Source organism: Apus apus, chromosome 16 (genome assembly GCF_020740795.1).
Source record: "Apus apus isolate bApuApu2 chromosome 16, bApuApu2.pri.cur, whole genome shotgun sequence".
NCBI lineage: Eukaryota > Metazoa > Chordata > Aves > Apodiformes > Apodidae > Apus > Apus apus.
Genome location: NC_067297.1, coordinates 11,327,816 through 11,606,709, shown reverse-complemented (window position 1 = coordinate 11,606,709; position 278,894 = coordinate 11,327,816). Strand labels below are relative to the sequence as shown.

General features: G+C 43.9%; 14 protein-coding genes across 46 annotated transcripts in view; 8 read left to right on the top strand and 6 right to left on the bottom strand.

Moving 5' to 3' along the window:
* The window catches only part of SBNO1 (strawberry notch homolog 1), a 33,684-nt gene extending 815 nt beyond the window's left edge, over positions 1-32,869 (bottom strand). The window contains exons 1-33 of one of the 5 annotated variants that reach the window (XM_051634134.1): positions 32,745-32,869; positions 26,149-26,282; positions 25,617-25,721; positions 24,185-24,494; positions 22,496-22,540; positions 22,032-22,132; positions 20,764-20,860; positions 19,541-19,701; positions 18,405-18,538; positions 18,172-18,262; positions 17,081-17,242; positions 16,389-16,524; positions 16,206-16,311; positions 14,846-14,999; positions 14,128-14,310; positions 13,827-13,924; positions 13,061-13,212; positions 12,301-12,498; positions 11,832-12,002; positions 11,573-11,742; positions 10,563-10,694; positions 9,537-9,672; positions 9,000-9,112; positions 8,828-8,899; positions 8,263-8,362; positions 7,671-7,745; positions 7,275-7,421; positions 7,101-7,195; positions 6,804-6,896; positions 6,219-6,356; positions 5,474-5,550; positions 4,530-4,723; positions 1-3,579 (exon numbers count right to left, since the gene is read on the bottom strand). The exon at positions 1-3,579 is cut by the window's left edge and continues 815 nt beyond it. In XM_051634134.1, coding sequence (XP_051490094.1) covers positions 3,437-3,579; positions 4,530-4,723; positions 5,474-5,550; positions 6,219-6,356; positions 6,804-6,896; positions 7,101-7,195; positions 7,275-7,421; positions 7,671-7,745; positions 8,263-8,362; positions 8,828-8,899; positions 9,000-9,112; positions 9,537-9,672; positions 10,563-10,694; positions 11,573-11,742; positions 11,832-12,002; positions 12,301-12,498; positions 13,061-13,212; positions 13,827-13,924; positions 14,128-14,310; positions 14,846-14,999; positions 16,206-16,311; positions 16,389-16,524; positions 17,081-17,242; positions 18,172-18,262; positions 18,405-18,538; positions 19,541-19,701; positions 20,764-20,860; positions 22,032-22,132; positions 22,496-22,540; positions 24,185-24,494; positions 25,617-25,721; positions 26,149-26,280 — 4,221 coding nt within the window. In that variant the 5' untranslated portion in view covers positions 26,281-26,282; positions 32,745-32,869 and the 3' untranslated portion in view covers positions 1-3,436. Of the gene's footprint in view, positions 3,580-4,529; positions 4,724-5,473; positions 5,551-6,218; positions 6,357-6,803; positions 6,897-7,100; positions 7,196-7,274; positions 7,422-7,670; positions 7,746-8,262; positions 8,363-8,827; positions 8,900-8,999; positions 9,113-9,536; positions 9,673-10,562; positions 10,695-11,572; positions 11,743-11,831; positions 12,003-12,300; positions 12,499-13,060; positions 13,213-13,826; positions 13,925-14,127; positions 14,311-14,845; positions 15,000-16,205; positions 16,312-16,388; positions 16,525-17,080; positions 17,243-18,171; positions 18,263-18,404; positions 18,539-19,540; positions 19,702-20,763; positions 20,861-22,031; positions 22,133-22,495; positions 22,541-24,184; positions 24,495-25,616; positions 25,722-26,148; positions 26,283-31,741; positions 32,117-32,744 lie in introns of those variants that run through there. The other 4 variants (XM_051634133.1, XM_051634135.1, XM_051634136.1 and 1 more) reach the window with 4 other exon arrangements.
* LOC127391488 (translation initiation factor IF-2-like) lies at positions 31,768-37,501 on the bottom strand. The gene is made up of 3 exons (XM_051634288.1): positions 37,366-37,501; positions 33,089-33,825; positions 31,768-31,956 (listed from the first exon to the last, which is right to left on the bottom strand). The coding sequence occupies exons 1-3, from the start codon at positions 37,499-37,501 to the stop codon at positions 31,768-31,770; spliced, it is 1,062 nt and encodes a 353-aa protein (XP_051490248.1).
* On the top strand, positions 37,449-47,430 carry KMT5A (lysine methyltransferase 5A). 3 transcript variants are annotated; one of them, XM_051634168.1, is made up of 8 exons: positions 37,449-37,509; positions 37,835-37,929; positions 40,010-40,166; positions 41,705-41,921; positions 42,732-42,816; positions 43,179-43,238; positions 44,291-44,481; positions 45,168-47,430. In XM_051634168.1, the coding sequence occupies exons 1-8, from the start codon at positions 37,500-37,502 to the stop codon at positions 45,376-45,378; spliced, it is 1,026 nt and encodes a 341-aa protein (XP_051490128.1). In that variant the 5' UTR covers positions 37,449-37,499; the 3' UTR covers positions 45,379-47,430. The 3 variants fall into 3 exon arrangements, with proteins under 3 accessions (XP_051490128.1, XP_051490127.1, XP_051490129.1); XM_051634167.1 differs by lacking the exon at positions 37,449-37,509 and having other exon boundaries at positions 37,739-37,929; XM_051634169.1 differs by lacking the exons at positions 37,449-37,509; positions 43,179-43,238 and having other exon boundaries at positions 37,739-37,929.
* Positions 46,840-53,535, bottom strand: RILPL2 (Rab interacting lysosomal protein like 2). Its single transcript, XM_051634206.1, has 4 exons — positions 53,091-53,535; positions 52,220-52,371; positions 49,844-49,954; positions 46,840-49,359 (listed from the first exon to the last, which is right to left on the bottom strand). The coding sequence occupies exons 1-4, from the start codon at positions 53,421-53,423 to the stop codon at positions 49,335-49,337; spliced, it is 621 nt and encodes a 206-aa protein (XP_051490166.1). The 5' UTR covers positions 53,424-53,535; the 3' UTR covers positions 46,840-49,334.
* Positions 53,536-53,567: 32 nt separating this feature from the next.
* On the top strand, positions 53,568-55,437 carry SNRNP35 (small nuclear ribonucleoprotein U11/U12 subunit 35). Of its 6 annotated transcripts, none has more exons than XM_051634202.1 (2): positions 53,568-53,857; positions 54,420-55,437. In XM_051634202.1, exon 2 carries the CDS (start codon positions 54,423-54,425, stop codon positions 55,218-55,220), a length of 798 nt encoding a protein of 265 aa, XP_051490162.1. In that variant the 5' UTR covers positions 53,568-53,857; positions 54,420-54,422; the 3' UTR covers positions 55,221-55,437. The 6 variants fall into 6 exon arrangements, with proteins under 6 accessions (XP_051490162.1, XP_051490157.1, XP_051490158.1 ...); XM_051634197.1 differs by having other exon boundaries at positions 53,572-53,862; XM_051634198.1 differs by lacking the exon at positions 53,568-53,857 and adding an exon at positions 53,972-54,032.
* Positions 55,438-56,179: 742 nt separating this feature from the next.
* Positions 56,180-79,915, bottom strand: RILPL1 (Rab interacting lysosomal protein like 1). 7 transcript variants are annotated; one of them, XM_051634162.1, is made up of 8 exons: positions 79,425-79,914; positions 75,296-75,446; positions 70,801-70,919; positions 69,666-69,884; positions 66,528-66,700; positions 65,908-66,000; positions 61,537-61,624; positions 56,180-59,105 (listed from the first exon to the last, which is right to left on the bottom strand). In XM_051634162.1, exons 1-8 carry the CDS (start codon positions 79,716-79,718, stop codon positions 59,100-59,102), a joined length of 1,143 nt encoding a protein of 380 aa, XP_051490122.1. In that variant the 5' UTR covers positions 79,719-79,914; the 3' UTR covers positions 56,180-59,099. The 7 variants fall into 7 exon arrangements, with proteins under 7 accessions (XP_051490122.1, XP_051490119.1, XP_051490123.1 ...); XM_051634163.1 differs by lacking the exon at positions 61,537-61,624 and adding an exon at positions 62,916-62,991 and having other exon boundaries at positions 59,006-59,105; XM_051634165.1 differs by lacking the exon at positions 61,537-61,624 and adding an exon at positions 62,904-62,991 and having other exon boundaries at positions 59,020-59,105.
* A 2,161-nt stretch (positions 79,916-82,076) lies between these two features.
* TMED2 (transmembrane p24 trafficking protein 2) lies at positions 82,077-88,928 on the top strand. Of its 2 annotated transcripts, XM_051634204.1 has the most exons (5): positions 82,077-82,319; positions 83,582-83,774; positions 84,171-84,191; positions 86,049-86,156; positions 87,425-88,928. In XM_051634204.1, the coding sequence occupies exons 1-5, from the start codon at positions 82,140-82,142 to the stop codon at positions 87,547-87,549; spliced, it is 627 nt and encodes a 208-aa protein (XP_051490164.1). In that variant the 5' UTR covers positions 82,077-82,139; the 3' UTR covers positions 87,550-88,928. The 2 variants fall into 2 exon arrangements, with proteins under 2 accessions (XP_051490164.1, XP_051490165.1); XM_051634205.1 differs by lacking the exon at positions 84,171-84,191.
* A 770-nt stretch (positions 88,929-89,698) lies between these two features.
* On the top strand, positions 89,699-97,660 carry DDX55 (DEAD-box helicase 55). Its single transcript, XM_051634158.1, has 14 exons — positions 89,699-89,817; positions 90,488-90,538; positions 90,626-90,712; positions 91,317-91,408; positions 91,522-91,584; positions 91,877-92,026; positions 92,597-92,786; positions 93,300-93,382; positions 93,756-93,887; positions 94,603-94,695; positions 95,335-95,449; positions 96,137-96,305; positions 96,675-96,967; positions 97,423-97,660. The coding sequence occupies exons 1-14, from the start codon at positions 89,710-89,712 to the stop codon at positions 97,588-97,590; spliced, it is 1,794 nt and encodes a 597-aa protein (XP_051490118.1). The 5' UTR covers positions 89,699-89,709; the 3' UTR covers positions 97,591-97,660.
* On the bottom strand, positions 96,532-101,821 carry EIF2B1 (eukaryotic translation initiation factor 2B subunit alpha). The gene is made up of 9 exons (XM_051634194.1): positions 101,771-101,821; positions 101,589-101,690; positions 101,366-101,502; positions 101,161-101,277; positions 100,600-100,712; positions 100,102-100,170; positions 99,070-99,145; positions 98,749-98,874; positions 96,532-98,316 (listed from the first exon to the last, which is right to left on the bottom strand). The coding sequence occupies exons 1-9, from the start codon at positions 101,781-101,783 to the stop codon at positions 98,161-98,163; spliced, it is 909 nt and encodes a 302-aa protein (XP_051490154.1). The 5' UTR covers positions 101,784-101,821; the 3' UTR covers positions 96,532-98,160.
* On the top strand, positions 101,817-107,235 carry GTF2H3 (general transcription factor IIH subunit 3). Of its 4 annotated transcripts, XM_051634184.1 has the most exons (13): positions 101,860-101,904; positions 102,226-102,305; positions 102,645-102,751; positions 103,326-103,489; positions 103,741-103,803; positions 104,029-104,058; positions 104,895-104,923; positions 105,006-105,080; positions 105,298-105,351; positions 105,586-105,654; positions 105,772-105,907; positions 105,991-106,027; positions 106,110-107,235. In XM_051634184.1, exons 1-13 carry the CDS (start codon positions 101,895-101,897, stop codon positions 106,177-106,179), a joined length of 924 nt encoding a protein of 307 aa, XP_051490144.1. In that variant the 5' UTR covers positions 101,860-101,894; the 3' UTR covers positions 106,180-107,235. The 4 variants fall into 4 exon arrangements, with proteins under 4 accessions (XP_051490148.1, XP_051490144.1, XP_051490146.1 ...); XM_051634188.1 differs by lacking the exons at positions 101,860-101,904; positions 102,226-102,305 and adding an exon at positions 101,817-101,834; XM_051634186.1 differs by lacking the exon at positions 102,226-102,305 and having other exon boundaries at positions 101,876-101,904.
* Positions 106,127-117,948, top strand: TCTN2 (tectonic family member 2). Of its 3 annotated transcripts, none has more exons than XM_051634157.1 (18): positions 106,127-106,188; positions 108,470-108,583; positions 108,892-108,965; positions 109,611-109,806; positions 110,040-110,140; positions 110,480-110,676; positions 110,896-111,019; positions 111,660-111,795; positions 112,491-112,556; positions 113,399-113,527; positions 113,777-113,854; positions 114,178-114,258; positions 114,600-114,711; positions 115,079-115,182; positions 115,345-115,501; positions 116,122-116,247; positions 116,778-116,866; positions 117,700-117,948. In XM_051634157.1, the coding sequence occupies exons 2-18, from the start codon at positions 108,493-108,495 to the stop codon at positions 117,813-117,815; spliced, it is 1,977 nt and encodes a 658-aa protein (XP_051490117.1). In that variant the 5' UTR covers positions 106,127-106,188; positions 108,470-108,492; the 3' UTR covers positions 117,816-117,948. The 3 variants fall into 3 exon arrangements, with proteins under 3 accessions (XP_051490117.1, XP_051490116.1, XP_051490115.1); XM_051634156.1 differs by lacking the exon at positions 106,127-106,188 and adding an exon at positions 107,689-107,774 and having other exon boundaries at positions 114,654-114,711; XM_051634155.1 differs by lacking the exon at positions 106,127-106,188 and adding an exon at positions 107,689-107,774.
* A 616-nt stretch (positions 117,949-118,564) lies between these two features.
* On the top strand, positions 118,565-136,083 carry ATP6V0A2 (ATPase H+ transporting V0 subunit a2). Its single transcript, XM_051634152.1, has 20 exons — positions 118,565-118,781; positions 120,075-120,153; positions 121,605-121,702; positions 122,532-122,669; positions 123,346-123,446; positions 124,161-124,287; positions 124,994-125,076; positions 125,424-125,517; positions 126,252-126,464; positions 127,099-127,249; positions 127,971-128,110; positions 129,059-129,216; positions 130,834-130,924; positions 131,219-131,337; positions 131,792-132,002; positions 132,536-132,655; positions 132,889-133,008; positions 134,192-134,309; positions 134,824-134,995; positions 135,654-136,083. The coding sequence occupies exons 1-20, from the start codon at positions 118,665-118,667 to the stop codon at positions 135,754-135,756; spliced, it is 2,553 nt and encodes an 850-aa protein (XP_051490112.1). The 5' UTR covers positions 118,565-118,664; the 3' UTR covers positions 135,757-136,083.
* A 4,133-nt stretch (positions 136,084-140,216) lies between these two features.
* Positions 140,217-192,633, top strand: DNAH10 (dynein axonemal heavy chain 10). The gene is made up of 75 exons (XM_051634132.1): positions 140,217-140,234; positions 141,265-141,380; positions 141,862-142,087; positions 142,793-142,953; positions 143,635-143,865; positions 144,148-144,338; positions 144,806-145,004; positions 145,711-145,905; positions 147,764-147,940; positions 148,268-148,390; positions 148,992-149,161; positions 149,802-149,978; positions 150,391-150,530; positions 151,156-151,363; positions 152,252-152,408; positions 153,365-153,841; positions 154,286-154,444; positions 154,754-154,870; positions 154,948-155,050; positions 155,285-155,467; positions 156,135-156,342; positions 156,627-156,783; positions 157,194-157,427; positions 157,545-157,667; positions 157,817-158,050; positions 158,544-158,767; positions 159,298-159,567; positions 159,654-159,837; positions 160,150-160,284; positions 160,697-160,849; positions 161,353-161,541; positions 161,647-161,793; positions 162,197-162,388; positions 162,559-162,677; positions 162,846-163,004; positions 163,301-163,436; positions 163,565-163,687; positions 164,182-164,316; positions 164,631-164,847; positions 165,319-165,438; positions 166,366-166,511; positions 166,937-167,089; positions 167,584-167,844; positions 168,481-168,653; positions 169,035-169,128; positions 170,166-170,333; positions 170,625-170,813; positions 171,462-171,633; positions 172,594-172,797; positions 173,578-173,658; positions 174,074-174,271; positions 174,902-175,063; positions 175,623-175,797; positions 176,638-176,819; positions 177,573-177,709; positions 178,542-178,759; positions 179,162-179,383; positions 179,986-180,133; positions 180,612-180,891; positions 181,233-181,462; positions 182,165-182,438; positions 182,750-182,854; positions 183,341-183,495; positions 184,252-184,406; positions 184,634-184,817; positions 185,603-185,803; positions 186,939-187,148; positions 187,529-187,624; positions 188,328-188,499; positions 188,946-189,077; positions 189,502-189,713; positions 189,800-189,967; positions 190,232-190,412; positions 191,473-191,618; positions 192,068-192,633. Exons 1-75 carry the CDS (start codon positions 140,219-140,221, stop codon positions 192,212-192,214), a joined length of 13,116 nt encoding a protein of 4,371 aa, XP_051490092.1. The 5' UTR covers positions 140,217-140,218; the 3' UTR covers positions 192,215-192,633.
* A 1,497-nt stretch (positions 192,634-194,130) lies between these two features.
* On the bottom strand, positions 194,131-267,930 carry CCDC92 (coiled-coil domain containing 92). Of its 10 annotated transcripts, none has more exons than XM_051634174.1 (15): positions 267,847-267,930; positions 257,166-257,380; positions 256,068-256,186; positions 254,953-255,025; positions 254,798-254,862; positions 253,156-253,226; positions 252,455-252,511; positions 251,050-251,124; positions 216,303-216,484; positions 214,089-214,291; positions 213,538-213,684; positions 207,516-207,617; positions 196,093-196,239; positions 195,704-195,745; positions 194,131-195,255 (listed from the first exon to the last, which is right to left on the bottom strand). In XM_051634174.1, exons 13-15 carry the CDS (start codon positions 196,220-196,222, stop codon positions 194,480-194,482), a joined length of 948 nt encoding a protein of 315 aa, XP_051490134.1. In that variant the 5' UTR covers positions 196,223-196,239; positions 207,516-207,617; positions 213,538-213,684; positions 214,089-214,291; positions 216,303-216,484; positions 251,050-251,124; positions 252,455-252,511; positions 253,156-253,226; positions 254,798-254,862; positions 254,953-255,025; positions 256,068-256,186; positions 257,166-257,380; positions 267,847-267,930; the 3' UTR covers positions 194,131-194,479. The 10 variants fall into 10 exon arrangements, with proteins under 10 accessions (XP_051490134.1, XP_051490136.1, XP_051490135.1 ...); XM_051634176.1 differs by having other exon boundaries at positions 214,110-214,291; XM_051634175.1 differs by having other exon boundaries at positions 254,809-254,862.
* Positions 267,931-278,894: the final 10,964 nt, after the last annotated feature.

Below are 278,894 nucleotides of genomic sequence, written 5' to 3'. Positions count from 1 at the left end.
TTCTATATATGTACAGACTGTGATGGAATCTGAACGAAGCTTATTCCAAATGCAAAAGAAAAATACAAAAACCTCTTGATAATTCACTTGACAAATGCTTACAGGTTGCAGAGCTTGCTTCATTTACAAAGAAAATACTACACACTGACTAGACAACTAGCATCTTTGGGGAACTTCCAAGAGGTGTGTGTTCCCAACAGAGCACAGAGCGATTGGGAAAAAATGGAACAGTTGCTGTGCAGAGGGGGGGTCTTCAGTGGGTTAGAACTGCAGTTGCTGGGTCAGACAGCTCTTAAATATCAAACTAGTTAACAAGTCAAAATTTAGTTGCTGTCAAGGGACAGTTTAAAAAAGAAAACCCCAAGTTTTATTCCTTCAATTCCCAAGTCAACTTAAATATGTATCTTCCCCTTTTACAGCGTGCTTCCAAAAAGTCAGGCAGCACAGAAATTACTGTCACTCTACACTGAGCTTTGCCCTGTTATCAGCCATCTACCCTTTATCCATTTTATATCCATTTCAGATGGTGATTTGTACAAAGCAGATCAATGCCCTACAAGTAGGAAAAATACAGAGATCGTTCTTGCTTAGCCTGGTAATTTATATGACATGACAATTAGTCTCTCCTTGTTCCTCCCTGTGAGGATGTTTGTCTTACAGGCAGTGCTCCAGAGGATACCACAGAGCTGTTCCCTATCCCATCCACACTGCTATTTATATTCCTTCCCCCCTCCACCCCAAGCTTTATCAGCAGCTCATGCGAGGAACAAACTACTACCAAAAAACCACACCCCAACCACCAAGCAGGAATTTTCAAGAGAAAACATTTCTGCAGCTTGAAGGCTTTAAAATGCTCCAGAGCTGTGGAGGCAGATGTGTTAGTGGCTGAAGGACAAAGCCAAGGCATTGATGGTGGCAAGAAGCAGAGAGCAGGCCAAGGAGAGCAAGTGGAGGAACAGATTTCTGGAATCTGTTCTTAGAGACCTCTAAGTATAAGGACTGTTGTTTTTTCCCCCCCTACAGGGGGTACAAGTCCATGGGTGTGAGTGAACAGCAGCGTATGCTATAAACTCCTGAAATGAAGCAGTAGTGCTTGGTTATCAATACAGAGAATATCCAATTCAATGCTTGCTCATCCCAACAACCAACATTAGCACAACAAGCTGAGAAGAGCACTTAGGAACTGAAGTATATTTAGGTAATGAGTTGTTTAAAAATATAAACCAATGTTTGTGAACCTACCACTACTAGAACCATCTCACTGACAATTAAGAGCTAAAATATTATAATCTCAGATGGTAGAAGTTTCTACCCCAAATAATAGTAATAAAAAACTAGTGTCCACACAGAGCTTGCTGTTGCTAGTGCTTTAGTTTGCAGTGATCATCTGCCAACATTCTTCTCAAAATCCCATTACTTTTCCTGGAATGGATGCCAAATACATCCAGTGGTGGGTATGAAACACAGCAACATCCTCCCCACACCTTGTCTCTGGTCTAGTTTTGCAGGGTATAATCAGCTGCTACTGGTATTGCAGCACTCAGGGACCTGCCCAGGCTACCAGGGGACTGAGAACTCCTCGAGCTCCCCCAGGGGCAGCACAAGAGCTTTAGAGATGCAGCAGGCACCCCGGGAGCAGGGGCACACCTTTTATGCTGGATCTGTATTTGCAGTTGGTCACAGACCTATGCAGGGGGTTCAGCCCCTCAGCCATCTCAGATTTTCCTCCCTGCCCCACAGGGGCTCTGTCCCCACAGCAGGGGGGCAGCACTGGCAGCCTTAGCACAACCTCAAGGGAAATAATTCCCGTCAGGGAACTCGCTTCAGCCTGACCTGGTGGAGCTTCTGGCCCTGTTACTTATGGAAACACTCTCCATGACACTTGAATGTGGCTCTGAGTGCTCTCAGCAGTGAGCCAGCCTACAGGGGAGGGCTGCTCTGAGCCTGCCAGCTCAGCCTGACTGAAAATATGCACCAAGGTTTCAACCCAGTTGACAAGTTCTTGCCTCATTACAGAGTTCAGCTGAGATATCTGGACTGCAAGACAGAAGCCTGGTTAAAGCAGACTGAACATGCCGAGTCCTGTCCAATTCCAATTGTACAGACTTGTTAGTTTTTTTGGAATACAGTGATTGCCTAAACAAGACTCCACTTCTTGTTAGTACAATAACTTTTATTTGACATCTACAAGATCATTATCTTGTAGTTTTTTTGGACAGGTTTATACAATCTCAATTTTTCAATAGTGCAACCTGTGCAAGCAAGAAATGACAAACATTGTCCTTCACTTTCTTATAAACATCTACTATTATAGGCAAAACAAAACTTACCCATATTATAGATAAGTGACTATTCACATTTGTACATTACAATTTCTTTTAAACAGCTCCAGATAAACTCTACAATGTCTTACAACATATTAAACAGTATTCAAGTTACTGGGTAACAGAAACAGCACATACAGCGGAACCCTCAAGTGTTTCCCATTCTCTAATTTACAGCTCAAGTAAGGTTTCATCTTACAAGTGACAAATTAAATTACATTAATGAAGTAAAAAATAGAAGATTGTATGCGAGATGGAAGTGAATTTGCACTTAAGTTTCCGTAACCACCTGGGATTAAGGAAATGCTTCAATTTAAGGAAAACAGGCATCCAGCCATCTTTGCAGTACACATTAGGAATACCATTAATACATTAAAAAGGAACTAATTTTAATTTAAGATGTTTATCACAAAAAAAGAACATGTTGTAGACTCAAATATATAACCCCCAGGACAGAACCAGAAAAAAATGCAACACCTGGGTATAAACACTATAAAAATGCAATAACCAATGCTGTACAACTAAGATTGTGTTTCTCTCCAAATTCCTGTCTGGTGTGTTTATCCTGTCCACGCCTGTTTCCAGAGACATGCACTGTCAAACAGAAACTGGGAAGGAACCTGAATGCATGATGTGCAACCTCTAGGGTTCATGCTTTTATAAACTCATAAATCGAAGAGGAAAAAAAACCCCAATATATATTTTCTATATATATACTCAATACATGCATTCAAGGAGATCTCCCACAGCAATGGCATTGATGCACTGCGTTAAACCCTGAGCACTGTATGACAAGATAAAAATAAAGCCTGCTTGGGGATTTTCAAGCATTTTCAAACAAATTGTGGTTTGTAGCTTAAAAGGCCAAAAGTAAAAGCAAACAGGAAGCACTACAGAGAGCATAAGGAAAGACAGATGCACCACCATAAACAACTGCTGGCTTTCAGTTCTACCAACCTTTTTAGATCTCTTTATTCCCAAAGTATTTGAGAGCACACAACTGAACTGAAAAAGTTATATTTCTTTGGAATCTGTCCCTGATTTTGATGCAAGTGATATGCTTTTACAGCCTTTTCCTCAAACACCCAAGTCAACACCTGTGGTTTGTCCTGTTAGGCGTTGTTGAAGTTGGTGATGCTCTGGGGGTGATGCTGCTGCCAGATCTGCTGCTGCTGCACTGCAAGCTGCTGAGACTGGTCTGATGTTGACAGGAGGTTCACAAGGGGTGAGACACAATTTGCAGGAATGATCAAACCTGAAAACAGCAACAAATTGATTCTTTCATAAGCAAGCCAACAATTTGTTCAGTAAAACCTCAGGCTGATGATCCCCACCATTTAATTTATGCAACTCTCTGTGACTGTTTCAAGTGTCAAGTCTAATCAAGCACAGCTACAAGTTCTGCTGCTCAAGAAGAGGTTTATCCTCAGAGGTCACTAGATCCTTTAAGTCATGAAGCTGCAGAGAGAAGCTGCCATTTTGCTTCCCAAGACATTTTATTCCTGTTTCCCACTGCCTCATAAAACCAGCAGTCAGCTATTTTTCCTGGTCTAGTCTCACAGAAGTTGCACCACTGTGAAAGTTTAATATGAAAAACCTGGTTTTGTCTTCAAAACCCATTACCCACTACTGGAGTAAGAGCTGCCATGATACCCCACATCCACAAAGTCCACATTTAAAAAAAATAAAAAGGAGATTTCAGCCCCTGAGGAACCTGCTATGAGGGCTCCACTAAGAGGTTTAGCAACAGGCAACGGTGCAATCCCCCTGAAGTCATTCTGAACTATCAAGACATGGGACTTTTAGCAGCTCAAACCCCACAAAAACAGCCATTCCAAGGTCTTACTGTTCTTTGCCAGCAGTGGGGAAAAAAGTGGAGCCCTTATGGCTTTGAAAGGTAGCTTGGCTGGAATGGGGTGAATCACTTTTTTAGTTCCTAGTAAATGAAAAGAACTGAGAGTGTAAGTGTTCAAAAGCCTGGCTGGAAAAGAATAAATTCCTCCTCTTTTAACCTGACTCAAACCAGCATTTATACAATAAATCCAGACTTCATCAGTTGTCCTTCTGCCCCTCCCTAACACACACATTGATGAGCCCTTTCTATTGGAAGCATCTTGATGACGATGACTACGTGACTCTCAACAGGGAGCGACCTGAGTTCCTTCTACACCACGATGGAAAGCAAGGAGCAGAGAAGCCACTTACCTACAATCCTCTGCCCATCCTCTGTTCTTAGCCGAACTATCTGCATTTTCACATTGGTGCCACTCACAGAGGCCAGAACACCTTCCACTTTTGTCCAGACGCTCAACACGGAACCACACAAGACATAGTATGTTCGGCAGCGGAGTCCAACTTCACACACCAATCCCAGACCTGCCTTCTTACAATTGCCTCTCCTGCAACAGAGAGGAAAACAGCTTTAAAAAGAATTCTGCAAACCAAGGATCCCATTCAATGCGACCTGAAGTTATTTAGCATGTGGCCAGAGCTGAGGGAGGGCTGCAAGCACACAGGAAGGGGACTTCACCCACAGCATGGGTCTAAAGGGAAAGCTTTGAGAAGTGTTGGCTTATTTAGGATCACATCTTCAAAGTGTGCAGAGGGAGCCTGCAGTCAAATATCACTCATTTAGATCACCTGAGAACCTGGATCTGCTACGTATCAGAAGTACAGTGTACTTCTGAAGCTCCAATACTAACCTGAACCTCCAACCAGTTATGCTGTTCCTCAGGAGTTAAAATATCAGCTGCTGAGTTCAGACACACAAGAGGTAGCACAGGAACAGCTGTTTCTGACATCTGTCTCATCTCTACATGAAGTATAAATATTCCCCCTCCCAACAACCTTTGAACTATCCTACTACAACAATAGATCAGATCAGGACACTTCAAGCACAAGCTACTCCTGGATCGTTATACTTCTATGGGAGTGCAATTTCTACATTAGCATTCATCAAATGTATTAGGACTTTAAGGGCAAGTGTGAAGCTTCATGTTTCCACTCAAAGGTTGGGTCCTTTGACTGGACATGGGGCAATTTTCTTCAAGCAAGACACACAAGATTGCACAGAGCAAAAGACCAGAAATTCTAAACCAGTTTAGGTGAAGAGTTTAAGTAAAAGCATTTATGTGCATAGAAATACTGACCAGTAAGCATGGGTGCAGGTATCTGCAGAGGAATTGTACTGCTCTAACCAGTGTGGCAGAGCATCTTCAGAAGGTACCTGGAAAAGTGGGAATAATCATGAAGTAAAATACATCAAGACTTGCACAAAACAAAAGCAACTTGGTCATTATTTTGAGAAGAGAGGGAGCACCAACATTCTGATAGCAGAGAGGTACATAATCCTACAGCTTCAGGCCATTCAATGGAAATGCCACCTCTAAGAATGAACAAAACTCTTGAACAGAGCAGAATCTCAGAGCTTTTCCAATAATCAACCTGATCTGAAGAGTTTCCTCAAGTTTTTACAAATTCAACACCGTAAAATTGTTGAATAAAAAAAGTGTTAGCTATCTTACAAGCCTCTAAACAAAGTAATCCATTACAGTATTTAAAACATCAGCAAAGAGCTGAAACATCAGAATCATTGCTTAGAACACCCTGTAACTGCTCACTCAAGAGCAGGTCTGTACACTCTGCACAGAAGCAAACCTTTCCCTTGCTAGGCCCTAAAACTCGTGTTACCACCACTAATGATTTATATTCAGAAAGCTCTGGGTATAGCAGTGCAGAAACCATGCAGACCTGCTTAAGATGACCCAAATACAAGCTCTGCTCTGGAAAAATAAGCCTAGTTTTTGACTTGCTAAAATCATATACAAATACCAGAAAGAAGTCTTTATATTTCTTTTCATCTAAGTTTAAAACTAGCATGATTTGAATAGTTACCTTCTTATATTTCTTTCTCAGGTCTGCACATGTTTCTAGTTTGAGTTGTTTCCCAGTATTTGGTCTGTACACTAAAAAAAGCTTCTTCTTAGGATTCACTTCTTTGACTAGAATAGCAGTTTTCTTGTTATTTCTTATCTGAAAAAACAAAACAGAAAACCCAAAACCTTTGTAAGTTTAAACATGGTGACAGTATCTACCTTGAGTCCTTCCATACTGTGTTCTTTACAGAGTAAGAGTGTCTGTGTGTGCAGTAAGACCACCAGTAACAATCAGGACACATTTAGAAGACAGAACCACTGATCTACATTAGCCTCCCAACTTGTCCTTACAGTGAAAGCATCTGGTTTCTGGATGTAGGTTTAAATAAGAGCTGTTAATTTGGATTCACATTCCTAGCAGAAAATACCCTGAACAGCTCAAAAGGAGTGCTTCATACTTAGTGTGAATTAAACTTGACATTAATTTTAATGTAAGATTGAAAGCATTTTGCAAAAACTGGACAGTAATGAATGTGAACAGTACATTTTTCAGTATATTTGGTCAGCTTGTCTGAATATAATTCAAGAGACAAAGACTACTTACCTGTAGTGATAAATAAAATCCATCATCTGGACCTGTTTGTTCTGCCCAGAGCTTAGTTGCTTCGTCCCAAGACATTCCTCTCTCTACACTGATCTAGAAGAGAGCCATGCAGGGGGATTTGATTTGGAACAGACTTCAAAACCAGTTAAATGACACAGGAACTCAAGAATCATAGAACCAAACAGTGCCCAGTGAAAGGCCTGAAACCTCCCTCACCCAGTACACAGTTCATTGCCATGTTATAAAAACTTATCAGTAAGTTTTGTTAGTTCATGCAAAGATACAGAATTAACTTACTGTGTATAGTTCTACGTGTCCGGAGGTAGAATATCCAGGAGTTAAAAACTTCTTAACGTCTGCCTTCCTTACCTTCTCATCCCCAGAGCCCAAATCTTAAAAGGAAAGGACAGAGTTATTCTGCTTCTCTGCTCTCACTGGAGTACAAGAGCACTGAGCAGTTGCTTTACTCACCCAAGATGCCCATGTCGTATCTTCCGTTCTTCTTTGCATTTTGAATAACTGCATTTAACGTGTCAGAAAAGTACTGGAATAAAGCATTCTGCTGATGTACTTCCATACCAAGAATTCTGTTCAAAAATTTCCCTATATTGTTATAATCTGAAAAAAAAAAAAAAAGAAATACACATATTAAGTCCACAAAGATGAAGCTCCACGACAACCACCTCTTGGGCAGAATTCAAAGCGTCTCAATTAAATCCATTCTTTCAGAAATGAGGAAAAGATTTTTAAGTTCCCCCCAAAAAACGACTTTTTAAGTACTTACAACTTCAGTTCTGTTTCTGGGAATCCACTATCATGATATATGATACTCCTAGGAATATTATAAAGATACAAACACAGAAATACCTTTGTCAAGTGTTAGTATTCCAGATCTGTCTTCTACATTTATCAAGCCTACGCCAATCAATCCCTGACGAACATCTAAGAAAAAGAAAGAAGTTAGATGACAGCTGCTTAGCCCTCTAAAAATAAACCAAGGAAGTTAACAGCTTGTTTAGCATTCTTGTTTCAGATCCAATTCCAAAACTTCTGACACCCCTCAAATACATTATTTGCAATTCAGCTCAATATCTCATAAGCAAGACAGAACTTTGCCTTCTGTCCTTCCAGGAAGCACAGGCAGAGAAAACTACTAATGGCACCATCCATGAGCCCACAGGAGAGCAAGATATTGGAACAGGTAACAGGAAAATGAAGAGCTGTCTGTAATACTTGGGCCAGACACAGAATATGCCTGATATCAGTTCACACATCTTGTTTCTTACATGATCTTCAACATTCAAGCAACACGCAAAGGCCTGACATGCACAGAGAGCCTATGTGGGCCAGCTGCTTGGTTTAAGCGTAACAATGTCTTCTAGCTCTGAAGTTATCTGCATTTTCTGCATGCTGGAGAACAATCAAGAGGCAGTGATTGCCCCCAGTGAATTATACTTACCTTTGAAGAAGTCTCCAGGAAAATCAGGAGGAGGAGAGACCATTGGGGAGTCCAAGTTCACGATGGATTTCATAACAATCTCTAGAGCATTTCTGCCATACTGTGTAAGGAAAATAAAGCTGCTCTAACAGTGTGATCCAGCCTTTGTGCCTCAGCCCCAAGCACATAGGGTAACAAGCATCTGTAACTCACACTAAGAAAAGTGTCTCTACAATAATAAGAACTGCTTATGATCTCTTCAGTTATAAATCACACTATATGAACAGCCCAGTCTTAGTTTCTAGTTAGAATTGCCAAATTAATCTTTCAGTTGTGACTGAAAGGACACATACCATTTACTTAAGCCTTGGATCATTAGCAGAAAAGTAATTTACACACATTTGTGTTCCATGTGGCTTTGCAAACATAACTAAAAATGATCCCTATCTCAGGAAAAAGACCTATCATAAAGTAGTACAGCTAAAAGTAAAACACTTCACAGGAGGTGGAAGAAAGCCTTCCTTAACAGGTCATTTGTGCAATAAGCACCAGAGCATGAGCTTTCAGACAGAAATAAAACCATCACCTTGTTGTCAAAATTGAATCTGCTGAGGTCTCGAGTTTCTGTAGCTCGTCTGTCCCCATGAGTGAGGGCTCCCTGTTAAGACACACCTTTGTAATTCAATCAAGTTTTAAGAAAAATAAATTTAAGTTGTATTTTTTGAAATGAAAGATAAGACTTCTTGAAACATTCTTACCAAGCTCTCCAGTCTTTTTGCAACTATAGATGCAAATCTTTGCTCTCCTGCCAACTCAGAAATTAGGAACACATACTCTGGAGCAGTCACTTGGTTGGATCTATGAGTTCTTCCTGGATAATTAAGTAGAAGAACACATGTTAAATACATTCCACTTCACTGAAGATTTCTAATAAACCAGGAATTGTAAGAGTAAAGAAAAAAGCTAGAACTTAATCCTGCTGAAAGTCAGTTTCTGCTCTGATACAACCAAGAAAAAGCAGTACACAAACACTCTAGAGTTTTGACAATTTTCATACAGACACTTGATACATAAAATCCCCCTAAGCTGCAGTGTGAGCTTGTTTGCTGGGGTTCTTTCAAAACTTTCAAGCTTTGAAAGTCATGTCTACAGATAAAGCTGATTCTGTTAATGGGGATAAAGGAGACTGGAAGGGTCCTCAAGCAGTCACTTAAGTCAATCTGACTTTCCAGAAACTGGCAGTAAATCCAGTCAGTATTACTGAGCTTGCTAGGGAAAGGGCACAAGTTATTTACCAAACTGCTGTATTGCCCTGTCAGCACTCCATGGCAGCTCCAGAGTCATGTGAACTCTCCGCCTCTGGTTCTTGGCTCTCCGGTCTGCTTGCAATGAAATGCCAGAGCTGGCAGCCTCTGAGATGATGGCAATGTTCTTTGAATGAGAAAGGACTTGTTAGTCAGCAAGAAACCCAAGATCAAGCTTCAATTTTCAGCTTCTAAATACATTTCATTTTACAATCATTACTAAGGTGGATCTGGAATAGTTTCACTGTTACTTGGTTGTCTTATGGCAGGAAGTGGGGGAAGAGGAGGAACTTTCTCTTATCAGAGGCAGAAATGCTAACATTTTTTTTGAGTGAAAGGAGTGGTTTTCACTTTGCTTTTCAGCAACACCTTTCTGTGCAAATGCAGGAAGGCTGTACATTGTGGTTTGGCTGTGCCAAAGGTCAAGTTTCTCTGATGTTGTCCTGCACTTCAGAAAGAACGGGAAGGACATGTGGAGACTTGCTCCAAAACGAAGCAACACACAAGACAGAAAGTTACTGCGACTGTTGGGTAAGGAAGAGGATGTGGCCATTCCAGTGTCTGAATAAATTGGCCTGGGAAGAATGTAAGTGTTGGGACTGCACCCAAGTCACTTACAGGAACATGATTATTTACCCTCAGGTGTAACAACAGGCCACAGAAGCTCCACACAACAGCTACATTCACTAGATGTGCCCTCTTGTGGCAGCACGTCCCAAATGAACCCAGAAAGCTGGTTTGCCAGACCAGCTCAGAGTTGCTGCTGTCAGTCACACCTCTGGCCTCTGTGGCCACCCAGGCTAAAGCAACTGCAGCCTCACATCAGACAGGACTGAACATACTGGTTTGAAAAACAAAACAAGGAGCAGTGAACTGGAAGTGATTTCTAGCTAGTACTTATAGTACTTTAAAAGTCACTGTGGGATAATGGCAGAGCCACAACTTGAATACGTTATTCAGTCCATGTTACTATGGCATCTGACAAGTTTTTCTAAATTGTCTCTCTTTAAGGACTACCTTATCTCCATCCATGAACCTCTGCTTCTCTGTGATGTTCAGAATTTCAACAGGCACATCAAGTTCAGATCTTGACTCGTAAGAGATGCTGCCATCATCATTGCTCACGACTCTCCCCTTGCGGCCTGTCATCTTTAAAAAGAAAAGGAAACATGAGCTCATTAGAGCAATATCCAAATTAATTGTCCAAAAACTTCAAACATTATGCTGTTTATTCATATGCAGACCTTAAAATAGATTCCATAATTTACTCCCAAGTGCAAAACTAAATCAGGGAATCAGGGTTATTTTTTGGTTGATGCCATTACCTGCTATGTGGAACACTTATTTAGAGGTAACTCAGGGAATCAAAAGCAAAACAAGGCCCATGTAGAAATGACACAGTCTTATACTACTGTCCAAAAGGGATTTACCAAGAGTATTAAAAAAATAAACTGGCAGCCAAGATTCTCACTGATTTTAACAGGGTCTATTAAATCACAAGGATGTTTCTACTTCACAGACACAACCAGCTTACTAAAGACATTATTCTGAAGTTACTGAGATTTCAAAAGAGATAATATTCATAAGGCTTTTCACTGATGCAGTTTTAATTATGCAGGTTCTTGACCTTCATTGGATGATGAACTGAAGCTGTTTTGGGTACACCAGCTTCAAACTGACTACAACTAGCTAGAGAAATATACCACTATAGAGCAACAGAGAAACTAGCACGAGTTACCCAAGAAGTTATCACTCTCAGAATTAACCTGTTTACCCATTTAGAGCTCTCCTCTGTATTCTAATAAAATCTTCAAGTTCCTTTTTAATTCAGAGGCACTCAGTGAAAGTAACCCATACTCTTATCCCTGAGAGATTGTCTAAAACTCTTAAACAAGTTCTCTATTTAATAGATACTTAAGTCACATGGAACCTTGAAGAATGACAACACTGATTCACTGCAGTCAGATAATGGATGGCTGCAGAAGAAAAAAACCATCCATTTCCTCTTCATGTGAGCAGCAACCTACCTCTGCAACATTTTCAGGACCACCCAGTTCATCAATAAGCTCATCCAGTGTATTAGGTGGAAGATCTTCAGCCAGCTTTTCCAGTTTATCAAGCAGTTCTTTTTTCATTTGTTGGGCCCTTTCAACAGCATCCTGACTTGTTACAAAGCTGTTGTTCGTGTTACTGTTGGCTGAAATTTAAGGGAGACTCTTCAGATTTTAGAATTTCACTGCCTAATGGCTAAGAAAGCCAATCAAAAGCAAAGAAACAACTTCTTACCTGACGTGTTGGTACTGGAGGTGGTGGTACCAACAGTGGAAGCAAAACAACTGGGTCGCTTTGATCCGAGACCAGAAGCTAGTAAGGCACTTTGGATAGAATCTGGGTCTATACTTTTCTTCTTTTTCTTGTCTTTATTTTTTTTATGCTCTTTTCTGATGAGCCAGGGATCTACAGGTAAATAAAGGTGGGGGGTTGTTTAATGTTTTTATTATTTACTAAAAAGCCATCCTTTCTGCTGAAAAACTACATTCTCATCACAAAAGGCAACTTACAAAGGTCTGAACTCTGGTGTGTAAAATCTACTTATAGGAGATGCAAACCAAGATTCTAGTACTAATTCCCATCTCAGTAGAATTACACGACCAGCTTATCAAACACTCTTATTTTGGCACCTTGAAATGGTTCAGAAACAATGCTTACTACCTGCAAGTACAATTACTTGCTTGTGAAACACAAACTCTCTTACCATCCTCATCATCTTCACTGGATTCATCTCTGAAGGGGTTGAAGTCATCATCATCTCCAGAACTCAAGAATCTGGAGCTCTCATTGTCACTTTCTTCATTGTCTGAAGCATCAGACTCACTTTCACTCTCATCAGAGCTGCTACCTGCAAGGCCACCGGTTTTGCGAGCTTTTTTGGCTTCTCTGCTTATTTCTTCACCTAATTCCATCACCCCAGAAGGAAAAAGCAAGTTAGTTTAGACATTGTAGTCTACTGTTGAGGTCTGTTTTACCACCACAGCATGAATACTAGAAAAATATTCAACTTCTAAAAATAGATCTGCTTAAACTAATTTAAGTTTTAAGCAAGACCTCTCAAGCTTTTTTTATGATCAACTTTTTGGTAGGAATACCATCAGTCTGGGAGGGTGGGTTAGTATGAATCTTCTCTTTACTGAGCCTCTACAAAAAGAAAGCAGCTGCTCGTGTGCCTGCATCAGGACATGCCACATGCAGGGCATTTTGGGATACAGTCCCATGGTCTAGCAACCCAATTTTGAGCAAAGTAGTACACAGAATTCACAGGTTCTATTGCTTCAGCAGCAGGTTTAGAATCTATTAATGGAAATTTCTAACAGAAGCCTTAGAGACTTGTAATACATTCTCTTTCATGAATGACTGTACTGAGACTTACATTCCCAAATTTTTTCCCAAGTTCACCCTTAGACAGCTCTAAAATTGCCACTTTCACTATAGCATGAGGGTAAGAACTTCAGCATTACCTTTCCTTTTCTTTATTTTGTTCTCCTTGCAAGGGCTGTCTCTGGGTGAATTGTTATTACTTTGAGCAGTCAAGTCAATTCCCAACAAGCTAAACAGCTTCTTCCTGTCAGGAGCTGGAAAGTGCTTTTCAATAAGAGACTGGAATACTCCTCTGTTTAAGAAAAAAAAAAAAAAAAAAAGGTTCTTCAGTCAAATCTGCATTTATTTGCAAGTAGAAACCTGTAACATTTCAACAACTTGCTTGACTTCTCTGAAGAATGATTCCTTGTGTATAATTATCACCCATATTATGTGTCATCTTCTTATAAGTTTACTTTACAGCACTGCTACTTATAACTTTTTTTAATTTGGTTTTGGTATCAAGTGGTATAGCTACTGCCATTTGCTCATTGCTCAGAGTTTAAATGACAGATTGATTTAAATTAAGATCTTCAGCAAGGCAGTCTCAGGACTGGATCTGATTCAGCTGGTAAGAGAGGGAAGTCATGATTGTAACTTGCTTTGGTTGCAAGTGTGCTCCTGGCAAGTCTTCCCCTCCTCCCTGTTTAAGGACAGTCCCAGCCCTTCACACCTGAACACATTTCCCAGGGTGTCAGCAAGACCAAGGATTCACTTGGGCAGCACTGACAGATTAAGATCAGCACTAACTACAAACTTCCTCTGCACTCACGCACATTTTACTCATGAAAGGACAAATTACTACACACACTAAACTGGACTAAGGTTAGTTTTGTAAAGGACAGTTTTAACAGACTTCAATCTTACTTTGCTGTAGAGACAAAGTCATTCAGTTCACCACCACCTTCCTCCAAAGCTTCTAATGTTCTTGCTTCTCCTGTTGACTGCAGGCCAATAACAACACACTGAAGGACAAATGAATACAAGGCATTGTTACTAAGATGACTGACTTGTAAGCTCATTTTTGCCTGAATTTCTGCTCACTAAATAGCTTCAATACCAGAAAGTACAAAAGCATACTATGTCTGAAAATGTTACATACAAAAAAACCCATCTAAAAGCTTTACATTTAACAAAGACACTGAAAAATAGGTTTTGATCAACTTACTTTCCCATTCTTGATTTCTTCCCGAGCCAGCTGCACCACCCTCTTCACTTTAGATGCTATGCAAAGGTACTTGAAAAACCTCTGGTGAGCTGACCAAAACTGGCCCCACATGGACTTCTTCATTCGTTGTTCTGCATCAATCAGGTCAGCTGCTTGTTGAAACCTCTCTCTGGCACTGACCCACTGCAGAAGACAGTGTTAATTGCTTTACATGTCACATCTCAAGGCTACACAGCTACCCTGGTTAATATCCAAATAAAACCAGAGAAGTTTAAAGTTACACTACCTTAGGAATGCAAGTAAAGGAAACTTTTATCAAACAAAGCTCACAACAAAGAAAATAGCTATGGCTTGGTAAATCCAGAAGATAATTGCACTCAATGAAAAGCAGATACTTTTACATTACTACCAATGCAAACATAATTAGAAAATACTGCATATCTGGTTTCTCCATTAATACAGGCAGGTAAAGAAAGCAAAGAGCACTGCCCATAATTAAACATAAAGCAAGATCCCTAGAAGAGAAAAACCTCACATCATTTTTTGCCAAGTTTTGGATAAAGAAATCTTGACATTAAGACTAGGCAAGATGATGCTACTCCTGGCTCTCAACAGCCAACAGTATTACATGCTGCTTCAGGAGCACTCAAGTCTAAACCAAGTTAGTTCAGCCTCTCAAAACATAGTAGAGAAAGCAAATTTAAAAAGGTGTTCTTACCAGTTTCACAGATTTATTGTACATTTTAACATATTCTTGTGAAAGCAGAACTTCATCAATTTTGAAAGTTACACCTGAAAAACTCAACTGTCTTGCTATGTACATTCCTCTCAGCTTCATATCCATAGCAACTATTTCCATGGCACCAACACCTCTAAAATAAAGGGAACAAATTAAGTCAGTACTAGAATTTTCAAGAGCAAGGATTTGTTAAAAACTCCCTTAAGTGCTTTAGAAAACATGTTTACAAATGTGAAGGACTGTCTGGTTAAACAGAGTCAGGTGAGGAGAGGGGGTCTCTTGAAATTTAGGCATCATCTAAAACTACATCTCTGCCCTGTGAGTATTGAGTGTATCCCAAGAGGTATAAATACTCAAATAGTTAATTTTGCCCAAATTACCTAGCATACATCAGGAGACAGCACCTTGCAAACTGTAACTTGATAATTAAGTTGGTCCAAATATACAACAAAATCTTGCACTGCAATTTATAAGCTCCACTGCAGATTTAAGGTAATGAATACAAACTGTATTAAGCTCTTTAGATTTATGCTGCTATGAAAGTAATTAAACTAGCAGGCAACTTAAGTTCTCTTCAGCAGCAAGGCACCTTCAGCAATACCTTGAGAACACAAAGTCAACTGCAAAGCCAACCTACTCACAAGCTTGGGCCTGTAATTTCATTCCTGAGTATGCATCAAAAGAGCAATAATGAAGCAGAGACAACACCTGTACAGCCTAGAAAACTCCTGCATCATGTAGCATTCTGAAGTGTTCAAAATTCTTTTAAAGTAAGCAAAACACAATATATTAAGATGCTCACCTACCAAAGAATGTAGCAGGTGCATTTTCTATTTACCTCTCGTATTTAGTTTTCATAGTAAGTTCTGAAATACAAACTACCTTGCAACAGCATACAGAATTTTTCTGAACTGGGTTCTTATGCCAGAAAGCACCAAGACAAGACTCCTTCCTGTTAAACTGCCTAGGCTGATGCATAAATATCAGAGGGCTTCTGCATATAGTGAGACAGCAGCAATTCTGAGCACCCTCAGGACATCCAGTGTGTTTTACCAATGAGCAGCAAAACATTTTCATTCCAAAACATCTACATTTTAAAGAGGGCTGTTTTTCCAGCAAGCTGCTAAAGCTCTCCAAGTTTTCTGTGAGCAAGGGAAACATCCCATTTTTTACCACAGAAGACAGGTTCTGTTTCTGCTGAATACAGAAGCCAGGGTCAGAAAGTTCTTAGTGCCGGGACAAATTTGCAAAGCAAGATGAGTGAGTGAAGAGAAAGGAATTGGAAAGCAGAGTCAACCACAACCACAGGTGTTCTGACTGTAGCTCTTCCAAGTATTACCTTCTTTCAACAGCCTGAATGAAATCACTGAATTCCCTAAATGGAGTTCCTTCCCCCCAGATTCCCAGGCGGTTCATATAGGCCATGTTTCTTGGTTCAGATGCACCTAGGAGAAAAACACACTCTGTACCAGTGCCAGTAAAAGCCCAGAGAGACAATTCCTACAATCCAAGCAGTACATACCTGTGGCACTAGCATAAACAACCCTGGCTTTTGGAAGTTTATTTTGAAGTTCCAGTACAGCCAGACCTGTTTTGGTCGGTTTTGATGAACCAACAGGACACAGATTCTTAGCTTTATGACACTCATCAAATACAATCTGAATCATAATTAAGGAAAAAACCAAAACAAAACACACACAAAAACTTTGTCCCTCTTATTTTTAGAATAAGGAGTTAAAACAGAAGAAAAATCTGCTAATTGCAAGAAGTGGCAGCAGGAAATTGTAAACTTAAAAAGACACTAGCCATTTTTCACTAAAAACTTTTGGGAAAAATATTGAACTGAAATATTTAAGAGCACAATTACTAACATGAGATCTTTAAAATGCTGTTGAAACTAAAAAAAAAATTAAGAATTCACTGGAGAAAGTTCCAGGGTAAACTTCAGGTCCTTAGACATATTTTATCAGTTCTCTCCAGAAAACACAGAAGCTTCATTCTTGTACCTGAGCTGTGCAGCAAAAATGACACTAATAGATTTGGCACAGTTTGTAAAACTTCAAGTCTGCTGTCAGAGATGCACACAACTGTCACTGGAATGGATTAAGAACAATACCTAAAAATACCAGTAAATAAAAATACAAGATTTTCTTTAAAGATGCAAGCTTAAATAGCCATTTGGTTACACTCAACTGATCTCCAGATAAAGGATACAACTCCATCAAAGTCTTCACCACACCAGTGAAGGAGCTGCTTTAATCTGGTTTTGTATTTACCACCAGACTGGCTTTCACCAATAAGAGAAGAGTAAGTAGCAAAGATAACACCTTTCTTTACACTTCCATTATGCTTGGAAGAAATTTTCCCATACTTGAACTGCAATAAAAAGAGAAGAAATTAGAGAAATTATTCAAGATACGCCTCCTCAAACCCACCTACCATATGATCACAGGATGATGCTGGTCTTAAACCTCAAGGTCTGAACAAGCTGTATCCCTGCACTGTGACTAGGGCACAGCTGGCACATGGCACTGTTGTTAAGAGGTAATCCAGGGCCTTACTTAAATATATACTTAAAGAAGACTAGATCTGAGGCCTCGAAAGAGTAACAGCCACACTCTGACCACATGGTTTCCTTAGCTGAACTGTAATTAATATTTGGCTTTCAAGGCATTCCTTAAAGCCAATGGATCAAGTGCATTTACAGCTGCCACCAAAAATGACAATTCCTAAAGCTTTACTGTGTTTTAGAAATTAAGGATTTACAAGCAAAAAATACTAGCCTGAATTTTGAAGGTCAGTGAACTCATCCAGCAATCACACTTCACAATTTATGTGACTGGCTAATCCTGATCAGAGGCAGAGGCTACAAAAATAACTCCACATGCTACTGCTGCCTTCCTAAATTATTGAGGAAGTTTATTATTCAAGTATTACATAAAAATGTATTACAGATAAAATGTGTGGTGGGAGATAGAAAAGAAAAAATTCAAATGCAACGAAGTCTGGAAGATTTAAAGAATATTTTGACTCCTAGGAAATACTCTACTAGTAGTATCAGTAGCAGCTTGAGGAGTAGTTTAAAAGAAAAATCACATGCCAAGACTTAATCCTACAGGGGGCCCATTTGTATGAATAACTTAAAGCACTGTGTGGTTCTTAAGATTAAGGCCTGTCAAACAAGCCCTAGACAGCAAATTTATTGAAATTAGTACATTCTTGCTCTTAAAACAGTCAACATGCACAACTTGTCACACACCTGTACCTGTACTGCCTCTACTGTACATTGTAAAAAGTTTCCACACCTTGTTTAATGAATGAACCAATATGTTTTTTGCTCCAATATCTCTCAAATCTCTTTCAGCATCATATTTCAGATCATTTGACACGCTGAACCTGGAGAAAACAAAGATATATTCTGTAAGTTGCAGCAGAAGTCCAAAGAGCAGTTGCTAGAACATCGGTCAGAAGACAGATTACACTGAATTTCAGTACCACAGTTACCAGCATCTGCTCTAACAAATCCTGACATACTTACCAGACTGCTCTTTTTCTGCCTAACAAGTAATTTTCATAGATTATTCCAGCTATGGTCCTTCCTTTTCCTACACCAGCACCATCACCTATCAAGAATCCAGCTCTGTCTCCATTGGGCAGGAATGTTTCATGTTGCTGTAGGAGAAAGAACAAAAAACTTGTACCCATTCTCCAGAAGACATCACCGTGGATTGTCAGAAATGTGCACACATAGGAAACATCCTAATGGATGAGGCCAGAGGACCATCCAACCAAGCAGCCTCCTAACAGTGGGAAGAGTGTATTTTATTTAAGGAGAGCAGGAGTCTAACTACTCTGTGATCCATTCTCCCCTTCTTCCTTCAGCACCTAAAATTACAGTTAAATTGCTGTACATATCTAATTCTTTAAGTGCCAAACTGGCTGCTTTTGCACCCACTGATGCACTCTTCCACAGCCTTTTCAGGTCACAAGACCCAGACATCCACTGCCTGTGTAAAGGAGCATTCTATCCATTTTAAACCCATCTCCTACCAGTTTCAACAAGTTCTGCTTTGTTCTTGTTTTGGGGGAACAGCCTTTTTGATAATGTAAACCTTGGTTTAACTCCCCTTCGTTTTTCTCCTCTCCAGTCTGAGGCATCCCAGTCTTGTTACTCCCTTTTCATGAGGAAACTTGTTCTCTCCTGTGACCATTTTAATAGTCCCCTAACCTCACTACCTCCCTGACATGTAGAGAGCTGCAGGTGCAACATCTGATGTGGGCCCACTGAAGTTTAACAAAGAAGCAAAATAACACCCAATTTATTCTCTGCACCCTTCCCCATGAGGCCAAACAGTGTTGGCCTTCCTAGCCTGCTGCTACTGCAGCTACTAAGTTATTTCAGTCAATTAAAAATAATTACTAAGATGCCCTTCCTGAGCTTTAAGAAAGTTCAGGATCAACATCACAGAAGCAGTATAGACAAAGCTTTCCTAGATGTATTACCTCATATTTATCTGAGCTGCAACTCACCTGCCACCTTCTAATGCAACTCAAACCTTTAAGGGTTTATTATTTTATCACTTTGTAAAACTGACAAAGCTGCACTTGTCAGACAGCAATTTTCCTCCTTAAATGCTGTGATGGTTTTTAAGCTGTGCCACTGTCTAGCATTACCTGGGCTGCATAAGTGATTGCTTCAAGCTGCAAAGCTGACAACCAGCCACTATCAATTGTTTCTTCTGATATTGATGTCTGGTACCACACATCAGGGGGAGTTACACTGGATAATGAGCTGGTTTCCACTACTGGGTCAGGATGGCGTAAACCAATTTTCACTGGTGAAAAAAGGAAAGGGAGGAAGGGAGAAGATGAAGACATAATACTCAGTTCTGTTGCTGCAGCACAGGTTGTCATATTTACCAAAAAAAATCTACAATTGCCCATTGCAAAGGCTGAACTCAAGAACTATTTCACTGCAACAGTACCTCAAGTGTTAAACTGCATTGTAAAGAAATGCAATAACCCGATTTTGTATCAGTACAATCCTAACTTATTTTTCTCTTCTCACCACCATCCCTTAATCATGAAATTAGGTAAAACTCAGTTAATAGAAAGTTAAAATACTTGTGTACTTGATATGTTTGAAACAAAACTGGTCTGAACCTTGCCATCCCAAAAGGCCAGAGGCAGCCTCAAGATGCCAGAATCACAAAAACAACATTCTTCTCACTATTTATATAGTGCTGGTTTTAAGCAGTATGAGAGAAGAAAAGATTTAGAACAGACATGGTTTAATTGCTGACAGATCTCATGAGTGACAATACAATTTAACCATTTAGCTACAAATCCCATGCAACATTTTCTGCTTTGCTTTTACAGCAGATCAGCAACGTAGCTAGAAAACTAGGAAGGAAACAGCTTTTTCTCACTGGTTATGATAAAGGAGAAAAAAGAGGAGATGGCAATTAATAACTGTAAAAGAGTCACTTAGAAAAAAATCACACAAGAAACCAGCTGTAAGCCAGTTAAGAACAATGCAGGAAGAATATGCACAGGGTAATTTCAGACTCAAAATGGATACTTAAGTGTAACAGTGACCAGCTAATCTCCTTAAAAATTTCCTCTGCTGAGGCACAAAGCATCTTAACACAGGTAAAAAAAGTCTGATCTTGGCTCATCAAATTCCTGAAAAAAGTACTGCCTGAAGATACACTGAAAAATTCGTTTTCTGTTAAAAAATTACCTGCATATCTTCCAAATAGGAAAACCCACCACAAATCCAGGTTCTTTTTGCTTTATTCAGATGGTAACCTGTTCTTTGGTGTTCACAACTATAGAAAACAACATTAGCTCTCAAAACATTTCAGCCTTTTGATGTAAAAAACCTTAGGGCTTACGTTTTATTGGCATGTACTCAGCATAAGTTTCTGCATGACCCATTTCTTCTTCATCTTCCTCCTCAGGTTCCTCCTCCTCTTTTACTGCTGGCACTTTCTGGAATAGAGAAATACCTGCATTAGTTAAACAACACATTGTTAATACTCTGTGTCCTGGAAATTGATGTGAGAAGTGAAATGAGCACAAAATTGCAATGAATGTTTTAACACTTGTACTAAATGAACCAGGGAGCAGCTGGGAAAACTACACATGAGATGTACATTTCTTACACTCTGAACAACCCTTCAAACACAAAGTCAGGGAACTTCCTCTCCTTTGCAAGAGGATTCAAGACATCCAAACTCACAGAAGCAGAGCTAGAAAAGGAGCACTTCTTACAGCACACTAAATCGAAACTATGACTTAAAGAAAAGTGCCTTGAAAACACAAGAGCTAGTCAACAGCCAAAATCCAACTCTCAAGTTAGACTGCATGAAGTCTCAGCAGCTTCAGCTTCATTACGTATTTTCACAAGTTCAGAGAAGTTCAGTTACTACTGTAACTGTTCTATCCCAGTTCTATCCAGCATTCTCTGAAACCTGACAGTAATTTTCACTGATCTGGATCAATGTAAATATATGAACACTTTTGAAGTACCCGCTAGGTGACAAATCCAAAATCTTCCACAATTACTAATTCAATGTTTAATATTAAAGTAATCTGAAAAGCCTTTTGCATGCCAGTCATCAAGGAGCACTGCTCATCACAGACTTCAGCCTGATTCTAGCTACCAGTAAAGATGCTGAAACTCAAGTGTTTACAGCATGATGTGTATTTTTATCAGATTGAGAATACTGAATGACACTCAATTTACATTTTAAATCAAACCACCCAGGACTTCACAGTCATGCTAGAGAAAGTCTGCTGGTTTCCTCACTGCTAGTTATATGAATGAGGTTATTTTAAGAGAAAATGCCATAAAGCACAGAACAAGTGACACATCACTCAGTTTTAACTGGAGCACACCCTTCTTCGTTCACACAATGAGGTTAAGGACAATAATTTCTTGAAACTCTCATTTACTACACAGGGAGTTTGCTCTACACAGCTCTTAGTTTTAGTCATCTAATCAAGTATTCATCTGTCAGAGAAACTAACCTTTTGAGCAGATGCACCTGATAATTCTACCCCACAAAAGCCATATATATGTGACTACTGAAACCAGCCACAGGTGGCTGTGGCCAATAAAACACACTCATTTAGCAAATTAACCATTTGTACTACTTACCATAGTAGGCGAAAAACTTCTCATTTTAATATCATTTATCCATATTCTTGCTACCTCTTTTGTGGAAGCCTCCTTCTTCAGTGCACCATTGCTCAGATCAGCTACAAAAGAAAAGCTGTGTTTGATAGGAAGTCCCTCCAAACACCAACTCAAATTAACAGCCTTCTAATAATGAGCTGAAAGGGAAGCTTAAACTGTTAGTAGCACCCTGGTGTTTCAAGAACACAATCAAGGTTTTGTCCAAATTAAAAATTATCTAAGCAAGGAGTTAAATCCTGCTACTACTTTGACTGAAGAAACTTCCCATGTAACACCACCACATCTGTACTCGTTTCAGTATTAAAAAAAGGTACTTTGGACCATCACCAAATGCATAAGTAGTATTTAGAAATACTCTATCTTGTGAGCCTTTGAAGTGTAACAGCAAACCAGAAAGCCCAGTGTTGCAGCAGAGATGAACTTACCTGGTCTGGTGGCATTTACCACCTTAGGAGAAACTAAAATCATTTCTGTAAAAGAAAAATTCAACACTTTGGACTCAATTGTTTAAAATTTATAACAGGATCCTTCAAGATAAAGATTTATTAACTCCTGTCCTGAGCCACATTTGGAAGCAACTGGATAAAGGGCTCACTACAGAACTAAAGCAATCTACACAAGGTTGGATGTAGAACATTAAAAGCAACTGTCAAGCTTCCATCATGTTGACAGTCAGTGCATGTAATTTAACATAATTAGCCTTAAAAACAATTAAGGCAATTGCAAATAAAGTTCTCCTCAAAGGGGTTGCATAACTTTTTAATGTTTTCCAATCTAGAACTCCTGCTGCCTAAATTACATGAAAAATCAACGTTTCCTTCCAAGAGCTTCTCTGCCCTTGAGTTTTCTACAAATGTCTTCTTTTGTAAGTACAAAGAAAGATCCCAAAACACAAGCACAAAATAACCTTAGAAAAGCAGTTCCAGAAGCTGCATGTCTCCTTTCCACTTACGACAGAAGCTACAGATTCAAGCAGTTTCTGCAGTAGTGCCACTATCACCCTTTGATGTTACCAATGACTTATGTGCTTCTGGGAGTTTTAATTTAGCACAAAGGGATAAAACCTCCAGTCAGTCCTATAAAACCTTCTCCCATTCCTCTTCCTCACTCCTTTATACCCCACACCAACTTCAGTTGGTGTCTCAACTACACCAGGCTGTTTTGGCCAACAACTCCCTAACAGAAAGCAATGAAACAAGGTGGCACATTCTTCTTTTTTGTTTCAGTCCTAACCAACAGCTTCCTTCATTGCACACCCCATCCAACCCCACCTGCAAAATCAGGACATCTTATTTCAGAGACAATTAAAATATAGTAACCAGAAAAAGCCTGCATACTTTCACAAAAAGCAGCAATAGAGGTATTTTCAAACTCAACTATTCTGATCTTAATTAACCTTATGCTAAAATCAGAGTAACTTGAAAGCAGCAAATAATACAAATACACATGCAGCTTTTTCTTCATATTAAGCTGACTGTATAAGGTGTCCACATATTAGAAAAAAATATGTAAGATTATGAAAGAAATCTCAAAAAAGACCAAATTTAAGAAGTAAGATGGAAGCAAACAGCAAGTTTTTAGGACTTAAGTTTTTAGACACAGTTAACCTGATGCCTCCCAAGAAACATACAGGGACAGAGATGTTCTCTTTCAGATGCTTTACAGAAACATCCTGTCAGAGGAGTATCAGCATGTACTGCAAACCTAATTTTGGAGATGCCAAAAAACCAATAGTCATTTGTCACAGGTTCCACAGCAAGTGTACAGCAGAACAGAAACTGATGTAAACTCAAGAAAGATAGTTAAATCACCCTCAGTAATGTTCATGAATTAATTTTACCCATTTACCAGCTGCAATCTGAAGTGTCATTTTCCTCAGTTCTTGCAGTAAATCAAGAGGTTAAATGTTTTTTTTAAAGCCTGTTATTTTGCATTCCTTTACCCTGAATTCTAACACTATTAAAGTTAGAATAGAATTTATCAGCTCTTCTGGACCATTTAATTTTGCTGTGATATTCTACTAATCAATAAAAATACAAGACATGCAAAGACCTTTGTATTCTATTCTTTCACCATTTGTCTAAAATATTCCATGAAAAAAGAAGAAAACTCACTTGCTGCTGTTGCTACTGGCTGGGCAATATTAGGTGGTGGCTTCAATTTCATGAGTTCATTAAGACTATTATTCTTGAGCAGATCTTTCAGCTGAATCTGGTCCTTGGGAGGTGCAGTGGTCAGGGCATTGCGTACGGCTGGTGCTGCAACCGAGGGGCGAGTGGTTGTGCTGGTCTGAATGATTTTTGCTACGGTGATGGTCTGCCTCGTGGTTGTAACAGGTGTTGTTTTTGTCATCACTATTGTAGTCCCCAAAGTTGGAAGCTGATTGATTTGATTCAGCACAAAGGTTGTGGTGGATGGTGGTTGCTAGCAACAAAGGAACAGGGAGATAAAAAAGCAGGCTCTGTTAGCCTTCCCTCTAGGCCACACGAGTCTCCATTTTTTAAAAGATTCTTATAATAAGAAATGTCTTCACATAACATGCTAAGATGCTTCAGTTAACATCCTGTGGTGCTACAGTCTAAGCAAGAAATGTCTATTAAGATACTGCTGCATGTATTTTTGAATGGTATTTTTAGATTTTAAGGTAAAAGAAAGGAAAAAAAATTAGGATGAAGGCTTCATCACCCAGGCACAAACTATTGCTACTACAGGTACAGGAACCCTGAAACGTATTTAAGAAGGGGTAAAAAAAATGCTGTGAAGCAGCAACTGGAAGAGTGAGAACACGTGAGAGCAACAAGTAGGCAGACACCAAGGTCAGTGAAGGAGGGGGGGGAGGAGATGCTCCAGGTGCCAGAGCAAAGACTTCTCTACAGCCCATGGCAAAGCAGGGTGTTTCCCTGCAGCCTATGGAGGTCTATGACAGAGCAGCCTGCAGCCTGTGAAGGACCTCACACTAAAGCAGATGGATATGCCCTGAAGGACACTGTGACCCAAGAGAAGAGCCCACATGGGAGCAAGTTTTCTGGCAGGACCTGTGGCCATGTGGGAGACCCTTGCTGGATCAGTCTGTTCCTGAAGGATGGCACCCTGTGGAAAGGGCCCACATGGGAGCGGTTCATGAAGAACTGCAGCCAACGGGAAGGAGCCAGATTGGGAAATTCTGTGAAGGAGCTGCTGAAGATGGGGAAGAAAGTATGGAGGAAGGAGTGGCAAAGACAGCATGTGATGATGCTGGGAGTGAAGTTGAGGCCAGGAAGAAGGGAGGGGTGGGAGGAAGGTGTTAGATTTGTTCTTTTATCTCATTTTCCTACTCCATTGTTAACAGGCAATAAATTAATTTCCCCAAGCTGAGCCTCTTTTGCTCATGACAGTAACTGCTGTTCTCCCTGTCCTTATCTCCACCCACAACCCTTTAATCCTGGATTTTTTTCACCTCAGCAAGTTGAAGAGAGGAAGCAACAGAGCAGCTCAGTGGGCACCTGGTATCCAGCCAAGATGAACCCACCACAAGTACATACAGAACTCTTAAGTACCAGTTCTTACCCGAACATTTAATAAGGCTGGAGTTGATACAGTCTCTGGTTCTTGTTTCACAGCAGCTGTGGCCTCAGTCTCCAGGCCTAGTTCTAACGCACTAAGTGGCACTGACTGCAGAGGAAAGAAAACAAGCATCAGGACATGCTCACATTAGCCAGGGGAAAAAACCTTAAGACTAAATATCCACCCACAAAATGGAAGTGGAAGTCCATAGCTGTGCTCATTACAAAGATTTCACTGAAAATAAAGATAATCAAGTGGCTGATTTCACATTCACAGAAGCTAAACATGCACCACCTTGTTAGTGAACTGTGGTGAAAATGCAATTAGTTTTCTGATGTCACTGCTCAACATACCACTGTTCCCACTCCACGTCCGAAACCATTACATCATTTTCTCAACTCAATACTATGAAGCAGGAAATTAAAGGAAACTCCACATTTTTTAACCATTTGCTATGGACACCACACCCTCCTCCACAATACACCAAGCACAAGCTCTTATGTCCTCTAGCCAATGACCATGTTCTTGTTTTAACCTGCTGAACAGCTGGAGTTGGTGCTGGATTTGCAAGAACCACGTCCGGCGAATCAATATCAAAGAGATCATTTGGACTGATTCCACTCTCACTCAAAGCAGCAAGCAACAGATCTTGTCCTGGCTCCACCATCTCTAAAAAATTAGAACCATAAACACAAGTTATGTTTCATTCTGACTTATTTTGTGCACACATATACTCATATTGAAAGGTCCTGTTCCTGGATTGAAGGACATACACAATGCAGCCTCTTGCACACACAGTTTCACTTTCTAGATTTGCTGTGGCTCTTTTGTTCATTTGTAGATTTTTCCTCTTTGTTTTTTCAAGTCTTTTCAATATACCCACCACATTTGAAAGCAAGAAGAATGAAGTAGCTTACTACACAAACACTATCATACCCATAAACTTAAAAAGAAATGTCTTTCTAGCCTTCACCACCCTACATTTTTAAGCACTACAAGAAATACCAAGAGGCAGAAATGGTGAGACTGTCTTATGCTAATGATGTCTTTGTCAGTGAAGCACACTGCACAAGGGAAGCACAACTCTTAACTCATTTCTTTATCTTTTAACAAGTTAGTGATAAAAAGCTTATAAGGAAAGCTTTTTTTTTCATGCCTGCCATCAGGTAGTAATTCATTCATTGAAGAATTTTTGTTTTGAATAGTGGAAAGAACAAATGTTCCCCTATTACAGTATGTTAACTACGTATTAAATAGAACACTAACACCAGGTCACAGACTCCTTTCTGTGTAGGACAAGCAAAATTAATTTCTAAAAGCTATTCTGAACAGCATAAAAAATTATTTTAATAAGCCAAATACTCTGTTTTGAGATGAAGAGGGAAGATTGTGTTCTGCTTCCTTAAGAAAGAAGCCCATTTGCCGTAGTATTACCACAAAAATTAGATAAGCCCACAAATGAGCTGTTGCTCTCATGTTCTACGATGCACCTCAAGTAGGAATTCATTTTACTTATTGTCCACACCTTCTGTAACACCCACTGGCACAAAACATCAAAAACTAACATAGCTGAATGCCTACTCTAGAGCAGGTAAGAGGACAAAAATATTTATTGGTATTTTACATCCACTCATTCAGACTCTGAAACAGCACTCACTCGCTGATCCTTCTCCACATGCAGAGCTAAGCCACATCCAGCTGGCTGGTCACACATGTTACTTAGCACATTTGGCAGAACAGGTAATTCCTGTAACAAATAAAGCCTCAGGCATTTAATTCTTACTCTTTTTAGCGTTAGTCTGCCCAATAGTAGGTGCACTAATAATGAGATGGTGACACCACAGCTGAAGTAGTGGATGTAAGGTACTAGGATAAGGGGAAGATACACTTTCCAGAATCAAGGACTGTACTACCCAGAAGAAAGCAACAAGCAGGAACTGGTGGGACTGCTACCGACCATATGCAGTCCCAATAAACACCACTTGTTGTGTCAGAACTAGATTCCATTTTATTTTTTTAAAGGCAGTTGAGGTGATCAGATACATTGTCAGAATGGCCAAGGCACAAAAATTATTAATAAATATTGACATCTAGCAGATTTCTTTAAAATGGCAGCTCCTTCAAAGGATGTCACCTCCTACTAGTCTGTCTCTTAGATCCCTGAATGGGTCAAGAAAAATTATTAAGGACAGTGAGTTTTATCTTTCAGGAGGATTAAGCCTCCTGTTTAAAAAGAGAACTACATATATATATATACACATATAAATTGGGTAGGATTGATCCTTAATTTCCATCAGACTAAAATACTAACAGCAATCATCATATCTAAGTTTAGAAGCTTACAGCACTTTACTAATTAGAACCAGGCGAGAGGAGAAAGATTAAGTCTACAAATGAAGTTTTAGCTTCAGTACTTTTGGTGTTAGGAACCTAACACCAGAGCAGCCATTGAGGGTGCTTGTCTCTAGAGAAGAGGCCTAAACATGGGATATCTCATCAACCCAGCAGCTCTGAAACACTTGACAATCATGACACTGCAGTATCAATTCGGGCAAGAGGCATAAGCACTTCCACACAGTGCAGCACCTTCACTCAACCTGGTCAAACAAAGATACCTAAATACAGAGAAGAAAAGATGTCAGTTATGTCACCATTTTTTCTGCATGTAGTTTTGATCACACCATCTCTAAAAGAAGGTCTGAGTAAAAACCGGTTGAGAGACAAGTGGCTATATCTAATAGTGTCATGGAAAGTCCAAAGTGTGTAGCTGTTTACTTAAAAGAGAACTAGGACCAAAAAAATTACTTAAGATAGCTCCTAGCCTGCTCTTACAATAGATGAAGGAAAGGCCTTTCTATGAAGCTGAGACTCAAAACCAAGTCTAGAAAAAAAAGTGCCAACACCACACAAAACCACATCTTCCCCAACCACCGTAAACTGCTGCCACAACCTTTCAAGTCTGTTGTAGGCTTAACAGATCCACCATGACACTGAACTCCACATTTTTAACCTTTAAAAACACAATGGATTGGGTATCTTGAGACAGTCTTGTTGAGTTCGGAAAAAAACCATTCACAGCAGTAACACTTTAATTGCTAACTTCAAAGTTTTCACTAGATGACTAGTGGTAGAAACTAGTACAGCAATTCCTGCAATTCCAGAACAAGCACCTTAACGTAGAAGCACCCATAAGAAACCCCCCAGCTGCATCTCTGGTGCTAACCCCGACTTCAACAGTCTTAAAAATTAGCAGCTGCTAACAACCCAGCAAAGAGCTAAGTAAAACAACAGCAGTTGTTTATTTGTCTGCCAGACAGTTTGGACAATGGAAGTTTGACTAGTTTCACTTATTTTGTTTCTGTACGCTAGGAACAAAGCTGCATTGTTTGAAACTGGAACAAAAAGAATTCTGAACTTCTAGAATTTTTACATTAAAAATCACTGAATACTTAGAACCAATTTTAGACTTCGTAAATCTTCCCAGCACCACAGCTGCCCTTCCCCCACCTTCTAATTTCTCTTTCTCCCCATATAGTTTTAATTTAGTAAGGAAATCAAATGAGCAAAAAATACATGAAGAGCTGCATCATGATAGCTTAGTTTATTTTTTGTGACATACACTAGTCAAGCTTCAAATGTTATCAAGAGGAAACAGCTCCATAATCTTACAAGGTAGGAGGCTCCTCAGTAAACATAAAAGAGACTTTATCAAGCTCTGCAGCTCAGCTTTGCAAATACTAAATAAGGACCCATTTGCCACATCTTGAAAATCTCCAGAAGAAAATACTTATTAAAAAGTTGTACCCTGAACTTTCACCAGTTGAAGAACTGATCTGAACACACAGAATCTTACAGGTAAGGTTGTCTGTGTTTAGTCAGGATGCCCAGTGTCACTTATAAAGAATCAACCTGTTAGATAAAACTAAACCTAAAATTTAAAATTTCAACATTAGTAGTATCTGGATTTTCTTCTTTGTATTAAGAAAATACATAAACTCCTGCTGTTTCAAAAAGGGCTATCAAAACACACCAAACATTTCTGTAAGATGCTCTTCTGCTGAAGAGACCGGCCTCAAACTTTGATTAAAAGGCAGTTTTGCCACCACTGCACATTATGTGAATGATTTCTGATTTAAAGATACAAAACTAGAATGCTATGTTTGATATGATGTCATGTATCCATGCCAACCTGGCTCCCTCCCTCCATTTTAGCTTTGGTACAAACAAGCAAAACAACAACAACAACAAGATTCCAAAACACATGTGAAACAACATGCTCTTGATTTCCCCCCAGAAAAATAACAGCAGCATCCTAAAGGATGAAAATACTTTGATTTTTAGCTCTGCAAGTTACACATTGTAACACTGCATAGCTGAAGGACTTATTTAAAATCATAATGAACTCCAGTATCACAACTCAGCCCAAATCAAACATCGTATCAACCATGTGCAGCAGTTTCCAAACCCTTGTGACCACGGGCATCTGGTGTACCCAGCCTGCAAGCTTCAGCTTTAGTGCTTCACTGGGACACTGATGTAGTTCAGCAACTTGTTCTGCTTTTATTGAAAGGGTTCTTCCCACTGGCTTTCTGAGGAATACATGTCACTTGAGATGCACCACAAGCCATTTAAAATATCATACAAATTATGAAGTTGGACAGAAAAGGCAGATATGTCCCCCCCAAATCCTCTGGCTGTCTAAACTGTCACCCGTTATCAACCTAAAAATGTCACATCTGGATCTGCAGCCTCTCACAAGAGGTGTAGGAGCTGCTAACCCCCAGCACCACACAAGATTCTCTGGATATCCAGATGGCTTTTGCTCATCTTTCAGCCCTTGGCTCCAGAAGACAACCTGGGTAACAATAAAAAAAGAAAAAACCCAACAAACCAAATCCCTTCTGGTCCTTCCCAAGTCACCATCCAATCAGAGAGTAAGATACTAATTAGTGAACTCGCCCATCCTCACATGCTTTCACCTCAAGGCTGGTAGTTAACATTGCATTCAAATGTACAAAGTTAACTTGGAATTTTGGTGAAAACTATTCCAATCCTGCAAAAACCACACCAGTTTTTCAAATGCTGGTTACCTCTCTGAAGTCAAGGCTTGTAAAGACATGACTTACAGTTCAGGATACTCCAGGATTCTGGATACTCCAGAACTCTGTCTCAAAGCTCTCTTACTATGACTGTTGCACAAAAGCTACAGTTGTCAGGATAGACGGTTTGAGAACAAAAAATTGAGAAAATTTTGAAACATTCAGAGAGTAAACAAAGCAACGATTTGGCATGAAATAAGCTTGCGGACTACATGGTTAGAGTTGATAACTTAGCCAGCAGGGAAAGTTTTTAAAAAGCAAAAAAACCCAGAAGAGATAAGAGCAGTATCTGCGCACTGGTTCCTCTCCTTAGTTTAGGCCTGGGAGTCAGTTCTAGGAGTATCTCAAGGCACAAGAAATGCATTAACCATATCTGCTACCTACTCCATGGCTGGCAGCATGGCTGTGTGCCAGCTTTCACACCAAAGAACTTGTTTGGACAACAAGACACACTGCCCACATTTCACTTCTAATCACTAAGATTGCATTCAGATATATCATTCTAGTAAGGAAAATACTGAAAAACAACCCAGATGTCATGCTGTTGCACAACTTTTGCCATAGTCAATGATTTGCTTTACATCACCAACTAGAGGTTTTCAGTTTAGTAGGGGAAAAAGCTTGCAAGACGTTAATGTATTTAAATAATTTTAAGGCAGACACAACCTACATACTCTAAAGCCAAATAGTCTTATCAAGCTCTTAACTGTAGAATAAGTAAATAAATGAATTATGAGCGTGAACAAGCAAAACAATCTGTAGTTACCTAACACATCAATTCAAGGAGTTTTTTTAAGCGTTTAAGCAATTAGCCTAATCTTTAACAGGTACTGAACATCTAAAACCAGCCTACAAGTACCTGGAAGAAAGCACAAGAATTCCAATTTCTACCCTCAAACACAGCGTGGAACCTGGTCAGCTAAAAATAACGATGAAACGACAGAAAAAAAAGAACCCAGAAGACAAACCCACCAGGCCTCTTCCCCTCCAGACGGTAAGGGCATTTTTTTATGTTAAGTAATTACTCACCCTAGCAACCTCTGTCTGAGGTGCGCTCAGTTAAGAGTGGCTGGACTTTGAGGCTGGCTCTGTCGCCGCGGCGTTCGGCCCCGCCACCGGCCCCCCGGGAGCTGCGGGGACCCCCGGAGAGCCTCGCCGGGCGGGCGGGCCCCTCGGGAGGCGGCGGGAGGGTCTCGGTTCCGGGCCTCGCCACCTTCCCCACCAACACGTGTTCCCGACATAAACTTCCGGGTTGGGCCAGAATTGGCTGCGTAATTGTGTCCCGTGCACGACTTTTTGTTTTCAGACCTTCATCGCGCTCCAGACCCCCCGCACCAGCCCGCGGAGCCGGGGCAGGGCGCGGGGCTGCGCCTCACGGCAGCGCTCACAGCCGCTCAACCACCATAAATCAACTCCCCCCCCCCCCTCCCGCCTCCGCTTCACCAGAGCGGCTCCATTTCAAACCCGAACAATTAACCCGGCCGCGGAAAGAGAGCACAAAGGCGAGCGGCGCGGGCCCGGCCGGAGCCGCCGCCGTCCCGGGGCCATCTTACCCGCCGGGGCCGGGGGGAGGGAGGCCAGGCCCCCGCGGCCCCCGCCCCCGCGCCGCCAAACGCTCCCGAAACGCTTCCCCGGAGCCGGGGGGCACCGCCGCCCGCCCAGGCGGCCCCTCCGCACCCCACCCGCCCTCCGGCACCAAGTTCGCCTCACTCCCGGGGAAGCGGCGGCTCCGCCGAGACAGCGCTGCCCTCCCCCGCCCGCCGCGCCGGCCCTGGCCCACCGGGACCCCCGGCGGGGGCGGCCGCGCGGCCCGCCCCGGGCTCAGAGGCCGAGAGAGACGCGGAGCTCACCGGCGGGCACGGCCGCCTGCCGCCCGGACGCTACCCCCGCGGGCCTCGCCGCCCGGTGCGCGGCGTTGGGGACCGCAGGGAGGGGACCCCCGGGGGCGTCGCGGCGGCCCCGCCGCGCAGGGAAGTGCCCCGAGGCTGCCGAGCAGCCCGGCCTCCCGGCGGAAGGGCGGAGGGGGACTCACTCACTCTCTCGCTCCCGGTGCTCCCGCGGCCGCTGCCGAGGTCCCCGCCGTTGGCCGCGCCGCCCGCCGCTCTCTAACTCACCGCCGCCATCTTTGCCCTCCCTCCCCTCTCGCAGGGGGGGGAGGGGCCGGGGCCGCCCGCCGCGCCGCGCCACGTGACCGCCGCCGCGCCCTCCCCACGTGACACCGGCCGCCGCCCGCCGCTGGCGCGCGCTCGGCACCACGTGACCAGCCCCCCGCCGCCCCCCCCCCCCTCCCTCCCCGTCACGTGGCCGGCGGCCGCCGCCGTCTCGCGCCCATCCCCCCCGCCCCGCCGCCGCGCGCTCCCCGCGCGCCCCCGTCACCTGACGTGCCGCTCCCCGTTCCTCCCCGCTGCAGCCGCGGGGGCTGCCCGCGAGTCCCCCCCCCCCCCCAAAGCACCCGCCGCATCCACCGTCCTCAAAACGCGAAGTCCCGCGGGCGGGCCCAGCCCCAGGGCGGCGGCGCGGGCCGGGACCGGCGGTTCGGGCCCGGTTCCCGGCGGGGGGGGGTGGGGGGGGGGAGGGGAAGGCGGAGGCGAACGGCTGCGAGCGGTCACGTGATCCCCGCTCTCCCAAGATGGCGGCTGCCGCGAGGACGCGCTCGGCGGCGCTCTCGCGAGACCCGGCTGTCTCGAGGCGCCCCGGGGTGGGGCCGGGAGGCGCGCGCACGGCGCAGGCGCGCTCTGCGGCCGCGCGGGGGGGCGGGGGGGGGGGGCGGTGCTCGCGCGCGGTGCGTTGCGCTCCCGCCTGAGGCGGCGGTTGGGCCGGGGGGGCTGCGGGGCCGCGGCCCGGGGAGCGGGGAGCCCGGCTGGGCCTCCCCCGCCCGCCCCGCCACCGCTGGGCGCCTCTCCCTTCCGGCCGGGCCGTCGGTTCCGTCACGCCGCGCTCAGCAGCGGTGGAGCCGGGCCTGGCGCCTCCTGGGAGCAGACGCGGAGGCGGCTCTGTAGGGCTGCGAGGACTCCGGTGGGGTCGGTGCCACCCGGCCTTGGGAATACCTGCCCCGTTCCCTCGTAGCCCCGCGACTCCGCGGTGTTTCCCGCAGCGGAGCATCCCGGACGGCCCTAGGAGAATGCGGGGTGGCAGAGCCATGCGGTGCTCAGGCCTGTCCCTGCCGCCCGGCCCGGGAACGCCGCACCTGTGGGGGTGTGCTGGGACATGAATTTTCCCTTGCAAATATGTGACAAGCTGCTAACGTGAAATTTTTCCTGCGAAGAGCTAATAACAGTTGAAAACCAGATGACTGCTTCATGCTAGGGAGCTCTTTTCAGCTCTTCAGCCTCTCAGATTTTTGCAAGAAGAGACAGTCTTGAAATGTTTTCCCAGTAGTGTAAGAACACTAATTTTTTTTTAAGATTTAAGATAAAATTGAAGCAGGCATAAATGAACTGTGGGAAGTAATGAAATCAGCTCGAAGTTATATAAATTTACTTACTGTTAGACAAGCTTCACAAGGATTAAAATAACGAAGGATTAGACAGATTTAGGCTAAGCTATTTAAAGACAAAGCAATGTTAATTAAACTGACTGAAGTAATTCAGATTAATCAGTGATGCTTCAGACACTACATGGAGAAAAAGATGACGGGAGTCTGGCCAGAGATGAGAAGAACAGTTTAAACAGAAGCCAATGCCTTGATTATGGCCCTCTACGTGCTTCAGATAAAGGCACAATGAAGTACACTTCACGTGTGGTGTGCCTAGTCTAAGCAGCTCCCTACAATCATGGCAAGAAAGTGATGTTTTTGATGTCCTGGGTTGAAAAGATAGTTACCCAGCAGGCCTGCGAGTAGCATTTATGATCATCCTCAACTGGGAGAGGTGAGTAATGGTGGCAAAGATGCTTCCTGAAATTAGCACGTGCAGAATTACCTGCAGAATGCTGTTTCCTGGGGATTTTTGCATGTATCTTAAGGATGTCACTGTGGTTTTTGTCAGGGATGCTCTTTTTTTATCACTGGTAGATACTATTCTGAATGTACTTGTATTTTATAATCTATGAAGTGTAGTCAGCACCTAGTGGCATCTTATTTTTATGCCTTTATAAAATAATATTTCTTAATATAATGCTCTACATTATCCTTAGGGCATCATTTTTACTTGCTTTCTAGTGGGGAGGTGCAGTAGCTGAAACTCAGATTATCAGGATTTAATCTTCTGAATAATTTGTGTTAACGTTGTGATATTTATTTCATTGCAAATATGACAGAACTACAGCAAGAACTTGTGCTCGCAGTTAGAAATAACAAGTGTTATCTTGTTGATCTGTGTTAAAGAAACTGATTTTTGGAATTCAAAAGTCCTAAAAAATAACTTTAAAAAAACCCCAAACAAACAAAACCAAACAACTAGGTGAAGTGCTAGTTTAGACTGAAGGTTTTACTCTGAAGATTCCCTTTCCTTTCGGAGCGTACCCAGCGCCTTGCTCATCAGTCGTTCTTCCTTTCCCCCACCAAACAATGTCACATTTCCGCGTTAAAGCAGCGCTCTCGGGAGCTGCCCTGGCAGTGCTACGGGAGAGAATATTTAGGTCACTGGGTTTTAACGCTGGTGCTGGGGGCAGCCGTGCTGCTCCCTCTGGAGCAGGGCAGCCCGCCAGCACTTCCCGGTGTGCCCTGTGGTCCGAGTCACCGTGACGAGCGGTTGCGGACGGACGCGTCTTGTTTTGGTCTATAGTCATATCCGTGACAGCATTTTAACTTCCCCTCGATACCGGCTTTTTGGTCATAACTCCCTGAGTAAAACTAAGAGGGTAGATCCAGCGTGTTTTGTGAATTCATAGCGTGATCCCACCGTGCTTGCTTGCAGCGGGGACCGGTTGGAGATGACGTTGTTTTCTTTGTTGCTTGGGAAGGTCATTACTGAGCGTTCTTTGCCCTCTCGTGGCTGCCCGCACAGCTGCAGTGCAAACTCGGTTGCTTTGTTTAATATATAAAATTAATATTAAACATATCCAACCCCCACCAGCTGAAGAAAACCACAGTAAACATGTTTCCAGAGCTTTCCTGTTAGGAACGGCGTTCCTCAATTACTGCAAGAAGGACATAATTGTTAGTAATGCATGAAGCATTTTTTCCAGTCACATCCTAGTTGTGTGAAGAGAACAGTGTGAATTGGGGTGGAAAATTCAAACCAGTGTCTGCCAAGGGCTGCGGTGCACTTGTGGAGAGCTCGGTGTGCCTGCTGGGATCGAGGAGTTCCCCCACACAGTGCCTCCTGATGGCAGCTGCCTGCAGCCTGGGATCCGATGGAGCTTACAGGAAAACCCCTGGTGTGTTTGGATTGCCCTTCTGTGGAATATGTGTGCCTTGTGAAGACATGGACATGGGAACCGATGGTGATGATGCAGAGCTGGGTTTCTTTGGCCTGTTCTCAAAGTGCCTCTTATATTTCCAGAGCTCTATGGCAAAATGAGGGAAGGGTGGCCTGGAGTGCTGTGCTGCCTTCCAGCCTCTCCTCTGCAGTCGTGCTGTATTTGTGTCTTGTTTGCTCCCCAGGTGCTGAGAGACAGCCCAGGAAGAACAAGGCCATCCCTTCTGAGCCCTTCTTGCTGTAGTTGACTGGGCTTTTGGAGTGTTTTTTTCTGCTGTTCTTAAGGAAAAAGGTTGTTCCCAGTTGTAGGGCCTTCCTGAACGGGCTGGTCACATCACTGTTGGGCTGCCCCTGGAGATCAGCCCAGCTGGGAAGCTGTTGCTGGTGGCAGTAGTGCTGTGGGAGCTGCTCACCACACACCTGTGTCCCCAGCACACACAGGTGGTGGCTGTTAGGTCTGAAAAGGGCCTGCACAGATAAGAAGCCAGACTAGTCATGCACTGTTGGTCAATAGAATTATCCTTCTCAGGGGGGAGCACCAAAGAGCTCCTGTGTGGCGATTCCCTAGCTCCCATTATGACATCCACTTGCCAAGGAGGAACACACCCTGATGCATGTGCCCTCTGCCCCCCTTGCTGCTCTGCTCTTCGCAGTGTCCTTTCCTGGTTGAGAAGCCCAGGTACCAGGACTGTCCTTGTCCCCAGGTCGTGGGTGCTGAAGGCTGCTCCAGCTCTCCCGGGGCCAGCTCCGTGGTGGTGCCCTGTTTGCTGATGTTACTGAACAGGGGGTTACACAAGGAGCCCTTTGGCGCTCTGGTGCAACACTTGAGTGGTACTGTTTTCCGGGCAGGCTTGGAGGATGGAATAGACTTAAATTTCAGCCAGGGTGATTTAAGCTGGATATTGCATAAAACTGTCTGATAACATTGCAAAGCAGGGAAGCAGGGGTTCCCTGGCTCCCCACCGCGAGCTGGTGGGGGAAGCGGGAGCACAGATGCGTGTGCTCAGGGGAGCGGTGCGGAAGGGAGGCGCGATCGGTGCCGATGCGGGGCACGGACGGGCCTGCAGGGCGTCCTACCCACGTGGCGGGGCCCTGCCGCGGAAGGGCGTTTCCTCCCAGGCCGCCAATCAGCGCGCCGGTTGCCCTTCGCGCAGGCCAATCAGCGCCCAGCGAACTCGCATTTAAACCCAGTTCCCGGGAGCTGTGGCCGTCTCGGTGTGACAGGGAGAGGGCGGGCTGCTCCTCTGCGCGCCAATCAGAAGCGCGGGCGCGGTGATCGACAGGCGGTTAGACCAATGGGGATGCGGAGGGGAGCGCGGCATCTCCCCGCGGAGCAGTTGGTGTCGGCGGGGGAGCTCCTCGGGGACCGCGGGGGCAGCCCGGCCGCGGGGGGCTCCTGGGCGCGGGGCCGCGCCGCCGCCACCGCCATGGCGAAAGGTGGGCGGGCGGGGAGCGGGGAGGAGCAGAGCCGGGACGCGGCGGGGCTCAGCGGCGCGGCGGGCTGCAGCGCAGGGCGGGGGTCTGGGGGCGCGGGGCATCTCCGCGGCGTGGATGCTCCTCCCGGGAGGCGCGGGGTGCCGGGGCCGGCGGGACTCCTCCCCCGCGTGGTGTGCGCAGCTCGCCGGGAAGGGGCTGGGCCGTCGCGGCTCGCCCTGCCGCATCCAGCCCTTTAAACATGGCGCAGGCCGTGGCGGCCGGGCGATGACCGCGGGTGGCCGCGCCGGACATGGCTCAGGCGCCGATCTTCCCCCCTTGCTCCTAGGGAAGAACATGCCCAAGGCCAGGGCGAGCGGCGCGGAGGAGGCCAGTCCCGAGAGCGCCGAGAGGAAGGGCCCCGGCCGACCCCGGGCCGGCGGGGTAAGCACTGCCCGGGCCTGGGCGGGCGGAGCGGGGCGGGCGGCTCCCGGGGTCTGCTGCGCCCTCCGCTTCCCTCCGCGGTGCGAGCGAGGCGGCGGGCGGGCTGCCCCGGCGAGCCGCGTGGCTCCGGGCGCCCGGCTTCTAGGGCTCCTCGGGTCATTCAAAAAGCGGTGAACTTTAAGTGGAATCGGACTCTTTCCGTGTGTCCCCGAGCCCTGCCGCAGCTGCCCTGCAAGCGCGGGGTGGTGGTGGGGCTGTCAGGCAGCAGCCAGGCCCCAGGCTCGGCCATCCTTCCCGGCCACCTTCCCCGTCCTGCAGTTGTGCGGCAGACAGCTGGACGGAGGTTAATCGACACTTTGCATTTAACCCCCCCAGTGGAATTAACTGGTTTATTGCATCTAGTCCCAGAGCTCCTCAGCAGCTCTTCATGTGCTCTGCAGAGAAAAATCTCTGCTCTGCAGGGTCTGAAGCCTGGCACAGACAAAGACGTGGCAGCCGCGTCTCGGTAGCAGGCAGGGAATGAGGGGAGGAAGCTGTGCTGAAAAAATAATTGTTCGTTTCCTGTTAATGGTGTATTGAAAGCCAGGGGCTGTGTTGGCAGGTGGGCTGCTGCAGTTCACTGCTTCTGGCTTTCTCCGGAAATGCTCGTATTTAAATTCTTCACTAAATCTTGAGAACTTTGCAGTGCAGGAGTCTCTGCTTGCAGTTGTTAAAATGGAGTGCTTTCCTAGCATTTCTTCCTTAAAAAAACCCAGTCTTTTAAATAAGCAAGATTTGTCTTTTATAGGCCTTTCAGAAATATTGGGAGTCAGGGAGTGTCTGCCTGACTTGCTTTTTCTCAGGCTGTTCTACTGTAATACTGATCTTTAGTAGTTTATTTGTGGATTAAGACTCGAGGCATCAGTTGGTGTGATTTTTATGTATGAATTATGTACACATTAAGTGTGTTGCTCATTGTTATGTTAATGGTTAAAATTATATATTGTGTGCTTTGTTTACTTTCTTAATATTTGTATGACTGCATATATTGGAATATTTTAGTCAGCTATATTTGAGCTATTTTTTAAACTAATGGGAACATTTGTGTGCTTTTCTAAATAAATGAATGCATGTTTTTGTTGTTTTAACTGCCTTGCAATGTCTGAAAATTGCTTTCAGTTGAGTCAAACTATAGCCAAGACAAACTCATTCTGGCCAAGTTGCATCTGAGATTTCACAGTTGAAATCTGTGTGCCCTACAAGTGCTGCAGTCAAACTGGGTGAGGTGGCAGGAGGCTGTAAAAGCAAAGGTGGCACGACTCCACTCAACTTAGCTAAATTTGATACTGCTCACTGTTGATGTTCTTTGAGCCCAAGCCAGCGTGCAGCCCCCAGCCTCTGTGGTGTCTGACCATGCCAGAGGGTTTTACCAGTTTTCTGGCTGGGCATAAGTGTAGATGCTTCTTTTTCCATGAACAGCTCAGATGCTTTATTTTATGACCTACAATGGATAAAAAGACAGCATTGTTTATCTCCCAGACTTCACTGAGAGGTGTCACTCAAGATAGACTGTGCAAAACTGATTCCTGTGTTCTGTGTTGCTCAGTAGAGCGTGTAATTACTGCAGTAACATTTGACATCTCATGAGAGTGTTTGGGTAAGCTCGTACCTCTCTGGCTGTGAGTGGTATGTTCTAGGCTTGAGCATTTTTGCTGTTACTTGTATTTTTTGGCTTGCACTCTTTGAGGCTGCTTTCCTCCTGAGGAGGGGTTGTTTGGCCAGGTTTTTTAGCATCCAAGTTCATACTGTGAAGCACAGGGTGGAAGCTGGAATTAGTAAAGGCTACCCCATCCTGCCACGTTTCATATGAAAGTTCTCTTGGGCTGGGAGTTTGCATTAGTGAAGTTCTCTGGGTGGTTACTACCATTATGTTTTCACTTAATAGAAACAGCAACAGCAGCAAGGGTGATGCATTAAAGCTGTGTAGTTTGCATTAGCACAATCAGCTCTCAGCCCTGGTCTTCACAGCGTGTTGTGGATACCAGTCTGATGTACCTGGCATCTCTGTGATGTACTGATTTTTGTGTGGGTCTATTTTTAGGAGAATGTGTTTATTGGTCAATCCAAAATCTACAGCTACCTGAATTCTAACAAAACTCCTGGTGCTCGCCCCCCGCTTCAAGAAGAAAACTCTGTCATGTATCACGAGGTGAAATGTCAGGGCAAAACACTACACAAAACCTACAGGAAAGGAAATGGTAAGATTGATCTTTGGATTGTTTGCCTCATTAAACATGCTTCCCCCACCCCCAATTTGAAAACTTGTTACAGAGTCAGGAAGGCCAGGCAGTTCCCTGGGCCCGGTTGCTTTCCCAGACCTACAGGTCTTCATCAGCAATCTGGGACTCTGCACTGATGAGGGTGTCCTTATCCTTTTCAAAACTTGGGTCACAGGTTTACCAGGCAACTTTTTCTGGCTTTTTTGTCTGGCTATGTTTGTATTGTCTTTCTGGACATAAAAAGCTAATGGTTGTGTTGTCAATATGCCCTAATCTCCCTGCAATTCTACTACTACTGTATTTCTTCAGCTCAGCATTTGGCAGTTTATCTAATTTTTGGGCTCTGTTTTATCACCTAAATCTGGTTCATTCTATAATTTGACTACTTTATACTAATGTGTATAAAGGCAATTCAAAGTCAAATCAGGTATGATGTGGAGGTACGGGTAGAAGAAGAAACAGTTCTTAGATTTTGAGGATGAAATAAAGGCAGTGAGAAGGAGGAGCACAGATGGTGGGTGATGAGTGGCAGGCTTTGTAGATGCTTCATTTTAGTGACTAGAAATTTGAACGCTCCGTCACTTCATGGAGGGAGGGAAAGCTGACTTGTGTTTAAAGATGCATTTAATAACCTTGGTAATTTGTCAAAACATTTTGATGAAAACACTTTCAGCAAGCAGGTGTTTTAAGTGCCACTCAACACAGGGAGCATCAGGTTTTCTGGAGACTTAGAGCCTTTAGCTCCTAATTTAGTGCTCCAATTTTGACTAGAAAGTGAAGATGGCTTTAGCTTGTCCCACTGCTGTGGCCTTGCAGCTGCGCTTCATTTCTCCAGTGAGACTGAAGCATCTGTCTCAGCAGATGGGACTGTTAAACCTAGTGATTTGCTTTCAATAAAAACTTTATTCAGCTTTAAGCCATGCTCACCTACCTCAGAACCAGTTTGCTGAGAAGGGGGATTTAAATGTTCATTACGAGGCAGGATGCACACAACCAAGAAAATGCTGGTTCTTGTAGGGTTCTTGTGAGCACCAGCCCTTTAGCTCCTGTGGATTTTGTCCAAGTGGGGTTGTCCACTTGGTGCCAGTGGCTGCAGCTGCTGATCCTGCAGTGCAGGATCCAGAGAGGCTCCTCTCCCTCATTGGCTCAGGATATTGATTAGCTTATGGTAACCTGATGCTTTAGTACGTAACGGTGCAGTTGTCTCAAACGCTGCACTGAGGGTACTACACGTTCGGTTTTGGAAAACTGAGTTGCAAACGTAACATGAAAAAGTACTTGTTTACCCTTCCCTTCTCTGCTCACCCCTCCCTCTGTACCATGTGTACTGGAGCAAAGACCAGTCAAAAGTTGAGTAACAGCCTGTATTTTAGCAGAAAGACATTGTATCATTCCCTTCCTCTTTCTCCAGTTTGACAGAACTAGAAACTTGGACTTAGAACCATTGAAATTCACTAAAAGCAGTCTGGTATAGATGATCCTAAGTTCAGAGCCTTACTTTATTTTCCTGTCACCAGAAAAAAAGAATGGTGGCAATATAATTGAAGGTGCTATGAAACCAGAAGATCAGAAAGACAAAGAAGGTGGGTGCAATACTTCGGTGCCTGCCTCTGATCAAAACCAAGAAACTGTAGAAACTCAGAAGACTCCCCTGCCTTCAGACTGTGCTGATGAGGCCAATGCAAAACCAGCTCAGAAAAAGATGGTTAAAACAAAACGTGGACCAAGGAGGAAGTAAGTGACTTCTGGAATTGTAAAAGCTTTTCTTCAGTGTGTTCTTCTACACCAGGAGGCTTTGATCTGTATTTTTCCTTCAGGAATTGCAGCCAGACCTGCAATTAATATTACTCTTGTTTGAGTGCTTTTGGTTACGTTGGGAGGAACAAATCTTAAAGGAGACTTACTTGTTTTTTCAAGAGTAACACATTTTAAAATACAAAATAGCACTCAATAGATCTGCCTTGCTGAGGACTTCTGTTTTTCTTGAAAGCAAGCCTAGTGTATTTTGTCTCTAGTGAAGTACTTGCTGATCACCTATGGAAAAAGAAATTAATGAGCTATTAAGACCTACTTTTCTGTGGACAAATGGGAATGTATCTTGTCAGAAAGAGAATATTAGCTTAATTACAGTTGGAGGCTTCCTGGTGGAGCTGATGCTCTTTTTCTCATTATACTGGATTAATGTGACCCAACATTAATCAAGTCCTTGCCAAGCAGTTTTCATAACCTAAATCTTAGCATGCCTTCTGGCAAGGCACACAGGGGGCTTCAGACCTGTACTGTGACCTTCACTTGGTTTCCAGTGGCATCTCATTCTTGTTGTTCAAGAATTAGAACTACAGTCTTGGAAATAGTTGGAAATAGTGTGGGGAAGAAAAGGGAATCTAGCTTTTGGCTTGAAGAGTACTGATAAGAAACAGTGATTAATGCTGATCACCTTTCAATATACCAATTTGAAAATAAAAATGTCTTCGATACCTCTGTCCTAGAGGTGTAACTTGACAGTCTGAAATATGTGTGTGGTCTGTTTTTCTTATTCCCTAGAACACAAGGAAGAACACTCAATCAAAAAGTGACCGATTATTACCCAGTTAGAAGAAGTTCCAGGAAGAGCAAATCTGAATTGGAGGTAGGGCTTCCTGTTAAAATGGGATCACTTATAACATTGCCAGTTAATCGAACATTTCAGGAAGTGTGCAGCTGTCTAAATGGTTTCCATTGGCCAAATGCAAATAGCACTGAGCTCTGGAAGTATTGTTGGAGACATTCTTAACATTTGGAAATACTGATCCATTTTTTCTAGGACAGAATCTACCTGCTTACCTATTTTGGGGCACAGAAATCTGCCTCTCTACCATTTAGTTTTGCTAGAAATATGGGATGGTTTGGAAAAATGAGTGTCACTGGCTAATCATGTCCTTTTGGCTAAAGAATAAGCTACAAAAACTATCAACAATACCATGGTTTTATTTGTTCTTCTTTCCTCTGCAGACTGAGGAGAGGAGGAAAATAGATGAGCTAATTACAAGTGGGAAAGAAGAAGGAATGAAGGTAACTGCAATGCCAACCTGAGTAGCTATGTGCTGTTTGTACAGTATCTTGCTGCTCATCTGTTCAAGCAGGAAGTAGGAGAACGCAGTCTCAGAACTGCTGCAGTTCCTCAAGAGCAAGATTAAAGTGTAGAGAAACTGGAGCACACTGTGTTTGCTTTTGGATGGGCAGTATTTGGCTCTGAAGAATAAATGTGCTGTACAGTCCTTAGTGAAAATGCACTTGCTCCCTTTAGTATCTCATTGGATTAGCTTCCAGAAAATGGGGTCAGGCAGAACATCTTAATTGTTGTGTGTTCTAAAGGTAACACCCGCATATACTGGCTGTATGGTAACAAATTCTTTTAGCCTGTTTACATCCTGTCATTTTGGGTCTTCATTATGGCACTTGGAATAATGGGTTGTACTGGTTTTCCTCCCAGTACTAGTAGTTGCTGGTTATTTAGACCCAGTGCTTGCCATTTGGGTTACTCTGATCACCCTTTTTAGAATTTAAAGCAGAAATGGCTCCTGGCAGGGCAGAAGAGCTGTGATTCTTGAAAAGCAGCAGCCTGCAGTAAACACTGTCACATCTATGACAGTGACAGTAGAACTTTCTTGGAGTTGTCTTATTTATAGGGGGAGGCAGGAATAATAAATTGTACTTGTGGGTGATAAATGTAATTTCTATGATGAATCCTCTAACTTTTTAACCTGTCTGTGCTAACGGTGATAGTGCACTTGAAATAGAAAAGCTTACTGCCTCAACTAATAGGTAATTTAACAGAAAAAACTAGGTAACTTTTGTGTGTAAGGTTTATTTAAAGTAATTCTTAGTTCTTTGATTAGAAGACCTTGTATCAAAATACCTACTATCTCGGGGTGTGTCCCAAACTCATCCTGCATTTCTTCCACAGCGCCATGTGCTGTGCTTCTGCTGCTTTGTCTGCAGTACACTCAGATACCCTGCTGCCACATTTTTCATGACATATCATTAATTTCCTAGGAAACAGCATATCTGCAGTTGGTAAATACTTTCTAATTTCCCAGCTGCTTTTCTTTCCAACTCCACAGATCGATTACATCGATGGCAAAGGGAGAGGTGTAATCGCTACCAAACAGTTTAATCGAGGAGAATTTGTAGTTGAATATCATGGGGATCTCATAGAGATCACTGATGCTAAAAAGCGAGAAGCTGTGTATGCTCAAGATCCATCCACAGGCTGCTATATGTACTATTTTCAGTACCTCAGCAAAACCTACTGGTAAGCTTTTCTTCTCCATTTATCCCTCTGTTGGCTGTTTCGTTTGCCTCAGACTCCAGTTCTCCCAAAGCAACTCCTCAGACTACATTCTTTCTTCCTTGGCTGATATATCTAGAGTGAAGCACCTTATATTCTAAGTGTCTGACATACAGTCTAGACACCATAATGCCAGCTTCCAGAACAGTTGTTTGTGGAGTGAGGGGCACAAGAAGTGCTTTAGTATCCAGGTCTCTGGAAGCTGAGCATATGTAGTATTTAGGCATTCTCAGCCTTCCATGTGAGCAGGGACTCTTGCTGGCTCACTCAGTGGATACTATTTAACTTGGACACAACTTTCTTGAAGGGTATTTAAGGAATCAACCCTTTCTGCTGGTGGTCTACATCTGGATTCTGCTATTCCTGATGAACTGTTGAGAGCTGCTTGGAAACTGGCAGCTTGAAAATACAGTCCAAATTTTTCCAATTTCTGGGTTTTAAACCTCCCAGAATTGCTTCAGTTTACCTACATTGCCATATTATGTGCTGGCTGTTTAATAATATTAATATTATGTAATATTCTGTTTTTCCTTTGTTTTTCAAGCCTTGTGTGGATTCCTCATTCTTTATCTGATTTGCACTTTGATTTTGGGCAACAAATGGGACTGCATGATCTGCAGCAACCCTGCATTCTGTTTTTGTTCTTTCAGTGTTGATGCTACAAAAGAAACTAATCGTCTGGGAAGACTGATTAATCACAGTAAATGTGGCAATTGTCAAACAAAGCTTCATGACATCGATGGAGTGCCTCATCTCATCCTGATAGCTTCCAGAGACATTAAAGCAGGTGAAGAACTGTTGTATGACTATGGAGACAGAAGCAAAGCTTCCATTGAAGCTCATCCCTGGCTGAAACACTAATTCATCTTCTTTGGGGTTGTTTTGGTTTTGTTTTTTGGGATTTTCTTTGGACTGTGTGCTCTACAAGGAGCCAGTGGATTATTTTTTCTTGTCCTCACTTCCCTCAGCTTTCTTAGTGGACTGCTTATGGTGTTCTGAGCTCCTTAAAAACAACCTTTTTGCTTTGCAGTATTTAAATACCTATTACAGTTTTTCAGGCAGGCTTGAATAATTGATCTTGGATTGCCAAAACTTACATCATGAAAGGAAACCTTCCCTAAAATTTGAATGCTTCTACACAGTGACCAGTGCCACTTGAGCATCCAGTCAAAGACTTACACAGAAACTTAATCACTGGTGCTGTGCTTCTGCTTTTGCAATGAAATCTCTTGCTCCACTTTGTGGGGTGGTGAACTTGGCATTAGCTTTATGACAGCAGATGTTCTCTACTCTGACGTGTACATCTGATGGCTTGATTGCTTGTCAGACTGCTTACAGTGCTGATGGGCTTCTCTGAGATGGATGTTACTATTGTTCTCAAATCATCTGTGGTAGGGATCCAGCTCTTCCAGTGTCATATCTCATGTTGGCAATGAACTTTTACGTGCACTGGTGCTGAGGGAAACAGATGGTCAAATTGGCTGCTTTCTTCAGAGAAATGACTCCAAGCCAAATGAGGATGGATTTCAATAGACTGGGTTGATACTGATTAGAAATGTGAAGACAGAACTTCACAATGAGAATCAATGTTTGACATTACTTATTTTCTAAAATTTAAGATGGTACCTTTTTATAGTTGATGACTGGTCCTTGGAGGTATCTCCCACAGGATTTTAAGGAAGATAAAGCTCTCTCCAAAAAACCTTTTTATTACCTTCCTATGCTAAATAGCCACATCAGAAGCTATTTATTTACTGTGAATGCTTGAAGTAGAGCATAGTGGTTCCAAAAATAGGAGTCCTCTTCATATGCAGCTTCAAACTGTAGTGATGGAGTTCCTGCAGTGAAGAAAGTAGATTCCTTATTGCCTGGTCCTGTAGGTCTGTCCAGCATGGTCTGGTCCCACTGTCTTAAATGGGAGTTGAGTGCTTAGCATCTTGTGGATGTTTGTAATGTTACTGTTGAAGAACCACACCAGTGATATAGGCAGGCAATACAATGCAGGTCCTTTATGTTAAAGATGAATTCTTACCAGTTGGAATTTTTGCCAAGGCAGGCTTGGCATGTGTGTAGATGAAAATGGCTGTGAGCCATCAGCCACACTTGCTGCTGGAAGATGCCAGCAAGGGATCCGTGGCTCTGTTAATGTCTCCTGTTCCTTGTGTCTTGAAGGCTGTTGCTGTTCCAGCTAATGCCCTCTAGGACAATCTTATGTGCTTGCCTATGTGATAGGTCAGGTAGCAACAACATCCTGGTTGTATGCTCCAGCAGCAAGAGGTGGCTTAGTGATGTATTTTTTAAATTAAAAACTTGAAGACAATGTCTCTGTAAAATAAAGAATATATTTATTATTGATGAAGTGGCTGCTATAGTACCTGTGCCCATTGCAGATTGTTAGCATTTTGAAGGAAAGCTGTGAAAATCCTTAGCTGTAAATGCTTTACATTTACCAATTAACACAAGGCAAGCTCATCAGAGACAGCCTGTGTATTTTCACCATTTCTGAAGAATTAACTGGAGTCCTGTTACCTTACAGGTACTGAGTTACAGGTAAGCTTTCTTGGCTGACTTATTTGAGTTGGCACTGAATTATTTTTGGTCTCAGTAGCAGAGACAGTGTACAGTATCTGCTTTTACTAGAGCACTTCCCTTAAGTCACAATTGGAATAAAATGCTTCTTTTTGTGTTGGGTTTCTTTTTGTTTTGGTTGTTGTTTTTTTTTTAATTTAAACATTTGCTTGGTCTCTGTCAGGTTAAATAGCTTAAAACCTCTGTTCTTAGCATCATTTTTGTAAATAAGGAAGGGGGAATATCTCTTCCTACTTAATAAGAAAATTGTCTTCTCTGAAATGCTTTACTGGTAATCAAGTAGCACTGCATTGGAAGATGGTAATAAAGCTGATGTTGCACTGAGTATGTATCCTTTACTTTTCTAGGAACCATTACATAAAATATATCTATATCTCAAAATACTTGTCACAGCAACATGCCATTTGGATTTTTGTCCCTGTGCCTTACAGGAAGATTTCATTTTCTAATAACGTGTAAAGCGCTTGGCAGGGAAAGATGCCCTTGGTTTGGGAGCTGAACTGCTTTAGTCAGGCTCGTGGGGCTTTGCCAGAGGTGATGGTTGCTCCAACAGGACTGTCACCTGTTGTGGCCATAGCCAAGGAATTTGTGCCTCTTTTGAGAGAGAAGCTGTGCAGCTCACTTGGCACCAGAGTCTCATTAAGACTTAGAGTGATTAGTGTGTTTTGGGGCATAATTCCCCTTCTCCCTCCTTTTTAAAGGAGATTGAAAAATAAATCCCTGGATAGACCACAGAAGAGGACGGAGTTCACAGCACATCTGAACACCTCACTTCAGCTGGGTAGTCTATCCTGGCTGTTGCTGATGCACGATTGTTACTTTTTCCTTTCTTTTTTTTCCCTCTCAACACAAAGCCTCTGCTAAGGAAATGCAGTGACTTCTTTCCCTGCTACCATGCTCTACAACATACATTGTGGGGATGTGCCCAAGGCTTAATATTTTGAAAGTGACAAAATGCCCTTAGCAGTTCTGTGCCCTGGCTAAACCAGCCTGCCTAGGCCAGATGCCTTTGATGTTGCCTTGCTAACAAATTCTCTCTGAAAGGAGGCTGCAGTTCTGCCTGCTGCTAAGCCACGTTCACTCTGCATCTCAGCAGATGTGTGAAGTGTCCTATTTTTCACGTTGCTAGGGTATGAGAGGGAGTCAAAAGATTTCAGAGCCTGCTTTCACTTCTGAAGAGAGTAAGATCATAGTTTGACAGCTGTCACTGCTCCTTTTATTACTGTTGAGCCTCTTCCTCTCTGGAAATTCTGTTTCTTTAAATAGGGAACCTAATTGGTATCTTTCAGGCTTCTTTTTGTACTCCTCTGTTTGCCCTATGTGCTTCCACTAGTCATAAATCTCATTACTTGGGCTAATACTCAGCTAGTGACAGCTGACTGAAAGAACAGAGCTTACAAAAAATACAACTGTCTACCACAGGAGACCTTTAGCTGTCAGAAATGAAACATTTGGTGCATCTGTTCCAGTTTAAGCATGTCTGCACACCTCTGAAAAGACATCAGTCCTTCACGTGGGCCAAGCAAGATGCAGCAGCTCTTCTCCCCATTGTGCTTTTCTCCAATCTTTGATCTCAGCCCCAAGCTGAGCCACTCCTGTGTGTGCAGGGCTTCTGTTGTCACAGCCCAACTGCATCTTCCTTTGGTGGGGTGTGACAGGCTGCTGCTGTCTGTGTATCACCCATCTAGTGCAAAGAAAGACACAGTTTAAACAGCAACGCTGGGGTTTTCTTCAAGCAGTTCTGTGTTGGTGAAAGAGAATTACTTTCTGCATAAGGGCAGTGGGGACTGCAGTCTGAATGGGTTCTTCCTTCCCAGGTCTCCTCTCTATGAATGCACTCGTGAATGGCATGTAGCTCTTACAAATGTCTTAATCCTACAAAATCATCTGGGCTGAGAATTTTGATAAGTGTACAGGATAAACAAGTGGTGGTACAGATCATCACAGGCTCTTTCAGTAAGAATAAACCCCATCTTTGTATAAACATTCTCTATGTGCAGGTAATGTCTGGTCAGACTCTGAGAAATACAAAAAGTATGTCTTCAACAGTTTCTAAAAAAGCAAAGTAAAATCTATTCTGAAAGAATATTATACAACACAATTCTCATGAGATTGCTTTTTCTCCACAGTTAAGAGTGGTGCTTTTTCTTCCAATTGACTCCTCTTGTGCCTTAAGAGTTCTCATCAGTGCCTTTTCTGAACAAAAGTGGTTAAGTTCTCCAGGATGCTCATTTTCCATGTTTAAAAGAGAACCTAAAAAAAATAAAGAGACAACAAAAAGGAAACAATCATGTACAGCTGGAAAAGAAGGAACGTGCAGTGGGATGTCCCTGTCAATGTGTTCTGCTATTTTGGGGAACATTAGGGACACAGCCTGGGCTTGTGGGTACTGCATACAGCTGCTTCATACAATGTAAACAAAAGCTCCAGGGACAGCCAGCATGTTCCCACAGCAGAGACTTCATGTGCTACCAGGGGAGGCAAGTTCTGCTCCAAAATGCTTATTTTTGCTAGAAAAAAAGTGATGCCCGGCTTGCCTGGGTGGAGGCTGCCTGCCCATGGAGTGCTTTTTTTGCAGGGAAGAATTTCTCTATCATGCTTTAATTTACAGAGAGGAGGAGAAAACAATATCCAGCCAACTAGGCCAAAGTTCAGAATTCATCCCTGGATTCACTACATCTGAAGAATGCTGTATTCTACCACATTCTGCCAAAAAACCTGCTGCAGACAAACTTACAGCCGTTTGATGATTGTCTTCTCTTCGCTGTCCTTGCTGCTGCCACGGCTGCTGCCACTGGCTGCTTTTTCCAGTTCTTCAATTGGGTCCTTTCTCTGTGAGGTGATCCCACTGGGAAAAGAAGTGGTTTAATTTATTTTTGGTGTGTAGTGTGGCACTGCTGTCCATGGTAAAACCTTCCCTGGGCAGCCTAGGATGTGGGTGAAGGGGTGTTCACAGGGCAGGGATGGCAGCCTGGCCTATTTCTTGTCATGAGTTGCTCTTACTTTCTTTAAATACTGCAATGTAATTTTGCTTAAGCTGTGCTTTAATGAGAACACTAAAAAAGAAATAAGCTGACTTATCCAGAGAGGAAGAATGGCAAATCTTAACAGGAGTGAAAGGGAAGTGTAATGGCATTTGGGATTTGTACTTGAGTCCAGAGGTAACAGCAAGGAGCAGACACAAATGCTGAATTTCTGCATGGGTGGCACCTTCAGTGCAGCCACTAAGGCTCACACCATGCAGCTGGGAACAGATGGGAGATTCCCAGCTTCCCTGCAAGGCAGGTGGCTGTTCCTCCTCCCATCCTGTAGAGGAGTAAAGAGAGGCTTTGCCTGAGCTGTAGATTTTGTCATCCTACATGGATGCTGCTGCACTCTACAAGGTTGTAACCACCTACTTTAGGCAAAAGCTTCAGTTTTCCCCTGCTTGGAATCAGGTTAGATTTTACCAGCTTGCACACTGTGTTATGTTTTCACAGCATGCCAGTTTACTGTCCTGAGGTGACCTCATTTATCTTGAGAGCTGAATGGATCAAAGCTTGTGACTGCAGTAGCAGAAGGCTGAAAGTAGCTAAGCAAGACTCATCTGGAGCTTGGAAATAAAAATACAGGAGAGTGTCTAGAAACTGGTGTGACATCAGGTATGGGATAGTTCTTGAGGCATTCTCCTCTCAGAGCTCATGACTATAAGCTGTTTGTGGCACTGCAGCTCTCCAGTATCTGCATAACTTCTATTTGGAAATCATCATCAGTCATTTTAAGCCATTCTCTGCAAGGATGTCAGTTACCTTTTGCTTCACAGACCTTATTTCCAATATACACATACATTTTAGAACATATATTTCTCCTCTTCCCCTGCACAACTATTATAATTAGGATTTTATGTGAATGTTTAAAGGGAAGATTTTTTTTGTTTAAGCTGTAATGCTGTACAAGAATATAACCCCACAGAATTACTTGAACTGAAAAGCAGCCTTGGCACATTCTAGGTGTGCAGCACTGTGACTTAAATCACTCAAAAACTGAAAACATTTGCATTGGTAATTTTTAACCTGGCCTCTAATAAGCTGTTGTAACACAGCTGGGAAATCAAAGCCAGAAGCCACTCCAGTGGCTGTACAGCAAAGGTGGGCAGCTGAGCTGGGGCAGTGGTGCCTCACAGGGCTGTGAGCAGTGCTGTGGAGCAGTTTGTACACAGATTTCTGGGATTTAACTTCTTGACTTAACCTCCCTGCTACAGACACAACAAAGGGTGGGCTCACTGGAGCAAAGAGCTTGTTGCTGAGATATACCAACCAAAATCTAACGTGCTCAGACATTTTGTGTCTGGATTAAGAAGTAGGTTCTTGCCCCAAAGAGTTTATAATACAACCTGATGGTGAAGGGCAGAGCGGCCTTGGAGATGAAGGAATTTGTAACACCAACAGCAAGGCCCTTCCTGTATCCTTTGTGAGCCTTTGGGTCACACTGATTCTCCCAGGGTGGGCTCTTCTAGAAAGACCAAAATCCTTTTCTGAAAGCACTGGTTTTGCACAGCTCAACTGCCTTACACAGCACTGTTGGCAGTCTTAACAAAACCCACAGCTTATCTTCAATGATGATGAAAGGGCTTAATATTCTGCTTTCTAGATCAATGCCATATCCCCTGTGGGAGCAAAGGAACAGCTGATAAGCTAGCATCCCCCATGGGAAGCTGGAGGAGGAAGGAAATTTTGACTGAAGCTGTGGTGGAAACCCCTGTGCTCTTTGGTATGTAGCGTGGTGCTGAACACAACAGTAGGTGTGCAACTGCTGTGGCTGCACGGGTGAATTCACCTGCATGAACCCAGCTTGTATGGCAGTGGGAGTAACTGCATGTAGGCTTCAAGTGGTACAATTATGGGAACAGACTTTGAACTTCACAGAGTAGGAGGGAGTTTAGTTTTAAAATTATGTTGCATCGAGACTTCATCTTGCCCCATTTTTCTTTGCTCATTTGTAGGCTCTTGGGAGCACAGATGTCTCTTACATGTCTGGACAGTGCATAGGTGATCAAACCTGCAATACTCTGACCTGGTAAGCTCCCCAGACAGGAAGTAATTGTTATTAGTTCTTTGCTGACTGAATTATATACCTCTTATAGCACTGTAGCTCCTCTTGCACCACAAGGAGCTGAGCTTTCAGCTGGTTCCGCTCTTGCAAGACATCCCGCAGCTCCTGTAAGGTGAACCGGGGCCGGTTGGGATCCCTGAGGTCTATCACCATCTGATCTGGTCCAAGGCTGAGCTGTAAGATAAATGGTGGTGGTCATCACCTTGTCACCTCTCAAACACAGGGCACACAGAGTAAAAACTCTGATTTTTATTAATACGTCGTAATTCTTAGTACTAGTATGAGTTCATCACAATCCTGATTTTTTTTTTCCCCAAGCAGTTGTTGTTTTTAATATTATTTTAACATTCCCTTGGTGCCTGTATTTCCCAGCCAAGTATAGGGCCCAACTGTGACAGGCTCTGACCCCAGCTAAAAGCACAGTCTCTGTCCCAAGGAGTTAGCAATCTAGTTTGCCAAGAAGCTGCTTCTATCTGCTGTTCTGATGATGAGAGAAGCTGAACTGTCTGCTTTCTTATTTTAAGACCTTTGTGGTAACAGCTTTTTCAGTCAGTTTCCCTTGCGTAGAGTAACAAAGTTTTTGCATAAACGGAAAATTATGGGGCCAGTGCTGTGCAAGAGCTGTACACGGTGGATTTGTACTCTGTGAAACTCTCCACTCTGGAAATGGGTTCAAAGCTGCCTACAAAGAGGAGATGCAAACTTTCTGAGACTGCTGCAATAGAAGAGAGAGGCGATGGCGGCAGAAGTGCCCTCGGACCCAGCTGGTGTTAGGGCGGGTTTCACAACGCACATGTGACCAAGGAGACAGGCCACCCTCGCTGGGTGATGAAGCCTCTGGTGCCGGTGCCACCTCGCAGCCGCCGCGCCCGCCGAGCCGCCCCGGCACCCACCTGCGGGGAGCTCTCCTGGGCCCCTTGTCCCCGCAGCGTCTCCACCTCCCGCCGCAGGCTGTCCCGCTCCATCCGCAGCTGCTCCTCGGCCAGGCTCTGCTCGCTCACCAGCGCTTCCAGCATTTCCAGCACCCTCACGATCCTGAACTGCAGCCGGGACAGGGCGGCGGGCACATGTGGCCCGGCGCTGAGCTGCAGCAGGTCCCGGCCCACCACGGAGGAGATATCATAGACATCCCCGGCCGTCAGCTGGAAGGGGCTCTTCTCCAGAGCCCTCTCCGGGCCGTCATCCGCCTCCTCCAGCTCCTCCTCCTCCCCCCGGCTCTGCTGCATGCCCCGCGCGGCCCGCCGTTAACTTCCCTCCCCGGGGCAAGAAGGCCGGGCCTGGCCGGGCGGCGCTGCCGGTGGGGCCCGCGGGCGGGGCGAGCCCTCCCGCCCCCGGCGGTTTCCATAGAGGGGGGCACGGCCCGGCCGCGCTTCCCGCCCGGCCCCTTCCCTCGGGCACACCCGCCGCCCGCTCCTGCCGCCGGGGAAGGCAGCGGGGCCGGGTAAACGCATCGGCCGCTCCTCCGCGCCACATTCGCCAAACGCCGGGGCACACGCCTCAGGCTGCTCCTCGGCCGGGCCGGGCCGGGGGAAAAGGGGTTGGCGACGCTTCTGCCTGAGGAGCGGGAAGAGGGGCTGAAATAGAGAGAGGCGGGAACCGGCTGCCCCCCGCCCGGGGCTAGCGAATCGGCCTCTGCCGACGGGAGCAGCCGCCATCCCGGGTGAGGTGAGTGGCGGGCGGAGCGGTGGGAGTCCCGGCGGGGAACGGGCAGGGCCGGGGCCCTGAGGTGCGGGGAACAGGACGAGGCCGCGGGGCCCCCTGAGGTGCGGGGAACAGGACGAGGCCGCGGGGCCCCTGAGGTGCGGGGAACAGGACGAGGCCGCGGGGCCCCTGAGGTGCGGGGAACAGGACGAGGCCGGGGGCCCCCCTGAGGTGCGGGAACAGGACGAGGCCGGGGGCCCCCCTGAGGTGGGGGAACAGGACGAGGCCGCGGGGCCCCTGAGGTGCGGGGAACAGGACAAGGCCGCGGGGCCCATCCAGGGGGAGAGGGAAGGGGCCCCCGGCTCCCTCAGCCGGGGCGGATCCAGCGCCGCCACACAGCTCTGCCCGCGGGGTGAACGCACACAACAGCGATATCGGCGGTTTATTTAAGTTTGTCAAACTTAAGGGGATTTTTGCATGAGGGATACTGAACAGCAGTGCTGACAGTGCATCTTGCCCTGCCTGCTCTTCTTCCTGCAGTCCCGGTGAGTCTGTGCGATCCATGTTTTTTTCCCCACTAGACAATGAACGACTGGGCCCCCATAGCGAAGGAGTATGACCCCCTCAAAGCCGGGAGCATTGATGGCACCGATGAAGAGCCCCACGACCGAGCCATATGGAGGGCTATGTTGGCACGGTATGTACCCAACAAGGGAGTTACAGGAGATCCTCACCTCACCCTGTTTGTCGCGAGGCTCAACCTTCAGACAACAGAAGAGAAGCTGAAGGAGGTCTTTTCCCGGTATGGAGACATCAGGAAGATCCGTCTGGTTCGAGACCTGGTCACGGGGTTTTCTAAAGGTTATGCATTTATTGAGTACAAAGAGGAGCGTGCTCTCTTGAAGGCCCACAGAGATGCCAACAGGCTGGTTATTGATCAACATGAGATCTTTGTAGACTTTGAACTGGAAAGAACTCTTAAAGGATGGATTCCTCGGAGGCTTGGAGGTGGGTTTGGAGGCAAAAAAGAATCCGGGCAGCTCCGGTTTGGAGGACGGGACAGACCTTTCCGAAAGCCCATCAATTTGCCAAACGTGAAAAACGAGTTTTATGGAGAAGGATCAGCAGAGAAAAGAAACTGGTCTCGTGAAGGAACAAGGGACTGGAGAGCCAGGGACCGAGACCATGAAAGGAGCAGAGACAAGCGATGGCCAGAAAGGGAGCGCTCGTGGGCTTGGGGTGACAGTGAGAGAGAGAGGGACTCTAAAGAAGAGAGAAGCAGAGGAAGGGAGAAGAAGGACAGAGACAGGAAGGACAGGGACAGAGACCAGAGCAGGGAAAGAGATACCAAGAAACAAAGAGACGAGGATAAGCACCGGTAGGTGATGTTTGTTGGGGTAGGGTGTCTGCTCTTATATCCACAGCTGAGGTGTTGCCTCCAGCCTGGGGCTGTGAGCAGCATTCCCAGAACAGGGAGCTGTGCTGTTACTGTCCTGTGCCTGTGACTCTCTCCAGCTAGAATGTCTGTCTAGTTTCGTTGCTAATGCAGTTGGGATACGTGTTGAATTCTCAGACAAAATAAATTTTTGTGTTCATGTTTTTGGACTGGTGAGTGCTGTAAGAAATGAACAGCCATCCCACTGAAGTGGAGTACACACCTTGTTTGATACCCATCTGGCTGCCTTGGTTAGGGTTGATGAGAGCTCCATATTTAATTATTTATGTGCCAGATGCCCACACTCATTTGGTGAGACAGATAGCCTTTATGAAATTGTCACTTGTTAAAGAAATAGCAATGAAATAGCAACAAACTAAGCCTCTGAAAAATGTGGCCAAACCAGAAGCTGGTGGGAAGTGACTTCATTTTCCTGAAGACACTGGGACAGGTGACATCTTTAGTATCATGGCTAACTGAGCTGCACTCTGTCCTCTCCCCCTCTCTGCCATTGAAGACTTTACTGCACAGGGTTTAAATCTTGTTCTGGACTCTGGGCTTTGCTGCTGGCTGTGGCTGAACTGGGTAAAACAGAAGGGAAAGTGTTTCAGAGCTTGGATGTGTCTTCCATTGAGGAGCTTGCAGTGCTTTATAGAAGAGGTTCTGTCACATTCTTTGTCATCACGTGCCATTCCTATATATTTCCTAATGTATCTTAAACTGTATTTTTTGGTCAGCCTTTGAATGGTCCTATCCTAAACCTTGCCCAGTTTGAGGCTTTATTTCCCTGAAGAGTTGCACAAGCGTTTTTCAGGGAAAGGACACAGACCTGTGTGCTGCAACTCCAAGAAGTGATGGTATTAATTTTCCACAAAATAAAAAGGACACAAGTCTTGCAGAAACACCTGTTTTTCAGAAATATTTATTAAACTGTTAAAATTATTCGCTGCCCAACAAAAACAAAACAAAACAAAAACAACCCAGAAAAACTTCAGTGATCCTGCACGTTGTGGACAGGATTATTATGCCCCTTACCTGGCAACATCCTGACCCCTTTTCTAAAAGCAGATTTTACTTGAATATTGAGAAACAATACATGACAGATCTTCAAATTTTTACATACTCTTTCCTACAGGCCATCCTTCCTGGTGACACTTGGAGTGTATAAACTCGGGCATTTTTAGCATGGGAACGAGGAGTGGAGTGGTTAATGCTAGCAGGTCAGGAGTAACTAATTAGATTTTTGAGGTAATGGGCTACAGGAAGAGAGGGGGAGGCTGCACCACTCACTCCCAGTGTTTGAACAGGCGGCAGATTTGACCTGACAATGGGGGACGAGCTTTATGTGCACTAGGCTGGGGATCCTTTGTAAAGCAGCAGCTTAGGGGCTGGGGAAAACCGGTTTGGTCTTTGTTATCTCAGCTCATTGCTCTCAGCTATTTCAGACGAGATGTGCTTACTCAGGCCGTGCATCTGCTGCATCCTTGCATTGTTTCTGATCACTGCATCGCTCCTACATGTGCCCAATGAGTGACTCCACAGGCTTCACTCACGATTTACTTTAACTGCCTGATATAACTGTAGTGTAATTCTTTTTTTTCTAATATGAAAGTGAAGTCGAGATCTTAGCAACTTGATTATCATTAAATTAAGACACTCCCCCCCCTTTAAGAATTGCTTTTCACACAGAAGGAGGGGGGGAAGTGCCACTGCTCTATGGATACAGCTTCCTTCGAGCCTGAAACTTTAAGACATGTTACCAAAATGTAACCAGGCAAAAGTGTATTTGCCTAATACTGACATCAAATGCTACCATCACTGTTTCCAACGCAGATGTCTTTCATGTAAGGCCACATTTCCTCCCTGACCTGAACTGCAGTGACACCAGGGAGGCACAGTAAACACTTTCTCTAACTAGAAGATGTGGAAGGTCCATATTCAAAATGAAGCACAGTGACAGTCAGGGGCAGAGCAGCATTCAGCCCACCACTGCCAAGAATGGTTTCTGGCACAGTTTCACTAGAGATGGGCTAAGAACCATTCGCTGCTCATACACTGAAGAATCCAGTCTTGGACCACCCTGCATCGATAACTGCCCTGCATTAAACCCTCCAGGTTGCCCTCATCTAGTCCTTTGAGGTTTCCTCCTGTGTTCAGTGTTTGGAGTAGTTGGAGCTTTACTCCAGCCTGAGCACTGTTTCCTGTTCCTGGTGCCACTCCTGAGAAGAGGCTCTAAGCCAAGCAGATGTAGTTGTTGGGGGTAAACAGCCAACAGCAGCTCACAGCCCCCTGCTCTGAGCTACATGAGCAGAAGTTGCCTTCAGCCCTGTAACTAGACGCTCCCTACCAGCAGCTCTTGTGCTCCACAGACTCGCTCAGGTACAGCCAAGTTCACAAATGACCTCAGCACCTCCCTTACCAGAAGCCATGGATGTGTTCACCCTCCCCCTGGCCAGGTGCCCTGCTGGAGCCTGTGGTGCAGAGGCAGAGTGTGTGCCAACCCCAAACTGTACACAGCAGTTACACCTCATGGGGCTTTAGTGTTGTGGTTATTGTAAGTGCAGCTGAGGTCTTGCAAGCTCAACTGCAAAGAAGATTGAAATCCCCCCTCTTGGCAGCTCAGCTATGCTGGGCTTTTGCTGTGAAGGTAAGCCCCTGTGACTGCAGGCCACCCAAACATCAACCAACACCAGTGAAGCAGCCTGCAGATGGAGTGAATTGCTCTGCCCAGGTAGTGTTGAGACTAGTCAGAAAACATAACCTCTAAGTCAGTTCACACAGTTTACGTCAGCGAGTTGAGGATGTCTTTTGCTCTGAAGCCAGGCAGTATGTAGACAGACGTGTCTTATGTAGACAGAAAAGTGGAGTGTGACTTAATTAAAAACCTGTCTGTGGGAAAGAGACCTAATTCCTGTACAGCAGCTGTCTGCTGCTCTAGGGGGAAGTCCCTGGTAAGAAGGAAGAAACTCAAGTGTTAGAATTCCTCCTCATAAGCAATTTGCTTTCCATTAATACTGCAGAACTCATGGCAAAACGCAAGGCACGCACCCCTCATACGTCGGTTTCTTCATGCTTTAGGCACTATAAGCAGCAAGGGAAATGTACACTCACTGTCCCTCTCGAGGCTACTCCAGTTTATCCATTTGCGTCAGGTGATTTCCAAGTGGTTTGACACCAGCCGAACTTGACAGGACACAGCAGTGCTGTGACCTGCCCTGGAGAGGGGCCAGCTGTCATATCCCTCTTGAAAAAACTCTTACAGAAAAAAAAAAGCAAGCAACCAGTAGTGTTAAACAGGGAAGAAGAGTCTCCGCCACTAGATATTGTACACTGCAAACAAACCTCTAATAATGGCACAGGTCCTTTTTTTTGGTTTAAAGAAGCTTGTGTTACTGTAGTTAATGCATGAACAAGACCATAGACTTGTTATTCAGCACAAAACAAGTCATCTAGAAGCTTCCACGTCCCAGGGCATCAGTGACTGTTTTGACAGAGTTTGGATTCTGTTTTCAGCAAACAAGTCACGAAGTGAACAGGGAGGGACCCCTTTTGAGTACATCTGAAACACAGCCACTGAGGTGTGCAGGGCAAATAAAAGTGATGAGCTGCCAGATTTGTTTACAGAAGCTTCTTGTTACTAGACTGTCAAAAATCTACTGCAGTAAAGTGAACACCTCGAGGTTTTAGTCACAGGTGCTGCAGGGCTTCTTGTCCTTGTTCGGTGTAAGTGTCATCTCTATTTGAGTTTGACCATTCTCCAAAAGTATCCTGGAAGTGGACATTTCTCTGGGATGCCTGCATACGTTTCTTATCACGAGAGAAGAAACTAAACCTTCCAGGAAGGGAGGAGAGGGGAAAGAAAAGAAAGAGGACTGTTTACCATCTTGAAAACACTTCAAACACCCGTCATGATACACAGCACAACAAAACACAGAGCAACAAAAATCTCTTTGCATCTGCAAAACTCAAGGCAGTGCAGCCTGATGGGAGTGCATGTCAGAATGTTATTAGAGATGAAGTCATTGCAATCTCAAGCAGTTTGGCCACGGAAGCTTCAAATAAGCTCTAAATGCTGTTGACTCTACAAGGTGCAGGTATCATTTGAGATGAATATTCCCCCTTCCCCAGCCCTGAGGTAAAGAAGCAACACAACACACGTTAGCCTCTTGGCATAAGTAAAGTGGTATCTTTGGCATGTAGGATGTACCATAAGGCAGAAACAGAGAATGTTTTTAAGGGAAATTTGTAAGAAAATCAGCCTCCGCATTTTTATCAAGTGCACAGATTTTGATGCATTGACTTGATTCTTGCAAAAAAAAATAAATGAAGAGATGCACAAATGTGCACAAGAGTTTGCAGGAGGAAGTTGCACACGAGTGTGCACGTCATTTCCTGTCACATGGGTTGGGTGCTCTAAGGGAATGACGTACACAAACCAACAGCTATTGAATATAACAGCAAACTGCCAGCTGGCAACAGAGCTAAAAAATGCAGTTGGAAAAGTCCAGAGTTAGCTTCTTATTTGTACAGGATGAAGTTACTTGATTAGGGAAATTCCATGTTCGTCACAAGTTCAGTACAAGAGGTGTTAGTGCAACGTTCAGGTCTGCTGAGAAATGCAAAAGTTGTGGTTCCAGCTACCAAAGGTTCCAGTTGGCTGCACACCTTTCTGGTTGTGATGGAGCACCCCAGGAGGTAACTATTGTTTGGCTTGCTCAGTACCAAGCAGTCCTGATCCAGGGCAGGAATTGCTGAATGCTTCTACAGCCAGAGATTATGCAAATATAAACTCAACTTTGACAGCTGATGGAATTTTGTCAGGGCCTAAACCTGACCCTGTGTCCATCCCCACCATCCTCAGCATTCCTCCCTCCACTTTGTCTCCTCTCAGTACAATGATCCCAGCTGTCCAGGGTGCCTTGTGCCAAGCAGGGAGGTTCTGCTTCCATACCTCTAGTCACACAGGAGGCTGTGTTTGAGTGTCAGATGAGGTTTAAGGCAGCTTTCCTGAAAAAAGATCCTATCATACATACAGGTAAGCATGATGATAATGACTAAGAATATTAAAACTATTAAGAATAATTCTTTTTTGATTAGAAAGTGATTAGAAAGCTACCCAAGTGCAATGCCAGATGACTAACAGCATGACAGTTGCTAGCAGAACCTGAACTTTTGCATTTCCTTGCTTCAGATGTGCAGCCCTAATAGTAAATAAGTCTTTTGCACTTAATTAGCCTCATACTTTTCTACCACCATCACCACAGGAGCTCATAAATTCCCACACATATGCCATGTCTTTTCAGGGCCAGACCCAATTCCAGCTGATGAAAGAAGTGTTTAGTCACTGGAACTTTCTGCTGAGCATGTTTGGTCCTGCATGGTCAGGATTAGTATCTTGAAGGCCACACAAAGGACTGCTGTATTTATGCAGTAAGTTTCAAATGTCAAATTTCAGTAATTTTTCACTTTATCATGAACTTCAGAGAAAAATATGATCATAAATTCTCCACATGAAGCAGAAGGGTTAGGCTTTTAAAATTCCTTCTGAAACAGTGAAAATTGTTATGAGAAAACTCTCATGGAGAATGTTCGGAAAAAGCATGTCTGTGTGGGGAGGAAGAGAATTTAGTTACTGTGTTGCTGCTGTAAATACAAAGATCTCTAAAGCAGCAGTTCTCATGCAAAGTGAGTTTGCATTAACAATTATCAGTCCATCTTCCAGAGACAGCCAAGAATAGGATGAGAATTGATTCTTGAGAGTGTTTGCTCTACTCCAAAACACATAATTAGAGACAAAACATACAGTGCATAGATAGAAAGGCATGGAAGCAACAACCTATAATTAACACTAAAAATTAATGTAGATATCGGCCATTACATTCTGTAAATGTAACTGGGTTGTAACAAGTCCTGAGACTGACATGGGTTTCTTCTAAAGCATTGGTGTGACTTGTGAACAGGCACACTCAGTAAGCAAAATGAAGAGATGCTGGTTAAAACTTCCTACTGCAACCATTTTCTGAGGAGTAATGACTGGTTTAGCATGGAGACATTAAGGCAAAAGGTGACAAAATGTCAAGACTTGAGGGTGAGCATGGAGGACTAGGATGAGTCATGTACTGACTGGTCATTCTGATTGGCACTTTGTTCTGCTGTGATCCCACAGGCAGCCGATGAGAATGGAACCAGCAGTTCAGGTTAACACGGGGTCATGCAAAAGGAAACCACGGTACCAAACATTTGAAAAAAAACCCAGTTCCTACAAGGGACACAAGTCTTCTTATTGGCTGCAATGTGGGATCGTCTGGAATCAATCCAGCTGCTACCATGGGCATTATGGCTGTAAAGATCCTGGTCAGGAAAGTACAGACACAGAAGAGGTAAGACTGGAGCAAGGGAAAGAAAAAGCATTCCATTAAAAAGAAAAGAGGCAAACATGATACACGGGGTTACTCTGAATTACGACACAGGACACGTTACAGGGAGAGGTGGATCTGCATCACCCAAGACAGCTCTCAGTGAAAAACTGTTATTTAGAAAAAGCAGTCACTGAAACAGTTTAAATTGCTTTTGAATTTTTTAAAGATACCACTTTTCTGTTGTGAGGCAGCCTGCAATCTGGGTTGATTTCATCAAGGTGTTACCACCTCTAGCAATGCAGAGCAGAGGGCACATTTTTCTTCCCAAGAAACAAACAGGCACATACAGAATGAAATGAGGGATGAAGGTGTATGTTAAGAAATACAAAACAGGGCTCTGCTGTGGCTACTGGGTGTTTGCACAGAAAACAGGGTTAGATGGGACCAGCATTACAGTTAAGGATTTTACAAATGTTACAGTTGATAGTTTCAAGTTAAAAACCCACATCACAGGGTTGATCTTGAAATAACCTCCTATGCAAGGTTAAAGGGCCTGGGTGTCTGTTCCAAAAGAGCCTGCTTCACATGCAGAGATGCCAACTGCTGCAGCTAAATACTCATTTGAAACCTTACAATTCCTTTAGCAGGAACACTTTCATAAAACTGGAATGGTTTGGGTTGGAAGGGACCTTAAAGTTCATATAGATCCAACCCCCTGCATGGGCAGGGACACCTCCCGCCAGACCAGGTTGCTCCAAGCCCCATCCAACCTGGCCTTGAAAAATTCCAGGGATGGGGCAGCCACAGCTTCCCTGGGGAACCTGTTCCAGTGTCTTAGCAACCTCACAGTGAAGAATTTCCTCCTAATGTCTAAGGAAAAGGAGGGGCAAGGAAGGGAATCAATGACACCCATTTCACAGGTGCAGAAGCAAAGATGACTGAAGGGACCTGAGCAGTGCCACCAGGCAGCAGGAGTAGGAAAAGGGACACAAGCAGCAACATCTGTCCCTTTGGTCTCTCAACAAGCAACACTAATGTTGGACAGGGGTAACATGCCGAGACAAATTCTTTGGAAAGTCAGCCTTGCAAATACTGACATACAAATCCAGAGGGAGGGTTTGAGGTTCTAGCTGGGCAGCAGCAAGACTGTTTCTTTGTAAGAGTTCAACACTTTCACTACGCATTATACAACTCATGCAAGGTAGAGGTTGAGAGAGCACCCTGGGCAGGTGCTCTGTGCCAGCCAGCCCCACACAAACCTGCCAACACACCTTCATCCATACCTGGAACACCCTCTGTTTTTCTAAGGATTCTCCTCAGAAGTTCTCCCTTGTGCCAAATATTTTTTTGAACTGTGGACTAATGTCAATTAAAGATTAAGTTGAAATAATGAGAGACATTTCAGTTGTGACCAAAGGCAGCTTTCCCCAACACAGTTACACTAACTGCTATTCTTAGATGCCAAATGAAAATAAACAAGCAAACATTGTTGCATCATTAGCAGTAGCTACAACTTCTATTTTCAAGCATTGTGGCAGGGTCTGTTGGCTGCAGAAATGAGACAGACACATCAGCTTTTGTAGACTGCAATTATAGGAAGAAAACTTATGGCTGTTTCAGGCACTACATCAATGTCAAACAAGCCTGTATACTTAAAGAGAAAACAAAAGGGTGTTTCCTGCTCAAAACAGAGGGAGCATTTTTAATCCTACTTTTCCTCCTCAGTAAAGCCTCCTAGTTACATTATTCCATCAAAAGTCTGACATGTGATGTGGCAGAGATAAATGCAGACATCAGTCAGTCTGAGATCAGTTTGCCCCAAACATTCAAACCCTGGGAGTGAAAAAATGTTGATTTCTGTAACTTCTGTTTCCCTTCCTTTGTGGGGATGCAGCACAGAAGCACCTGATGCCACAGGCTACATGTACATCTGTCTCATTCCCTGAGATACTGGGTGGTCAAGGAAAGGAGGGCATGTGATGCAGGCAAGCATAACACTTCTCTTGAGAAGACAGTGACAGAGTCACAGACTGCTGGGGGAGGAAGGGTGTCAGGACAGGACAGAACAGATGCTACCCTTGGTGTGCAACTTGGGTTCTTCCCAGCAATGACATTTCCTGTTTTCTTAAAGCTCACCTGCAAGTAAACTCTTGATAACACACACAGAGAATGGGAGAAAGAAAAGAAACCCACACTAGGCAAATCCCATCCAGACAGACTGCAAGAATGAGACAAACTTGAAAACTATTACTGTCCTTCAGGTTACTGAAGGGGAAAGTTTTATCTTCCCTTATTTAATGTGATGGCTAAATGAAGAGAGAACAGAAGAAAACCTGGGGCCAGAGCATGACAGCTAAAGGAAGTAATTTCATCTTAGCAGCAGGTTTAACATGGGCATCCACTGTCTGGCAGAAAAGGACTCTTGCCTTTTCTGAAAGGGGACAAAACATGATTTTATGTTTTACTGTGTGTGGGTCTAGTTGTATGATTTTAACACAGAACCTGAGAAACAAAAAGATTAGGCAGGTGTCTGAAAATGTGCATTGATTGAATGCTCTGATGCTTAACAAGTTTTCACTGTAAATTAACAGAGGAAGAAAGCACTGAGATAACTGGTTGAAAACACTGATGTACCTCTTGCCACAGCTCCCTGTGTTGCTTACACATGGATCAGAGTGGAGTCAAAGCTGATACCTCACCAGCACATGCTCTGCCTCACAAAACCTATTCACATTTTTGTGCTGCCTTTGCCTCATAAATCAAACATGGAAACTGCAATCATCACTGACTGCAGAAGCTAAAATCAGCCACCCCCTCCTTAACAGGATAAGCTCTAAAAAGTACTAACATATCTTTAAAAGAGAAACTTTAAATGAGGGATCTTGTGAGACAAAGTGCTGTTATCATCACAGTTGCAGAATGAGAACTTCTGTCCAAACTCTAAGTGTATTTTCTGGTCATGTGAGAGGAAGGATCTCTCAGCAAACAAAGCAGTAGAGTCAGAAGCTGGACTCTCCCAAAATTAATCAAAAGTGTTCTCCTGACTTCATGGTGTTTTGGATGAGTCCAGATCTTCCAACAGAACTTCCTCTCACAGGGCTGCTGCTAATATGAAACAAGGCCTGAAAGTTATGGGGTCAGGACAGAAGACCTTTTTATGTGGAAACTAGTGACTCTTCCAAAATAACTTGTACAGTTTAAAAAGTTAAGTTTTCAGTATCACAAAAATCCAAATACTTGCTATAAGGTTACAAGACTTAATTTGGAATAAATAAATGTACAAGGAGGGAGTTTCAACAGACAAACGGATTGGCTAACACTGATTTTATACTGAAGTGGTGCACTAGTAAATGCTTCAGATTCAACACTAAATACTTCACTAGAAGAAGGTGGGGTTCTTTATTGCCAAGAAAGCTGCCATCCAGCTGTGGGTTTGTTCAGGAAACAGAAGGTTTCTGTGCTGTACACAGAATGCAAGTCAGGGTCTAAAGGCTTGGGGCAACAGGGAAATGGGCACAGAAGTCCTGGGGAAAGCTCTGTCTCCATGCCCAGCCTCTGCAGGGCTGCAGCTGGCGTTACTTGGGAACAACACTCTTGGCTTGTCTTCCAGGCATGACCTGGGGGCCAGTGGTTCCTGACACTTCACCACCTTAGGATCTGTGTGTTAAGGAACTGGGTCTTGCAGTTGAACAGAAGCATTGTTCCTCCAACCCTGGCACACTGAAGTCTGGCACTGATTCTGTGCTGGGCACACGGGACAGGCTGAGCAGTGCTCTGGGTGAGACCACACTTAGAAGCACCTCCCTGTGGAGTCAGGCTATGTGGCCCAGACAAGAACATTCTCTGGGAAGATCAGGTGTCTGTATTTGAGAGTTCACCAGTGCATACCAGCTATAATAAAACACTGCAACCCAGGCTCTTTGGGTTAGCCTGAAGACTGTACTTAAGAAGGAAACATTAGAACTGGAGTGGGCTGCCTGAGCACATGGAGTGCTGCTGGAGTCCTTGCTGCTGCCTGCACATAGGGAGCAAAAAGGCATCACAGGGAATAATCCAAGACTGACAGTTGACCCAGAACTAGTCAAAAGTTTTGCCCAAAAGCAACTGCTGATTCATGGTACCTATCAAGTACTCCTTGAGCATCTCTCCCATATGCATTGGGGATGTAGTTATATAGTTATATTAATGTTTAAATTCTTTTAAATCATCCTACCCATAGGAGACATTTAGTGTTTGCAGACTATACCCAGCAGCCTTAGAAAATATGCTACTTACAGTCGTTTGATTCCAGACTCAGGCTGAGTTGAGGGTTTTGGCTGAATTATGGGAGTAGGTTGAGGGGTTCTAGTTTCTTCTTCTGTTTCCTCACTTGAAAGAAAGAAAAGATAATTCATGTTCTCCTCCCAAGCCATGGAAGTGCTTTAAGTTCTAAAACTCAATCTGTATTGAATAGTATTATTGATGAAGAAATGCAAAAAGATCTGTTCCAAGCTCACTGAAAGAGACTGTTCTGTCAGCCAAGGAACAGCACCTAGAACTGGGGCTCCTTTGAATATTATCTACCCCTTGTGACAAGGAGAGGGAGAAGAGGAATACTTTGAATAAAAGTTCTAGAACTTTCATTTTAAACTCACTCTTATCCTAACTTTTGAAATTCAAAAGTATTAATTGTTTGTAATCCAATATTCAGGGGGAACCTGTGAGTTAGGGAAGGACAGAGTGTTATCAGTGTTGAGGAACGAGATTCAAACTGAAGCTGCACCCTTGTCATGTCTACTTTAAGCCTTTGCAGAAATATAATATTGTTGGACACTATTTAGGAGCACATTTATTGTTTCTGGACCTGCTCACTGGCTCCTCTGTGTACAGCATGCAACAGGAGAGATCTAACCTACCTTTTGTAATATAAAAGCTCCTCTTGAAGTAAAAATACTTTAGATTTTAATTCATTCCTCTCGTGCAGGACATCCCGGAGCTCCTGCAGCGTGAATCTTGGACGATTGGGATCTTTTAAGTCCATTGCCATCTTTTCTGACTCTGAGAGGCAGTCATCATTGTTTGGTTCTGTCTAGGAAGTGAAACACGGTCTTTAAACTCACCAGGCAGATGCATGTCTGAGCAGTTTGAAGTATTTATCACTCTAGTTCCCAACCTCCTCCTTTCAGCACTATTAAATCCTCTTTTCAGAGAAACACAGCAACTTTAGGAGGAAATAAATGTAAGAAGAGCTTGTTTTTCATGTTCAAGACTGTCAGAAAGAACAGCTCAGTGATCTGATCATTTTGTTCTGTTCTATGCTCGGGTTGCCTGATGACACACACAGGAGGGGTGAGACCCTGACAAGCCTCTGAAAGATGCTCTGAGCCCTACTGCTCTTCACCTGGGGAAGTTCACACACGAGGAAGACCTCAGCGTTGTGACCTACAATCAGAGCCCTGTGCTCACAGGAATCCTTCAGAGATACATGTTTGGGAAAACAAACACACACACCCCAATTATTTCTAGCAGGCCTGAAGAACAGGGTTCAACCTGAGCCACCTTATAGGTAGGTGATAAGTTTTCTTGTGGAGAAGCTCCTGTGGAGTCTAGACTGCCAAAAAGTCCACTGAAAATGTATGGTCTGATTTGTGATGAACAGTTCAGTTTAAGGAATTAATACTTTTAACAAATGGGGTAACTCAAACATCAGGCATGTATAGAAACACTGAAAAAAATGTGTAGCAAAGATCATGACAGCTCCTTCCAGCTCCTCCCAAAAAGAGAAAGCTCCTTTGAATGTAAATATATTAAGTGGAGATTTATTTTTATATCCCCTTAATGCCTTTATTTAAAAAGCAGGATTGGTGCTAGCAACAAGATCTAGCTACAAAGTGGAAGAAAACTGCAGGTGAATGACAAGCCACGTGTGGCCTTTCGTCTTCCTTTCCTCTGAGGAGTTCACTGGAAGCTTGGAAGAATTTTATCTCCCACCACCCAGTTTCTGTGGCTCCCAACAAGCCAGAAATTCCACTCCATGCACATGGCTGGATTCCCAGGCCTGTGGGGCTGCTTCCTGTCACCCAGCTAGACTCTAGCCCTTGCACAGAACTATTTGTCCTTAACTGCTTGTAGAAATGTGGTCTGTATAGACAGAGCACACAGAACACCATCGTTCAGGTCCTCTACTGTTGTGCCACTCAAAGCTGAAGATTTGCCCCACACATTTGCCCAAATAAACTATTTTTGCCAGATTCTCCTCAAATCAGCAGGCTGAGCAGCCTGTAGCCAAAGCAAATGTACCTGACTGAAGCCAACAAGCAATGTCCATTCCAGAGCCTGCAGCTATTCTGGCTTTCTGCTTGTCACTGCAATTCCTGTCCAACCATCAGCCTGGCACAGTGAGCAGGGAATGGCTCCTAATTAGAAGAGGCACCATTGCCACGGAACTGGGGAGCTGGAGAGGTGAAGAATGCATCCTTTCTCTCCAGAGACTGAGGACACTTTCACTCCTGCTGGCTCCAGGCCTAGGCTCCACAGCCCCGTTTACAAAGCTGGATGTCCTGGCTGAATTAACAGCAATGAAATCATCCTTTTCGTTATGAATGCAGTATTTGCCCAATTCAGCTGTGACATCTTAACACAACACTGGCTGTCACATCCCGGGGGCCCAGGGCACCCCCTCAGCCTTCACCTCTGCTTCTTCATGTATATTCCTGCCTATGACAAATGAATCAGATGCTTCACTCTGCTGCAAACTATCAGGTAGTTACAATCCTGCTTGGTACTGGAGCTCTTACCAAGACATCCAGCCAAACAGCTCTGTGTGATAGTGCTCCTCAAAGTTCTTTCATGAACTTTCCTATTTTGCACTCTTCTAAGAGCAGCATTAGGAAAGGGAAATCCAGCACATTTTCTTTAGTAAGGCAGAAGTGGTGTCATATGCACAAAGAAAACTAATGGGAACCATAAAGAGGACTAAGGGATGCAACAGATCAGAGACGCATCTTTTTCTCAGGAAGCTCCCCTCAAGTCTCCATTCCTACTGCTCTGATCTCAGCACCAGCTGCATCTGCAGACTGTCACTTTGCCTATTCCTGCAAGTACTTGAGTATGCAAACAGTAACATTTGCTTTTCGTGAACATTGGTGCTAGGAACACTTGACTGCACAAACTCTAACAGGAAGCTAAAGCAGAAAGAAGGCCAAAGTTGGTTCCTCTGAAAAGTGCCTTTAAATATTCATATATAGATTTGGTAGCAGAAGGGCAGCTTAGTCCTGACAGATCATAAGTGCCATGAGCACTGCAAGGACCAAGTGTGCTGAGTCCTGCATTGCCTCTGGGACTTCACTGACACCATTTCTTTTCTGCTGTGGTTCACATGCCACCACCATCAGTGCACAGCCCCTTTGGGTCCCGGTGGGGCTTGCATATTTGCATCCTCACAAGGCTGTTTATCTTTGGAAAAGCTCAGACTGTTAAAGGATCAGCTCGTTTTCCTTTGGGGGAAGGGCTTGGTGTGTACAAACAAAACAAACCCCAAAATACTAATACAGCACAACCAAAACACCATGAGCCTCCAGTACAAACTAACAGCTGATACCCTGGAGATTTTGGATTGCCTCACCAAGTTTTTAATAGAAAACTCTCTTTGAAACAGTGATTTGTTCTGGTACCTGGTGAATTCTGCAGCCTGGTGCACGACCCAAAGGTTGCACTCCCTAGGATGTATGATGGGCACCAGGTCTCAAGGCAGAGAAGGTCTCTAGTGCAGACATCCCACTGCCACCTGTGCTGCCACTCTGCCCCAGTGCCACCAGTTCCCTTCTTTAGGAAAGAGTTTGTTCCACCGGGAGATCATCCATCCTAACAGGGCCTTTCCTGTCCCAGTGCAATGAGTGATGTTACTCTCTGTACCTCCTACTGAACAGGAGATGCTCTCCTTGAGTCCCACCATTGCCTCTGATCTGTATCCATCACGTTTACACAAATAAGAGGTACACAGTCCAAAGCTTTTCAAAGGCTGTTTAAAAAAGTGATTTAAAAGTGCCCCTTACCTTTACTTCCTCCCCGTTCTGGTTGTCCTCCCCCTGCAGTTTCTCTCTCAGTTTCCCCAGCTCTGCTCTCAGGTTGCCCATCTCCTGCTCCTTGGTTTGCAGATATGCTTCTAACTCCACCTTCTGCTCGATCAGCGCCTTCCCCTGAGCCTCCACCACAGTGATCCGGTGGCGCAGGTCGTGGTTAATCTTCATTAACCTGTTCTGCTGCTGCTGAAGCTGCAAAACATTGATGCAATAAGTCAGCACCCACTCAGCCCTCAGCTGTGATGGCTCAGCCCCACACACCATGGTAAATAAAAAGTAGTGGGTTCCTGTTTAATTTAATCTGGAAAATTCTCCCTGCTCCTTCTCTCCCCCACATGCTTGTCTTTTTTTTTAGTATCTAATTATCTCCTACAGTTGCAGGCACCACAACTTAATTGGTTTCCAAACTAAAGAGGCATTTTTTTTTTCCCTTAGCAGGGGGAATTCTCCAGCTAAAAACAAATCCATCACTTCTGATACAACGTTTCAGAAAAGCAAAGTTCAAGGACAGGGTGGCTTATGGGATTCTGAATAAAATCTTAACCCAGAGAGAAGGATGAGACAGAGGAATCCTTAGTTTTCAATTTTTAAGTGCTTTGCTTTGAGCTCCTAGGCTCTCTTATAAGGCAGGATGTGACCTGCTGGGCATTGTTTGGACAAAACCAACTGGAAAGGCCACAGCACCTGCCAGTGGCCTGTGGGTAGAGCAGAGATCATCTAGGTCTGGCATCACTAGCACCAGGAAAGTCCCACAGCCTCAGGGGAAGAGGCAGCTGAAGGATGGGAAGCAAAATATGGGTAAGGAGGTCATTGCTCCTGACACAGAAAGAACCAAGATATCATGTGATTCCCAAAGTCACAGCAGAGTCTGATTCACAGGGGTGACTAAACCCAGGTCTTGTGTGCTGTGGTCCCCAGGGCCACCCATCCTCTCCATCACCCTCTGCTCACTGCTGGCTAAAGTAAATGAGCTGGGCTGGGTTCAGGCCCCTTCCTCCTGCCCCCTTCTGTGCAAAGAGGTAAGCACAGTGCATCCCTGGTGTGGGAAACCAGGCTATGGAAGTAGGGGTGAGAAAGAAGAGGAACAGGAAGCCTAAGAGGCACTTACAGCCTCTACGTCCTCATTTTTAAGTCCAAGTTCCCGGTCCTTCGCTCTGATTTCATCCCTCTGTTTATCTACCACTTCCTTCAACTTCTTCATGACTTGCCGCTCTCTCTCTGACATTCCTGGTTAAAAAAAAGAACACAGAAAACAAACTGAGGACAATCAGGAGCTGCTGAGACTGAGAACAATAACAGTGGGAAATATTGAGGTAAAGATTCTGGAAGTTGCCTGCTGGTAGAATTACAGAGAAGCTGTTGGAAGATGCTTTGAAGGTTACTTCCAGGGTAATAGGAAATACAGATGACACAACCCCCTCCATAAAGCCACAGGAACTCCTTAAAAAATGAACTGAGAGACCTCAGAAACATTTATAACAGCAGAGTGACACTGCTACATCTTGCTGCCTAGGTACTTTCACATCAGTGTTCACACTGTGCTCCAGGGAGCTTGGGTATCTGTGTGAGAATCTGTAGAATCAGGTGGCCAGGAGCCTGTGGAAGCTGTAAAACAGATGGTCTGTGTCCTCAGCAAGATCTGAACAGCACCTCACTGGTGTGGACTGGATCTAGAGCCAAACCAGCTGAGGTGCACTGGACTAGAATGATTTTGTGTTGAAACCCAGCTCTGTGTTGGGTGAACAGGAGATGAAGCAGGATCTTCAGAGGCTCTGGTAACTGCCCAGGACATGCAGTTTGATGGTCCTACACTGTCACATCAAATCCCATTGCACAACATCCCACAGGATGGCTTGAAGATGAGTGGCTGTGACCAGGGCAGTGTGTGGCTGCCCTGGCTAAAGTCCAGTCCAAGCAGGAGCTCCAAGCCAGGGCCTGCTGCTGTCTTGTTCTATTACCTTTGGCAAAGGAGTTACTTGAGTCCTCAGCTTCCTCCATCCACAAACTGAGTGGTGATAATTCACTCAGCCCTCAGGAGTGGCTGGAAAGCCACTTCCTTTTTAATATATTAAAGCAGTTCCCACATCAGAAATATGCTGCATACATAGCAAATGTGGTCAGCCAGCCAAGTCTCTGTTTTCTATTATCAGCTCAAGACTTTCTGGTTATGTGCTTCCCTCATCAGAGCATTCCAAAGTTGCTCCCACAAGAGCATGTAGGCTGCATGCCTTTAGGAACTCCAGCTCACAGGTCACCTGCAGTTTGAGCTAATGGATAATACAGTAGAGCAAGACAAACCTGAGAGAGACCTCAGGGAGATCTCAGAGAGAGAGAAACAAGTGACTCTTGGGTGGATGTGCACTCCTGCAGCACCTGTGGGTTCCCATGCAGGCATCAAAAGCACAGCACTGCAAAGAGGGGAAGAGCAGCTCCCATCCCTCATTGCTAGGGGACCAGAGCTGTGGTACAGCAGAGAACTGCCCTGCTGGGAAAGGGGATGGTGATTGTGGCTGGCCAGGAATTTGCTTCAGAGGACCTGTTCCTGTCAGACTCCAGGAAACAGCTGAGAGCCACATGGTGTTCACATTCTAGTATTACATTCTCATCTTAGTTCTGTGGGAAGTCTGCCTGCTTTATTTCTGGGCCCTGGTCCTTATCATCTCTCTGCTCTATGTTCTAGCTCTTTGTAGGACAATTTTAATCCTCCACTGTGCTAACAGCTCATACCCACCAGGGAGGACAAGTAGACACTGACACAAACTCCTACTTAACTTCTGAAAGATCCACACTCTCCTACCACAACACAGGTCTGGTTCACTGCTGTATCCACAAACCCCACTCAGAGGTTCCTGGATCCACCCTGTGCAGCCAGTCTCAGGGCTGGGGCCTAAAACATCAGCTGTACTGAAAAATAATTAAAAAAAAAATCCCAAACTTTGCCTTGGAGTAGAGAGGGACTGCAGTGAAACTTTAGACTGGTGGTTTCACCCCAGTAGGAGTTAGGAATAGTGAGTGCAGCTACATTTATTAATACTTGTGAGATGCTTTGAGATGTCTAGATAGCAGGTGCTATTTAAAGAATTAAGTACCATTTCATTTCTGACTGCTTTTCCTCCCACTGTGCTCATTTTTCTCCCTAACATTTGGTGGACCTAAAAAGCTTCAACTGAGTGCACAGATCACTACATTATCCTTTTTATTTCAGGAGGAGGGGAAAGGAAAGGTGGGAAGTGTTTGTGAAACAGTCACACCTCCTTCCATTTCCTCAGGCACTGGCAAAGAGGAGAGGGAAATCACCAAGTGCTCTAAATGTGAAGTAATTATCTCTAAATGATACAAAGTCTAATATCTGCAAGATCTTAAATGGCACACCCAGCTGGCTTCCCCAGGCACATCCTGTGAATTGCTGGCTGTGACCACAGCGTTGTTGGAGCAAAGGAAAGGAAAGCAGCTAAAAAAGAAACTAAACAAAAAAGTAAAATCAATGGGGAAAAAAAAGAACATCCTTTATGTCAACGTTTAGTGACCTGTTTTCTGCTGTGTTTATACATCTATCCCAACAGGCCAAAGTGCCACTGTGGCACTACACTACTACCTACATATTCAGAGTAAAAGTTTGCCTCCACTTTTGAAAGGGAATTAATGGTGTGTTCCACAGCAGCCTGGCAGAGGTTCCTAGCTGCTGCCATCCTGCATTCCCCTGGGGCAGCAGCTCCTCTGCTGCCCTGGAAAGCAGCCTGCCCAGTCCTGTCTGACACACCTTGGGTCAGGTTTGCCTGTGGCACTTTACCAGGAGATTCCAATCAGGAGCTGCATTAATGGATGCTGCATGAATGGGTGCTGCAGACTCCTCTTTAGCCCCTCCTGTGCAGTTAATATTCTGCAACAAGTCCTTTCTTGTGATCCCTGCCCTGCTCAGACTCCCAGCAGAACACTCCTGTTGAGAGAGGACTGCACTTGCCTCTCTCATAATCAATCACCTCCATTATGCTCAAGTGAGGCTCTGATGTGACTATTAATTGGCAAGGATTGAATCTCAGTGTCTTGCACACCCAAACCACTGGCCTCTGTTGCTGGTGCTAAAAATAACTCCTTTAACTGCCTGGCGAGCTGTGATTCCCAGGGGCTATCTGCTCAGGGGAGACATCAGCACAATACTAAATCATGCTGAGATATGAAGGCTGGAGTCTGGTTAAAGTCAGTCCAGCTAACAAAGTCCTGAGCTTGAAAACCTGCCTCTGTAGACTCTATACACATCAGATCAAATAATGGAGACTGAAAAAAACCAGCAGGTCTGCTTTTTGACACTATACAAACAAGTCATTGGAGACAAATTTATCCCCATTCATTAATGTCAAGATTTCCTAAAAGGAAAGCAGTTGGGTTTCATATCATAGGTCCCAATAATAAGACGGGGTTGCTATAAATGAAGGTGATTTGACTTAAACTGATGATTTTGGCCAAAGAAGATCAGTGATCCCAGTATCTGGTCTCTGGCACTGGTTTATGGGTTTTGTTTGTGTTATCATATTTGGGTAGACACAGTAAAAATAACATGAAAAGCATGCCTGGCATTTGCTTGGCCAGCTGAATGGGGAGAGTATGGCTATATTTAAATACAAGCACATGAGCTGCAGGGAGCTAGATACCCACTGGAAGGGAAAAAAAAGAATAGAAAAGGAAAAAAAAAAAAAAGAAAAAAGAAAACAAAAGAGAAGTTGGTTCTTTGTAATAAGATGTCACAGTCTCCACGGCCCGTGATTCATCACTGCCAGTCTGAAATTCTCCATGGAGGTTTTAAGGCTGATGTTGAGCTACTTCTTTGCCATTAATTGATTCCTAAATTGAAAGCATTGATTTGCTTAAAAAAAGCTGTGATCTTGAGAGGTTTAACAATATGTACTTTTTGAAGATGTCATTATTCTCCTCTCCATGGCAAGTGAGAAGCACTAGGCCTCCGGGAGACAGCAAGTGCAACTTCTGCAGGATTGGGCAGAGTTTTATCCATCTACAGCATCTGTGTTAAATCCCAACCTCCCGTGTCTGGAAAAGAATATCTCTCTCTTCACTTGTTCTAAATTGACTGTAAGTCCCAAACAAGTGAGGGAACCCTAAAGGCAGGTGAACCAAGTAAAATCAGCCTCAATTCTTTACAAAGTTATCCTGAGCAGATCAACAGTTGCACTTATGTTTGTGCACAATGGTGTGAAATAAGCATTGCTGAATGGTGCTGAATGGGTTATTCCCTTTGTATTAGGAAATATAAGGAGAGCTTAAGAATGTTTATAGCAAAATGCAAACTAAAAAGAGAAAAAAAAAATTGATAGACCAAAAAATGAAGCTTCACCCTCAGAGATACTTCTGAGCCAAACAAGAAGTTGTTCAGGCTTTTCTTTCCCTCCTACCCCCTCCTCTTATCATGTCTGCAGTGTCATCATGTATCCAGAGATTTTCTAATCAGGTTAAAAAACCAAAACAAACTCCCGAAGTCCAGACCTGTATTAATCTATAGAAAAAAGTGCCAGAAAATCCAGTCAAAATATTTTGATAAAGTACTAGTTTTTATCAAAAAGCAAATACTGAATTTGAAGCATCGAACTTGCCTTCATGCTTCTGAAATTCCTCTTCTGTGAAATTAATGTCTTTGTGAGACAAGTTTGTCATCAGTTGTTTATTCTCCTCCTGCAGCTGTGCAATCTGGGTAAGAAGGTCCTGTGCTTCCCCTCTCCAGACATCCTCCACCAGTTCTAATTCCTAAGGGGCAGACCAGGACAACACATTTATTTAAACATGTTAAAAGTCTGTGACTGGACTATTTACAGATGAAACTAGTAACAGTCCTACTATGATTCTTATAGAAAACAATTAAATGAGACTGCTTTGAATTTCTGAGAAGACATCTGCTTCTCTAATGCCAGCATCAAGTAACCAACCACCAAAGTCTCCTTGTGCTCTGAATGTAAAGACGTGAGGAGATAATTCCTGATGGAAACATTTTTTGATGTGCAAGTTACCCAAAAGGGTGGCTCCTTCTGCCTCGTTTTGCTGTGAGGATTATATTAAAGAGGCTTCTGTGTTAGATCAGATAAGCAAAGGTGAGCAGGAATTCCCTCCTGCAGCCCAGGAAGCAGCAGCCAGGGCTGTTGTATCTGCCCCAGCAACACGGCCCAGCGTTGTTAGACCTGCTCGTTTGGAAGGAGCAGCATCTCCAGCTCGATTTCTGTTATGAAACACAAGAGCACAATGCTGAGTGTGTGATACCCTGCAGCAAACCCAGAGCTCCTCATCCACCCAGTAAACACAAAACTGTGCTTTGTCTCATGGAAGTTGTTCTATATGGAATGTCTTGAGTGGCATCTACATTTGGCCAGTCAGAACAACAACTCCCATTTGTCAGGACACTGTGTCAAGAGCAGCTGTCACCAATCCCTGCAAAGGTCAAATTAGGACGAAACATATAAACTCCTCAAGGAAAACCAGTTGTATTTGGAGCTTTACTTGTTCCAAAAGCCTTTGCCTTAAATCATACTTCTGCAGTGGGGGGCATCCTCTGCTCCATGTTCATGTATGTGCTTCAAACACAAGAAAGCTGCGTGCCAGTCACCCGAGCCAGGCTGAGTCACTTGCTGACATGGACATTCGTGTCCCTTTCCTACCTAACAACAAAACACAGCCAGACAACAGCCCCGCCAAGCACAGCTCCAGGCTAAAATAAGCTCTGCTGAGAGATTAAAGGGCAGCTTTCTGCTTGGAATGTATGCTCTGATAATGGGAAATCATGTTCCTATTGCCTGTCGGGTCCAAATGCCATTTTATTCCAGCATTTATTCCATTATTGCATTGCTGTCGTTGCATCATGCCTGGGAGTGCTTCAAGTTTTGTAGAAAACACTATATGCAAATAGATTATAAATAACATAGAGATGTTGTAGGCTGTGCAGACTTAACTGCTACAAAGTATATAAATAATTAATTTAATTAATCACCTCTATTTAATTGAAACTCTTTATCTTGAGAGAAAAGCAAATCTGTAATGAAACTTTATATTGCCAAATACCTGGACTATTTACAGTGATGCTGCATATTATAACTCTGTAGCTAAAATAACATGCTGACCTAGTTTAGATAACAAACCAGCACATTCATCAGTTACAAGCATGCTGATGAAAACAAGATAGAACACACACAAAACCCCCAAATGATCTAAACGTATCATTTATATGTGACTGCTCTACAAACTAGACCAATACTTGCCTAGGCAAAACTTATTTATTGCTGTTGAAAAGCCCAATGAATTGGAACAGAAATGAACTTCTGAACCCTCATTAGTAGAAGCACCAGGCAGAGAAGACAGATCTCTGGGCCTGCAGGTGCCCAGCTCAGGAAATCCCAGGCACTGCTAAGCCAGGTTTATAGGCAAGTGCTACAGTCTCATAAACTGATGCTTGCCAAGGACCATTAAAAGCTTGTCTGGGTTGAAGACAGGCTGAGAGAGTTGGGGCTGGTCAGCCTGGAGAAGAGAAGGCTCCAGGGGGACCTTAAAGCACCTTCCAGTGCCTGAAGGGGCTCCAGGAAAGCTGGGAAGGGACTTTTCACCTGAGAGGGCAGTGATAGGACAAGGGGGAATGATTTTAAACTGAAAGAGAGGAGATTTAGGTTAGACATCAGGAATAAATACTTCACTATGAGGGTAGGAAGGTGCTGGAAGAGGTTGCCCAGGGAGGTTGTTGATGCCCCCTCCCTGGAGGTGTTCAAGGGCAGGTTGGATGAGGCTTGTGCAGCCTGGTCTGGTGGGAGGTGTCCCTGCTCATGGCAGGGGGGTTGGAACCTGATGATCTTTAAGGTCCCTTCCAACCTCACCATCCTATGATTCATTCTCTGATGAGTTTTTGGAGGCTTTTGGGTCACAGATAGCTCTCAGTCTCTGGGTTTTTCTGCCTACCAGTACCTGTCCTGTGGAAGACTTAGTCTTCAAACCCTTGCACTTGAAGAGAGATGGATGTGACACTACTGCTCCAATGGGACTTAGTGCACTGGGAATCAACTCGATTAAGAAATACGTATGTATCGTGTGTTTTATTTTCCCTTTAAAAATCTTTCCACCAAAATTTCATCTGGATTGCCTGAACACTCTGTGAGCTACTTTGTGACTATCAGAGAAGCTGGCAGAGTAGAGGTGGTTAGCTGGTAGGGGATAAGCTGCCATCTGAGAAGCAGAGTGTTACACAGCTGATGTGCTTAGGGAACTCGTTAACACGTAGATGAACTTCAGAAGCCCCTACACCGTGAGCAGCCTCTACAATGGCACTGGGTGTTGCCACCAGCCCAGCTCAGCTTCACCACACAGCATTTTGTTAATATCTGAGATAAAGCAGGACTGCTGACTGGCAATCCAGAGCCCACTGTGTAACCAACGGGGAGATGGGACTTAGGACAATTCTTCCCAGAGGTGACATCCCCTCAAAAAATCCTTCTGGCACCCAGGGCTCAGGAAGAGCTAATTGGATTCTAGCAGAGGGCCCAGACACGTACAGGACCACTCACCTGCCTCAAAGCTGGGTCTGTCAGAAGGCAAAGGCACAGGTTTGGTACATGTACTTTTGTCTGCTCTCTAATCTTTCTTATTTCATGCTCTGGAGACTTACTAGGGCTCTATGTATTAAAGATCTTCTAACATCCTTTCCAGAGACAGTGCCCTGAGACATCCTCTGCAAAATGTTGTAGGAATTACCCTGGATTTTTCGTATGCTAAGTGAAAGTCCCTTAGCTCTTTTTAAAACTTGAAGTTATTTAAAGCTAACTCTTGAAGTTTCTTTTTCAGAAATTCCCTGCCTCCTCTTTGTTCTGAATCTGTGTGTCCAGGCAGGAACGGCATGAGGCAGCAGTGGTGATTTAGCACAGTGACTCACTAGAAGAACCATTTCTTTAAATCAGTTATCTGGAGGGTTTAAAGAGCAGATCTGCCACTTCCACTGCAGTAAGTGGAACAGCTCATGCTGTCCTGCCACATGAGGGTAATAGGATATGGGAAATGATCTCTACCTTGGGCTTTCACAGGAGAGGGGTCAGGGAACACTGTGACCATCCCAGATCAAACTGAGGGACATCTTACCAACAGAGGATGGAGCAGGAATCTGGGAGGGTGCTCTTCCTACTCTTCAGCTCTAACACTGCCCTGAAATCACTTGGTCCTCCATCTCTTCTATGACTTTCCTACCCGATGAGTGCACCAGGAAGACTAGACTCCTAAATAATTCACACCTCTGGAGAGAAAAGTATATTATTGCCAATGACCTTTCCTGACCTGCCAGGAAGCAGGAGAGGGGATGGAGCAGGAGAGGGGATGGAGCAGGAGAGGGGATGGAGCAGGAGAGGGGATGGAGCAGGAGTCCTAACCGGGGACACACAGCGGGAAGGAAACGCAGTAACTGGAGAAGGGGTGGAGAAAAGGAAGGAAACTTCCAGGAGGGAAGGAAAAAAATAATAATAGATCACAACAACAACAACACACCCAAACCCTCAGCGACGCTGCGGCAGCATCACCGAGCCCGTGAGCCGGGCCGGGCCGCACCCGCACCCCAGCCTCGCCTTCTGCTTCCCCCAGAGGCTGCGGGAAAGGGCTGCGGGGGGCGGCGGGGCCCGCACCCCGTTCGGGGGGAGCCGGGAGCCGGCCCCTCCGCCTCCCGCGGCGGGCAAGGGCAGCCCTGCCCCGCTCCCCTCTCCCCTCCCGCACCTTCTGGTGCTTCCTCTCCTTCTCGATGCGGTCCATCCTCTCCAGGCGCAGCCGGTCGAGCTCCAGGCGCAGCTCTTCCATCTCGGGGTTGATCTGGTTCCGGCTGACCAGCACCTCCAGGATCTCCAGCACCCGCACCACCTTGGGCATCAGGCGAGCGATGGCCTCGCAGCCGTGCTGGTCGATCACCCGCTCAAACTCCTGCCCCACGGCCGAGGCGATGTCGTAGACATCCATCACCGTCAGCTCCGCCGCGTTCTTCTCCAGGGCGGGCGGGTCCCCGCCGCCGTCCATGGCTCCCCCGGCCCCGCGGCGCCCTCATAGGCGGCGGCCGCTCTCCCGCCGGGCCGGCCCCGCAGCCGCCCCTTCCTCCCCGCCTCACGCGGGCCCGGCGGGCGGGCCGGCCCGGAGCGGGGCTGCCGGGGGGGGGGGAGGTCGGGGAGGAGGCGGGCAGGGTGTTCAAAGTTGGCCGGGCGCGGCGAGGGGCGCGGCGGGGAGGGCGGGCGCGGCCGGGCCGGCTCCCCCCGGGGCCGGGGGCCAATGGCGGGCGGCGGGCGGGCCGGGGGAGGCTCCGCGCAGGCCCCGGGCTGCGGGCCCCGCGGGGAGAGCCGGGGGGACGCTGGGCCGAGCCCCCGGCGCGGGGACGCGCGGCTCTCGGAGCCGGTCACGGAGGCGATGCCAGGGCCGGAGCTCTGGGGACAGGCTGGGAGAGCTGGGGTCGTTCAGCCTGGGGAGGAGAAGGCTCTGGGGAGACCTGAGAGCAGCTCCCAGTGCCTGGAGGGGCTGCGGGAAAGCTGGGGAGGGGGTGTTCACCAGAGCAGGAAGCGACAGGACGGTGGGTTGTGGATTAAAGCTGGCAGAGATACAGGTTAGACAGGAGGAGGAAATTCTTCGCCACGAGGGTGGTGAGACCCTGGTTAAAACTCTCAGCGTTTGTGCCCTCAGGTGTGACTCTGCGCTTTTAAATGTTCTCCTCCTTCGCCGTGTGTAGCGAGAGATGCTCCGGAGTAATCGGTGGAGGTAAATTAAACGTGCCCTGGAATGATTTGAGTCCAAATCCTGCCGCTTGCTGCGTGCAGGGTAGGAATAACACGTTGTGCTTTGGGCAGGATCCTAAGAATAATGTCGAACACGGGAACTGGTCTGGGGAAAGCAACCTGGAATTGCAAAAGCCAGCCTGTCCGGGCTGAGCTGGTGTGTGCTGCCTGTGGTGAGTGAAGCGTTAATGCCCTGCCCGTGCTGGTGAATGGGAGGCTTGAATGACATGAAATGCAACACTGTGACACTCAAATTTTTTTATGGAATCCTGCCAGGACCTCATTCAGCCACAAGTTACAAAATTCCATCTTCCTCATGCCCTGCCAGCGGGGGCCGAGCTTCACTCATCTGGGCAGCCAAGCAGGCAAGAAAACAGACTCAGAACATCTGACTTTGAGATTCAGCTGCCTCCCTTACAATAGCAATCAATGATACACTGTGAAAATACATCTACATGTCCTGAAGGAAATTTATTGCCAAAGTTGAACACAGTAGGATATTGCACAGAGTTCAGGAGGATGGATGATGGTGTGGTCACCCTTCCCTGGCAAAGCTGAGGAAAGCATGAGAAGGGTCTGCAGTATGAACAGAACATTTGGAGAAGACTCTGCAGGGCCTGGGGGGAGCAGATACAGTGTGTGGGAGGGTATTTTAGCATGCTAATCGCTCATTAATACATGAACGATATATTCATCCTGTGACTTCAATCAGTGCTTTTCTACCCCAATTTTCCATCCCTTTCAAGACAGGTCCTGCAGGCTTGTCTCTGGGCCAGGCTGTTGGCTCCTTGGGATGTTTTTTTCTGATTGGAATCCGGTTTTGTCCAATTCTTACCGTTTCACTGTTACACAAGCCCTATTTTTATTCTGCATGCCCCTTATGTTCTCTTTCATGTGGTTTCCCCCCAGATTTTACCTACTTCAATTAACAACTGATGCAAATACAACTGGAGACAAACACAGCACTGGAGCATTATCGAGTACAGTAACTTTACATCTTCTGAAGATTAGTAACACAGCTAGTCATGAAAGCAGACTTCCCTAAGCTGACACACGACCTTTTGTACTTCTGACTGGAAGTTTTAATGGGAAGTTCGCACTGAGCGCGGCCCAGGAAGGCAGGGCCCTGAGGCACGGTTCCGTCCCAGAAGCCTCCTGAGTATTTTGACCGCGTTGTCTCGTGCGCCACGAACAGCCCACGAGCCGGGCTTCCCCGCGGCTTCCCCGCCCGCCTGTGCCCCCAGCCCCTGCCCCGCAGCACCGGGGGTGTTCCCGCAGCACCGGGGGTGTTCCCTGCCCCGCAGCACGGGGGGTGTTCCCGCGCCGCCCGCCCGCCGGGCCACGCCCCCTCCGCCGCTCGCCCAATCCCGCTCCGCGCAGCTCTCCCGCCTCTCTCTGATTGGCTCCTCGCCGCTGCGGATCCGCCCCCGCTCCGCGCTCATTGGTTCCTCCTGCGCGCGGGCCCCGCCTTCCGCGCCGCGCGGTCGCCGCCTCAGGGCTCAGGCGCTCCCTGTGGCAGCGGTCCCTTAACGGCCACCGTAGCACAGGCCGTACGTGGCAGTGGGGCCATGTCAGCCAATGAGCGGCGGCCCCGTGCCCCGGAAGGGGCGTGGCGCCGGGCGGAAGTCCCCCCTCCCTGAGGCTGCCGCCCCGCCGCTCGGTGCCCCTCGGCTCCGCCATGTCGCCGGTGCGGGCGGTGCTGGCGCTGCTGGCCGCCATGGCGGCTCCGGCCGCCACATACTTCGTCAGCATCGACGCGCACGCCGAGGAGTGCTTCCTGGAGCGGGTGCCGTCCGGCACCAAGATGGGGCTCATCTTCGAGGTGGCGGAGGGGGGGTTCCTGGACATCGACGTGGAGGTGAGGGGCGCGGCGCCGCGCCGGCCTGGCCGAGGGCCGCGGGGGGGGCTGCGGGGGCGGCGCCCGCCGGGACTGGGCCCTCCCCGCCTCTTGCGGGGCGAGGAGGCGGTGGCGGCCCCGGGGGGGGAGGCGGTGGGGCCGGAGCGCGGGACCGGCCGCCCGGAGCGCCGGGTGAACCTCCGGGGGCTGGGGCGGTCCCGCCTGGCGGCCGAGCTCGGTGCGGCGGGCACGGGGCTGGGGGCCCCGCTGGGCCGGGCCTGGGGCCTCTCGGGGCCGGGGTGAGGCTCCTGAGGCCGCGGGTCGCGCTGTCGCTGCGGAAGGTTCTGTCCTCCTGCCTCCTGAGCCCTGGAGGTTTTTCCGCCTTACTCTGCCCGGTTCGCTCTTGTCATAACAAACCGTTTGGTGGGAGGAGTGAACAGGGTCTCTCCGTAGAAAAACGTGTTGCTTGTTCAGCGTGTCTCCCTTTGAGTCACAAGGTGTTGGCTCTGATCGGGGTGATTGTCATCTTGAAAGTTGTGGGTAAGTCCTGGTCTTCAACGAGACATCAGATCAGGAAGAGTAAGGCAAAAAACTTCCTCTTGGTGAAGAGCAGCGAGTTTTTTGTTTGGGGTAACCTAAACGTGAGAGAGTCACTGTTGAGGTGGAGTATGATTGTTTAAAATGACCCATCAGGAACAGCCAGAGGGCAGCTGGAGTCAGGAAGGTGGGGAATCCTGTCCAGGTGTCCCTGCTGGCAGCTCCGTTTGGCCTGGCAGGATGGGAGCCACGAGATCCCAGTGATCTGGAGCACTGGATGCTGAGGCCCTTAATCCATTTGGAATGTGTCTGGAGCAGTGTTGACATAAGAGAGAAGGGCTTTTTTTTCCTTTTTGTTTTTCTTCAAATCTCAGAGATAAGGTTTCCCCTGCAGTTGTTCCCTGGGCCAGCAGCCAGGGCTGTCAGTAGCTTGGGTTTTGGTTCTTATCTTCACCACGGGAGGCTGGTAACTTTGGCCAGTAAGAGATGCTTTTGTGTGGGTCTCTCTACCCAGAAGGCTGGTTGCTTGGTTTGTTGGTTTGTTTTTAAGGAAGGTTTCTCTGCAGAAAAACGTGTCACCACTTCTGAGCTGCGGGAGGGAGAGCATGAAGAATGCCAGACCAGTCCCATTGTTGATAATTCTGACTGGATAACTTCAGACTGTGCATGCAGGGCTGTCATGGTGTATTTGAACCCACTGTATTTGAAATAAATAAAATATGTGGTGCTTTGTTCTTCCCACCCAGATTACAGGGCCTGATAATAAAGGAATTTATAAAGGCGACCGAGAGTCCAGTGGAAAATACACGTTTGCTGCCCACATGGATGGAACTTACAAGTTCTGCTTTAGCAACAGAATGTCCACCATGACTCCCAAGATAGTGATGTTCACTATTGATATTGGGGAAGCTCCCAAGGGGCAAGACATGGAGACAGAAGGTGAGAAAAACTCCTGGAAAGCTCCAGCTTGGGAGCTTTGCATGCACGACTGCTGAACTTGGCTGGGACTCCCAGTATTCCTGTTTCTTCAGGCTGTCAAGTAGCTGTTCTCATGCACAGCTGAAAAGGGTGTGGATGGTTTTAGACCTCAGGACGTTATTTAGTGCCAAATCACCAGAGAATCACTTGGAAACTAATGCTTTCATCCTTTAGCTTCTCATCAGTTCCATTCTCTGATTTCTGGTTAGCTCAGCAGGTGTAGCTACTCCAGGCATCATTAGTTGAGCTCTTTGATAAATGTGCTAATATAAAAATTTCCTCTTAGCCATGTAAATGACTGTTTTATCTGCAGCCTTTGGTCCTGTACTTGTGTTCATCTCTTACACTTTCCTCTAGGTGGTGGAGATACCTGGGATGGTATGTGTTCTGCTTTTTGAAAGCTCATTAGCATCTTATCTTTTGCATATGTTGATTCACTAACAGCTAACGTTGGCTTTTCCTCTGTAACATTTGTTTGCAGCATGAGAATGTCTTGTTAATAAACTACAGCAAAGGTCTGATTCTGAGCAATGCTGAGCACCCACAGGCTCCCATCCAGGGGTTCACAAACCTCCCAGCTCCTGGGATCAGGTCCTTCAGCTGTCCCTGGCAGTGTTTGTCTTCTGGTGGTTGTTTGTGGCTCCCAGAAGTGATTTAGTCAAGAGTTTGAGGTGAAATTAAACTGCACCACTTACGTTTTAGGCAGTGTTTGCTTTCCATTGCTCCTGCAGGTGTTGGATAATCAGGGGCTTTTGGAGCTGCTCTTAGGTTCTGAATGATCACTAATGTCACCAGGGGACAAACTTCAAACTTGTCATTTGCTGTAAAAGAAAGAAATGAATGTATTTGGGTAATAACACACGAAGTTTTGGTTAGAAACCACTCACTGTGGCCAGAAGGGCAATCAGTTCCTGTTTTCTATTTTAGCAAGTGAATAACTGTGCATTGAGGGCTTGATACCACTTAAAAAGTTCCTAACTTTTGGTTTTTTTAAAGACTCATTTAAATCTTGTGTTGAGTCTGACTAGACCTGTTGCACAGAACGTCAGTGCAGCTCTGGATTTTTCTCAAGTTCATATTTTTTATTAGTGGGTTAAAACATTCCCTGCAACTTTAATTTCTCTCCTTCCTAATAAACTGAACTTACTGCAATGCCCAGTTGGCCACGAGGGATTTATGATACCAGCAGAGTGAGTGTGGCTGGCACAACTACTTCATTTGAATTGTAGCTGTAAGAGTCTTATTCTCTGCTCCTCTTGTTGGCTGTTTCCCAGGAAGTGTGTGTTTAAAATAGCTTTCTGTGTTCAGATTGGGATCTGAAACACTTGATTTATAAATTAAACTGTAATAAGGGGGCTTCCAAGCCTTCGATGGGAAATATATTGGGTTTTGTGACCTTTTTATTTTTTAAAAGAGAGCTGGTTGCCCAGGGTGTGTCTGTGGGATGTGGCACCTGAGCTGCTCTTGGTGCCGCAAAACTGGAAACAGGGCACGTGATTGATACATTTGGACGTGGGCAGCTCTTTGAGCATGAATGTGTTCAAAAGATCCTGTGACTGACAGTCCAGTCCCTAAATCTTGGATCTCTGACCTACCTCCAGCTAGTTTTCTGCTGTCCCTGATTTGGTGTTTTCCTCCTCTCCTGTTCTCATCCCGCACCAGAGCCGGTTCCTGCCCTCCCTGGCGCCGTGGCTGCTGGACTCTGTGCTTCAGCTCAACCAGGAGATCACAAGATGTGATACTTTGCTCCAGAACCTGATCTCATGTTGCCAGCATCATGATCTTAAGCTAAATCCTCAGTCATTCTAGTTTTGCAAGCTTAACAACTAGGAAAAGCTGCCACCTTAAGATAATTTGCTTGGGACCTATTGGACGGTATCAGCACAATAGCTCCTAGTGTGTGGTGTTGAGCTCCTGTGTCCTGATCTGCTGTTTTTCTGGAAAGCTGGGCCCCTGTTGGAAACAAGTGCTCAGTACTCACTCTAAATTGTGTGTCTTCTGCCTTCTAGTTGGATGTGGAGTTACATGTTTCCCCACTTACTCAATAAATACCAGAAAGACGTGGTAGGAAAAATGGCACCATGAAAACTCAACTTTGCTGTAAAGATACAAAGTTTTCATCTGCACAGACTCTTTTTCAGAACTTCTGTGACAGGAAATTCAGTTGATAAATTTTAACACGTTGTCTTTTGAGTCTATGACTGACTTTCTGATGCCTCTGCAATTATTCCACAGCTCACCAGAACAAGCTAGAAGAGATGATCAATGAGTTAGCAGTGGCCATGACAGCTGTAAAGCATGAACAGGAGTACATGGAAGTTCGTGAAAGAATACATAGAGCAAGTAGGTGTCTTTGATTAAATGCCTTCTCCCCCCTCTTAAATGCACTTATTTCAAGGACAAGTCCATGCAAGCTGTTCCAAGTTACTAAAGAAACAGATTTAGTACAAGTTCTGAAGGACCTGCCCATACAATCATGTAGTTGATGCTTGCAGTCTTCTTCAAATTGGCCTCTCATGGAAGAGGATTGTTGTGCAAAAGAATCTTGGCTTAATTGGGGTAAATTCTCTAGTTCTTTGAATGAATGGGTTCATGAAGATGCCAGTGATTAAATGGTTCTAAGGGACAGGCTTTGGATGGACTGTTACTTCATCCTTGAAGTGAGTGGGGCTTTAATAATGGAGCCAAGTTTTTTTGGTAAGTATTTTGTTGAAATATTTTGTTGTTTCCAAGTGGAGAATATGGTGAACTCTCCAGTCACAGCCCTTGCTTCCTGAAATGCAGCTTTTCAGGACTAAAAGTGCCAAGTGGAGCATCAGGGGAAGCCTAGTGAGAATAAAGGGCAAATATTTGTAATGTGAAAATACAGTGTTATGTTAAAGCCCTGGCACCTCAACTTTGTGAGCTTATGGAAATCTCCAGTTCTGTGACCTTTGTTACTGATGGTCTGATTGGAGAAAATGCTGCATTTTTAGGACCAAAGATGTTGAACCTTTAGAGATCAGAAATTCCCCACTTGACTTTGAGACCATAATACACAACCATTACTTGCAAAAGGTTCTGTTTGGCCCTGAAGGGGCTGCAGGAAAGCTGGGGAGGGGGTTTTGACAAAGGCTTGTAGGGAGAGGACAAGGGAGAGAGGATTAAAACTGGAGATTGAGGTGAGACATTAGGAGGAAAATCTTTGGTGTGAGGCAGGAAGACCCTGGCCCAGGTTGCCCAGAGAAGCTGTGGCTGCCCCATCCCTGGCAGTGCTGAAGGGCAGGTTGGATGGGGCTTGGAGCAGCCTGGGCTGCTGGGAGGTGTCCCTGCCCATGGCAGGGGTTTGGATCTAGATGATCTTGATGGTCCCTTCTAACCCAAATCACTCCATGATTCTGTGAAGGTGGGCAGAGCAGAGGTGCTGCAGTGTCCAACAGGGAGGTCACAACCTCTGCTTCTGTGGCTCAGCTCTCACCTCTGAGACTGCAGGGACCTTCTGGGACATCTCATGCTGTGCTACAAGCACCAGGCCTTTATGTGCAGGACTTCAGTTCCAATGACAAAATGTGTGCCAAGTTTGTTTTAAAGGCTTTGATACTTAATCTTCTCTTTTTGTTTTCTCCCCACAGTTAATGACAACACAAACAGCAGAGTGGTTCTTTGGTCATTCTTTGAAGCTCTTGTATTAGTTGCCATGACACTGGGACAAATCTACTACCTGAAGAGGTTTTTTGAAGTCCGAAGGGTTGTTTAAGAGTACTGTTCTGGTGCTGGATTTCAGTTCACTGTCTACCAAACATCCTGGTCACAAAAAACAGTCATTTAGTTTTCTGAACCCTCTTTACTGAACTGTAAAACTTACTGCATCTGTTCCTTCCTAGTTTAAAAGAAAAAAAAAAAAAAGAAACAAATTGTTTTTATATATCTTCTGTAGCAAAAGCTGTGCTGAGATCTTGTCCCTTGGTTGGCAACACTTCTCTCACTCCCACCTGCCTAGTCTGTTTGCTGAGCCAGGTCTGAGCTGCAAACGCTGTAACCAGCTGTAGTAACAAGCAGTGTCAGTGTCTTCTAACTTTTTCCCCCCTCTTTTCATACTTGGGGTTCTCTCTAGGGAAACGGTACAAGGCCCTGACCTGGCTGGTTGTGTCTTTGACACCTCTAGCCCAGCAGTAGGTGTTACAGAATCCAAACAATCCCTTCTTCACGTCCATAAACTGCCAAGGAGTGACTGGAACTTCATTCTGGTAGTAAGAAGACAGCTGAGGACTTCAGGTCTAGTGTTCATCCCTAGCTGCTATTTAAGAAGAAACTCTTCACTAACTATGCTAATTACATCAAGTTATTCCCAAAGTTCTTTTAAATTAAATAGTTGGGATGAAAATGCCTTTTCTCTTCTGGTGACCTTCATGGTTTTTAGTCTCTCACAGGTTTTCTGTGGCAGCCCCTTGTGTGCAGTGTCTTGGCAAACCATAGTTCACCCTTTGGCTTCTGCAGCTCCAAAGCTCAGGCTGTTGGTGCTGCTTTAGTGGTCAGGAAGCCCAGATTCCTGATGCCAAAGGGTTCATGATCCTGGGGGTTAGTGCTATGCACCCTCGTATTTAAGTTAAGTGCTCTGCCCTCCCTGACCATCATTAGCATCATGCTGAGTTCTGGTGTGGTTTCTTTTTTTCAGGCACGTGTAGATTTGTTTTTTTTGTATAAAGTTCCTTTCCTCGGTTATCTGATGATTGGTTGAATCATTCAAGCAGCATCTGTTGTGGGTGCTGAGCCAGGATTATGTTGTGACTGATGTATATTAGCTGTAATCATTTTTGGGGGCAGGGGTGGGGTCTTTTCCAAGGGGGGAGCCTCTCCAAGGAACACACAAACAGTTTTGTACAATTAATTTAAAATTTGTTACAGGTTTTCATGTTCCAGGTAAAGTTTTTTCAGCCTTGGGCAAACACTTGCAGCAGTTCCTCAGCGAGGTGGCCGCGACACCTTCTTGTGACTGTTGTGTGCCAATATTTTTGTGTAAAAACACTTCAAATTGAATTCTGAGATGTACATTTAAAAATTGCTTGTGAATCTAAAGATGACCCAGGTTCGAGAAATAAACAAATTCTTTAAAAAAAAATAAAATTAAAAAAAGTATACTCTGTATGTGTTTTTGTTTTGGTGCTGTAAGGAAGTGCAGTTGAACGTGCAGATGTTTTTGGGATGATGTTTTGGGATGATGTTTTGGGATGATGTTTTGGGATGATGTTTTTGGGATGATGTTTTGGGATGATGTTTTTGGATGATGTTTTTGGGATGATGTTTTTGGGATGATGTTTTTGGGATGATGTTTTTGGGATGATGTTTTTGGGATGATGTTTTGGGATGATGTTTTTGGGATGATGTTTTTGGGATGATGTTTTTGGGATGATGTTTTTGGGATGATGTTTTTGGGATGATGTTTTTGGGATGATGTTTTTGGGATGATGTTTTTGGGATGATGTTTTTGGGATGATGTTTTTGGGATGATGTTTTTGGGATGATGTTTTTGGGATGATGTTTTTGGGATGATGTTTTTGGGATGATGTTTTTGGGATGATGTTTTTGGGATGATGTTTTTGGGATGATGTTTTTGGGATGATGTTTTTGGGATGATGTTTTTGGGATGCCGGGAGCTTTGTGGGCAGGGAGAGGGAAGGCGGGTCCTTCTCAGCCTCCCCGGGCAGTCGGTGTCAGCGCTTCCCCGTGGCCCGCAGGAGTGCTGGCCACCCCAGCCCGCTTCCCCTCAGAATACCGGTTTCATTATTATTTCTTTGTTGCTGTTTCCCGGCGCGGGAGGAGAAGCCGGGCGGGCCGGGCCGCGCCTGGGCCGGAACCAAAGTGCCGCGGCGCCCGGTCCCGCCCGGGCGGGGGGAGGAGGCGGGACCGGCCCGGCAAGATGGAGGCGGTGACGGAGGGCGGCTGGGAGGGCCTGCCCGTGCCGCTCAGCCCCGGCGTGCTGCGGGCGCTGCGGGAGCTCGGCTTCTCCCGCATGACCCCGGTGCAGGTGAGGAGGCGGCCCCGGGGCCGGGGGAAGGGGGAAGGGGGAGCAGGACCCGGGGATGGGGAGCAGGGGAAGGGGGAGCAGGAGAAGGGGAAGGGGGAGCAGGGCCCGGGGATGAGGGAGCAGGGGAAGGGGGAGCAGGGCCCGGGGATGGGGAGCAGGGGAAGGGGGAGCAGGGCCCGGGGATGAGGGAGCAGGGCCCGGGGAAGGGGGAGCAGGGCCCGGAGATGGGGAGCAGGGGAAGGGGGAGCAGGGCCCGGGGATGAGGGAGCAGGGCCCGGGGAAGGGGGAGCAGGGCCCGGAGATGGGGAGCAGGGGAAGGGGGAGCAGGGCCCGGGGATGAGGGAGCAGGGCCCAGGGATGGGGAGCAGGGGAAGGGGGAGCAGGAGAAGGGGAAGGGGGAGCAGGGGAAGGGGGAGCAGGGCCCGGGGATGAGGGAGCAGGGGAAGGGGGAGCAGGGCCCAGGGATGCGGGCGGTGCCCCCGGGCTCGGTCGCAGCCCTGAGGCCGCAGGTCAGAGCAGCGTGTCTGGTTTCTGTAGCAGCGAGGGAAGAGTCGCTGCCCTTGGCTTCCCCTGGGTCACGTTTGCAGAGCTCCCCTTGTGGGGATTTAGCCCCTGTGAGTTTTGCTCCCACCACAGCCGGTTCAGCTCTTCCCCTGATGTTTCTCTTTAGTCTGCGACCATCCCGCTCTTCATGAGGAACAAGGACGTTGCTGCAGAAGCAGTGAGTGCTTTTCTGGCTCGAGTCCCTGGCTTTTCTTGCCTTGCCCCAGGAGCTGAGGGAGGGCTGACTCTCTTTCCCTTCTCACAGGTAACAGGCAGTGGCAAAACCTTAGCATTTGTCATTCCCATACTGGAAATTCTTCTCAGACGGGAAGAAAAATTAAAGAAAATGCAGGTAAGGGGAAGTTAGTCCTTTCTGAGGGTGGTTTTAAGATGTGCCAGTGAGACTTGGCAGCTTCATGAAAAGTGCCAAGAAGGAGAATTGTGTGCACACAAAGTGCTTGTGTGCTCAGCTCTGTGGTGTAGCACCAACAAACTGTTCACATCTTGAAAATAGATCTTGGGGGGCTTTCTTTGCATGTAGATACAGTTTTTATTTGACATGGTTAGAACAGGGTGCTGAGCTCTTAGAAAAATGATGAAAAGTTATAAAAGTATCAAATATGTTGGAACTGCTGCAAACAAGAGCCTTTGGGTGCCTTTAGCATCCATTGACTTGGAAAAAGTCTTAGCAGACAGGGAACTTGCACTGTTATTTGCTAATAAATATAATTAGATACTGCTCTTAGAGCAGAGGTGTTTTGCACACTGGTATAGTATCTCTTGGTGAGCTTTTTCTCTTATTTTGTGTATTTTGTTCTATTTCTATGGTAATTATTTCTCTGAAACTAGGATCATACACATGGCTCATCTTCACTTAGCTTGTAAGGGAGAGTTTTGCCCAAATCTTTTTTCTAGGCTGCTGCTTCCCCTCAATTCCTGTTGTTTTTCCTGTGCAGGTTGGAGCTATAATTATCACACCAACAAGGGAATTAGCCATTCAAATTGAGGAGGTGCTGTCCCATTTCACAAAACACTTCCCTGGGTTTAGGTGAGTGAACTTCAGGCTTGTCACAACCATAGTTCCTTTTTCTTTGACCTTGTGTCACTCAAAAACTACCAGAACTGAAAGGTGACCCAAACCTTCCTGTTTTATCGGTTTAGTCAGATTCTTTTAATCGGCGGCCGGAATCCCATGGAAGATGTTGAAAAGTTCAAGGAACAGGGGTGAGTTGATGGTCAGTAATTGCTACCAGGGCCTCACAGCTGGGGTTCCCTGCCCATGCTTGGGGCTTTCAGATCAGGGCTCTGGTCCTGCAGGTGCTCAGGTGTGGTGGTTCTGCAGGAGCGGGTGAGAGTGCACACTGAGGGAACTGGTGGTGGTTTCCTGGAGTGGGATGCAGTGAGGCACTAAGGACGGATCGTGTGTGAAATCAGTGCCATCCATGTGCTGTGTGGGTGGAGAACGTTTGGCAGCTCCCCCAGAGTCCTCACCTTGGAGCGTCTTGTTCCCCAACAGTGGGAACATCATCGTGGCCACGCCGGGCCGCCTGGAGGATCTGTTCAGGAGAAAAGCAGATGGGCTGGATCTGGCAGGCTGTGTGAAGTCCCTTGATGTGTTGGTGTTGGATGAAGCAGACAGACTTCTAGACATGGGCTTTGAAGCCAGGTATTTAAATGCTGAATTCTAGTAATTCTTATGAAGTTTTAAATGGGTTCATGTATGATTGAGGAGAATGAGCGTGGCTTGTGATGACCTCTGAAGTTAGATTTGATCTGTGTTGTTCTTTTACCTCTCTTTGCTCTGCAGGTAAAGCAATTGCTAAGAGGGGAAGAGAATCAGGGAAGGTGGATGCGTGGTGAACACAGAGCTTACAATTTATTTTTTAAGATCTGTATGAACACAGAGAATCATGGAATGGTTTGGGCTGGAAGGGACCTTCAAGATCTTTTAGTTCCAACCCCCCTGCATGGGCAGGGACACCTCCCACCAGATGAGGTTGCTCAGAGCTCTGTTAACACTTGATTAAATATCATTTACATACTGGAATGGCTTAAAACACTTCAACAAATAAGCCTTGATGTCCCTTTTCTCTTAAAGTCAGTTACCTCAAGGGAAGGTGCTACACACTTGGCACCTGTAGGAAGAGCTACTTGGTTTATAAACTCTTCCAACACTTGAGCTTCTTCCTGAGGGAAGCCTTGGGACACTTCATGTTTCACCTGTGCTTCCTTGCAGTTTAAACACCATCCTGGACTTTTTGCCCAAGCAGAGGAGGACAGGGCTGTTCTCAGCAACTCAGACCCAGGAGGTGGAGAACCTGGTGAGGGCAGGTCTGAGGAACCCCGTCCGCATCTCGGTGAAGGAGAAGGGAGTGGCTGCCAGCAACACCCAGAAGACTCCAACACGCCTGGAGAACTACTACATGGTGTGAACCTCTGTGCTTCTGAGGGTACATGCCCTCACCTTTTCCCTGGTTCCATCAGGAAGTTTTTAAATCTTTGCCAGTTAGGATCACATTCGTAGAGGAACCAGAAGTCTTCACAGACAGAGCTCTTGCAGATTCTTCAAAGATCAGTAAATTAGAGGTTAAGTCAGCAACTGTGTTGTTTCCTGCTCTGTGAGGGTTTTTTTTTGGCAATTTCAGAGAAGTGGCTGTGAGGGATCCTTGGGATTCTGCTTCAGGAGAGGGATTGTGGCTGGGGAGGGGAAGGCTGGGAGCTAAAGTGTTTGGTTTTACTTAAAACAAGAGTAACATTACATAAAGGAGTAATATTCCACATGATGGAATATTGGAAATTCCACTTCTGTGGAGCAAATAATGAATATTAGGGAATGATGTCCATAGACATTTACCAGCTCTCAGAGAATGGAGGGAACTGGCAGATCACTTGGTACCAGGGCCTAGTTCTTACTTGTTTTTTTCCTTTGCATAGTACAGATCTGCAGAGCAGATGAAAAATTTAATCAGTTGGTGCATTTTCTTCGACAGCACAAACAGGAGAAGCATCTTGTCTTTTTCAGGTAATTGTTTGTGTTTCATGGTGAACAATCTGGTGTTTTGTGACTGCAGGTTCAGAACAGGTGCCTTGTGTCGCCGAGGACACCACTGTGGTAACACTGAATCATTTCAGTAGCTGTCATGGGGCTTAAAAAGAAGCTGATCATTGCTTCATGTCAGGTTTGCCTTGAATTTTATTGAATGAAACATTTTATATGGATTTTTAAAGTATGGCATCATAGGTGATCCTATGTTAGTTATAAAGATAGACGTATGTTAAATAAAAACAGGCAATAGTGCATGTTTCTGAAAGGTCTCAGAGCCCCCCAGCGTGAGTGAATCAGATTAAAAATGCAGCATCATCTTTTGCTTTTATGTCTGTCTTGATCACAACAGCACGTGTGCCTGCGTGGAATACTATGGGAAGGCTTTGGAATCCTTAATTCAACAAGTGAAAATCATGAGCATTCATGGGAAAATGAAACGCAAGCGGAACAAGATTTTTACGGCTTTTCGGAAGCTCCCGGGGTAAGAACAAACCAACAGGCTGATCCAGCCAGAGCCAGAAGCAGTGAGTGGTGTGTCATTTTGTCTTTGCAGGATGTTGAGAGGCTTTCACCCCTTTTAGCTTTCATTTTTTTTATTGCATAGGACCTGCCTCCTGGCATTTTATATTATAGGAGAAATAATGAGCAGCAGACTGGGAGAAGCCTGTCAGGGCTTCTATGAACACACCTGTGGTTCAGCTCTGGTGGGTGTAATGTTGATTTAAGAATAGAACTTGTAATGGGAATTGACTCTTTTCTTACTGATTTCATAGAATCACAGACTGGTTTGTGTTGGAAGGGACCTTAAAGATCATCTAGATCTAATCCCCCCTGCATGGGCAGGGCCACCTCCCACCAGCCCAGGTTGCTCCAAGCCCCATCCAACCTGCCCTTGAACACCTCCAGGGATGGGGCAGCCACAGCTTCCCTGGGCAACCTGTTTCAGTGTCTCACCACCCTCACACTGGAGAATTTTTTGCTGCAGTGTAAAAAATTCCTCTTCATAACATTACGTAGAATTTTAGTTGGTGAAAGCTGCAACTGCCTTAAAATAGTATGTCTCTTTTCAAAAACCAAAATGTTATATTGTTTTTTTCCTACTTTTCCCAATGTAGGTGCAGAATTCACAGCTGGGTGGGGAGGCTGGCTCTTTTCAAATGGCATTTTAATGACATTGTGCCTTTTCTTCCTCATAGTGGCATTTTAGTTTGCACTGACGTGATGGCCCGTGGCATAGACATTCCAGAAGTGCACTGGGTTTTACAGTATGACCCACCCAGCAGTGCCAGGTACAGCTTCAGATCTGAAGAACCTTTACTTGTGGTCATGCTACTGTACTGTTCAGATATAAACTGGAAACACACAGCTGTGGGAAAACACACTTAATTGCTGCCTGGAAACTGGTCTGAGTGACCACACAAAACAGTGGGTGAACAAGGAGTCCAGAACATGGCAATTTTGGTTGTAAATGATGTGAATTGAAATGACTTTGTGTTGCTTGTGCAGAAGCCCAAGGGGTGTTGCCACCCCCCTGTGGAGGGGCTTTCTGGTGTAGGCTTGGTATGAGGGTATCAAGGATGTAAGGAGAAGTGAGACACTAGTGAGCAGGGACAGAGCTGCTCAAGGAATGGTACATTTCAGATCACAGGAAAGGTGCTTTGCCCTGTATTTTAGCTTCCATTGTCATCCTGCTCCCAACAGCTTGAACTTCACCCCCAAACAACGCCCCTTGCTTTAGCACACGGTCCCAACAGCTGAGTGGGGCTGCTGCAGCTCATGTGCTGCATTTGGCTGCTTCCTGTAGGTTTAGTTCAGAAGTGTGCAGCACTTCACATTCTCCATTCCACAAGATTTGCCTTTTTGCTGTGTTCATTCTGCAAAATGAGCCTGAGCAGCTCCAGCTGAGCTGATCTCTCCTGCTGTTGCAGCGCCTTCGTGCACCGGTGCGGGCGCACGGCGCGGATCGGCAGGGTGGGCAGCGCGCTCGTCTTCCTGCTTCCCATGGAGGAATCCTACATTAACTTTCTCTCCATCAACCAAAAGGTGAGTAGACTTTCATTCTTCCCCACAGCAGGAAAGGGCAAGGGGACAGGCTTTTTGTCACAGGAGTCTTGAAATCAGAATTTTCTGGGACCTAAGGTCACGTGCTGATGTGTTTGAGCAGGGATGCACGATTAAAAAAACCACGAGGGCTGCTTCTTAATCACCAGATGTGACACTGTTGAACTCAACTGCTCCCAGTGTTACCTACTGGCTTTGTAATAACAATAAGAGATGCACTGAGTAAGGAAAGGCTTTTTCATTTCTGAAGCTGAGCAATTCCAGAAGGGCAGCAGTGGGTTACACTCCTACCCCCACCATCCACCACCGGTTTCTAGGCTGCGCCCTCCGTGTTCTTCATTTTTAACTCAGATAATTTCCTGTGCCTGGTCCTGCATTTCTGGGATTCATTGTATGAATTCTCTAAAGCCCTGCTGAGGACACAGCTTGATGAGGCATGAGGTGATGTTGCCTCTCGGGAGCTCCAGTGTGTGAGCTCTTCTAGGACAGGACAACCACGTGTGGGGCTGAATGGTGGAGTGTTGAGATGACCAGGTAGAAGAGGGAAAGGGGCTCCAAGCTCCCTCAAGATGCTCTGGGGAAGAAGTGTGTGTTGGAAGTTTCACAGTGCATTTTAAATCATTCAGCTGAACTTTTCCTTTGGTTTTCTCCTTCTTTTCTGCTTTTCAGTGTCCCATGCAGGAAATGAAACCCCAGCCCAACGTGGTGGATCTCCTCCCAAAGCTGCAGTCCATGGCCCTGGCTGACAGGGCAGTGTTTGAGAAAGGGATGAAGGCATTTGTGTCTTATGTCCAGGCTTATGCCAAGCACGAATGTAACCTGATCTTCAGAATAAAAGGTAGTTCCCAGCAGGAGCTGGTATCTTTTACTGTTTTTTTCAGAAAGTATTTGGTTTGACAAAAAACAGTGTTACTGTTCACAAGGTTCAGCTACTGATTCCTGACCTCAAAGTTACTTTCTGTGGCATTAGTTTCTGGCAAAACTATTTTTCCAAGCAATTTTTCTCATCATTTTCAAGTGAAATTGTTTAATTAGCAAGATTGACCAAAACTTGCACAATAAGCATAAATAAAAGTGACTTAGTATTGTTACTAGTATTAAGTATATAATGCAAACAAGACAATAAGATCTTTTTTTCTGTGACTTGCTAAGTGAAATTCTATTTTTATCCAGCAGAAAACTGACATTATCATCTTTATCTCAACAGATCTGGATTTTGCTAGCCTTGCCAAAGGTTTTGCATTGTTAAAAATGCCAAAGATGCCTGAACTAAGAGGAAAATGTTTTCCAGACTTTACTCCGGTCACTGTTAATACAGACTCCATTTCATTTAAGGATAAAAATAGAGAAAAACAGAGACAAAAGCAATTAGAACAGCAAAGAAAAGAGAGACAGGAAAATGGAGGGAAAAAGAATTTCACAAAGAACAAAGCCTGGTCAAAGCAGAAAGCCAAGAGGGAGAAGAAGAAGAAAGTAACAGCTAAAAGGAAGCGTGAAGAGGTAAAAACTGCCTGTTGGGCCAAACCACATGTGGTTACTGCAGGATGGGTACAAACTTCCACATGGCAGAGCTGTGGGATGTCAGGTGGATGGAATTGATGACTGTAAATTAACTTTTTAGGACCTTGAAAGGACAAGGTTATAGAGTTTTTTAAAGCTAAACACTAAAACAACTTCCTCAGCACTGATGGCAGCCAGTAATGCTGCCACTATAGGCTTTTTTCCTCAGAGCTCCAGCATGATGTTGGAAAGTTGCTGATTTTAAAGTGTGTTTTTTTTTTCCCCACCTTGTTTTTATTTTCAATTCTCAAGTTTCTCAAGGTGGTTTCCTAGGTAGAAATTGAGTATTATTTCCTGCTTGAAGTCTCTTGGCAAAATCTGAGCTGTAAACTTCTGTATAGGATGAAAAACCTTTGGTATTGTGTTTAATGTGTTGTTTTTCAAACTGCCAACAGGGCTCTGATATTGAAGATGAAGATATGGAAGAGCTGCTGAATGACACAAGACTCTTGAAAAGATTAAAAAAAGGAAAAATTAGTGAAGAAGAGTTTGAGAAGAGATTAACAGGCAGCCAGAGTAAACTCAAAGCAGAAACTGTTGCTGACTTAGAGTCTGAAGGTTGACAGTTAATTTTGACCACACTTTTACATTAAAACACTGCCTATTTCAATAAAACTGTATTTTTATAACAAAGCAATGGTGCAGAGAAGAGAATTGAACTTATTTCTTCATGAAGAGACCTGGTGTCCATGAAGAGACTCAAGCAAGCCTGCAGTTAGGATCAAAGCCAACCACTCACTCATGTGGTGTGGCTGGAGCTGCAGGTTTCCAGTAGCAGCCTCATGCACTCACTCATCTTTGTTTTTTTCAGGTACACACCACAGATCAGGAAGGAACAGCATCTCAGGATGGGTCTAAATACACTGTATTTTATTTTACAGTATCCAAGTACTCCACCCATCTGTAAAATAATTTATTTTAGGTTTTTAGAAGCTGTGGTGAATTTTGGAATTTTTTTTAATAGTGGTCCATCCACATGGAGTTTTGCTTTAAAAACTCAAGAAGGCTGATCATTAAATGAATCCTTATAATGTCACCTCCTTCCCACATCCATGTAACTTGTATCACCTCCCAAGTTCTTACAGCTGTGACAGTCACTGGAGAATCTGATGCCTCCTGCACAAAGTCCTGTGTTACAGGTAGAGTTTAATCAGTTCATCACTGACAGCTGATGGAGTTAACACACCCAAGTCTGTGAACAGCAATGTAATTAGTGATGGTGATGTGTAGTCAATCCAGGGATGCTCCTTTGTCAGGTTCTGATTTGTTTTCAGAGTGTCTGCTTTGTACTAGAAGGAAATGGAGACTATTAGTTCTTAGGCAGCTGCAAGTTCTCTTCTCTTTTGGGCAGGAGTGGTGCTGTAGCCCTGAGCAGGGGGTTGTGGTAAAACTGAAGGAAGTAAATTGCTTTAAAATGAGGCACAGGCTGGTACCTTCAGCTGATTTGATGTACTATGTAAAGTACAATTTTTAGTTCTGAAGTGTATTGATTTAACTGTTTCTTGCCCTCAGCTGCTCCTGTGCCCCAAAGGAACCACTCTAGGAACTCAATGTTTGTATTTCAACCAATTATGGCTGTTTGACATGTGGCTGTAACAGGGAGCAACTCCTTATCATGTAAAGTAGCTAGAGCAGAGAGATCCAGATTAAAGAAGACTGACACAGAAATGTAAGTGTGCATCTGTCTTAGCTGGCTAAGAAGTAAATGGAATTTCTCTTACCTTAAACTTGTCTGGGACGTCCTGCTGATTTAGAGGAAAAAGTCTTACAAACTTGAAACTTTCTGCTACCACATAAAATGGCTTATTCTGAGCTTTGGCACACACAGCAATTTGATTAGTGCCAATCTGTGGAGACAGGTGGGAAACAACATGCAAACTCAGTGTTAATGTGACATCATAATGCCCAGTTTCCAATAATTAATAGACTTACATTGGATAATGTCCAACTAGAAAAGATTTTTCAGAAAGCTTTGAATTCTTCAAAGAAACCAAACTTTAGAAGTTTAGAGTGAATGATGTGATGAACTCACTACCTCTTACCTTGTTAATAATGCCTCCACTTTCAACTACACCTTCAGCACCAACTAACACCAGGTCCACTTTCTCCATAATGTAGCTGTTCAAATGGGGAAGAAAATCCAAGTCTCAGTGGGTAACATGACAAACGACTTCCTGAACAGGACAGAAATTGGTAATTCAAACAGTTTCACTTTTCTGAGCTAGTTTTATCTACCTCTGCAAATCCATGTGCTGTTGCACATCCTTGGAGTGAGCTCTCATCTGCTTCCCTGGCAGGAATATTAAGTAACTGGGTCTTCTCCAGCCCCACCAGACCTTGGCAACAGTGTAAATGGTGGGAGAAGTTTAAATCTGCCTGGGAATGATACTCAGATACAGGACATGGGTGCCCGTGATGAGGTGCTACCTACACAGGGAAGGGTAACTGGACTGAGATAACCTTGGCCAAATACACAGGATCCAACCCCCTCTTTCTGTACCTCCCTCCAATCCCTGTTGTTAACTGAAAATGCAGATCTAACAAGAAAACCACCCACAAGTAATGAGAATAGACTTAATGTGTCAAACAGAACTTGTAGACTTGTCCAGTCACACCACCAGCTTCCCTAGATGGGAGGTGCCTTGGGAAGCAGGTGTGTATCCTCTTGGAGGCAGCCTTGGACACTGTGCACTTAGGCAAGAATTGAGCTTACTAAGCAGTGGTCATTTAATAAATAGCTTAAGAAAGCCCCAAATGATGACACATATGCCAATCAGGAAGAAAGTAGCCTTTTTGCTTAGCATCTCAGTTCTTTTTTACAGATATCCCCAGGTTCTACACTCCAGGTCTGACTCCTTTGTTCATTCTAACATACAAACACCGAGTATTTGTTTTGTAGCAGGTTTATTCTCCTAACCCTGCACCTAAAGGTGTAACTTGTTTAACTCGTTAGGTGACTATGACAAACTAGGTAATAACCTCTGGGGTTTGAAGAAGCTTCTAGGAAGCTTCCATCTAACCTTGCCAAAATAAAATTGTGATGAAAAATATTAAGATTTAATGATCAGACTTACCCAACTGCAGCATCCAGAATCACAGTCACAGGGATGTTCAGCTTCCTCAAGGCTTTTGCCATTTTTTGCCTATTAAAAAAAATACAAACATGTTTGAAGCTTGAAAGTATCTATTTATTTATTAAGACAAGGCTAGAACAATATTGTCTGAAAGACTGAAACCCATGACTGCCCATGTTCCTTTGCCTGCAGTTCTGGTTTATGATGTGCTCTCCCAGTTGTGTAGAAATGGAAACAAACAGATAACAACAAACCCAACAAAAGTGACTGGAAGTTTGCAAACCTTTGAGGAAAACTTAGGTAACTGTTAGTGGAATATTCAGTAATGAAAATTGCTTGCCAATAATTTACTTGTCCAGAATAATGTGATATAACTGAGGATTAACATTTAGAATCCTGCAAACAAGCCTGGCAGCTTTTCTTCAGGTGTAACCGATTTGATGTGACTTGTAACTTAACCCATTAACCAGGATAAAACACAAGTTAAGGAGTACTTGCCCAGCTTGATCTGGCTGTGACTCAGTCACGTAAACACTGAATCTCTTCTTTGACTCAACAGCTGCTTCCAACACTCTGAGGACCACCCTTGAGTAGGCATGTGTCAGTATTTGCTGGGAACAGAAGAATAACCAGGCATGACTTTGTGCTGAGCTCTGGGAAACCCCCAGTGAAGGGTGTCGTGGCTTCTACTTCATGCGACTGATCATTGGTGTTACAGAATGAGGTGTCTCTTGTATTCTACAAGCACAGGAAAGCTGGACTTGGTGGCCTCCTGTGATGCAGCCAAGGGGGGGATGATCTAGAACTTTAAATGGGCATGTGAAGCTGTGACTCCTCAGCACCTCTGAGAAGCAGACCTGAAGTTATAGTTGGACTGCAGGGACAGTGAAGTAGGGGAAGAGTCTTAACAAAGTGATGAGTGATGCTGTGTCCGTGTACTTGCAGAAGTGACCACGAGGCAACATCACACGTTAATAAACTTTGCTGCCCTCCCCTTTTCCTCATTACTGCAAGCAGCAGAGCTCCAGAAGAAGAGTGCCCCAGCCTCGACCTACTTACAGCACCATCTCTGATGAAAGGATGACACAGCTTGGCGATTTTGTTCCTCGAGAGAGAGACTTTCCTGAGGAAGATCTCCCCGCGCTCAATCATGATTTCTTTGCACTTGGAGTAGTCCTGGAAAACACCCCGATGGCTGCCGTGAGGCGGGCGGGTCCCCCGCGGGCAGCGGGGCCGAGCGGGGGGGGGGGGCTGCCGCCCTTACCGAGTACTCCAGGGAGGTGAGGCTGATGAAGCGCAGGAAGAGCTCCCCGCCGGAGCGCACGGCCACCGAGGAGTCCACCCCGGACAGGGTGTCGATGGCGGCCAGCAGGCTGCTCCGCAGGCCCTGGATGGTCTCCCCTGCGGGGAAGTAGAGGTTCACGCTCAGCGTGGCAGCCTGGGGAGACCGGAGGTGACCGGCGGGACCCCGTTCCCCCCGGGCTCACCTCGGTCCTGCCGCAGGAAGCCCAGCAGCACGCGGATGGCGGCCACGGCCGAGGCCACATCGGGATCGTCCCTCAGCTGCGCCCGGAAGGTCTCGATCAGGTCTGCAAGGCAGCGGGGCGCGTCAGGCCCGGCCCGGGGTCCCCCGTGTCCCCCCCTGTCCCCCCGTCCCCGCCCCTCTCACCGTGCCCGCTCATGGCTCCGCTCCCGCCCTGACGCCTCCGCACCGCGGGGCGCCTCGTGATGACGTAAGTCTCGCTCTGGCGTCATCAGCGGGCGCGGGAGCTGCGGCGGCTCCGGGCGGCGCGATGAGCGCGGGTGAGGGCGGCGGGGCCCCGGGGCAGGGCGGCGGGGCCCCGGGGGGAGGGCGGCGGGGCCCCGGGGGCAGGGCGGCGGGACCCCGGGGGCAGGGCGGCGGGACCCCGGGGCAGGGCGGCGGCCCGGCTCCTGCCGCCGCTCCGGGGCCCTCGGGCGGCGGGTTCCCCGCGTTCCCACCACCTGCTCGGCTGGGCCCGGCTTCTCCGAGTCCCCGGCGGTCCCGGAGAAACCGCCTCCCCCCCCCCCCCGCTCGGGGCCTCCCGTGGCTGCTCGGTGTCCGCAGGCAGCGGGAGTGACGCCGCTGTGTTGTCGCTTTTTCAGAGGATGAGCTGAGCCTGCTGGTGATCATCATTGACACCAACCCCATCTGGTGGGGGAAGAAGGCGCTAGGAGAGGCTGAGGTGTGTCCTCCGGGTGTTGGGTGCTGCTGGGGGTGACTTGTGAGGGACACTGTTTTGAAATAAGCCTTGTGAAGTAACCGACAAATGGGATTAGCCTTTGACTTCTGAGCTGTGCTAATGCTGCCTGGCTGAACGGCTGCGATGGATGTTAGGATAGGCTTTTGAAAACAGCCAGTGTTGTGTGTTTAGCAGAGCTGTTTTTGGTGAGTGCTCCCTGAGAAGGGAGGGTCTTTCAGCATCTTCAGGTTCTTTGCGCTGCCCTTGTCTGAGGGGAGTCTTCTAAACTCCTTCACTGTAAATGTGACTGTGCTGTACCTGCTTTCTTCTTCTCTGGGGCAGTTCACCCTGTCGAAATGCATCGACGCAGCGATGGTGCTGGGAAACTCCCACCTCATCATGAACCGCCCCAACAGGCTGGCTGTGCTGGCCAGTCACACTCAGGAGAGGTACGGCTGCTCCTTCCCGGGGCACAGCTCTTCACTGCGCTTCGTCCTCTGCTTTCCTTGGAGTGTATCATTGAAACCAGGTTGAAAATGTGTCATTGTCTTAAAACCAGAAGCTAACTAGACCTGTGTAGGCACTAAGATTATTTCTTTCCTTACACAAAGCAACAAAGGGGCTTTTAAGACAAAAAGGGAGTTTTAAGTAGAAATTTACTTTAAAATATATATTAAAAGGGAGAGAGAACATGGTAGAGATGTGGTTAGCAGGTCAGTGCAAGTGGCAGAAGTTTCCTGTTTAGTGATTATTTTTCCTCCAGGTATTTGTGAGTCTCAGATCTGCCCTGACCCTGGGCACAGTGTCTGTTTGTCAGTTATTTTAAGGAATGTCTTGAAAGAGAGAAGGTGAACGTGGGTTTTACTCCATTTTGGCTTTGGAGATTTCCTGCCTTAGGTAGTCTCTTTAATATCTGAAGTATTGCAGTTATTTGCTTTCTACACCTGGTTAGTTCATTGCTTTTCTTCTTATAAGGTTAAAGGAAAAGTATTGCTACTTGTTTTTTTTCTTTCCCTGTTTCAGCCGTTTCTTGTACCCTGGGAAGTGTTGGACTTCTGCAGATCTCCTTGGAGATGGTAGTAGCTCCATGGAATCTAATTGCTCTGGCAGCAAGGATGGAAAATATGAATTGTTAACAGCAATAAATGACGCAATTGCAGAAGAAATTAAAGACCTCATGACAAAAAGTAAGGGAAAGAAAACTCTAGGCTTAGAGTTGCAAAACACTTGGACTCTCAAGAACTTGTAGGAATTTCCTTCAGTTTGATCATGTGAATTTTAATATGTTCAAAATAGATTAATTTTATTATGTTTGATGCTTCAGGCCCCTGCATTGATATTATTTGCCAGAGATAAAACTTGTAGTATTTTGTATGGTTGGCCTCAGCTTGAGTTTTTACACATGAAAGTAACTTTTGCAATTTCTCTTGTATTGCAGCTGACATGAGGGGCCAGCAAACAGAAACTCTCTTAGCAGGGTCACTTGCCAAAGCACTTTGTTGTATCCTTTTGATCATGGAATCTTCAAAGTCTTTATCTGTTTTTAAGGCTATTTCATATGATAATAGTGCTTTAATGTAGGTTTTACTAGTCCTGTTCTGTAATAGTATTGAAAATTGAAATGTGTGCCTCATAACTGTGGGTCATGGGTATTGTGGTGAGTATGTGGGGTGGATACTGGAGTTATTTCCAATAACAGAATCTAGGTTCCTTAGTGTCAATGTAGATATCAACAAGGTGAGCAAAGAGGTAAAAGGTAAGGACTCTGCTCCTGTTTTGTGTACTTACATAAGTATTTAATCAGAATAATTGGTATAAATGCATATGTACATACAAACAAATGCATGCTTTGTCACCCCCCAATTTCCTAAATTGGCAGTCATAGGCACAGATTTATTCCTGGCCATTTGAAGTTGCTCAGTTTAAACTAGATCTGAGTGGCAATTAGAAATAAAGGATTTGATCATGAGTCCACATTTTTATTCTGATTTTCTGTTGCCTGCAATTGAAACAAGTAAAACTGAAACTGGAATCTCCTTAGAACAGCTGGAGGAAAGTCACAAAATGCACAAATCCTCTTCCAAAGGAACCACCTGCAGAGCTGTGATGACAGTTAATTCCTTATCATTTTTTGTCTTCCTCTTGTGACTTCTATAATCAGGAAAAGTGCTATTTGTGCAGCTCATTTTGGAAGGGGTGTATTGGACTAGAATCACCTTTGCATTTCAGGTTGCTTTAATCAAGGAGAAATGCCATTTAACCTGAGAGGCTGTTTCAGACATTGGGCTGGTGATGAACAGCTTTGAGCATTTCTGTCCTGATCAACACGTAACTGCTTTTGGACAAGAACTGGGATGGGTCTGCTTTCATAATGAGTCTGAATTAGTCTCCAGATATTTGTCAAATATTTCTGCTGCTCTCTCTGCCACTGGGACTGTAAAACAGTTTCATATGCATATTTTAGCTGAAAAGTTCAATCTAACATCTTGGATGTGAGATATCTGAGATGTTAGATTCTACAGAATTAAAAGGGCAAACAACAGGTGACAGAAACAATGTGCTCATGTATGTCTTTTTCTTTTTAATGCTCAGCTAATCAAGAAATGAAGTCAAGGATTCTGGTAAGAACTTCTCTCAGTTTTCTTTGAGTCTTGAAAACTAGTGATATTATTCAGGCTAACAAGTTTGAATTGCTTTATTTAGGTCATAAAAGCAGCAGAAGACAGTGCATTGCAGTACATGAATTTCATGAATGTCATCTTTGCAGCACAGAAACAGGTGAAGCTGGCACTTTTTTTGTAGATACTATCTTTTATTAGTGTGTGAAGAGAACAAAATTGTTAATTTCTCTTATAATTCTGTTGTGATCAAGTGAAAGAGCTTCCAGATGGCTGTGGTGGTTCTGCAGCTCAACAAGCACGTGCGTTTATAGTGGAGACATGAGAACACCTTGGTCCCAGCTGAGTTTGATTTTCATTCATTTCTTCTCTTGCAGAGTATTTTGATTGATGCCTGTGTCTTGGACTCTGACTCAGGTCTCCTACAACAGGTACAAACTTCCTATTCTTATTTGTTATTTACCTTAATTCATAGATAACTTGGTGCTTTGTAGTTTGACATGTTCTCAAGCTCTCTTCTTTCCTTTGTATCAAGAGTGGGTGTGGAAATAGATTCAGTGGGTCTGACTGTTTCAACATGCAGGCCTTGAGCAGGATGTGGATATTTTAAATACCCTGTTAGTCACACAAAACACAACAGTCTGATCATGTTTTCTGCTTTCCAGGCTTGTGACATTACAGGTGGGATCTATCTGAAAGTGCCCCACATGCCATCCCTTCTGCAGTATTTGTTGGTAAGTCATTTAATAAAACACATCACTGGTTTTGCTGTGTCAGATGTGGAATCTTACTGACTTCACTGCCAGCACTGCCATTCCAGTTTGCAAAGTGCTTCTTCTCTTTTCATGCAGTGGGTATTTCTCCCTGATCAAGAGCAAAGATCACAGCTTGTCCTTCCACCTCCAGTTCATGTTGACTACAGAGCTGCCTGCTTCTGTCATCGAAATCTCATTGAAATTGGTTATGTGTGCTCAGTGTGCCTGTCAAGTGAGTTTATACATATTTACAGAGTCTGCTTTCCTACATTCAAATGAACTGTTTTAGTGAAAGCCAATTCTTTTATTTTCCAGTATTCTGCAACTTCAGTCCTATTTGTAGTACCTGCGAGTAAGTGTTTCTTCTTGTTTCAGGGGTGGGTGTGGAAATATGTTCAGTGTATCTGACAGTTTGTTTTCTTATGTTGTTTCAGGACTGCTTTCAAAATATCATTGCCACCTGTCATGAAAGCCAAGAAGAAGAAGTTGAAGTTAGCTGCCTAACAATATTATGTAAATACATCCTTACCTCCTTCAGTAATTCCATGAGATGGAGTATATGTGAGAAATTGATGGCACTTTTTAGTGGGTATGAAAGAGAACTGTATATGCAGGGTCACTACTTGTTTTTTAGGGGATAAATATTTAAAGTGTATGTTTTCTACACAGCCCTTTAAGTAACAAATCACTGTATTACCATGTAACCTGTGCTGTTTTAAATACTAATCCTTAATTTCAGAAGTTACAGCCTGTTAAGAGACAGGCCTTGTGCAGTAGAAGGTATTCTGGCCACTGCAAAGTTTCACACCTCCAAGTTATTTTCAAAGACAAGAAAGCTCTGGATCTGTATTGTTGGTGTAAAGGTAAGAATGACCATTTCTGATGTGTAGGATCACAACCTGAGCACTAGGTTAATCGGGGACTTCAAATTCTTGCTAGATTTTGCTAGCAATTTTTGGACTGAAACAGCATCAGTTTCAAAATAGAGGAGCCAACATTTTTAAAGGTGGCTTCAAATCCATCTTTTTGGGTATCTCTTCATTTGTGAATAGAAGTGCCCCACTTCAATAAATGCAAACTAACTGGTTATTCTTTAAGGTTTTATTTTGAAACTGGAAAACAATAGAATTCTGTGTAATATGACAGCAGGTTCTCTCTTGTGGTTAGTATGTGGTTTTATATCTGGGATTTGACAGGTGAGAAGGAAGGCCTTTGGACTGATGTTTTCTAGCTTTGAACACGAGGGTAGACATGCTGTGTAGTTCTGAGCATCGTTTTGGTTTGAACAAAAAAAACAACCTCCCACTTTTAAAAGGTGACTGTATAATTTGGTATTTTTACCGATTGCTGGAACTTGATGTTGTCCTGAAAGGAATACAGAGTCATGGGTTCCTATGCAGAAAAAGACTGTATTTTGCTAAGGTGTAGGCAGGAGTTTGTCCTGTGTTGATCAGGTTTCTGTCAATCATTGTTCTAGAGGCTTGAGCCGGTTTTTTTGAAGGCTGTATTTATACTTTACTTTGCATAAAACCTTTGTAATAAAACCTGTTCTTTTCCAAATGCAGTCAGAATTCGCTGTAACAACAGCTACTTTTTAAGGGCGAGCCCCCCGGCCTTCTTGCGGTTTGAGTGTGACAGAGTGACCTGCCACCTGCGGGAGGACGTGGGGAGAGGGGCGAGAAGATGAGGGACGGACACGCCTGGGCTGTTGGGGTCACTCCCGCGCTCGGCTGGGCTGTCCGGGGGCCGTGGGTCGTGAGGAGGGGAGGCCGCTCCGGGCCGTGTGTCGGTGCCCGGGGCCGGGGGGCCCGGGGTGTCGGGGCCCGGGGTGTCCGTGGCCGGGGTGTCCGTGGCCGGGGTGTCCGTGGCCGGGGTGTCCGTGGCCGGGGTGTCCGTGGCCGGGGGGTCCGTGGCCGGGGGGTCCGGGCCGGGGGGTCCGGGCCGCGGCCCCGTTTCCCGCCCCTCCCGGTTGCCACGGCAACCGCCGCAAGATGGCGGCGCGGCCTCCTTAGGCGCCATGGCGGCCGCTCTCGGGGCGCTGCCGCCGCTGCTGCTGGTGCTGGTGGGTCCCTGCCCCGGGCAGCGGGCTGGCCTTCCCGGTGCGTGGTGGGCGAGGGGGAGGCTGCGGCGGGACCCTCCCTGGCTGGCTAATGGCGGGAGGGCATGAGGGGAGGTCGGGGCCCTGTGGTGCCTCAGCCCGAAGGTGCGGGCTCTGTAGTTTTCTGTCAGTGCTTAGCACTGTTGGGAGGGCTCGGGGAGGGGGGAAAGGTGGAGCTGCTTCTGTCGGAGCTTTCAATGCTGGTCAAGTTTGTACAGAAAACTCTTAGGGATGCTCCCAACTTGGAGCCCTAAACGTGAAACTGGCCCGCCGTGCTGGGGGCAGGAGGCTGCAGTTACTGGACCGCGGGTAGTGCTGCCCCTGATGCCCTCTGTGGCCACGAGAGTTTAAAAAGTGTGAGGTGATGTCAGCAAGAAATAGTAAATATATTGTTGCCTGGCCTGTGTAGTAGCTGCTCAGGCAAGTAAGTGCTGAAGTTTCCTGACATAATGTTGTGCTACGGTGTCTTTACTAAGCATCTTGACAAACACCAAGTATAGAAGGCCGTGGTGGTTCTGCTGTACTTTGTCAGATTGTAAATAAAATCCTGTACTTGGCATCATGAGATATTTTTGTGCTGTGACAATTTAAAGTGTAGGAAGATAAAAGTCTAGCCTAAGTGTATGACCTAAGGATGCCTTACTGATGTTGCCTTTTTCAACATATGTTAAGACTTATTTCTTTCTCTCTTTTTAGTCTTTCAGCCTTCATTTATCCATATGTCAGGGCCCAGAGTACATTCATTTTTTCTTGGAAATTCTTCAGGAGTTAAATTTTCTGTCATCTTAAGTCCTGTACCTGAAAAGGCAGGTAAGAATGTTCACTTTTTAATTTTTTCCCCTCAAAAAGCATGTAAATAAATACATTTGAATTCTGAATATTTTGTGCTTTGGCTGTGAAATTACTGGAGAACCAGTAATGCACTTCACATAGTGCTTTAATTGTTACTGAAATAGGAACTCCAAAGGGCTTCTGCTGATTTTAAGCCCTTAGTCCTCTGTTGACTCCTTGTCAGCTGGGCCTGAGTGTGTGCCTACTTAAAGGCAGTTTAAATATACTTCTAATTTTCTAGTCTTTTCTCAATGACAGTAGAATACTTTTTTTTTATTTACATATAGGAAATTTGCAAGTTGCAAATTGCAGTGGAAGTGCAAGAGCTGGTGATTGGGATTTGAATGTAACACCTGGCATGGTATGTAAAACAGTGATTCTTCAAAATGGGAAGGATTGAACTGTCAGGATAGTAAGGGCTAATGAAATACTAGTAAAATGTTAATGTGCTAACAACCCATTTTGAATGTCCAGCTCTTGCCTTTTCTCCTTGATGTGTTCCTTTGTGTGGATGCCCTTGCTGGAGCTTGTTGAGGTGCAGCTTTGACATTGGTTCCTTGCTGTCCTCCTCTCCAGAATTGTCTCTGTGTCCTGGCTGGCTATAGCATTTGAGACTGTTTCAGATCTGCTGGAAGGAGCTAATAGAAATTTTAAAAATAGTGGTTTTATACAGCATGAGCTCTGGAACATCTGCTTTATTAGGCTTGCCTTCAGTGTTGTGTTACACAAAATTCCTTAGGGGCTTTATCAACTCCATAGCCATTTCAGTTTTCAGCTGAAGGTAGCTTTTTGGTATTTGTTCTTTTCTTTAGAACTGTGCATGTGATTTCTGAGGTAATTTAATGTGTGTGCATGCCTTAAAAAGTTCTGTGTATATAGGTATCACTGCATTTGAGGTGCTGACAAAACCTAGTGCTCCTGAAGCACCTCTTTCAGAAGCTAACAAAGGGTATAAATAAGAGTAATTTAATACAAGCTGTCAAACTTTACTCTGATTTTTTTCCAGAGTGCTTCCAAAGTTACCATAAGCTTGACCAGAAGCCTGGAGCTGTGCTTGCCCAATGCCACTGAGTGCTGCTCAGCACCTCTCTGCTTGCTGGAGACACTTCAGGTTTTAGCCTGTCGTGAGTCTGTGGTGTTGGCTCATCTCCTGATTCAAGCTGAAATATATGCCAACTCTTCCTTTGCTGGAAACGTGTCAGGTAAGTGTTTAGATGTGCTAAAGAAGAAATGGCATTTTGGCTGTGCTTTCCCCTCTGTATATGAAAAGATAAAAATTAGGATTTGTCAGAAGTAAGAGATGCTGAGTAATCATTAATAATATATATAACAAAAGGTGTGTACACAGTTGGAGTCAACTGCAACATATGGGGTCTATTTATTTGGATTCCAGTCCATTTAATCTGGTCTCTCTCTCTTTTCAATTCTTTTACAGAAAATGCCACCATCATCCCAAACCAAGTGTTTCAGCCATTGGGCTCATGTCCTTGTGACTTGACAGCTGGAGCTTGTGATGTTCGTTGTTGCTGTGATCTGGTACTTAGTTCATGTTACGCTTGGACCAAATGTTTCAAAATTTCTAGTTTCTTCCTGTTGTCTGGGAAGAGAGGTACTGGATGCCTCACACTAGAAGGCTTTTCTGGATTTTTCCAGTATTTCTGATAGTAAATATGACCTCTGTACAAAATTGGTTTGATTTCCCTGTAAATATAGAATCATAGAATAGTTTGGGTTGGAAGGAACTTTTAAAGGTCATCAATCCAACCCCCTGCAATGAGCAGGGACATCTTCAACTAGATCAGGTGGCTCCCTGTGGCTCTAGTGCCTAGGGTACTACAATGACTGTGCAAAAAAGTGACTTATTCTCCCTTTCAGGAGTGCACACCAGACCTGAAGCAGTTGTTCAATGGATCATGTTTCACTGGGGTCTTTGGTGGGGATGTGAACCCCCCTTTTGATCAGCTGTGCACATCTAATTCGATGGAATATACCCCTGATTGGTTTCCCTTCCTGTGTGTACAGTCCTCTCTTAACAATACACCATTTCTTGGCTACTTTTATCATGGCTCTACGTAAGTCTTAAAATTTATCTTTTCAATTAGGCATGCTGCCAAAAAGAGAACCTGTTTTTATAATGAAGGTTATCTTGAAATTAGAATTCTAGGGTGTGAACTTTAAGTGCAAATGGAAAAATGTGATTGGTACTAGATGAGAACATGGGACGTGAAAGCAAACGTGTCATTATTTGTGTGAGGTAAAGAGCAAAGAATTGTTTTTTAATTTGTTTGCAGTTCTACACCCAGAGTTCCTCCATTTAAGATCCCTTTACAAACTTCTCCTGGGAGACTGTTCACTGGTTATAGACAAGGAGATCCAATTATGACAGAAGAAAATGAGTATTTTACCATTCCCCAGGTAATCACTTCATGTTTAGGAGCTTTTGGATCATCTTGGTTTGTTTGATACTCTCTCTATGACATCCTCATGGCTTTGTAACCAGACTCTGCAACTTGCCATTGTGAAGTGCTGAAATTTTTCACCAAAAGAAGGGAAAAAAGCACAAAATCATTATTAAAAATTAATGTTATCCTCCTGATCCCCCTGTCCATCTCACAGATGGTAATGTTTTAATTATCTCAAGAGGTAAAAGCAAGCTTGGCATCCAAATTAATAGTTTATGACTTGTTTCTGTGTTTTTTGGTTGCCTGCTGCTGAGTGCTATAGTTGGTTTTCCCTTTCTGTCTTAGTAATCTGGTTGTACTTTTTTTTTAATTGCTTTTGCATTTTAGAGGGACTTGTTGGTTATAAATATTATGAGGAGTTAGGATGAAGCCATAATGTACATAGAAAGTATTTTGAAAGCTGTGCTTCTGAAAATTTTAACCTCCCTTTTGCTACAGGTTGAGGTATTTTGATAACATCAGGTTACTTGCTTATCAAAGTGTCATGTGGCTCATCCTGGCAGCATTTCACTAACAAGTAGTCTTAACAAGAAAAGCAAGAGGCTAGAAAAGGCTCCAACATTCTTATCTTGTTTCTCTTGAACCACCTGCAGCGATCCATGGCTGGACAGTGTGTTGGGAATGCCCCCCTAGCCTATCTCCAGAACTTGGATGTCAAATGCCTCACCAATCTAGCATCCTACAAGGAGGGGCTGTCCCATGACGTGAGGATAAACAGTGGTGCTGGAGGTAGGGTGAGGAAACCCTCCCAGGAATGAGTGGTGGGGCTCTCAGAGCTGTGAACAGAACAAACCCCAGGGCTCTGGGCACAGGAGCTGTGTGCGATGTCTTTGCTCTCTGGTGGCAGAGAGCCATTCAGCATTGGGGGATGTCCTGTTCCTGTTTCTGATGAGCTTCCTGCAAGTGCCCTGCTGTTTCCAAAGATCTGGGATATCAGAAATAGTGGGGTTTGCCTTTTGTTTCCCATTATTTGCTTCTGGTGACTTGTACTGGTTATGGCTACACACAACAGAACATCTCTCCCACTTTGTATTTTCAGACTGTTGCAGAGCCTTTTTCTGCTAAGAGGTGCAGTATCATCTCTTTAGAATTAGTGAGAAGTGGTTACTTTCTGCATTACAAAAGCAAATACTCAGGAAATGTGCTTCTGGAATTTGAGATAATGTGATTACCAGCATGAAGATAATTTATTTTACACAACATAATTGTCTAATTTTGTACATCTGTGTTACCCTTGTAAGAGACAGATAACTAGCCATGCTTTCAAAATAGAGAAGCTGTTTGGTCCTTTTCCAAAATTAATTTTCTAAATAATTTTCTACTCTACTTTTGTAAAAACAAGGATTGTACCTTGAATTTTTCACATCGTGTCTGTCTCTCTTATATAAGTCAGAATGACTGCAGTGTTTGCTTTGTGTTCTCAGACTTCATCCAACCAAATGTTGTCTATGGGAACATCACTGGCAGGGGCAAGTTCGTCACTGGAAGTGGTATGTCCTTTCTGTTTAACAAATATATTTCTTACCTGATTATGTAAGAAATAGATTATTTTGATGCCTAAAATGTTGACCTGCTGTAATTCATTGGAGGGATCTTATATGGTATCCAATGCTCAAAAAGTAAACTGTCTGCCTCACTGTAAAGCAGAAAGTATTCAGTTGACCCAACTTCATATAAAATTGGTCAATAAATTGAGTCCCTTAGCTTACATTAGAAGTAATTTTTGAGAAGGAAAAAACCCCCACCCAACCAAACCCAAAGATACATAGAATGCTTGAAATAAATCTCCAGGATGAACATATGAGTGGGATGGGCAGACTGGAAGCAGCTGGATGTCTCTGTTTAGTAAACTCTTGTGCTCTTTGTAAGCTCTAAGGGCCTTTTTCAGCCACTGAAGCAGTTACTTGATGTAGAACAGTGGTTCCCAGTCAGTGGGAGGATGATGCAGCACAAATGAAACTAATGGAATCCAGGCTAATGTGTTTTTCTGGGCAGTGATGGCTCCCTGGCAGGGATGAGATGAAAGCAGGGAGAGTTCTGGGTCCAGAGAAGTGCACCAGCTGGTGATGAAAAGTTGGGCTCTTCAGGGGAGGTTTTTGTCTCCAAAAGGATCTGAAACCACTGATGTTAAAATACTGATAAGCTTAGGGTGTTGTACTGTCACACTGTCCTAATAACATGGCACTTAGACAGAAATAAACTCACAAAAAGGTTAATGTTACAATACCCAGAACTTTACTAGTTTGTTAATGTTTTCTTTTTCAGCTACAGTAACACAGCTTTTTAATTAGCTTTTCATTGTGGCCTTTGTTTTTTTCTTTCCTTCTGCCAGGAAGCCTTCATTCTGCTGAGGTTCTGTGTCAAGATGTAACTTTTGCAGAGCATTATATCTTCACTTGGGAAGAGGAGAACATAGAGCAAATCAATGTCACTGTCTTCCTTGGAAGTCTGTGTGATGGAGGTATCATGACATTTCTTTTAGTTTTTTGTGATTTACTTTTTTCTTCAGCATGGAAATTCTGTGACAGGATCTCTTGTTTACTCAGACTTCCTAAAAACAATTTCCCCTGGACACCAGAAAGAAAATTGAGGGGGCTGATTTCCATTAATTGTATTATTTTGAATCTTCTGTTGCTAATGAAGGATGGAAGTTTGTGTCCTACACAGAGGACACTTTTTGCTTATTTACTTACTTCTTTTTTTTCACCAGAAATACTGACACAGAGATTCACAGTCAAATTCATAAGCTTAAAGAGCACTAATGCAACAGAACTGTTTGGGAACCCAGGTATTCCTATTTTATTTTGCCTCTTGAAAGTGAAAAGAAAAAAATGTGTGCTGTACAGATTATTACTAGGGACAATGTTTTATGTCTCTCTCTTTCATACTTCTGGATGTTTCTGTCCCCCACCTTCCTGTCCTGATGCTCTGCCAATTGTTGTATTGGTTCTTGGGCTTTTGTTTTCTGGGTATTAATTATTTAAAGTGAGGGCATTCCTACTGTAATGGAAATGTCTGTTCATTTGCTTCAAGACTGACATTTATTATTTAAACAATGCTAGTGCTTCTAGATTCTTAGACAATGTTCACAATTTACCCTTATATCTTTAGGTTATCAAGTTGGAAAACCAGTGAGAGCTGCAAATATGAATTCTTCTGATACATTTGGAAGCCTGAACATTTGGCAGCCAGGTACTGGCTTGTGAGGTTGCAGCTTCAACTGTAATTAATGCTAAAATGTTGGAGGGTTTTTTGTTTGTTTGTTTTTGTTGTTATTGTTTTTTAGGTATATTTTAGTTAAGAATCTCTGTCAAATTGTATATTCTAGACTGTTCCCCAGCTTCTCTTCAAACTTCAGTGAGTCAGGCTCTAGTACTTTCTTGGAAAACTTAGGTTGAATGGACTTGTATCTATATTTGAACTGTACCACTTGGTATTTTGCATTCTAATGTTTGACATTTTTCACAAAATTGCAAGCTAGAGATGGAATTGTTGATACAGGAAAGCTCAAGGAAGATGTTTTCATTTCATAGCTGGCAGAGGTTTATGTACGTCAGCAACTTACACACCAGTTCTGTTTGGACTAGATTCATTCTCTGGGTGCATTCTAGAAGTTGGTATGGATGAAGATTGCAGCCTTTTAAGGTGAGCTGTGTAGGTGGAGTTGTTTTTTCCCTGCATCCCTCTCATTGCTTATCACATGGTTCTCTACGAGTGCCCACTGTCAGCACTGCTAGGTTCTTGTTAAACATGAATTTATGCATTGCAGCTCTCTGTGGTGGAGAGTTGCACCTTTTAAAATAAAGGGAAATGATAAGAATGGTTTCACTCAGATCTCTCTAGTCAAAGGAGGAGGGGTGGAATGCTTTGCCATTTATTCTCTCCAACTCAGTAGTTCAGCCTTGGTTTTGTTGAGTGATAACATCTTTCAGAGGACACTGACCATATGATACAATAATAATAATACTGCAGCCCAGAGTGGTAGTCAGTACAGATTTGCTTTATTTTGCAGGGGAAATGTAACTGAGAAATTGAGTTCATTAATACAATCTACTCATGTTGGAAAGAGGGACAACTCAAGTGCCAGTGACCTGAATGACTGGGTGGAAATCAGACGTAAGTGAGGTTTGTGGTGGTGTTTTGTCTAAATACACCCATACCCTGAGTATAGCATCTCAAAATGAAACAAAAAAGTAATTTTAAATGCTTCAATTCAAAATGTTAAAAAATAATGTTTTCCATAATGTTTCCATTTAAATAACTTGTTCTCCTCTGTAGGTCTCAACCCATTTATTTCTGACACCAGTGGGAGCACTGGAAGCCCCAAAGGCATTTGTCCAGATATTCCTTCTAATCTGAATATCCGCATCATCTTTGCTGAAGTGGGTGCAGTAGAAGGGATTCCCCAGCAGGAGATTCTTGCTGTGCAGATCAGGTAGAGAGAGTTGTCTCTGGCTATCTAAGAAATGCTTAATTTTGAGACTTTCTTACCTGATGTATCCAGATTACAATTTACAAGCAAAAATTTTATTTCTGATTTTTTTTTACATGACTTTTATTTGTGCGACCCACGTTCCTTTGATTACAATCAGTTTGGCCCTTCTTCCTCTGAAATTAAAATAATATTAATGGTTAAAAGGAGAGAATCTTTCTACTTCACTCAAACATGAAATCAAATCTCCAATGCAGTCAGCAATAGGGATAAGCAGGACATTCCATCAGAAGAATGTTTGAATTTCTTGTCACATGGTGGAAGTGACAACATTGTCCTGTGTTCTGGCTTACCCCAATGTAGAATTCTTCTTGAGACCTGTGGTAAATGCTTAATTTTTTTCTTAAAAGAGGGAATTTTCACTTTGCAAACCCATTTTTTTTCCCAAGTCAATCCCAGTCAAATAAGTGGGATTCTGTTCCAGTTGATCTCACTTCCAGACTTTGCAAGTTTTCTCTCCGTGTGGTGTCTAAAATCCAGGGATCATCAATCTCCTCCTAAATACTTTAGACTCTGAATTTCCCTTTCCAGCCCTCAAGTAACAGTTATGCATGTTCTTACAGTTACTCAACAGTCAGATGGCAATTCCAGTGTGGGCTTACCTGTGAAAACAGCATCAGCTTTCTTCCCATCACTGCTTCTGTTCAGTTTATTAAAGTGCCAGCTCAGCCACCCATTCCAATGACAAGGTAATTTGGGTAAAAACATGGATAAAATTTTACATTGGTAAAAACGTGATCCTCCACATGATGTTAAGCAGATGTAATGTGTGTAGTGCTGATCAAAAGGTCACTTGGGTTTGGAGGAGTACAGAGCAAGAAGGTTCAAAGATCTGCTGGGTAACAATTCTGATAGTGGCAGTTTTCCCCAGGAGCAGGAAGAACATGAAGGGCTGTAAATTCCCCTGCAAAGTTTTGATTTGGTTTTAACTCTGCTGTTCACTTGAGTGGATAAGGGTGCTGAATGGGGCTCCCAAGCTATCAGTTGCCTGGAAATGTTCATCACAGAAAGAAACATCTGACTAAAAATGACAGATCTGGGGTAGAGTCGAGGCTTCTGTTTTTATTAAAGAAAAAAGTTGTAAGAGAAGAGCGAGAAGCTTAGTTGTTTGGTTTTTTTTCCTGTAATCTGGACGCCTTTTCACTCTATTTTTTTCCACTTGTGCTGTTATTCTGGTACTGTGTATAATACACCTGTTTGTTGTTTTTTTTCCCTTCAGATTTCAGATTAATTACACAGAATTTGACTGCAACCGAAACGACGTGTGTTGGCCACAACTTCTTTATCCACTGACACGGTTTTACACAGGTAAAAATAATAAGCAATGTGGAGTGCTGGGAACTGGCCTTGATTCTGTGAAACAGAATTTAGATGTGGGGAGTTTAGTCTGAACCAATGCTTTGTAGTAGGGAATTGAATCTTATTCTACAAAGCATGGTCCAGAAAGTCTGTTTATTACATTTTTTTTTTCCTTGATAATGCATTAATTTTGTTAGATTAGTGGAAAAAAATGACTAATAGTACTTTCTGGATGGGCTTGAAATTTTGTATCTGTTTGGCAGAGAGAGGTTATTTTTCACTCCCCTGTACAGTGTGGAGAGTGGGACACATTCTAAGGCAAAGGAGAATATATCACTTTATGATATTCCTCTGTTTCTATTTCCTCCTGTAGTTGTAGCATTTTCAGCCTGTGTCAGCACCTTGAAAGGTGGAGGGAAACTTTTTTGTTTCTCACTTGGCCAGTCTGTGTTTTTCAGTCAGCCCACATCAGCTCCACTAAAAATTTGCCATAAGAGTTCATTTTTAAATTTCCTCTGTGTGAAACTGTAGTGGATCATGTTTTGTGGGAGGCTCTGTAGTAATGTCTGGCACTTCAAAGGGCATCAAGGCACTTGGACTCTCTTCTGAGAGCTGCATGGACAGAGCCAACTGCCCATGTTTATCACCTGCACAGCTCCAGGGACTGAAGGTACACAGAGTAGGGAGTTTTAGAAGCACGAAGCATCTTAATTCTTTGCTTTGTGTTGCATTATTTTATTCAGGCTATACATATACTTTAATCTATATATTTTGAGTTGTTGTCTGAACTCAGATTTAGCTCTCATATACTTAGACTTTATTTTTTTTTTTTTTTTTTGCAGGAGAACCATATTCCCAGAGTCTTGCTAAGGGCCTCACACTGGTGTTTCTTGTTGTACTTGCAGCAATTATGAGTAGCCCTTGTTTTTCTAAATTATGGAATGATTCCTTGACTTAAAAATGTTGATGTAAAGAGAACCACTTTTGTTAATTCTGGGGTAAAAATTATTGATAAATATTCCTGGATTTTGTAGATATTTTTATATAAACACTTAAAAGACACACAAAATGCTCTTGTGGTGTACAGAAAATGATTGTGTTATTTAAAAAAAAAACATGAACAAAGCAATTACTGGTAAGTGCTGCCTTTGGAGCAGCAAGGCTGGACTTCAGCAGAGGGGTGGGTGTCCCCATGGATGGACCTTTGTCCTGCCCAGCTGCTTCTCCTCTCCTGCTGGAGCAGGTCAAGGTGGCAGTTCCTTCCCACAGCAAACTGTCCTGCCCACCTTGTTTTGGAGCAGTGGGGAGGTGATTTACTCTTCTGGAGAGCAGTAATGCTTCAGGTATGTTCACGTATTGGTTTATAATTCTCTTTTCCAGCTAATGCTTTGCCCTGGGAAAAAAAAACCACAAAAAACCACAAAAAAACAACCAACCAAACCAACCCACAATAAATGGGCTGCCCTGGCCCACGTGAGGGCACAGAAAAACGATTTTCTTCAACCGACCAAGCAACGATGTTCAGCTTGGGATGTTCTTACGGTCCGGATCTTACTCTTTTCCATCTCATTGTCGGGGTTCGCTGTGAGGGGGGGAAGAACCACCGATAGTCACCGGCCCAGCGCCGGAACCCGGGGCTCCCGGGCTCCCCCCGCGCTGCCGCCGGTTGGTCGCGCCGGGCCCGCCCCGGAAGCCGCCGCCCCGGAAGCCGCCGCCCCGCCCCGCCATGGCCGCCGGGCCGCTGGCTGCCGCGGGACGTGTGGCCGCGCCGCCCGGGCGCCCGCCGCGCTGAGCGCCCGGCCCCGCCATGGGCTCGCTGTTCCGCGGCGAGGCGATGTGCCTGGCGCAGCTCTTCCTGCAGAGCGGCTCGGCCTACCAGTGCCTCAGCGAGGTGGGCGAGCGCAGCCTGGCCGAGTTCCGAGACGTGAGTAGCGCGGCCCGGCGGGGCCTGCGGGGCGAGCCGGGGAGGCCCCGCCGGGAGGAGCAGTTGCCGCCGGGGGGGTGCGGGTTTCGTGCCGGTGGGGCGGTGTGAGGGCTCCCGAGATGCGGCTTTTCCTTCGTTTCCCGACTCGGACCCCCGGACCTTTGGCCAAGGACTGTATCGCGGTTGCCTGAACGCCAGGTTGGGCGATGGAAAGTCAGTGTGGAGCCCCAGCTTCCCCAAAACCCCGGGGGGTGTTTTGAGGCGACTGCGTCCTTCCCCTCCCACAGAAGCAGTTAAACCTCAGGGGTTTTTTGCAGCTTTCCCACGGGGAGGGCTCATGACCCACCTAAAGCCACCCTGCCTCCAGGCTGCATGTATGTGCACAGCTAAAAGATTTGTCAACCCTGTTGACAGACAGATAGAAACATCTTAGCTGTTCTCTAGGTTTAATTCTTCAACGTTGCAGGCATTTATAAAACATGTTTGTTCCCGGAGGAGCAATTCACCTTGGAGGAAACTACATGCCTGACAATAAAATTGGGTTGGGTAATAATTAACCATGTTTCTATATTGTCTCATCATAATTATATGATCTTTGCTTGCTGGCTGAGACTTTGGAATGTATTACAAGTATCTTTCAAAAATGTAGGTTGCAAAACCTTTGCAGAGAAAGCTGGAAGAACTTAAATTAACAGCTAGTGTTGGTAAATATGGCAGGTAGGAGGAGGTGAATCTGTAAGAATCATTACATGGGTGTTATGTTTGCCGTGTTGATGCCACTCCAGGTGTCTGACACACCATTCATTCCAGAAATAATGTATTAGTGGGTCTGATTTAACAGCTGAGTATGTAGTCAGAGAGAGTGCACCCTTGTAATATGGGAATGTGTGTAGAAAGACTCTTTCAAAACTTAACATTTCAAATAGATTCGTTGGAAACCCATCACAAAAGTTTCCTTGTAGAAAGGTTTGTTAATTCAGACTCATCATGCTGTATCTTAAAACTCCAGAAATCAGATTGGGAATGGTTTCTCCAGTGGATCTAGTTATTTTCTTAGTGGGGTAAAACTAGCTAAAGGCGTTGATCATTTTGCTTTAATAAAACCAAGGTCCCTGTTTGACAACTTTTTCATCCTTTTGGGTTTTCATACCTTCTTAACTGAAAGGACTTTGTAAAGAGTGAGCACGTAGAATACATGCAAAATGATCTCCATGAAGTCATGGAAAAAGCTTGTGTTTTTAAGGGGTGTTGCTGTTTGAAATACCTAACGAGCATTTTGTTGTTCTTCTTCAGCTTAACCCAAATGTGAGTGTATTTCAGAGAAAATTTGTGAATGAAGTAAAAAAGTGTGAAGAAATGGAAAGAATACTTGGTGAGCTTTGCTTTCGTGTCTGCCCTTTCCTGTCTGTGGCTTTATTAGTTTGCATTGCTAGAGGGGAACCACACTGGAAGTTTCAGTACAGCTCTTTTTTTAATCTTCCCAGTCTTGTATGATCTGTGTGCTGTAGAACCCTATAAAATGTTCACATGTGTGAGAAAATACACGTATGTACACTCATATGTAGGGTCTTTATATCAATTTTTGGAGCTGGGGATGACTGTAGCACTGAATTGGGTCAGAATGTACAAGTATATTCCTTAATTTAAGGATTGATGCTGGTGTTGATGCTGCAGCAGTTTTGAGTCTTTCACAGGGGTGTTTAGCTTAGGACCCTTTGAGATCACCTTGTCAACCTCCATCTCACACAGGGGCAGCTGGAACAGGTTTTCCAGGACTGTGTCCAGTGGGATTTTGAGTATGGAGACTCCACAGCTTCTCTGGGCAACCTGTTCCAGTGTTTTACCACTGACCTTGGTTTCTGTCTTTAGTGAGTTATAAAATTTATTTACACTACAACGTGTATGTGCTAAATATAGGTTGGGTTCTTTTAAGCTCAGAGATGAAGAACTGTTGCTAATGTATTGCTGATAAATAGTTGATACCGTTTCAGTATTGACTGCTTAAAACTCTGCTAGGAAAATGGAAGCTTTACTCTGGGTATTTCCTTCACTATAAGATAAACTCTCCATGATATGTAAATCAATCCTGGTGAACTTCCCAGCACCCTCAAAAATGCCTCAAGTTATTAATAATAATATTCACATGGTTGTTAATGAATAGAGAAGAGTATGTAGAGCATTACAGCCAAGTTACAGATTTTTTCAGTGTACCCTGAGGGAAAGTTACTATTTGAGGGATTCTTTTTATTGGACTCTCTCATCAGAGGCATGTGCTGGTCATGCCAAACCATCCCAGCAGCTATTTGGGTAATCTCCCTGCCCAGCTTGAGTTGCATTTGTTGTCAAGGTTGCTTAAACCTTTTTATTCCCAACACTTTGAACACTTGTTTGAACACACTTTATTCCATATATGGGTCAATGAGCAGAAAGACAATTTTTGGCAGAAGGTGTGATTAGCAGAAAGTGATACATTGCAGCAAGAAAGAGATACTATTAAATGTTAAAAGCATCTTAAAAATTACTTGTGGTTGGAAAATTTCAGTCAGAGGACTCTGAAGATAGCTTACTTCTGCAGACTTCTAAGGCAGAAATGTTCTGTGTGGTTTGTTCCTAGTGCTCTGTCAGTCCCTCCCTTTCTTTTTTGCCCTGGAGGGTCCAGTCTTCACCCTTTCCTTGCATTCTTTTTAAGGCTCTAGTGTGTGTATTTTTGCTAAAAGAAATGAGTAAAATAGCTAGGCCTGTTGCTGCAACACCACTGATCAATACCAGCTGAAGGTCAACTCTGCTGTTTCCTTCCTGATGCTGTTTTTCTTCTTGCTCCAGGGTATTTAGTACAAGAAATTAAAAAAGCAGATATTCCACTTCCTGAAGGAGATGTTGCTCCTCCTGCCCCCTTAATGAAACACACCTTAGAAATTCAGGTAACTTCTCCACAACAGATGCCAAAAATGTAGCTCTGGACCTTGGAACTTTATTTCAAACTTAATTACTTGCTGTCTTATTACTTATGACTTCAGTTCTAGAGGTGTCTCAGGGGGAGCAGAGGCCTTTACTTTTGTTTTTCCCCAGGGTTTTTTTCTGCCAGTGAGGATGTGATGTAACAAAATCCCTGGGAAAGGGTCAGAGCTAACTTAGAGGCTTTGCAGTCATCTGTTTTTGTTTTTTTTTTTTATGATGCCCTGGCGTATTACACTGTTCCAGACCAACTGTTATGTGTAAATACACTCCTCCAGCCTCATTTGTTGCTTTGGGACTTACCGAAGGCTCTTATCATGCATCCAAAATTTCCAGGGTGTGTGGGAGTTTTTTATGCCTGTGGCTCTGCAGGTCCCAGTGCTGATACATAGCAAAACACAGTACTATTTGCTTTTTCTGGTATTGTGCTAGAAGTAGGAGCTTGTCAAATGCAGACATAATTTTGAAAGGCATTCTGTTTTGCTGTAATTATATTAATACAGTAAATCAGTGTTTCTCTCTATACTACCTGAAGTTCTAATTTCAAGTCTGCATTACTTAGCTTGGACACAGATTAGGATCAGACCAGCAGACTTAACAGATGCTAGTGGAGGTTCAACTGTACTCAGTACAAAGTAGACTTGGCAGACTGGGAGTAAAACCTATGGAGCTTAAGTTAATTAAGAAATTGGGAAACTCCCATCATTGCAGCAAATAAACACGTGCTTAAAATTCATTCTCCTCTGATGTCCAAACAGTATTAACTGATTCTGTCATTTTTTCTCTGTGTCTTAGGAACAGTTGCAGAAGCTGGAGTCAGAATTGAGGGAAGTAACCAAAAACAAAGAAAAGTTGAGAAGAAACCTGCTTGAACTGACAGAGTACATGTGCATGTTGGAGGTCACACAAAGATTTGTCAGGAGAACAGCTGAGGTGCTGCTTGTGTTGCTTGGCTGGGATTGTGTGTCACGAGGCATTTTTTGGTGCACACTGTTGGTAGTTGTGAGGTGTGTGCCTTGGTGTGGGGCTTCAGGGGCCCCCAGGCAGTTTGTTACTGGTTGTGGTCAATGCCTGAGAGCCTGGCCCCCCTGCTATGAGCAGGGACACCTCCCACCAGCCCAGGCTGCTCCAAGCCCCATCCAACCTGCCCTTCAGCACTGCCAGGGATGGGGCAGCCACAGCTTCCCTGGGCATCCTGGGCCAGGGTCTCACCACCCTCCCAGTGAAGAATTTCTTCCTAATGTCTTATCCCAGTCTCCCCTCCACCAGTTGAAAGCCATTACCCCTTGTCCTCTCCCTACAAGCCCTTGCCAAAACCCCCTCCCCAGCTTTCCTGGAGCCCCTTCAGGCACTGGAAGGTGCTATGAGGCCTTCTCGGAGCCTTCTCTTCTGCAGGCTGAACAGCCCCAAATCTCTCAGCTATAATTGCTATAATTGCCAAGAGCAGTGCACTTGACATCCCAAGATCTTTCTCTTGTCTGGACTGAACATAGGAAAGAGTTTTATATTTTTATTGATGTCATTTACTTGCTTAGCTTTTCTTCTTTAGAATAATAAATGAATTAATTCTTTTTTTCCTAAAACCTAGGATTGATCTTTTATTTTTTAGTATGAATCCAGCTTGAATGCCAATTATGAGGAATTTCCCTCTATGGAAAATGAGCCATTAGTGGATTACAACTGTATGCACAGACTGGGTGCCAAACTGGGGTAGGTATGGTTCAGTCTATGTATGGCAGGTTGTCTCCCTCTGCTGTTTCAAAGCTGCTTGATGAACTGCTGTAAATAATGGGTTGTTTTCTTAAGAGATGGGATGTAGTGTGACTCCAGTGATTTCAGATGAACCAAACAGTTTTAGACAGGGTAGGAGTCTCCCCCAAATGTACCTTTGTAATAAAATTGGGTTGTTTGAAGAGACAAGTAGGACAGCAGCAAAAAAAACTGTTACAAAACTTCCACCAAACCAAGTGCCATAAGGCAGTGCTTCCTTCTATTGTTCAAACTGGGTTTTTTTAGGATAAACACAGTGTTTTAACCACCTGACAGTGTCAGCTGTAAATGTAACATTACTAATGGTGTTGCCTGTTTGCCTTGAATCTGATGTATGAATACTGCTCTCTACAACACCATGATGAGAGGATGTCTTCTTACCAAGGAAGGAAAGATTAAGAACTTTACTGTCACAGAAAGAATGTCACCTATAATTCTAGCTGTGTGCTCAGGCCTACAGTCTATTTGCTTTCCAAATAGAAACTGTGTCTCTATTTCATATACCAGTTACTTCCTGTTTGGGGCGATTCCTTCTCTGGAGGTGGCAGATGTTAAATTATTGTGACTATGTGATCCTGAGTGATGATGCCCTCTGAGTTTTTAATTTTGCCTTGTGGATTTTAGCTCGTTTTTCAAATTTTTATTTTTCCATAGATTCGTATCTGGCTTAGTTCACATAGCAAAAGTTGAAGCATTTGAAAAAATGCTGTGGAGAGCCTGCAAAGGCTACACTATTCTTACATATGCAGAGTTGGATGAAAGTCTGGAAGATCCAGATACAGTGAGTCAAGTTTATTTTGTTTGTGCTTTTCATAAGACTTGGAAGAATTGCTGCTTAGGTCTGCTGGCAGTGAATGTAAATGATTTCTCAGTGCCCTTGGAGGCAAAACTATCTTCAAGTGTAAGGACTTGTAAGACTTTTTAAAATTAGAGGTCGTGATTCCACCATAAATAACAGGAACGGCAATTAATTTATCATGGTTCAGCTTGATAAGTGCAGAACTTTATTGTGGAATAGGAGCAACTTTATGATTGTCTATCTGGATCAAAATATATGGCATTTAAATGGCTACTTGGATATTTATTAACTAGGTCTGTACAATGCATTACCTTTTAACAGTAATTTTATTCATTAGTAGTTAAGGAAAGAAGTCTGCAGTGCAGTGTGTCTTCTGTGAAGTTTTTTCTTCAAACTTATAAAATTACCTTTTTGTAATTCAGCAATTATGGCTGCCTAATCTGTCACTTTTAAATTCTGCTGCAATTCTGATTTGTACTGTTTCTGTTTTTCTCTAATATACATAGAAGTGAGATATTGACACACTTTGGTTATATTTTTTGATCTTCATTGAAATGGTGGGAGGTTAAAGCTGCCAACACAGCTTTTTCTGATTATTCAGATTTGTTATTTTGCTCTGTAATTACATCACAGTGGAGTTGTTGGTTAAAACCAAACTTAATAAACTTTTTTAATGTTTTTTTTTTAGGGTGAAGCCACAAAATGGTTTGTTTTTTTAGTGTCCTATTGGGGTGAACAAATTGGCCAGAAAGTTAAGAAGATTTGTGACTGGTAAGAAGTAAAACTAACATCCAGTTTATTTATACCTGGGTTGTTGTTAGTTTCCCCCCCTGCTTCCTTTCCTTGTAAGTGTTGTTGATTTTTAGGCAAGGTTTTAGAAGTTAAATTTGTTCCTTCCCCCTGCATTGCATCTGGCTTTGTAATGATGCAGTATAAAAATGAATGTATTAATCATTTTATCTGCAGTCCTCAGTGAGTAGAGACAAAACACTGATGCTCTCAGATGAATCTATTCCATGGTTATTAAATGGTGTGTTGCAGACTTGCCTAGGGCCTGGAGTTGGGTGGTTTGTTTTGGTTTAGTGTGGTTATTTGACACAAACTCCTGTGTTCTGTAGCTATCACTGCCATGTGTATCCCTATCCAAACACTGCCCAGGAGCGCCAGGTGGTTGTTGAAGGACTAAATGTTCGGGTTCAGGATCTTCATACTGTGAGTAAATGACAGTGTTCCCCCTGCTGCAGCTACTGCACTGCAGGAGACCAGCTGATGAGTCACAGCATTAAATATATGACTGTTTGTAAAATACATCCAGCTTTGGATCTGAACACGCCTTTACATCGTGTCCCTGGTCTTGTGTTGCATGTGTCTGCTAAACTTCAGAGCACTTGGCATTGGTTTCTCTTTTAAGCAGTGGTTAGTGTGGCCTCCTGCAAGTGTGACCCAGCATTGGTTAAGTCACAGAATCACAGAACAGTTTGGGTTGGAAGGGACCTTAAAGTTCATCTAGTTCCAACCCAGCCCAGGTTGCTCCAAGCCCCATCCAACCTGCCCTTCAACACTGCCAAGGATGGGGCAGCCACAGCTTCCCTGGGTAACCTGGGCCAGTGTCTCACCACCCTCACAGAATTTCTTCCTGATGTCTTAAGTTAAATCTCCCCTCCACCAGTTGAAAGCCATTACCCCTTGTCCTCTCCCTACAAGCCCTTGCCAAAACCCCCTCCCCAGCTTTCTTGTAGCCCCTTTCAAGTACTGAAAGGCTGCTATGAGGTCTCCCCAGAGCCTTCTCTTCTCCAGGCTGAACAACCCCAACTCTTTCAGCCTCTCTTCATAGGAGAGGTGCTCCAACCCTCTGATTGTCTTCATGAGTGCTCTTCCTGTGGTTAACATAACCACTAGTACATTTGTAATTAAAAAAAATATTATTTTCTTTTTCTTTGACAAAGGTGCTGCATAAAACTGAGGATTATTTACGCCAAGTCTTGTGTAAAGCATCTGAATCCATCTATACGTGGGTTATCCAAGTGAAAAAGATGAAAGCCATTTATCATGTACTCAACCTGTGCAGTTTTGATGTCACAAATAAATGTTTAATTGCTGAGGTTTGGTGTCCAGTGGCTGATCTGCAGAGTTTACGCCATGCCTTGGAGGAGGGTTCAGTAAGTCAGCCCAGTGCTCACTCATGTTAAAACTTTTCTCTTGACCTGACTTTACAGCTAAGAAAAGAAAATATTTCTTCAAAATAGACTGACAGTAGGTACAGGCAGTTCTGATTCTCTATGAAATAATATAAAACAATTTATTTATTAGTAGAGCCTTTATTTAGTGCTGTGTTGTTTGGGGTTTTTTTTGTTTGGTTTTTTCTTGAAAAATAACTTCTGCCTTGGATTTAAGTCTGACTGGGCTGCCAGTGCTATGTGCAGTCAAGTAGAAGGTGTGAATTCCCTTGTGTTAGTTGTATTGAGTGCAGGCCCATCTTTTTGTTTCACAAGAGGGCATTTTTGTTTTATAATACTGACTGATGGTTCTCATTTGGTATTTCATATGAAGTAAGGATTAGAAAACTGCACGTAACAAGTGTTTTCAGAGGATCAGATTCATGTAATTTTTTTATTAATAATGTATGAGGTTTTTTTAAGAAAGCACAAAGGGTTAAATGTTAAACTTGGGGCTTCATTTAGGGATAGTTTCAGAATCAGTGAAACTGCTGATAGAGAAAATGTTTTCACTTTTATTAGATGAAGTATCACCTGAGTTTTTATATAAATGTATCTTCTTTCTGCCTGCAATTAGAGGAAGAGTGGAGCTACAGTTTCTTCATTCATGAATACCATCCCAACAACTCAGCCCCCTCCAACTTTGATACGTACCAATAAATTCACCTCAGGGTTCCAAAACATCGTTGATGCTTATGGAGTTGGAAACTATGGGGAAGTTAATCCAGGTTGGTCCTGCTGAAATCTGAACTGTGCTGTCATTTCTGCTTGCTTTGTTATGCATTTAAATACCTTGCTGAATTGGACACTAAGAAAGGCAAATTGGTCACAACCTTACTGCCTGTTAGTTTTAAAATTTCTGTAGCTCATCAAAAGTACAAACAGTGCTCCAAGCAGTAAGATGGGATTTGATTTGGATGAGTTACTTTAGCATTAAAGATACTGACAATAGCTGTATAAGGTTTCTATATATGCTTTACCTTAGATATGAGATAAGATATTTAGGGGAAAAAAAGAAAACTTTGGTAATGGCTGAAGCATGAAGCTCATCTCTTGAAAAAAATGTTTAGTCTGGTTAGTTTAATGTCCTCAAGTATTTTTGCAGCTACTTAGACTCTGTCATATTGTACAGGAGAATGTATGTTACAGTACAGAGCCAAAATAGCCACGAAGGAAGAACTGTTTGTGTGTGTTATATTCTGGGCTTGCACTGTTATCCTAATCCTCAATGCAGAGTTGTCTTTACTAAGGGTTATTCACAAGCAGGCTTTAAACTGAGTTAATTGACAGTGTGGGGGCAGAGGTCAGTTAGTAGGGGTGAAATATCTTTCAAACTTAAAGCTGAAAATTGTTTGAGAGGTTAAAGTAGTTGAATTGCTTAGGCAAAATTCAGACAGTAACATCATCTGCTGTGCTGTGTGCCTGGAATCTGTTCTGTTGTAATTTCAGCTCTCTTCACCATCATCACTTTTCCCTTCTTGTTTGCTGTTATGTTTGGAGACTTTGGGCATGGTCTGCTGATGTTCATATTTGCACTCCTGACAATACTGTATGAAAACCACCCTAGATTACGAAGATCACAAGATGAGGTAAAAGGAATTAAAAATAATTTATCCTCACCAGCAAGATAACTTCAGTTGAATGGTTAACTGTGTGTCTGAAAAGTACTATTTATTGCACATGTATCAGACTTTTTTGATGTTTTTTTTTAATCTCAGGGTTTCCTGTGGTTGTATTTACCAAGATTAATGTGGTATCTTAACAAACTGTTCAGTTTTTTTGAAATTGCAGAAATAATCAAGTTGGAATGAAAGACTGACAGAAATGAGTTGATACTGCTGGGCTTGTCTTTCCTTCTGCTAGTGCTACTTAGTCATCTGTGTTTCACAGAATGTGGTTACAGTGACTAACATTAGGAGAAAATGGTTTTTCAAATTCCATCTTTTAATGTCTCTGAAAAGGAGTTGTAGTTTGGAATTTATTAAACTTAACTCATGTTTTAATGATATGGGGTTGGGATGCAGGAACACCTGCATATCTCATTAGAATTATATTTAATTAAGAATGGCTGCAGATGACTTAACTTCTTGCACACTAGTCCTGGGGAGGAAATGCATCTTACAAAGACTATGTGTAACTATGCCAATGAGAAGAGTCTCAGTTTGTGTCATGGGCACTTCAAATCTCTGCATTCAATTTAACCACAATTGGTTTTCAGAATATATTTCTTGTTTCTAGATCTGTTTCCTAATGCACATAAACCCTTGTTATATATAAATCACTTGACAAAGCTGTGAATATGGGGAGATGAACTGCACCCATTTGGTGACTGCTGTTTGTAAATTGCATTTTCACATGCTTAAAGCAAAATTCTGTGTTACACTTGGTTGGTCATGGGTGTGTTCCTTAATGACTGTTCACAAGAATTGTTAGAAGTTTTTATATGGCCAAAAATGTGTTTCTTTTAGAAATGTGTACAAAGACTCTTCACACAGCAGGTGATGTTCTCTATTTTCTCTTTTTTCCAATACTTACAGATAATGAAAATGTTATTTGAAGGCAGATACGTTATTTTATTAATGGGTCTGTTTTCTGTGTACACTGGGCTGATCTATAATGACTGTTTTTCCAAGTCATTAAATATCTTTGGTTCTGGATGGAATGTTTCAGCAATGTTTGAGCAGAACGTTTGGGGGTGAGTAGCATGTCTCTCTTTACTATACCTTTAAATAAACATACCTCCTGCAGCAGTTTAACCCTTTTGCTCACCTATTTTAACTATCCTTTTATTGAGAGTAGTAAGTAAAGGTAGTGAAATCTAGCAAAATCTGGTTGTTAAGGTAGTAAGTGCATTAAGGGCTGATAAATCTACACTTAAAAAAGGCAGTAATGCATATTTAAAAACTAAAAAATCTAATTGTCTTTAATTGGGAAATCCAAAGACAATGCAATGTCTTGCAAAACCACTTTTAGAATTTGATTGTATTTAATTCAGCCAATCTATCAGGTCAATCTCATATTAATGCTGCTTTATTGGATTTACATGTCCTCAGTCACCTGGAGCATTTTCTGGAATGCTGTCATTTGGTATAGATGATGATCAGTCTTCTGGAACAAATCCTTTTGCAATACCCTAATGCTGTGTGCTAGCTAACAACTTTAATGGTTATCAGCTGTAGCTGGCTTTGTATCTTCTTATTAGTAGTAAGAACTTGCACCTGATTTTATGAGGTGTTATTTCTAGAACTTAGTCTCCAGATCTTCTTAGGAGTGTTCTGCATCTCTTTGTGGTCTCACAAAGGTGTTCTCATGAATGGCTGGAGATTTCAGTAGTATAGTAAAATCCGAACAGAATCCACTAGGACTTTGTGTTGTTTTTATTCATAAAAAGCACACTGACTCCTGTGTTATGGTTTGTCTTTATGCTGATGATTTTCCAGGAGAGATTTTTGGATATTTGTATCAGATTTTAAGAGGAATAGAAAACACAAGGCTAGTTTTGGAGAAATTTGTCCTAGGTTGTGCTTCTGGAATGAATAATCAAACAGAATATTAGCATCTGCTGTAAAGAAATTAATTACCTAGCAATCATTAATCTCTGCACAGCTTTTCTTGATGGTGAGAAAAAAGTAATCACCTACCAATCCTTAGACTCTGCACAGCTTTTCTGGTAGTGCAAAAATAAAAAAAAAAGGAGTCCAACCTACTTTTTCACAAAGTGGAATAACCTCTTTTTGAGGTGTCATGGCCCTTAGGCATTTAAATATTCACAGCTTGCATCTTGTTTCATCTCAAAACAGGAAGTGGCTTGAAATAATAGTAGAGATGAAACCGAAGATTTGGGTTAAAACGGGACAGGTTACGAGTGCTGTGTTGATTAAAAACTGTGTGAAGTTTGAGTGGAAACTTACCCAGATGCAAAACAGAAAAAAAGACACCAGTTATTCTGTGGCTGTTTGTTAGTGAATTGTATATAAAAGCAAATTGTGAGCTTTTACAATGAAATTCTCCATTCCAGGGGAATGAGGAATAAAATCCAGGAACTTCCCCTTCAAAGACAGTCAGTGTGAATTAAGCCCAGATCCTGCGTTTCTAGTTTGTGTTTTGGTTTTTGTCTTTGTTTTGTTATTTTTCTTGTAATGCTTTTATTAGCCAGACCCTTCGTGCTGAAATCCTTTTGTTCTTCTTTGAAAGTCTGACAGTGGATGAGATAATTAATAAAGGAAATCAGGAGTGACCTATAGGATTGAAGTATATGTTGTCACTGTGTTGAAACCATGTCACATCTCATTGTGTTTTTCTTTCTCTGAAGTTCTAAGGATCTGAAGTCTAATCAGTTTTTAACACTGGATCCAAATGTTACTGGTGTGTACAACGGAGCTTATCCCTTTGGAATTGATCCGGTTAGTTTTACTCTTTTGGATGATCAGTCATTTGTAAATTAGATTTTGGGATGTATAATCAGGAAGATAAATCTTACTATGGTAAAAATACTTTTCTGCTTACACTCTCCATTCAAAAAGAGCTTTTTCCTTAACGATTGTTAAGAAAGATTGTAAAGAAAGATTGAACTATTTTCGCAAAACTCAAATTGCGCATTTGATCCCGGTTTGAGGTAGAAGTCTGGTCTCCAAGAGGGAAAGGATACTGTTTGATTTCTTCTGTTACACTTCAATTCTGATTTTTGTCTTCTCCAGATCTGGAATTTGGCAAGCAACCGTCTCAGTTTTTTAAACTCTTTCAAAATGAAAATGTCTGTGATTTTTGGAGTAACTCACATGACGTTTGGAGTTGTATTGGGGGTATTTAACCACTTGTAAGTACCAGAAGTTATGATAATATTAACATTATAGCCCTTGTCAGTTCTTGAATTATAACAATTCACCTGGCGAGGGAAACTGGAGCATTTTTTTAGTTAAAGAATTATAGTAATTGTGAAAAGTGTTCTTAAAAAAAGACAGTTCAGGAGAGGTTTTACTTCACATTCATAAGATGATGGATCAGTATTGTGCCAAAAAAATCCAAAGACATTGATTAATACAAAATTTTACTTGTTGGTTATTAGAGATAAGTGTCTCTATTTCCACTGAAATATCTGATTAACATTGCTTTTAATATGAAGAAATCAGTTGTAGATTGTAATTTCAATATTGCTGTTTGAAAGTGCTGGGTACTGTCCTGTTGTGTTGAAGTCATGTTTGGGCCTTTATCTTTCTCTGTGAAACTTATTTTTTGTTTGTTCTCTCCTCCCCCTTTTTTTTATCTTTTAGGCATTTTAAGAAGATGTATAATATTTATTTGGTTTTTCTTCCTGAACTTTTATTCATGATATGCATCTTTGGCTACCTTGTGTTTTTGATCTTCTATAAATGGTTAGCATACTCTGCAGAGAACTCTACAGCTGCTCCTAGTATTCTGATTAATTTTATTAACATGTTCCTGTTCACTGGTGGGGACACAGAGGACTTCTTCACTGGACAGGTTAGTAGTGTTCTTACAAGCTTCCCAAAATCCACTTGTTTCCAATGCAGGTAACATTTTACCAGTCATAAAAGGCTGATGGATGAGTGTTCCCCTAGGAGTGTATAAGACTAAGGGGAAATGGAGTAAAGATGGTGGTTAAAAAACACATTTACTTTTTAATTGGTTGTAAGATTTTACGTAGTGACTTGTGAAAATACTTGTTTCTGGATCGAAATCTAGCTTAAAATTAAGGCTATGAAACAGTCACATGCTTGGAATTTTGATGCTTTTCTATGTGGTCTAAATGATGTTACTGAGTATCAGTAATGCCTTAATGTGGAACCTGCTCTTGAAGATGTTGGTTGTCTGTAACCAAATTTAAGGGTGTGATGAAGTAAAAAGCTTATGTGCAGACTCAATTTGGAGAACATGCCCACTGAAATTAGTAGTACTTTTCTTAAGGCTTAAACAGGCCTTTAAATGAAAATGGGAAGGATTTTCCTGCTTTTGGTTTTGTGATCTAATCTCATTTTCTTCCTCCTCCCAAACAGGTTGCTCTACAGAGGTTTTTACTTGCTATTGCTTTTCTTTCTGTTCCTGTGATGCTTTTTGGGAAACCACTTTATTTATATTGGTTGCACAGTGGAGGCCGTGGCATAAGAATGAACAGGGTAAGTCCTGAGTGACACTTGCACATTTCTTCAGTGTAGAAGAATTCAGCTGCTGTTGTCTGGCATGTAGAATAATGTCCTTACTAGATATTTCTACTCAAAATGGGAAGTTTTTGACTGTAATGTATAATAATGCTTTGTTCCTCTAGCTCTGTTTTTGCCTTTGCCTGTCACTGCTTGAAATAAAAGTTAAGTCCACTGAACCAAAGACACAATGGCTTTCCATTTTGCAGAGGGGCTACAAGCTGATTAGAAAAGAAAGTGAAGAAGAACTTTCTCTGCTGAGATCTCATGATGTGGAAGAAGGAAGCAGTCATTCAGAGAGTGGGCACAGAGAGGGGGATGGAGAAGAGGTAATGGGTTTACTTATCTCTAGTGTGTATCTCCTTAAAAGCAAATTAGGAGTGGAAAATCAAGAAGATAATCTGTGTGCTGAGTCCCTGGAAATCTCAAGGAAATCAGCTGAACCTTTACAAAATACCTTGATATCTGGATGCTATTTACTTTTTATTTGTTGCTGTTGTATCATTATTTCTTAGTATGTTCATATTGCTACAGTGAACCACAATCTGTCCGTAGTGGAGAACAGGAAAAGTGCTTCATTTGCATCTAAGACTAGTTTTTCTTAAATTGAAGAGTGGGATAAAAATTCTGGGGTTTGTATGGTTTTATGGATTCCTAAAATTAAAGCAAGGGGATGACTGCCCAGCTTCCTGTTCATTAATCTTGGCTTTTCATCCAGACAAAAGTCTTTTTATGTCTGCAAATTACATCTTGTGATGAGGATTACTGCTACTGGGGGTTGGGAGACATGAGCTGCATTCCTAGGCCTTAGTGATTGCTGCTGTTTAGTTTGGCCAAATATTTAAAGGTCTTGACTGGTTCCACTGATCTAATGTGTATTAAAAGACAAAAAGTGCTTCAGTTTCCCCACATGCAGACTGTGCACAGCACTTGCTTTGCTGTGGTGAGAGACTGGCTTCTCGTGTATAGAAAGCACAAGAATTGTTTGCTTAAGTAAGATGTGTCAGAGTTCCATGCAAAGTACGTGTTGAAACTTGCAGTAATATTAGTCTTGGAACTCTTTGTAAGCAACAAGTATTTATATTTAGAATTTACAGTGTTAATGTAGTTATTTTTCTATCACTAGCATTACTAATAATTAATCCTGGTGTTAAAGATGCAAAAATTGACATTGTAAACTTACAACATCACTTGAATGGGAATTAGAGCCATGACTGATTTTATTATTGAAGAGTTTTTGAGTATTTGATCATATTCCTTGTGGAAGAAAAAAAAACATTGTATTTTTACCTATCAGTGGAGTAATTGGGGAAACTAACTAGAAAGCTGTAGCATCAGATGTTTATTTTTTTAAACATTAGCAGATCTTTTTTTCACTTGATGTGAAATCAATGTATTACCCTTCAATGGAATTTTTCTTCCATGTATGTTAAGCTTTGCAGATGAATGTTTTTATTCTCTCATGCTGTACAATGTTGTTTCAATGGATTCAAATGTGGTTTTGTATTTTAGTTTAATTTTGCAGATGTTTTTATGAATCAAGCAATTCATACCATTGAATATTGTCTGGGATGCATTTCTAATACAGCCTCATATCTGAGACTCTGGGCATTAAGTCTTGCTCATGCACGTAAGTGGAGGGTTTTAGATTGTCTTGATTTTTAATGAAATGATGTTTTTCTTAATTTAAGAAAATTCCCTTTTTAAACGAATCATGATCTATGGAAATCTCCCAAACTGAAATTGTGACTTAGTGTTTGAAACCTAGTAATTTTCTTTATTAATTACTCTGTGTTGTGAAGTGGCTGATGACCTCAACATGGTGCTGCCTCCTGTTATGGTGCATCAGTGAGCACAGCACCACTTCCTGTTTTCTGCTGATTGACAAGTTTAGAAGGTATTTAGGCTCAAGTCTTAGGGTCATGGTGCAAAACACTGCTCTCAGTATTTTGAAACTGAGATGTACCTTTTAGTGTCTTGGGGGAGGAAGAGGGGAGCAACTAATTGGGAGGGGATTGCTTAATCGTTCCCATAGATCCTGTGCTACTGTTTAAATGAGAATACAGGCCAGTGAGAGCAGCTCACCAGGTGAGTATCTGCAGTATCAACATTCATTATGGAAACTGCTTTCTCTTTTTTCATAGAGTTATCAGAAGTTCTGTGGCAAATGGTGATGAGAGTAGGTCTTCGTGTGGATACAACATACGGTGTCTTACTGCTGGTCCCTCTTCTAGCCTTCTTTGCTGTGCTAACAGTGTCTATTCTTTTGGTCATGGAGGGGCTTTCTGCCTTTCTCCATGCTATACGACTTCACTGGTAAGTTCATTTTTTCTTTCTACCACTTCAGCACATACTGGCTTTTGTTTAAGAGGAATTTTTGTGTCAAAATGTTAGATGCCTTATTGAAAGGTATAAATATTCAACAGCCTAATGCTACTGTAATACATGCCTTGTTAGTAGAATGGGATTCTTCCTCTGGAGTATTTTCAGTAAATGAAAATATTATATTGGCTTGTGGTGCATATTAAGCTCTACCACAGAGTGGGCAAACTATTGGATTTATAGTATTCTAGCTTTTCATACTGTACAACCTTAGTAACGTGGATAAGGATTTTGAATTTCAGGCTGGTTATATCACTGAGTGGCTTTGGTCTATTTGATTTATTGGGTTCAACAGAACATTTGTACTAGTGAGCACAGCTTTTGCTAAAGTGGGGCTGCCAACCCTTAAGTATTTTTTAGTCCTTTCTTAGTCTTAATATCACAAGCCCTGCACATCCGAGTGGATTCAGAGAATATTTAGCTTGGAACCTGATGAAATTTTCAGTTTCAGAAGGCAGACATACAAGCACAACAGGCAGAGCTACAGGCATTACAGAAGTTTGGCTTTGTTCAGCCTTGCACAGTTGGGTCTCTTGGCAACTGGTCAGTTTGGATTCATACACAGATTCTGGCTTTTTTTGTCTCGTTTCAGGGTGGAATTTCAGAACAAATTCTACTCTGGTGGAGGATACAAGTTTACACCTTTCTCTTTCAAGCACATTTCTTTACATTTTAATAAAGATGATACGGCCTAGTTTGGTTGTTGTCAGCAGAAATGTTTGGAACTGTCTGCAAATAATCATGTGATTGGATCTCAGCTCTGAATGGTTTCTTGGAGGACAACAGGTTCTTCACTGATTGCCTTATAATGCAGCCAAATAAGTCTGTAATATATACCTCCCATAGAAATACACAGCAGATCTGGAGCATCTTGTAAACTATATAGATATAAAATGTACATTTTTCTTGATAAGCTAATGTTGTAAATTAATTTTATTCTTAAAAAAAGTTACTGCTTGTCCTAAAAACAGTGTAGAATTTTTTTATTGTTTATTTCTTGAATTATTTTAAGTTATCTGAAAGACTTTTTGTCATGTTAAACATTCATTACTTATCACTTCCCTCTCCTGCACTTTGGGAACAATTCAGCAATGCAATAGAAGCAGTTTCTGTTGCTAGTGTCTTATTCCAGGAGGATTATGAATTTGAAATATATACATAGGAATGCAACGTGCTCTTTTTTGGCCAGATTTAAAATTGCACCAAACATGTTAACTGTTTATTCTGAGTTCTGCCCAGAGTTATGACTTTAATCATTCAGAAGGCACACTGATACATAATGTTATGGAAGAAGGCAGGATTAGAAGTGGAAACTGGAAGTTTTAGCCCTCTATCCCAGCAGGGAGGAGCTTTTATTCCATGCTGCAGTGGAAAAGCCTTGTGCTGCCTCAGTGAGGACTCGGAGGAAAGAATAAAACTGCCTCTGGGAAACTTTTATCCTGGGTTCTATATTCGCAGTGTTTCTTCTTGTTCCCAATCCATGTGTGTTTGGCTTTAAGGACGCACCGACCTGATCTTGTTGAACCAAAGCTTTATACCGAATAGGTGGAAAAAGGTAGTTTCCTGTCACTTTTGTACCGGTGTGAAAACGGGGATACGACCAGCGTGTTTTAACATCCGTGCCACCAGAAGAGCAGGAAGTTACAATTTCGTACTCGCTCCCAATAAAAAGCTGGTTTGCGCTGCTCGGAGCCTTTCTTAGCCCTTTCCCCGCCCCGGCAGAGCAGGAGCGGGAGGTTTCGCTGCGGGTCCCGCTCCCGCCGGGCGTTGGGCGCGCGGGGCGGGCGTTGGGCGCGCGGGGCGGGCGTTGGGCGCGCGGGGCGGGCGTTGGGCGCGCGGGGCGGGCCGCCATCTCCTGAGGCGGGCGCGGGGCGGGCCGCCATCTCCTGAGGCGGGCGCGGGGCGGGCCGCCATCTCCTCTCCCGAGGCGGGCGCGGGGCGGGCCGCGGCCGTCGCTCCTCCCCGGCCCGTTGCCGTGACCACCGCGAGGCGTCGGGCGGCCCCCGGGGCTTTTACCGCCGTGAGCATGGAGGATGTGCGGCTGCGGTGGTTGCGGGACCGAGTTCTCGCCCTCCTGGAGCTGAGCGATCCGGCGCCTTTCGAGGAGCTGGTGAGCCGCGGCGACGGCGAGGAGGGACGGGCTGTGCTGCGCTTTTTCGACCGTGGCACCGAGGACGGCGGCAGTGAGAGCGAGGCGGGAACGGCCCTGCTGCTGCTGCGGGCCGAGCGGCGCGGCGAGGCCGTGGGTGAGTCCCCCTGGCCCCGGGCACTGCCCAACCCCGAGCCCCTTCACTCCGCCTTTCCCCCCTGCGCCCTCCCCCCAGCCCGCAGTTTGTCCCATCTGCTGATTCCTACCCCCATTCTCCCCTGTCCGTACCCCTTTTTCTGTTTCTCCGCCCCTTGGGCTGTGCCTCGTCGTACTGAATCCTTCCCCTCTCTCCCGTTTCCAGACTTTTCTCCTCTCTGCCTGTGCGCAGGTGGGGTTTGTGCCATCTCCGCTGCACAGTGGTTGTATCGTCTCTGCCTTCTATTTCGTGTGTGTGCAGACACAGGTGGCACAAACGAGTTTGCAGGAGGAAGGCTTAAATAACGTAGTTCCTGAACAGGTGGCACTGGAAGGGAGAGTAGGTGGTTTTAGCAGCCAAAGTGGAGTTGTTGCAGGCCTCGCTGCTGTGGGGGCTAAATGTGAGGGCTGATGTGCCTCTCTTAAGCAGATCCAGCAGTGTCATCAACAGCTTCTTTTCCCAGGAAAGCTGATCTGATTTTGTGGAGAGTGCCTTGGGCAGTGTGCCTAATTCATGTTTTCCCAAGAGCTTCCACCTAAGGATGCTTCTTTGAAAGAAGCTATCCTAGTTTGGCTCTTTCGTTGTTTCCAAACAGGTGGAAAGAAAGAGACTGACTGGGAAGAACAAAATCAACCTACAAACAGATCTTCCATTCAGACTTTGGCTGTGTAGTATTTTACTGGCTTTATAATTTCAGATTTTTAGAGATTAATTTTATTAAAATATATAGAATGAAAATGTTCCCTTTAATAGGAATGAATTAATTTCCCTTGTCTTAAGAGTTGCAGGCTCTCCTCTTTATTCTGATGTAGTTTATTGACGATAACAGGGGTGATCCTGTAAAAGGTCCAGTCCTTTAAGCACAATGTTGCAGAAAAGCCTTTCACAAAAACATGGAAAAGTAGAGGAAAAGGGATAGAAAGGCTGTCAGAAGAGAGCAAGGATTTTCCATGGCTCAGAGATTGCTCTGTCTGCTGTCAGTATCTGTCTGACTCCCAGAAGTTTCTGAAAGGGTTACTTGCAGAAGCGAAGAATCATGGCTTGGTATTTTCTAGCCATAAAAGAGTTTTTTTTTCACACTGCAAAAAAGATAGGACCACAAAAGTTAAGTGCTGAAGCCTGGTGTGGGTGAAAGTAGACTAAAGGAATGATATAATTCAGCTTCCCACTCTGCACCTATGGATGGAGGCATCTGCAATGCTGCAGGTTAACGCTCAGAAGCAGGAGGGCAGGGAGATTTACTATGGCTTGAGAATAATATCAGCACACAAAGGATCCAGCTGGGGATGCAGCTATGCTTTTTCCTCTTATAAGTATCCTGAAGCCCGTGCTGAATGGGGAAGAAGACACGATGCATGAAAAACAGCATAAAATAAAGTTTGAAATTCTTCACTGATCCTGGAGTTCATGCAGTTGTTCCTGCATTACAGTGTCTTCGCCATCAGTTCTTGGGCACAACACATCGTAGACCTGGCATGACAAAAATTGTTTGCATTTCCTTTTACAAAGTGGTTTCATCTTGAAATGTGTTAATCTGCTGATTTTGTCATCAAAGATCAGTTGCGCTAGAAGATTGCACTGGTAAGCACATTCTAAGCAAAGCCCAGTTACCTGTGGAATGCAGTAGAGTCACTTACATGTTTGAATTCAGTTCTACAGTAATAGTGCTGTGCTAGGGGAAAATGTACTTTTAACACCAAGTTTTGATGGTTGGTTATTGAAAGGTGATGCTGAAGATGGGAGAAAATGCTCCATCATTTAGTTTGAGGAGAAAATTGGGAGGATCCATCTTACATCCACAGAATACCTGTTATGTAATTAAGTTCTCTTGTGTTACTCTTTCTTAGGGGTGACTCAGGAAAGCAAGACATCCCTTCTGCTACCTGCAGACAATGAAGAGGTGTCAGATCACATATCAGGTCCTACTAGTAGCTCTGAATTGAGTAAACCAGAGCAAAAACTTACAACTGAAAGTGTGGAGGACACACTGCAGGTAAATCTGTTGTATTTCACTCTATTCCTTTGTGGATGGGAAGGTGCTGGCTTTTGGATGCAGGCATTTCAGTAAAACTGGTTGGCAAATTAGGGCAGGGCAGTGCAGAGCAGGCACTCAGAGCGGAATAGAACATTTTACAAGGACAGGAATTTCCATTCAAAACCAGTGGTGTCTCTGATGTTGACTGACAAGAGGTTGCAAAGGTAATTTGCTTGGCAAAACACTATGCTTTCTGGAGAGAAAATGCAACAGGGAGTTACTCAGGTACATCAGCTATTCCTAGAGCTGCTTGTAAAACAAAAGTTGAAGTTAGAATAATTGTTGGATGAAGACACCATGGGAGGAGCATTTGAGGAAGGGTGAACAAAAGGCTTTTGAACCTCAAGTCTTTTACATAATTAGGTGGTCAGGAAGGAGTCTGGGGTTTCTAGCTACACTTTTATGTTTATGGCTGAGATGCAGGTGGAAGGGGAATAGGTGTTTGCACATTCTCAGGAGGACAGAGGAGGGACAGGCGTTTAAGTACTTTTTGGTTTCTAATGTTTCAAATACTCATGCTTTTAGTCCCATTGGTCTGGAAGTCATCATTGTTTACAAAGCTGATGATTTTTACTTTTAGTTAAGTGATTTTTTTTTTTAATATTTTATTTATGTTAATAGCTTACTTGGATGGCAGTGTAAAAAGAATGGGGTTAAACTAATGATTCATGGCAGGCAAGCACTTTCTTGCTGTTAAGAAACGTGGCAGCAAACAGTAACAGTCATACTTTCTATTTTCTGTTTCAGCCACAAGAACAGAAAGCTGACAAAGTGTGTTTCTTTGTAGCTCTTGATGAAATTCCTGAAGAATTTGTGTCAGATTTTACTGTGTATTTTATGAGAGACTCCAAAGGTATGTGCCCTGAATAACAGCAGGCTCAGCATTTCCAGTCTTTGCATTTCTCATTACTTCATATTGAAAAAGGGGGATAGTTCAGCCTATCCAGCTGAACTAACTGGGTAGCAACATTCTCAAGAGTAAAGCCAGGAATCAGGAATGCATTTTACATGACATTTATGGGAAGTTACATATCTTCCTCGTTTTACCAGCAAGGATGAAGCTTTCATGCTGCACTCAGATGAGCTAAGAAGATTCAGTTACTACAACTGCTAGAACTGTGTAAAGTGCTCTGAGGATGAGAAGCTGTATGTGAAAGTTAGACCATAAGGTGGTGATAGAGTTCCTGACCTGTCTCAAACTCTGATACACAACAGCAGTACGTTTCACTCTGGTAGTTCATACCTTTATCATAACACCAATTGTAATATTTGTTCCAGCATCTGGAGTAGCTCTGGTTCTGGCCACAGCCTCACCTCAGTATCTGCCTCTGGCCTTATAGGAAACAGCTTCTACACTAAAATGATCAGATATTTCCACACTAATATCCAGGAACTGTCAACAGTCTTAACTCTCATTTAGTGCCAGAGACTGGTCCCAGCACAAACTTTTCTGTGTGCTCACTGAACAGCGACATACGTAGTTTGAAGCTTCAGAGTATTTTGTGTGTGCCTGTAAGTTTCAGTTTTTCTAGAAAGAGGGCACTTGAGGAAAAAAAATTATGATAATGTATTTGGTCATTTTATGGCACTTCTGTTCAAGATTTTCCTGGTCTGTTGTTAGAGTAGGAGTTCAAATTGAGGCCACTGTGTTGTTTGAACATAAAAATATTTCCTAACTATACGGCTGGATTGTATAAGTCAGATTATGAGCATCTGCATTATGAAAACCAGCCCTGGTTTTAAAAATTACTTGCACCAAACCTAGTTTATTCCAAACAGTTTGTTTTGTTGGAGTTTTAACGTATTTGGATTTTATGCTATTGTTCTAATCACTGCTTTCTCTGTATGGTTGGATTTATGCTAATTGTTTGTATGCTATTTAGAAAGAGTTCCTGAACCTAATGACCTGACTGAAGCTAATGAGGTTCTTCCTGAAGTGATAAAGTTTGGTGCACTGACTGATGATGCTCTTTGTATGTTGAAGAATGCCATCCCACAGGTAACTGTGTTACAGCTTTTATATATGGAGTCTTGAGTGTTGCTATGAGTGATTTGCCTATTTATCATTCTGCTGACCATATAGACTATGCATAAGAAATGCAAATAGTTAATGACTGACCTTCCTATGACAAAATGAAGCTTTTGTTAATCCTTACTTGCTGTTTTGTTTCCCAAGTTTTTGTAAAGACATGGACATGAGCATTATTTCATTGCCTGACTTTACATGAGAACCCTTTAAGAGTGTGACAGCAGATAGCTTTGTTTTTGTGCTGATAGACTTACAGTGAAGGCATGCTGGAGCTGTTCCCCTGCAGAACTTGAGGCAGAAAGGCTAAAGAGGTGAAATAGAAGGAGATTGCAATTAAATTAAATCGTAGAACAAAATACACAATGCTGAAGTAAATTGCTAGTAAGCTGACTTCTGTGGTTTCCTTTTTTAATACAAACCATCTAATTAATGGTACCTGTTTGAATTACAGGTGTTTTCATCATCTCTCTCCTGTAGTGATCAGCAGGCTGAGGAAACTGCCTTTCCTCCTGACAGTGAAGACACAGATGCTGAGGAAAGGAATTTGCCTCAATCTGAGCTTGCAGAAGGGAAAGAACAGCCTGTAGAACACAGTAACGCTCAGATGAGGGATGAGATTCCAACAAACACAGAAGAATTCTTAAGTGTAACTCAGGAGACTACACAACAAACTGAAGGTGAGTGTTCTGCCTGTGCCAGCACTGAGGTGTTCAGAGTCCATGACAGCAGAACAAGGTTCACCTGGGAATGGATTTATATAGAATAACCAACACGTGCGATTTCTGGGGAAGCTCCAAACCTGATTAAAGTTTCTCTTTCCTGACAGCAGTAGTATTTCTACTGCCCTGAAGCACAGCAGACAGTAAGGGGAAATGGATGAAATCAGTGATAGTCTTTTGAAGAGTCTGGCATGAGAATAGGAGAGAGGGTTAACATGCCTCATGGCTTGCCAGTGTTGAGGGGCTCTGCCCAGAGTACAGACACTGGCAGAACAGATTAGAGTTTCACATGTTGTTTAGTATCCTTTCTCTGACAGAGGCTACTGCCATGCCTTTATAAGGAGACTGTGGTGGTCTGCAATAGGCAGACTAATAATGTTCTTCAGGAAACCCCTAATTCTAATTCTGAATAGTTAGAGATTGGGCTAAGGTTTGAAAGCTGAGAGCTTGTGATTTGTTTCTAGGAATACAGCTTTCTTTGCACTGTGTTAACTGGCAAGAAACTGGATGTATTTTGCCACATGCTCAAATAGGCAGAGCAGGTGGTATGTTACCTGTCCTGAAGTAGCTGACAAGATGGAAGCCATAAAGCCAGTTTTGGTGATGTTACTTTACCAATTCTGACAGAACAAGACATATAATTCTATGTGCCTTTTCTTCAAGTGGGAGATATTGAACTCAAGATGCCAACTGTAAATATAGACGGAGAAGTTACTGTTCTTGCCACAGTTCCAGAAGTGGTTGAAGCTCTGGAAAGTTATGCAGTGAACTGGCAGAAATTAATATCCACAGCTCTAGGGGAAGAACTGAAAAAGGTTCCACAGGTAATGTTGCCTGTAACATCAGGTTTTTTTTATTCTTGGAGACATGACTTCATTTCCTCACAAGAATCTCTTTGAATGGTTTGTACTCGTTTTTAATCCATCTTCATGTTTCATTGTTGGAAAGCCATTTACTAATTGCTGTAAAGTAGAACAAAAGTAGTGAGGAACTGTGTGACTCTGGGAAATAGAATAAAAATAGAATATAAAGTAACTCATTGCAGATCCTACCCACACAGGATAACTGTGGAAAACTAATGCACGTTTCTTACCTGCACTTTTCAAAGAGCCATATTAAAAGCTGCAGTGATTTTATTTTTTTTAAACAAACAACTATATTTTTTCTTGAAAAAAGTGAAAAAAAATCCAATTGTAAGGTTCTGATCCTGCAAACACATATATGACTAATATGAATAATGACATATAATTAATAATAATAAACACACTGAGGGTTTTAATGTCTACAAAGTTATTTGTGCATAAGCTTTGACCAGCTCCAACTCAGCAATATATTCCACATGTGAAGTTCCTTTCAGTGCTCTTTAAACTGTAAAACTCTTTTCATTTCAAGGATCTTCTTCTGCCGTTTTTGGGGTTTTTTTTTGCATTGATTGAATCATATCAGGTTTTCAGTCTTGTGTGACAGTAATTTAGAATTTTTGTTTTATTCCACATTACTTGTAGGGTAATAGTCCTTTTGCAGAAGTTGACTTCTGGCATGAAAAATATGGTAATTTAAGTGCTCTTACTGAAAAGACCAAGCTTCCAGAAGTGCAAAAAGTCTTGGAAATATTACAGGAAGCTAAATCAGAGCACATTGGAGATTTACAGAGAGTCTTAAGTGACCTCAGAAAGCAACAAGTGGAAGCTCTAGATAATGTTAAGTTGCTTTCAACTCTGGAATGCTATTTGAAGGTATGTATCCTTGAGAAAACTTTGTGAAGCTTTAAATGTACTTACCTGAGTTTCATTTCTCTCTTGATATAATCACCTCTTGCCTATTTTTTACTTTTTATTAACCATAAAGATATACTCTAGCTTTTTTATATTTAATAAAAAATGATTAATTTTTTTGGGTTTTTGAGTAGCAACTGTTCTTAACTTCAGATATCTATAGAAAAAAATATTGGTTTGTTGAATACGGGTCTGTATATTTTCATGACATCCTATTTGCAATATTTTCAATACATTTACTAGAAAATAGCATATGGCACTGGGTTTGATGTTGCCTTGGATACAATCCCTTTACTGATGAATGCCCTGAAAGTGCTATGGATTATCTCACACCATTATGACAAGGATGAATGGATGGCACCCCTCATGGAAAAAATTGCAAGGGAAATTTCAATGAGAGTCTACAAAGATGTGGATATACACACACTGTTTAAGTAAGTACTGGATTCCTGTTTAATTAGGCTGTATTTATTAAAAGCTTTCCTTGTTTTACTCAAAGTGCAGTAAATAACACTTTGATCAAATAGGTTTCAGCATTTCTTACTATGTGAAGTTGTATTAGAAGGTCAATTAAAAGTCAATTTATTTCGTAATTTTCATAAATTAGTGAATCAGCTCTGAACAAATAGGTGCTTGTCCTCTTTTGTCTCAAAAAGTCATAAATCATTAAAACAAATAGAATTATAGTAGTAAAAAGTGGCATAAGTATAATCAAAATCAGTTCTGAAAGATCTCGTTTCGAAGTCAGTCACCTTGAAAATTAAGACCTCACAGATATAAGTCTTACCTTGATCTTGTATAATTAGAAGCTGTGAAACCAGAGTATGTCCAGTTGAGATACAATTTTCTATCTATAGTCTTTCTATTTATAGTATCTTAACTGTTTTGATTTGATTAATAGAGAAGACAGAGCTGCTGCAAAACAGAAAATGACAGAAGCCAAAAGCACTCTTGAACAATGGAAGAAAAGCTATTTTGCTGTTCGTGCTCAAATTGAAGAATCAGGATTTGGGAGTCACTGGGAATTTGACCAAAAATGTTTATTTGAAAAAACAGATTATATGACTTCAGTCTGTCAAGATCTGTATGATGTTTTGCAGGTACTAATACAGATAATAAATAAAGGGATGGTGAAATGTTAACAGCCTTTAGTTTAGTCAGGGGGTTTGCCTTAAACACCTGAGTGCCTTTGATTCCAACAAAGCTGCGTCTAACACTTGATATAAAATATCTCTTCTCAAGGCACTGGTTGAGCAAAGATATTCCTGTGTACATTGCAGTTATGAAAATACAGACTTGTAACAGCTGTTTCACTGTTTTGCAATTTTTGTGGGTTGCTAGCTTAATTATCTAATTTTAGACAAAATAACATTTAAGTATACTACAATATGGATTTTACAGTGCATCAATTGCAGGATAATGTCTGGATGGAGAGATGTTATGTTTAGGCTAATTTATGTCAGGGTAACTAGCAATATTAGTGGCAAATCAATGCTCAGATGCTACAGACTGAATATGTAAAACCTGCGTATGTGAAAAGTGGAATAAAAAGGAATAATAGTTGAGTATTCTCTGTTTTAACAACAGAAATGTTGGCCCTGTAGAGTGTTTTTCTTTTTCCATAAGGCGACTCAGTGTCTTCTGTAAATATGTATGAAATGTAAATCACAGCACAAATTGATCATTCTCTCTGTGATTTTTATTTTTTAAAGGAAATAATATCAGAAAGATGTATAAAATGGCAGAAAAAACCCCCAAAACATTAAAGGTAAAGCTTTCTGCTGAAAATTTCTTCTGAATTAACAGGTCATTGAAGAGTTTCACAATATATTTATTCCTCAACTGAAAATTGTCACAGAGGATCTGAAGCGTATTGATGATCTAGTGAGACAAGTAAATGAACTGACTAGTCCTTTGGAAGAACTGACATTTGACATTTTTAGCATTGAAAGTACACGTGACTGGAAATTAATTATGGAAGAATTTAAAGAAGAAGTTTCAGTAAGTTCCACAGATCATGATGACTCTTACTTCTTACATACAAATTCCTTCTAGAATATCAACATTTTCGTGTAAAGAAAATGTAAGCTTGCAAAAGAAGATACAAAAAAATATGTCAATGAAAATATGAGCAATGTGACCAATTTTTTAAGTCGGTATTCTGTTTCCAAGTTGGTTTTATTTATAGTTTAATTTTATTTTGAAGCTCATGGAATCATACATTCATAGAATGGTGAAGGTTGGAAGGGACCTTAAAGATCATCAGGCTCCAACCTCCCTGCTATGAGCAGGGGCACCTACCACCAGACCAGGCTGCACAAGCCTCATCCAACCTGCCCTTGAACACCTCCAGGGATGGGGCAGCCAAAACCTCCCTGGGCAACCTATTCCAGCACCTTCCTACCCTCATGGTGAAGAACTTCTTCCTGATCTCCTTTCTTTCAGTTTAAAACCATTCCCCCTTGTCCTATCACTGCCCTCTCTGGTGAAAAGTCCCTCCCCAGCTTTCCTGGAGCACCTTCAGGCACTGGAAGGTGCTCTAAGGAGCCTTCTCTTCTTCAGGCTGAACAGCCCTGACTCCCACTTTTTGTTCATTGGCAGAATCACCATGGCTTGAACAGAGTCTGTATGTGACATGTCTCAATCATGCCCTACAAAGAAATAAAACTATTTTCTGCATTCATTCAGTCCTTCACCCCTCAGCTAAAAATACTGACAAAGTACAAGTTGTTACAGCGTTTTTGTCATTTATATACCTGCCCAGCAGGCACATTAATTTTTTGTAGCTTACAGCAAAGCCAGCAGTTTTTTAGTAATTTGTAAGACAAAACCAGTAGAATATGCTTAATCACTATTATTAAAAAAATAAATAAATTTGCCTTCCTATCTTGGTTTGCAAGATGAATCTCTAAGTGATAGTATTTCTTGGCCTTCTTCCTTTGTTTAGGTTATTGAAGAAGAGACCAAAAACTTAATTGATGAATCTTTTAAGAGCCTTCGATCAGCAGAAGCTGCATTTGACATGCTCTTAAAATTCAAACACATCTACTGTCGTGAAACAATTAAACAGCAGATGATGTTGAAGTTCAATGATGTTTTGGACCAATACTGTAAAGAGGTATTAAGTTTAAAGACTTCTTCTGTAGTACATGAAGCTCTTTACCTAGTGAAAATTACCAATCTGTGAACATGTCTAAATAGCTGTAGAGTATCATTTCTTATCTGAAAGACTGACAAGCTTTACAATATAAGCATAATAATTACTTTAACTTTGGAGCCTGTTGGAGAAGTCTTATGGTCAATTTGATGAAATGGAATGTGCATATCTGTGTGTGTGTGGCCCAGTATGGGAGCTGAAAGGTGTTTGCATGTCTCTGAATGCAGCAAGGCCTGTGGAGATTCCTGTGGAGAGCAGTTTAGCAGTAGTCCTTCCTGAGAAGATACATCTTTCACACCCTACAGCTTTCATGTGCTGAAAACCAAGTTCATGGTATGACCAAAAGGTGCCAGAGATCAGTCATGAAGGCAGAAATAATTCCTGATACTGAGGCCTGTATGTTGGAAAGCTTTTCATGTCGTAGCATTTGTCTTGATATTTCAAAGAACATTGAGTTTCATGATAAAATGTAATCTTACAGAAAACACTGCCACGAGAGCAGTTCCATGGGATGCAGGAAGGCAGACATTCCCTGGAATACAGCTAACACAAACAGGAGAGGCATGAAACAAAAAGAAAAAATAATTGTTTTTATCCTGCTGCTGCAATTAGCTTCAGAGCTGATGCTGTACATCGGGTTAGATACTGACCCTGGCCAAGCAAGTGGAGAAATGATTCCTTGCAATATTTACTCTCTTTTAGGTTAAAACTGTTAAGAAAATCTTTGTTCAGAACCTCAAGGATCCACCTTTGTGCAAGAATCATCCTCCAGTGGCTGGAGCAATATACTGGTCCCGATCCCTTTTCCATGGGATCAAACGCACTATTGCTCGATTTCAGGAAGTAGAGGAGTTGCTTGGCAGTGAACGTGGAAAGGAAGTATGTTGGTTCTTTGGATATTAATGAAGGAGGAAATACTTTATTCATACCCTTCTTCTAAAGATGTGAAGGTGCTCTGATATGGTGTTCCAAGAATGTCTTTGCACACAACATGCCATGTTAGATGTAGAAAGCTGAGTGGGACCTTCCCACTGTTTCCCTGAGAGACAGTGGCAGAATCCAAGAGCCTAAATTCTCCATCACCTGCATGAATCACAAGGCACTACTTGTCCTCTCAGCTAATGAAAGTAGGAGCCATATTAAGACATGTTAGTTGAACACTTCTCATGGTCTTGAAAATGAATTATGTGGAATTTTCCTTTCTAGGTAAAACAAATGTATCTTCAAGTGGCCAAGAGGATGAAAGAGTATGAAGGTGAAAAATACAGTCAGTGGAGAATGGAGACAGAGCACATCCTCCCACAGTTACTCAGAGATACTCTGCTGACTGTCATCACTGGGGAGGCTGCAACCCATGTTAATTCAGAGACTTCTGAGCAGGTGAGATCTGGGAAGTAGGTATTTCAGACTTCTCTGTGGGGAAGAACAAAAACCTATCTGATGGTCAGGGAGATTTTTCTAAGAATAATATTTTTAAACACAGTTTTTGAAAGGAAAATTTCAAAAGTTATGAGCTCAGAATTCTTTGTGGTCCTTTATAAGTTATAGTTGCTGAGTGACCTGGCAAATGGATGAATATCCTTTCTCTGTACGTTCTGTGCTGTAATTCCTGTAATTTTGGGGGTTTTGGTGTAACATCTTTGGGACATCAGGATCATGCAGAATCCTGTTCTGATGAAACTGTCATCTGATTATGTACTTCCACTGTTTCTTGTAATCAGCTTTCACTGAGGAGGTAGTTGTGTGTAATTTCTGAAACTAGAATGCTGAAGTTGCTGTCAAATTCTAAAGGCATTTCCACAAGCTCTGAATGTCAGCCATTCTGATTTTTACCTCCTTCCGTATCAAATGTCTCCAAGAGCTGACCTGTTCCTTGCATTGTAACTGGTTGGTGTTCCTCTCCTTTCTGCTGCTCTTTCTTGTGTTGTAGAGCTCTATAACAGAGGATCCTGTCACCACTAAGGGCAGCATCTGCTTCATTGTCAATTTTTCTCCCAAACTCCAAGAGCTTATAATTGAAACCAAGTACATGGAACAACTAGGGTTGCCAGTCCCAGAAATGGCTAAGTATGTGGCATTACAGGAGGACAGATACCTTAGGTAAGGCTGTAACAGAGTAGCTGCTCACATACAGACTTAGGCCAGTGTTTCAAGTGATTTCACTCCAAACCAGAATGGGTCCCAAGTCATGACATTTTGTGACAAGCCCTGACTGACTTTTTTTAATGGGTAAAATTACTAATGGCCATGTTACATCAGTAAGCTTTTCTGTGGTGCTGTCTGCATCCTTTACCCTGTAGGACCATGTCATACAAATTAACATCTCATCAAATCTGAGAAAAAAAAAAGGCAAGCAATTTGTTTTAAATAAATTTTTAGTGCTATTTAAATTTCAGCTCACATTTAAACTCACTGCTGCTTTCTTCATGTACAGCTTTGGACAAGTCACTGTTGAGTTATTTTATGTGTTTCAAACTGAGGCTGTCTTAGAAACTAAAAACCTGGAAGGTTTGTCTAGTTGCTATTGGTGCAATTTTTTATTTTTTGTTTTGTTTTCAATGGGAAATCAATTGCCTTTATAATCAATACATATTCAGTGGTTATTTCTGCAAATTGTGCTTTATATGGATGTCTGAATGGAATGATGGAAGTGATCTGATCTTTGATCTGAGTTCAGAGCTGTATTTCCAGAAAATGATTTTTGTTTTGTTGTTGTTATTGTGTTAATTACACTCCTTAGATATAAAAATAGATTGGAACACATGCTGGATCAGTATCACAGATTATTGGGAACACTGAATGAAGCAGAAACCAAACTTCTTTATGACTATATTCAAGAACTCTGGAGCGTATTCAAATCAGGGCACAGAAGAGTCACATGGAACTCTGTAGGTAATGGAGAGACTATTTTAAAATGGCCTCAGATATTGATTTTCAGTTAAAGAATGCCTTCGGTTCTGCAATCTATTTTTCATGTGTCACATGAAAGCAATGTATTCCTAAATGGAACTTCCTGTTGCCACAGTCAGAGTCAGAACAGTAGGTAAGATAGTCTCTGAACCAGGAGAGTATTTCTTATGTTTCTATTATATTTAAAACACTAAGTGGAAATGAATAGAGACCCTTAGATAACAGCTGAAAGGGAGCTGGATGAAGGATCAGGTGAGAAACCATCTGATGTCTCTTTCTGCAGAGCATCAGTTCATTCTCAGAGACACAGCACATCTGGCTGTGGCAGTTTTGATGCATTGGTGAAATATTTCTTTAAAGAAAAAACCTACAAATGTTTGTGATTAATTTCAAGGTGTGGATGAGTTTATTTTCCGGAGTTCCCAGGCCATCAAGGAGTTTGAATCACTTGTCCATCAGATTCATAATCACTCTGAAGACATAAGCAACAAACTTCTGTTCATAGAATCAACAAATCTCTTTAAGTTTCCACTGTCAAAAAATGGTGATGAACTTCCTGGTAAGTCTTTATATTTTTATTCCCAAGCTCTGTGATATTTTATATTGCTCTGTCTGCTACTTAGCACTTCTACTTGCTGTGATCAACCCTTGTAATTCTCACCAAAAGTAGTTCCAGTATTTCATGGTGGAACAGAGGAAGTACAAGCAGAACTTCAGTACAGAAGTAGACTGACTTGTGTCTACCTTGCAAAAAGTACCTTTCCCCCTTGCTTTCCCTTGATTTCCTTGTCCTCCTTATATGCAGTAGTGTAGCCTTAGAGCTGCATGGACTGTCAGCTCTTTCTGGGCCATCTGAACTGAACTGGTTTCCTCAGATGGAAATTGCAGTGAGGCAATTGTCTCGCAGATCTCCTTGTCATGTGAGTGAGTGCGTGATGGATCAAATTGCTTGCACCACTTTGCAAGTCTGGAAAAGGTTATTTTCACATCTAATGGTTGCTGTTGAATCCATATAGAATGAGAGGGCTGAAATATTCATAAATTAAGAATTAAAAACTGAAGATTTTTTTTGTCAGTATACAAGATCAATTTCATATTCACTAATAAAGCCCAGCTAATTATTCCAGTCCGCGAGTCTATTGGGTCTTTTGCAGTTAATAACACTATTTTTGTATCTTTTGCAGAAGCAAAAGAATTTTTTGAGTATGTGAAGTGTGAGAGAGCAAAAGATGTGGCACACATGGTTAGGAAGTACACTGCCATTCCACAGTTGCTCATAGAAGTGGAAAGACAAGTTGCCAATACAAAAAGTGGCAAATCTCCAAAATTAACTTCCTATTATGCCTACTGGGAAAACAGGATTTATCAGGTGTTGACACAGTTAATTTTGAAGTAAGTCAACTGTTTGCATTAATAGATTTTCAGCCTTTCCTCTTCAGGTTTTTCTGGATCTGTTGATTGGTGGGTACACTGATATTCTCTAGGAACTCCACAGTGAGTTGCAGTTTAAGGCAGTATTTTTACTTTTTTTTTTTTTTTTCCTGTGAATAATGGAGGGCTGATAACAAGGCACGGGAGAAACCCAAATTCTGAGAAAATGGATCTTGACATGTCATTAGCAGAAGAGAGAAAGAAGATACTTTTTCTGCAGTTTGTGTAGTTGCATATCCCTGGCTTATTTTTAAAATCAAGGTTTTGTTTTACAAAAGAATTTTCAGAATTCTGTCTGGGTGCCAGATGCATCCCTGTGATGCAGGGAGACAAGAACAAAGGTTAGTTGGATTTTACTTTACCTGCCCTGCAGCAGCTGGGGCCAAGGAGGTTCCTGTAGCAAGACATTATAAAGGCTTATATTGTAAGCAAGATATTATTACAATAGAGTATTGCAGGATTATAAAAGCTTCCCAACCATCTCCTTACGATCCATGTCTTTGTAATCTAGTCCATGCTCAGCTGACTCCATTGTGCTTTCTTGGTTGGACTCTTGCAGTAGAGTTGAGCATAGACTGAGTATTCTTTTGAACCAGGGTATTCCCCATTCATTCCTTCCAGTAGCTTTTTTCAGCTAGTCAAGCTTTTGCATTAGATGAATATTAGTGGGACAGTTTTGCTCTGGTGCACACCAGTGTTCCCAGCTGCAATCAATGGTAATCAACTTCAGACAGATCTGCCTACATATGGAAGTACACACCTGATAATTGCAGCCTGTGTTGGGCATTTCCATGGGGGGCAGCACCTGTTTATTAGAATGTTCAACATGGTTTTTTTTTCCTTTCTCAGGAATTTGCAGGCTTTTAATGCAGCTGTTCTTGCAAATGTGCCACTGTTCCAAACAGAAGCTATTTTATCTGCTCATGAGATAATCTTGCAACCTGATGCCAGTGAAATTGACAAAATGGCTGCACAATGTGTTCAAGACTGTGTTGAGGTCACTAAGGTGATTTTTGATAAAGATTTACTTGTTGTCAAAGTTTGCTTGTGATTGTGTTTGGGCAAGAATAAATGTCAAGGGGAAGATTCATATTGCTTTCTCTTGAAATCAAAATACCCAGTACATTGTTCTAATTTTACAGACTGACCTAATTTTACAAACTGATGATGAAGGAAAAAAAAAAGCCATAAATCTTAATGCAATTTTTACTCAGGGAAGATTGTTGCTTTCCTGCAGTTTTGCCACTGCAAGGTCATTATTTGGTTCTGTATACATCAGCATACATCAGAAGGAAATACTTTTCAGATTGCAATGCAGATGTTGTTTTCTGATGTATGAATAAGCTGGTGGAATAAGGCATGTATGGGGCCTTCTCTAATTTATGGCCCTTCTCAAAAACAGCAGAAAACCAGTTCAGAAAAACGTTGGGAGAAGGGCATCTAGGATGCCTATAGGGCAGCAGATTTATAGCAGACAAAATTTCTAACTTGCTGGCCAAGTTCTAGCAGTATTTCCCTACAGAAGCGTGTTCTCATTGAACTGCTTTTGAGAAAAGAAGCCAAACATTGTGGCAGTGTTCCTGCCCTGTGCTGATTGAGAAATAATTCCAGATGTCACCTGAAAGGAATATATTTATATTAAGCATGCTTCCTATGCTCAGATTTGCTGTTCTGCTCCACTGCTGCATCCAGCCTTTTTGATCTAATACCTATTTCTCTGGGTCATGCTGTACAGTTGCTCAGTGGAGATTTAAAAAGCAGACTGAGCAATGTATGGAAATGTTTTGTTTGGCTTAAACTAACTCTTTTCTCTAGTATCTGGGAAAATGTAATATTTTCTTTCTTTATTTGAGAAATCATGCATACCACCTCCTGTGTAGTCTTCTAAATAATAATGAATGGTTTGACTAAAATGACTCTCTACAAAGTAACTGTTTTTCAACCCTGTCTCGAAAACTGCAGCATTTTGTACGGTGGATGCATGGTACGTGTATTGAGTGCCCTCCTCAGCCTGTCAAGGAAGATGAAGTTACCACTTTCAGCTTTTACAGTGACATCTCCCAGAACCCTCTGGTGGTTGAACAGGCTGTTCTCATCACTCAGAATGTCCACAAACCCCTGGCTTCTCTCAGCAAGTATTTGAACCAATGGAAGAGGTACGAGAGGCTGTGGAAATCAGACAAAGACAAAGTAATGGAAAAGTTAGCTGCAGAAAAAGCTACTTGTGTCACCTTTGATGACGAGTTGCAGTTCTATTCAAAGGTAGCTGAAGAAGTGTCTCAACAGCCCCTGATTAAAGATGAGCAATTTATCAGGCTTCAGCTGGCTCCTTTAGCCTGCACACTGCAGGAGCATGCTAGAGTCTGGATATCTTCACTTGGGAAGTTGCTTAATAAGTCTGCAAGAGAGGAACTCCTCAGTCTTCAGGAGAAGATTCAGGTGGGTGTTTTCAGCTCCTGTTGCATGATATAGCTAGCACTGAGTAGTGGGTGAGGATCTGAACCATGCTCCAGATAGTTTCAAGCCATCTGGTGTATTCTGGTATGTCATACGTGAAGAGGGGAGCTGTCTCTGTAGCTGGGAAACAGGAGAGAGCACTAACATGAAAACCCAGGACTCTCTCACTCCTGTACTGGTGAAGGGTTCATACTGGTAATTCCCTTTAAACTCCTCCTTACAACTTCTATTTTGTTGTACCAAAAACATCCCTTCTGTACTGGGGTTTACTTTTTGTTGATTTTTGGTGTGTATGTTATCTTTAGCACATAGCCTGAAAACTGAAATTAATCTGCATGTTATTTATTTGTGGTTTGTGTTTGACTAATAATTATAATTCTGCCTAATCGCTTTGTTGCTTCTGGAAATTATTTTTACTTTTTACAGAGCTTATCACAGAGTCTTAAGATATCTCCAGATTCCCTGGATGATCTGAGAATTGTCCTTGGCACAATTGCACAGATCAGGCACATGTCCTTCGACGTGGAACTGAAATACTTAGACATATGGGAGAGATACCAAACTCTTACAATGTATAATATTTCAGTAAGTGCTTTGTTTCATTAAACATTTCAGATTTTAGCTAGGGCCACAAATGCCTCACCTTTGAATGAATAAATACTTTTCTTCTAAGATATTTTATGGAATCACAATATTGTTGAGGTTAGAAGTGATGTCTGGAGATTTGTCCAGTCCAAACCCCTTTCTCAAAACTGTATCTCCACTTTAAAATGGACATATTGCATGGGTTTCAATCTGATTCAGATCACTTTAATGCTGGTTGTGTGTTTTGCAAATTTATAATGTGATCACATATTCCTCACTTTCTTGTGAGAGATGTTACTTGTGCTTTAGGTAGATGAAGAGGAGCAAGAGATGGCCAACAAGATTAAGGAGAAGTGGGAGGCTCTCTTCTTTGAAGCATCAGAAGTTAATCACAACCTCGGAGGCATAAAAAGAACATTTGCAAAGGTAACATTTGTAATTAATCTTGGGGAAAAAAAAAAAAGAAATGGAAAGGAAAACAATTTAAACACTCTTCTCTTTAGGTTACACAGCAACAGGTTGAAGACTACCACAAAGAGACAGAAAATTTCTTCCATAAATTCATGACCGAAGGGCCTGGTGCTGTTGGGGAAAATCTTGATAAAGGTAAATGGATTAATCTATGTAAAGGGATTTCTTAAAAATATTAGTCTTTGGACAGTTCTTCAAATTTATGAAGAACAAGAGAATTGTGTTTTCCTTATTACCACACAAACTGATCAACCAAGAATGTGGTATTTTTAGTACTGTACCTTCTAAAGACTATATGTAAATAATATCTTATTTATTCCCCATGACCTGTGGGATTGTTTAGCTAGAAAAATTCCTCTCCTTTTCCAGGACTGGAACTCATGGCCATTTTTGAAAAAGAACTGGAACGCCTAGAACAAAATAAGCGGGAGCTGGGCAGTGTTGAGAAACTTTTAGACTTGCCAGTTACAGCATACTCTGACTTACTGCAAGCACAGAAACATATGAAAGGTCTAAAGCAGATCTATGAAATTTATGAATTGCAAAGGGTAAGTGTTACACTGTGTGTGCACAGATGGACACGTTTCTATGTGCACATACATACAGAAAAAGTGGGGGAGAGAAGAGGTTACATTGTCCTCTAGTTGCTGCAACTCTGTTCTAAGCCTTTGCATGAAATAGGCTGTGAGCTGCACCTGACTATCACCATGAAATTGTTTTAATGCTAGCACAGGACTAACAGTGCCTGCGTTGTGGCCCAAACACATACTCTTACCAGGTAGGAGCAAACCTCCCTCCCCTCTAATAATTATTGGGTGGCATTTTACTGCACAAGTATCCTGATCATTTCAGTGACATTTCTTATGGATATAGTGTGTGCACAGGTGACAAGGTGTGTCTCAGGCTTTAATTGATCTTAACTATTTTTTAATTGGCTTTATTTTTCCAGAACTAAAATGCCCTATAAAGTATGCTATTAAGGATGCTTTTCCTGTTCTCCATGTTTCCTTTTGATTATTTCTGATACAACTGGTTGGTTTTGGCCGGGAATCCATTTTGGACATGAACCTCTCTCTTCCTCTGTTTGTAAAATGCTAATACAATTACACCTGCATCCTGATTGTGGTCTCTAGATCCTGCTGTAGTTGCAAGATTTTTTTTGTGTGTCATCTAAAAGCAACTATAGTATTTTCCTTCTGATGACCGTGTTTCCAGGAAGCTAAGAAGGAATGGTCTCAGACACTCTGGATAAACCTCAATGTCCAGGTTCTTCAGGAAGGAATTGAAAGATTTCTTAAAGCCTTTCGAAAGCTGCCCAGAGACATTCGCAGCCTGCCCGTGGCCTTCCACTTGGAAAAGAAAATGAAGGCTTTTCGAGACTCCATCCCTTTGTTGCTTGATTTGAAAAATGAAGCTTTAAGAGAAAGGTTTGCTTTGATTTATTTCCATCCATTTTATATACCTGGGAAGATTTTGTTTGTTCTGTTAGAACTTTTAATTTCAGTTACTGTGGTCGTGCCATGTCCTACAGCTTGAAACTTCACTTTCTGCTTAATGAACTTGTGGAACAGCATGCAAGATGACTAGCGAGACTAGGGTACTTTATGCATTAATAAACATATTTTCATTATCATATAGTAAATTACAGGTGTTTTCATTTTTACTGTATCATGGTGGTTGGTACAATTGTTGGTGTGTCAATTTAAAACAGGCATTGGCAAGATCTCATGGAGAGAACAGGAACAAGTTTTGAAATGAAAACAGAAACATTCACTTTGGAGAATCTGTTTGCTATGGAACTTCACAGATACTCTGATGTTCTTGCAGAAATAGTTGGAAGTGCTGTTAAGGAACTTAGCATTGAGAAGGTAGTGTAAAAATAATCCTAAAACTAAAAAGACATAGATGATAACAGTCTGGGGTTTATTTGAGATTTTTGTATTGGTATGCCAGCAAGTTCAGCCATCTTCAGGGAGCTGCTGTGATATAATTGATGGCAACTAAGGTCAATGGCACAGAATGCTGTGCTATCTTGCCTTTGTCAGCAATATATTGGATTTCTGTTATTACAATAAGAAAATTTGGCCTATGAAAAAGGATCTGAAGAAGGATTCATTCTATTGCCATCATAATATTTTGACATGCAACCTTCTTTATAAACCAGAATTAGAAAAATCTGTGCAAAAATTTTGCTGAATCATTGATTTGATTTTTATGCTAAGATTAGTTCTCTAGTTTTTGAAGACTAAAACATGCACCTTTTTATGCTGACATGCAGGGTGTGAAGGAAATAACAGAAACATGGGAACACCTGAAATTCACTGTACAGATGTACTTCAAAGGCTCTGAGAAGAGAGGCTTTATTCTGGCATCTGTAGATGAAATTTCAGAGATTCTTGATGACAACAATGTCAATCTTCAGAGTATTTTGAGCAGTCGATTTGTGGGTCCTTTCCTTTCCACTGTTCACCGCTGGGAAAAAACTCTGTCATTGATTGGTGAAGTAATTGAGGTAGGGAGGAAAGTGCTGGACTAAATAATTAATGTGTATTGTTTATAATCAAGGGGGTTTTATTTATTTTTTGTTGTTGTTGTTGTTTTTTCTTTGATGGTAACTTTTGATTCTTAGATCTGGATGGTGGTTCAGAGAAAATGGATGTACCTGGAGAGCATCTTTATTGGTGGAGATATCAGATCACAACTTCAAGAGGAAGCCAAAAAATTTGACAGCGTAGACAATTTGTTTAAAAAGGCAAGTAACTGACTTGACTTGTGATCAGCATAATTATCTAGTGCATTTTGCTTTCAGTTCCATAGATAGCTGTGGTCACTAGTTAAATGTAATTTAGTAGAATCCCTTGCTGTTCAGTATTTTCTAAACTTTCTTGTCTCCCTGTGTAGATAATGGATGAAACTGTAAAAGATCCAACAGTAAAAAACTGCTGCGAAGCCCCAAATCGTCTGTCAGACCTCCATCATATAAGTACTGTGCTGGAGAAATGTCAGAAAAGCTTGAATGATTATTTGGATTCCAAACGAAATGCTTTCCCAAGGTTTTTCTTTATATCTGATGATGAGTTGCTTAGTATTCTTGGCAGCAGTAGCCCACTCTGTGTCCAGGAACACATGATAAAGGTACAATGCCTGGCTTTCCACAGTGCCTTGTGCTTCAGGGTGTTTTAAAAAGGTTAATAGAATATACTGTATGTGCTGTTAAAGGTGTGCTAATATTTATTGCATGCAAAGAACATCCTGGCAGGAGGTTCTGAGTGATCAAATCAAATCTAATCGATATATCTGTCCTTGCTCTCATACTGGCCAGTTGCAGTTATGGTACAGGATCCTTCAGGCTGCACCAGAATGATCAATCATTAGTTCCTGTAGCTCCTGGTAGATCATTATTTTCTAGAAAAAGAAATCAGTATAATTTGGGCCAGATCATCTGCTTGTTTACTCTGCAGTTGGGCTATACATCAGCATTTATATCTGATTCCTTACAAATCAGATCAATTTTTTCCTTAGATTCCATGGACATTTTCTTTCAAGATTAAATGGGAGCTAGATACGCTTTGGTCTTCAAAGCTTTTTTCCCAGATTGCCACTAAGTTTCTTTGTTGGTGCATTTCAGATGTATGATAATGTAGCCTCCCTGAGGTTTCATGATGGTGAAAATGATAAGATGATGGCAACAGCCATGATTTCAGCTGAGGGGGAGGTGATGGAGTTCAGGAAGGCTGTAGCTGCAGAAGGCAGAGTGGAGACGTGGATGACAGCAGTGCTGGAGGAAATGAGAAGAACGAACAAACGCCTCACCAAGGAAGCGATTTTTCGATACTGTGAAGACAGAAGCAGGTGAAACAATCAGTGTCAAGGATAACACAGATACCTTCCATGTTATTATGAGCCTGTAGCAGTGTAGAAAAATATAAAGACTTTTTTTTTTATTTTATTTTTACACCATTTAGCCTGTATTTCTGTATGTGTAGGGATATGAATACATACATATAGGGTATTAACTGACCAAGAAGAAATGTATTATCTATTGTATCTAATTTCCTAAGTCTCGAGCTTTTCTTTTTAGCGTTGTGTGCACAGTATGTTTGTATCCCTATGAATTCCTCTTGGCAATCTTTACACATGGAACAGGCAGCTTTTCTATCAGAGTATTTCCTAGGCTTTTGAAGTACTGCAGCACACCTTGATAGAATTCTGTACATCTCTTTAAAGTTTGGCTCATGTTGTATTTGCTGCAGAAATAGGAGGAATTTTTTTCCCTTCCCCTTCCCCACCTCTTTTCTTTTCTCTTTCCCTTCTTCCTGTCCTGATCAGTTACTTGGAATAAACAGTAACCCAGACTCTCTCCCTGCATGTATTTCCCGTAGAGTTGATTGGATGTTACTGTTCCAAGGCATGATGGTGCTGGCTGCTAACCAGGTGTGGTGGACTTGGCAGGTAGAGGATGTCTTCCAGAAAGTGAAGAAGGGAGAAAAACAGGCAATGAAACTTTATGCTAAAAAGATGCATCAGCAGATTGCTGAGCTGGTTACCCGCATTACAAGGCCTCTGAGCAGCAACGACAGGAAAAAATACAACACGGTTCTCATCATCGACGTTCACGCCAGAGACATTGTCGATGCGTTTGTCAGAGACGGGTAAACACCACCCCCCAGCCTACTGAGGAAGCACCACATTGTGCTTCCACCCTCTTAGCTCATGGGAGAATGTCTCTCCTGTGCAGCATCCTGCAGGCTCAGGAGTTTGAGTGGGAAAGCCAGCTGCGTTTCTACTGGGAGCGGGAGCCAGATGATCTGTGCGTGCGGCAGTGCACGGGCTCCTTCTCCTACGGCTACGAGTACATGGGCTTGAACGGGCGCCTGGTCATCACCCCGCTTACGGACCGCATCTATCTCACACTCACACAGGTGTGTGTTCCAGGAGGTTTTTACTAACAAACCCATTGTCCTGGCTCAAACCAGGACACCCATCTAAAATGTACTTCTAGGCAATCACGTAATTGTTCTGTTGCCACTTTGTTACCTCCTAGATGCCAACGTCAAGGCTAATCTGTTTGAAATCAGTTGTCCTTCTAACCTAGTTGCCTCAAAGATCATGTAGAATGCATTCACAGATAAAATTCAAGGCTTTTTGTACCCAAGGGTTCATTTGTGATTTTGCTGCTGACCTAATATAAATGTAATCCAGGCTTTGCTTTGCTTTTTGGTCTGTCTCCAAAGGCTTTATCGATGTTTTTGGGAGGAGCACCAGCAGGGCCAGCAGGTACAGGGAAAACAGAAACAACCAAGGATCTGGCCAAAGCACTGGGCTTGCTGTGTGTAGTGACAAACTGTGGAGAAGGCATGGATTTCAAAGTAAGAGCTAAAGATCTGTGTGTTCTCTGATAAAGTGCCAGTTACTGCTCTTTTTCCATGCTCAGGATAAAGGCATATTCTGAACTTCTGCATAACTCCCTCCCTTAGAGATACCATGCCAAGTGATAATGAAATATAGTAAAAAATGCCTATTTTGAATAAATTCTTGAAGGAATTTCAGGTGCTTTCAAGCAGGGGAGCAATGACTAGATGATATGTGCTTAAACTCATCATAGGCAATCTGCACTTGGCAAGTAATGATGGCAAGACATTATGACAGATTGCTAGCTCCTGCATAAATAGTTATCTAGAAGTTTTACCTAGTCCTTAAGAATTTTAGCATACTCCAGTGTTTGTTGATGCTGAATGTTTTATATATATATTGCTGAGATGTTTTTCTTGTTCTTGATAGGCAGTTGGTAAAATTTTGTCTGGTCTTGCCCAGTGTGGAGCATGGGGATGCTTTGATGAATTCAATCGTATTGATGCTTCTGTGCTTTCAGTCATTTCTTCTCAGATTCAGACTATTCGAAATGCTTTAATGAATCGGTTGGAAACATTTCAGGTAAACATCAAAAGAAGAAGAGGAATTGTGAAGGCTGAACATTTCGAACTCCAGAGTGTGTGCTCTTAGTTTCATGGATGTTACTGCATTGCTGGTTTCCTCATCCTTTGCTAGGTTCTTCCTTTGTGAAGTGGGATAAAAGTAAGCTAAATAGAATAATAGAAAGTAAAAGGTAATATTAAGTAAATGGGATAATAGTATAGTGGTAATAGGGGAAGGGAGGAACTGAACTTGCTATGGATTGTGAGGCTTTATTTGCTGATGTTTATTGGAATTCAAAACCCTCAGACAGAAAATATGCTTGAGAAGTGTGAAAGTCTTAATGTTTATATCCAAGGTACAAACAGTGGGATGAATGTATCTGGATGAGTATCTAAAGCTAAGTATTTTAACATGTTGTCCTAAGTGGGTACCCCAGTATTGTTGGTTCTCTCTTTGAGCACATAGTACTATTTATTTCCATTCCAAATGCACATTGTTCTAATATTTTCTTATCCCTTTAGTTTGAAGGGCAGGAAATTACTCTCGACAGCCGAATGGGCATTTTTATTACAATGAATCCTGGTTATGCTGGTCGGACTGAGCTCCCTGAGTCTGTAAAAGCTTTGTTCAGGCCTGTGGTTGTTATTGTACCAGATCTTCAGCAAATCTGTGAAATCATGCTCTTTTCTGAAGGGTTCCTTACAGCAAAGGTAAGAAAATTTTATTGCTGCCCATACCCATGAACACAACCATGTATGCATGGTCAGGGTTTGATTGTGACTTACACATTTGTGATTCTCTTAAATCTCAAACAGATCCTTGCCAAAAAGATGACAGTGCTATACAAGCTGGCAAGAGAACAACTTTCTAAACAGCATCATTATGATTTTGGACTGCGGGCCCTTAAATCTGTGTTGGTGATGGCTGGAGAACTGAAAAGAGGATCAGCAGATCTCAGTGAGGTAGATTTGCTACTTAATTATCTTGGGCAGATCATCTTTTTAATTAGGAAGAGGATGTGCTTACACATTTGCTGTAGTTGGTCTGCTTTGGAATAGGAGCACTGGTGTTACTTCTGTTATTATTTAATTTTGTTCTTACTGAGTTTTTTCATGCTCTCTGCCAGCAGTTTACCATCAGAACTCAAGTCCAAGTAGGGAAATAGATACAAAATGAGGTATTTTGCTTCCTCTTAAGACCAGGAGGCAAATAGCCAGATGAATGTCTCTGGGTGAATAGTGAAAGATGTTTTTCCAACAGTGAGTGCTCCAGTCATGCAGATGTTAATTGTGTAGCTCAGGTAACAATGTATTAGATGATTGGTTAGCTCTTTGGTTAAGATTGATTCTGCTGTGTTTTGTTTAGGAACTTGTACTGATGAGAGCTCTACGAGATATGAATCTTCCTAAACTTGTGTTTGAAGATGTACCTCTCTTCCTTGGCTTAATCTCAGACCTGTTTCCTGGCCTGGATTGCCCTCGAGTCCGCTACCCTGACTTTAATGATGCTGTAGAACAAGTGCTGAAAGAAGGGGGTTATGTTGTTTTACCAGTCCAGGTATAAAAAGTGTTATTTGCTTGAGTTTTAGTTGTACCCCGTAAAGCTGGAAATGCATTGCTGCACCCCAGGATGGCTTGAGGAGAGCTTAACTGATATAGCCCAGTGGCTGATCTTGTCCATAGGAGAATTATGGACAGCAGTCTATTGAATCAATATTTACTTTTCAGGTGGATAAAGTAGTTCAGATGTATGAGACAATGTTGACTCGTCACACTACAATGATAGTTGGACCTACTGGAGGTGGCAAGTCAGTTGTCATTAATGCTTTGTGCCAGGCACAGAAAAAGTGAGTATAGAATTTGATACATGGAAATTGGGTTGTAACATGGCATGGACTGCGTTATTCAGCCCTGTGTAGTCATGACAGGATTAACAGTCGACCATAGTATTTGCTTGGGTTAACATGAGATGGTGTTGTGTCATTGTAATATTGCTTTTCTCGCTGTATCTTTAGGCTGGGATTATTGACAAAGCTTTACACACTGAACCCTAAAGCTATGAGTGTGATTGAGCTGTATGGGATCCTTGACCCTGCCACACGAGACTGGAAAGATGGAGTCCTGTCAAACATTTTTCGGGAAATCAACAGGCCTACTGACAGGAAGGAGCGAAGGTAGACAGCTAGAAATAGGTGTGATGATTTTGAGATACTGACTTTTACATAATTAAAAACAAATATTTGATACCCCGCTATTTAAGAAACAAATGGTGAACAAGTGGGAAATGTCCAGGAGTCTGTCTGTCTTCTGGGAGTTTCCAGCCTCAGTGAGATGGATGAAAACTGTGGTTATCAAAAATGAACAGGACGCTTCAAAAGACATTGATGCCTTTGGTGGCACATGTGAATTCTGAAATAGATGTGAGTAAAATCAGAGATTAGTCAGTGCCCCTTGGCTCATGTATCCTCAGGTACATCCTTTTTGATGGAGATGTGGATGCTCTCTGGGTTGAAAACATGAATTCTGTCATGGACGACAACAAGTTATTGACCCTGGCAAATGGGGAGAGGATTAGACTTCAGTCACACTGTGCTTTGTTGTTTGAGGTAAGTAATGAGCACACCACATACTACATGGGAAGGGTTAGAAACCCTTAGGGTCTACAAAGCCTGAAGAGCAGTTACAGTGGCTGTTCTTTGTTTATGTATGATTATCTTGTGTGATTATTTTGTAGGTTGGTGACTTACAGTATGCATCTCCTGCCACTGTATCCCGCTGTGGAATGGTATTTGTAGATCCTAAAAATCTGAGATATACACCCTACTGGCAGAAGTGGATCCAAAGCAGAGAAAATGAGGTGGGAATTTCTTCACTCCTTCAGACAGTATCTGTATTAAATACTGAATTATAGACATATGTAAGAAAAAACCTTTGTAAAGGCAGTCTGATTTTTCTGACAATAAGTCTAACCACTAGGCCTGCAGCACAGGGCAAAAGAGAGTTCCCAGCTTTTCTAACTTCTGGTTGTTTCTGAGAAGTGAAGAACTGAGAAATCGGTTTACTTGATCTCCAAAAAGTGAACAGTGAGATTGCTTAGGCTCTTAGACTGAAAACTCAAAGTCCACAGGGAGCTGAATAAGGTAACTTAGTTGCTAGCACCTGATGAATGCATATCCTCACCTGCTGAAACCACAGTCCATACTTTTGTGTCACATTTCTTCATGTGATTGTACCCTGTCTTGGGTAAAAGTGATTCCTGCAAGGACAATCATATTTCAGGGTAAACTCTGCTGTCAAAAAATGACTTTCCAGGTTTCTGTGTGCTGAATTACTGTCCTTTTCATTCCTCAGCAAGAGAGAATTGAGTTGGATCGTCTCTATCAAAAATACGTGCCCTGTCTTATCGATTTGATTGTAGAGGGAATTGTGGATGGCAAGCAGAGAGCAAGGCTGAAGACCATTGTTCCTCAGACAGATTTAAATATGGTAAGGAATAGAGAATAAAGGCTGAAAAAGTTTTATCTAAAAAGAGAAATGGAAGAATGGAGCAAGTAAAAACCTCCCAAATAAAGCACAGGAGTTTCAATCCATGCTGAAATGTCCTTTTGCTAGTGATGAGCACCAAGAGACAAAAGAAACAGTTCCTGACAATGCTCTTTTACTGTTGTTAAAACTTGTGTCAGTAGATGCACCTGTAAGGACAAAAGACCAGTGAACACTTAAATAGCTGGAAACATATTAAGAAGTTTTATGAATCTAAATGGCAATTCTGTTTACAGTTTCATCTTGTTTTACAACAGGTGGTGCAGCTGACTGTGATGCTGGAAGCTCTGGTTGTGGTGCGGCCTCATGATCCTGATGTTCTGGAGTGTTTTTTCTTGGAAGCTTTATATTTCTCCTTAGGTGCTACTCTTCTTGATGCTGAGAGAATTAAATTTGATGAAAATGTTAAACGTATTTCCTGCATGCCTACTGTTCATGATGATAACATCCTGGCTAAGCCAGGAGAGCTGCCAGGTAGGATCTTTAGTTTAATTTAGTCTGAATCCCATTGGTTACGTTAGGGAAGTGTTAGCTTCCATGAAGGCAGAACATTGTTCTTCCTTCCAGCTAGCTATCCTGGCTGCACTCTGAAGGAGTATCACTGAAAACCACCTAGAAATACTGATGCTAGATGACTCTCAGCTATTGGTCTGTCCTTACAGAACAGTACTTTTCTATGCCAAGCTGAAGAGATAAACAATGAAAGTAAAAATAAAATGTGAAAGGAAAGGCAGTGGAAGGTGCTTAAAAAGCAATAGTATGATCCAAGTGCTAGAACAGGAGAATTTTGGTTGATGTCTTACTGGGTTAAATGACAAGTAAACAGAACAGAGTGTTGCCCAACTTTGTCCAGAATCTTACCCTTTGCTTTCACCTCAGTCATATTGTTTTCTTAGGAAATACTTCAGTGTCTCAGAAAACCTCCAGTTTCTTAATGGTTTTCAGGTCAGCTGCCAACTTTGTATGACTTTCATTTTGATGGATTAAAAAAAAAGTGGGTACCTTGGATGAAACTTGTTCCTGAGTATGTTCATAATCCTCAAATGAAATTTCTTGACATCCTAGGTGAGTGTAAAATAAAGTACAGTCATTATATGCCTTTAATTTGTAATGTGCCACTTCTGAGAGCATGGCATTTAACATGAAACATCCTCTTTCTGTACAGGTAATCTACTCAGGTTCAGTTTCTTGTGATAGCAGAAATCAATTTATTTAATGTTCTTGTCATAGTATCTTAGCAGCAATAAGGTTGATAGTTACAACACTGTATAATAAAGAAATGAGGAAAGGATGAAAAGCTGATTTCAGATTATAAGGCTTATTAGGAGCTAACAATACCTTGTACCAGCCAGAATAGCAGAAGATTCAGTCTCCTCTACCAGAAACTGTAGGAAAAATGTCAGCTCCATGGTTCAAGTACTTAATAGATAAAAATTACATTCTTGAGGCTGTTATTGGTTGTTACTTCAAGCACTGTATAATGGTGACAGGTGCTTTTCATAGTTAAGGACAAATTAATGCAGGTTACTTTATAGTAATACTTTAGCAAGCAGAGGTTGACTTCACTGAGCCAAGGGATAATTACATGATCTCTAAAGTTGCTCCAAATGGCAGGCTTTTCACATAGGCCAAAATTCATCTCTGTAGAGTTCTGGGAAAATGCTTATGATTCTAATAAATCCTGATTATATCCCTGAAATAGGGATTAAATGGAGCTTAACCAGTCCATGACCCTCCTATATGGAAGACTGTTTCCTTTTTAATATCTCTTTAGATGCAAAGCTCCAATGCTAAAAGCTGAAAAGAGATGGTCAAGCAATTGAAATTGTCTTTCAGCATTCCAGAATCACAGCAGCTGATTTCAGATTATGTCTTTGTGCAACTGCATGTTAATACCTTGAGAGTCTGATCCAGCACTATTCTATAAATATAAATCCACCAGCTGTACTACATTTTAATTTAACCTGCTATCATATTCATGATCTTTTCCAGTGCCTACAGTGGATACCACACGTACTACTTGGTTATTAGAGCAGATGGTAAAAATGAAACACCCAGTTCTTTTTGTAGGTGAATCGGGTACATCTAAAACAGCAACTACATTAAACTTCCTGAACAATCTGAACAAAGACTTTAATGTATGTATGAAGAATTTTCCCTTGTTGGTAAAGCTGCATTTTCATTCGTTGTCCTTGTGTTAATTTGGGATTGTGAAGCCTGACTCTGTGGGCAGCAATATGAAAGTTGAGTGCCATGACTACATGCTCAGACCCAAAGTGTGTGAATGATTTGGGAATGCTTTAGGATCAAAGATGTTTTGTTGTGTTCTAGCATGTACAGATTCAATTTTTTATAAAGAATTTTTTATAAAGTAACATATAGTACCTAAGTGCTAAGAATGGGATTACTTTTCTTTGTAATCTGTAATTCAAGTGGATGAAAGGACCAGAAAAGTGTTTCTTGTATGCCTAACTGTCTAATATAAAGTATATTTTTGAATGCTCTAGTTAAAAAAAAAAAACAGGTAAAAAATCCTTTCTTATCTCTTTCCTCCCCTTTGCAGCTGCTGCTGGTCATTAACTTCTCTTCTCGTACAACATCCATGGACATTCAGAGAAACCTGGAGACAAATGTAGAGAAACGAACTAAGGACACTTATGGGCCCCCTATGGGAAAGCGTCTCATTGTGTTCATGGATGACATGAATATGCCAAAGGTAGGTGCCATGGCCTGCAGGGTGGCACTTGGGGGGGCACTGATGTGATCCCCTCTTATACAGATATAATGAATGACAAGTCAAGGAGATTCATAGTAAGTGCATAACTGAATTTCAGCTTAGGATCTTCAGCAGAGTTGGACTTTTGTGCAGTTGGGGTTGTTTCTGTCTGCCACAATATCTGTCCTATGTGTGAGATCCTGCTGAATCATTTCTTTATGCTGTTAAAATAATATCTCTGTGACCTGATACTGGCTGCAGGTTGTACATTACAGAAACCATCCCTTTCTCTTTTCAAGTGGAGTAGGTGCACATTTAGTTTTTTGGAGAAGAGGCACTTTTCTCATAGGAGACATTGGAATGAGTGTTGACAAACAGTGCTAGAGCTTTAAAAAGTGTCCTTGTGATGTTCTACTGGGGATGGAGCACAGTATTTCCACAATTAGAGCAGTAACTGGCATGCTCTAAACATCTTGACTCTCTTGTGTTGCAAGGTTGATGAGTATGGCACACAGCAGCCCATTGCCTTGTTGAAGTTGCTGCTGGAAAAAGGTTTCATGTATGACCGTATCAAGGAGATGAACTGTAAACTTTTTCGAGACCTGGATTTTGTTGCTGCCATGGGGAAAGCTGGAGGAGGTCGGAATGAAGTTGACCCTCGATTCATCTCACTCTTCAGTGTTTTTAACATACCTTTTCCTTCTGAACAATCCCTGAATCTGATCTACGCCTCCATCCTGAAAGGCCACACCACGGTAATTTTACTGTTTTGAAAGAATTGCTCAAGACGTTGATTATTTTCAAATAGACATTAATTTCTATGTTATTGCAGGGCCTGAAATCTGTTATCAGCCTTTCTTCTTATTTAGAACCTCATGCAAACCTTTCCCTTCCTCTCCTCTTTCAGAAGAGATGGGTTTACACTGTTCTGGTAGATTCTTGAGTAACGTTCAAGTCGGCAGATAATTTGTAAACCTGGTGCTTTTCATAGGTTGAAGCCTGTGAACAGTTTGGTTACTGTTCCTGTAACCAAATACACAAAGGTCAGCAAACTCTTTCCTGAATGACAGTGAAAAATTAAATGTAATGCAGTGGTCTTCATTACTAGCAGGTAACCTGCAAGCTGTGAAGGTGCTGTAGAAATTCCAGTCATGGAGTTTGATGTTGTTATTTCCAGCACTGCGCAAGCTCAGGAATGAAGTGGGCCCTGCCCAAAACATTTAACTGCAGAATGTTCATACTACAGAGGAACATGAATTTCTGAAAATGTTTGCCCTCAGTTATTTGAAATACATCAAGCAGGGTTAAAAGCTGAAAAGCAGAGTATGTTCAATAGCATTGAGTTCTCTAGGCAGCCTGATGAAAGCATCACTTCTTTCTCATGTTTGTAGGTGTTTAATGAGTCTGTATCAGCCATCTCTGACAAGATTACTGTGTGTACTTTGGAGCTTTATAAACAAATTATTCGTGACCTGCCCCCTACTCTTTCCAAGTTCCATTACATTTTTAACCTGCGAGATCTTTCCAGGGTCTATAATGGACTTATTCTTACAACTCCAGAGAGGTAAGAAGAGAAAAATTTACTTCAGTGGTTCTACACCTATTTATATTGGACGAATCTGGGTGAAGATGAGGTAATTTGTGACATGAAATCAGTCATTGTTGGTCATTTTTCACTAAACCTTTGCTACAATGAGAAAATATTCAGGAACATCCTAAATTGTGATCTTACTCTTGATGACAAACACTGATGTGTTAATATTTTTAAAATAAGATATGCAGATTTAAAAATGCAAGCAATTTAATTAGTTGTCCTTATGAAAGAAACAAAACCAAAAAGAGTAAAAAGAAGTCAACCCAGACTTTGATCAGAGTTATTAAACATATGGCCTTAGGAATCATGTCAGCTCATTCGGTGCAGGCTGATATTTCAATGTTAATGTAGGTTTCAAACAGTGACCCAGATGGTGAGAGTCTGGAGAAATGAGTGCCTGAGGGTTTTCCATGACAGGCTGATTGATGAAGAAGACAAAGCATTGGTGAGTAATTTCTTTCAATTTTTAGTAGTCACTGACTATTACTATGGCAACTAATTTGCAACAGCAGCATTACCAACTGTTGCACTCAGGTCTTCCATTCAGGCGGCAGACTTGTCTAACCACTATGCTGCTCCATTAATTTAAAACATGGCTCATGGAGTTTTGTTTTCTAAAATAAAGTGACTATGGCAGACTAAGTGAGCAGATCTGCTGAGGGAAGGGAAAATGTTTTTCCTGGGTTTGCCAGGAAGACTGGTTAGCAGTGGCACAGGTGACAAACTGTGAGAGCAGGGCTGGGGAAAACTCAGGACATCACTTCATTTTCAAGTCAGTATTTTCCTTCAGAAAGACTGTATCAGAATGTGACTACAATCAAGCAGGAAAAAGAGGGATAAGAGCTAAGTCCTGAATTTAGTTTTGGCTGTGAAGCAAATTGGAAAATGTTCCAAATTCTATCTTAAAACATGAGAGAGAGTGACACCAGTTTAATACCTTTGGAATGAGGGGAGGATTTGGGTAAAGTTTACTTATACAGAACTTGCAAAACAGCTTGCTTAGATGAAAAGGAGTAGATTAGATGGCTTCAGATTTTTCTGCTTAAAACTTTCTCCTCAAATGTTTCCAGCTCCATTTTCACAACTCAGTTATATTGCAACTTCTCTGTATTTGTACATTCATTCAGACTGACAAGATTTGTGAAAATTCTTGGTGGTGAGACATCTATAAATGCTGAAAAGGAAGGTTTATTAATGTGATATTTACACCAATATGTGAGAAGGTATTTTTTTGATCAAGCTTATCCTGTCTTAAACTTCTGCAGTCCATTGGCTTGAATGGTTCTTGAAATATGAGATCATTTTAGATCACACCTAGAACACAATGGGAAGCTGTGGTCTGTGGATCTTCTAGTGACATAAATATCTCCTTGAAATCAATCAGTATTTGAGGAAGAGTCTGTATTATCACCCTTCTGAGTGTTACCAGCTTCAGAATCGTCTGCTTTGTTGTGTTGCCTGACTCATTTCATGTACTTGAAGGTACAAGGCCATATCAAAAACCTGATTGAAGAGAATTTCAGCCAGGACTTGGAAGAGGCCATGAGGGATCCTATCCTTTTTGGAGATTTCAGGATGGCGCTGAATGAAGGAGAACCTCGTCTCTATGAAGACATCCAAGACTATGAGGCAGCAAAAGCTGTCTTTCAGGTAGTGTGCATCAGCTTGGAATTTTGCCTAATTCTGTCTCTGTGCCTGAGGAATGAGTACGAGCCTGTCTCAGACTGTAGGAATTCTGTTCACTTTCTGTGTGCACATAGAATTTTCTGTGCACCATTTGGGCTCTGCAGTAATGAAAATTGAGTCAACAGTGTTTTCTAGGAATTTCTTTTCCCTGCAGATCGGGAAAGGAATAATGCTGCTAAATAGGTCGTTATTTTGTTAATGTTAATAATTGTTTCCTTGGTCTCCTAGTAACATTCTGTCCACCTTTCTCTGCAGGAGATTTTGGAGGAATATAATGAAGTTAATATCAAAATGAATCTGGTGCTTTTTGATGATGCTTTGGAGCACTTAATCCATGTACATCGCATCATACGGATGGATCGTGGCCATGCCCTGCTCATAGGAGTGGGAGGCTCAGGAAAACAGTCTCTAGCCAGACTGGCTGCCTATACAGCTGGATGTGAGGTTAGTGACCCTGCATCTTTGCAGTGGAAGAAGCCAAGGAAAGCAATATTGTGATCAGGCTTGAATTAGCAGGGCCAGGAGGAAGTCAGTCAGTCAAGGTAAGATCAGGCTGGTGTCTCTTCCCTGTGGAGAGAAATCCAGGGTGAGGTGGTTGCCAGGAGGTCTAAGAAGCTGACTGTGGGTGATCTGGGCAGGAAGTTTCAGTACCTGAATCTGGGGTTTGGCACTGGGGACAGAAAAAAAGGGCAGGTTTGAGGGTGAACAACTAATAGTCCCTAACTACTGTGGTTACTTGCCAGTATTACAGGAGCACTCCAGTGCTGCTTGAGGAACCTTATGATTGATTCTGTAATATTTCAGATAGGAAGTGTTCCTCTCTCAGAGGTACTTTCAGTCTCTTACAGAGGCTGCTGGCTTGAAGGGAAGAATAAAAGAGAAGGATGAACACAAAGCAATTTTGAAAATCAATCCTGCAGGGTTGTACAAATGTATTTTTAAAAAAGAATATACTGCATGATTTTTGATACTTACACATTTACTGATGATAGGAGCCAAAGCAAAGCCCTTGATCCAGTCTAATTGAAATTCAAAGTTACCATCATGTGTTGGGTCCATCTGTGTCTTTTCAGTACATGTTTGCATCCTCAGATATTTGAGATCACCTTGAGTCGAGGATATGGAGAAAGCAATTTCCGAGAAGATTTGAAAAATTTGTACCAGAAGCTGGGACTTGAGAACAAGTCAATGGTCTTCTTGTTTACAGATGCCCATGTAGCAGAAGAGAGTTTCTTGGAACTCATCAACAACATGTTAACTTCAGGTGACACAGGCAGCCTCAGTTACTCCTGATCAGTATCTACTTGTGACTCAAATGTACCCTTGATCCAGCTGTTACTGTTTCACCCTGTGCCCTTTGCTGCTATAGTTAGTTACACCTTTCAGTACTACCTGAAATGATCTTGGCCTTAATGATGACATTTTGACATCTGCTTACAGTCATTCATGTATCTGGAAAAGCTATAGGGTTAATTCACACTAATCATGATGTTGGAGGAGTCTCAGATTTCTTCCAAGACTGAGGAGTAACTTCAGCTGCCATAACCCACCTTTTTTCCTATTGGCTTTTGAAGAGCATTCACCTAAACTGCAGCAACTGCTTTTATACATATATATATATATGTTCTAAACTGTAGTTTAGTATCTTTTAGTGTGTGCAGCAGCTGAAAATGAGCAGCAGCTGGCACTGTCCCACCACCCTCCCTCCAGAAGTTCCTACACGGTCTGATTTGAAAACAGATGTGTTAAATTTTATCCCTTTCCTTGGTCTAGTTTCCCTTTTTCCTTTTCTGCTTGTGTCTCTGATTAGGTAACTTATGCAATATTTGCCACATGATTGAGAGGATAAAAATGTGAACCGATGGTTTGTAGCAAAGAATGAAAATTTTCTGTGCAGAGCTAAAAGCAGTTTATGTTAATGACATTTTGTTTATGTTGCTGAAGCCCAAACAAAAAAGAATTAATTGTTCCTCTAAATCCCCTTGCACCCAAAGTACTCACCCTAAGGAATCACCCTAAGTACTGCCTCACTATTTCCATGGAGGCTGAGGGGAGAAGGAAAAGCATAGCAAGATACTTAGGTTTGCTCAAAACTACATGGGATCATTTTTGCAGAACTGGGTTTAAAATCTGTGAGTCTGGTTTCTCAAGTGCCCTGTCCCCAGCCACATGGTTTTCTTTTCCTGGTTGTTCTCACTGGCATTCTTCTGTCCTTCTGCTGCAGGAATGGTGCCAGCCCTTTTCCCAGATGATGAAAAAGACTCCATACTGAGTCAGATTGGAGAGGAAGCTAATAAGGCTGGCGTGAACCCAGCTAAAGAGAGTGTCTGGCAATATTTTCTAAGCAAATGTGCAAGCAACCTTCACATTGTCCTGGGAATGTCCCCAGTTGGGGACAGTCTGAGAACGTGGTGCAGAAATTTCCCAGGTATGAATTGAACATGCTGCTTAGTCCCTCTCCTGGGAAATACAGGTTTGCAGGCAAGAGATCTCTAGAGAACGGACACTCAGAGGTGTCTGGCAGCCAAAGCTAAGCAGAGCAGGTCTCATCACTAAGGATTTGCAGTGTGTTGGTTTTTTTCCCAGTTATTGACCATGTATCAGTGAGAATTATTGATTAGCATTTACCAGATCAGTTCATTTTCCAGCTGAGCAGCTAGAAATCAATTGGTCATCCTCATGGAAATACACAGCCTATGTCTGCAGCCTGTCTTCTGTAGTTTATTAAAGAATGCAAGGTATTAATGTGTTATGAGGCTAGGAGGGTGGTAAGAGAAACATTTTTGTATCTAAAGCCAAAATAAAAGCATGTTGAGAGGGACATTCAGTGAGTGAAGAAACATGTGGGCCTGGTGGGTGCTGCACTATGGCAGGTGGCAGAAAGGAGTCCTGGGAGACTGAAGGGACATGGGCAAGATGGGTAGGGGTGGGAATCCTAACCCAGGAATTAAAATAACTTGTTGCAGCTCTCAACTGCATCCTGTAGAATGGCACAGCCTAAAGAACAATGGGGTTAGCAGGACACAGGTGCAAAGTTGATTGTTTACTGTCAAAATGGAAGGAAGTACTGACTTTTTGGTAAATACTGTTGCTAAGCAGGAGTCAAATAAGATGGATCCCGCAGATTCTTGATGCAAATGAAGTTAAGCAGATTAGAATCTATTTTTACAAAGGAATTTTTCTGATAACACTATCCTTTCGTTTTCAGGTCTTGTCAACAACACTGGTATTGACTGGTTCATGCCCTGGCCCCCCCAGGCCTTGTATGCAGTTGCACAATCCTTTGTTGGTATGTAAGATATCACTATTTTAACCCATTAACCCTTGGGATAGCCTAAGAAATATATTCTTTACTTTGCAGATACTGTAGATTACATAGCTTGATTTGCTATTGTGCTTGTTACCCTGAGTCTGAACAAGTGATGAAAAATCCCAGTAAAGAATGTTTTGGGATGGAATTTTCTTACTCAAATAGATTAAAAAACTTGCTAAAATTCAAGTTCCCAGCTCTGCAGGCAATGTTGACTGCCTACCAGGAGGCCCAGGTTCTCTTCTGTCTCTGCCTTGATCCTGCTTTTTGCCCCAGAAAAGACTTCCTTTTTGGTGTCTGGCCTAGGTGTACATAAGAAAGATGGTAACTGGCAAACTCTTAAACAAAACCAACAGAAGCTTTGACATCTTTCTTTTCTTCTGCCTGATTTTAGAGAATAACAAACGCATCCCATCAGAAAGCTCCAAGTCAGTGGTTGAGCACATGGTCATGGTGCATGAGTCTGTGGGGGATTTCAGCAGGAGGTTTATGCAGAAACTGAGACGTAGGAACCATGTCACACCAAAGAATTACCTTGATTTTATTAATAATTACCAAAAATTGCTGGAGGAGAAACATCAGTTCATTTTAGGTAAGGCTGTGTGGATGTTTTCTACTTTTTAACAGGTGATTTAAATATTTTAAAAAGAAAAGAAAAAGTGGTTAGAATCCCACTCTCATTATGCAAAAATATTTTTGTCAGTACTATCTCAAATGCTGTGCTGACATCTGGTTTTGATATTGGACTGAAATCGTGGCCACATATGAATGTTTAGACTCTGGCTGTCAAACAGGGGGCTCTCCTCAAACTTTTTAGGGCATGAACCTGAGGCAACATGTCCAAACCAGGCACTCCTCTGCCTGGGAAAGACTCTGATTAGATCTAATACCAGCTCAACCTAACTCAAGATTGACATTCCTTCAGCAATTCTTATTCATACTCCAGTGAGCACCGAGGTATGTGAAGAGGATAAAACATGAACGGTGTAATTTGGAAAGCAAGTTGTGGCACAGGGCCACTTATCTGGCCTTTCAAGTGACATTAACACCATCTTGGATGGGAGGCTTAGGAAAGAAAAAATCTCTCAGAATAATACTCCTTTCATAACCAAGGTTGTCTTGCTGTAAAGTGCACCTATAAGCACTTTTACCTTTTGTGAGATTGCCTGTTGCTCTTTGGTAGCTCACAATCCACTAATGTTTCTCCCTTTTTTCTACCTAGCACAATGTAAACGGCTGGATGGGGGCTTGGTTAAACTGAAGGAAGCTAGTATACAGCTGGTTGAGCTCAACAAGAAACTTGCTGAGCAAAGGATTGTGCTAGCAGAAAAATCAGCCGCTTGTGAGGCTTTGTTAGCAGAGATTTCAACAAACACACAAGTAGGTAGGTCATTTGCAACTTCTAAAGTGTCCCACAGGCTAAGCAAGGCTCACATGGTCTGTGTTGGGTTGGGTTGGAAGACTCTCTAAGAGCTCCAGCTTCCAGAGGTAACTTTCTTGCTCTCTCTCTGTTCATCTAGTGTCATGCTGTAACAGTAGGTTTCTCTGCCTTGCTCAGGTTGCCATCTTTGCTATTTATTTGGCCTACAATACTTCACACAATCAATGCTATGTTCAGCTGCCCTTGTCTTCTCTTTCCAATGTGTAAGGCATAATGTGGGAAAGAGGCATTAGCAAGAAAGGGACAGTTTGATTCAGAAAACTACTATTAGAGGAAAAATACAGGGATGCATGGGAGGAAAAGACTTGATGTATGCTGTTATGTGGAACACTAACAGTGTTCCTGACCTGGTGATGGAGCTGCAAGCATTAGCAAACTAGCAATAAAAAGATCCTGAGTTGATGTTTGTTGCTGATTTTCAGCCAAAAGCAAATCTATATTAGTATATGTTTTGAATTAAAATTGAATAAGCCATTTATGGTCCCTCCTTTACAATTCCTAGCTGAGGAGAAGAAAAAACTGGCTGAAGAAAAAGCTGTGGAGTTAGAGGAACAGAATAAGCATATTGCTGTGGAGAAGGCAGCTGCTGAGGCAGCTTTGGCTGAAGTCATGCCTATTTTAGAAGCTGCCAAACTGGAGCTTCAGAAGCTTGACAAGTCTGATGTTACTGAAATCAGGTGACTTATTTGGATGTTCAGTAGCATAATCTCTTGGAAATTCTCAGAGAGACCCATGTTTGCAGGGTCTGAGCCTAAGCCTCACCTTTCTCACCTGCATGGTGTATGGGTGTTGGTCAGGACATCAGTTGTCTGGGTGCAGAGGTCAAAGGGGACTCCTTGCTTGCTAGACCAGGACTTCCCCTCAAGCCTGTTCTTCCACTGCTTCATTTGATGTCTTCCCCAGATTTCTTTACCCTGAGTCTGATGCTCTAGAAACTGCTGTGGTTTTAGCCTGGGCAGTGACTGTCCAAACCCCTCCATTCCTCCTCTCTTTTTATTCCCTGTGAGTAGGAACACTTACCAGTTATTTGACAGGGATGCTTTGATAGCAGGAAAATGTATTTCTCTGCTGATTTAACTTCTCCCTGTTTTTATAATATATCTTGTGTTTGGGGATAGATATAAAGGCACATCCAGTCCTTGGCTTTACCTGAAATAGTAACAGTTCTCCCTTCCCTGCCTCACTTGTTTAATTCCCTTTCTCTAGTGCATTTCTGGATTTTTCCTGTCCTAGGGGACAGCTGCTTCACTGCCCTAGGGAAGAATATCATGGCTCAGCATTTTAGGCCTTTAGTATTTAATTGATCAAATTGTCTGAATACAAGAATTGATTTTGAGCTTTTGACTAGTAATTAATTTCTGGTCAGGCCTAGATAATCTTTTTCATTTTGCGTGGGATGTCTTTTGTCCTGGCTGCTGTTGTATTGCAGTGACTCTCTTAACAAGAAGTACTAGTGTCTGGCATCATGTGCTTTGCCTCCTTTTTCTCCTCCACTGTCTCCTTTGTCTGTTCTCTAGATCCTTTGCAAAACCCCCTAAGCAGGTGCAGGGTGTTTTGGATTGTGTTCTTATAATCAGAGGCTACAAAGAAATAAACTGGAAGACAGCCAAAGCAATGATGTCTGAGGCCAATTTCCTGCGGTCCCTGATGGAGATAGATTTTGATGGGATTACTCAGAGCCAAGTGAAATCTGTCCGAGGTAAATTACTGAACTGTACACTTGGAATGAATGTAGCATCTTGGTAATGTGATGAGCCACGTTGGCAACAATCCCTCCAGTGTTTTTTGGGAGAGTGGGATTCACTTTGTGCCAGGGGACAGCACTGTCTGCCATGCTGCAGATGTGGCACAGCTGGGGTGACAGGATTTTTCAGAGTTCAAGGACTGTCTGCTGTGTGTTACATCCAGTTTCTAGACACTTTAGAGCAGGCAAGAAGCAAACAGGACAGGCAAGTGGGCCTGCTGGCTGCTTTTAGCCACTTAGAAAGTACAGTTGTGACCTCGTCCATGTGGTGGCAATTAAAATGTGACACATACAGAGTAGAAAGAAGATAAACTATATCTAAAGCTTATGAGCCAAACTTTGCACATGCTCCTGAGGGTGTAATCCAGAATAGTTCCATTAAAAGGGGAATTTGGACCTTTGAACAAAATTGCATCTAATTGCTGCAGAGAAAAGAAACCATCATCCTGAGACATGCTGAATAGCTCCTGAATCTAATCACTTCTTGGAGAAAAGACTTGAGAAATCACTAGCAATATTGTGCTTGTATTGTTAGAGCTCGGCAGGGCTGTAACATCTTAAGGTCAGAGTCACTTGAATATTCTGAAAAATGGCTCATATTGTCTGTCACAGCATTGCTTGATATTGCTGGTAGGGAAAGCTGTTTCTCTGAGGATTTCTGTGCTGTAATTCAACTCACTTGCAATATTTTTGTGTTTGCCCATTTAGCTTTGTTAAAGACCCTTAATACTAGCTTCAATGAAATGGAACTTGTTAGCAGAGCAGGACTGGGAATGTTAAAGTTTGTTGATGCAGTGATGAGCTACTGTGATGTAGTTAAAGACGTCAAGCCGAAGAGACTGAAGGTAGAGTGTGTGGATGCATGATCCTGATGAGAAAAAGAGTGCTTAGCAATTCATAGACTGCTTATTTCCCCACTTGGAAGTGCTTAAAAAGAGGTGTTCAGGAGAGCTATTGCAGTAGGGGTGAGGCAGGTACTCAGTTACAAACTGCTTTGTTGTGTGATGCTCTGATGTGGGTTTCCATCTGTGCCAGTGCTCGAAGAAGGAGGGAGGAATGTGGAGTTTTGTAATCTAACGTGCTGAGAAAACCACAGTTTATAGCTGTCTACTGAAAAATAACTTCAAAACCCATGGCATTTGGACAGAGCAGAACCCAGTGGTACACAAAATCCATGGTCCTTAAGCACAGACCTTTTTATTAACTTTTTAAAAAATAACTGAGAAGTTATCTGTATTACCAAAGGAAACCTCCACCAGATGATGCTGGGAAATTTTCTTCAAGAAAATGTTACTATACACAGCTGACTACTGAGAAAGTATCTTCATTAGATGACAAGTCTGACTATTTTTGAGGTCTTAGTTTTGCTCTTATTAAGGAGATAGGCCTCCCCTTTTGTCCCCCTTCTAATGTCAGCAGGACTGCTCCCATGCTTAATGAAACCTTGTGGTTTCAAAACTCCAGGAGATTTATCTGCTTTGGAACTGCAGCATCAGCCCAGGATATGTATGTTTGGGATGGGGAGAGGGAGTGAGAAACAGTGCCAGTTCTGCTGGCTTGCTCTGTTTATTACCAGGACTTTCTGAAGTGTATAAAATAGCCAAAAGAAATCTGAGAACTTCTCTCCAAAGCCCTACTTTCCTCTGATACTCTTGTTTCCTCCACAATGGAATGCAGGTGGCTAGGCTGGAAAAGACCTATTACACAAGCAAGCGGATACTGGAAAAGCTAAAGGCAGAGTTGGCTGCCATTCAGGATGAGCTGAAAGCTTTGGGGGACAAATACCAAGAGGCAATAAGAGAAAAGCAGCAGTTACAAGAAGAGGCAGAGATTATGCAGAGAAGATTAGAAGCTGCTGACAAGCTCATCTTTGGCTTGAGATCTGAGAACAAGAGGTGAGTCTAGATTCAAAGAGGGACATTTTTGACATCAGAGGGTCTGGTGTCAAAATCAGGGACAAAATAGGGATAAAATCTATCAAACTGAGACATATTTGGAAATGTCACTTCCTGTGATGTTTGTTTCTGAGAAGAGCTAATATCCATTCTAAGCTAATATCCATTAGCTCTTGAAAAAAATAACAGTTTTTAGTTCAGAAGAAAGTGGTGAACTCAGATTAAAAAGGTCGTTCAGGTCAACTCAGTGTCTCTGGGCATTGTAATAGTGAGAGAACAACTGATTGTAAATTTGGGGGTCTGTCTCAGCCAACATCTAAAGTAGCAGCAGACAGAAATTCTGTCTATGATCCCCACCCCTCTGCTACAGACTGACCCAGAATTGCCTTATAATTCTATCAGGTGGACAGAGGAATTAGAGGACTATGAAATACGAAAGGTGGAGTTGCTTGGAGACTGTCTACTTTGTGCTGCCTTTCTGAGCTATGAAGGAGCATTCAACTGGGATTTTCGAAATGAAATGATCTATCAAGTGTGGCAGGAGGACATCCTCTCACGGAAGATTCCTCTGGGTCAACCATTCAAGTTGGAAAGCCTCCTGACTAACGAGGTGGAGGTTAGCAGGTATGTCTGGTCAAAAACCCAGGGACTACTGAATGTGGAATTGTGAGAGTCTGGCTGAATCTCTAGCACAGAAGTGCCATAGTGGGTGGAGTTGCACAGCAATGATAGAGCAAGCCCATTTAATGTCATGTCTTGAAGATGATAAGGAGACAAAGTATTTTTCTTCTGGTTATCAGAGGCTATTTTTAATAACAAATGGTTGTTCTTCACACTCCAAGGAAGTTCACTGAACCTAGACATACATAATACCTTTTAATAAGATTTTTAAAAGGAGTTAGCTGTAATATATGTTCAGCCTGAAGACAAGCAGGTGTCTTTTCACTGACTTAGATGAATTTGGAATTAAACCCATGCCCAGGTTGCCCATATTTCAACTACCACTCATCAAATGCAACAGTGTTTTGAGTTAGTGTAGTTAGACCTGACTCAGACAATGACTCAGTGTGAATTTTGACACTATTCTCACAATCACATCCGATATATATTTCCTTCCGGGTCTAATAGTGTGCTCAAGAAATGGCATAATTTTACTGACAAATGAAATGTGATGCTCTCCCATGATGTTTTTCCCCAGTCTGGTCTTTGATCCATTCCATTCCCAGGTGGGTTTCCCAAGGATTGCCTCCAGATGAGCTCTCTGTCCAGAATGGCATCCTGACCATGTATGCGAGCCGCTTCCCGCTCTGTATTGACCCACAGCAACAGGCTTTACACTGGATTAAGAAGAAAGAAGAAAAAAATAACCTGAAGGTAAAGACAAATTATCATTTTACCTATTTCCTGGTTGTTTGAAAAGCTGCATAAGTAACTGTTGCTTGGACTTGATAGTGAATATCCCTCTTCACATGACCAGTTCTTTGGGATGGATGGTTTGCTCGGGATATTGGCCAGCTTCAATACAGGCAGCAACATTAAAACCAAAGGGCTAGTGTAGCTTGGGTTTTATTTCAGCTCCTGGATGGTGTTTCTATGGAGGACAATAAAACAGTCAAAGGTACAGCTGGAACTTTGAAAAGTAGTTCTCCAAATGGAAATTCCTCTCAACTGAGCAGAAAAAACTCAGCACCTTTACTGTTTTGCCCCAGTGCAGTTTGTATCATCTGCAAGAGGAAAGACAAAAAGCACCAAAGAGCAAACTTCATTAGTGCTGGCAACTATTGTAAAATAATAATGTTCAGTAAATTGATTATCACTTCTTCTTCCATATCTTCCCATTGTTCCCTTGCAGATGGCTTCCATTAATGACCCAGATTTCCTTAAACAACTAGAACTGGCCATAAAGTATGGAAGCCCTTTCTTGTTGCATGGTGTCGACGAATACATTGATCCTGTGATAGACAATGTCTTAGAGAAGAATATCAAGGTTGCACAGGGGAGAACATTTGTTGTGCTGGGTGACAAAGAGATTGACTATGACAGTAATTTTAGATTGTACCTGAACACCAAGTTAGCGAACCCAAAGTATTCTCCCTCTGTGTTTGGCAAAGCTATGGTGATCAATTACACAGGTAAGCAAAAGTGTGCATTTAGTAACAAAGTAGTGATTCAGCTGTACTGCAAGTTTAGGGCCTGGATAAAACTGCAAAAAAATCATAGTCTCACTTCTACTCAGCATCTTATTTGATAAAAAATATTCTTCTTACTTCTCTCTTTTAATTTGAAACTGAGCTAAATATTTCTTCTTGCATCTCTCAGGTTAGGATGCTTTGATAGAATTAAGACAGTTAATAACCAAGTCACTCTGGTGTATTGCTGTAGTTTTATGAGATTATGGAGATTAAATAATTTGTGTAAAAGCTCTCCTTGTGTTTAAAAAAAGACTGTTAGTGGCCACGTGTTTTGTCTGTAGTTACACTGAAGGGCCTGGAGGATCAGTTGCTCAGTGTGATTACGGGGTTTGAAAGAAGGGAGTTGGAAGAACAGAGAGAACATCTAATTCAGGAGACAAGTGACAACAAAAACTTGCTGAAAGATCTGGAAGACTCTCTCCTTCGGGAGCTGACATCTTCCACAGGAAACATGTTGGACAACTTGGACCTGGTGCAAACCCTGGAAGAGACAAAATCCAAAGCTACGGAGGTACCAGCTCTGGGCTTTTTAGAAGGGTACCCCTTAACAGAACATTGTCTTTCCTTGTTCATTGTGCTTCATTTTTCACCTTTGCAGCTAGGAATTAGTTTGGAAGAAAATGGAGAGTTTTCTCGTGAGCATGTTGCATCTTTCAGTATTGGGCAGTATTTTATTGCATCAGAGAACCAAATCTTATCTTCAGAAAAGTCCTTATCAGGACCAAAATAGTGGTTGTTTGCAGTTCTAAAGCAAAGAGTATGTGATATGTTTCTTTCACCTCTGAAACAACCTTTGTCTTGTGTTGTATCAGATCTGAAAGGAAAAAAATAAGCTTTTTACTATTCAGAGAGGATGTAGAATCTCCATCCTTGGAGGTTTTAAGGCTGTACTGGAGCAAAGCCACAGCTGACCTGATCTAGTGGTGGTCATAGTCCAGCTTTGGGCAGAAAGCTGAACTGAAGATCCCCAGAGGGACTTTCCCACACTGTTCCCATGATTCCATGTAAATCTTTGCCTTTTCATAAATAGACAGGGTGGTATTAATTGTATCTAACTCTTGATTTTTTACAATTCATGCTATCTCCTTAGGGTTACCTGCCCAGATACCCTGTATAGTCAACACAGAGAGGCAGGCACTGTTTATTTTGATATAATACACACCCTGTGAATCAGAGCAGTAATTACATGGGTATAAAATCAATGTATGTCCAGGTGATAGAAAAGCTGAAGCTGGCGGAGACGACAGCAAGGGATATCGATCGGCTGCGAGATGGCTACAGACCAGCTGCCAAGAGGGGGGCCATTTTGTTCTCCGTTCTGTCTGAAATGGCACTTGTCAACACCATGTATCAGTACTCACTGGTTGCCTTCTTAGAGGTTTTTGGATTCTCTCTTCGGAAATCCATGCCCAGTCCTATTCTTCCAAAGAGGTTAAAAAACATCATGGATACGCTGACCTTCAATACCTACAACTACGGCTGCACAGGTCAGTGCCAGTCAGGGACGGGCTGATACTCAGTTGTGCAAGTGCTTGGGAAGAGCTGTGCCTTCCCTGGGTTTTCATTCAAGAGGCAATTCAGTGGTGGATTCACTGGTGCTCAGTTCTCAGCTTTGGTTTACACTCCCTGCTACTTCTCTTTGAGGGAACTGTGCACCTTACCAGTGTAACTTCTAAAGAAAAGCCCCATTTTTTATTATCCTGATCTTCGTGGGGTGACCAGATGCAGGGTGTGGATGTAAAGACAGTTCCACAAGTTTTAGCAGCTGATTTTTGAAAATATTGTTCTTTTAATGTAGGTTTGTTTGAGAAGCACAAGTTACTATTCTCTTTTAATATGACCATCAGGATAGAGCAAGCTGATGACAGACTTACCCAAGAAGAACTCGAGTTCTTTTTGAAAGGTAAAGTGAATATTTATATATAAGTATATAGCCATATGTAGCAACAGCTAAAAGCTCTTTCAGAGATAGATTTTGGGTGGATATGATTTGCTGTAAGAACTAGCACCTAGAGAAACCACTGAAGATAGCTGAACTGTGTTGGTTTACACAAATTGTGGATTCTCCTATTTCTATTTTTTCCACTTTGTTAAAGAGTGAAGTGGCTGATCTTTCTCTGCAGATGTTCACAAATCTCACATTAGCTAATTGTTATGCTGTTACCTCAGAAAACAACCTTTGGTTATTGTAGAAATGTTTGCAAAGATAAAACTGGCATTTGCAGGCACTTGGAAAATGCCATCTTTTCTTCAGCAGGCCAGTTTAATCTTGTAACGCTTCCAGAAACAGATTTCCAGTTGCTTCCTCTGTGCAGTGGGACTGTATGTGTGGTCATGTGTTGGAAGATTTATTCCATGGACATTGACTCTGGTTTCTGACTGTGACTAGGCAATACTTCCCTGGAGAAGAGTGCACGAGAGAAACCCTATGCTTGGCTTCCAGATCAGGGCTGGGAAGACCTAATTCGCTTGTCTGAAGTATTTCCTGAGAAATTTGAGTCTCTTCCAGATGATGTGGAAAAAAATCCAGATGTATGGAAAAATGTACGTGCTTCTCTGCAGTCCTGTTCCCTCTCCTGGTTTTTCTTCTGCTGTTAAATGTTCAAGCATGGTGCCATGTGCTGTAGCACTTGGCAGGAGGCATGTCACCACCAGCTGGTTCTGTCAAGGCCTTGCTTTTCTCCTCTCCCTCAGTTAGTGATTGGCTTCTTTCCAGAAGAATTAGGGCTCTTATTATTTAAAAAACAAACAAACAACATCTTCCCTTGCATACTGTAGATTTTTTAGTTTCCATACAAATGCCTTAGATGAGTTATTTGCCCTGTTGAAGCCAGTGGAGTTTTTGCTGTTGGTTTCAACAGTCAACATGTCACTGTTATTTTTGTACTGCCAAAGTGTTCTTTGATCTCCTTGTGGCAGTGAGTTCTACAGGCTTCAAACACAGGCCTTCCTTCCTTCTGCCTTTCATTTTATCCCATGTCTTCTTGCTTCATAAGAAGTCTCTCTGTAAGCAATCTGTTAATACTTTTTGCTTGACATGGTTTTTGTATCTTCAGAGAATTACTTGACATAAAATGAAAGCAGAAGTTTGTTTCTGGACCTGAATACTTGCTACTGAAAAAGCTGAATATTCTTATGTTCAGTTAATCTTTTCATATTTTGTTGCAGCTGATCGACTTCGTTCTTAGTTCTCCTTGTGTCTCTTGGCCCCTCATTAGTCAGATTTTGTCTGTTTTCCCAGTAATGGCATTGATAGAGCCACCTGACCCATTCACATTGTCTCCCATCTTCTCTTGCTAGTGGTATGATGCAGATGCTCTGGAGCAGCTGCCACTCCCCATGCAGTACCAGGCCAGTCTCACCGGCTTTCAGAAGCTCCTACTTTTCCGGTGTTTCCGGGTGGACCGGCTGTATCGGGCGGTGACTGACTATGTCACTGTGACAATGAGTGAGAAGTAAGTCACTTTGTTCTGTCAGATCTGAATCACACCTTTTAGGTATCTCACAGAGAACTGGAGTTGTAATCAATTACGTAAATTACTTTGTAATTTGCCTAAACAGCAGAATGTGATTTGTGGCTGGACTGTGTCCGCGTGCAGCGTGTTGGTGTGAACGTCATCTTGTACACAAGGTGGCTGCTCTTGTGTGAATTAGCCTTTTATTGTGCTTCTTTTCCTACCAGGTATGTGCAGCCCCCTGTGATCAGCTTCAAAGCCATCTTTGAGCAGAGCAGTCCTTACTCACCAGTTGTTTTTATCTTAAGTCCTGGCTCTGATCCTGTCAGTGACCTCATGAAACTGGCCGAGAAGACAGGCTTTGGAGGGGACAGACTCAAATTGCTGGCCATGGGACAAGGCCAAGAGAAGGTAACTTCAGTGGGAGGGCAGGGATCTGTTGTGTGAATTGCAAGTCATGCTCCTAATGTTGTGGGCCTGCTCAAATTTCCTTTCCAAATGCCTGCTCCATTTCATAGGGAGTTGCTTTGTGGTTCAGTTTTCCAGCCTGGGAATAATGCGTCCCTGTGATGTGAAAGGGGCATTTGGCTGATTGGCTGACTCAGAATCATAGTGATACTGTCATCTGTTAAAAAACAGGTGAGCTGAAGAGCTGTTACTCTGCAGCCTTCAAAGGATAATTGGTGACCTGTGTCTGCCTATGGCCATGAGCTGACTGGAAGTCACAGAGTTTGTTACCCAGAAGCTGCCTGCTGCTCTTTCCTGTAGCTTTCCTTTGTGCTAAGGGCACGAGGGCAAGGATGTCCAAAGCTTAGCAGCTGAATGAATTGGCTATGGATTCAGTCAGTGCAAGAACTCAGATTTGATTCATTTAGGCCACCACTGCCTAGGCTCTGATCTCCACCCTCTGGGCCATGCACACTCCTCTGCTGTTTTGAAATACTTCAATGCTCTGCATGGCTTTTAATTTCAAAAGGAATTAATGAGATTAAAAACACATCTCAGAGCAATTTCTTGTGGTATTGGAAACTGTCTTTTCTAAGTGAGGAGCATTCTGGTAAGGCTAACAAAACTAACTCACAGGTTAACAGTGTGCTTGCTAGCAGGAACAAATCCTTTGCACTAACCCATCAGGGTCAGTTTGCTTACAGGATAAAGGGAGAGTTACTCACAGACAATTCTTTCCCTCTCTGAAGATTGCTTTGCAGATGCTGGAGGATGCGGTGGTTCGTGGAGAGTGGCTCATGTTGCAGAACTGTCACCTTTTGGTCAGGTGGCTTACTGATCTGGAGAAAGCCCTGGAGAAGATCACAGAGCCTCACCCAGACTTTCGGCTCTGGCTGACGACTGACCCAACCGAGGGCTTCCCGATTGGAATACTGCAGAAGTCCCTAAAGGTAGGGGGCACAGGGGGCACAGCCTGCCTGTCTCCCTCAGGAAAGCAGACTGGCTTTGGGAGGAGGAGGACCTGGGTGCAGCACATGAACTGGGGCTGGATGTACCAAGTATTTGTCCTTATAAGCCAAATATTTTTTTGTCCCATCATCCTGTGTCCCGTCTGTCTTACCATGGTGGTTCCTTCGGGTGAAATCTGTTCCACATTTGTTTTTCTGAAGCAGCTATTGCTAAGGACAGGTTTGTGAGTGAACCTGGAAGTGTGACAAATGCTCTTGAGATTCAAATGCTGCCGCAAGTGAGGAACATCCAGGAACAGTCCTCCTGGAGTGCAGAGTCTGGGTCTAGCCTAGCAGTGGTGCCAGTGGAGCAGACCTCATAAATAGAAGAGTGGTTTCCAGCTGCAGCCTTTATCATGAGCAGGGTGAGCTGGTTATTTGGAAGGCACAAGCTGTGATGCTGTCCCAGTGTTCTTTTCTGTTGCTGCTTCACTTCTGTCATGGTGAACCAGTCCTGTAAACATTATTATTCTATTTCACAGATTTGAAAGCATGGGCAGGACAGATCCACTCAGTGTGCTCTTGTACCAGTGACAGCTCTGGAGTACTCACCTCCAGCAGTGCTTAGAGGAGCAGTGAGGAGAAGGGAGCAGGAATGTGTCTTTAAAGAGACCACAAATACACACTCTCTAGGTCTCACCATGAGCAGTGGGGACACAGGTTTTATAGCACTTTGAAAAAGCTGGCAGGAAGCTGCTCTGCCTCAGTCTGATCATCAGTGAAGTTGTATCAAAGGCTGCTAAGCCATTTCACTGTAGGGATATGTAGGACACACCAAAATGTGTCAAGTGCTGATATTTCAGTACATGAGATCTTTAAGTTTGAAAATATTAGTCTTTCTAATTGACTGTTTCTAAAATAATACAGTTTGTCTTTACATATGTGTGTTTACCTTGATGAACTTTAAAGGTCCATTTCATATCTTTCCTTAAGAATAAATTCTGTATCGATACAAATTTGTAATGCAATTCAAAATCGTCGAGCTTGATTATATAGATTACTGAGAGAGCATGATATATTTACAGCTTATTTTCCTGAGCCTGTCAGTAATCTGTGGCTTCCCTGATTATTTTGATAGGTTGTGACAGAACCACCCAATGGTCTGAAACTGAATATGAGAGCCACCTACTTCAGAATTCCCCAGGAAGCCTTACAGCAGTGCCCACATCCTGCCTTCAAGCCCTTAGTCTATGTCTTGGCATTTTTCCATGCTGTGATTCAGGAGAGAAGGAAATTTGGAAAAATTGGCTGGAACGTTCCATACGATTTTAATGAATCTGATTTCCAGGTAAGAAGATAATTACAACAGCTCTGACATTCTTTAGTTGCTCAGGTTACTTTTGAAAACATATAATCTACCCTACTTTAATCCTTTCTCACACTAGCATTTTGCCTCATTTTTTTCCTGCTGCCGTGGGCTATTGTAGCCTCCTGATCTTCCATAGTGTCAATTTTGCCACTAAAAAGTAATCAGATTCCAAATCCTTCATATTTATATTGCCTCTCTCATGGGTTTCTTTTCTTAAGAGGATTTATACTTAACTTTTTAATTATTTGGGAAATAAATGATTGCTAGTTTTAAAACAAGAACTACATTAAATAAATATATGGATATGTATAGCTGAGTTATGAATCTTCTTATCTCACATGTTCCAACAACTTTGTTAGGTCTGCATGGAAATTCTTAACACATACTTGACAAAAGCTTTCGAACAGAATGATGATGAAATCCCCTGGAACAGTCTCAAGTATCTTATTGGTGAGGTGAGTGCCCACAATGTGACTGAAGAGCACTTGATGCTAAAACCATCCAGATAAATGAAGCTTCCTTGCTGCATGGGCTGCCTCATCCAGTAAAGCTGGCTGAGAACCTCTCCTGGGCAGTCTTGAAACTCCTGTGTAGCCCTGAGCAAGTCACTTATTGTCTCAGTGAAAAAGGGCCACTGTGAGCAACTGAACCACAGGGGAGTTATGGTGCTTAATTAATTTTTAGTGAGTGTGCCCTTGGGATCTGCCGATGAAAGGTACTGAACAGCCCATCACGAGCACAGGGTGAGCTGTGCAGGTGCTGCTGAAGCTCTTGCAGTGCAGGATCTGGTACGTGCCGTGGAGTAGCTGGACAGCTCAGTGTAGCTGCTGTGACATGAAGTCCTGCAGGAACCAGTTCCTTTGCAGCACTGAATCACAGCTGAGCGTGAGCTTGTACCTGAGGAAGGTGCCACTGCACAGAAATCACCAGGCCTGGTTGTTGTGGGTGCCCACAGCATTCATCTCCTGACAGTCCACCACCTCCTGCTTGTTCCCCCTGGAGAGGGGGCTAGAGAAGATGCACTTGCTACCCCTTACGGGGAGGACAGTGTTGTACCTGTGGTCACCACAAAAGCAAAGTGTTTTGGGCCTTTCAGTGCTTTTTAACTGTATTTGCTGCCTCAAAAGCTAATGTAGTATTGATGTCACTGATTTCTAGGTCATGTATGGTGGGCGTGTGATTGACAGCTTTGACCGGCGCATTCTGACGGTCTATGTGGATGAGTACCTGGGGGACTTCTTATTTGACACCTTCCAAACATTTCATTTTTATAAAGACGACAAGGTTGATTACAGAATTCCACACGGGGCTGGAAAAGATGCCTTTGTTGGTAAGAAATGCTTTTCCTGCCACTCAGGCTCTGTGTGTGTGTGTGTGTGTGTCTGTGTCTGTGTGTGTGTATGTGATGATGTAATCCTCTGATGATGCTGTTCTGGATCTAAATGAGCAGCCCCTTGTAATGTGAGCTGACCAACGAGCTCCTCATGTCTATAAAAAAAAATTAGAGTCCCATTTTTTAAATTATTATTGATACATTTCCATGGCAGGAGTATGGGGGTGTGAGTTTGTGTGTGTGTATTTCATGCTTAAAAGTCCTCCATCCATCCTTGCAGTGTTTCAACACCAACTGTAGCATTTGATTTTTTCCAAGCAGAGTGCCAACAAAAAATCACTCATGGAACTCTCTAACTCTCTGCAGTAGGCACGTCCCTCCCCCTCCTCCCTTGGCTGTGGTTTAATGTACCTGATCTCTAGGGCTGTGTCTTCATGTTGCAGAGGCGATCGAAGCCCTGCCCCTTGCCAACACCCCCGAGGTGCTGGGTCTTCATGCCAACGCGGAGATCGGATTTAACACCCAGGCCGTGCGCGAGATGTGGGCTCATCTCCTGGAGCTGCAGCCTCAAACAGGTGGGTTCTCCAGCACTTTGGTTTTGTAAATAAGAGCTAATGAGGTGGCTCCTTGCCATGGGGACTGTGACACCAGCCCAACCACCACCTGCCTCAAGTTGCCCGAGGCCTGGCACAGAGGCTGGAGCCCGGTGCTGCCGTGGGGAGGAGCGTGACCCCGGGGGGCACGGAGGGACTGAGCTGTGGTTGTGGGGAGCAGAGTGAGGAAATGGTGGCACTGAGGGTGGGCAAAGCAGCTGAACCAGGCTCTGCCATCATGGGGGGGTAGTCCAGCATGTGCCCAGAGGCAGTTTCAGGCAAGCGAGGGGCTTTCTGGTGCAAACAGTGCTGCAGAGGGTGGGGACTTTGATGCCAAAAGGTGAGTCAGCTTTCAATTAGAGAAGGGGTAACCTGAGCAGATTTGTCTTAACCATTTTGGTTTCAGGTGAAACTAGTACAGGAATTAGTCGAGATGAGTACATTGCAAACATTGCTAAGGATATAGAAAACAAAATTCCACCAGTATTCAACCTGGACAAGATCAGGAAAGGCTTAGGCCCAGAGATCTCCCCCACCACGGTGGTGCTGCTGCAGGAACTGGAACGTTTTAATAAGCTGCTCATTCGAATGGCAAAGTCACTGGCTGAACTGCAACGTGTAAGTAAGAGCACAGCAACCTGAGGAGGTCAGGCCTTCCCCTCCCCTCCCCTGAGCTGGCACTCAGGCTCTCACTGTCTTTCCAGGCCTTGGCTGGGGAAGTTGGGATGAGCAGTGAACTGGAGGACGTGGCTCGGGCGCTCTTTAACGCGCAGATTCCCGGCATCTGGCGGCGCCTCGCTCCCGACACGCTGAAAACACTTGGAAATTGGATTATTTTCTTTAGAGCTCGGTATAACCAGTACACCAGCTGGGTGAGTACCTCCAGAAAGCTTTTTGTTTTGGTAACCTGCATGATGTGCTGTGCAAATAGGTGCAGAAGTCAGTGAACAGACACTGCTTTAGACCGGTTACTTGAGCTAGTGCTCATCACCACCTAGAGTGGTAATGAATCGTTGCACAACTGTGGATGCAAGGCAGACAAGCCCCTGGCTGGTCTTTAAGAGCATAGGCCTCTGGGCTCGGAACCAAGTGTGGTGGCAGAACCAGGTGCTGCAGCTTGTCCTCTGTGCCTGCAGGTTGAGGACTGTGAGCCCAAAGTGCTGTGGCTCTCGGGCCTGCACATCCCGGAATCGTACCTGATGGCTCTTGTTCAGGCCACCTGCAGGAAGAACAAGTGGCCCCTGGATCACTCCACCCTCTACACAGAGGTAACCAAGTTCAGGAATGCAGAAGACATTACTGAAGAGTCTACTCAAGGTAGGTGTTTTTATGATCATTTGGCAAAAATAACGAAGCAATTAATTGGAGAGAGAGAGAGAGAGAGAGAGAGAGAGAGAGAGAAAGACTGCCTGGCATACTGAGAAAATGACTTAGATGATACCTCTGCAGACAATACCCTTGGTTTTCCATTTCACAGTCCCTAAGATTTCAAGCTGAGAAGTAGCAGGGTTGTGCTTTCCTGCAGAGCCCCAGCAAACACAAAGTACGAGCTTTCTCAGCTCTTTTCACCCACATGAATGTGTTTGAACTTACACCTCTCCCTTGCTCTTTTATACCTTTACATATATACTTTTTTTATTAATGCCTAGAATATTAGCAGTCATAGCAGGTTTATAGAGACTTATTTACACCATAAATAATATATTGAAATATATGTAAACAAAAAAGCAAATGCAGCTATGCATGATTTATGGTGTAAATATATCTTTATGAAATTTCTCTGACTAGTGATGCTGTAATTACTAAAGATAACAAATGCTGGGTAAAGGTGACAGCTAAGCAAGGCTTTTGAGTACTAGACCTGATCAGGAATAGAAGAGGAAAAATAAGAGTTAAAAGTCACCTCAAGGCCTCACGTATACTATTATTTACTACCATTTCATCAGAATGTTGGTATTTGTACCAGAATGACTCTATCCAGCCCTTCAGCTGTTGTTAGAATGCTCCAAGGAGCAGCCACCCCCCCAGCAGGGACACTGACCTCTTACACCTTGGCCATTACCTGGGCAATGAGTTGGAGGAGGGCACTCAGTTGGGGGGGAGAAAACTGCAAGCAAAGCATATTGATTGCAAATGAAGTTGCAGTGCAACTGACACAACTGTAATTGGGAAAAAAGATTTAGTAGAGTAGGTCACAGAAGTATTATAAAACCAAACACCACAGACAAACGTACCTCAGTGCAGCTGCAGGTTGAAATGATGGGTTGTGTCCTGACTCTGAGTGCCAAGGAACAGCTACCACAGCAACAACACTGGTCTTAAACTGATGTTTTCATAGCTCAGTTTACATGAGATGCTTCATTTTCTGCCTGTGCAGGCTGCTTTATTTCTGGTCTGTTCCTGGAAGGAGCAGACTGGGACACAGAGCGCAGCTGCCTCATCAAGAGCAAGCCCGGGGTGCTGGTGGTGGAGCTGCCCATTCTGAAGATCATCCCCATCGAGGCACACAGGCTCAGGCTCCAGGTACTGCTCCTTGGGGACATCATGGCCAAGCAGCTCATTAACTTGTTCTGTCTCCACAGCTCACTGCTGATAGGCCCTTCCCTCCTGGCACAAGCAGCAGTGTTTTAGCATTACCACTAGTATATAAAGGAGGCAGTTTAACATGTCTCCTCACACTAACCCCTAGAAAAGAAAACCTTTAGTGATGGCGACACTCACAAATGGTTAATATCTTTGCTGCTTCTCTTCCATTCAGGCAGTATGAAACCATCTTGGGACACTCTTAGAATCCCCCTACTCTTTGAATTATTTCTCATTGCCAGTTAATGACATAAAGGACATTTTCTGGCTTTCAATTAAGACTTAAAAACGTTATTTTCTGAAGACAATAATCTCTCCTAGAGGTCCTTCTTGTTTCCAGTTTGCTTCAAGCATGACTCAGTGTCCTTCTTTCCTCCACACTCTTGTAGAACACCCTCCGGACACCTGTGTACACAACCTCCCAGAGAAGGAATGCCATGGGTGTTGGCCTCGTGTTTGAAGCTGATCTTTACACTAAAAGGCACATTTCCCATTGGGTCCTTGGAGGTGTTTGTCTCACCTTGAACACAGACTGACAATTCAATCTGACCTTTGTGGTGGGGGCTCAAAATAGGTAAAGATGTGGGCAAAGATTTTGCCCATGGGTGGGATAGTGTTCACCTGACTTGGAATAGTAAGATAAAACCAAGCTGTTACTATCAATAAACACATTTGAAGATGAAAGTGTTTCTCATCATTTGTGTTGCCTTTTAGGAAGGCTCCAGGCCAGTCTATGGGTATGAAGGAGATGAGTCAAGTCTTGCACACACACAAAGACTAAGGTTTGCCTGGATGGTTATAAGAACTGTTTTTAATTGCCCAAAGCATCACTTCTGTGCTTAGAAGTGGTGCCTTCCATCGTCCAAGTGCCAGGTAGGTCAGTCACACAATAGATGGCCATAAAAATATGGCAACAACAACCAGAAATACCCCAAAGCCGCTGCTGGTCAATGCAATACACAAACCCCACAGAATAACAACCTTTCTTCAACCGTCTGTTTTCCAGGAACACAGCTCTTCCCTATCCCTCCCCACCAGCCACGAAACAAATCCTACCACACAACTGGCCAGGTGTGACACTGAGGAGTTTCTTGGGCTTCAGAACAGCAAGAGACAGAGGCATGAGGGGGTGTAGGGTCAACACAGGAGGCTGGTGGGTGGTCACTCCCCCCCGTGCCTGGGCACAGCCCTGCTGGAAGCTGACATGCTGCACAGGAAATGGAGTGGTGCCACAGCCATGAAGAGTTGCTTTGGTCACCCTGCCAGTGCCTTTGTAGGGGACGTGGCCCAAGGCTCCCATGGGAGAGACACACACACCAACACAGGCTGCAGGGAAAGCTTAAGAGAGGCAGACTAGAGCTGGCAAGGGGCAGGGAAGAGGGCAGGCAGGGATCCCTCATCAGCTTTCACAGAGATTATGTTCTGAGTTTTTGAAGGCACATCAGAAGCTTAGCAGCATTTGGGAGCCATTGGTTCTTGCTGGTCCTATGCAAGAGACTGCAGACAAGAGTGGAGCAGAGGTGAGCTGGAGGTGCTGATCACAATTTAAAAAAAAAAAAAGGAAAAAAGGTCAGTTTTGTGCTCCGCTCCCAACATGACACACTCTCACTGCTCTCGGGATGCCTTTCTTTCCTAGGAAAAGAATCATAAAATAAGCAAAACAACTGTAGGGTCTACCTGTTGCTTACTAGGAAGGAGCAGAGGAACCAGGGCAAGTGCAAGGCAAGTCCATCTCAAACCAGAAGGATTAAAAAAACCCATAAATATCAAGAATGCCAGGTTCTCCTCCTGTATGACTTGGTTACATCAGTTACATTTAAAACTGAAGACACACAGTTCAGAAGGACAGCTCAAGTTTCTAGGCTGGCAGAAGCCAGTACTGTCTGAAGATGTCCAGAACAACTCTAAGGTTTTTAGGAAACAAAAAGAGTCCCTTTCCAAAAAGTGCAGGTTAGAGCGTAAAACACCATTTCCATATTTGATAACCAGTTACATTTTCTCTCTGGAAAAGGAGCTCTGAGCCAGTATGGAAGGTGCTACAAGTGCAGTGTCCTGACTAGTGTAAAATGTGGAGGCCAGGGAGCCATCCCAGTTTTAAATAAAACAAAACAAAAAATCCCAACCCTGTGTTCATAAGCTATGAGGAGCACTAACCCTTTAAAAGGGTGCTTTATCACCACCCTTCTTTTTTTTACTTAAACCCACAAACTGAAGTTTTTGTTTAGGATTAATCAAGTAATGTTTGCTGGGACTCACAGGATTTTAAGAAACTGTGAACTCAATTTGCAATCAAGAGCATGTGCATGTGAAGGAAAAGACGTCCGTCGTCCAGTCCAAAGTGTACTTAGAGCTGCATTATTTCAATCCTGCTGTGACAAAGGCTCTGTGATGGAGGTTGTGTTTGTGTATGAAGGACTTACATACACAGTGAAGACAAAAGAACCACTGATAGTTCAAATGTTAACAGCCAATAGATATTGCTGCAGGTTTATAGTTGTTTGTTTTCACTACTATTGGTTAATAACGCAGCCTGTGCCTTTGTCCACACGTGTAGATACAATAAACGGAGCAGTGCTCAGAAGCAAGCAGTCAGGCACCCCTGATTTGGCCACAGCATTTAGTAGTTATACACCTTGCCATATGAACACAGGTTTTGTTAGGGGAGCATAATCTATCAATGAAGTACCTGGAAGAAGTTTGGCATGCATGGGGCATCAAAAGAAACTTGACTGCAGGTGCTAGTTACCCTACAGGATCACAGTGCATCGATAGCAACAGAGTAGAGCATTTGGGCGATGGACTCAAACAGTTCTGTCCGTCCCTGAGTGCTTTCTGACCACTTTGCTGCCATGGACCTGATCCACTGCCAGGGTTTCCACCTGGGGCTGTGGCGGGGCGGGCGCCGTGTGGTGGATCCGATGGGCCACCCCGATGTGTGCCTTGTGCGGCTTCTCGCGGGCCGGGCTCTGCGACACTCTGGCCGCGCGGTCTGAAGCGATGGGTGGGATCACCAAGGGCCTCTCCTTAACAAGAGGCACCTCTGCTGTCTCCCTGGCCAGCAGGAACGGTGTGGGGTCAGGCATGGCATCCACGGGCTCCCGCAGCAGCAGCTTGCGGCTCTCCGCTCCCGCCCGATAGGCCTCCTCAAACTCGGGGTTGAGGGGCGTGGACAAACTCTTCTTCATCCTGCGCCGCGGAGTCTCCGGCAGTTTATCCTTGGGGGGAGACGGTTTGTAGCTGCACAGCACGGGGCTGCCAGAAGGGGTCCCCTCCGAAGTCCCACTTGAACTCATCAGCTTCTTCTTAGTGGCATGGAGCTGAGAAGTTAAATAAGCGATAGTGCTTGCTCTCTGCTCTAGTTCACTTGACAACATGTTGAGCTTATGGCTTTTCATTTTTAACTCTTCCAAGTACTTCTTTTCTCTTTCTTTAATAGTGTTTTCCAGCACCATTATCATCGCATTCTTTTGTTCAAGTTCTTTGATCAACTCATTATTTTCAGTCTCTTTGACTTTCAGCTGAGCTTCAAGATCTTCACACTTCCTCTTGAGTTCATCGCTTCTCGAAATGCCAGTTCCTAAAAGAGAAGGAAAAGCAGAAGTGTTTCAAGTTAACATTAGCCCCTAAGTAAAATAGTGCAATAGGGTTCCTTTTGCCATCCCAAAGCCATAAAAGAAAAGGTAATTTTAATAAAAGTCTCACTCTTCTGCCCTTAAATTTGTGTCCCCTGTTCCCACAGAGCATCCAGGGAACTGACTGTCTCGTGAGAGAGGAGCCAGCACTTTGCACTCTATTCCTGGCCCTTTAACAGAATTCCTGTGTGACCTTGTTAAGAACTTGTGACATTTACTTCATAAATAAGTAACTCTGGAAAGTAGAAAACTACTTTTATACCTGTAGAATTTATAAAGTCAACATCCCAAGTGCAAAGTACTCTCACCTGCTTGTAATGGAGAAAATACAAGTGTCGAAAAAGCTGAGGAAGTTTAACGAATATGAAAAGAAAAATGCTCTGCATGCCTTACCTGACAAGTCTGAACTCTTTACAGTCAGCTCATAGGTTAAATCTGAGGAAAAAAGTTGTTTATGTTCGTTAGAACAACATCAGCTACCCCCTGCCCCACCTGCTGAGCATGCTTATAATGGCATTCTTCAATAAAAATGTAACTCCCCCCCACCCAAAGCAGTAACAGCAGATCCACTGCAAATCACCAGAGACGTAGAACAACCGGAACCACCAGGTAACGGTGCCTTTTTTTTTTTTTTTCATAATAAAAAAAATCGTCTTTGCTTAATGATGACACAGTTGAGCCCCCAGATCTGTGCTGATCACCCTGCATGTCCCCTGGTGGCGGGCTCTGCTGCCGAGGTTTCACTGCTGAGGCAGGAGCAGGGACCCCCCAGCCCAGGGTACCTGTGCAGTGCTGCTGCAGGCGGCGGATCTCGGCGTGCAGCCCCCTCAGCGTGTTGGCGTGTTCCCGCTGCAGGAACAGCAGGTTCTTCTGGGCACTCTGCAGCTGGTTTTCCAGGTTTGAAGCTGCCATCTTGACATGCAGCTGCCCTGTCAGGAAACAGATGTACAATTATAACAGTGAATGGTCTTGTTCGTAGAAAAATCCTCGCCCTGCAGCCCGGATCAGCAGCAATAGCTGAATGCTGCTGTTATGGAACTGGAATGAAATCAAGCAAATGCCAAAAGGTTTTCCTTGTGGAGCAGCCTTCCCAAACTAGGCCTTGACCAGTAGAGCTCACCCTCAAAGCAAGAAAGGGTGAACTGTACGATGCTGAGGCATCCATGAAGACTCCTGCACTGCCAGCATCACTACTGCTCCTGCTAGGGCAACAATGGTTTCACATACACTGCTGAGAAACATCCCTCTGGTAGAGCTGGAGATACAGACTCCCAAAGGAATTATCTGAAACAGGTAAAAATAGCTCCTCTCAGCAGGCACAGCCAGCTGCTTGCTGTGGAGAAGCATGCCCTGTGCCCCAGGGCTCTCCTCTGTGACATTTAGAGGAGCACCTGGAGGAGCATCCAGAGAAGCACAAACAGGAGTTACTGGGTCCCTAGTGATGTTTAGTTATGATTTAGACACGATTTAATTGTCCTATTTCCTAGTGATTATACAAATGAGAAAACCCTGCCGACAACAGCCCTCAGCCCTTCTGCAAGCTCAAAGCACAAAGTGACTCAGATGCTCTGTTAGTGGTTCCTGAATTTCACTGTGTGATCATTGCCCCTCTCCGCGCACACCAAGACAGCTGGGGCACCTGGTGCTGCTCTCCATGCAGCTGGATTAGACAAGCTTAGTCTGCACAAGAAGAACTTTCCAGAAAGGTCATGTCCTTAATATCTCCACATTACTGCACTTTAAATTTCTTTAGCAAGAAAGCTGTCATGCTTGGGAAGCTTTCTGGGAAGTCAGCCTTCTTCTCGGGCAGCTCAGGAGCAGAGACAGCACAGAAACAGGAGCACAAACCAGTTCTAGAGAACCAGCCTAACGGGGACATCCAGGGACAGCAGTAGCACCTGCTGGGCAGGAATCACACAAGCCATGGTGAAAGAAATACTTTTTGGGGGACACAGCAGCACAGGAACTCTGTCACAGCCCCATACCTGCCCAGCAGCCCTCTAGCCAAGGAGGTGGGACACTGGTAAAGGGGCCAGGATGCTGGGTGAAACACTGCTCTGCGTGAGGAGCATTAGCTTTGTCATTACTGTGCTAAAGGCTAAATTCAGTTATCTGTGCAGCTTTGTAAAAACAATTACAGTATTTAGGTTACAAAGATAAGTAAGGAATCAGGGCTCCTGTTGCCTGGACAACCATCTGCAGTGGCATTACAGTCAGGGTCTGTAATTACGGAACCACATGTTGTCCCTCAGAGAGACCATAATTCTGTCCCACAGCTGCCTCACAGGCACCTAAATGTGTCCATCTTGCCATGGCAAGTGTTTTCCATTGGGCTCTTCTTGGGAGGTAGTTTTATGACAAAAAATTGATTCTCCAAGTTTCAAATTGGCAGAGCACACTCTCAAGAGAAAGTAACACACTTTTGTCATGCCTAAACATAACTCAGCCTTCTGCTTGATGTTACACTTTTACTCCAAAAAAGGGCCCCAAACTCAGTGCTTCTGTGCCTTGGTAAAAGTTGTTGTGTTTTGGTGTTTTTTTTTTTTTGGGGGGGGATATAAACACACACTCACAGAGCCTTCCTGATTCTATGTGGGACCATAACTGACATTATCATCAACTGAATTATCCCTACAGAAAAAGACTTTCAAGGAATCCAGTGCTGTGCAAGGGCCAAAACAGAGTTCTTGGTTACTTTATAACAAAGATCAAAGATTAAACTCAGAGCTCAAGAAGAATGAGGGTAATGGTGCCAACCTGTGCATTGCTGAGAGAAACGGGTCATTTCACAGTCTTCATCATTAGCAAACAAGCAAAAATTATTGACCAAAAATATTCTAAAAAGTCGTTTCTGGGTTGGCTAAGTAAGAAATAAACCCAATTGTTCACAGAGGCTCCTGCTGTGTGACTCCTGAAGAGCAGCTGACCTGAGCCTGAGCTGCACCCCTCACTGCCCATGGCGACACAGGGCTGCCTGAGGATGGAGCCACAGCAATTACTGTGTGCCACCACTCATTTTAAGGACTGATGATACTGTGTTACATTTTCAAAGCGGCATCACCTTGTTTGCAGTGCTGACTTCAGACAGAAGTTTAACTGAATCATCCAGTTTCTTAAGTGATGGTTGTACTGTTACCGACTGAACGTGACAGCAGAACAGAACTGCAGCCCTCACCATGGCTGGGCTCAGCCTGCTCAGTGCACCAGGCTCAGAAGGGATTTTAATCAATAAATGTATTTTAAAAAAAACAAACCCTCTAAGCAGTGACAGTGCTAGCTGAAAGAACAGCCTACACACAATCCCTGAAGCCTTCACCATCACAGTAGTTACTCATGATGGCTTTATGCCTGTAACTATTATCTGAACAGAAAAAGAATTCACCACCAGCAACAAACAGTGTTTAGAACTCAGTCCTTGCAAAGTAATGAATTTTTAAAATACTAGTCCTAAGCACCAGAAAAAGCAAAATGAGGCTGTCACTCTTAAGGTCTTCAGTTACCTTTATCTCTTGCATCTTAAAGATCACAGTGGGATTACATACTCTGAAGAAAACAAATGACCAGAGGCAGGCTGTAGTTTTATAGGCTTAGGAAGAAAATAAAAATTACCAGCATCAGAGCATCATCTTCCCTGAAGCACCAATCAGTTAATCAGTGAGAGCAATTAAATCAATCCACTCTGAAGTTTAGGTGCAGCCTCCCTGCACTAAGCAGTTCCTCTCCTCAGAGGATGAGGATGAGAGGGCTGACTCGCCCACCAGCCCCTTCCAGTGCTTTCCTCCCTCACACCAGCCTTGCTGTCTGCTTCTCCTCTCTCCTTTCCTTCCAGGGAAAGGCCCCGTGGGTGAACTCCCAGCCTGTCAGAGAGCACCTACAAACTGTGCAATCCGTGCACATGTGCTGTGGGAAACAGCCAAAGCCACCTACCACAAAACCAGGGAAAGGGGAAAGTCTCTTGCACAGTCACCACACAGACACACTTCTGCTAGAAAATCTGCTCAGAGTTGTGCAAACTGGTATTAGTAAGTATGCATTCCAAGCCACTCTTCACTTTGTACCTAATTTACACCAAATCTTAAACCACAAAATCAGACCTAATATTATTAAAGCTCAAGATCTAGATGAAATGGATTTTGATGTGTGTATGCATTATCTGTCAATCAGTTTCTGGCTAAAATGGTGTTTTGTGAGGTGGTATTTTTTTTAATGAAGTGGCAGCATGAAAATACCCTGGGAAGTAATTCTATACGAATAGTTTTCTTTGAATAATTGGATTATTAGAACACTGAAGGCTTTTATTTGTTTCCCCCACTCAGTCAGTCTGTGTATTGTGTGCATTTCACAGCATTTTACAACTAATCAACCTCCTTGTTCATTCAGGCCATGTAAAGGTCAAAGGACATCGCGCAAAAAAATCTAAACTAATTTTAAAGCTAAAAACATTGACAACTGTAAAAAAGTTAAATCATGCCCTGAAACTTCAAAAAGCTATTAGAAATTAACAGCTCCCTTTTAGTTCTGCACGCTTACCATTAGTGAAAACTACTAGGATTGCATAAAACATTTTATCTGATGTTAGTCTCAAAGTTTTAGCCAGTCGCCATTTTACAGACTGTCACTGAACTGACCAAGCATTTCTAAAGAATGTCACTCTAATGATAAAATGCCCAACTGACAGACACTTAGCTGTTCTTTGCTTAGATCAGCTCCATCTCCAGAGACATATGCCATCCCAGAAGTGTTTGCTCAGCTTATTTCAAAGGACACAATGAAGGGAACCTGGCCATCTCCACAGCCAACTCCAGGGCTTTGCCATCTTTTTGCTTGGACACTCGCTTTAAGCCCCCCAACCTGATCCCATTATACTCCTCTAAAGCAGATCTCCCAATGCACAGTTCAAATAACAGCCTATTACACAGTTTCAGATTTATGTTTCCCCTCATTCCTCTGTGCTTCAGACTAAACCACTTTAACTAGTTCAATATTTCTTGAAGTTGTGCTTTCCAGACTGTAGGCTGGGCCTACACAACCACCTTCTGGATGTCCTTCCCTCCTCCACTGCTCCCTTATCAGTAATCAGTACATCCTACAGCTCTGTCTCCTTCTTCCTCTGCCTTCTGTGTTCAAGTATAACAATAATTATCTGTAATTATTGTCCTGATGATTTCATATTCTTTCAGTGTGTGTGTTTTAAGCCAAGCAAAATGAGTAGCTCTTTCCTAGAGACAACTGAGGGGAAAAAGGAAACGTGCCACTCTCCTCCCAGAGGAAGGAGATGATTTTGCTTTCTCAGCTCCATTTCTATTTCTAATGCTTTCTGATGCTATTTTACTTAGTTAATTCTCTGCCCTGCTTTCCTGTCATTTTCTGATCAGAGGTTCTGCAGACTCTTTGCAGCTATCTCTGAGTGTCCCTGAGGAAGCACAGGTTTGAGTATTTTAGTAAGAAAACATTTTTAGTTGCCCCAACAGCAATTGATGTGGCAGCAGGAGGAGCCAGGAAGTGGACACAGTGCTGCCAGCAATGATCCTGCTTGGTGCTCTGAATGAAAAAGCTGGTGCTTTGCAGAGAAACTGCTGATATGCCTGACTGTCTACCTGGAGTCATGAGGACTGACAGGAATTATTCACCTGAGTTTTCTCTGTCCTTGAGACCACACAACCCCAGAGCTGTCACAATGGAAGCAGATGAAAAGTAATCAGATGTTACGATCGCTATCATGACAGAGACTATTAAAGAATCAAACCTAATGGTCCTGCACTGGCATTTTATACTGATACAATCATCCTGACCAGCACCAGGGTACCCAACACTGCACAGCTGACAATAAGACACAGCTCACCCTGGCAGAAAACACTGAAAATGACCTAATTCGGGCATAATTCACTTTCGGGAAACAAAGAAGGTATCATCTAAATAACAATGATTACTTAAAAAGAACCTCTTGAATAGTGATGAACCCATTAATTTATTTTTAAGTGACAATAAAAGCCCTCATGAGTAAGGCTGCATTGTAATTTAGAGGAACTGGTTGGTTCTTTTCTGCTTCCTAGCACACGCTCCTGGTAAATGGCCTTTCTATTTTATTTACTCCTTCATTCTAAGCATAAAATAGTTTGTTATTTTATTGTAATCTCCATCAAAGCCACAGAACACAGACAGCACCCCAATCACAACTACTCAGTTATAATATTGCAAAGACATGTTAGTCTTCCTAAAAAAGCCAATTTCTTTTATCAGAAGGGGAATGAAAAGGAAATTAATATTCATTTCTCCCAGATTACCACAATATCCATGCTACACATAAAAATGAGCCTGATCCTATTTCTTTCAAAGTAATTTAGAAGGTTCTCCAGCTTCAGTTAAAGGTGAATCAGGACTTAAACTAGTAAGGTGCTGTGGGAGATTTTTGTACAAGGATATGTTAAGTATAACTCCAAATTTATGCTTAAAAATACTATGGAAATGTGGAAAAGTCAAGGGGGTTTTTGTTGTGGTTTTTTTTTTCAGATATCAAAAATATTAACCAATGAACCCTTCATGTTCTCTTCTCATTTTTATTCTCTATGATAAGTAACATGGAAATTGCACAAGAATTCAAAGAATTGTATTTGTGTCAATTTTTAAAATTCCCCAGTAGCTCTGAAGGCTCAATGAAACACAAACCAAAAGGATTACTAGGCTGGTTTCAAAGAAGTGACTTGGTTAAGCATTTTTTCCCCCCGTAACAGGAAAATAACCTGCCATCCCACAGGCATTGCAACTCTTCTGCCATCCAGCCAGCCCTGACTTTGCCTCACCCCTTCCACTTGCATGTGCTAAGCAAGAATTTATTGCTGTGTTTCTGAAACACTTCAAAATAACCTTCCTGATCATTCAGTGAATCAGGTCAGGGAACGGGTGCAGCTGACAACAAACCTGTTTTTCCACTGGCTATTTTTCAGGGTTCACTATGTAGCACTGCAGACACCCCATGGGGAAGGTGAGGGGAAAAGAATTAACCATCAGTAAGCAGGCTGGGGGGTGGTAGAGGTGGAACTGCTCCCTGCAGGAGTGCCAGCTCCAGGAACTCACCTGAGCTCCAGCTCCTGCTGCAAGAACTGCAGGAATTATGATATTCACAGTATACCTGGAATGTTTGTGAAACGTGTCAAAAGGCACTGAAGCCTTACATAAAGCTAAATAAATCTGTCCTCCTAAGAGAGATCCGTTTACAGAGAACAGCTCTTGGAACAGCACAACTGTTTCCCAGGCAAGCTGAGCAGGCTGAGGAGGGTGCTTGTCTCTAATGCATTCTGTGATGCTGTTTCATAAGCCATTGATTTTATTATTTTAAAACAACAACTATGATCAAGCATGTAAAAATTGGTCTCCACTTCACTAAACCTCCTGCTGAAGGAAATCTAGTGGTGCTGATAACCTTAAATCCTCACTCAAGCAAGTATAAGGTGAGGTTTTTTTGTAATAAAGTAGGCTATCAGGAGAAAGAATTTCAGAGGTGCTTTACTTTTATTTACATAACCCAGGTACCTCAAATTGAGACAATAAAACTGCATACAGCTTAAATCAAGCTCTCCTGAGGAGTGGAAAGCAAACAAGCACACATACTTTTGTTACAAAGGAAACCTGCCACTAATGACATAATTCATAGGATTTTTCTCCCCACAGATGGACATTTCCTAACCTCCACACTCCCACTCCACAGCGATGTGATGCTGCACCTCCCTCTGGGCACTGACTCAGATCACAGAGCTCCTGTTCATTGGTATATCTTCAGCCTAAAACAGCTATTTCATTCTGCCCAGGGAGAAGCCATGGACATTTTACAGTCTGCAGTCAAGCAATGTTTTTTAAATAACATTGATCTTAAATCCTGTCTCTCACCCAAATAACGAAGACCAAGAAACAACAAGGTATTCTCATGTTTTAACCCAAAGATTTTCTAGGAGTGAAATAAAAGCAAACATGTTTCTCAATAGCAGGAAAGAAACAGCAATCCAAATAAAAGGCTTTTTTCCAAGAATTATTTGAAAAAACCCATACAAACAGCTTGCAGAAGTTCTGATATACTCCCAGGACATTGTCTTCAGCAATATTTTGTCATGCTTCTAAATTCTAGGAGTAAATAAATGTATTACTCCCATTTATGGTACCATGTTCTTCAACATCACCAGGGGAAAGGAGCTAGTAGATAATGGTAAAACATTATCAGACATAATTATTCACTGATCACATGGAGATACTGACTAACACCCATCACTGCACTGCTGGACAACCTTGTTTAGAGGAGGACAACTTCTGTATCACTTAAAAACGAGCACAGAGACTAATCAGGCCCACATTCACTGAAGATTCTACAGACAGATACACAAAGGATGCCAGGTCTTGTCCAGCAAGCGCAGGAATCAGAGGTGAAAGGTACAGCAGGTAGCAAGGGGCGGGTAACATCCAAACCAGGCTCTACTAAATGCACTCGTTATTCTCTTCATTTGCTTTTTCAGATATTGCATGGGATTAGTGGGCAAGAAAGGAGCAGAGTTTGTGCACACTGCAGAGGCAAAGGAAACAAGAGCTCCAGTGATAAGATTTCTGCCAGAACAAAGGGCACCCTCCCCACCTCAGCCCTACCTCAGCCCCACCCAGCTCCACACCATTGTTCCCAAAGCCAGGACAAGCTCTGCCAGAGACTGCCCTGACAATGCTGGTTATGGTTACACAATATTAGCTTATTGCAGCACATTCGTATCAATACCAACAGTGTGGGAGCCACAGGAACGCACACAGACCTGTGTCTGTGCTGCTCTGTCTCACAGCTACTCACAATGTCTTCTTGTGTGCTACAGCTGACATGGAAGAGGCTGCAGAAAGCCAAACCAGAGACCCTTCGGGCAACAATCTGCTTTTCAACACACCAAAATCCTGACATCTTCCCTTTCTTTGTTGGTGGCTTTGCTTTTAAAACCAGCAGTAGGAAAAACTATGCCCTTGTCTACTCAGAACACACCGAACTATTTCCTCTCAGGCACCACCAGCAGGTTTATCTGACCCACTGGTTTTCCAGTGAGCCACTGCTCATCACACCCCACCACTGCTACTAACAGAAACACAAATATATATGTGCAGAAACACAAACATACCGTGTCACTCATCAGCAAAAAAAATCTTAAGCATTATAAACGGTTTGAGAAAGATGAAGGTGTCTGTTCTCTGTGCAAAGTAAACAACAATTTACTAGTTTTAAAGCTTCACTGTGAAAAATGAGGCTAAACGTGAACTTGAGCAAAAAGATTAATTATGTTTAGACAAGGAAGTATTGCAATAGATTGTAGATCCTGAGGATATAAAAGCAATTCTTCAAGGTTTTGCTACTTTAAAACACCATTTTTTAAGCCACAGAAAAGTAATGAGACAGCTAGAAGTGAATGTCTAACACAGCAGCAAAAGTAAAGCTGGAAACTAGTTTTGTACAACTGCATTCCCTCTACTGAATTACTTATAATGTTCAAGAAATACTTTACATTTTGGTCTACATTCAGGAATAAGAGCACCTGGGAGTTTTTCTTCTGCCTAAACATGTTAAAGGATTGACAAACATGACAGATCTGGATGAACAAATAAATTGTCCTTAATACCTACAGCCTCTTGAATTAGGGCACACAGAGGAGAAGTGCAATTTTTGTAACTCCCATGACAAAAAGCATTAAAAAAGTAATAATTTAAAAGCCCTGAAAGTATGCAATTATATCTGAAATCTGAAGTAAACAACTTTAAGGACTGAAATAAGATTGCTATTTTTGAGCTTGCAGCCACTACTGGACTGAAAACTACATACAGCATTTGAACTGGTCAGAAGACCTTATTTTCTTAGGGGATAGGAAAGGAAACTTTCAAGATCTACTAGGGAGAAGTATGGTAATAGGATGAAAACAACTCAGTTTAGCCAATATTCTTTTTTTTTCCTCCTTGAGCATTTGATACTTCCTTATGATCTCCCAATCTCTGTTGTTTCATTAAAAATGACTGCTGGAATCTGCCCACAACCAAAAGCTTGAAAAATGAACAGTATTACAAGTTTGCCATTATCTGTTTATAAATAACTTGCTTTAAGTAGCCAGATCAAAAAGCAACGTGCAGTTGAAGAGCACAAACGTGTGCATATAGTTTAGCCTCTCCCAGAGGTTCAGCCACGAATAAAGCACCACAGAATTACGTTCACTACCGAGCAAGTTATGAGGAAAAAGGCCCTGTATTTATTCACATCCATTTGTCTTTGCCATTTTTTTTTTTCTTAATTAAGAAGCATAATTGCTATCACGAAAGCATCGATAAAGCTTTTGAATCTTCAGCATCTTGCCACCCAGGCAAAGCCAACAGGCACCCTGCACGCTCCCGAGGCACCTGCAATGCAGATCAGAACGGACAATCCCACCCTTGCGGCCGCCTCAGCTTCTCCTATGTTTTTATTTACCTTCGCTGCCTCAGCTTTACAGGCTGGATCACAAGGCAAACTCAGCCGCCTGTCGCCCTGTCCCGGTGGGACGGGCCCCCCTCCCGCCCGGGGAACAGGGCAGCTCTGCGGCTGGAACCATCTCCGCGCCTGAGGACGCCCTGCACTTCTTTGCTGCAACATCCACAAGCGACAGGCGTTCTCCTCAGAAGGAAAAACCTCGTCTCACAGGAAGATCACTCCCTCCCTCCCTCCCCAGCCCAAAACGCACGCAGTCCACCCGCACATCCTTCTTCTCCTTGCAGGCCTCGTGTCACCCGTGAAAACGGCACTGGTGTCACTTCTCTAGAGAGAACACGTACCGTACAAAAGGAGCCTGTGAGGGGTGAAAGATGCGATTTCAACCTGCGCCGGGGGGTGCGGGCGGGAGGCAGCAGCCGCACAGCAGCAGACCCGAACGTGCCGGAGGGAGGGGGACGGGCGGGCCGCTCCCCGAGCCAGGAGACACGGCGAGCGGGGGACAGGAACGTCCTTGCCCTGAGCCAGCACAGCCGGGAAGAGAAGGGGTAAAGCCGGGTAACCCCTTTTCTCCTCTGCTGCTCCGGTGACCAGAAAACGGCCTTTCGTGCTCTTCAGAGAGGAAAGGAGGCACTTCAACCCGATGCCAGCACCCCTGGAGCAGGCAGGCCGGTCCCGGAGCAGCCCAGCCCGTCCCCCCCGGTCCCTCTGCCCCCGGGGCGCGGCTCTTCCCGCGGGCGCAGGACCCAGGACCGCGACCACCCTCCTGAAGCAGGGAGAGGCCCGCGGGGAGCCCCGACACGCCCCGCCCGCCGCCTCGGGGAGGGGGAGACCGGCTGACAAGGCTGCGGGGCGCGGGGAGGGTCCCCCCGAAGGGAGACAGCCGGTGGCTGCGTCTGCGGGGCGCGGGGCCCGGCCCCCGCAGGCAGCAGCGGTGCCGCTCACCCGCCCCACGCCCTCCTCAGGGCACCTCGCACCCTCCTCGGCCGGCCCAGCGTGGAGGGGACAGACGCCGCGACCCGTCCTCCCGCCCCCTCCGCCGCTCCTCGGCTCCTCACCTGCTCAGCGACGCTCCCTCCCGCCTTCCGAATCCCCCGCCGAGCCACCCACCCCTCCCTGCCGGCCGGCCCAGCTCACAGCCCCCTCCCCGCCGGTCCCGAGCGGACCCGGGGACAGGCGGCCCGCGGGGACGCCACTCACCGGGGGCGGGCGCGGGGGGGCCGGGGCCGGGGCCCGGGGGCGGCAGCGCAGGCGCAGGTGCTGTTGCGGCAGCCCGGCCCGTCGCTACGGCAACGGGGGGGTCAGCGCTGTCAGCGGCCACCGCCTTCACCCCGCCCACGGCGCGGGAACGCGGGCGGGAACGCGCGGGTGCTAAGCTCCCGGGACGCGCTGCCGGCGGGGGCGCGCGTGGCGGCGCGTCCCCGGAGCACCGGCTGCCGGCATCACCGGGACATCTGCCCCCCCGGCGTGGCCTGAGATGTGCACAGAGCCTGTTCTCAGTCCGCCGATGGGCAGAAAATCCCTCCTTACAAAGGAAGCGAAGGGACGGAAACCTGGGTTTTGTTTCTAGCAGCCGAGAGAAAAAGCCAATTAAAGTTTCTAAAAGTTAGAGAACATTTTCTAAGGAAAAAAAACAAAAAACAAAACATAAATAAGTATTTCGCCAAACACTGATAACCATTCCAGGCCTGAACTAACATCAGTTCCAACATTCAGCCTCAGGGTGGTGGGTCCATGTACCTTCAGCACGACCCTGCCGTGTGCCAGGACACGGAGGACGGATCCAGACGTCCTTTGCTCCTGGTGGCTCCTGGAGCTGAGGAACGTGAAACACAACATTACCTAGAGGGAAATATTTTAAAGACAGATTATCAGTTCTTAGTCAAAGCTAAGCAAAGCAAACCTAAAATACCGGTGTGCAACGTCAGGCAGAGACCCAGAGAACAAGCCCACTCCTGGTCACGTTTTTCCCTCCATTTTATCTCAGATCCAACTTTTTATATCAAATGTGGACTCTCAATTTAGGATTCCGTTAGGTGATGAACTAGTCTGAGAAGCTGATTCAAGTTAGGGCCTGTGCCAAATAAAAAAAATATGCATTTGCACATTATGTGTTTGCCATGTGAATCAAATCAGTCCAAAGGATGCAAAATTCAGCATGGATCCCTAATAACCCAACGTGGATGAAGGAACAACCCCCAGCTGTGTTGCTGGAAAGAAAGTGCTTTGAAATAACAGGCCTTAAGATGTGACAATGATACAACAGAAATAGAGCCCTGTAATCCACATAAAGAAAATGTGTTGGGAACAAAGGGGTGAAAATACATTATTTCAGAAATAAAACTGAAATAGTCCCTAATTGTCCCGGTGTCTCTGAAGTTCTCAGTGCTGGGAAGTTTCAGCCTGCAAATGTCACCCTGATTTGTCCCCTGCTTGCTTTCAGCAGCAACATCTGCTGCCCCTTGCCCAGTGAGCAGCCTGCTGAGCTGCTCCAGTTTGTCCGTCTTCAAAATGGGAATATCTTTGCCTTGCAGGGTGTTTTGGTGCCATTAATATATGCAAAGCCCTTAAAAAAAAGGGCTCCTGAAAAGGAGGGTGCTATGTAATACAGTTAATTATAGCTCAGTGACTCTTTGCAGAGCTGGGCTGGAGGAAGCTCCGGCTCCCATCAACAACTCCTGGATTTTGGAGATGGCCAAGGGGGTTTTCCCCAGAAAATCCCCAATCCATTGATGCACAAATGCAAGGCTTTGAGAAAGGAGCATCTTACAGTAAAACCTCAGATTTTTTTATGCCCCACCAAGATCAGACACCGCAAGAAGCTTTGATATGATGTGCAGCAGTCCTTGAGGCCTCTGTTGCCTGTGGGTTGTACCTCCAGTGTCATCATGAGTGACAGCTACAGCTTTCTCTGAAAGCTTCAGGCATCCTCTCAAAGACTGGCTCTAAGCAACCCCCCCAGGGTCAGACAGAAAATCCAAGGGGAAACTGAGATAAAATCCAGATTTCTTGACTCCCATGATTTGGCGGGATCAGGCAGAACATCCAGCAAGCAGACTCCAGATCTGAGGACCTCTAAGTCCTGGATTTCGATTCAAAGACTTTTTTTCCTTCATGACTAACTCTTCAGGCATACAGTCAAGCTCTGCAGAGCAGGGAACTCCAGACACGGGTGGATTTGCCGGGATTTGCTGGGATGTGGTCATCTGCACAGGTTGCCAGGACCTTGTTGCTAAGGGGAGAGAGGCAGGTTGGCCAGTCTGTCTCTGGGCCAGCTGAAGAATTGCTCTGATCCCCTGCCACGTAGCCCCACATGCCCTCTGCAGGCTGGCCTGGCTGCTTTGGAAATGTGCCACGTTGCTTGCACAAAGCATCTCCAAAGGTTATAGATAGAAATAAATCGAGTGGCTGCAGAGCCTGGGGAGACAGTGCAATGCTGTGGAGGAAGGAGGGCTCCTGGCAGCACCGACAGCAGGAGGAGCAGGACCTGCCTGCCAGCACCAGCTCTGGGCTCTTCCCCTCCTCACCGTGCTGTCTGGGGACAGAGGGAGGGACCAGGTCAGGAGATGAGTGGAAATAGGTGTGTACGTGGTGGAGGCACCATGCATACCTTAAAAAGCCCATGCTAATTAGTTAATGGGAGATGAGTGCAGGAAGATATTAGGGGGAGGTTATGGCAAGGCTGATCCTGTCCTGTGTTTTGTCTCAGGTGATCTGCCTCCTACCCCTGTGCTTTCTCAAGTCTTGGGTTTGCTCTCCAGGCTCTATGAGGGTCAGGGATGGAGATTTTCCAGGACACTGGAAACAGTGCATCTTCCCATTCTTGCTGGCTCTTGACTTTTAAAGTGTCCCTCTTTTTTTTTTTTTTTCTTGCTTTGTTTTTTCAAGAGCCCAGATTGCAGGGACAGGAGACAGCAGCAGGCTGTCAAGCTGCAAGCAGAAGAGGTTCATCAGCTCTCCTGTGTCACCCCACATGGATGCTGTTTCTCTTTGCTGTGCATCTGTGATATCAACACACACAGCTGGCCAGATGGTGCTTCCACTGATGCGGATCTAAATCCAGACACTCCCCACCCCGTAAAGCTGAAAGAGTTACTGTTAATTAGATCAGTGTGACTGAGATGAGAATCTGGGATTAGCTTCACGTTCACCCCATCAGGGAGGGGATGGTGCTGGAGCTGCTGTCTCTCCTGGCAGGTGGGCAGCCCGAGGCTGGTGTGCCAGTCCTCAGCTCTGCACAGCAGCCTTGGGGGTAGCACAAGGGGATGGTCATTGGGCAGAGTCTTTCCTGGAGCTTGGGACAGAAAAGGGAACAAAAGCCAGGATGAAATTCAACCAAAACGTTAAAATCTGAAGGGTGATGTGATCCCTCCTCGTTCAAAAAGGGAAGATTTAAAAATAAGAACCAAATGTACATAAATGTATTTAGAGACATTTCTATACTAATCCTTATTTTAGTACCTTTGCTATCAGACATCCTAATGAAGAACCATCAGTTAAGATACCCAAGGCTTAAATCTCCTCAGATACTGGCCAAGCTGGAGTTCCTCCTGCAGGGCTGTTTCTGAGCACTGTCTGGTCCCTTTGCTGCATTTTACCAACAGCTTCTAAGATAATTAGAGGTCATAAGATGAGATGTAATTTTTAACAAACTTCTTCCTGCCTGGGAGAGGGAAGAGAAAGCTTAGTAAGTGGCAGGAACAGTGTCAGGGAGTGATGACAGTTCCTTTTATCATCCTCTGAAGAACAGTGACATTACCAATGATTTATTTACAGAAGCTGGGAGAAATAAGGGTGATGCTGTCAGCTCCTTAAGGCAGAGACCAGTTTTAGTTATTGTTTTTCCTTTGTTTGCACAACACTTAGGCCAGTGGGGTTCCTGGTGCAAGAGGAAACCTCCTGCTGCAGAACATCTGATGACAAGTGCTGGAAGTGAAGCTCAGACATCTATTGAGGAGCAGAACTGGAGGAGGCAGGTCAGGATCCAGGAGGAGCCTTGTCTGGCCTGACATGTGGGGCTGGAGGAGCAGGAGGTGGGAGCAGGCTGCTGTGAGATGCACGTGTCTCTCTGCACAGGGAGGGAGGCACAGCACAGATCCTTCCTGTAACTCCCCTGCAGCATGGCTTGCCAGTAATGAAAGGCTGCTGAGCACAGCATGGACAGCCATCTGCCCAAGGGAGCACCTCAGCCTGCCTTGCCTTAGTGGTCATTTGCTGGATAGTGGGGATGGTCCAGAGCATCAGCCTTTGTTTTTAGTACAGAGGAGCATCATCTGCAAATAGATCTGCCAGGCCTTGCTCTGGAAGTGCACGCACGAGCCCCCAGCCAGGAGGATTTTGTATCCCTGATCTCATACATTGCCCAGAAAGCTAATTTAGTGCAGGCTGCCCTTATCTCATCCATTAGATGTGCAAGTGAATTGACCTACTCCCTGAATGTAAAACATTGCTACCATTACTGGCTGGGAGAAGGCATCAGTCCCTTACTCAGTCAGCTCCTTTATCTTCACTTTACCAACCAGACTCTTAGAAAATCCATTATTTTTCAGCATTAATTCATGAGATGGATGTCAGCCAGAGCTCTGTGATTGTACATATCCTAACAAGGGCAAAAGCAGTTCCCACCTTTCAATTGTATCATGGGCCTTTCCCAGGAACCTGAGGAGTAAGGGTTTTCCATTACAATCAGAAAGTGTGTGATTAAGGCCCAGAACACCTTTCAAAAAACACTTCAGCTAGGAAGCTAAGCTTAGGAAATCAGTCCACAAAAGACAACAGAGAGTTGTGAATAGCCAAGAAATAAGAAAACAACAAACATTTTTTTCTAGTGCAAAAGATGACCTGTATCTGCATTTTCTTTTGTTTTTTAAGGCTTAAAAAATAATTTTAGATATATATATATAGCCTAAGTATACATATAACCAGTGGCAGCTCTACATATGTAAGCCCAGGTTCTGCCTACTGTGTTGTATCAGACATCATCAGGAAAAAGGTCAGTGACCTCTGTGTTCAGGGAGCAAAACACACGTACAGAACCTTGTTGGTTTTGTCAGATGTGCTGTAGCCATTACTGTGCATTAGCTCTCCTCACACACATCTCCACACAAGCCATGGTTGCTTTCTTTCAGGTCAGTGATAAAGCAGCTCTGGAGAAGCAGGTTCGCAGCAGGAGACGTACCCTTGGGCCAAAGAATCATTAAATTATCAGCATCAAGGAACCTACTGCAATGTGACTTGACAGTTGCACCGTACTGGGCTGAGGCTGTGTTTACTCTGGACTTTTTAACCTGGCCTACATTGAACTTTTTTTCTTTCTGAGTAATTTCCCATCATTGCTACCACAGGGGTTCATTTCCCATGGCAGAGAGAGGACAAGACAGATCACCACAGTTGTCAATAGCTGAATCAGTGCCATTGTCTCAGCAAGCTGATGTCTGCCTCCCTGAGCACTACAGGAAAACACGTGGGCAATTCAAAATCCTGTCTGTACCTAAGAATAAAGTCAAGCATGGAAGGAAGTACCAGGCTAAACAATTGCAGGGATTCCAGAAAGTTCCCCCAAGCCATGCTGTGGGCTTTATAGTCCTGCTTGATAACACAGGTGAGTCTGCTCACCCTGCACACAACTGCTGCCCCAGTCCTCCACTGCCTCCTCATAACCAGCAGCACCCATGTGAAGAACTTTAAACAGTGTTGGAGAAAGAGTGGGAGAAATACAGGATTCCTTTTGCTGACAGGAGATTCGAGGCATGGGAATTTTAACCAACCTGCCAGAGCACACTGGGAAGCTGAGCTACATTGCCCAAGGTTCTGCCTCACATTTTAGGAGAGATGATCACTATTCCCATGGAACAGAACATAGTTAATGTTCACTAGGGAAGTGCAGATGCTTATAATCTGGTTTGCAGAGAAAAGGGCTTTAAATGACCAGGAAACAGCACAAAGATCTGAGCTTGCTTTATGAACCTAAAACACACGCTTGCCTGTGAGGGCAGCATTCCACCCCCATCCCACTCCTGCTCTGTGGTCTCTATGTGAGGAAAAATGCAGGGGTTTTGTTTTATCTTTCCTGATGGTGACTGGTAATGACCTGTGAATTGGTGTCATGTGTGGCTTTTTTTTTTTTTGCTTTTTTTTTTGCAGGCTGTAAAACAATTAGGCCTGCTCCCCAGTTATAGTTTTGCTTCTTGCATCTGGGAGGGTTTTGTGCTTGCTGTGGCATATCTGGGAGTTGTAAAGAAGTCTGTGGTTTTATTGCTAGATTTTTCCAAACCTCAGGTTTGTGTTTTTGTTACGATTGCTGCTGTGAGGACGTTTTAAAAAATATTGTGTTTCTCTTTGAGATTATGTTTCACTCTGTTGATCTTTCTCTTGACATTTCAGGGAGTCGGGGGATACTGGCAAAATACGCAGAACAGGCACAGGAGATCTCCTTCACCCCAAATCCTACCTTGGCCAAACTGGGAAGGCACAGGATGTTTTCGTTTATTAAATTACCATAGGCTTGGGCTGGTGAGAAGCAGTGTCTGGACAGAGCAGGGCATGCTGTGATGTTAACAGTCCAAGAAAGTGCCATTTTCCCTCTCTTATCAGAGAATCTTTTCCCACCCTTCCAATTTTGTTCACCCAAACTTTATATAACTGCCCCATTTGTGGGGGTAATGGACAAATTATCACTGTTTCAAACCCGTTTTCAGAGTGCCAGGATTGTGTTTCAAATTGATTAAACAAATGAGATGCAAAGAGGAAATCCCTTTCTTACCTGAGGCTCAGGGTGAAGTTGAGATGTAGAGATGTGCTGGCATTGGCTGCTGTAGAGCTGAATCAATTATCTGTTGTTATTCTTCAGGGTAACTTTAAAACCTCATGATCTTGCCTTGAAGATACAGAATTGGTTCCCATTAGCTTGCTGAAAAGACAAAAAAAGGCATGAAGGAATCTGCAGACATGGAACTTCTGGTCAAGTCTCAGCTCATATCTTTTTATTGTGTTCACTTTCAAAAGACTCCAAAGAACCTGGCAGCTACTAAGGACTTAGTGATAGAGCTGCAAATCACATGGCAGTGTCCTGAAAAGAGCCAGTTTCAGTATTTGGAAAGAAGAAAATTAAAGTTCATTTACTGTATGAGCTGTTGCAAAAACTCAGACCTTCTGATCAATAGGATGAGGATGGGAACAGCTTAGGATAGAATAATTTTAGCCGTTGGGAGTTATCCTGTATTATTTATTATCAGAGATGGTTCAGCCCAGGCACTGATAATGACAGTGCTGTAGTCACAGAGTCTCAGCCTTAAATAAAGTATTCATGGGTACCATTAAAATGCTGTTGCTCACGTCCTCAGTAGATTTTGCAGGGATGAACTCTGAGATAACACTGGGATGAGAGGCAGGCTTTGGGGGGTTCAGGTTTTCCTTCTGGCCCTCTCTGCTCTGTGTCCTTTAGCAAGAAAATTTCCTCTTCTCTGCTCACCTGCTCCCTGGCAGGGGTTGTCTCTGATTGTACAAGTCTGAAGCACCTGGAACAAGAGGACTGAGATGTTGGTAGAGGCTCCTTGGCAACAGAGGGATGCCAGCAGCAAATAATCACCAACCTGAGTCATCAGGTTGCATAAATGCAAGGCTGTTCTGTCAAGATACAGTCTGTGTCCTGGCCATCCCTCCTCTGGCCCTTGCTGTGAAAACCCTGCTAAGAGCAGATCTGTCCTCAGTGCAGGTTCCTCCCTGGACTTCCATACATGTCTGGGGCAGGAACAGAACCAGGCCATGGAGAATGTTTACAAATAAAATCAGAAGAGATACAAAGCCTTGTATTTTGTTTTGTGTTTCTCCACAGGGGGGTATGGTGGTTTGGCATCTGTTAAGTGAACAGATTAAGAACAGATGGAGAAAGATGTGAAACCCTGTTGATCTCCAAGGGATTATTCCAGAAATACAGAGAACAAATGCATGCTGGATTATGTCCTTTCTGCAGGCATTGCCCAAAATGTGCTTCATGCTGGTGAAGAGTTCCTCTGCTCCTGTGCCTCAGGCACCTCCAATCCCTTGTGCAGCTGCCCCCCTTCCAGCCTCCACCACCTCCAGCCTTATCTGGGCTGTGCTGGGGACCCACTTGGGGCACCCTCCTCAGCAGTGGGGCTGCGACAGAGAAGGGCTGCACCGCACCCTGCACCCAGACCCTGAGCCCCTTCCACCTTGTGGCTCCATTTCACAGTTGGTATATCGTCCATCTTTAAAACAAAGTGCAGTGAGACTCCACAGAACACATCCCTGCTCCAAAGCTGTCCCTAGCCAGGGTATCACCACATGCATTTTTTGCTTGCAGCCAGCAGAGGACACTTGCTTTCTTTGCAAAGAATTTGTCCCACACTTGGCTGCAACATAGCCAAAGAGGAAAAGATTCAGGGCTTGGCCACACGTGGGCACTGGAACAGCAAGAGACGGGCCTGTTCCAGGCTGCTTTCTTAGCCCCTGGGCTCTGCTGGTGCCTTTTTCCTCAGCTTTTAATGAGAAGCTTGAGATGTGCCTGCAGCAGGCTGGCTGTGCTGGGCTTCCTAACCCCCCGGCTGTGCTATCACCAGGCGCTGCTTGGGAGCAGGTGACTCCACGGGTGGCAGAAGGACACGTGGGCTGACTTGGCATCGTGGGTGATGGCAGCAGCACAGATCTCAGTGCAAAATGAAAAACCTTGGCCAACATGAAGTCACTGAGCTTGAACTGAGCTCTCTGCTGCAAGGCTGTGCAAGCAGAGGGCTTCAGTCTGGATCAGATACCAAACTGCAGACATGGCACGTCTGAGACTCGGTGCTCAAGACAGCATATTGAAGCCAAGCCAGGGCTAGTACCTGACCTCTCTGCAGGCTTTTTGGCTGCTCTGATGGCCTGGAGGAACATGAACATTCCCCCAGTATTTGGCAGTGTGGCCCTGGGCAGGCTGAGCCGTGCAGAACAAGCCAGGGTTGGAGCCCACAGCCCCACTGGTGCTAACACGCAGGCTGTGGGCAGTTTTGTGACTGGATGGGCAGGGTGGGAGGCACCCCAGGCTCTTGGGTGCCCCAGTGCAGCTTAGCCCTCCTGGAGGAAGCCTTTCTGCCACGTGCAGCCCACAGCCCTGTGCCAATCTTTATACTACAAGGCTGGAATGCAGGACAGCAAAACAAAGCCCTCATCATGTAAATGGCTTTGCCTACAAACTGCCCCACTCCCTTCGTGGACATGCCTGTGCTGTTAAGTGAGGACATGGATGTTTGCAGGACAAGATCTGATTGTGGGAGGTGTTGCACTGACTTGAACATCTACCTGTAAATGTGCTGCTCCTGCTTTTTGAGGGCACTTGAAAAGGCTAGTTTTGTTTACATGAACATTTTTAAACTGGGTTACTTTCAGTATGTCAAAATGTCACAGTTACATCTAGCCAGTAAGCACTTAGCTTTTTACATCATCTTCTTCAGGCATCTGGGAATCCATGCAGAGGAAATGGAGTCAACATAATTCAAAGCCATGTCTGTGCTTCAAGAAATAAACACATACCTCAAGTCCTGAATGATGCCATGGGAGATGCTCATGGTGCCCAGATGAGTCTGGGTTTTGGCCAGCTGTGCTCTGCCTTTCCCTTCTGACTGTCCTCTTTATTGCAGGAAAATAAGGATTTTACTCCTGGCCTACAAAGGAAATCTTGGTCTTGAATGTGCCATCGAGCACAATACCTGGAGCTGTAAAGGTAACACAGAGACGTGTGCAGAAAAACATACAGAATTAATGAAACAAGTACTGCTTTTCACCACAAATGGGTCACAATATAGCTCTCCTGAGGAATATGGGAAAAACATGGAACCTCTCAGGCAGCACTTTGTGGGCTGCATGGTACTGGAGCTGAGCCTGATGACCTGTGGACTCTGCATCTCACCTGAGGCTCCCATGTCCACCCCAGCTCTTGCTAAGATTGCAGGAATAACCAGAGCTACAAGCCACCAGGCTCCTTCACCTCCATTGGTCCCCGGCTGCCCGTAACTGAGAGCAGCTATAGGCGGGAAAGGACCCAGGAGGTCCCACCCTGCTCTACATTAAAAACTGTCTTCATCCCAGAACCAGCACAAGCCAAATCTCTGGCGCAACAACTCGAGGGACACGTTCCCAGTGCAGTGGAACCAGTGCCTGTGGTAGCTGAAGTACCCTGCTAGTCAGCAGAAAGGTGAGGTGCAGCAGACATACAAATGGACCTTGGGTCCATAACACAGGCCAAACCCTTCTCTGGCCATCAAAGCCCCACATCAGGCTTTAAAGATTTGTTAGCTGGAATTAAGCAGCTCTCTGGTCACATCAGCTAGATGTAACAATCCCTCCTAGCCCATTAACAAAAAGAGCTGGCAAGCCTAGATTTGATGACTGTCTAAACAATACGAAGAAGTGGTGATTTGCTGGTGATGTGTAAAAACAGGCAACAAATCAGCTGGCAACACACACTGGACTGAAATTAAATCAAAGCAAAAGGCAGATGACTTTGAATGGGCTCCAAAGGTCACAGAGAAACAAGCAAGAAGTGAGCAAGTTCACAGAAAGACAGAGCAAGCAGAAGAAGAGCTGCATCTTCTTGGCACTGGGAGCTGTTGGCATCTGACTTGCAACAAATGTATTTCTGAGTAAAACCCACAAAATTATCTGGAAGGAGGCTGGAGGCATAGAAAAGAAAATTAACTGGTGCATGTGAGCCTGCCTGTTAGAGCACTGGGGAGAGCATGCAGGGACTCTGGTGCTGGGAAAGGATGAGTTGCAGTGGAGCTTCGATGCCACAGGGATGGGGAGGCTGGAGGCAAGCTCCAGTGGTGGCTGTCCCTCAGAGTGGGTGCCATGGGTTACAGCTGCAGAGCTGTCACCATGCCCCATCAGTGCTTCATGCTGGCCCAGCTATTTATTAGTCACAGGAAAGGACCTGCTTCATGCCATACAGCCTGCTTGAAGGCATGGCCATTGTGTAAGAGATGAGCACAGAGGAAACAGCTGCAGCGTCAGAGAGCAGAGGCCAAAGGTGCTCACATGAGGCGAGATGGAGCCACTAATAAGAAAGAAGCAAAAAAGAGCTTTTGGATTGAGGACACAAAATAATGGTGCACCAAAGTCAGTGGAAAAAGCACTCCCAGCTCAGTGCCAGGAACTCAGAAGCTGTGAACACCAGAACAACCTATTCATGTTGAGATGCCTAAGCAGGAGGAGGATATGAGTGTAAGTTGGTGCTTCCCTAATTCCAGGACCTGCTTAGCTATGTTATGTTCCTCGTAATGTCATTGGAAGACACAAGTTTTCATCTTTGGTTGGTATGGTATTTAATTATCTCTTCAGCTTGGGGATGGTAGCAAATGTTTTTCAGACACGTAACAGGGATAGAACAGGCAGAAAAAGTGCAAGTGTCTCCTTCTCTCTTGGCCTTTACCAAGGAAGAATCCAGCCCCCATAGTACCTCCTATGCTTTTTCCTTACTAGTGCATTAGGAAGCTTGGAGCAACCAAACCCAGAGAAATAGGAAACACATAAGGGAATGGTTTACACTAGTTTCTCCCAGTGCTGTAACATGAAGAGTTCATGTCAGCATGTGGGTCAGAAGGTCCCATTGGTCCCTCAGGGGTTGAGCTCTTGTGGGCATCAGCTTCCTGCAACCAGCAATCCTCAACCTGGACATCAGAAATACACCAGCCCACACACCAGATCATGAGCTTCTGATTGACCCTAGCTAATGTCACTCGGCTTTGGGGATCCATGGGAGGACCTTCATGATAATCCCAGCCTCAGGCCTGCTAGCAATAGCTTGTACTTTTGTGATGCAAAAGAATTCTCCATCCTCCAAGCCCCCTGCATGCTCCCTGCCATGGGGACGGGGGATACACAAGCTTCATGTGATGAAGGGATTGTCTCAGTGCTGTCTGGTTTGGGTGGAGGGGTGGGCGGTGAGTGATTCCACTTCCAGTTCCTAGCAGGAATCTGGATGTGTCTGTGCTGGGAAATTGCAAAATAGTACATTGTGCTAATTAGTGCCAAACAGGAGGAATTTGAATATACATCATCAGAATAACCTTTAGCAATCACTAGATGTCTTCCAGCCATGGGTATCTCATAAAGAGCATTTATATTTATTCCATGGCAATGGAAACAGATCTCAAGAGCAAACTACCCAGTGCAACCATGATGCTGAGCTGGGATTGTCTAACGTGCACAGAATGAAACACCACTCCCTTCATTCATGCTCTGGGAGGGCTATTTTCACCACTGGCAGCTCTTGCTGCACTAACTAAAATACTTTTGATCCAGTCCAACAAGTTTTTTTTCTGGGTTTGCTTCTCCACAGTGAAACCACAGACTGTGCTATATGGAAAGCTCTGAGCCTTGAGAAGTCTAGAGTTACTGTAGGTTGCAGTGGTTGGATTTGATCCTAAAACAATGAAACTGAATGTGAAAAAGACACAGATGGCCATTGCCTCTGTGCCATTTGGAGTGGTTTTTGGTTTCTAGCCAGCCAGCCCCATGCCACAGTTATGCAAATAAAGGCAGCAAAGTTGGGGTATGCACATCTCTGACAGTCTGGGACACGAGGGACATCATAGCCAAGTGTTTTTGAAGAGGGCAAAAAGATCATCACACCAGCTGAAGGACAGAGAATGGAAGGACATGGGGTGGAACCTTGTCTCCTCTTAAGGAAAAGGAGGCTTTGCTATGGCTTTTGATGCACCTGGATACCTCTGTGTGCTTATGGGTTTGTAGAAGCCTAAGAGGTTGATAAAGCCTGAAAGCCCTTCTCTGTGGTCTTCAGACCCAGGGGAGCTGGTGGCTTGTCCTGTGTAACATCAGCTCCTTGGGATGCAGGCACTCGTGGGGAGTTCAGCCCCGTGAGGCTGACAGCAAGGAGAGGCAGAAAAGGGAAGAGCCTGATGAGAAGAGGAATGAGAAGAAGCCATGGGAAAATAGCTCAAATTGCCTTGACTGAAGGTGCATGGCCAAGGTCTAGACCTTGACTTCAGTGTGCTGTAAGGGGATGTAAACAACACTGCATCCTCCTACTCCAGAGCTGGATTTAGCCCTGTGGTGAACTTCAAGAAGAAACAAATGGCTAAGACTGGGCTGCACTCCTACGTTAAAAACGCTGTTCTCCAGTGAGACACCAGTAACAGAGCAGATTCTGATCTCTGATAATTAAACTTTTAATCAATCCCTTTTTAAAAATGCCCGGTGGTTCCTTCTCAATCTCTTGCGAGGATGAGAAGGCTTAGAAATGTAATACAATTCTGTGGCTGAGTTAAACATCAGGCAGGTTTCAGACTATGCTTTACTAGAACCAGATGAATTTCTAAGCTCAAAATCCAGCATACAGAATGCTGATTAAGTTTGATCTGCTGACCATCTGTCCTTGTGTTTGTAGTATGAGTAGCTAAATGAAATTCTGGAAAAAAAGGGTTATCTTAAATACACACAGGATAAAGCAAATTGAAGAAAGCCCCATTCACTGTTGCTATGTGAATCTTCTCAGCAAGAGGGAAAGATTAAGTTTGTCTCTGACATTACATATGCTCAGGTTCACTTTTTTTGACTCTTAGAAGCTGAAACATCAATCTGTAAGCTTTGCTTTAATTGCATCTTGTGAATTTTCCTTCAACTACACACTAAACCCAAGCAGAAAACAGACTGAGTTCTGGCAGTAAGAAACTGTCAGAGCAAGTCAGTATCTTGGAAGGTGGAAATTGGAGCAGCTCAATGCAATTTTCCACCCCTTCGAACCAAACTTGGGCCAGTAATCACCACGAATTGTCATCCCCCTTAATCCTTTTATCTATGTATCTATCCATCTTTTTACTTTGATAGAGCAAGTGAAGACAATTAAATTCTGAGTAATAGCTTGATAGGCAACCAAATGTCATCTGAGAGCAGAGGTGATGCTGCCAGTTTTTTTCCCCAATCATAATGGAAATTTGCTGGAGAAAAGAACAGTATGATAAGTGATGGCATAACATAATACCCTCCTTTGAAGAGAGACAACTAAGAGGCTGGGCCCATTGGCAGACTGAATAGGGAAGAAGAGAAAGTATTGGGAAAGGCAGAAAAATAGCACTGTGGGGATCACAAATACAGAAACAGGGACAGTGCTTGTAAGACTTGCTAACGGAAATGTTTTCTAACATGCAAAAGCACAAACTTCTGGTCCCCAAGCTCCATCTCATGCCACTAGCTGCTTCGTGTGAAGAACCACAGGGAGTGCAAAGCAAAACCAAATTCAGTCTGTGTCCTTTGCCAGCTTTCCCCCAGCTGCCTGAGGGACTTTGCTCTTTGAAATGGAGGGTATCTGTTCTTCAAGCAGAGTTGTTCACATGTCAGCAAGTCAGTCTGTGTACCAACGGGAAGATGCTGAGGATGGCTGTGGGGCCTGGGCTGGGCTGCAGGACAGTGACACAAGAGGAGATGGCTCAGCAATAACCACAGCAAAACTGACTGGCTGAGGTTTGGAGAGTGCCTCGGGTGTGGGAAGCTCTCTGCTACTAAGGGAGCTGCCTGTTCCAGGCTTTCCCACTGCTCACCCTGAGCCCAACTGCTTGATCTTCTGGTAAAAAGGAAAAGTCAGCAACTGTGATGCTTTTCTGGGGGAAGAGAGAGTCCCAAGAAGTCCTTTGGGGTTGGGCATGAAAAGAGTTTGGCATGAAGAGCCAAGCAGATGCCTTTGAAACTCCATGTGTATTGACTTGTCTGCTCTGGTGACTCCCTGCTTCCACAGGCACATGCTCCTGTCTGCATTAATACTCACATTAAGTGCTCCTTTCCAATGGCTGGGAGGGAGGTCGTGCAGACAGTACCTGTGAACATGCATCTGGCTTTGATAAAATCCTGCGCTTAGCATTTAAAGACTCCAACTGATACAAGAAAATTCAACCATTAGCCTCCTTTCTACCTCAGACAATCCTAGGAAAAGAGTACATCGTTTGGACATCACTGGGCTAAAGTTATGCTTTTTACATAGTCTTTTTTCTTTGCATTTTCTTTTTGTTTCTGAAGTTTAAAGAGATGCTTGTTTTTCTTGCTAATTCTTTCCTCCCGGGTGCTGATAGGGATCTCTGTAACATGAGGCCAGCTGGCAGAAATTCAAACTGCTTTCTAAATGTTGTTATGATAGAGTGCGGGGGACATGTCTTTGAAGCTGCTGGGCTCAAGAGATGTCCCTGGTTCAGGAGAAATGCAAAAGGCAATTAAACTCTTTCTTTGGAACGTGACTGGAGCCCTTACCTGTGAAAGCACAAGCCTCTTGCTGGTGTCACACCACACCAATCTCTAGGGAAAAAAAACCACTTTGATAGATGCTTTTTAGCTGATGCTTCTGCATCCTGGGAGAACAAGGGCCTTGGGCAGAGCCACCTCCTGATACAAGGCAGACTGCAATGCGACTGTTCAAGGTAATTGTCCAGTTCAAGTATGACCCCAGATAAGAACTGATGCCAGGCTGGCCCAAAGAATGCAGTTGAGATCTGCCACCTAATTATTTCATTAGTTATTTTAAATAACTGACTCAGCCAGGGATGATCCCACCTAATGGTGGCACCTGTAATTAGTATGATGCACAGAAGAGAATGACTATTCCCAGATAAGACCCAGGGATGGCACTCTTGCTTGAGACAAGTAAAAACACAGAGCAGCAGCCCAGGTTGAGATGCCCATGAGTAAATCAAACAGGGAGTGTCCCAGCAAGAACATTAGCAGATGAACACATCTGAGGAGAACACCCAGGAACTACCACAGACAGGAACCGCCCTGTCCTGAGTTATGCTCAGCATCCATCTCCCCCAAAATCACAACTGCTGAGTGATCCTCAGCCCCACATGGGATCTCGTCCAGTGGCTGTAACCCTTCCTCCCCATCCTGGAGCAAGGAAGTGCCCAGGAAGCCTCATTTCTCTCACTCTGGCAAACCTTGGCACCGGGAACATGAAGCAGCCTCCAGAGTTGCCACCCTCAAAACCCAAAGTACAGAGTGTGTTTCAGAACACAGGCAGTTTGAGTGGTGTCAGCTCTGCTTGTGTTTGTTTCTATGGAAAATTGTTACTTTAATGTGAGTCATGGGAGTAATTAAGGGATAAATAGCAGCACTGCAGTTCGTCAACACGCTGGTGCCATTGCAAAAGCAAAGGGAAGCGTGCGCATTCCTACGGAGACACAAATCCAGCCAGGGTGCTGGCAAATAACTGTTCCCATCCTTTGGGCCTTGGCAGTCTCCTCTGGTCTTAGACTGGTGACAATCTGGAATAGTCCTGCTGACGTGATTTGCCAGAGTCAGTGAGGTTGGTTAAGTTTAAGTCACGATGAACAAGACTGTTCAATTTAAGTCAGGACACACAAGACAGAGGGACCAGTGCAGGAAACCAGCATCGTAAGATGGTGGAAGCTCAGATGGCTGTTGCTTGTTAAAACAGTGTGGATGGAGTTCAGAGCTGAGACAGCTCCTTGATGGGGTGTTGGCCCCCACCAGGTGTAAAAGGGAGCCTCTATCCTGGCTATTCAGGTAAAACAGCAGCTTTCCAGGCTGGTCTGGAGGCTGTAGCAAGTGGGTTCATGTGTTCCAAGTCAGAACTCCTGCCAATTAACCAACAGTTTGGAAAACATTTATCAGAAGCCCCTTGGAGCTTCTGGACACATCTCCCTGGCACAAACGAGCACCACTTGGGCATAGCTATTTAACACGGCTCTAGGGCTCCAGACTGCTTGTACTCAGCAGCCTGTACTGTCCTGCAAGAGATGCTACAGCCTCCATCCCTTCTGCCCAGCAGATCTGGCACCACCAGCCCCTTAGGGCTGCAGTGGGGGCAGCACTGGCAGCCACTTTGGAGGAAGAGCAGTGTGTGCCAGGAGTGCTCTGTATTTGCACCTGTCCATATGAAAAGACTGTTTCTCTGCTGAAACTTATACTGTGGCCCTTTCCTTTATACTCCATCCTCCTTAGTCTTTGCAGATGATTTGAAGAAACACAGTTTTTCACTTTCTAATAAGCCATTTAAATGCCAAAGGGCAGCTCCTCTGCTGAAGGCAACTGAAGCCAAGGGAGCTGTGACAGTTTATGCCAGCTGAAGCTTTGCCTTTAAGTAAATGTTTTAAACTTTCCACTAAGGAGACTAAAATAAGCCATAGCATGAAACATTAAGAGCAAAGAATGAACTTGGGAGACCAGAGGGATTTGGGAAATGAAATGAGATCCATCTTGCTGGCACATTTTTTTTACCCCTGTCTATTTTTGGAATTTAAAATATTCCCCCACATTTGTCTTTTACAGACCAGCTTTTTGTTCAGTGACCAGCATTGAGCAGCCTCCCATTTCACAGAGGGCAGGTGAGCTTTGGCAAGGCAACATGCAAACTACAGAGCTGGAAACTATTAATATCTTTTACTGCTGGAGTACAGCAGGGCTTGGCACAGGTGCTATTTGTTTTCTTTAAGAGGCTTTTCAGCTACACAACTTGCAACCAAATACTAGATGAACGAGAAGATTTCTAGGTAATAAGCAAGTTGTGATCAACTTAAATCTTCTCCAGAACACCTTGAGGCCTGCCATGACCATGTAGGTTTTACTTGGGGAATTACAGCACGGATTTGATCATGTGGCTGCACAAGGTGTGTTTATACGACTGAGTAGGAGGCAACCTGGTTCTGCTCATCAGACCCTAGACAGACTCAGGAAACCTGGGCTCAAGCTCCTGGCTGAAGTATTAACTTTCGAGGGTACCTGAGCATGTCACTTAAAGCCCAGTCCTCCAGTTGGCTTGTAACCTACATTTTCCACTGACTTTAAATGGAGCAGAGGATCTTTGTTTCCTATGAAAGTTGAGCCTCCAAACAGTTCAGTTCTCCCCATGTTTAAAACAAGGAGAGTATTTTCAGATCAATGGATAAGAACACCTGTGAGTGCTAATACCTTTGTACTCTGCCAAGACACCAGGAGATTCAGCAAATATTTTGAAGGGCTGTAAGATGTTAGGAGACAGGTATGAGGCTGTTTATTATGTCCACAATATATTTTTCTCCCTCCTTTCATTTTTTTACACAAATGGGGGAACTGAGGCAGAGAGAGGGACTAAGACACATGTCCCTTTTTGTTTTGGTTTCAGCCATGCTGCTTTGCTCTGTGAAAACTCAACTAAGACTCTCTGCACGACCCCTTAGTGAGACTCAGTACTGAAGACAAAGAGCCCATCTAATGGTGCCTTAAGGTTTGGCCTGAATATCACCACAGAAGAGAGAGCTGAAAAAGCACATAATTTTGGGAATGCTTTGTCTGGCTGCATAGGCTGCAACTCCAAACAGGATGTCATGAAGTTGATAAGGGTTCAGAAAAGATGTGCCCTGCAGTGGGAGACCCCATCCACTCAATTTGGGGTAGCTCATTTTAAGGAAGATAGAAGACTAACTGGAGTGCGTGCAAAGAGAATAAAATGAATGATAAAGAGGTTTTGAAAACATGACCTGTAAGGAAAGGTGGAAGTGAATTTGTTTAGTCTAGAAGAGAGAAGAATGAGGGGAACATGATAATGATTTTCCAATATTTGCAGAAGGAACAGCAGCTGTTCTCCAGAACCTTGGGAAGGGCAAGAAGAGATCATTTTAATTTATAGCAAGGAAGTTTTAAGTAGTCTGAAAAGATGGGATGCTCTTAAGATGAGAGCTAGTTGTGTGACACTGCTGCATAGCAAGCCTTTTGATATCACTAGATAAGAATAATGATCATAATTCCAATCTTGTAGACACAGCTTTACTCTTTTCTTCTCTGTCCTACATTGATGTGAACTGGAATATTCCCAGGATGGGGTTCATAGTTGCATAATAGCAACACAGCAGTGTGGGGCTGGGGGAATTTGATGCAAGCACTCCACTGGAGTTTGCCTGGCTGCTCTTGTCTGCTGGCCAGAAGGCCTCACTGCAGGGATGTCCCCATGTTAGCCCCTCTTTAATTTTTCACTTTTTTTTTTCCTAGGAAGTCTCTTGTTAGACAGGACTGAACGTCCTTGAAACATCAGTTATAACAAACAACCAGGGGCAGATCTCAGGCGAGTCAGAGGTCACAGCTGGAAGTGGTTTTAGGGGAAATTCAAAATTACTGTCAAAAGCAGTTCTCTCTCATTCTAATTGTAATTGGTTAATCTCATTTTATTTGCCTTGTGGCTATGGCTGTGAAGCTTAGGAAACTCTCGGGGCCCCTGCTCTGCTCTCAGTTACCCTGGGAGCAATTCTGAAGACTTCAGCAAAGTTGCTTTGGATTTACTCCTTGTGCCACCGACACCAGAGGCCACTGCTTGAAGAAGCCCTCAGCAAGGGGGGGAATGAACACTGCAGATGGCTGTTCCTCTTTCAGAAATGAAGACAGACAAGATTTAACATTCATTACGGCCCCTCTGCTGCCACTGGCCAGTACAGAGAGCGAAGGGACAGGATGGTTTTGTGCATGTTGCTCCCTTCATCCTTCCTGCACCTGAAGGAAGAGACCAGGAGCTACAGCTGTTCAGGGAAGAGCTAAATACAGTGCCAGGATAAGCTGAGGATATACCCCACTCTATTTGGGAAAGAGAAAGTCAATGGGAGCAGTCTCCTCCTGTAAACACCTAACATACCATGCACAGAGCTACTAGCTAATTCTCCACTAACAGGTTAACCTGTCTCTGCAGCAAACCCACGACACGTGGGCAGGGTTTGCACAGTGGCTTCTCACCTCGCTGCAGAGTGCACAGCCAACAAACCCCTCAGGAGCAGCCCAGCAAGACATTGCTGCAAAACCAGGCCGTGCGTTAACAATCTGTGTTGTGCCTGGCAAGAGTCTGGCCAAGACCTGACTGAACACGTCAAGCAGCTCGTCTGTGGCCCTTGCCTCCCCTCCTGCTGCTCAGCACACGTGTGCAGTCACATGGAATTTGCTGCTTGGACTTGCAGGCAAGTCAAAAAGCTGTCGAACAGCGATCACATCTAACACCACTCATCATCACCATCAATTGTTCTCCAAATGAAACAGGCCACGTCGCCAAGCAAAATGCTTGGGAAGATATTTTTCCACTGGACGTGCATCCAAAATAAATACAGGAAAATCTCCTTCTCCAAGCACTCCTGATTACTTTTCATTTGAATCATTAGTAAACTCGAGATACACACAATAGCACAAGGCTGATGAAAACCCACTTCAACATAGTGCCCCAGTTGATTTTTTTTTCAGAGATTAATCCTCTTTGTTATTGTCAGCCTATGAGAAAAACATCTTTCCAGCCTATCCAAAGCCAAGACAATATGCACATCTTCTCATACACATCCCTTGCTAGATGGATGCTTGGTGCAGCTGGTCATTTCAGCCTTGAAGAATCCTCTGAAGGGAGCTTGCCATGGTTTGTATAATCCCTCATTTACTGGTAAGACTCTGTCTGCCCTAACATACCAGTTCTGATGAGACCCTGTTGCTGCAGCTTTGGGTTTTTGCTTCAAGGCAATACCATGTTCTACCCTTGTGACTAAATCCCATCTCCCAAGTTTGCTGCCTTGGTCAACAACGAGTAGAAGGAAATTTTTCCCTCTCTAGGGACTGGGAAGAAGCCCCGTATCTCTGAGGACCAAGAATAATCCCATATCTCTGTGGATAACTACTTGGGGCTGTGAAGACTTGAGGTCTGCAATCAGGGCAGAAGCACAGTTTCTAAAGAGCTCAGAACAGCCATGGTTTTCCCTCACTGACCAAGCCCAGGAACTTAGCTAGAACTTGGTTTTATCTAAGACCCAAGCTCTTAGCATCCATCCCTTTACTGTATTCCTCAGTGTGGCTTCAGGAAGGGTCTTCCAAGCTTATGGAGTAAGACATGCTCTTCAAGGTCAGAGCTTAGTTTTGCCAAGATTTGAATCCAAACCACACACAGCCTGCTAGCTTTAGCAGGTCCCACCCAAATGGCCCAGATTCACTCAAACCTCAACCTAAGATCCAGCCCAGGCTCTACAAACAAGAGCTTCTCTCTTTTTCTCTTTGCCCCAGTCCCTGCCTGCAGCAGAGCTCCTGAAGGACATGGCTTGCAGTTTGAGACCATAACGAAACTTACAAAACTATTCACTCAACTCCAGCAACCCAGAGATGGCAAAGGCAAAATACAGGCCTCTAGTTCCTGGCTTTTGTATGCTGGCATTGTCTTTGAATGTCCTAAATGCTGTGGACAAATGCTCTGGCTTGCAAGAAGGCCAGCCAATTGCTCTGACTTGGTTAATTCTCTAATAAATTAGTACCCATCTCTCCACTTGTCCCCATTTCAGCATGACAAGATAAATAACAAGAATTGGATGCACTGAAGTTATGGTGCAAACAGGTGGATGTCACCAGGCTACCTCCCAGACCTGGCATAGTTACTTATTGCCAGTTACTTATTACTTATATACATAGTTACACCAGGCTAGTTACTTATTGTATGCAAAGTACTGTGCAGATCCCGGCCCCTTCTGGAGATGGCAGCACTTAAATGACACCATTTCTTTCAGTCCTTCCTGACCTGGGTGTGCAGTAGAGCCCTGCGGCTTTTCTGCAGTTAGGGTGAGAGTGTTAAGATGTCAAACATGCCAGAAGCTGAAGCTAGGCTTGTACCAGTGCTCGGAGAAGCAGTATTTCTAGCATCTCCAGCCTTAATTCTTAATGCAATTCCCTTTCCCCGACTTGGATTGCTTCCTTTGCAAGAACACTTGGCTTATTCCTGACAGTCCCTCTCTCTAGCAGTGGAAGCCTGTGGCTCAGGGCCCTCCCTCAGCTCACTGGTCTGCTTGTCCCTGGGATGTTCCCAGCCAGTGGCTTGCAGGCACGTGTGCTGCAGTGCCACAGCACCCGGAGGTACCAGAGCAGAGCCCTGTGTCCTCAGCTGCTCCCTGTGTGCTGGAAGTGCCCGGGGCAAACGGGGCTCCATCCCCTGCGAGGGCAGAGTCACAAGTGCTGCCTGAAAAGCCCTTTCTGTTTGTCATCTGGATGTCTGTTCTGATGAGCAGGTCCTCAGCAGTGAGAAGCCTGGCAGAGCCCTGCTTCACACAGCAAGTCAGGCTGGGGAGTGTGCCTGGCCTGTGCCCCTGCCCACTCTGACCAGCAAAAGCATTGGAAATCTCTGTCCTCACTCACTCCTCCTCCTCCCTTTTCTCCTGTGGTTAGATAGTCTATGCTTTCCCCCCAGATAAAGGTTTCCTCTGTATGCTGGCTTCTGAGCCATCAATGACATCCATCCCCAATTTTCCTCAACCACATCAGCCCCCCAGAGCTCGGGGTGACTACAGGCCTTCAGAGAAGGCTCTACCTCTCTCTCCTGCAGTGTAAACCAGTGCTCCCAGTCAGGTGATGTGGCAGACCCGTAGCCAGCCCAGCAATGCCTTGGGTAAGCAGTTCCTCAGCAGAAGGCCTTGGAATCCATGGTACCAGATGGCAGGAACCTGGTGGAGGACTCAGATGCTTTCAGAGGAAGGCCACCCTTCAGCAAACCTCCCAGCCCCAAGACTCTTGTGCAAATACCTGACATTTAGTAGCAAAACCTGAATTCTAGGCAAGGTTTTTTTCCTCCCACTCTTCTTGCTCTGAAGCTCACTGCTGACATGTTGAGAGCAGTGATCCTGATCTCACATCATAAGCTAAACACAAACCTCCCAAGGCTGCAGCCCAGGGAGCAAGCAGCTCTGTCTTTCGCCACTTGGAAACAGGTTCTACAAGCAGCCTCCAGGGTGCCCAAGAGCTGTGCTGAACCATGCAACAGCTACAGCACAACTGAGTCTTCCCATAACTAGCAGCCACCAGCCAGAATGAACACATTGTTCAGACTGTTGTCTCACAAGCAGGGCTTACAGTGATGGTTTCTGTAAAAAGCAGAGGGAGGAGGTAGCCACCATGACAGTGACTGTGGCTGGTATGAACTGGTCGTAGCTGCAAAGCAGGAGATGGCAAAGCAGGAAGGAGGGGGCTGGAGCTTCATTGTACTGCTTGGTTAGGGCTGACACCCCTACAAACCAGAGCTTGGGAGGAAACCTGACTTTGTGTTTTCTCCTTCTTTCCACCCTCGACCCACCGCATTTCTCACAGAACAAAAATCCTGTCTGTTGCCCAGCTCTGCCTCCAGAGCACTAATCCTTCGGCTGTGGTGGTGGATTAAGTCTCAGGCCCTGAGAAAACTCTTCCAAGGCACAGTGAAGATTTTGTCGGGGTCTAACCCATGTGCAGCTCACAGCTTCCATGGTTATGAAATTGTGCCTTTTCAGTTTTGGGGTTTTTTTAGCAGTTCATATGAAGCGAGGAAAGCAGGGCTGTTCCGAGAGACTATTCCTAATGATCTGAAAATAAACCCAGTATTTTTCTTGGCTTGTAGAGGAAAATGGTTACCTTGATTGAAACTTAGCTCTAACACACTTCAGACAGTAATGAAGACTGCAGATATGAGACTTGTATAAGCTCTGTTACACAAACATTCACAGAGAAGTTTTTTCCTCCTTCTTTCCCTTCTCTACCCAAAACTCTGGTGGCATAGCTAAGGACCTCCAATAGTTGGGAAAAGGAGCTTTATCTCAGGTGCTAATGTTCTGAGTCACCTTTTATTCTTTGCCATACTGGCAAAAGGTTAATGAAATAGAGCTGGCATTTCATCAAGGCCAGCACTGAAAATTAGGGACAGAGCTGCCATTAAAAATAACCAGATGCATGTGCTTCCATCCCTGACACACCGGTCTTGAAATATCTCCCTCTTGGGCTAAACAGCTTCCAAGGAATAGCAGGAAATTGCAATTGTTACACTGGCCAGAGAATGGATTTAATTTGTACTGTTTTATCCTCCCTGTTGGAAACTATCCTCTCTTTTCTTCCATGCCAGCTAAAAAGAAAAGAAAAAAAAATCCTACAAACCCAACACATTTCTCTCTAAAGCCTTCCATGCAGTTGGATCACAGCCTACCATACAGCATGGATCTTTCCTCTAGCAAAGGTATGGATTGCTTGCCTTCTGCAGGGTTTCTTGCAACACATCCACATACGTCATTCTACATGCACATTTACAGCAGTTGAATTAAAGTGTAGTTTGAAAGCCATTGGTTGGTTAGTTAGTTCAACTGGTGTACAGAGCTGATGCTAAGGGTGTAGATTTGCTACAGAAAGGGCTGTTTCTTGGGATGAGGAAGAGCTGGTTAAAGGGGTTGAGTTCACGCTCTCTGGCCACACCAGGGCAAAGCCAGATGATTAAACAGCCTGCAAGAGGGGAATTAAATGGGCTTTTAAACTTTGGATATAGATGAGGAAAGAAGCTGCAGTACAAGTAACATGTCAAACTGCCCAGCAGTGATTGTCCAAGCAGAGGCTCAGGAGCTCTAACTGGTTTAGATTAGTTCAGCAACCACCAGTTTCTTACCAAGGCTACCACATTGCGAAAGATAAGTGAAGGAGCTGAGCAAGTTACAAGCCTGTACACAATGGTGATGTTGCTTCAGCTGAAGGGCAATTAAACATTGAGCAACCATAATTCGATTGCATTTGATCACATCTGTACAAGAGAGAGGTTTGCATTCATCTAAGTCACCTGTTTTCCTTAAGTAGGTACAACTCCAGGCTATGCAGGTGGAACCAGCCTTTGGAAAGACAGGTTGCTGGCCTGGATAGATAACAAAGAGCTGAAGCTTTATCAAGCCTGAACAACAGTAGACCATTTAAAAAAAGAAGAAAAAAAGAAGAAGAAAAAAAGAATTTTTTACTCTTGTGACATCACAGTGGGAATATATTTGGCCCTGTTAAAACTGGAAAGATGATTGCAGTGATTGAGTTACAGAGACTTAATGAATTACTGCTCATCAGTTGAGCTGTGGTAACTGACTCTGCTTGTTAGACATGCAAGTACAATGGGATAGCTGAAGGCTAATTTCAAGCACAGTGAGGCATAATGTGGTTACCCAGAGCAGAAGCTGGCCTGAACCCATAGGCTAAAACCCCTTTGCTTTTGCAAAAGTACCTAGTTGTGCTAATTGGCTCCGGCAGGGTGGCTTTAACAGCTTATCTGGCTCCAGAGCACAGGGATCCCAAAGCTCTCAAGAGGACTGGGGGTGGGTCCTAACTCAGAGACGTGCGGTCCTGTTCCAGCCAAGCTCTGCATCCGTACGACAGCACAGCCCCTCAATCCACACCAGAAGCAGTTGAGGTTTATTACTGACTCCAGAGGAAAGAATGGTAAGAATGCAGTGAATCGTTAACAGCACAAACCTGGGAGGTCTAAAGGAGGTCAGGGAGGAGGACAGTAGCTCTGCAGCCAGGCCATGGGAAAGTACTGGAGCTGCTGGTCTCCAGAGCTCCAGCCTGAGGTGATCTGACTGGCAGGAGATGAAAGGTGCTGGCAGGGCCTGGTGAATCACTCCTGTTGGGAGCCCTTCCCTCCTGCAGCAGTGACTGTGGCCAAGAGCTGAAGTGACTCATGATAGCAGGATCAGCTGATGGTGGGAGACAGAGAGAGGATGGCACAGCTCTAATCAATTCCTGTCATGGGGCCAGGCCACATCAGGCCCAAGAGCACCCCCAGGGTGGGAGAACTGCAGGCAGCAGCATTCTTGCCGGGGCTGCCATTGCCAATGTGTTGGCTCATAATTTAAACAGTCTTTCTGGCTATCTCTTCTGCCTCCTAAAGCTTTATTTTCTCTTCCCTGGAGAGGAACAGGAGCTTCAAGAAAACCTGTCTCTTCAGCTGCCTTCAGCCCTACTCTGTCAATGCTGAGTGTTGAAAGAGGGAGGATGTGGAAGGGAGAGGGGAGCAGAGAGCAGGAGTGAGAAAGTGAAGCAGAGGAGGGAGCAGGACTGAGAGGGGGTAGAGTAAACCAACAGGGAGGCTGTGTTGGGCTCTGCAGCACTGTCACAGCACTGAAATCAGGCAGTGATACTGAAAGGAGAAGATGGAAGGGAGGACAGAAGTCATCCAGCAGCAGGGATGAACAGGGAGATGGCTGTGGCTAAGAGACAATTAAACCCGATCAGGCAATCAAGCCTGATTAAGCTGAGACCAGAGCTCTCCCTCCTGCTAGTGCCAAGCACACAGGCTATGGCTTACAGCTTAGAGCACCTGGCTGCTATTTGTGTGATCTCTCCTGTGGGGTTCCTGACTTGACATGGCCTGCAAAAATGCTCAGAAATCCTGGGCACCTTTATAATGGTCTGGACAAAATTTCTAGCATGGAAAAAAGGCCCAGGAGAACCTGGTTGCATGGTAGCTGCATACAAAGAACAGTTAATCCTGGGTTTTGCTACCTGTCACAGTGCATTACACTCCTCTGCAGCTGACCCCCACCATGGAGGAGAGACACCTTCCCCAGCAGCAGGGCTGCAGCTGACAGGTTTGTGTTTGTATTCAAGAGGATTCTTCCCAAGACATCAGACAAATGGGGAGCTCTGGGAAGTGGGGCAGAGAGTAGACAACTGCCAAACCTTTTTATAGCAGGTCCCAAAGGAATTTGTTTTCCTCCTATTTTTAAGTTGAAAAGGATAGAGTTTCCCTGCAGGAAACAGTTGTTCTCCTCTCTCCTACCCACCTTTCCTCTTTGCTACAGCACATTGGAAGAGCAGACTGCTGTCTGCCTCAGGTTTCCAAGAATCAGGCAAGCTTAAACCAAAGTGCTAGTTATCTGCAGCGAGAGAAGAAAAAAGAGACAGGCTGGAGAAGAGGTGCTCCTGTCTGCAAATGTTCTAAACTTTAAGGTGTATGTATTGGTGAGAAACACCCTTCCCCATAATGTTTGATCAAGTTGAGGTAGTAAGTGAGGTCTCGGAAGAGGTTTCTGTGAAGCCCCTAGAGACAGGATATTCATATCCATGGAAGCTGCCCTGCCTTCTTCTCTAGTAGAGCAATGTCACAGAAAGATCTCAGGGAGGGAACATAGTGACCTGTCCTCAAGGAATCTCTTCTGCATTCCATCACTTTCTGAGCTGGACATTGGGCAACAGCACTCCAGTACAGGCCTAACTTTGCATTCCTGTTAGAAACAGGTTCAATCAGTGCAATGCTCTTGAAATCTCCACAAGCTGGGGCTGTGCTAACGTCATGACAGATTCCTGCACATTGATAAATCTGCACCTTGTTGCAGATGAAACATGGACAGTCAGCAGCTGTGCACTGGGGCTCTGGGCAAAGATGCACTGTAGCCAGACTCAAACCTGTAGTTCAATTCCCAGCCTATCACCTAAGATTTAGTGCTGGGGCCTGGCTAATGAACAACACACTTAGCTGCAACACACCACCCGCTGATCCTCAGAATTCACAGCCAGCAATTTCTCACCCCTCCTTCCCTATTCTGCTGGTACTGATCAATTCTGTTCACCAGACACAAACATGTTTTTCCTGCGCTGGGATTGAGTTGAGGCACAATCCATTTTTCCCATTTCCCTTGCAGTGACAGTAGAGACAATGCCTCTTTTGTAGGTCCTTCTACATGCCTGGTGGAAAACCTATTGGAGACTAGCACAGTTATATCAATAATCTCCTGTTTATTATTCCTCCTGGCATGGGATTTGCCATTACCTCTCTAGCACAGGCAACGTTTTCCATTCATCTTTTCTCAGCCAGGTGTTTGCTCATTTGCAGCAGGGGGCTTCAAAAGAGACAAAGCTACAATTGATGGGAAACAGAAGGCCACGCTGCTGCCAAAATGGGTTTTCCTCAGGGATATTTGTAGTCTTAGAAATGGTTATTACAATGTCTTTCAACAGAGATTCTACACACCTGCTAAAAAAGCCTTGCCATTGCTTTCATTGGACCTTGCTGATGACCTTTGTTGGGCACCTGTTAGTCAAACACTTTTTCAGGTTCACATCTTTCCAACGCAACCAGCCTCGGATAAATAACTCCTTTCCACTCCACTGACACCAAAGGCACAGATCTTCCAGGGTGTGCAAGAGGGCTGTCACTGGAGTAGGACAACCCCCTCAGACCTCAGGGCCTACAGAGTGATGTTAGCATGGTATTAAGTACAGTCAAGCATAGGGTTAAAGTGCAATAGCTCTTTCTTAGTAGCTCTGTTGGACAAGGAACAACAAATTGTTCCTTGCCTAGTAAGGGTGCCCAAAGGCAGGAAGCCCTACGTGGGAATGACTTCACACAGATCAAAGCACATCTGTTCCCAGATGTGTCCAGCAGCAGGTGATAGTGCTCTGGAGCACGCAGACTGAAGTGCCTATTGACAAACCACAACACAGAACTGCAAAGTCCATCAGAGACTCATCATGGATCTGATGCAGAGACCTGGTTCAAGAATACCTAAGTAGCTGTTGCTCTCATTACCTCTATTAGAAGAGCACAGAAAAACTAAGCACACTTGTTTCCCAGGCATCACAGATTCAAGTTAGGTAAATTTATTGTGGCTGACCTCAGATAACTTTCTGCACATCTGCATTGTGTGATTAGAAGGACTGAATATGAGTCCAGACATGATTCAAAGTATGAGTTTGCCTGTGTCTGTATCCTTTGTACATTGGCTTACCCTAGAAAGGTCCTACCTTTCAGTCAGTGTAAGTAACACACACCTTGCATTTCCATGGGCTTTTATTATCTCCAGTGCCACTACCTTCTGGATTTGTGAATTAGTAAGGATGGACTCAGAGATAATATTTAAGCAAAATATGAACGGGTGTATTAAATCTAACCAAATTCTTGGTTTTTGCTCTGGTGTAGAGCTTCAGAAACACCCTCTCCTTTCATGTTACACACTGTTCTGGCAGACACGGCCACCTCCCTAGAGCAGGGTATGTTTCATGGACATAAAACTTGAATGGGGCTGAATGTCTCAGTTTTCATTAAGTCAGATTTCACAATGGGAGCTGTGGCAGTAAAGTTGCTGATGTGAGCAGCCTTCTGCAAAACACTTTGGACTAGAAGACTTCTCAGGACTGTCTGCTATTATTAGATCCACAGTACTTCCCCTTGTCAGTTACAGGAGGACAAGTAGGATGCTTTGCTGTAAAGTTGATATGGTGGAAGCTTGGAGTCCAAAAAACTGAGCAAAACACACAGGACAAACTAAGGAGATCAGATCTGAGTTTGCAAAACAAACCCAGCTGGTAGAGGGAAGATGTGGATTAGAGCAGACAGAGCGAGAGTCCAGCTGGGGAACAGACCACAGCTATCTTGGAGGAAGAGAGAACTTTTCCAGCCCTCCCTTCCCAGCACTTTCACTGCAAAGCCTCACAGATTTTGAACTAGAATTGCCCTCTTCCTCCTCCTCTTACACTCCCACGTGGACTGGCTGTCTGGGACATTATCTCAGCTTTGCTCAGGTCCCACTAGGTTCTCTCTGCCCACAGCTCCCAGGCTCTGGTAACAGATATCTCTGAGGCAGAAGATGAACCCACTGTGGTGCAGTTAGTTCAGTTCCTTCCCTTTGTCTGCCTTCAGGAACCAGTAGGGGCTCCTGGAAGCAGATCACCCAGCCTGGCTGGGATTCTCACCAGGCAAAGACCAAAGTCATTGCTGTTCAAACACTACAATTCCTGGACTCCCATTAGTAGAACAGTAGTGCTGCCTCAATCACAGGGATTCGCTCTGGTGATCCCATGAACAATCAAGAGCTGCTTGGCAAGATTCACATCTCACAAGCACAGGGACAGTTCCTTCCCCACTCACTGTGCCCTCCAAAAAAGGTGGAAAAGAGTTGCTGTCAAGACCTTTGTATTTCACTTGGTTCACTCTTGGCCTTTCAAAGAAATGGGCACACAGCCTGTGGTGCTGCTAGAGCCCTGCAAACCAGGGCCTACCCCCACTTCCATAGGCCAGGAAAGCCATGGAAAGATGCCCTGGGAAGAAAGTTAAGAACTCTTAAGGAAGAAAAACCCTTAAGGAAGGGAAATGCTACCACTGGCCAAGTACCTTACTTGGTAGAAGTTACTACTTTGTAAATATAGCTCCTGCTCCTACCATATTTTTGCCCCTTGACACCACAGAGGAGCTATAAAAATAGCTACCCATTATGCCAAAGGCTGGGGAAGGTGCTACAGCCTGCCCTAAACTGGGCTGGCACCCCTGATGTGCAGAACAAGAAAGTGCTGTTCCTCTACATAGATATTAACATTTCAAGCCAAAGAGAGGGAACAAATGCCCACAGACCATTTTACCATCAAGAGAGATTAGCAGGACCACATGCCTACAGAATGTCTTCCCATGTACATTTCCAGCATGCAAACTGCAAAATAACATTTTCATTCTTGGAACACCACTGTGGCAGGATACTCTGTCTCAAGGAGGGATGTCCAGGCTTGACTCACAGCATTATCTAACCCTGAGCACAATTTGTTTTAATTCTGGATGCACGAGAAGGTAGGCAGCGAGGGCCTAGATCCTCCAGTTCAACCTTCAGAGCATCAGTGTTCATATACCAGCCCTGCCAGGGGAATGGGGATCCCAAGAGGTTTATACAGGCACTGGGAAGCAATTAATCAGTTTCCCACCAGGCAACTCATGGGTAAGAACATACCTGTAAATACCACGGGCAGAAAAATGGACTTTTGTGTCTATGTGTGGGTGCAGTAGGTTCATACTGATAATGCTGTCTGGATTTGCAACTGTCTAGACAATGGGAAAATTAGCATCATGAAACTGGATAGTTTTGTGAGATGCCCAGCCAAATATCTGGGAAATATTTTTGTAATGGTTCTCCTCAGAGGGAGATATCAGCCTAAGCCATCCATTAGAGATGCAGCTCTTTTGTCTTGCATTCCTGGGAGGGCCAGAGGGGTTTTATAGAGTCCACTGGGCCTCCTCTGCCATGCTGTTCAGCCAGATGCCGGGTGGCAGAAAATAAGCCCACAGCACAAGCATGGCAAATGAGCTCTCTGCAGGCTGGAGCTGCTGCTTTTCTAGCATGGAAAAATAATTTCAACCTAAGAACTAGAGGCTAGGACTGTGTGACAGTGGGCTACCTCTGGAGACAACACAGGCCAGTGTCTCCCCAGCCTGTTTTACAGCCTACAGTAAAGCCCAAAGGGTTTCTTGGCTGCAGTGTTTAGCTGCTGCTCCATGTGAGGTACAAGCTCACAGACAGCAAGGAGGACTCATTCTGAGGCTCTTGCCTTGAGTCCTGGGAGCACAAGGCTGAGAGATGCACAGGGATCTCTCCTCCTCTCACCTGGGACAAGAAGATGCAGGGATCAGGATTGTGCTTATAGCTGAGGCTGGGAAGTGCTTTGTCTCTGTGGCCTCTAAGGAAATCCCTCCTCAGAGCTGGAAGCCCAAGTTCTACCAAATACCATTTTTTCTAAAAAAAAGCAAAAAACCCCCAACAAACCAAACAACCTCCCCCCAACACAAAAATCCTCACATGAACCAAAAGACCAGTACCCCCTTTGTACTGCTCTTAGAGCTACTGACCAGCTGCAAAGATCAAGTTGGGTCTAAACTCTAGTTGCAGCCCTAAAAAAGCTCTCTCTCTCAGTCTGCTCCTCGGCAAACACAATGTTTGTAGGATGCTAACATCTGAATACAAGACTGAAAGGAACAATATACAAATTATTAAAAAAAAGAAGCTCCAGAGCACATGCTCTATTAATGACTCAGGACAACACATCAACACCTTTCATTGCTTCTCTGAAAAGCTTCAAAAAAGCCAGGGGAGACCAGAAAACAGGCACCTTATCTTTTTAGAGCAAAGACATTATCTTCCCCTGGAAAGAGCTGTCAATTCATCTGAGGACAGAAGGGTTTAAGTAGCAGCTCAGTATTATTGATTATTGTCGGCCCAGGAACCTGTGGCTTGGTTTAGCTGTGGGAAGCCTTGACAAACTGCTCTGGGCTTTCAGTGGATATGTTAGAGAAATAAACAGAATAGTATTTGCAAGCCCTGCACAGATTCCAGGAAAACGTGGTGCCCAGACTGGGGGCTTCTCCCCATGAATAGCAGTGAAGGGTTTCTTTCCCAGAGTCAACAATGACAACCAAGCATCTGGATGCAAAACACAGAAGGGCTTTTCATGCAGATGCTGAAGTTGCCACAGGTCACTTTCACAGAGAACTTGCATTTTCTTCTGTGAAGGACTGTGTGATGTTTCTGGATACTGTTCAGCAGCAGTTGAAAGAGTCCCTGGAACAGGACTGTGCTGTGTCACAGAGTTTTCAAAACAACAGATCTGGCTAATCCAAGATGTTCAGTGAGGGGTAATTGGCTGTGGGAGGTGGTTCTGGTCACACAGCCAGAGACCTGCTGGAGGTAACAAGGAAAGTGCCAAAGAACCAGTGCTTGCTTGGATACAGGCAGCCTGGCTGGGGAGGGCTTGAAGCTGATGCACTTGTGCAAAGAGCATTCACAGGAGGAAACTTAAAAGAGAAGCTAGAGCAGAGGATGGAGCTAGCAACCTTTCCTGTGCTGAGGAGAAGGGACCTGTGGTATGGGGACACTGCTGATCCACAGCTGAAGAGCAAAGCCTTCCAAACACAGTGCAGCACGCAGGAAATCACTGACAGATACTGTTTTCAACCAGGTCTCCGTGCACTCAGTAAGTGCATGGCAAGAACCAGACCAGACACTGGGGACTAAAGCAACTCTCCCTTTCTGACAGGGAAGACAAAGATTAGCCCTGTATGCTTTTAAACAGGAGGACAGTGTTGCTCTGGAGATGAGTGCAGAGCAGTTCAAAGAAATAAATACCTCTGTCCCCAAATTTTATATCAGAGAAAGATGGTAATTTATACCCTTCAGATACTATTGAAAGAATTTCCTACCTACAACAAAATAATGGCACCAGAAAGTTAACATTTTTGCACTGCAGATTCTGTTTCTTGACTTTTCTGAGCTATTTCCTTGCTCCCATCCATCACGACACTGACTGGATAATTTCCCCCCCCCCCCCTCCAGTTTTTGTAGAACTAATCTTTTGAGTTTTGTGAAGTTGATCTTGGCTCGTGACACACAGCCCACATCTGTTTTCCTAGGCCTTACCATTTGACTCAGAATGATTGCATTTTAACTTAATCCCCCCACAGCTACCGTCAAGTTTAAAACCAAAACTAAACCCTCCCACCACCACCAAGGCATACCTGATGTCTGGGAAGGCACATGTCCCCTCACCTCCTGGCACTGAATAGTGAAAGGTTACTGTAAGAATGTTGACTGCTTATTTATTATTAAGATGATATGGTGTGAACTGACAACATAGGTTAAATATAATTATTCTGTATGAGTGGCTTGTCAAAGCTCTCTTTTGGTTCTTATCCAAGATGCTCTGAAAGCACATCGTTAAAGATAAGTGTGCGCACAGACTAGTGGGATGTGACATGTTCTTAAACTGCTCATGTTGGTTTTGCCACCTTTTGAAATCAGGGCCTGAGAAAGTGTCCGTTCCTGTTCTCTGGCAAACTGCCACACACTTCCAGCAGAGACTGACTTTGGACTAAAGACCTCACTACTGCATGTCCCAATGTGACAGTGACTTGTCAGAACCATCTCCAGATACTGCAAGAGACACCAAACTTCCAGGTGGAAGGTACTTGCTGAAAAGTTTGGTCTCTCAAGAGTCAGACTTTCCCAAATTGAAACTCTGCAAACTATTAACCCTCTTTGAAAACATAAGCTCTTAACTTCTTAGGACCTTGCTGAATTTCAGTTAGGGTGATTGGAAGGGAGAAACACTGAGTTCAGTAAGGCAATGACTACATGAGAGATAGGATACGCTCCAGCAAGAACACTATGTTGGCAGGTAGTCAGAAAAGCTCTGCTGGACCTCTGCAAATTCATGACCTTCAGTTAAATTTGGCTTGATATATCTGGGCTGGACACACTTTGTACCATTCTGCATCTGGTAAGACAGTTAATAAATTCTTGTTTCAGCATCATCTTTCCTGTGGTATTTTGCTCATTCTAATTCTGCTACTAGGCAGAACTCAGAAATGCAGGAATGTGAAGGTTAGAGGGAAGGGTTTTGTCCCAAGTACAAAACACTAAATCTGGGCTGCAGTACACATTTCCTTGCCTGTGGAAGCCCCCAGACCAACAGAAATGATGAAGGCCATAGATTAAAGGCAGCTGCCCACCAGGGTAACTCCCTTTCTCTGGCCCAACTCTGACCATCTCTACCTGGGAAACCCAGGAGCAGGATGGCTACAGACCTGAATAGTGACACTCAGCTAAAAAGAGAAAAAAAAAAACAAAACACGAAAAAAAGAGAAAGTTTGAAATGCTGCAGTAATTATTCTGAAGAACAAAAGAAGAAAATAGCTTTCACAGGGGCAAATGACTATGATTTGGAAAAAAGGTAAAGTTTTTAAACTCTTTCACAGAGTAAGTTCTCTGTTTGCAATTAGGAAATGTTAGCTCAGTCAGGCATGGAGAGTGCTTCCTTGCCAATGTCCGAGTCTTGTTTTGTCTCTGATAATTCTACATTCAGCTTTGAAGAGACAGCTCATGTTTGATGTTAGTGTGTCAATATATAAGGCAAAATGCTGTCCTGGCATATTCTGACCCTTAAAGAAAAAAAAAAAAAAGGGAGTGGATCAGATTAGTTTTTTTCTTGGCAGATTTATTGAAGAGGATAACTCTTGGGTTTGGGCACGTGGCTTTTGCCATCATACTTCGCAGAGGTGCATCCAGATTGCTACACTGGAAACAAAGTTTGAAAGCTGGACTAGGAGCAAGGGTCTATCTTTCACTCCTCCTCTGGGCTGGTGTGCTTACTCTGAGTTCTCCAGCCCATTGCAAGGTGTTATGTTTGTGTAACGAACTATATTAGTTCCTTATAGCTCCTCTGTATAAGAAAGCCTGAGATGCAGAACAATCCATTCCTCAGAGTTATTCCTGTAAGTGGCTGTGTCAAAACAAGGAAAACTATCAGCCAGAACAGCTGCATCTGAACATCTCCCTTTAGATACGTTCTTGGCCACGACAAGGAAGAATTTAGAGAAGTGGCTGTTGGACTGACATTTGGATGCATTTTAGAGCAGCATAACACATCAAGCCTCCTTGGAACTGAGCCCTCCTCACTTCACCTGGTCCAGAGTACTTTGTGTCTCCTTGCAACAGGTGGCCCTTGAAGTCAGCAGAGCTCCAAGCCACACTGCTACTCATATATACTGTTCTGCTCCATCTTACTCATTCCCCTTGACCCTTTTATAGTCACTGTTTCTCCCTGCACTGAAAATAAAGACCCTTGAGAAAAGCAGGCACATCTTGGGACAACTAAGAGACTCCAAAGCTGAAGACTTTGAAAAAAATCCGGAGCAAAGTGAGAGCAACACATTTACAACAGTCACCTGAGTGTAGCACTCCACAACACACCAAAAGCAAGAGAGTTGAACATTGCTTTTTTTTAAACTATAGATGGGCTGCATTAACCACAGAGGAAATGCAAGATGAGCTGATGTCTGGAAGTAATAAAAAACGTTTGCATAACACGCATGGTGCATTCAGATCTAGCAGGAGGTACTGGATCAAGAGTCCAACAGGCTGGGGACCTCCTTTGTTAATGGAAGTGCAGACTCATAAACCCTCTCCCAAAAGTGACCTGAAAGCACTTTCTCAGGGAAGAAGGTGGGTCAGCCTCCCAAGCACAGGTACCGTTTCACCTTTCAGTCAACTCAGTTTCCAGGTGACCCCTGCTACACCTGACAACCATTTTTGAGATACTACAACTAGATACACAGAGAGAATTCTCATGATCCAAACAACTATGGGAAGTTTTACCTCCTAGACTCATCCTGGAATTAGGGCACAGAAATGGTGGTACAACAAACTAGCACAGAGCACCATCACAGACCAAAAGCTGCATAACCACAGTGAAACATGCTGGTGTAGTAAAACCAGTCCTGCTCTCTGCACTAGCATGGAGGTTGCCAGCAGTGTCTCTCCACCACTGTACAGGGCATCCCTCAAACTTGCTCAGGTTACAATAAGTCCCAACTGTTCTGTGCTGCAGGCACCAGTCAACTGCTGATGGCTGGAGTTGAGAGAACCTAAACAAAGCCATCCCACAGTCATCCTCATTTACTGTGTCACCCCTTTTTTTCTTCAGAGGGTGACATGACTAAGAAAGCATATATCAGTGCAGTAACAGATAGGATCATCCAAAGCCATGTCCTCGGACACTGTTGCCACATGTAACATCAGAGCACAGACCTTCTTCTTTAATGTAAGTAATAAGGGCCTGTGTTTTTTGGAGCAAGGGGAGTGTGGCTAAGATTCTTCCCTTGCTGACACACCACAGTGCTAAGCTGCTGTGGCAGGCACCAGAAGCAGCGACAAGAAGTCAAAGGCATAATAACCTAAGGAAGGGCAGGAGAAATCTAAACTGAGATGTCATAATAACATAAGCCAGAATTCGTTACCCTCGTAACCAAAAAAGCTATTGATGTGCCAGTTTCCACCCATAAATAGCTACAGTTGAGGGTCTGAGTTTATGAAGCATTGAATGACTTGCCACATGTTGCACTAGATGGTTTTGGTCGGAAGTTCACAAAGAATCAGTTAGACAGCAATTTCTCCTGTTGAGACAAAACCCAAGAGCTAAAAACTGCCTTGCCAAACCCAGAAGATAAGCACAAAGACACATTGTTTTAAATCACACGGGAGCAGAATGTGCTGAACACATAAGGAACAAAGCAAATACAGACTCTTGGGGTGTTTAGACTACAGCCTGTCTGCCTCTTTCCAAGTTGGGTTGAATGAAAAAGCAATTTACAGTGAGTTCAGGATTATTGCAGACATGCCAGAGAGTCTCAGCTGCACAGCGAGTTGTTTAACCTGGGAAAGGCAGCTCATTCCCAGGTAAAGTTTCCAGGTGTTTACAAGGCAAGGAGGAGACACAGCTTGAACAGTGCAGTAGCAAGGAGTTGGCTCACAACAACTGGCCCTTGTCCCCGTTTTCCCCCCATTTCATATGCTGATGCCCAGGCCTCTTGGCAAATGGGTCTCATTGTGTTTTCTGCCTTTATCTGGGATAGCTTTATCCCTGAAGATGTGGCGGGGAAAGGAATGGTCAGCAGGAGACATCCCAGGTTTGCCCTGGCCTTGTTTCTCTGTCAGTGATTTGCTTAGTTCTTGTGCCCCGAGCACCTCATTAACCACCAGAAATAGGTCTAATATCCAGGTTTTAAACTTGTTATTCCCTGGAATAGAATCAATAGGTAGAAGCATGTAAGGAGTATGGAGAAACAGTTGAGACACTACAGATCTTCCATGCTGGTTGGCAAGTAGATGAATCCTGTTACCCATAAAGGGACAGGCAGTCTCTGCCACAGATCAAGTGTTGTCTGAGACTTCAGTACCTTCTGCCTTCACTTCTCTTCCCCTTTGCCTGCACAGATTGCAGGTTCTCTGGGGCATGGCTTATCTTCCATCTTCTGCACTTTCAGGCAGCACTGCAACTCTCACACCGTGGGTGCCAGTGTCAGCCAGCAGAGCAGTAGGAGACTTTCCCTTGCAGTAGTCACTCCTAATTTATCCCAGCAATAGATCACTCTGGGACATATCCCCATATATTTGCCAAGCCTGCTAAAACAAACACGAGGAAGCTCCTTGAGGCAGGTCCCTTGGCTTCCCAGCTCTCAGACAGCTCTGAAGGTCTCAACCCACCAGTAAAAAGGCAGGAGGGGAGCAAACAGCATTCGCTTTGTGCGACATGGAGGGCTGAGAGAATTTGGAAGATACATTATTCACAATAAAAAGTGGTGCAAAAACAGATTAGGAAACTACTGTGCCGTGACTATTAATGAAGCGATAGAAAATATCAATCACTCCCCAGCCTCTGAAGCTTGCTGTGAGAAAAGAATTAGGAGATTTTGTGTTCCAAGTACCAGGAAACCGCAGGGCCCTGGTGCCTAGTTCTCAAAAGAACACTGTTTGAATCACAGGGAGGAAAGCAGAGTGCTGCAAAGAGAGCCAAAGGCAGAGTTTAAAAATAGCAGCTTTCAGTTTTGTTTCTTTTTTCTTCTTCTTGAGTGCCTGGATATAGGATCATGTCAGAGGGTGGATAAAGAGAGCAGACCAGCCCCTGTGGAGACCATAGTCTTCCTGAATACAGTACTGCTGGTCAGGGGTTGTGAGCTGTTAATTTTGCTGTTCATTTCCCAGTTCTTCCTCCAAAGGAAGAAGCTCATCCTGCTCCTACTGTCCCCCTAGCCCAAGAGAATGGCACTGGGGCAGTGGGAATTGGGCAGCTTAACTAGCTCATCAGGACAAGCAGGAGCCAGCACAAAAGAGAAAAGCTCAGGGCTGAATGGGTGATCAAGCATGAACCATCCTGTTCTGGACACAGGCAAGGCCAATTTTCCATAGCAGTAAGGACACTTCTGAAATGCTGAGCAAGGAATGAGATTTACTAACACGTTTGTGCTAATGCTCTGGGTCTGTGTGCAAGGACAAATCACGCCTGGCTGCTGCACACCAGCAAATGTGCTCAGCCATAGTAGTACACAAATCACTTAAACCTCTACCAACATATTGTGAGATTGACTTGTTGCAAGTTCATTTTCTCCTATGACTGGCAAGAGCTTCTGGGCTCTAGTGTAGAGAGTGACCAAAGTGACCAACTAGCACACAAATCACACAAAAACTCAAATACCTTTTAAAAGTAAACCCCTAGTACTTATAATTATGCTGACAGAGTCCTAAAGGAACAGTTTACCTGTACACAGAAAAATCCTGAACATCTGGAATCTGACGTATTTCCTTGTAAAGAAGTTTCTTTACAAGAAATTCTTCTGTTCTTGCTGTTATTTGAGGTAGGTAGCTGACATAACCAACTGGACCTGTGTGGCACAGAGCTTTTCATTCCTGTGGCTCATCAGATGACCTAGGAACCCAGCAGTGCAATGTGCCAATGTCACTGCCTCGTCACATGCACAGGCTGTTAAGCACCAAACTTTAAAAAAGCTGCTTCTATGAAACTTGGGAATGTTGTGGCACCATTCTAGCACCTCCCATCCAAAGCAATACATGACACATTGTACTTCTGGAACAATTTTGGTCCTGGCTACGTTTTGGGGCTATAAATGCAGACAGCAGTGGAGAGGGGCACAGGGGAAGAGTAGTGTACAGCTGGCAGTGATGATGGATGCTGTTTTTTCCAGAGTCCAACATAGCTGCTACAAGGAATAAGCCATGTGCAAGGAATGCTGCATCATGCTCACACTTCCCAGGTACTCCCTGGATTGAAAACCTGATGGATTTCTGTATCCTTTAGTGCTGGCTGCAAAGTAGGTTTTCTTGAAGTTTTAGAGACCAGCAATACAAAGGTACTTCCAAGAGAATGACATTGCTAAGGTACATTTTAATACAGCAGTGGAAAACAGGGTTTCTGGCAAAACCAAACATTTTTTCCACGAACAATTTCACTTTATGGAAAGGATGTGGCTGTGAACATGCATTTTGTTATGATGGGGGTGGGGAAGCTAACACCATCTCCTAACATACTCAGTGCCATTTGTGTAACCCAACAGTTTTTAAGCCCAGGGCAAGGTGTTGAAGGCCCCTCCTGGGGCAGAAAGTAAAAGGCCTTAGTGGCACTTAAGATTTCCTTGCAGCTTCTCTGTGTATCTGAATTACAATCCAGAGCTAGACTTAAGTAGCCTTTTATATTCTGATCAAGAATCCTCCATAAAAAAATCCTACTGAATCTAAAGATTTTCATATGAGTTAAGGTTAATTCAGCCTCCTGCTGTCAAGCCACCCGCTTTCTGATATCTTCTGTGACAAATACGAGGTGATACAGAAGAACAACACATTTCAAATTTCCTTTTTCTCCATGAAGATCTTACCTAGGACATTAAAATACCCTTGTCAAAGGATAAAGCTTCAGTGGGACCATGTTAAGAAGAAATTTGCATTGAGAAAAGCAGTTCAGTCATGTTTTGACATGAGAGTTCACACACATCACGGCCTGGTCCCAGGATAACCAGTGGGAAAATCCTTTTCTGCATTAGGCCCAGTGGTTTGGATCATACTGTTGCTGGCGGTCACTTGACCTGACTGTCTTGCCAGCTCCCAGATTCATGCTTTCCTCCTTTGTTCATCAGTTACTTGAAACAACAATATCTCATTCCCCTCCTGTTTTCAAGAAAAAGATCCCCTTGAGAAGTCTTCCCTGGTCTCTTCCCACTTACACCTCCAGCTGTTTTTTACTTTTGCATTACTACTTCTGTGCAAATCCAGGTCAACTCTGAAAATAACTTCCTGGCATTTAAAAAAAAAAATTCCACTCAGTGATTTTAGATGGAATTTTGAACCTTTCAAATTAAATGCCTGTGACTGATCAGGGACATCATACAAATCATCCCATTTCTATCCCTGAATTGGATAAGGAGTCTCAGCATAAATTTCCCAGGTGACGCAAACTGTGTTTTTTCCATATATTCGTGCCTTCAGATTAGTTCTCTGCTAACTCACCAGTGGTAAATTTGGCTATAAAACTTCATCATCAGGTGCTTTGTGAGCCAAATCTCTGAAACCTTACTCAAGAGGATTGCCTACTGGCCTACAGAACAAGACAAAACTATCACAAAGAGCTCATTTCATTATCACTTCACTGAACAGGTTAGATCAATGTTAAGCCCCAGCACCAGGCATCGCAGAGCAGCCCTTGGCCTCAAGAGTTTAAGATCCAAACCAGATAAAACTGAGCATAATCCTGAATTGCCTTTTCTTATGCTGGATTATTTTAGAGGGATAAAGCTGCAGGTTTTGGCACACAGTAGCCAGCTCTGAACAATTTGCTTTGTATCCAGACAGCTTAAAAGATACCATGGTGAATTCATCCCACTGATCTTCATTTGGGAAAAATCCCAGGTCTAGGATTTAAGTCCACTTTTTGATTGCACATTGTAACTGTGCCAGACAAGCATCCAAAGGAGCAGCATTACCTCTATCAGATCCTCTAGGAATTGACATTAATGTCAATGCCCTTGTTTATCAAGGAACTCAGTGCCACGTGGCTACCATAAGCCAAACGAGCCACAAAACTTTACATGCACTCAAGAGCAAGCCTGAGTTACCACAGTTATGACACGACATCAACATGGTCCACATCTGTACTCCTAACATGGCCTGGAGCCCTGAAGACTCCCCTGGGAACCCCAAACAGTTGTTCACATCTAATCTCTGCCTCGGTTTTAGAGGGGAATTTCCTCTCTGCGCTTCAGGTGGAACACTGTTTTAAGCAAAGCTATTGCAGTCTGATGACTGAAGAGGCAAATTAAGGGAAGGCATCCAGTAGCTGGAAACGCAGCTCCATTACATTATATTAAATATTAAGCTCAGTGCAGCAAGCCAGACAATTGCATACTGAATTAATAATGTTATTTATTCCATTTAGTGGAGTATGGAGGACACTTCATCATCACAGCATTTTAGATCAGAGCTCAGCTCAGCTGATCAGCAACAGCTCAGCTCCAAGAGTATTTTATGGAAAACACAGACATGGATTGAGTAGCTGGAAGTGAAGAGAGTGTGAATGTGTGAAATACAGCAGATTTGGTAATAAAGTTATATGGCCTTGATTGTCCATTTGGATACTACTGTTTCAGCCACATTTTGTCTTAAGAGAGCATAAGCAAGTCCCCAAAGATAAGCTTGGGATGGAGCTTGTGTAGGATCTGGAGGCACTTAACTTTCTTTTTGTAAAACTTTTACTATTTTTAAAAGAAAAAAATATCTGCTCAACCAAAACAATAAAATGCCATGGAGAATTCTGAATCTGCCTTTTTTTTTTTTTTTGGCAAAATGTGAATAAAATAATAAAGATGAAAAAAATATGGCAATACAAGTGTCTGAAAGCAGTTTTTAATATATATATTTTTTAACCCTAGAACAGTCAACTATTTCTCTGGGCTTCAATACTGAAAATTAAATACATTTTTGCAGGAAGTTTCAGCAGTAGGAAACCCACCTTTAGACATACAGGGATAAAAATATTAAAGAGCTACAATAAGACACTCAAGGTATCTCCTCTCTCATTCTTCTTTCACTTTCCTACTTGCTAATTTTGGGGTCTGTAATTGCCAGCTTTTACAGCTGTAAGAAGAAATGGATCCCTTGGCATCATGCAAAAATCAGCATTTTTCCTCATCACTCAGCAGAAACACCCTGTCACTACTTAGGTACATTTCTCAACCCTAATCACTTCCAATTGCTGTGGGTTCTAAAATTCAGTCTACTGGAGAAAGAAATAACAGATCTGCCATTTCCTGCAACTCTAATTTCCATGCCTTTCATGGAGCAATTTAATTTGACTTCACAGGAGCCTATCTGGATTTACACCTGTGTAAAAACAAGGCAAGAAAACCTGAGCCTTGGTGTGGAATATCAAGTTCACAACCATGTTTTGTATCTTCAAGAATCTCCCCATCTACAAAGGTGAACAGCTGTTGCTCTAAGTCAGACAGTCTTAACCAGCCATTAGAACTTCATCCAGATGATCCGTTAAAAATATACAAAGGCAATGTTTTGGAAATAAAAATCTACCCCAGTGTCCTCAGGGACACCTTCTGCTGGAGAAAAATCTCATAATTCAAAGCTAAAATTAGTTCACTTCAATGCTTTTTCAGGAGAGCCACGATCCTCAAGAGTAACATTGCCTTGAAAAGGCCTGTTAGATGACTTAAGGGATCCTCAACATCTGGCAGATTGGTACATACTGCATTGGAGACATCTAGGGTATTTCTAGCTTCTCCGTGGGTGTAACTCTTCACTGTTAGCTAGAATGGCTGTATCTGGTTCAGTTCCCATCAACCATTTTCTCTATTTGAGTAACAAACACTTGCTAAAGTGTGAAAACAGCTGGCAGAGTTGGCTGTAGCTTGTGCTAACAAAACAACTTCTTGTTTCTGACCACAGACTGGCCTTTAAATTCCGACTGTGATTGCCAAGGGCTTTTCTTGGCTTTTTGGATGAGACCACATCACCTAAGATGTACAAGTTGGCTGTGTTAACAGTTGGCTTTGGGAGAATAACACTCACTGTCAGGAGGGATAAAGCTTTGTGTAAGTAGAGGGGAGCAGGATAAGCAGCCCCATTTTATTAGCTGGAAAACTGAGGCACAGTAAGATTAAATTATTGGCCGCCAGTCATTTCCCAGCAAGACAAAGAGACCCATATATCCCTTTCTGAGGGAAGTGCCCAAATTAAGACAGGCCAACATTCAAGACTTAGCTACACATGACTCACCAACGGTGTGAGTCCAACCAGGACTGCTGGACTGAACCTCCTGCTCTTGGAGGTGGTGATCATACAGGTAACTGTGCTCCAGGGTCACTCTGGCACCCAGCTTCCCTGGGACACCAGGAAGCCCACACGACCTCCTGCTCTTTAATAACTCCCAGTTCCCCGAGTACAAAGCACACATCTTCTCTCACTCATACTAAGAGCATAAAATGCAGCTCAAAGGGGCAAACTGGTTGGTCAGCCTTGCACTGAGCACTGAATGATCATCTATTCCCAGAGTGGCAGTTTCCTCTACCTTCAGCAAGGTCACTGCTTAGTCCTGAGAGGCAAGGCCAAGTAAGGTACCACTGTTCTGTTAGGCTTTGTCATTTGTCTTTCCAAGGGTACTTGTGTCAGACATAACACAAACATGGAAAAACCATTGAAACACAGACAGAGCTCTGCCTTGAACCTCCAGACAGGCACACAGCGTAACAAGCTCACTCAATTCCTTGTGTTCTTCTGAGACCATGAAAAGGAACTTTATGATATGCTGGAAGGGATGAAGTATTAACTATCAAAAACTAGACTGAAGTAACCAAGAGCCTGGATTATTTTCTCTTTGATGTATGCTTATGTAAATTTAAATAAATATGTTCAAATGCAACCTTTCTTCAATTCCAGCAGAGCTTATTAAATCTATTTAAGTGAGACAAGCTAGGCTCCATGCAACCCCAGGAACTCCCCTGACAGTTTGTCTTCCTACTTAACGTGATACTCTACGATTACACATACCAGAGCCTTTCATTCAAGCATTTCAATTTACAAATACTTTTTACATTTTTTAACGCCCCTGTGGGCAAGCATTAAGAGTCCACTTTATTCAACAGTAATCAATCGAGGCGCAGAGAGGCAGCCTGTTTTGCTCCAGATCACGCACTGAAATACTAGCAGAGTTTGGAAAACTCCTTCTTTGTCCCTCCTTAGTAGTCACTCAAAAACACAATTTCCATTAACATCAGATACATATACTTAATGCTGGGCCAAATACTCTGAGCAGAGATGCAGAGAGCAGTCAGTAGCAAACAGGCCATAGGAAGCCAATAGAGACTAACTTTGCCCAGAACCAGCCACCACGAGGACCCCGTCACTCCAAGTTCACTTACCAAGCAAGTGCTGCTGTCTGTCCTGAAGATCTGTCAGACATCTCCTCCACGGTGCTTCACAGAGCTGAGTATCTTCTAGGGGAGAAAAAGGTATTACTAAATTACATCAATTCAGACTTACGTTTTCTCAGACATAATACAAACTTCACATCCCCTACACAGACTAATTTTCTTTTTTAAACTGTCAATTCCATTATTTCTGGAGTTTTTAAGTGCCATTTAATAACAAGACTAGTTAAGTCCAAGCTTTAGGGCTGGTGGAGCTGAGAGAAGGCTGCCCAGTCTGATTAATATCAAGAAATACAGGCTTCAGTATGACTCGTACCAGGGCCAGCCACAGGGCACCAGCTTCTCTCCTTTTGGGTCTCCAAATAGTCTCTGTCACCCCCTAAATACTCAGAAGTACTTCAGCAATTAAATGTAGGCCTTAAAAGCAGGACCTAAGAAGAGACTCCCCTTCAAACTTAAATTTTTAAACAAACCACACACAGCAAAGTACCTTGCAGGCAGGAACCCAGCTCCCACTGACACCTTTGCCTCATACCTGTAGGACGTGAGCCCTAGGGTGGAACAGAGCTGCCTCCAGCTGGCAGGTAACACCTTCCCTGCTGGGCTGCTGCCAGGGGCTTCAGGTGACAGAGATTTTAAATAAAAGAGTAAGCCACAAGCTCTTTGTCACAGAAACTAGGGACATTACTGCATGTCCAAACTATGTTCTATCTGTATTTCTTCATAAGTCCTTTGTAAGTAGAGTGTAATTACACACAAAGAAGCCCCTTCCCTCCCTGGGTCTGAAGAGCACCAGCAGCTTTGCTCTAGCATTACCCATCAGAGACTGTTCCAGAGATGTCTCTGCAGAGAACAAATTAGCTAAACAAGGCCCAGCTGTGCTGCTTTAAGGCCACTGAGCACCAACAGCCCCATAGAATTAGAAAAAATTCACCTCCCTTGCCTTTGCTTAGGTTTTATAGTGAGACAGTGAGCTGGCTGCAGCAAGGACAGAAGATAAAACCCAAAGTGCAGGTGACCCAGGCTGCAGCAGTGAGACCAGGAGAGGAAAGGCCTGGGGATGGTTCGCATTTATGTTTGCAGGCTTTTCCTGAAATGTTTTAGTGGGATAGACTGAAAACTGCCATCCCTCCATGTAAATAAAGGGATTTGTTATAAAGCTAAAGGATCCCGCTTTTAAGTAGTTCCCAAGAATATGAAGTGACAATGAGGTGCCTAAGAAAATAACTTTCCCACTGCCTGGAAAAACCCACTCCTAGGACGGTAACTTCACAGCTGTGATCAATACAGGTTTTGAAAGAAAACAGGGCTCTAAAAGACTCTGTGTACGGTTTGAACAAGGAGAACACGGATAAGAAATAAAACTGAGGTATTTTTTTAAAGGTCTGTGTCTTACCTTCAATTATCAGCTGGTTACGGCCCACCAGTTGCTCTGTGGGAATCCCACACACACCTGGCAAACAAAGGGAGCAATAAACTGCTGTTTGTGGCCTTGTGCCCATCTAGGGGATCACCCTGGCAGTTTGGGGCCATTGTGCGTTCCTACAAACCCTTCAGCTGCCACTCTCTGGCTGCCCCATCACTGCAAAAGGTTATTGGGACTTTTTTTTTTTCCTTCACATGTCTCCATAGAGAATTTTATAGTCGTATTGTGCTGAAAAGGCTGGAGTAGAGAAACACAAGCCCGTGACCTCCAAAACCTCAGGGCTCCATGGGAGTTTTGCAGTTCATTTACACTGAGGAAGGATTTGCCGCCAGGTTTGAACCCTCAACACCTCCCACTGCTTCCTGGACACACAGCTTTCTCTTACTCTCTCCCCACCCTGTCCTGTGGGTTTCTGAGAACAAAGAAACTGGTGTTTGACAATTGCTCCACGCAGAATCATTATGTGTGATCACAGAGTCCAGCAATGGAAAAGATTTATCCAATGGCCAGTCCCACTTTTCTGCAGAGGGCCCTGCCTGGTGGCTTTTCTCTGCCACTGACTGTGGCAAGTCAGGAACAAAACAGTTGCCACTTTTAAAGAGCTATGTTCTCACACAAAGTTATTATGGACAAAGAGCAAGCAAGATCAGTTCATGAAGAAATACACTCACCACACTTCCCCCTCCTGTCATTCCACTGACTCCACGGCAATTGCAACAGCACTGAAGGTGGACCTGTCCATCTAGGAGAAAACAAGGCTTCCTTCAAATCCTCTTTTATTTACACCAGTCAGCTGTACTGAGTGTATCAATTCAATCAGCTATTTCCTTAACCATAAAACCAGATGTGTGCTGTCACGGCCCATCTACAGTGACTGAATCCATGCCATTTAGAAAATGCAGAATAAAAATAAAAAATCCCAAGAAAGCTGAGATATGCTGATGTTTGGAGCTCTCAGAATTTCCTAGGTAAATTGTTTTTCTTCTGAGTCCCATTTATTTTTGTTACCTCCAAAGAAATGCTGTTTTAGCCACATTTCTTGGAAACAGTATTGAGATCTAATGGGTTGTTACTGATGTGAATTCTTAAGGGAGAGGCTGAAGAACAGAGGGAATGCAGTATTATCTTTGCTTCTGGGCATCAGCAACTTCTGCAAGCAATGTGGTGCAGTACGTGTCATTCTTTGCTGAGACAATTAATTACCTTGGTCCCTAAGGAGAACAACTATTCATCTTAAAAAAACACTGCAGCCCTTTGGACTTAGGTTAGCTTCTGGGCATCTGGGTAGATGTGTGAATTAAGGAGGCTGCATTGCTCAGTTTCCCTTTGTTTCTCCTCAGATCATGTTCTGTTGTTTTCCACTACAGTTCTTTCGGACATTCCAGGTCAGTGCACCAGCTCCTCTTTGCAAAGAGTCACCTATGAAATGTGGCCTCTCTTCATCTGAGCTTTGAGTTCCGGTGACCAGGTCTCCAGGTCACCTGTTTCCCAAGTAAGCCTAAAGTAGGGTCCCCATGGAGGCTTGTGGCGAGTTCTCCATCTGATGAGCCTTTCCTCTTCCACATAGGATGCTGTGGGTGATGCAGGTGGAGTCCACACACCCACAGCCCAACAATCTGGAGAGCCTGCCCGTAGGCCACTCTTGTGGGGATGAAGACACAAGAGGAACAAATGTCTGTGCCTGCCACTAGAGAGAGGAGCCTTTGAGCAGGAATGGGGTGGGATTTGCTGGCTGAAGGGTGTTTTAAGTAATGCAGCTGTAATGTGCTACATGCCAGATTGTAGGCATTCCTGGGGCAGCTCTCCAGAATGTGAATAAATTTGGGATGTATGTATAAACCACCATACAACGTGGGCCCTAAGAAGCCTGGAGATTGCATGGCATTGACTTTGTACACATAGAGCCTGAAGGGATTTATCCAAACCCAGAGGCTTCTGTCAATTCCAGGATCCACATGGGCTGATCAATTCTCGCTCTACATAGGAGAAGTTTTCTCATAGCATCATACCTCTTCAACACACAAAAACTAATTTCCAGTTGCATTGTCTCTTGCCACCACAAGATAATATAGCTGGGAAATAGCCACAAATGTGATCAGTAGGGAGGCAATGGGAATGTGAGACTAAGCTGTGTCATTGGGGAAGGCCTGAGTAGGCTTCAGAGTCTCCAGCCTGGTCCATTCTGAGGTCCCAGTTGCAAAGGCAGAGTCACAAGTTATTAACTGTGTGGGGAAGTGTAAATTTTAGAAAATTAATGATTCAAATTCAGGAATTACTGAACAGCGCTCAGACAAATGATATCCTAATGCCTACCTAAACAGTACCTGTCCAGTGTATACATCAGCTCTATGTCCAGTCCTGTGCCATTTTTACATTGCCTGGAAAAAAAAAACAGAGGGGAAATAAAGCATCACAGACAACAAGTAAGAGAGAAAGCGTAAACCGATCTTTAACAGCTGAGTACTCACAGTCTCTAGGAAAAGATTGCTGCCATATAGATGTTGTTTCCTCTGGACCTCAAAGGAGTCAGTGGGAGTCTTTCTGTTGATACAATGACAATGCCTTCATGTAATTGAGTGCCACTAATTAGAACCAAAGGTACGAGAATATTTTCCAAAGATGACTTGTTATTTTTGCTCCCTTATGAGGGCTGTCTGACATCTGAAGAGTGGAGCTCTGCTTGGGCATGGGTACATACATAAATTAGTCTAGAGGTAGCTTGTGCCCTTGTCATAACTGTCACAGTTGCAGAGAGAGATGAGTCAACAGGAACAAACAACTCTGGAAACATGTGCAGCCAAACACTGAGTTTAAAAGCAGGAAAACATCACATGTAATGTTCTGCTCCTGACCTGTACTTTACATGGTACCGTTTAGTGTGTTGTATTTTTCTCTTCCCCAGAGCAGATGGAAACCTGGTCTTAAAACATTCACAATGCATTTTCAAATCAGTAACATATGAGACTTTGTCTAACAGGTAAAGTTGTTGTAAAAATCAATGTCAGAGAGAATGCTTTGCCAATTCAATTATACTTGTTCCTCTCAAACTGAGAAAAAGAAAAAAGAAACAAGAAGAAAGATGTGGGCTTATATCAAGCCCAATAAATGTTATTTGGACTAACATCCCAATTCTGTAAATATTCTCAGGGAATCTTATGCCAAGTCTCCTCAAGGGGTCATAATTAACTCTAAATAGGGTTACCTTGTTTCAGAATCAGTCTAATGTCAAGCAGTGTTTCTGTCTGTGTCCACAATTTTAAAATAATGTTGTATCCATTAGATGGCATGAAGGCTTTCCAGAAATAGGAACCATACATCAACATTGAAACACAAATAAGTGTGATTAGACATGGCAGCTGTCTAGAAAATATTCAGCTATTTCACTGAGTTCTGGGCAGAATATAAATGATTGTACCCATTCCAGTAACAGCAGAACCAGAAAGGCTCCCACATTACCCTCTGCTTCTCAAGGCAAGTTTCATTTTAAGATTGAAAAGAAAAAGAATCCAGCAAGATAAAAGTATAAACAGCTGTGGTCCTGCTGACTTAGCTGGAGACTTCAAGGAGTTTGTGAATCACTCACCCAAAGACATGCAATACACAGCACCCAGCCAAAGTGCTGAATCCAGGCCACTGTGGAAGGGCTGAATGGCACAGGAAAATCCTTGGAAAGGTGTGGTGCTGAGCTTGGAAATCCTCTAACTGCAAAGGACAAGAGGCACAAATGCAGCAGTAGATAACACTGTTATACACTAATGTACACTCTAATGAACTCTCCATGTAGTTCAATTCTCTGGCAGACCTTCCCTCTTTGCCACAACCAAGACATGAGAATGTCCTTGTATCCAGGTATAATACTTGTCATGTCCCAGTCCTTGTTCACAGACTGTTCATAATCTTCCCATAGCTGAAAGACAATGACTAGGAAGCAAATACCAACACCAGGACTTCAGGAGCAAAGCCAAATTCTGAATGACCTGGTCATCTCTCGTATGACAGAAATCTCTTAAAAATACCCAAATACAGAAACACCCTGGAAATCTGTGCTTGGTTATCTTGAAACTAAACCATGCCAGGAATCTGGGTAAGTTTTTGCTTAAAGACTATCATTATTGGCACTTTATCAGATACAGATAAGTTAGGTTTCCAACTTGTAAAGAGAATAATGCAAAAGGAACTGGACTAGATTAATTTCATATGTTTCATTTTAGGACAGGTAGGTTTTTTATTTAAGCACTAAAGAAACACTAGTATAAATCTATGTTATAATAGTGCTGTAATTTATAAGAAGGTTTTGGAGCTTCCAGTTTCATTAATTTCTGCAATATTTAGGGTTGTTTTTTTTTCAATATGGTATCAAGTGAATAAGATTCAGAAGTTGTTGAGCATGCATTTCTTATTTTTTCTGCCAAATACATGGCTACATTCCTTGGTTTGTCCCTCTACCAGAGAAGAATGTAGTTCAAAGGTGTACTGTTTGAGTTGTTAAGACTCACATTTCTAATTATGCTTTCAATAAATGCTAGTGTAACACCAGTCCCCATGATCTGGGGCCTTTCCATAGCATGCTTGCACTGGAGTCTTCACTGTCCCTACAGACCAAAGGCAGAAGCACACCCTGCATTTCATAAGTAAAATGTGACAGGGAGGTTTAATGCTTTATCCAAGATTCTGTGGGTACCTTTTGGAAAGGGTGGAATATAACCTTGGAATCCCTTCAGGCTTGATCCACATCCTTAATCATGTCATCTGTTTCACAAGAAAGAGATGGTTCTCCTTGGAGAAGGAGTGATGTTCCTTGCAGATGTTCCTGACAGGACAGCAGCTGTCCTATCTCTGTAGGGTTCCATGGCTGTCTTGCAGGTTATACATATGAAGCTGTTGGTCATTGTCCTGCTGTGAAAGAAGACAGCAGCTGTGAGCAAGAAGTAGAAATCAGGAAGTGAATAATTGCATATGACCATGAAAACCAGCAGTTGAACACAGCGGTTTCCAGAGGAAGGGTACGAACAGCACAGGAGCATGTTTTGAAAGGATGTGGCTATTTGGAGTAATGTGATAGATTCTGAAGGAAAAAATAGCTTTGCTTTTTGGAATGGATGTCAAAAAAACAGCTCAGGCAGCAAAAATTGTTACTGGCACAGCTAAACTGGAATTCCTCCAGATCTTCAGCCCAGACACCATACAAAGAATATCAGGGCAAAGCTGGAGAGTGAAACAACCTGCAAGAGATGATCAGATCTGTAAAGTAAGGGGCTTGCCAAGATAAGAGATCAGGGAGAGGAGGAGCAGAGGTGTGCTCCAACTGTTGGTGCTGCACAGGGGTGGCATGGCAAATCTACTTACAAGTGTACTGTGGAAGAGGTTGGGACCATCACTGCAAATCTACTGCCTTGGAAAAAAGGTGGAAGATCCTGGAAAACAGAGTATGCTGCAAAAAACCAAACCAAACCAACGAAAACAGCCTCTAAGATGCCATAACCAATCCATTTGGGATTGCTTCTTCCTGGAGGAATAACTTCAGGGAGACCTGTGTTCATAACCTATGCTTTAAAGACTGCATGCAAGTCAGCTTCCCTCCAGCACCTCATGCTGAAACTGCCATGTTAACACACTTCCCATTGGGATACTAAAGACAGCTGGTGTTGGTAAAACACTTTGGGATCTGCAGAAGAACATTTCTAGAAAATGGAATTATATCATCAGGATATATGAAGAAAATCTTAGTAGGCAGAGCACATTGCAGGACACAACATTCAAAACATCCCCATCAAGTCTCCTTTTCTGCAAAGATCTCTGCTTGCATTGTAGAAGCAATAACACACTTTAAAAATACTGCATGGACAATAAATGAAGCCAGTCATTAAGGCACAAACCAAGAGATCAGCTGGAAACACTTTAAGAAACATCACAGTGCTTTTAAGCTGTTATATTTTCTGTTAAAAAGGTGTTGTATTCAGTTCTTTACCTAAAACATTGCTAGACAAGCGGGAAAAGAGATTTAAACCCTCCCAGACATTAAAGTATTACAACATGCTGTAGTTTTATTAGGGAAGAAACACACAATAGGGAGAGAATATCCTTACAGTATCTTTTCACAAATTAACTGGCAGCCCTAAAAGCCATTTCCTTCCAAAAGTCTGGACTGATGTTACATCTGATCTCATGAAAATAGCCATAAAGTCTGACTTACCAAGATGACTCCACTGGCTTTAAGCCTCAATGAATAACATAACCCTAAAAATAGTGTTAGAAGTCTATGAAATCAAAACAAAATTTGATGTAAATACAGTTTTGCAAGTAAAAAAATTAAAAGATTGCATTCTCCATTAGGAAAACACATGTAATACACCACCTAGGGAAAAATCTGCTCAAACACCATGAATGCTGTGGGTATCAGTAGGAAATGCAAACTTTTTGAAGAACAGAACTGCATTTTTACTGATTGTCACAAAACTGAAAAATTCCTTCTGCAAAGTCACGGAAAAGTCCTGTTGGGACTTGGCTGCGAATACTGGGATTGATTGCTCTTGTGATTTGTTTTAACTGAGCTACTCCTGCATGGGGGTGACACAGCTCAGGTCCCCCTGTGAGCCAGAGGGTGCTGCCATTTCTATTTTACAGATGGGGAACAAAGGCAGAGAGGAGTAAAGGGCCAGATTTCTAACTGCACTTGTTTATGGAAATTAAAGGATTTGTTGAAGCACAGCTCAAACATGCCTAGACAGGGCTTGATTTCCTTCCAGCCCACTCCAATGGGAGGCTCCTAAAGAGCATAAAACACAACACCTGAATGCTATGATGAAAGGTTAGAGCCATCTGCTGCAGAACCTGCTGGCTACTGTAGTCTCACTGGCTGACTACTGCTCATCCTCACTGTGGCCATCTGGAGTCATCAGCAAACCACATGGAATGGCTGCAATTCACTCTGGCCTCCAGACTGTGAAGGATGCAGCTTGTAAAATGCAACAGTAAGGATACCATTGACATCTGTTCCAGTCCATTCATACATCAACAAACACACAACATGGGAAAGTGTTCTGAATGCCTAGCAAGTAGTTTCTGTGTAGGTTTGGGGAGCAATCTAGCTTTTCAAGTTAGTCCCTTAGAACTCTGAAGACAACTTAATAGATCAGGGAGTTTCTGCCAAAGGAGCTTTGCTTCTGCTCTGTATGAAGCTTGCTGGAACTTTTAGACATTTCCTTGATGAGTTTCTGAACTGCCTCTTAAAAAAAGCAAAACAAAAGCCAAACCAACAAGCAACACCCCAAGACAAAGGCAGTGTCACTCTCCTGGTGGTAATAGTGCTTACAGCCCTTACAAGAAACTGTCCAGAGGTAAAATTACTCAAGGTAAATCTGGACTATTTCTCAGTTGCACTCTTCTCTCAGTTTATGTTTGAACACAGCCTTGGAAAAGTCCAAGCGCTCCTTCAGTGATCCTGTGCTGTAGTCTCAGGCACAAACTGAAGAGATACAGCTCATCCACACACTGGTTGTATTTCTGCACAACAGATCCCTGAGGGAGAGTGGGAGCTCCCAGCAGATGGGCGGTTGCGGGTGCACACTCTGCCAACAAAGTGAGCAGCCTTTAAAAACAGAGGGTTTCAAATATGATTAAAAGGCCAGGTAGTCTCTAAACTAGAAGAGAATAATCTCTCTGTCTCTGTGAAGTCCCTTCCTTTCCAGCGGCTGTACTGGCTGTTGCAGCCAAGCCAGAATGAAAGATGCTTTGCCTGACTTTCAGTATTTACTCTCACAGGAAGCACAGCATCCTGTCTGGCTGTTGGTGTGCTCACCACCTGACTCCAGCATGCTCCAAACAGCACAGTCTTTTTACCCAGCTGGAATGTGCTGCAGTTCAAATGCCAGGAATAAAATAAGCAAGAAGGGCTGCTCCTATTAACTGGGAGGTCAGGACTCTATTTGCTTAAGGGCTAGCATTGAACTGGATTCTTTCTTTGGCAGCTGGGCAGGGAGAAATGGCACTGTCTGTCTGGGCCCTTAGTGACTAACACAACAAGGACTTCTACAGACCTTGTAGTCCTGCTGAGCCTCCATGCCATAGCCTTCAGCAGTTGGTGAAGGCGACTAGTGAGGAAAGGAGCCAGGTCCAGATTGTCAAAGGGAGTTGAGATCTGCCTTATTCAGTAAGGTGAACATGTCTCCAAAAGAGTTCCTTCCAACCAACATTTCTGTGATGCTGTGGTGTAACATCACCAGCACCCAGAAGCAATTCCAGCACCCATACCATTTGGTACCAATGCATTTGGCAGGATACAGTCCCTGGGCCTGCACCATTTACAGTATGTTGAGACTGGAGAAGGTTCAGACAAGAGCCATGAGTTCAATTAAAAGGTTATAAAACAGGTTTCAAGCAGAAGCATCCAATTCTGCAATTTATTCTTCTTGTTATGAAGTAATCTTGCATTCTGTTGAAGCAGAGCTTTGGGGAACAAAACAGACCATAGGCTTTTCATTCTGGCAGATAAAAGGCATATTGAGATTTGGTGGCCAGGAATGAACGAGAAATTGGAATAGCAGTAAAGTGAAAATTTCTAAACACTGGAACAATTTACTAAGGTTGCAATCAACTCTTCACTAGTGGCAACCTCTGAAGCAAGATTGGACTCCTTTCACAAACACATAGTTCAAAAGACATTGATCTGGAATTGACTTTGATTACTACAGTCTGCATTATACGGAAGATCAGAACTGATAATGCATTGATTCCTTCTTTATGCTTCTAGAATACTATGAATCTTCCTAGAAATGTGGGAAACCTCTGATTCGCCTTTTTACAGATATTAATTGATTTCAAGCTAATGTTACTAGCTCTGCCCAGCTGACCTGAAACTTCCTGCTTGACCACAAGTAATGCCTCCCAGGGAGATGGCTCATTGCTGAACCCATGCAATTCTTGCCTCTTTAACTCAACTTGCATTTTTGGAATTGAATAAACTTAGGGAAAGTTCACAGGGAGCATGAGATCTGTAATTTCATACAATAGCTAGCTGTAAACCCTCTGTCTGTGTTGGTTCAGAAACCAAGAAACCCCCAAGGTACATTTCTTAAAACCCAGTTAAAAACTCCTCCTAACAGCACACAAATGTACAATCTCAAGTTGCACATAACACAAAACCAACCCAGCATTTTACTTCCTAATAAGCATAGCAATGTAAACACAACCACAGACATTGTTTTCTAATTAGAAGAATGTACCATGGGATGTTTACAGACCCCTATGGAAATGTATGGATGTTTGGTTGCCTAGCAAATAAAGGAAATAGAAAGCACTCTCAGCTAGGACATTAATAATTAGGCTGGCAGAAGTGGAAATAAAAGCCCTAGGAGCAAACACAGGGAACAATCCCACACTGACCCAGGAAAGGTCATGCTAGTGGTAATAGGAGGAATATAGAGGTTTGCCTTATCAATGCTTTTTAGTTGAATATTAGCTTACCACACCTCTGTGAGTGAACAGCTGAATTCAGATTGCCTGTAGGAAGGACCCAGTGGAAGAGCCCCCACAGGGAAGCTGCTGTGTGGCCTTGTCCCCATGGGACACAGTCTTGGTGTTTGACACTTGGCAGGACCTAGGAACTTGTTCAGAGCAGGGTATTGCTTTTATGAGAGACTCATGTCCAGTCTGCTCCAGCATGATGCAGCTGCTCCTGTTTGTGCAGAAAGATCAGCAAGAGAGGCTCATTTGACACACGGAGGTAAGACCAAAGAGACACACATTCCACAGCACTTACAAAACATGTCTCCTCATGGCTGAGCCCCAAAGTGCTGAGCAGCTAGATTTACAAGGCTTTACCATTCATGACTGTAGCCTGGGTCTCCAAGAGAACCTCCTGAGTTCTCAGGAGCAGCTGTGTCCAAGAACTAGTTCATACCAAGCCTTCAACCCTGCCTTTGCTGTGAGCCACGAAAGCAAGTTCCTACACTTGTGGCTTTTGTGTTTCAATAAACAAAAGAATCAAATGGACAATTTAATTTTTACTGGCCATTGGGGCTAGCTCCAAACTATAAACTTTAGTTTTTTGTTGGTGTCACAAGGAAACCATTCCCTTCTGCACACAGTAAGCAGTTCTGTTTCCAAGTTCTCACACCTTCATGCTGACATTGGCTCTTGGAAAGGGAAAATAACAAAGCCTGGTGCAAAAAAACAACATATTTTCCTTCAGGTTAAGTGGTCAAATAGATATGGGAATAGGTTTTATGCACTTGCTTGTGAAAGAAATGTTTTTCTCATTCATTATCCCCCATTGCGGTATTGGTTATCACAAACTGTTTTCATCCCAAATACTGCCCATAGTTACATTAGACAAAGCTACAGCCAGACTATATTGCCTTTATACAATGTTCCTTCTCCCTGGAAAAGCAGGAGGAAACCTGCCCACATAGCAAGAGTCAATCACTCAGCACCAGTTCCATACCTTACTAGTTTATTTCTCCTTCATACTCCTTCAACTCAAGGGTTTCACCTCATAGTGCCTGCCCTTGGAAGGGGAGAGGAGTGAAGGTTGCTGTGACCTAAAGATTGCTCTGATTTACAGGAGCTCTTAAGTACCATGTTACACAGCTTAAATGAGAACATGAATCCTGGATATAACTTGAAAAGAATTTGGTTTTAATCTAAATTTTTTTTATGGGACAAGGCAAAGCATTTTCATTCAGGTTGTTTTTTTTTTTTTTTTTTTTATGATGGGATTGTGGGAAGGTATGTTAAATTAACACCACAATAATCAGCCAGTTTTGCTCTTGGCTACATAATTTCTACACCAGGTAAAAGGTGCTTGTAGCACTCGTAATCCACATTGCAGATACATGAGCAGTTTTCAATCCTGAAGTTTATTTTCCAGTGCAAATACATGGCTTTAAATCGTGAACTTTAACCTGCTGCTACTTTCTTTCTTATCCCTCATGGACCCTCAGCAAATAGTGCATCAACTTCTGTGTTTCTACAGAGCATGGGAGAACAGTCACAGCTCAGATAACTGGCTGTATTTGTGTCACTCAGCACCAGGACTCCTGCACAACTAGCAAATTTCTATGTTTTTAACACACAGGAATACAAGGTGCAGTGGAGCAGGGGGAAGGGATGTTTGCAATGGTTCTGATCTGCAAAAATGGTTTCCAGCTGCATTTCACATATGATTTGGGGTTTGGATGAAGTTTTGACAGAATTTCTCCATGAATTATGCAAGAAGCTGCTGGAATGCTGCAAGTACACAGAGGCACAAAGAGACTTGTTCAGGCAGCCCTCAGACAACACATTGCCATCTGACACACGAACCAAATCAAAGCTTGTTCCAAAGGGCAGATAGTCTTACACTGGGGAGGGAAAGCAAGCAGACGACCCCCAGTGCTGTGGGGTGCAGAGGTGGGGACATGCCTGCTGTGAGGCAGCACTAGATGGTGCTGTATTTTAGAAATAACTTTGCCTTGTGGGTGCCTTTATATTGGATGCAGGCTCGAAGATGTGGCAAACACACAGATGCTCCTTTTAAAGAACGTGGCTGCTCTCTCCAAGGAAAGTATGGATTTTCCTTTCTGTCTGTTTATAGCATAGGAGTTAAAACAGATTTTGACTTTGTAACTACTCAGTTGCCATTTAAGTCTCCAAGCTCTGCTTCTTGGTTTCCTTTGAGCATGTGATGGCAACTTCAGGGCACTGTAGTGTCAGGAACAATGTTGTGTCCATATTTACCTTTCTCTGGCTTGCCCTCTTCCCTGATGTAGGCTGCTGGCAGTCTCCAAAAGCAACAGAGGCTCAGGGCCTCAGAGTGTTCAACTCCACCAGTGAAGCTCTGATCTGCATAAGAACACTGTCACTCTCGGAAAGTGGGTGGCACTGGGCACGTGGCAGATGTCAGGAAAACCTTCAGTGGTATTTTTAGAACAGTATCCATTCTCAGATCGTTACACTGCCACGGGCTGCATGATGTGAGGTGCTGGGACCCCACACCTCCCTGCTGGAAGCAGTATCACTTGCGGGGGTGCGGCTGTTCACAAGCGACAGGGAGGTGGGAGGCCATGGGTGCCCAGGTGAAGCAAAGGCAGAGGCCCTTGAAATTAGCAACCTACAAAGTCACATGTCAAAAGACACAGGCTGCCTCCAGGGCTTACTCCTGCTGTTTCTAATTGTTTGTGCTGGGTCTGTTTGGTGCATTTCTGATGATGCTGGGTACAGAATCTCAACCACTCCAGCAGGCGTAGCAGGTGCTCAGCAGTTGGCCAGATCCAGGATAGGCTGCAATGGGCAAAGACTTCTAGGAGCTCTCCCTAGGGTAGGAAGGGCTCAGACACACCTGCTTATTCCAGTCAGCCATCCAAGGAAGCAGACGCCCTCTCTTCCCTTCCAACTCCTAAGATTCTGTGAACTCCAGAGCTTGCTTTGATTCCAGGCGCAAGTGAGTTTGGTTTCCTGGCCACAAACAGGGCAGTCTGAGCCAGGAAAGGGTAATTAATGTCAGAAAAGATCAGGGACACAGTGCAGCAGAGCTCACTTGGCAGGAACACAAAAGAGGGAGGGGGAGATGTCTTTTAGAGTCTGCAAGAAGCCAAACCAGCCAAATGAGCTCTCCAGCAGGCCAGGCCAGGTTGTTTACCTACTAGCCAGTCTCTTCAAGGGGTCATTCAACCTTTTCTATGGGGCATCAGCAGTTCAGATGCAGCTTTTTGGAAGGGAAGGATGGGGCAAACATGGAACTGCCTTTTCTTATAGGGAGAGGCAGTGTTTGAAAGGATGAAGTAGTTCTAGAGGGGAAATATGAGCCTGTATGGAAGGCTGTGCAGGATGGAGGTTGGCATAACCAGTGTGTCTGCAGGGATGCTCAATAGCTGAGTGAGAACAGGCCCATCTCTGGCAGGGTGCTGAGCAGCCCGTCCCACCATATAGCATGGCACGGTTTAACTTGGCAACAGAGGTGGTATCTGGCTGCCAGAGCCTTGGAGGGGAGTTAGGAGCCAAAGAAGCACTGTTCCAATGGGCTAACACACTCATGCTCAGGAGGTTGCCCCTGCTAAGAGTCAGCAGTTAAACAGAAAAGTAATGTTTGGGATCACATCTTCATAGACTGCACAAATTCACCATTTTCAGGGGGCCTAAAAGGATAGGATCTCCCACCTCAAATAAAAACCAGCTATGGGATGTGCTGTGATCCAGTGCCAAGGAAAGTTTTCTAGCTAAATGAAATTAAGCCAGTCCAGGACGTGCCTAGAATCCCTCCAAGATGCATCCTAGTGCCATGGGTATTAGCACTCTATAGCAGACTACAGTGGCCTCAGGAAGTGTTGCCTCTTCTTATCCCCAAGTCTCTGTGGCATCTCTAACATGATTAAGAATGGCAATCCCCAGGGCTATGTATAAACTGCAGCAGGAAAAGGCAGAAAGAAAGAGGAGACTGTCTGCAGCAGACAGTAGGGCAACAAAATACGTCATGTCATACCTGAGGATGCTATTTTGAGAGCTCAATACAGGTTGAAGGAAGCAGAGTTATTCAGCTCACTGGGCAAAGGCATTGGAAGTGGCTGGCACTTCTCCCAGACTAGAGAGAGAGGCATTGCAGACAGCCCAGGAAAACCAAACATGCCTTCCCTTTATGTAAGAAAGAGTAGCCAAACTGGGGCTCAGACTTGGCTCAGAGTCCACCTGCAAAGTATCTGCCACAGTCTGCTCTCACCCCACTGGCTCCCATGGGCAGGAGGACACTGTCTGTCAGAGCTATGGCAACAGAACCCAATGCTTAAAACCTCCTCTCCCTCTCCTGTTCACAACTCATTCTGGATTCATAGGAATCGGAGCCCTAAGGTCTCTGGTCTTTGTCCTCCCCTTCTTCATCTGCCAAACAGGTAAACTGAGGCACACCATGCCACAGTCTCTCTTACTCTCTTTGTCCCAGGGTCACACTGTTCTGCCTGCTTCACCCAGCTCTCAGAATTTTGTCAGCTCAAGTTTTGCCTGATACTCTGGCTGCTTCATATTTTCACATGGGATTCACTGTGTTTCAGCACATTCTCTCTAGAAAATGCCTGCCTTCTATCTCTAATTTTGATTAATTCTGTAGCAAGAGAGAAGATTAATAGAAATTCTCAACAGAAAATCTGTCACAGGAAGGCACCAGGGGCTCTCCCACTGCAGATTACTTGGGGGGAAAAATGTTCCAGTTTGCTATTGGAACTACTTCACTACTTCAGTGCTGAAGGAAACAACTGACGCTGAAGTGCAACAGCTCACAACTGTGGGAGAGACTGGTGGAGGCTGGGACTGCCACACTGGGGCACCTGATGTCTTGCTGGATTATTCCCTTAGAAAGTCCAGCTAATACAGCCCACTGGCTGCCTGCACAGTGACTTTTAGATCCCAGAGCAGGAGAGCCCAATGACCAGAGGATACTTTTAAGCAGAACAGAGAGGTAAAAATCCTGATTTCAATTAATTGCATCACCAGGGAACTGGAGGGCAATTTGGATTAAACTATTAAGGCTCTTTGAATCAGTTCCCAGGGCAAGATCCAGCAGGAGAGTGGGATTCAGCCTGAAAAAGCAAATAGGGGAGTGAGAGAAACATGGGGAGGGTTATATTGCTGCTCTGAATAAAATTCTAGTTCCACACTCATCCAGATCCCACCACTGCCAGCAGTGGGGGCATGTGGGGAGTTGGAGGCAGCTGACATGAAACCTGTTGTGTACTGATGAGGGGGTCATTGCAGAGTGATCTATTGCTTGCTGGGGCAGAGGCTTGTATGGCCCAGGCTGACCTGTCCAGAGATCCCTCAGCAGAAGAAATAGAGCAGTGCTCTGCTATCCTCACATACCCAGCTTGTGTGTGGTCCAGTTTCTGACTACTCATAAAGTAGCCTCTGTCTTAAAGGATCCAACTTCTCAGTCTCTCCATGGGCAAAGCCAGGATTTTTTTTGGGTCTGTGCCTGATGCTGCTGTCCATGGGATCGACCTTGCTGGTCCTTCTTCAGTTAGAAGCTATGCACTCCTGGCAGCTAGAAGCACAGCCTCCTCTCCCCACATAATGCCAAAGACTCATTTACTTTCTTCAAGTTCAAATAAAACTGTTTTGAAGTGTTAGAAGAGGCTGGCTTTTGTTCTATAATTACTGATTAGATGAGATTTCTTGAGCTGCCTCACAGCTCCAGGCCATCAGGGCACCAGTTAGTTCCTCTGCATCACACAAGCAGGACAGCTCAGGGGAAGCACCTCTCTCACTCCCAACCTGTATGCCTAGATAATCAGACCAAATGATTGTCTGGACCCCCTGCTGTAAATCCACCTAGAAATTGAGGGTGAGGTGAGTGTTCTTTCTGTCCCCAGCTCAAGTTCCCCCAGGTACAACACACATACCTGGCTCTGGATGTGATGCAAGAGTTTTTTCTGGCAGAAACGTGAAGGTTGGTGACTCAGGGGATGGTTCTAGAAGTGTCTTCAGGCCTTAAAGCAGCCATCCTGTGCAGAGAAAACACAGGCAGAGATAAAAAATTATGTTTTTTATGAAGCAAAGTGAGTTTGTTAGTGGTATATAATTAAAGAAGTGGCCCATTGGCTAGCAGTACATACAACAAATCTATCTGAGTTCAATTTGCTAAAATAACATCCCCCCCCAAAGTAGCTGGAAATCCCCTCTATCTGCATTTTAGTTGTGTCATTTCTCTGCCTTTAAAAGTCAATTAATGCCAGATGTCCCTGATTTTGCTTGCTAGCAAACAGGTATCTTGCTGAAACCATTGCTTTTACATTAAATACAATTTGCTGCAAAGTTAGTTTTGTAGAAGTGAGTAGGGGCAGGGATAAAGGCACAAGAAAAACCCAAGAACTGCCAGCATCTATCATGTGCAAAATGAGTCTGACGGGAAAGGGAGACATGCAGCTGTCATGGCAAACAGCAACAGATTGAGGCCATGGCATGAAGCAGCATGGAGCTCTAATGAGCAGGAAGAGCAAAACCAGAGCCACAATTTTATCCTGTGTTGATATTCTACAAGAAAAATGATCACAGTGAACATTTATTGCCCCCCTAACAAGATCAAGCTTAATAACAAAGCTACACATGTTATTTACTACAATGTTTGCCTCTTGCAAAAGCAGAAGTGCCTGTTGCCTGGCTCCTCACTGCTTGCTGAGGTCCCTTCTCTCGGGCTGGTTGTGTACTAGGGAGGTAGGTCTGGAAGACCCCAAATCAGTGTGTATATGTGTGTCAGAAAGATACAGATGATAGGGAACTTTGCTCATACATGGGCACAAGTTTAATTATAACATTATCAACAGATATGTTAAACAAACCCCAGTCCATCCTGTTGCTCCCTCCCTCTGCCCACAGCCCCTGCACAGCTCATATACCCTATGAAACACAGGTCTATAACTTACCTAAGGCAGCTTAACCTGAAGTGGGCTGCTGTGCCCAGCAGGCTCAGTTTCATATTGGAGTGACTGTCTAGTACCTCCTCTGGAAGTTGCCTAAGGATTAATGTCCATAGATCCTTTTGAATAGAGGCTAAATCCCATCCATGTAAACACTAAGCCTGGAGAGAGTATGTGCTTATAAAGCAGAGAAACAAGAGGATACTGGGAAGAATGCAGAAGGATGAGAGATGCAAAGAGAAGGGCATCTGCTTTTATCATATCCACTAGAACATACATGGGGGTCCAGGTGGGGAAATTGTCCCTGGCACAGCAAGAGCAGGAGTTTAAAAAAAGTCCCCAAAACACAGCACAGTAGAGAAGGAAGATATATCTGTGTTTGTCCCACACTGTTTTACAGTTACACACTGTGGGTGCACAAAATTAATTGTCTGGGTATGTTTGCCCCGTGTGAAAGCATCTCAGGAGCAGTCAAACAGGAAGATGAAACTATTGCATTTTTATACTGATGTAATTTTCTCCCTTTCCTTTTTACTGCTGAAAGACATAAAAAGCCTGCAAGGAAACAGGGTGCAGGGTACCTCGACAAAGTGACAGAGGACACACATGGGCCAGCTAATAGGAGAGGCCTCAGCAGGTACCAGCAGAAAGCAGGGAGAGGAGGGTGCCAGGGGACGTGACAGCCTCCTGTGCTGGCTTGGTGGGGAAAGCAATGGCTGATACTGCATCTGCTCCTGAGGTAATACCAGCACATGCTCACCTCTAGGGATGAGAAAGGAAGAAACACTTGTGAGAAGCAGCAAAAAAGAGAAGGAGAATGGGAAAGCATGGTTTGGAAGGATGAGGGGCTGAACTGTGCCCTCAGCAAATGCTGTGGGGGGGCTGTGATCAAGAGGCTCAGGGTTTTCTAGGAAATGTTGAGCCCTTTCAGCATTGCTGAGATGCACAGAAAAGGGAGACAAAAGCCAAGCAAGTTTCTTACTCCACTCCATTGGCCCCAGCAACAACATGCACAGCCCTCCCTGACCCTCCACCATGGCAAAAGCTCTCTGCTCCATCCTACCTGACTGGTAGCACTGGCTGAGCTGGGAGACTTGCAGCCTGGGCAGGGTTTGGGTGCAGATGCTGTCAGGTTAGTGTACCAGGGTGCTGCAGGGTCTGGTTCCAGCAGACAAGTCCACACTATGAAAACAAAGCCAAATCTCCCTGAGCTATTGATAAAAGAAAAGAGCTGGAAGAAAGGGAATTTCTTCAGCTTGAAAACAAAGTGTTTAGGCAATTTCAAAATGATGTTTCAGGTCATGCTGTTTCCATGTGGTATCAGGCAAAATGACTTTGAAAACTGCTGATGCAATGCAGAGGGAAGCAGAAGGAAATGAATTTCTGATATGCCAATTACCCACCAAAGGCTTGGAACATCAAACAGGCTGTCAGTAACCATTTCACAGGGAGAAATGTTTGCATGGCCCTTGTATTGGTCGAGCTCCTGAACTTCTACTGAACTGCTAATGTGTTTCCAATGTTGGAGCTGCCAGGAAAAGGTGGATGGGTAATGCCACACAGCCCCAGCTGGTGCTTGCCTGCCCTTGTTATCAGTTGGCTCAGGTTTCAGTGTTTTAGCTCTGTGCCTGAAGAAAGCCCTTTGCAGGGGGAACATCTGGCTGGGAGGTCTTTGGAACAAATGCATTCATCTCATCCTTCAATACCCCTGTTGTACCAGCAGGTCTAGCTGCTATTGAGTTCAACAAGATAGATTCCCAGACCTGTCAGAGCCCTGAATTCAGCTCCTTTAATTCCAGGGTTCAAGCATGACTCTCAGATTCTGAGCCTGCTCAGGCAATGTGTAATCCCCAGCCAATAAACCCCACAGTATTTCAAGGTACAGCTGCTGCTATGCAGTAAGTGTAGTGATGACTTACAGTTACAGCTAGAACTGTTCTTGTGGTGATGAAGTTAAAGTCTGTAAAACTCATTTCATAGCACAGATCTACTGTTTCCCTTCTCTCAAACAGTGGCTGGTAAAAATGCTTCAGCTCTCATCTCCTGTGACAGAATTTATTGACTCACAGTGCACCTGAACTGTCACAGAGAGACAATTTGGTCACTGTAGCCACATCAGAACCTTCATTCATAGCATCCCTGACCAGGCAGAAGACCCACAGGAAAAATAGTGGCAACATGTGTTGCTACTTGGCAGAAATGAGGTAGAACCACTCCTGTTTCCAGGCTCTAAATGCAAATTCTCCCCACTTGCAGAGACTAAAGAGGCACAACTGATCTTTCATGTAGGAGGAGTCCTCCCCCTCAGCTTTCCCCCAGGTCATCACTACAAGGCAAAAGCAAATGAAATGCTGGTTTCCTCCCCAAGGAGAAAAAAAACAGGGAACAGACATGACAAAGAATTAAATACTACATTAAAGAGCCAGTTCTGCTCTTCAATGATCCATGTGTAACTCTCTTACAGCTAGCTGGGACACATGCATGAAAAAGATAAAAAGAATTTGGCTTTCTGGGCTTTGAAGAACATCTGAGAAAGCTCCACCCTTCTAGCATTATATTTTAAATTCATCATGTTTTCCCAGGCACAGTAAATTATTAACTCAACAGATAGAGGGATGGGAGCACTCAGAGAACCTCAAAGTAGTCCCACTTCACTGGTGGAGCTGGGAAAAAACCTGGATTCCTCACCATTCTGAAAAGTTTTCATTGCTTAAGTATTTTGCTTCACTCCAAGCCTGATGTCCTCAGTGCTTTCTCTACTGTCCCTTAGCTCTTCTTACTTACTTTACTTCTCCAAGCAAGCAGAACTGTGAGTGTACAAGCCACAGCATCTCCATTTCAAATGGTTTGGCTCTCCTTTCCACAGCACTATTTCCTGACTCTATTTCCAATCTGCAGTTTGCTAAGCAGAGACTTAGAATAAACTGAAGCAGGCGGAAAAAGGTTTTCACCAGGCTGGGCTGCAAATGCTACCTTTTCTCTCCAAACTCAGGTACCCAGCAGCTCCTGCCTTCTGCTGGATACACAGACACCTCCCTAAATTATGTGCATGTGCACAAGGGGATTGTTTTGAAATCAAACCTTCTGAAGTGTGTCTTGAGCCCAGCTCAACTTTGGACACACTGTTGAAATTTGGATTTAATTAATTCCACTTGAGTTTTGAAATGGTGCGATACATTTTTCAGAGGTCCCCCCATTTCCTGGATCAGAGCCTCAACCACATTCATGGAAACACTGAAGGGGAAAAAATCCCTAGCAATAATTCACCAAGTGGGAACTGAAAACATTTGCAGAAGAAGGGACCTCTTGGTCTTTGGATGCTGGGAATAATTCAGCCTCTCCTCCCAATTCCCAGAGGCTCAAATGGCCCTTTTTCCGGCAGAGCTGTGGTTACTTGAGCAAGCTGCCCTGGGGACAAGTGCATGTTACTTGTAGGATTTAGGCTGGAAAGATCAAGCACACAGATTTGTAGGCAAGAAGGGTTTTGTGTTTTAATAACTGCCAACAGCCCCACAGAAGTGCCCAAGCTTACAGGATGAAAAGTCCTCCTTTGCTGAATTCAACTCAAATTTTTGGAAGCATGCAGGGAACTGCAGACGTCTCTGTCAGCATCATCTCTTTCAACAGTACATCTTGCCTGCAATACACCCACCAATCCAGGATTCATACAACCTTCACTGTGCACTCCTCTCCTCAACTGCTGTTTTTTTTGGCGATATCTTCCATTGTGCGCCTAATGTATTGTGTGCCTAATCAGGAAAGTTAATACTGCTCAATAAGCAGTGAAGCACGTGCCATTGGCAGCTGTGCAAACAGTGCCATGGAACCGGTACTAGAGCATTGCTGCCTCCAGAGACTGGCATTGTGGGAGATTTGCAGTGCAACGAGGTGCCTGAATCTTTGAGAAGTGCCAAGACAAAACAAGGATGCTGCCATGGTGTCCCTCCAACCTCCTGCAGGTGCAGGGATCCTAAGACCTACTTTGATTGTGATGAAAATCTCATGCTGGTGCACTGCAGGGTTCTAACATTACCCTTGAACTTCTCTCTTCTCATTAAAAGAAGGGGTCAAAAGTTCCTGGAAATTACTTCCTTTCTCTGCTTCCCACAACAAAATCTCAGCAGCCTCACAGGAGCCTGGAAGGAATCTGAAGTGGATTGGAGATCTCAACAGGGAAACTGGCAAAAAAACCCCAATCTACATCATTCTGCACTTCTCCGCTCTCAGCAAGCTGAATCCTCTCAAAGTACCTGATGACCTATGGCGATTGTGGATGGAGAGGCATCCCTCTTCACTTAGCCCCACCTGCTACAGCCCACCTCTTTGCTGGGACAATAGAGGTTCTCTTCATTCCCAGACACAGACTAGATATACCCTCTATGGCTACAGGAGTGGTTCCAGCTCCTGGTGTTCAGCTATGCCAGTAACACACAGTAACCATTCCCTGAATTCTCCCTAACACCAGACACACTTGGAACCTGATCTTCCTGAACTATTCTCATGTTATTGATTAAAAAAAAATAAAATCAAACCTCAACTCTATTTACAAACAGCAAGAGAACTTGTATGTACAGATGTGGCAGAAATTTGGCCTTGATCAGCAACAAAAATTTTTGCAAATGGTCTGCACGGTGAAAATGAGTGACCAAAAGTAACCTGGACTAGGAGTTAGAATCCAAATACTAGGTTGACTACTAGGAGAGAACGTTTTGAAGTAATTGCTCCCTTCTTGAAAAGCATTCACAGCAGCAGAAAGTGTTAATGGTCATCACCCAGCCTCCATTCTTTAAGCTGCTAGCAGGTACAAGAACTGCCAACCCATATGGAAAAAAACATCCATCTATTTCTCATCTGTCATGCCTTCTCAAAGCCATTCCACATACATTTAGCATACACACAAGACAACGTATATACCATTGGCCTCAGTTCCTCTTCAAAAATATACAGCATGACCAAAGACAAACCACAATCCCACAACTAAGCATACATTTCAGGACAGATGCACTATACATCTCTACTGTTAAAAAGAAATATTTTCACCAGTTTTGTACTCCTGTGCTCAGTGGTTGCTAACTGGGTCTCCCTCCAAGATTCTCATCACCTTTAATGACTGCTGACCCTAACATAAACCAGCAAACAACTGGATTGGATCCAAACTTACTGCAGACCAATAGTATCCAGTCTACAGACTGGATACTTACAGGAGCCTGACACCTCTCTTGAATGGCCACTGCCTCCCTCCAACCACTGACAAGCGAGGTAGTGGGGGGGTGGGGGGGGCGGGGGGCGTGTCTTTCTTCCTCAGCAATTGAACCTACTAGTTTGAGTTGCCAACTTTAATTTCTGTGAATTACTAGGGATAGGCAGAAATTTTAACAAAACATTTTACCATCAGTAAAATGAGTGTTCATTGACAGAGAAAATACTTAGGTGAAAACAAGCACCTTCAAATATAAGTGGAAGACAAATTTTCTTCATTTTGATCAACTAGAAAAAGAAATTATCCATTTTAGAAGAAATAACTAATTCAACAGTTAAAAACAAAATGAAAAAAAAATTAAAATGGAAATTAGTTGAGGCTTTTACTTGAACCAAGATGCCTCTTAAGTGTCTTGGCATGAACAACAAATTTCCCAAATCTCTTTACACTGTTTATTTCTAAATACCAGATGTCTGGTTTGCTGGAGTGTGTGAAGTCTTTGCCTGCTTGTCTGCCCCAATGTCAGAACCACAGCACAGAATTCAAGAACTACCAGCACAGGGAGTAAACACAGCAGACAAACAAAGGGCAGGATGGAGCAGCGACTGTTTTTGGAGCTGCTTTCCAGTAATATGGACTAGGGTTCTCCTCTATAGCAATTCTGGGGAGTCTAAGTCACTTGCTATGGTACCTGGCACAGAGTGGGAGAAGGGATTCAGCATGAGACATAAAAGTGAAGACTCAGTTTTGCTCCCCAGAGAAGCCAATGGTTTTGCATACACCCAGCTGGGTTCCTTCAGAAACTGTTCCTGTATTTCTGGGATGAAGGCTTTGTAATTCAGAATGAAAGGTTACTGTCTGTAAGTCCTGTGGGACAAGGCACTGACTTCTCACAAAGGCTTGGCCCAGTGCACTCCCCAGCAGGGCAAGGCTGTCATAGCTAACACTGTGTAACCATGTGTGGCTCCACAAGGCACATTATTCCATCTCGGTCCTTCCAGCTCCCTGACTGAAAAATCTATGCTAATTATGGGTAATCAATTCCAGACTGTGTTTACAAGGATTTAATCTTCATAGCAAAACCACTGCACCTAAGCTCAGCTAGAGAAAGACGCTGGTCATCTGCCATGGAAAAGGCAAGAGTTGGTTGAGCAGGGAACACCAAGCCTTTGTCTCCTTTCCCATCTAAGAGGAAAGCAGTCTTCTTGCTGCTGGGCTGCCACCAGAGCTATTTCTATCAAGTGCACCTACCGTGGCCAGCAGACCTGGGCAGTCAAGAATTTAACAAGCCAAAACATCAGTCATGGTATTTGGGCTACTAAAGAGACACAGCCCAGCACAGCAGGTTCTCTCCAGCAGCTAAGCCCTCAGCCATAGATGCCCCTTGCTGTCTCTGCATGCAGGCTGGGAGCACACAGTGCCAGGCATGCTCTTGGACTTAAAAAAAACACACAAAACAACACAAAAGACCAAGCCAGCATGACAGCAGACACAAACAAGAATGTCATTAGAGGTGGATTATAAATCTCTGGCTAGGTACCTGGAAACACTTGCATTGTGAGAGAAAGTAACAGCCTTGCTGATGGCATTTGGGCTTCATTTAGGTCACAATTACATACAGGGTGCTCTGAGCTGGCAGGGGTCAGACAGCAAATCAAAAACAGGCTCCTATTTGTCTTGACTCCTGCTGCTGGCCTCACCTTTCCAGCCTCGCAGCCCAGACAGAAGCAAGCACTGTTCTCCCCTGGCCAGCTGGTGAGCAGCAAGCGTGGTGCCGTTCATGCTTACCCTGCTTGTGCTGTGTCTGTCCATGGAACAGGAGAAAAGACAACATAGTTGGGTTCTTGTGCTCTAAAGAGCATTTTTTAATCAAGAAAGCAGGGACCTCCAAACCCAGGAAAGGGAACACACAGGTCAGTTGCTGTGTGGGAAATTTGAGTTGAAGGCACAGGTCCTGCATACCAGTATGTTCAGAGAACCCAGAGACAGACTTTTGAAAAGGATCTCAGTGCAGCTCTGTACCTCCCAGGTGACAGCCCAGAATATGTCTTGTCAGATAGGGTAACACCCCAGAGCATGGCACATTCGAGACCTTTACTGTCTCTCAGGGACATGCCAGCAAGAACAAACTAGCAGTAAATTTAGAAACTCTCTGCCAGTCCCAGAACCACACCAAGTTGTATCTACAGCCAACAAGAGGCAGGCATGCACGTCTGAGCAGTCTCCCAGCCTTGACAGAGAGAGGATGGAGCAATGCCTCACCCAAAACTGGAGAGCACTTTCCTAGCAGAGCAGTGACAATCTCCAGACCTCTGCATCCCACCACCAGATCCTGCTGTCTCTCACAATGTATTTCAGGACTGTTTTTCATCCTTGCTTGCAAAGCCACAGTCTGACCAATCCAGAAGGCAATCCTAAGAACAGTGTGGAATGGACATTAATAGAAACATTAATAAATGAACTGACTTTTCAAAGGGTTGGATGGTGTTTGAAGTGTTAATAGCTGAAAGCTACTGTATGATTTAAAAGCTACCTGGTGTGGACACTGGCTAGCTTTGTTTGAGAGCCTTCACATTTCAGGCCGGCCAGCTCTCATTCATCTCCAGAGAGGCATATTTAGCTGTCACTAGAAATGAACCCTGACTGACACTTCATGATGATTTTCTCAGAAGTTTGGTGGCTGGTCAGTAAGTCCTGGCAAGAACACAATACAGAAGTAGCTGCAAAGGTTGGGATCTCAATTAAAGTCCCTCTGAGTCCCTGCAAAACATTCCTCTGGTATCAGCAGGCTTTGGATGGGGGCCATCACAAATAAGACACATGCTAAGGTACATCACAGCTATTTCTATCCAGGAGAGCAAAACAGGTTTCTGAGGGAAAACTGGCAGCTGGAGAAGGAAGTGTGGGTCTGGTCCCCTGGTTTTTACCCCTAGCAGTACCTTGTGCCCCAGTGAGTGCTTTCCTGGGAAACCCTGCCCATTCTGCTGGCACGAGGATTCCTTAAAACAACTAGTTTTACTAGCAAAGCTTCACATAGACTTGACCCAGTTCTTCCCCTGCTCTCAGGCCACAGTAAAGCACTGGTACTAAGACCAAATACCTGTGATCAACTATTATTCAGAGCTCTGCTGTCCCTGGCAGACACGACTTTGCTGCAAAGCCCTGTGGAGGCCATTTGATGCCTGTGAATTTACAGTTGCCTACATAAATCACTGGTGCCAGGGGCACATCCAGTTTGTACACACTCACCAGCAGACAGGTATACTTTGGTACTGCCTGAATAATCCAAAGGGGTTTTTTCTTGCTTTTTGAGGTTTTCTTTCTACAGCTCCATTTTCTGTGCTGGCCTGAAAGACCTCAGGGCAGTGGGAACAGGTGCAGAGCCTCTGAACATGGGAGGGGGGAAGAAAAATATGACCTTTGGAGAAGTAGTGAAGTACCATGGAGAAAATAAGAGGGGGTGCCTCTGTGTGAGGTCATCCATTTGTGTTTTTTTCCTTCCCAAATTCAAAGCAACCCTGTTACCTTGCAGGTCAGCTGCCCACACTAAGTGTATCTGTCCCCACATCAAACCATCCCAGGCTGGCCAAGAAAGGACAATGGTCCCAGCTTTGCTACCTGAGGTTCTGCCAAAATGCCTAGAGATTTTTAAATGCATAGGGCAGTAGGGCTACAGTTTCTCCTACCCTTTTACTCCTTACCACCACACTATTTTGAGTAAGCTGTAAACTACAAGCAGCATATAGGAAAGAAGGCAGCCTGTATTTTCCTTCAGCAAACAAAGGCAAAGAAGAGTTAATCAACTCTGGTCTTTGAAGCTCAGGATAACTTCTGAAGAGTAGGCCACTCAAAATACAAAAAATCTCCAGCAGAGCTCACCCTTGTAACCCTTCAGAGGCAGAAGACTATTACAACAACTAAAGCTGTCCTGGGGCAGAGTGAGTCAAGCACAACCATCTCAAAGCTCTTCCCCTGCCAAAGTGCAGTGTCAGATACTTAAGAGTAGAAGATCTTGCTAGAGGGATCTGTGTGTCCTTTCAGCAATTAACAGTTGGTGATCAAAGCTCTTTGTGCACACAGGCTGTGAGAGAGGATTTGTTTCTCAGTGCTGTTCTCCATGGCTGCATTCCCCATGGCTCTATACTCAGCTAACTTGAAAGAGATGCTTCCTAAACCCAGTGACATCAGCAGTCATGTGCCACAGCCAATTATTTCTCTGTCAAGTGGTGCCTAATTACAGGCAGTCAGTTATTTAGTGCACAAGCCTTCCTGCTTGGCAAGGTAGGAGGCATACCCTGCCTCAGTACTTTCCATGCCCAAGCAATGGAGTGTTGCTGGGAGGGGGTCACAGACAAGAAAGAACACTGGAGTGACAAGGAGATAGTACAAGCTGTCAGGCAGGAGCCCAGCACACAAGTACATAATCCACCAAACATGGTCAATGCTGAGACCAGCATGTGTGAGCACACCTTGCAGCGTACTCTGGCTGTCAAAGAAACCCAGTTTGACATGGCCCTGTCCAGATTAATGCTGAGTCTGCAATCCAGTGTGTATACTGAGTGAGCTTGAAACTATCCCTCTTTTCTGCCATTTTATTGCTGTCTTGGAAGATGTGGCAAAATGACTCCATAGGACTTCACCTGGACAGTCCAATTTACATCTTCAGTTACTTGACTTGAGGCTAAACAGGAACAGAATCCCCTCCAGGTCAGACTGGAGTAGGGGGTGACCATACAGGTCACACTGGTCAGGCCAGTAGGTGGGAGATAACTGGGAATCTCCTAATTTCCCTTAGCATGGATGACAACAGCCTACAGCCTGGAATCTTACAGAG

Excerpts from the sequence above, each read along its gene's own strand:
- LOC127391488 (XM_051634288.1), bottom strand. The coding sequence starts at position 37,501 with ATGGCGGTGGCGGCGGCGCGGCCCCGCGCCCAGGAGCCCCCCGCGGCC. Across the intron at positions 33,826-37,365 it reads TCCCCTCCGCATCCCCATTG|GGCCGTCCGGGATGCTCCGC; the intron begins GTCTAACCGCCT and ends GCATTCTCCTAG. Across the intron at positions 31,957-33,088 it reads AACGGGGAGCGGCACGTCAG|TTTATGTCGGGAACACGTGT; the intron begins GTGACGGGGGCG and ends CCAACCCGGAAG.
- KMT5A (XM_051634167.1), top strand. The coding sequence starts at position 37,774 with ATGACCGCGGGTGGCCGCGCCGGACATGGCTCAGGCGCCGATCTTCCC. Across the intron at positions 40,167-41,704 it reads AACCTACAGGAAAGGAAATG|AAAAAAAGAATGGTGGCAAT; the intron begins GTAAGATTGATC and ends TCCTGTCACCAG. Across the intron at positions 43,239-44,290 it reads GGAAAGAAGAAGGAATGAAG|ATCGATTACATCGATGGCAA; the intron begins GTAACTGCAATG and ends CCAACTCCACAG.
- RILPL2 (XM_051634206.1), bottom strand. The coding sequence starts at position 53,423 with ATGCAGCAGAGCCGGGGGGAGGAGGAGGAGCTGGAGGAGGCGGATGAC. Across the intron at positions 52,372-53,090 it reads CCCAGGAGAGCTCCCCGCAG|CTCAGCCTTGGACCAGATCA; the intron begins GTGGGTGCCGGG and ends TTTATCTTACAG. Across the intron at positions 49,360-49,843 it reads AAGACAATCATCAAACGGCT|GTTCTCTTTTAAACATGGAA; the intron begins GTAAGTTTGTCT and ends TATTTTTTTTAG.
- SNRNP35 (XM_051634202.1), top strand. The coding sequence starts at position 54,423 with ATGAACGACTGGGCCCCCATAGCGAAGGAGTATGACCCCCTCAAAGCC.
- RILPL1 (XM_051634159.1), bottom strand. The coding sequence starts at position 79,718 with ATGGACGGCGGCGGGGACCCGCCCGCCCTGGAGAAGAACGCGGCGGAG. Across the intron at positions 70,920-75,295 it reads GGAATTTCAGAAGCATGAAG|GAATGTCAGAGAGAGAGCGG; the intron begins GCAAGTTCGATG and ends TTTTTTAACCAG. Across the intron at positions 66,701-69,665 it reads AGAACGGGGAGGAAGTAAAG|ACAGAACCAAACAATGATGA; the intron begins GTAAGGGGCACT and ends TTCACTTCCTAG.
- TMED2 (XM_051634204.1), top strand. The coding sequence starts at position 82,140 with ATGTCGCCGGTGCGGGCGGTGCTGGCGCTGCTGGCCGCCATGGCGGCT. Across the intron at positions 84,192-86,048 it reads TGGTGGAGATACCTGGGATG|CTCACCAGAACAAGCTAGAA; the intron begins GTATGTGTTCTG and ends ATTATTCCACAG. Across the intron at positions 86,157-87,424 it reads TGAAAGAATACATAGAGCAA|TTAATGACAACACAAACAGC; the intron begins GTAGGTGTCTTT and ends TTCTCCCCACAG.
- DDX55 (XM_051634158.1), top strand. The coding sequence starts at position 89,710 with ATGGAGGCGGTGACGGAGGGCGGCTGGGAGGGCCTGCCCGTGCCGCTC. Across the intron at positions 91,409-91,521 it reads AAACACTTCCCTGGGTTTAG|TCAGATTCTTTTAATCGGCG; the intron begins GTGAGTGAACTT and ends TTATCGGTTTAG. Across the intron at positions 96,968-97,422 it reads CTAAAAGGAAGCGTGAAGAG|GGCTCTGATATTGAAGATGA; the intron begins GTAAAAACTGCC and ends AACTGCCAACAG.
- EIF2B1 (XM_051634194.1), bottom strand. Across the intron at positions 101,503-101,588 it reads CTTCCTGCGGCAGGACCGAG|GGGAGACCATCCAGGGCCTG; the intron begins GTGAGCCCGGGG and ends ACTTCCCCGCAG. Across the intron at positions 99,146-100,101 it reads ATTCTGGATGCTGCAGTTGG|CTACATTATGGAGAAAGTGG; the intron begins GTAAGTCTGATC and ends CCATTTGAACAG.
- GTF2H3 (XM_051634184.1), top strand. Across the intron at positions 103,490-103,740 it reads TAAAGACCTCATGACAAAAA|CTGACATGAGGGGCCAGCAA; the intron begins GTAAGGGAAAGA and ends CTTGTATTGCAG. Across the intron at positions 105,352-105,585 it reads ACTCAGGTCTCCTACAACAG|GCTTGTGACATTACAGGTGG; the intron begins GTACAAACTTCC and ends TCTGCTTTCCAG.
- TCTN2 (XM_051634155.1), top strand. The coding sequence starts at position 107,693 with ATGGCGGCCGCTCTCGGGGCGCTGCCGCCGCTGCTGCTGGTGCTGGTG. Across the intron at positions 113,528-113,776 it reads TGGAAGTCTGTGTGATGGAG|AAATACTGACACAGAGATTC; the intron begins GTATCATGACAT and ends TTTTTTCACCAG. Across the intron at positions 116,248-116,777 it reads CCACCCATTCCAATGACAAG|ATTTCAGATTAATTACACAG; the intron begins GTAATTTGGGTA and ends TTTTCCCTTCAG.
- ATP6V0A2 (XM_051634152.1), top strand. The coding sequence starts at position 118,665 with ATGGGCTCGCTGTTCCGCGGCGAGGCGATGTGCCTGGCGCAGCTCTTC. Across the intron at positions 123,447-124,160 it reads AGACTGGGTGCCAAACTGGG|ATTCGTATCTGGCTTAGTTC; the intron begins GTAGGTATGGTT and ends ATTTTTCCATAG. Across the intron at positions 128,111-129,058 it reads TACGAAGATCACAAGATGAG|ATAATGAAAATGTTATTTGA; the intron begins GTAAAAGGAATT and ends CAATACTTACAG.
- DNAH10 (XM_051634132.1), top strand. Across the intron at positions 184,407-184,633 it reads ACTGTGACAATGAGTGAGAA|GTATGTGCAGCCCCCTGTGA; the intron begins GTAAGTCACTTT and ends TTTTCCTACCAG. Across the intron at positions 185,804-186,938 it reads TACTGCAGAAGTCCCTAAAG|GTTGTGACAGAACCACCCAA; the intron begins GTAGGGGGCACA and ends TTATTTTGATAG.
- CCDC92 (XM_051634174.1), bottom strand. The coding sequence starts at position 196,222 with ATGGCAGCTTCAAACCTGGAAAACCAGCTGCAGAGTGCCCAGAAGAAC. Across the intron at positions 195,746-196,092 it reads CCTGCAGCAGCACTGCACAG|ATTTAACCTATGAGCTGACT; the intron begins GTACCCTGGGCT and ends TTTTTTCCTCAG. Across the intron at positions 195,256-195,703 it reads AAAGAGTTCAGACTTGTCAG|GAACTGGCATTTCGAGAAGC; the intron begins GTAAGGCATGCA and ends CTTCTCTTTTAG.